This window comes from Budorcas taxicolor, chromosome 5 (assembly GCF_023091745.1).
Source record: "Budorcas taxicolor isolate Tak-1 chromosome 5, Takin1.1, whole genome shotgun sequence".
Classification (NCBI taxonomy): Eukaryota; Metazoa; Chordata; class Mammalia; order Artiodactyla; family Bovidae; genus Budorcas; species Budorcas taxicolor.
Genome location: NC_068914.1, coordinates 15,965,436 through 16,173,490, shown reverse-complemented (window position 1 = coordinate 16,173,490; position 208,055 = coordinate 15,965,436). Strand labels below are relative to the sequence as shown.

At 46.9% G+C, this 208,055-nt stretch overlaps 8 protein-coding genes across 32 annotated transcripts; 4 read left to right on the top strand and 4 right to left on the bottom strand.

Moving 5' to 3' along the window:
• Window positions 1–56,767: 56,767 nt before the first annotated feature.
• Window positions 56,768–64,630, bottom strand: MYOZ1 (myozenin 1). Of its 2 annotated transcripts, none has more exons than XM_052639683.1 (6): window positions 64,505–64,630; window positions 63,000–63,113; window positions 61,913–62,091; window positions 59,735–59,993; window positions 59,202–59,367; window positions 56,768–57,280 (listed from the first exon to the last, which is right to left on the bottom strand). In XM_052639683.1, the coding sequence occupies exons 2-6, from the start codon at window positions 63,070–63,072 to the stop codon at window positions 57,049–57,051; spliced, it is 909 nt and encodes a 302-aa protein (XP_052495643.1). In that variant the 5' UTR covers window positions 63,073–63,113; window positions 64,505–64,630; the 3' UTR covers window positions 56,768–57,048. The 2 variants fall into 2 exon arrangements, with proteins under 2 accessions (XP_052495643.1, XP_052495645.1); XM_052639685.1 differs by having other exon boundaries at window positions 63,000–63,090; window positions 64,505–64,608.
• A 2,807-nt stretch (window positions 64,631–67,437) lies between these two features.
• Window positions 67,438–77,043, bottom strand: SYNPO2L (synaptopodin 2 like). Its single transcript, XM_052641184.1, has 4 exons — window positions 76,796–77,043; window positions 75,384–75,535; window positions 74,441–74,955; window positions 67,438–71,156 (listed from the first exon to the last, which is right to left on the bottom strand). Exons 1-4 carry the CDS (start codon window positions 76,898–76,900, stop codon window positions 68,995–68,997), a joined length of 2,934 nt encoding a protein of 977 aa, XP_052497144.1. The 5' UTR covers window positions 76,901–77,043; the 3' UTR covers window positions 67,438–68,994.
• Window positions 77,044–81,642: 4,599 nt separating this feature from the next.
• Window positions 81,643–103,470, top strand: SEC24C (SEC24 homolog C, COPII coat complex component). 2 transcript variants are annotated; one of them, XM_052640121.1, is made up of 24 exons: window positions 81,643–81,762; window positions 83,490–83,689; window positions 86,680–86,815; window positions 92,010–92,185; window positions 92,397–92,762; window positions 93,064–93,200; window positions 94,434–94,502; window positions 95,791–95,902; window positions 96,122–96,249; window positions 97,368–97,506; window positions 97,709–97,824; window positions 97,998–98,122; window positions 98,280–98,471; window positions 98,678–98,771; window positions 98,986–99,102; window positions 99,444–99,614; window positions 100,106–100,202; window positions 100,297–100,442; window positions 100,667–100,805; window positions 100,945–101,063; window positions 101,167–101,346; window positions 101,609–101,800; window positions 102,035–102,124; window positions 102,273–103,470. In XM_052640121.1, exons 2-24 carry the CDS (start codon window positions 83,518–83,520, stop codon window positions 102,411–102,413), a joined length of 3,354 nt encoding a protein of 1,117 aa, XP_052496081.1. In that variant the 5' UTR covers window positions 81,643–81,762; window positions 83,490–83,517; the 3' UTR covers window positions 102,414–103,470. The 2 variants fall into 2 exon arrangements, with proteins under 2 accessions (XP_052496081.1, XP_052496082.1); XM_052640122.1 differs by lacking the exon at window positions 94,434–94,502 and having other exon boundaries at window positions 102,273–103,468.
• Window positions 103,471–103,705: 235 nt separating this feature from the next.
• On the top strand, window positions 103,706–107,145 carry FUT11 (fucosyltransferase 11). Its single transcript, XM_052640995.1, has 3 exons — window positions 103,706–104,413; window positions 104,532–105,157; window positions 106,545–107,145. Exons 1-3 carry the CDS (start codon window positions 103,706–103,708, stop codon window positions 106,690–106,692), a joined length of 1,482 nt encoding a protein of 493 aa, XP_052496955.1. The 3' UTR covers window positions 106,693–107,145.
• A 13,935-nt stretch (window positions 107,146–121,080) lies between these two features.
• CHCHD1 (coiled-coil-helix-coiled-coil-helix domain containing 1) lies at window positions 121,081–122,373 on the top strand. Its single transcript, XM_052640884.1, has 3 exons — window positions 121,081–121,221; window positions 121,347–121,465; window positions 122,055–122,373. Exons 1-3 carry the CDS (start codon window positions 121,098–121,100, stop codon window positions 122,166–122,168), a joined length of 357 nt encoding a protein of 118 aa, XP_052496844.1. The 5' UTR covers window positions 121,081–121,097; the 3' UTR covers window positions 122,169–122,373.
• Window positions 122,374–124,366: 1,993 nt separating this feature from the next.
• ZSWIM8 (zinc finger SWIM-type containing 8) lies at window positions 124,367–138,602 on the top strand. Of its 4 annotated transcripts, none has more exons than XM_052639526.1 (26): window positions 124,367–124,852; window positions 127,261–127,414; window positions 127,663–127,757; window positions 127,928–128,100; window positions 128,277–128,384; window positions 128,500–128,581; window positions 128,703–128,823; window positions 129,194–129,395; window positions 129,544–129,719; window positions 130,094–131,087; window positions 131,832–131,963; window positions 132,097–132,276; window positions 132,378–132,561; window positions 132,772–132,870; window positions 133,402–133,526; window positions 133,942–134,182; window positions 134,281–134,439; window positions 134,541–134,769; window positions 134,950–135,239; window positions 135,396–135,619; window positions 136,133–136,618; window positions 136,860–137,019; window positions 137,147–137,323; window positions 137,481–137,600; window positions 137,924–138,034; window positions 138,132–138,602. In XM_052639526.1, the coding sequence occupies exons 1-26, from the start codon at window positions 124,645–124,647 to the stop codon at window positions 138,590–138,592; spliced, it is 5,691 nt and encodes a 1,896-aa protein (XP_052495486.1). In that variant the 5' UTR covers window positions 124,367–124,644; the 3' UTR covers window positions 138,593–138,602. The 4 variants fall into 4 exon arrangements, with proteins under 4 accessions (XP_052495486.1, XP_052495485.1, XP_052495487.1 ...); XM_052639525.1 differs by having other exon boundaries at window positions 136,860–137,043; XM_052639527.1 differs by having other exon boundaries at window positions 136,860–137,043; window positions 137,856–138,034; window positions 138,132–138,457.
• Window positions 138,603–138,757: 155 nt separating this feature from the next.
• Window positions 138,758–147,134, bottom strand: NDST2 (N-deacetylase and N-sulfotransferase 2). 4 transcript variants are annotated; one of them, XM_052639552.1, is made up of 16 exons: window positions 146,988–147,134; window positions 146,170–146,343; window positions 144,804–144,843; window positions 143,392–144,724; window positions 143,104–143,191; window positions 142,635–142,789; window positions 142,264–142,449; window positions 141,850–141,978; window positions 141,538–141,720; window positions 141,355–141,451; window positions 140,594–140,717; window positions 140,290–140,464; window positions 139,936–140,106; window positions 139,729–139,838; window positions 139,427–139,529; window positions 138,758–139,332 (listed from the first exon to the last, which is right to left on the bottom strand). In XM_052639552.1, exons 4-16 carry the CDS (start codon window positions 144,394–144,396, stop codon window positions 139,207–139,209), a joined length of 2,652 nt encoding a protein of 883 aa, XP_052495512.1. In that variant the 5' UTR covers window positions 144,397–144,724; window positions 144,804–144,843; window positions 146,170–146,343; window positions 146,988–147,134; the 3' UTR covers window positions 138,758–139,206. The 4 variants fall into 4 exon arrangements, with proteins under 4 accessions (XP_052495512.1, XP_052495511.1, XP_052495513.1 ...); XM_052639551.1 differs by lacking the exon at window positions 146,170–146,343; XM_052639554.1 differs by lacking the exon at window positions 146,170–146,343 and having other exon boundaries at window positions 139,198–139,332; window positions 139,766–139,838.
• A 585-nt stretch (window positions 147,135–147,719) lies between these two features.
• CAMK2G (calcium/calmodulin dependent protein kinase II gamma) lies at window positions 147,720–202,737 on the bottom strand. Of its 17 annotated transcripts, XM_052639872.1 has the most exons (23): window positions 202,611–202,737; window positions 201,163–201,257; window positions 190,144–190,203; window positions 182,984–183,038; window positions 181,882–181,947; window positions 179,633–179,705; window positions 179,381–179,483; window positions 178,869–178,952; window positions 178,344–178,438; window positions 177,676–177,798; window positions 174,186–174,269; window positions 173,872–173,914; window positions 171,337–171,399; window positions 169,389–169,432; window positions 161,355–161,387; window positions 159,067–159,135; window positions 157,903–157,947; window positions 155,936–155,984; window positions 154,656–154,769; window positions 152,617–152,692; window positions 152,167–152,261; window positions 150,227–150,471; window positions 147,720–149,745 (listed from the first exon to the last, which is right to left on the bottom strand). In XM_052639872.1, exons 1-22 carry the CDS (start codon window positions 202,673–202,675, stop codon window positions 150,239–150,241), a joined length of 1,767 nt encoding a protein of 588 aa, XP_052495832.1. In that variant the 5' UTR covers window positions 202,676–202,737; the 3' UTR covers window positions 147,720–149,745; window positions 150,227–150,238. The 17 variants fall into 17 exon arrangements, with proteins under 17 accessions (XP_052495832.1, XP_052495839.1, XP_052495835.1 ...); XM_052639879.1 differs by lacking the exon at window positions 154,656–154,769; XM_052639875.1 differs by lacking the exon at window positions 159,067–159,135.
• Between the last annotated feature and the right edge of the window lie 5,318 nt (window positions 202,738–208,055).

Here is a 208,055-nt window from a genome sequence, read left to right as displayed (position 1 = left end):
TGCACCTGTCACTTGAATAAGTGACTCAACTGAACTTCAATGAAATCCCACAAGTAAGTTTTCCTTTACATCGTCTTCCATAAAAACAATAATTAGCAGCACTTCTTAAGAACCCAAGGTTTACAACTTTATAACTGTTTAAAATACCATAGGATCATCCATTCAGTGCCAATACACACACATACACAACACACACACACACACAGTTTTTTAGTTGAGAATCAAAATGTATAACCCAAGGAAATAGAAAGCCCATTATGAAAGTGATATTTGCCTTAAGCTGAGCACCAAAATATTAAATATTTTACTTACAAAAAGATTATAGATCTCACATCTCAAGAGAGAAGGTGCTAATGAACAAATCTAACTTCCCAAAAATAATTCCCAGAAGCATCTGTTATCCTCAAGTACTCAGCAAACCATTTCCCAGAACTGACAATATATTGCCAAAATCTTAGTGAATTTTGCCAACATTCTGCTGAGAGGAAAAAAGAATCATTCCGGTTCTTGAAATAAGTGCTACTTTTCAGTTTAGCCACAAAATACAATCTTTTCTCTGTTATTACTTTTATCAATATGTTAATACTGAAAATAAATATAAAGAAATCACAAATAATCTTCTGTCTGAAGGAAATTTAAATCCACATCCTTTATCTTTAATTTTATAAGCTGAAGAAAATCTATGAGAATGGGTTTTTAAACCAATAATAAAAATCAATTTTCTAAAGCCTTAATAACTGAATCAGAGGAGGAAGAACAGAAACAACAGTCAGCATTAAAGAAGCCTTCTGAAAGTTAAGAGTCCTGTAACCTCAATTTCAAAGTTTAAACTGTTGCTGTTAAAAGCAACACTTCACAAAGACTGATCAGTTCCCTCCATCCCTCCATCTATCCCGTTTTACCATAAGCACACACTTACCAGAGAGCAGACTCAACTCCCAGCAAAAGGCCTTCAGCAATCACAAGGGCATTTGTGGGACGAGAGATACAGGAATGGGGAGGGGCAAGGGAAGAGCTAGAGTTCTAGGGAGGGAAGGGTACGGAGGGAGGAGACGCAGCTAACAACAATGGGAAACTGTGACTCTAAACCACAAAGGCTTCCCACAGAACAGGGTAACAGGGAAAGGACAATTCTTTTTACCACCTACCAGGAGCTCAGCACTGATAACTCATGATAAAGCTAAAAAGATGGAGCTTCCAACTAAACACAAAGTAAACTTAAGAAACTAACCAAAAGTAACTTGAAAGGACATATCACAAACTTCATAGAGGCTTAAGAAAAACATTTAGGAGTCAGTTTCCTCCAGGGGCATTCCTGATGACAAAGGTCAGCAGTATAACAATAAGGTCTACAGAGTGGCAGCTGCTTTCAAACGGAGGGCTAGCACTAAAAAACAGTCCTTTGCACTAACAGTCAAAAGAAGCACTAGAAGACACGTAACAATGCATTATTTAAATCCTTAATTCACAATTCTAAGCCTATCCAGACTTAAATTGAATTAAATCATTTTAAGAGGCAAAACTATTTCAACTACCTTAAAAAAAGATATTCTTAAAGAAAATTTTTGTGTGAAATGAGCTGTTAGATTCAAGAATCAATTTTTTAAAGCTTGAAATCTCAGAGTCCCAACCTGAAAAGTAAAGACAGTGAAAGATCTTCCCTACTTCTCTCAGGGAAGAGGCCAAACAAATTATATCATCAAGAACGATCAGCAGGCAGAGTCCTACCCCCAAACATGTGATCAGTCCACCCAGAACTGACATTTGCAGGCAGGGCACAAAGGCCCTGGAGGACCAACACACACCCTTCTATGAACTACTTACTCCCTGTTATAAACCAGTTTTATTGAAAGGAGTTGTTCTATAAGCATACTGATGAAAAAACTTACCAGCAGAACCCTCGCCAAATAGGAAGGAAGGTCTGCTCTATTTCCACAGGTTGAGATAATATGTATAAATTGATTTCTTTAAAGATTTAATTAAGATTTATTGGTAAAACTAAACAAATGCAGGCACTGCCCAAAACTAATTCAGCTCTTATATTTTAACAATATACTGAAGTAGTCCTTCTGCAACAAGGAAAGTGCCCAAATTAAAAAAAAACAAAAAAGATACTATTGCTTTTCTTTTGCTCATCATTAGCATTCTAATTCAGGTCTCCTAGTGGTTGGTGGAAGATGGGGATGTTAGTGTCATTTCAAAATGTGGGGCACAAATTTCTATGATCAGTGCTAGATACAAAAAAAGAATGTACAAATATTAGGGTTAACCTCTCCAATTAAGTCCTTAAGAGATGGTTTATATTCCAGAAATGGAATATTTCCTGCCATATCAATAAACAAGGATGTCACAGTCATCAGCAATTGCAGCCCTCTTATGTGTGTGTATGTCACACACACACACACACATATATGTTTTTCCTGGTAACTCAGACAACCTGGAATCGATCCCTGGTTCAGGAAGATCCCTGGAGAAGGGAATGGCTACCCACTCCAATATTCTTGCCAGGAGAATTCCATTGACAGAGAAGCCTGGTGGACTACAGTCCATGGGGTTATAAAGAGTCAGACACAACTGAGTGACTAACACTTTCATTTATATACGTGTGTGTGTGTGTGCGCGCGCGTGTGTATACCTGCAGCCATCAGACTGCAACTACCTCCTATGATGGGCCCTGAGGAAAAGAAGCTCAGGATGTGAAAACACAGGATACTGGCCCCAGGTAAGCATTAGTTGCTAAATTGTGTCCAGCTTTTTGCAACCCATGGACTGTAGCCCACTGGGTTCCTCTGTCCATGGGATTTCCCAGGCAAGAATACCGGAGTGGTTGCCATTTTGTCAGGGAATCTTCCCAATCCGGGGATTGAACCTGGGGCCTCCTGCATTGCAGGCAGATTCTTTACCACCTGAACAACCAAAGAAGCTCAGCTCCAGATAAGCGAGTTACATAAGCAAGGAATGATTACAATGAGCCCAGATTCTTGTATCTTCCCATGCACAGAAAAGCGCTAAATTCCTTAAATGGGGATATCTGGCTTTCTTCAATTAACAACAATTTTTTGATGTTCAGACTACCTGCCCTTTGTTGAAAAACTTCTATATAACCTGGCTCCTTCCCTCATCTCCGAGTGATCCCTCAGAGTTACTTGAGATGCTGCCCCTTGGACTTAGACCCTAAAAATTTCCACCAAATAAAATATAACTCTCAACCTTTAGGTTGTGAATATTTTTAAGTCAACATATTCATTCATAATTCATGGAATTAATCAAATAAAACTGGCGTACTGGGGCAGAGTTACAGAGCTTCAACCCTGGTTACAATGCAACTAAATAACATGACTTCTCATCTCAGTCAGGTAAGGGAGGTGGTCCACAGGCAATCTCACATTAATGGACAGTAATCTTTTTTGAAGCCCCTCAGAAAATACTTCATGCAAAACTCTCCCGTGTACTCACATTCTGCCTTGTAAAAGTTATTTTTGGACTTTTCTTATTTCCTTTTCATAGGAGGAGATTAGACTGCATAGGAGATTTTATCTCATAAAGAGAACCCTGTGTCAACCACTGGCCCTCTCAACCAAAAATAAATTAAGTAACTACAGCTTTGTGCTAGATGAGTGCCAGACTGCTTGTAGGAGTGTTTTTGTGGCATGATTACTAGGTCAAGATGTTGCCGGGAGACCCCTTGCAAAGGCTTGAAAACGAATTGTCCGAGGAGACACATGTACTGACAAAGAAAAGACTATTGGGAAGGGGCGCTGGGGTGGAGAGCAGGAGGGTAAGGGAACCCAGGAGAACTGCTGTGCCTCATGGCTCACTGTCTTAGGTTTTATGCTAAGAGGCTTATTAGTTTGGGGGTTGTTACTGAACAATCTTGTTTGGCCCATATTTGGTCTGACTTAAGTTTCTTCCTGGTGGTGAAACAGGAGGGAAGGGGGCAGGGCACAAGCTTTAAAAGAATGACATAGCCTGAGGACACAACAAAAACTGATTAGAGCCAAATGGGTCCAAGATGGTGAACCAGTAACTTCCACTAGACCTTGAGCCTGGTATCCACTCATTGTAATGCATCAGCAAGCTAAGTGACACACCCACCAGTGCCACAACAATTCTGAGGCCAACCACCAAAGACCAAAAAGTAGGCAATAGTCCAATTCCTGTTCATCTTTGCTCCTTCTCCGAAACAGGAATACTCCTCCCACTCACTGGGCCTTCCTGATGGCTCAGCTGGTTAAGAACCCACCTGCCAATGCAGAAGACTCAAGAGACACGGGTTTGATCCCTGGGTCAGGAACATCCCCTGGAGAGGGGAATGGCCAACAGTTTCAGAAACAACCAAAACATACATCAACAGATGAATGGATAAATAAATGTGCCGTATTCACTGCACAGAACAGGATTCAGTCATTATAAGAATGAAGGATTAATACATGCTACCACATGTAAATATTGAAAACAGTAAGTGAAAAGGCCAGTAATAAGGATCTCCTGTTGTATGATCCCAATTACATGAAACACCTATAATAGGCAAATTACAGAGATAGAAAGTAGATTAGTGGTTGCCTAGGGCTGCGAGGAGGTGTGAAAGAAATAGAAAGTGACTGCTAAGAGATAAACCATTTCTTTTGGAGGTGACAAAAATGTTCTAAAATTGACTGTGCTGATGGTTGTTCAACTCTAAAAATACTAAAAACCACTGAATTGTAAAACTTTAAATTTTGAGTTATGTGAATTATATGTCAATAAATTTTTAACTGTTTTTTTGGTTGTTTTTTTTTTTTTAAATCACAGTTTTCCTCTTTGCAAAACAAGGGCACTCTTCGTTTCATGTCTGTGGTTTAAATTAGGTTTCCATAAACAATAGCAGCTGTCACCTGGTAAAAGTAAATGGGCTTCAAATGCTTGGCAAACAACTTCTGTGTGTATGAGATTTTGAATAGCTGTTTTTAAAGTATACATAAGCACGAAAATCAGGCTATCAAGGCATTCTTAGTCTCTGACACTGTCATTTAATTCAGGACAGAATGCAATTAATCATTTCTCTAATCAAGAAGCCAACAGTAATACTACTGATAATAGAAATGTTCAAAGTGAATGGACAAGATAACTCACTTTGACAAAAATAAGGGTGAAAATGGCACATCCACAAAAGTCAGAGTACAAGTTTTATGTTTGGGTAGAAAGACAACAGATGAAGAGGCAGCCTGAAATGATACTTGCTGGACACACCCTTTGCTAAACAACTACAAACATTCCCCGACACATCTGTAGAAATCCTTCCTGTTGCTTTTTGGGCAAATTTCCCCAGAGTACTCACTCAAAAGCTGACTTAAAATCATCTGTTTGATAAACAATTTTGACTGTGCTCAGGGTGCAAAGAAAGCAAACAACTGATGAGCTTTTGGTAAGTGAAAAGGGAGGACAGAGGAAAGGGGAAAAATGGGCAAGTATTTACCTTCATTAAAGAGACTTATGCGCCACTCCTCAGTCGGTGATCTGAACTATGAACAGGGGAAAGGGGAAATATGACAGCATAGTATTAACATTTTGAGAAAGGATATACTCCTTGGTACCAATTTATTTTCTTTCCTTAAACAAACAGTTTAAATGTCCAGTTCACAGAAAAAAAAGTAGATGATCAATAAAGATAGGGAAAATGTCCTATCTCATTCATAATTAGAAAGACAGTGAGGTCACCCAGTCATGTCCACCTCTTTGCAACCCCGTGGACTGTAGCCTACCAGGCTCCTCCGTCCATGGGAGTCTCCAGGCAAGAATACTGGAATGGGTTGCCATTTCCTTCTCCAGGATTCATAATTAAGGAAATGCAAAATAAAAATACTATCACCTTTCATATCTCACAATGCCAAATATTTAAAACTTGGGTGAATCCAAGTGAGAGTGAGGAGAAGGATAAATTCTCATTCACTCCCGGTAGAAATAAAATGAATTTGGTGGTATTTCTCAATTTAAAATGCTCATACCCTTTTGTTTCAGCAATTCAAATTCTAAAAACTTGTTCTATAGTTTGCAAAAATAATATAAAAATATATTACAGTTACACTGTTTGTAATAAATAAAAACTAAAGGTCTGTCATTAGGGAATTGGTTAAATTATGGTAAGTCTCATTTAGAAATATTTACAGATGAAATAATATGTATGGAATTTACTTGAAAATAATTATAGGTTGTCTTGGGAGAAGCAGGGGAAGAATAAACAAAACCACAACTGACCATGTACTTAATAGTTCACAAAGCTGGTGATGGGTACAGGCGGACTCAACACTCTTCTCCTTACTTCTATATATGTTCAAAATTTTGCATAATAATATGACACAAACATATTAAACAATCTCACTGAAGGGGGTAGTGGATAAAAGTATTGACTTAACCCTGGAAATGACTAGAGTTTGTAAGCCTAAAGGCATAAGGAACTGTATATTACCACTACATTCCAGCTAGTAGAGTACATTCCCACAGGTGTACAGGTTAACAATTCTGAAGACACATGTATACTGGAATTGAATAATTAAGTAAATGAACGGAAGATGATGGAAGGTTTCCTAATTTTTGAATGGGAAGATACAGATAAGAGGGAAAAAGCTAAAATTATCCATGTGGTATGGATTAGAGTTGAAGAATGAACTTGTGATTAGCTTATTAAAGACACAGATGGGGGACTCCCCTGGCAATCCAGTGGCTAAGATTCTGTGCTTCCAAAGCACAGAGGATGAGGTTTGATCCCTGGTAGGGGAACTAAGATCCCATGTGCTGAGTGGCATGGCCAAAAACCTTTTTAAATAAAATACAGATGGTTACATCTAGAAATATTTATAGATATGTATATATGTGCACCCATATGGGCTTCCCAGCAAAAGAATCCACCTGCCAATGCAGGAGACACAAGAGACAAGAGTTGAACCCTGAGGTTGGGAACATCCCCTGGAGTAGGAATGGCAACCCACTCCAGTATTCTTGCCTGGAAAATTCCATGGACAGAGAACCCTGGTGGGCTATAGTCCAGGAGGTCGCAAAGAATCAAACTTGACTGAGCACAAGCACATATACCCATATATTTATTTGCTCTATCAGCTGAGAATGCTTAGAACCAACGACATCCCAGTTGCAACAAGCACAACTGGACCTTAGTCGTTGTGTTTTTTTTCTCTTAACTTTTCGGCCACACCATGGGCAGGATGTGAGATCTTGGTTCCCCAACCAGGAACCAAACCAATGCTCCCTGCAGTGGAAGCTCAGAGCCTTAACCACTCGACCACCAGCGAAGTCCTACAGACTTGATACCTTGGTTTCAAAAACCTGTTCTCCAATAAAAGAATCCAAGGTTCCTTGGAGAAATGGCTGATTTTAGGCCTGGAAGAGGAAACACATGAGATGAACCTGGAGCATTCTGTAATGTCCAAAAGTAAGGAAATGCTGAAGACAAAAAGAAAACAAAAATCCTAAATTGACAGAGGCATATCAAAGGTACAGAGGAGACAACCAAAGGAGTTCCCAATGGCCAAATCTGAAACAATATGAGGGGAAAAAAAAAAAAATTAGTACTGGATTAACCCAAAGTATAAAATAAATACCTATGAGTCCACACTGATATAAAGAAAAGTACTCCTGGGGAGTTCCTGGTGGTCCAGTGGTTAGAACTCCACGCTTTACTGTTGAGGGCCTGGGTTCAATCCCTTGTCAGGAAACTAAGACCTCACATACCGAGACTAGGAAACAAAAAAATGAAAAAAGAAATTTTAAAAAGAAAAAAACTATACTCCAAAGAGTACAGTATGGAGGTGTAATGCTGAAGCAGGGAGACCTTGCGCTCATGTTCTCCCACCAGAATACTGGAGTGGGTAGCCCTTCCCTTTTCCAGGGGATCTTCCCAATCCAGGGATGGAACCCAGGTCTCCTGCATTGCAGGCAGATTCTTTACCAGCTGAGCTATCAGGGAAGCCCCCTTCTCCCACAGGCACATCAAAATTACAGAGTATCTTTGAGAATGACCTGAATACTGGCGAAAATATCTTCCATAACTAAAAGTATAACTAAGGAACCACAGCAGAAGGGCAGAAGGCACAGAGATGCAGTAAAGACACTCTCTCTGGTGGGCAACACACAAACCAGATGATAATCACAGCTGCAGAGGTTTTCCCTAAGGAATAAGTGTTCTGAGCCCCACATTGGGCTCCTCAGTTGGGGTCTTGCACCAGGAAGATGAGTCCCCAGAACATCTGGCTGTGAGGGCTAGAGGAGCTTGCAAAGGAAACAGCCAGAGGCCTTAGAAACAGAGATTCTACTCTTGACATGCAAAAAAATCTCACATGCTCTCAATTCCAGTACAGGGGCAGTAATTTGAAAGAAGCCTGGGTAGGACAACTTGCTGATCCTGCAGAGCCTTCTGCAGAGGTAGGAAGATAACTGGAGCTCATCCTGGAAACCGGAGAAGGCGATGGCACCCCACTCCAGTACTCTTGCCTGGAAAATCCCATGGATGGAGGAGCCTGGTGGGCTGCAGTCCATGGGGTCGTGAAGAGTCGGACACGACTGAGCGACTTCCCTTTCACTTTTCACTTTCATGCATTGGAGAAGGAAATGGCAACCCACTCCAGTGTTCTCGCCTGGAGAATCCCAGGGACGGGGGAGCCTGGTGGGCTGCCGTCTATGGGGTCACACAGAGTCGGACACGACTGAAGTGACTTAGCAGCAGCAGCAGCAGCATCCTGGAAACATAAACACTGGCAATAGCCATTTTTTTGGAGTTTGTTCTACCACACAGATACTAGTTTAACAATTATCATTTTGGAGTCCTCCCTCTATCCTTTGGGCTTCCCTGATAGCTCTATTGGTCAAGAATCCGCCTGCAATGCAGGAGACCCCGGTTCAATTCCTGGGTTGAGAAGTCAGCTGGAGAAGGTATAGGCTAACCACTCCAGTATTCTTGGGCTTCCCTTACAGCTGGTAAAGAAGCCTCCTACAATGCAGAGACCTGGATTCGATCTCTGGGTTGGGAAGATCCTCTGAAGAAGGGAAAGGCTACCCACTCCAGTATTTTGGCCTGGAGAATTCCATGGACTGTATAGTCTGTGGGGTTGCAAAGAGTCAGACACAACTGAGCAACTTTCACTTCACTTCACTCTATCCTTTAGCATTGGAGGCTTACTTACCCACCAGCAGACTGACACCAGCCCCAGAACCCAGCCTCGCCCACCAGTGAGCCAAAAGCAGCACTGGGACACCCTGAGCCACACAGCCAGTCATTTCAAGACACAGCCCTGCCCATACCAGCAGGCCAGCACCAAACAAGGGAACCCTGGACCATGCAGCCAGCCACGCCAGGATTCAGTCCTGTCCACCACTGGGCTGGCAGCCAACTGTGCCTGGAGCCAGACCCACCTCCTGGCTACAGTAGTCAGCCAACCACAACTATACAATGGCCCCATGCAGCCCACACAGGGGATACCCCTAGGGCATACAGCCCAGTGACCAGAGAGGAATTTGCTGCTGGGCCTCATAGGAAGTCTCTATATAAGGTCATTTCTCCAAGTTCAGGAAACTTGAACAACCTACCTAATAACAGAAATAAACAGAGAATAGGCAAAATAAGAAGACAGAGGAATATGTTCTAAACAAGGAACAAGATAAAACCTCAGAAAAGGAACTAAATGGAGCAGAGAAAAACAATACAAACACATACAAACATGTGGAGGCTAAACAATAGACTCCTCTGTCCATGAGAATTCCCAGACAAGAATACTGGAGTGCGTTGCCATTTCCTTCTCCAGGGGATTTTCCCAACCCAGGGATCAAACTCAAGTCTCATTCATTGGAAGGCAGTTTCTTTACCTCTGAGGCACCTGGGAAGCCCCAAAAACCCATGAGTCACTAAAGAAATCAAGGAAGGGACTTCCCGGGTGGTCCAGTGGTTAAGACACTGTGCTTCCAACCAGGGGGCCAGGGTTAAATCCCTCGCTGGGGAACTAAGAACCCTCACGCTGTGGGGCAACTTAGCCTCCATGAGCCCACAATTAGAAAACTGTGAAATGCAACAAAAGATCCTGGGTGCAGCAACAAAGATTCTGCATACTGCAACTAAGACCCAATGCAGCCAGAAATGAAGGAAGGAAGAATTCCAGGAAAGCTCAATTTTTAAAACTATGTAAGTAAAATAAAATCTGACATAAATGAACCCATCCATAAAATGGGACTCACAGACATAGAGAACAGACTATGATTGGCAAGGGGGTGGAGAGGTGGTAGAAGAATAAACTGGGAGTTTGGGGTTAGCAGATGCTAGTTATTACATATAGGACAGATAACAAGGTCCTACTGTATAGCACAGGGAACTATATTCAATATCCTGAGATAAACCATAATGGAAAAGAATTTTTAAAGTATATACATAACTGAATCACTTTGTTGTACAGTAGAAATTAACACAACATTGTAAGTCAACTACACTCCAGTTAAAGAAAAGAAAAGGTTGCTATCTAAAGAACTGCTGAATGTACTTTTTTAAATTGCAAATTTCATTTTTCTTTCTTTTTAAAAATATTTATTTATTTATTTTTGGCCACATGGCATGTGGGATTTTAATTCCCCAGTTCAGTTCAGTTCAGTTCAGTTGCTCAGTCGTATCCGACTCTTTGCGACCTCATGAATCGCAGCACGCCAAGCCTCCCTGTCCATCACCAACTCCCAGAGTTCACTCAGACTCATTTCCATCGAGTCAGTGATGCCATCCAGCCATCTCATCCTCGGTTGTCCCCTTCTCCTCCTGCCCCTAATCCCTCCCAGCATCAAAGTCTTTTCCAATGAGTCAACTCTTCACATGAGGTGGCCAAAGTACTGGAGTTTCCGCTTTAGCATCATTCCTTCCAAAGAAATCCCAGGGCTGATCTCCTTCAGAATGGACTGGTTGGATCTCCTTGCAGTCCAAGGGACTCTCAAGAGTCTTCTCCAACACCACAGTTCAAAAGCATCAATTCCCCAACCAGATATCAAACCACTGCCCCCTGCATTAGAAGCATGCAGTCTTAACCACTGGACCACCAGAGAAGTCCCTGATGAATTCACTTTAAAAAGAGAAATTTCCTTGTTATTTATTATGTAAATTTGATATCTACATAAAAGCATAAAATATTTAAATAACAGCAAATGAAGATGAATGAAGCAAAAAGAAATGAAGACTATTTATTTGATCTCAAAGCAACTCTACAAAGAAATTTTGAACCTCCCATCTACCCATAAATTATTTCTTAAAATATTTTAGTTCATTAAATACTTACTGAGCATCTATTATAGACTTCCCTCATAGCTCAGTTGGTAAAGAATCAGCCTGCAATTTCGGAGACCCCGGTTCAATTCCTGGGTTGAGAAGATCCCCTGGAGAAGGGATAGGCTACCCACTCCAGTATTCACGGGCTTCGCTTGTAGCTCAGCTGGTAAAGAATCCACTTGCAATTCGGGAGATCTAGGTTCAATCCCTGGGCTGGGAAGATCCCCTGGAGAAGGGAAAGGCTACCCACTCCAGTATTCTGGCCTGGAAAATTCCAAGCCAGATATAGTGCTAATGTTAGAAATGCAAATATGACTAAAATCAGAGGACCTTCTAAATGATCACTGTCTAATGAGAGAAAAAAAGAACTATAACCTTGGAAAGTAATAGCTGAACTGGGTTTTAATACAGTTGTATAATAAGAATCTAATTTTTGTCTCTGGTTCTTAACAGGGAAGATTCTAAACCTTCAGAATTTCTCAAATGATACGAGTATCTCTGTTATTCGTGTTGGGCCCTTCCAGTCACACTGAATTAACACTAACCAGGTGACTCATAGTGGGCCCCTTGATAGTTTCAGGATAGGGACTGGCAGTACTGGAAAGCCCAAGTACTGTGTGGTTAGAAGGTTGGGGCTTTGAGTCACATGATCTCAGACAGACCTCTGGGAAATAGAGGGGGAGGCTGGAGACTGAGTTCAATCACACAGGCCAATGATTCAATCAATCATATCTACATAACGGAGTCCCAGGAAAAACTCTGAACACTGAGTTGGTGAACTTCCCTGGTTGATAACACTCATCCATCCATGTGTGAGAAGGGTGACACATCCTGAAGATACAGAAGCTTTGCTTTGGGGATCCTCCCAGACTTATCCTATGTATCTCTTCCTTTTGCTGGTTCAAATTGTAACTTTTCACTATAATAGAACTGTAATCAGGAATTCCCTGGTGGTCCAGTGGTTAGGACTCAGCTCTTTCACTGCCAGAGCCCAGGATCAATCCCTAGTTGGGGAACTAAGATCTTACAAGCTGCATGGCACAGCCAAAACAAAACAAACTGTAATCATAAAGACAGCATTTTCATGAGTTCTGTGAGTTGTTCCACCAAATGATCAAACCTGAGAGAATCAGGGGAACTCTTGAATTTAAGGCTGATTGATCAGAGATGCAAGTATCTTGGAGACTCCTGAACTTGCACTTGGAGTCCAAAGTTCAGATAGTCTTATGAGAAACTGTGCCCTTAACATGAGAACGTTAAGCTAACTCTGGTTAGTTAATGTCAGAACTGTATTGCAAATACCCAAGAGGAATTCACTTAAAATAAGAATTTACAAAGTTATTCATCACAAAGGAGAGCACACATCAATACAATGGAACATGAATCAACCACGAAAAAATGATGTTGTAGATAAATATTTATTGAAATGGAGATATAATCACCATTCTTTTTATCTCCAGCTCCAATCTCTTCCCCTGAGGTCCACACTTGTATATTCACCTTCCTACTGAACATTAGCCCCTGGATGTCTACTAGGTATTTCAAACCTAACACACCCCAAAGGAAAAAATCTTGATTCTTACCATATATACTCCAATCAGCTCCTCCACAGTCTTCCCTATCATAGTAAAAAGCTCTACCATTCACTCACTTCTTTAGCGCAAAACTGGAGTCATGCTTGACTCCTTTCTTTCCTGACAACTCATCAGTCCATCAGCAAATCTTATTGATGTTACTCTCAAAACGTATCCCTTCTTACCACCTACACTGCTACCATCCTAGACAAAGTCACCTATGTTTATTGCACAGAATACTGCAATAGCCAGTATGTGCTGTCCTTGCTTCCATGACAATCACTTCTTCACACAGCAACCAGAATAATCTTTTTTTTAAAATCAATATTATTATTCCACATAAAACACTCCAGTGAGTTCCCATTACGCTCTGAATGAAATCCAGATTTCTAATCGTATTTACTTACTTATTTGGCTGCTTCCAGTCTTAGTTGCAGCATGTGGGATCTTTTGTTATGGTCTGAGGAAGACTCTGCAGTGGCGGCATGTGGGCTTAGTTGCTCCTCAGCAAGTAGGATCTTAGATCCCCAATTAGAGATCCAATCAGCATTCCCTGCATTTCAAGGGACTCAGCCACTGGACCACCAGGGAAGCCCACGGATCCTTAATCTTAAATCCCTCATGATTTAGTCCCTACTTTTCTCAACAATTTCATCTTTACTGCTCTCTGCCCGCCCCATCATTTTTCAGAAAATGACACGGTAGTTCCCACCTCAAGGCTTTTCCACCGCGAATCTCTCTCCATTGAATGCCCATTCCCCAGCTCTTTGCATAGGCCACGACTTTGCTTCAATTAGGTCTCTATTTACATGGTACCCTCCCCGGGCTTCCCTGGTGGTTCAGTGATGATAAGCATTCACCTGCTAATTCAGTGGGTTCGATCCCTGGTCTAGAAAGATCCCCACAGCTGAGCCCGTAGGCCACAACTACTGAGCCCAAACTCTGGAGCCTGTGCACTGCAACAATTGAAGCCTGCACGCCCTAGAGTCTGTGTTCTGCAACAAGAGAACTCAGTGCGCCACAACGAGAGACTAGCCTCCACTCACTGCAACCAGAAAAAAGCCCACATGTGGCAACCAAGACCCAGCACACACAAAAATAAATACAATTTTAAAATGTTAATAATTATATTATATATATTTAAATATAGTTATTACATTTATAATTGTATATAACTATATACTTCATATGTATAAATGATATATATATATAACTGAATTACTTTGCTGTACACCAGAAACACAACATTGTAAACCAATTTATTGAACTATACTTCAGTAAAATTAATTAAAATTGCCAACTACCAATAAAATCAGTATTTACTTTAAAAAAGTGTATTAAATTAAAATAATGAAACAAAATTATCAAACACCTATCTCCTTACCCTGCTTTATTTTTTTTAATTGCATTTATCACTACCAGGCATTTCTGATTATCTGCCTTTCCCATTAGAACACAAGCTCCAAAAGGCAGGGACTTTGTTTATCTTACTTGCTACTGTATCTTCAGAGAGTCCCTTGAACAGCAAGATCAAACAAGTCAGTCTTAAAGGAAATCAACCCTGAATACTCATTGGAAGGACTGATGCTGAAGCCGAAGCTCCAATACTTTGGCCACCTGTTATGAACAGCTGATTCATTGGAAAAAGACCCTGATGCTGGGAAGGACTGAAGGTAGAAGGAGAAGAGGGCAAGAGAGGATGAGATGGTTGGATGGCATCACTGATTCAACGGATATGAATGTGGGCAGACTCCAGGAGATGGTGAGGGACAGGGAAGCCTGTAATACTGCAGTCCATGGGGTCACAAAGAGTCGGACACAACTTGGTGACTGAACAACAACAAATCTTCAGAGTCTAGTACACCATGTAGACACATAGTGGGCACACATAAATAACTTGCTGAATGAACAAATGGTTAGAAGGTAAGGTGAAAAGGGCAGGTTATAACAGTATTTTCAAAACTGTTCAGTTTTATAAAACTAAGCAAAATGGAAAACAAAAGCTACCACACACACACACACACAGAGTCAATCCTTATTACATGGATTCCTCATAGGTAAATTTTCCTACTCACTAAAATTCATCTGTAACCTCAAAATCAAGACCTGCAACATTTTCTCGGTCATTCATGGACATGTGAATGCAGATGGTGAAAAATTTGAGTTGCCTGATGTGTACATTACCAGTTGAGGTCCAAGGCTGGGGAGATATGCAGCCTTCTGGTTTCAGATTTCAAACTATACACCAGTGTCCTTTTAGTGGCTTATTTAGTGCAATATTTTTCACATTTTTGTGCTTTTGGTCAGTGATTTCACTGTTTAAAATGACTCCCAAGTGTAGTGCAGAAGTGCTGTCTACTGTTTCTAAGTGCAAGAAGGCTGTGATGTGCCTTCTAGAGAATACATTTGTTAGATAAGGTTCATTCAGGCATCAATTACAGTGCTATTTACCATGAGTTCAATGTTAATGAATCAATAATATATATTAAATAATGTGTCTTAACAAAAACACACATAAAACAAGGTTACATGTTGATTAGTTAACAAAAATGCAACCAGCGGCTCAGAGGAATCTAACCCTGTAATTCCCCTAGGAGCAGTAATTCAGTATTCATTAATTCAGCATTTGCAATGATACTATAGAACATAGTACCACAAATAAGGAAAGTGTGTGTGTATCTGTGTACACAAAACTAACAGGGCACAGAGATTATATATCATTATGTGTGCGAGCTCAGTCGTTTCGGTAACGTCCAACTCTTTGCAACCCCATGGACTGTAACCTGCCAGGCTCCTCTGTTCAGGGGATTCTCCAGGCAAGAATACTGAAGCGGGTTGCCATTTCCACCTCCAGGGGATCTTCCTGACCCAGGGATCAAACCCAAGCTTCCTGCATCTTCTGCACTGCAGGCAGATTCTTCACCGTTGAGCCACCAGGGAAGCCCCATATACCATTATGCTGCTGCTGCTGCTAAGTCACTTCAGTCGTGTCCAACTCTGTGCGACCCCACAGACGGCAGCCCACCAGGCTCCGCCGTCCCTGGGATTCTTCTCCAGGCAAAAACACTGGAGTAGGTTGCTATTTCCTTCTCCAATGCATGAAACTGAAAAACGAAAGTGAAGTCGCTTAGTCGTGTCCGACCCTCAGCGACCCCATGGACTGCAGCCTACCAGGCTCCTCTGTCCATGGGATTTTCCAGGCAAGAGTACTGGAGTGGGGTGCCACTGCTTTCTCCAATATACCATTATACCATGGTGTTAATATAGTTATTACTAGTATAATCTTTGGGTGTGAAGATTATAAGATATTTACTTCTTAATTTTTTCCTTGTTTGTATTTTCTATTTTTTACAATAAAAAGACTTTTGTTAGAAGAAAAAAACTGAGTTACTGCTATTATTTTAAAATAAGAATTGTATCAGTAAACATTTCATGGTAGCCAAAGGAATATAAAAACAGGATAAGAACAGTAATAATTAATCAATAATTAAAAGTGTAAATTTATAGCTCTCCTCTGAACTTTTTAACCTAGATCTTCTAAATGAAGCCTCATATATGCAAATACACATGTAATCCTATACACTTCTTCCTGAGTAGTGATTAATAAACTACTCAAACACTAACAGTTTGAAACTCACCTGTTTATAATCACAAAATCTTAGAGTAAAAATAATCTTTAGAGAGCATACAGTTAAGTTTCTAACCTAATGCAAGAAACTTTTTTATAATCCTTTTTACAAGTGGTCACCTACCTTCTATCAGAATATGTTCAAAAATTACATTATCCCATAAGGCCATACATTTTAATTTCCATCTACTGCTCTTAGTTGAATCTCTGATCAAAAACAGATCTACTATTTCCTCTTTATGTAAGCCTTTTGGGCTTCCCAGGTGGCGCGACTGGTAAAAAACCCTCCTGCCAACGAAAGAGACATAAGAGACATAGGTTCAATCCTGGGTGGAGAAGATCCCCTGAAAAAGGCATTGCAATCCATTCTAATGTTCTTGCCTGGAGAATCCCCATGGACAGAGGAGCCTGGTGGGCTTCAGAAAGAGTGAGACACGACTGAAGAGACTTATTAGCATGCATTTGTGCAAGCCTTTCAAATTTAGAAGACAAAACTCATGCGTTCCCTTAATCATCTCTTTCCAAGCTAAATACTCTACTACAGCCATGACTCAAAGCAGTATACAACTTTATTCAACCCCTCATATAATCCCCACTCTTAGTCTATGGGCTGGATCTGGTAACTTGCTTCTAGTGAACAGAATACAGCAAAGGTGATGGGATGTCATTTCCAGGATTAGGTTATAGACTCTGGCTTCCATCTTCTTCACTGTCATGGAAGTCAGCTGCCATGTTGTATGGAGACTCCCACAAGGCAAGGAACTGAAGGATGCTTCAGCCAACAAGCTAGTAAAGAACTAAGGTCCTCAATCAATTAACCTGTGAGCAACTGAATCATGCCACATGAGAGGTAGAACCTGGAATGTGATCCTCCCCCAGTTGAATCCTCACATGAAATCAAAGCCCCTGTTAACAACTTGATGAAAGCCTATGAGAGATACACCTTGATACCTGACTCACAGAAACAGAGATAACAAATATGTGTTGTTTTAAGTTGCAAAATTTTGAGGTAATTTGTTATGCAGCAATAGATAACTAGCAATTTCACTTCTCATTGTAGCCTAGGAAAATTCCCATATGTGTATCTTTCTTAAAATAGAGGAAAACTGAAAACAATTTAAATGTTCATCAAAGGAGAATGGATAAATACAATGTGATATAGTCTTAAGATTTAATGCTATATATCATTTTTAAAATGGAATATACAAGGTAGATTTCTAAGGGGGAAAAAAGATTGAAAACTTATTTACTGAATTTGAATGAATGGAGTCAAGTTTTAGATCCTATCTATGAGTCTCAGCCTACCAGCACAATCATGTCCGACTCATTGCAACCCCGTGGACTATAGCCTACCAGGTTCCTCCGTCCATGGATTTTTCAGGCACGAATACTGGAGTGGGTTGCCATTTCCTTCTCCAGGAGATGTTCCCAACCCAGGGACTGAACCCAGGTCTCCCGCATTGTAGGCAGACGCTTTACCATCTGAGCCATCAGGGAAGTCCTCTACAAGTCTTGGAATGAGATAACAGTGATCAGAACTTTGAAAACCAATCAAATGGAAAAAGCAAGGCAGGACTTCCCTGGTGGCGCAGTGGATAAGAATCCGCCTGCCAATGCACGGGACATGGGCTCGATCCCTGTCCAGGAAGATTCTACATACTGCGAAACAACTAAGCTCGTGCACCACAACTGCTGAGACCACACTCCAGAGCCCTTGAGCCCCAACTGCTGAGCCTGTGCTCAGAAACAGAGAAGTCCCTGCAATGAGGAGCCCACGCTTCACAACTATAGAGAAGACCCTGCTTGCTGCAACTGGACAAAGCAATGAAGACCCAGCGCAGTCAAAAAGAAAAAGAAAAAAGCAAGGCCATTATGTCTAAGGAAAATTAAAAGCCATGTAAGGAAAAAATTATCATCAGAGTATGTAGCCCAGGTTCAATATCTGTATAATATAAACAACAATGATTTCACCCACAAAATATGTAACTATGTTAAAAATATAAGGGAGAAGACATCTATGTGTTTAAAAGTGCCAACACCTCATGTCCCTCATATTAAACACTTTTTATAGATTTAACAGCTTTTAAAAGTAATTGCTACAAGTATACTATTACAAATATTTAAGACAGCTGATTGTGGTTGCCACTCTAAGAAGGGATAACTGCTATTCTTTCTTCTATGCATATAAACTATTCAAATTTTTTAAACTATGAACATAGGTTACTTTGATAAAAATAAGATAAACTTCCTTGTAGGGAGAAAGAGGAAAAGGGCCTTGGTTTTATCTCTATTGTTTTATTTCTAAGAAGGAAAGAAGAAAAGTAAATGTTAATAGTAGTTAATTCTGAAAGGTGGGAACATGGTATTATATATTTTTTCCATTTTAAATGGCATAAAATTTAAATAACTGTTTTAAATTATTTTACAATTTCTCAATACCCAAATCCCAACAGTTTCCTACATAAATGGAATTCAGACCATTTTTGCTCTAGTCTGCCTTCCTTAAAATGCTCTCAACTTTGTCAGTGTACACTTAAACCAATATGCAAAATGTGTTTCCAAACTAGTACAAAACCATATTGAAACCAATAGTTTTGTGACCTGGATAAACTTGTAACATAGCTAATGGCGTTTTTAGCAGCCATATTACCTAGGCAATTACTGCTACATCTGTGATTAACCAAAATTCCCAGTTATTTTTCACATGAACCGCTGCCCAACCAGCTCTTCCTCATCCTGTTACTGTGCATTTGAGGTTTTGAATTTAAACACAGGACTTATACCTGCTAAATTTAATTTCAGTTTGACTCCATGATTTCACCTTATGGGCATAATTTTTCAAGCTATATTCATCATCTGTCAAATTAACTACTCCTGCATCTTTGCAATACTTACATATCTGATTAACATGTTTTAAATTTTTTTTTACTCTATCCAAGGTCCAAAGAAAATTCACCAGAGACTTTTCCTGGTGAAATCAAGAGTCTAAGTGGGTACAGTTATTCAGTCTTTCTACACATTCATTTGGTCAATCAACCAAACCATATTTTACTATATAACAGCTATAAATGTATCATGAAAGACTGGAAAACTGGCATTATGACTATAACTAGAACAATCTCTTGATCTAATAACCTAGTGGTTCTAAAGAGAAGTAACAGAATTTAAGACTAGAAATAAGACGAAATTATTTATAATAATCAAACCTATACTAAATCTTTTTGGTTAATACTCCGTATCATCTGTTTGATCACTTATGTAATTTTTCTGGATTAACATTAATTTTACAAGTCTGCAATTTTCCAACTACTTTCCTTTTTTCCTTGGATATCAGGATGGTTGTCTCTTTCTGGTCTTTATGATTTCTCAAAAATTAACAACGTTGACTCTGAAATCATCAGCCAGTTAATTCAGTAATCTGAAATTCAACTGAGCCTTAAAATTTTAATTCACTTTAAAATGATTATTCTTACTTACTATCCTGGGCTAGTTTCTAGTTTAGAATTTGCTATATACTTTCCAGTTTGAAAATTACTGTCCTTGCTGTTAATAATAATTCATACAGTACTTCTCTTTCAAAGACATTTAGAATTTCTCACCACCCTTATGGCAGAAAGTGAAGAAGAACTAAAGAGCCTCTTGATGAAAGTGTAAGAGGAGAGTGAAAAAGTTGGCTTAAAACTCAACATTCAAAAAACTAAGATCATGGCATCTGGTCCCATCACTTCATGGGAAATAGATGGGGAAACAGTGACAGACTACTTTGGGGGCTCCAAAATCACTGCCAATGGTGACTGCAGCCATGAAATTAAAAGACGCTTGCTCCTTGGAAGAAAAGTTATGACCAACATAGACAGCATATTCAAAAGCAGAGACATTACTTTGCCAAGAAAGGTCCATCTAGTCAAAACTATGGTTATTCCAGTGGTCATGTATGGATGTGAGAGTTGGACTATAAAGAAAGCTGAGCGCCAAAGAATTGATGCTTTTGAACTGGGTGTTGGAGAAGACTCTTGAGAGTCCCTTGGACTGCAAGGAGATCAAACCAGTCCATCCTAAAGGAAATCAGTCCTGAATATTCATTGGAAGGACTGATGCTGAAGCTGAAACTCCAGTACTTTGGCCATCTGATGTGAAGAACTGACTCATTGGAAAAGACCCTGATGCTGGGAAAGATTGAAGGCAGGAGAAGAAGGGAACGACAGAGGATGAGATGGCTGGATGGCATCACCGAATCAATGGACATGAGTTGAGCGAACTCCGGGAGTTGGTGATGGATAGGGAGGCCTGGCGTGCTGAAGTCCACGGGGTTGCAAAGAGTCGGAAACGACTGAGTGACTGAACTGAACTGATACAGTACTTCTAAAAGACATTTAGAATTTCTCAAAAACCCTTTAAATAGGTTGTAAAGAAATTAATATACCATTATCCTCTTCTATATATAGGGGAATTGAAGCACAGAGAAATTTAAATTATTTACCCAAGGTCAAAGAGCTACAACAAATCAAAATCTATTACAGTCTATCTAGGGCTCTTTTTCATAAAGCTATGTAGCTCTCTAACACAAAACTACTTAAGACAGCAGACAAAACTTCTTGCTTAAAAACTGATTTTTCAGTTACTGGTTGACAAGAGTTGAGGAGCAGGTGGGTGTAAAGGAAGTGGGTGTAGCTGTAAAAGGGAAATATGATGTTTCCTATGGTGGTGAAAATATTCTGCACCTTCACTGTATCAATGTCAGTATACTGGTTGTGATTCTGCACTACAGTTTTTCAAGATGTTACCACTGGGGGAAACTGGGTAAAGAATATATCACCCCTAATTCTGAGTGAATTTTGAGAAATCTCTCAAAAGAAAAAAAGTTTAAGAAAAACTAATTAATAATTGATATTTCTCTTTTAAGCCAACTTAATTTTAAAGAAGCTTACTTAAACTGAATAGATAAATTAAAACCAAAAGTAAAACAGAATCAGGCATAGAGCTCTGAAAGTAAGCAGAGTGGGCTAAAAAGCGAAGTAAGTCCCACTAACTAAAGCTTTAAAAAAAGCCATAATGATCTTTGTTAATTAAAAGGGAGCCCTCAAGACTTTTATTTCCTAGGGAAGAAAAATAAAACAAGACAGTCTAGGAAATAAACTATTAAATCACCTCAAAAAGAATCACTAGAATAAAGCTAGAACCACCAAAGTTTTCCTGAACCCATGATACACTTTACTGCTGCAATCCTCAACTTAGAGAAAAAGCAAATGTGCACATGTGGCACCTTCACCTTGACATTCACAACCACACATTTCCAGAGAGTCCCAAAACTACTGCTTTTTTTTTGCTACTTACAAAGTGGCTAAAGCTTCAACCATTTCCTGATTCTCCCAGCTGCAGGACCTGCAATTAGGAAAACATTCACTCAGCATCTAAAGCAGGTCTGGTTAGAAGAATGAGCTCATTCCTTCAGATGTGCACCTGATCCTCAGGAAGCTGCTCCTCCTCCAGCCAGCAGGTCTTTGTATGTTTAAAGGGACACTCTCACCTGTGTAACCACTTGGCCAGAGCCAGAACAACTCCTTCCCTGGACACGCCTACTGTCGTGCAATCATTTCCTGCTCCGGCCACCTCACACAGCCACTACGTTTAGGCAGTTGCGGCAGAACTAGCAGTTGCTGCTCTCATTATGGCCTCACTAGAGAAGAACCTTATTTTCACTTTACAATGGAGGTCAGGTCCTTCACTATGATCCTGTGAACATCACACTATTTGTTTCAACAGGTCCTTGACCAGAGTCAGACCTGACAAGAATCACTCCTCTTTTTCAGAACTTACAACTCATTTTTTAAACTAGGAATGTAACGCTTGTACGTCTCTTATTCTGCTTGTCCTGCCTACAAGCCTCAATTAACAGAGGCAGCTAAATGGACTGTATGCAGTTATAGCTAAATGCTCCAAATTCAAGTTTGCCCCTCAGTTTCACTACCTCTAAGAAAACATTCACTTTGCCATAGCTGGCTATTTACTAGCAAAGCAAATAATAATCCTAACTCAAAAGATATGTAGACCTCATGTCAAAATGATGTAATAGTGGTATTTTAATTATTTTCAATCAAAAGTACGTGGGTACCAAATAGTCATTCAAAAAATATGTCTGTGCACCTGTTACATAAAACTATTTGACAGCATGCCAAACTGGGCTTTCAATTTAAAAAAAAAAGAAAGAAAGAAATCTAAGAATTAACCCTTCTCATCTCAGCATTCCAAGGACTTCTGCAGTATTCTCTGTCATGGTAAGCTTCTAATACACTAAGAGGCTGACGTTGGAATATAAATTAGTCAGCAAAACATCAAATTCACTACTGGTTACCTTTGAGAGATGGCAAGGGATTTGTGATCAAGAAGGGAAAACCCAGGGGCCTTCAACTTATTTAGTAATATTTAATTTGCTGGATAGTAGACACAAGGATACTTACTGTATTATTCTTTTTAAAGGTCTTAAGTAATAAATAATAAAATATTTTAAAACAGAGAAATTCTGAGCATCAAAAGACATAGAAGAATGAAAGGCAACCCACACAATGGGAAAAAATATCTGCAAATCATTCATCTGATATGGAGCTAATATCTAGAATATATAAAGAACTCCTTAAAACTTAAAAACAGTCAATTTAAAAGGGGACAAAGGATTCAAATAGACATTGCTCCAAAGAAGATATACAAATGGCCAATAAACACATGAAAAGATGCTGAAAATCATGAGTCTTTAGGAAAATGCAAAGCACAAAAACAATGAAAATCAAAAACACTCATTAGAATGGCTATAATCCAAAAAAAAAAAAAAAAAAAATCCCCAGAAAATTACAGTTGTTACTGAGGACACGAAGAGATGGGAACTGCTAGTGGGAATATACAATGGTGCAGCCCCTGTAGACAATGGTGTGGCAATTTCTCAAAAAAAATTAAAAATGGAACTATCATACAATCCAGCAATTCCACTTCTGGGTATCCAATAGAATCAAGAGAAGTGCCCAAGAGGATGAAAGACCTTGAACTCACCTCCTCCAATGGGTACACCAAAATTACAATTATATGTAGAGGAAATACTGATGAGAAAAACTGGAAAACCTTCAGAAAAGATTTCTTCTACAGTTAAAGATATAGAGAAGAAAAGATAGGTAGGAGGGGTGGTGATATGGTGTAGTCAAGACTCACATCCCCAGGAAGGCAATTACAATTGCCTAAATGGGAAGACAATTACAACTGCCACGGTTCTCCTTAAGGAATGAGGAGTCCATGCCTCACATCCAGGTTCCTAGCCCTGGTTCCTGCACCAGGACAACAAGCCCCACAACATTTGACTTTGAAAGCCAGTGGGACTTACATCTGGGAGAGACAGCAGGCTGTGGGAGCCCTTTACGTGTGAGATCCCACTCTTAAAGGGCACACACAAAATCTCACACACTCTGGGACTCAGAGCAGAAGCAATAATTTATAAAGAGCCTGGGTCAAAACCCAATGATGGTCTTGGAGAGTCTCCTGGAGAGGTAGGAGGTAACTGGAGCTCATTCTAGGGACAAAGACACTGGCAGAAGCCATTCTGAGGCACTTGTGCCAACATGTGGACAGTGGTGCTGACAAACGCCAATTTGGAATCCTGCCTTTAGCTAATTAATCCTGGAACCCAGCCCCACCTACCAGCCTATCCACACCAGTACTGGCACATCTTAGGTCAAGCCGCTAGCCAAGCAGGGACATAGCCTCAACTACCAGCAGGCTAGCCAGAGACTCTGGGACACAGCCTCGCCCACCAATGGGCAGGCACCAGCCCAGGAATCCAATACCAGTAGGCTGACACCAGCTTCAAGATACTCAGGACCCCACACACAGTCATATCAGAAACCTGCCCCCACCCATCAGTGGGCTGGCACTAGGCCCACGACCCCTGGGGCCCTGACCCTACCCACTAGCAGGCCAACACTAGATCCAGGACTCCCTGCTATGCAACCACCCACCCTGGAATATAGTTCTGCCCATCAGTGTGCCAATACTAACCCCAGGACCCCTGGAGCCCCACAGCCAGCCCCCTCATGACCCATCCCTATCCACCAGCAGCTGATAGCCTCTGCATAAGTCAGGGCCTGGCAACCAACTAGACAGGTGGCCAGTGACACATACCAGACCACTCATAGCAATATAGCCTACCACAACAGAAGGAGCCACATACATAGCTCTGGTGACCAGAGGTGAGTACACTACTGTCATAGGCCATCTCCTGAAAAAGACCACTTCTCTAAGATCAGGAAAGAAACCAATCCACCAAATATATGAAAATAAAAGCAGCAAATCAGGCAAAATGAGGTGACAGAAGAATATGCTCCAAATGAAGGAACGAGATTAAATCTCCAGAAGAACTAAGTGAGTGGAGATAAGCAATCTACTCAATAAAGAGTTCAAGATAATGATCATAAAGATGTTCAAGGAACTCAGAAGACTGGATGAAGAGAGTCAGAAGTTAGAGGTTTTTAACATAGAGTTGGAGAATATAAAAAAGAACCAAACAGAGCTGAAGATACAGTAAATGAAATAAAAAGTACACTAGAAGGCAGCAACAGTAGATTAGATGATACAGAGGGATGGATCAGCAAGCTGGAAGACAGAGTAGTGAAAATCACTCAAGCTAAAAAGAAAAAAAAAAAAAATGAAGACAGCTCGAAAGAACTTTCAGACAATATCAAGCATACTAACATTCACATTGTAGGGGTGCCAGAAGCAAAAGTGGGAAAAAAGAGACACAGAACATATTTCAAGATATAATACCAGAAAACTTACCTAACCTGGAAAAGAAAACAAACATTCAGGCCCAGGAAACAGAGAGATCCCAAAAGGAGCAATCCAAAGAGGATGACAAGGAAACACACTGTAATTAAAATGGCAAAAACTAAAGATAAAGAAGAGAGACTATTAAAAATAAGCAATGTAAAAGCAAAAAGTTACAGATGAACTCCCATAAGGTTGTTCAGTAGAATTCTGAAGGCCAGAGGGAGTGGCACAATATATTTAAAATGATGAAATGGAAAAACCTATAACCAAGAATACTTTACCTCCCAAGGCTTTCATTCAGATTTGATAGAGAAATATGAAGTTTTACTGACAAACAAAAGCTAGCTAAGAGTTCAGCACCACCAAACCAGCATTATAGAAACATTTAGCATGGTTAAGAACCCACCTTCCAATGCAGAGGATGTGGGTTCAATCCCTAGTCAGAGAACCAAGATTCCACATGCTGCAAGACAACTAAACCTGCACGCCACAATTACTGAGCCCCTACACCACAACTAGAGAGAAACTCACGGGACGCAACTGGAAAAGGCCGCTCTACAACCTAGAGCCCACACGCGTGCCCGAGAGCCTGCACCCTGTGACAAGAGAAGCCACCACAATAAGAAGCTTGTACACTGCAACTAGAGAGTAATCCCCGCTAGATGCAACCAGAGAATAGCCCAGGCAGCAGTGAAGACCTAGCACAGTCAAAACTAAATGAATAAAATTTTTAAAAAGGAAATTACAAGAGGCAAAATCTCATTGGTAAGTGTAATAAACCAACCATATATAAAGCTAGAAGGAAAGTTAAAAGACAAAAATCATCTATATCCACAGTAAGTAGTTAAGGTAAACACAAAGATGTAATAGAATATGATTTCAAACCAGCAAACATGGGTGGGGGGGAGAGTAAAAATGCAGGGTTTTAAAATGCATTTAAACTTAAGAGATCAGCAACTTAAAATAATCATACACACACACACACACACACACACACACACACACACACACACACACACGTGGTTGTTGTTTAGAAGCTAAGTCATCTCCAGCTTTTTTGTAATCCCATGAACTATAGCTCCCCAGGCTCCTCTGTCCATAAGACTTCCCAGGCAGGAATACTAGAGTGGGTTGCCATTTCCTTCTCCAGGGATCTTCTTGACCCAGGGATCAAACCCATGTCTTCTACACTGGCAGGTGGATTCTTTACCACTGAGCCACCAGGGAAACCCATATAGATACATAACTGTGTAAAAACTTCATGGTAACCATAAACCAAAACTCTGTAATAAACAAACACACCATAATAAAGAGAAAGGAATTCAAACAGAACTCTAAAGATAGCCATCAAATTAAAATGTAAAAGATCAAAAGGATGATTTCATTTATATTTGGAATCTAAAAAACAAAACAAATGAATAAACAAAACATAATTATAGGTACAGAGAACAAATAAGTGATTTCCAGAGGGAAGAGGAGTTGGGGGAGGAAAGAGATAGGTAAGGGAGATTAAGAGCTACAAACTTTCAGCTGTAAAATAAATGCGTCTCTGGTATGAAATGTACAATCTGGGGACTATATTCAATAATTAAGAAATATCTTTGTATGGTGAGATATCGTAAGTAGACTTAGCATGGTGATCATTTTGAAATATATAGAAATATTAAATCACTATGATGGGTAACTGGAACTAACACAGTGTTGTAGGTCAATTGTACTTCAAAAACAAACAAATTCATAGAAAAAGAGGTCAACTTTGTGGTTACCAAGGCAGGAAGGGGAAGGAGGGAGAACTGGATGAAAGTAATCAAAAGGTACAGATATGTAGCTATAAGATAATTAAGTACTAGTGATATAATATACAACTTGAAAAATTTAATTAATGATGTTTTATGTTATGTATGAAAGTTGTAAGAGAGCATATCTTGAGAATTCTCATCTCGAGGAAAAACTTTTTTCTATTTCTTTAATTTTGTGTCTACATGAGGTGATGAAAGTGAAAGTGTTAGTCACTCAGTTGTGTTTGACTCTTTGTGACCCCATGGACTGCAGCCCTCCAGGCTCCTCTCTCCATGAGATTTTCCAGGCAAGAAATACTGGAGTAGTTATCATTTCCTTCTCCAGGAGATCTTCCTGACCCAGGGATCAAACCTGGGTCTCCTGCATTGCAGGCTGATTCTTTACCATGCGAGCCACCAGGGAAGCCCAAACCAAACATGAGATGATGGGTGTTCACTAAACTTACTGTGATAATCATTTCATGATGTATGTAAATCCAATCATTATGCTGTGCACCTTAAACTTACACAGTGCTGTACATCAACTATGTCTCAATAAAACTGAAGAAAAAAGAAACGAAAGCAAGGTCTCAGAGAGACCATTGTACACCCATATTCACAGCAGCATTATTGACAACAGCCAGAAGATGGAAGCAACCCAAGTGAACCAATAAGCAAAATGTGAAATATACACACAGTGGAATATTACTCAGCCTCGAAAAGGAACAAAATTCTGATACATGCCACAATACATATGCTTATGCTAAGCAAAATAAGCTATGCACAAAAGGACGAATACCCTATAATTTATTTATGTTAGGTACCTAGAAGAGTCAAATTTACAAAGAAAAAGTAGAATTGTGGTTGCCAAGCACCGTGGGACCAGAGGAATGGGGAGGAGTTGTTTAATGGGTATTGAGTTTCAGTTGTGCAAGATAAGAAGAGTTCTAGAGATTGGTTGCACAACAACATGCATATGTTTAGAACTACTGTACACTCATAAAATGTTAAGATGATAAATTCTTCTTTGTGTATTTTACCACAAATAAAAAGAGAGAGAGAGTACTAATCAAAATAGATCTTAACCTGCTAAATATATCGAATTCAAACAGTCTGCTGCTTTTCTCTTCTTTCAAAAATTAATTCAAGCTTTATTGGTGATCTCTGTCGAAAAAAACTGATGCACCATAGACAATAAACAAATTTATTGCTTTGATCAATTTCATACAACTGGAGAACCTAATATATTGGGGGGTAGCTAATGTACACGTGAAGAAATAGAAAGTATAGACACACCTCATTTAATTGAGTTTCACCTTTTTTTTAACAGTATTTTATTTCTTTATTATTTTGGCTGCGCTGGTCTTCACTTTCCTCTAGTCTCAGTGAGCAAGGCCTACTCTCTAGTTGTGGCATGCAGGCTTTTCATTACAGTGGCATCTCCTGTTGCAGAGCATGGGCTGTAGGGCACGTGGGTTTCAGTAGCTGTGGCACGTGGGTTCACTAGTTGCAGTTCCATACAGGCTCAATAGTTGCGGCCCAGGGGCTTAGCTGCTTCGTGGCATGTGGGATCTTCCCAAATTAGAGATCAAACCCATGTCTCCCGCACTGGCAGGTGAATTCACTACCACTGAGACACCAGGGAAGCCCCCATTTTTTCATTATTATACTTGTTATGGCGGTCTCTGATCAGCAATCTCTGCTGTTAATATTATTTGGGGGCATCACAAATCGTGCCTGTGTAACACAACAAATTTCATAAACGTTGCTCTGTTCTGACCAATCCACCAACCAGCTGTTTCCCCATCTCCCTCTTCTAAAGCTTCTCTATTCCCTGAGACACAATAATATTGAAATTAAAAACCCTACACCGGCCTCTAAGTGTTCAAATGAAAGGAAGAGTCACATGTCTCTCACTTTAAGTCAGAAGCTAGAAATGATTAAGCTTAGTGAGGAAGGAATGTCAAGAGCCAAGGCAAGCTGAAAACTATGTCTTATGCAGGAAACAGTTGGCCAAGTTGCTAATGCAAAGGAAAGTTCCTGAAGGAAATTAAAAGTGCTACTCCAGTGACACATGAATGATAAGAAAGTGAAACAGCCTTACTGCTGATATGGAGAAAGTGTTTGTGGTCTGGGTAGAAGATCAAACCAGCCACAACATTCTCTTAAACCAAAACTTATGCCAGAGCAAGGTCCTAACTCTACTCTATTCTGTTAAGGCCGAGAGAAGTAAGGAAGCTGTAGAAGAAAAGTTGGAAGCTAACAGAGGTTGGTTTAAGGAAAGAAGTCATCTCCGTAACATAGAAACACAAGGTGAAGTAGCAGGTGATGTAGAAGGCACAGCAAGTTATTCAGAAGAGTGGCTAAGACAATTAATAAAGGTGGCTACACTAAACAACAGATTTTCAATGTAGACAAAATAGCCTACTATTAGAAGAAAATGACATCTAGGACTTTAATTGCTGAAGAGAAGTCAAAGTCCAGCTTCAAAACATAGCCTGACTCTCTTGTTAGGGGTTAATGCTGTTATCAAACCAAATTCAACCTGTCTAACAGACAGCAAAGCCAATCTAATGACACCAAGCTGCGGTGAAGAAAAGTACAGCACTTGTTACATGGCACCAAGCAAGAACAGATAATTCATGCTCAAAAGACCAAAACTCCCTGATGGCTTTCAGGCAAGGGTTTTTAAAGGCAACATTAGAATTGAGGGTTGCAGAGTGCACGATCAGCTTATGGGCTTTTTTTCTGATTGGTCGATGATGAGGTAACAGGATGACATTTTAGAAATTTTAATCATCGACCTTCTGGTTCCAACCAGTCTAGGGTCTGTGAAAGATTCTTAAAAAGATGGGACTACCAGACAACCTTACCTGCGTCCTGAGAAATCTGTATGCAGGTCAGAAAGCAACAGTTAGAACTGGGCATGGAACAACAGATTGGTTCCAAATTGGGAAAGGAGGATGTCAAGGCTTTATATTGTCACCCTGCTTATATAACTTATATGCAGAGTACACTGTGCAAAATACCAGGCAGAATGAAGCACAAGCTGAAATCAGCATTACCGGTAGAAATACCAATAACCTCAGATACACAGATGACACCCACTCTTATGGCAGAAAGCAAAGAACTAAACAGCCTATTGATGAAAGTGAAAAAGGAGTGAAAAACCTGGCTTAAAACTCTCAACATTCAAAAAAACTAAGACCATGGCATCCGGTCTCATCACTTCATGGCAAATAGATGGAGAAACACTGGAAATAGTGACAGACTTTATTTTCTTGGGCTCCAAAATCTCCGCAGATGGTGACTGCAGCCATAAAATCAAAAGACACTTCCTCTCTGGAAGAAAAGCTATGACAAACCTAGACAGCATATTAAAAAGCAGAGACATTACTTTGCTAACAGAGGTCCATCTAGTCAAAGCTATGGTTTTTCCAGTAGTCATGTACAGATGTGAGAGTTGGACTATAAAGAAAACTGAGGGATGAAGAATTGATGCTTTTGAACTGCGGTGATGGAGAAGACTCTTGAGAGTCCCTTGAACTGCAAGGAGATCAAATCAGTCAATACTGAAGGAAATCAGTCCTGAATATTCATTGGAAGGACTGATGCTGAAGCTGAAACTCCAATACTTTGGCCACCTGATGTGAAGAACTGACTCATTGGGAAAGGCCCTGATACAAGGAAAGATTGAGGGCAGGAGAAGAAGGGGACGACAGAGGATGAGATGGTTGAATGGCGTCACCGACTCGACGGACATCAGTTTGAGCAAGGTCTGGGAGCTGGTGATGGACAAGTAAGCCTGGTGTGCTGCAGTCCATGGGGTTGCAAAGAGTCAGACATGACTGAGCAACAGAACTGAACTGCATCTAAGGTATAGTGCTTATGGTTAGTATACAGTCACCATCCTACATCTGGGTGGGGATTTTAGTTTCTGCAAAACAACTCAAAGATATGTGTCATATTGTTACGTATATCCCTTCAGGAGGAACTAAGAGTCTTGTGATTCTGTTTTATCACTGAACTATAGCTTAAGCTAGCATTACTTTTTTCGCTTGATTGCTTTTCCTTTGTTTCTGCATTTCCTCACTTCTCTAATTAGTAACTACTTGAGTCTGCTCTGTGGAATTCTGCCTCCTAGGGAAGGCCTAGGAGACTAAAACTTTTTCTACAAACAAGAAACAGGGCTTATGTACTTGGTAAGGCCCCACAGGGTCCTGCTCGGTTTCAATACGGTCGGTGACTTTAAGTCAAACCCAACAATCATTTACTGATTCAAAAATCTTAGGGCCCTTATGAATTATGCTAAGTCTACTCTGTCTGTATTCTATACATGGAACAACAAATGGACAGAAATGGTAGGGACCTAACAAAGAGAAGATATTAAGAAGAATTATACAAAAAAGATCTTAATGCCCAGGATAAACACAATGGTGTGATCACTTACCTAGAGCCAGACATCCTGGAGTACAAAGTCAAGTGGGCCTTAAGAAGCATCACAACAAACAAAGCTAGTAGAGGCGATGGAATGTCAGCTATTTCAAATCCTGAAAGATGATGCTGTTAAAGTGCTACACTTAATATGTCAGCAAATTTGGAAAACTCAACAGTGGCCATAAGACTGGACAAGGTCAATTTTCATTTCAATCCCAAAGAAGGGGAATGCCAAAGAATGTTCAAACTATCACACAATTGCATTCATTTCATATGCTAGCAAGGTAATGCTCAAAATCCTTCAAGCTAGGCTTCCACAGTATGTGAACTGAGAACTTCCAGATGTACAAGCTGGAAGTAAAAAAGGCAGAGGAACCAGAGATCAAATTGTCAACATTTGTTGGAACACAGAAAATGCTTCCAGAAAAACATCCACTTCTGCTTCACTGACTACACTAAAGCCTTTGACTGTGTGGATCACAACAAACTGTGGAAAATACTTAAAGAGATGGGAATACCAGACCACCTTACCTGTCTCCTGAGAAACCTGTATGCAGGTCAAGAAGTAACACTTAGAACTGGACATGGAACAACACACTGGTTCAAACTTGAGAAAGGAGTACATCAAGGCTATATATTGTCACCCTGTTTGTTTAACTTATAGCAGAGTACATCCTGCAAAACGCCAGGCTGGATGAAGCACAAGCTGGAATCAAGATTGCCAGGAGAAATATCAATAACCTCAGATATGCAGATGACACCACTCTTATAGCAGAAAGCAAAGGAGAACCAAAGAGCTTCTTGATGAGGGTGTAATAGGAGAGCAAAAAAGCTGGCTTAAAACTCAACATTCAAAAAACTAAGATCATGGCATCTAGTCCCATCACTTCATGGCAAACAGATGGGGAAACAATGGAAATAGTGACAGATTTCATTTTCTTGGGCTTCAACAAAATCACTATGGATGGCGACACCAGCCATGAAATTAAAAGATGCTTGCTCCCTGGAAGAAAAGCTAAGACAAACCTAGACAGCATATTGAAAAGCAGAGACATTACTTTGCCAACAAAGGTCCATATAGTCAAAGCTATGGTTTTTCCAGTAGTCATATACGGATGTGAGAGCCAGATCATAGAGAAGGCTGAGTTCTGAAGAACTGATGCTTTCGAACTGTGGTGTTGGCGAAGACTCTTGACAGTCCCTTGGACAGCAAGGAGATCAAACCAGTCAATCTTAAAGGAAATCAACCCAGAATATTCATTGGAAGGACTGATGCTGAAGCTGAAGCTCTAATACTTTGGCCACCTTCTGCGAAGGGCTGACTCATTGGAAAAGACCCTGATTGGGAAAGATTGAAGGCAGGAGAAGAAGGGGACAACAGAGGATGACATGGGATCATATCATCAACTCAACGGACATGAGTTTGAGCAAACTCCAGATGATGGCAAAGGACAGGGAAGCCTGACGTGTTGCAGCCCATGGAGTCACAAAGAGCTGGACACAGCTGAGCAACTGAACAACAGTACTCTGTCTGTGCTCTGTAAATGGAACAACAGAGCCTAGAGGACAACACATCCGTTTACATGGTTTACTGAATATTTTAAGTCCTGTGTTGAGACCTATAACTCAGAAAAAGAGATTCTTTTCAAAATATTGCTGTTCACTGACAATGTACCTGGTCAGCTAAGAGTTCTGACGGAGATAGACCAAATTAATGTTTTCATGCTTGCTAACACAACATCCATTCTGTAGCTCATGGATCAAGGAGAAATTTTGACTTTCAGGTCTTATTAAAACAGGAGAGAAGGAAATAGCCTCTAAAAGTATGACATAGCCCTTGAGGATAAGACACAAACTGTCCAGAACCAGCTAGGTCCAAGATGCAGAAGATTTGATTTTCATGAATCTTGAGCCTCATTATATGCTCACTGCAATATTAATACATTAGCATCTAAATGACACACCTACAGTATCACTGGTGTCATGACACTTTGGAGGTTAACCATAAAAGGTCAAAAAGTGAGCAGTGGCCCAATTCCTGGAAACCTCTGCCCCTTCCCCAAAATCCTCCCACTCCTTAAAACTAATCACACACTCTATCTGTGGAGAGTGTTTCTCCTAAGGCCATTCTCACCTTTTGAGATGGATTGTAGTCTGTCTATGGACTGTGTATCTAGATAAATCCACTTCCTATCTATCGCTCTGTCCCTCACTGAATTCCTTCTGCAATGAGACACAGAGAACCTGAGCTTCATTAAGTTCTGAGACCAGGCGTGTGATCTCAACTAAAAGACAATGGGATCAGTCTCAATCTGGGTGTGCAGTTTCATTATTATTTAAGAAACACATCTCGTAAAGCCATAGCTGCCATGCTGCTTGCATTGCTGGTTAAGTGATAGAATCTCTGTCATGCAGGAGGCCCAGATTTGATTCAGAATGTACTGCACACCCCTTCAGGGCTTCTCCGATGGCTCAGCAGTAAAGAATCCACCTGCAATGCAAGAGATGTAGGAGATGCAGGTTCAGTCTCTGGGTGGGGAAGATCCTCTGGAGGAAGAAACAGGAACCCACTCCAGTATTCTTGCCTGAGAAATCCCATGGACAGTGGAGCCTAGCAAGCTACAATCCAAAGGTTCGCAAAGAGTCAGACACAACTGAGCTCGCACACACATAGCTGCTATAGATAGTAATTCCTCTAATAGATCTGGACAACGTTAAGTGAAAACCTTCTGGAAAGCACACTCATCATTCTAAATGCCATTAAGAATATTTGTGAGGAATTCTTTGGTGGTCCAGTGGTTAGGACTCTCATTGCCAAGGGCCTGGGTTCGATCCCTCGTCGGGGAACTAAAATCCCACAAGCCATGAGGCGTGATCAATAATAATAATAATAATATTTGTGATTCATGGGAACAGGTCAAATACCAGGAGTTTGGAAGAGGTTTATTCCAACCTTCATGGATGACTGAGGGGTTCATGATAAAACTTGAACAGATAAGGAGTTACTTCTACAGATGAGCAAAGAATGTGGTTTTTTGAGATGGAATCTACTCCTGGTGAACATGCTATGAAGACTGCTGAAATGACAACAAAAGATTTAGAATATTGCACAAACTTAGTTGATAAAACAGTGGCAGGTTTTGAGAGGGCTGACTCCAATTTTGAAATAAATTCTACTGTGGGTAAAATGCTATCAAAACAGCATTGCATAGTACAGAGAAGTCATTTGTAAAAGGAACAGTCACTTGATGTGCCAAAGTTCGTTGTTCTCTTATTTTCAGAAGTTATCACTACCGCCCTAAGCTTTAGCAACCATCACCTCGACAGCCTGAAGGCTCACTCTGCAGCAGACCCTCCAACAGCAGAAAGATTACAACTCACTGAAGGCTCAGGTGGTGGTTAGCATTTTTTAGCAATGAAGTCTTTTTTAACTAAGATATGTATATTTGGGGGCGTTTCTTGGTGGTCCAGGGTTAGGACCTTCACTGCCACGGTCCTGATTCAATCCCTAGTCCGGGAACTAAGATCCCACAAGCCTGAGAGTACAGTGAAAAGAAGTGTATTTTTTAGATATAACGCTTTCATACTTAGAAGACTACAGTATACTGTGTATATTTACAGTATAGTATACAGTATATCATATAGTAAATTATATTTACTCATATCCAGTGGCATACAAAAATTCAGTTGACCCACTTTATTGCAGTATTCTTTTTATTTATTGTGGTGCTCTGGAACCAAACTGCCTATAAATATCATTACTAAGATTTACTGAAAAAAATGAAGATTTAACCTAAGATATGCAGTCCCCAATACTAAGATGAGAGCTTAAAAAAGAAATAATTATTATTATTCATATTTAATACAAAGTTTGAAATCTGCATTAAATTGTATTAGCCCAATTCCTGAGGTTTATTTAGAAAGGGTGGAGATAAGGAAACTATAATTAAAAAACTAAGAAAGAATCCTTCAGAGGAAGTATGTGCTTCATAGGGTTATTGTAAAGAATAAATGAATCATTGCATGTAAAGTTTGAGCAGAGTGGCTGGTACATGGTATTGCTCAACAGAAGTTATTGTTGGAGAAAACCTTCTCCATTTTCTCATGTCCCTATTTTTCTCTCTTAAGCCAACATCATCAAAATTAGTTTGACTGTATTTAACACAAACATGTACAAAATTTAAAACATGGGTTTGGGTGGACTTTGGGAGTTGGTGATGGACAGGGAGGCCTGGAGTGCTGCGGTTCATGGGGTTGCAAAGAGTTGGACACGACTGAGCAACTGAACTGAACTGATGCAGTTCACAAAGTGATTTTTACAATCACTATAACTTAATACTTACAACAGTTCAATGAAGAAACAAACGAAAACTAAAATTTGAGTGCCTATTACGTGACAGCTATTATACTGAGAATTAACAAGTAGTATTTCACTTAATTTGTTCAGGTAGGCTATTATTATCCTAATTTCACAGATAAGAGAATTAAGGTTCAGAAATACTTTGTAATTTGACCAACTTCACACGGCAGCATTAAATTGAAGGGCTGAGATTTGAATTGTCTAGCTCCAAAATTCATACTCTTATCACTAAAAACTATTTTCAGCCCTATAAGAGTTTCTCATTCTCTTATTCAATTATTCTTTCATTCACTCCCTCACTCAATCAAACAAGTCAACAGTGCCAGCACACTACTATAAGCTACTGATATAAAAATTAATAAAACAGCATCTGCCCTCATAGCCTAGAGGGTGTGTATGTCTGAAGGAGGGATGGATGAACACAAATCAACCAGAATACAATTAAGTAAGAATTCAATAAAAGTAATATAAGCCGAATGCTACTGAAATATGGAGGGTAAATACTAGCTTGGGGGAATAAGAAAAAGCACCATAGAAGAAACAGTTTCACCTGAAATTTTTTAAATATGTGATTACAACTTGATAAAGAGCATCTAGACAAAAGCCTGAAGCTAACACCACACTTAAAGGTGAAATAACACTTTCCCCCTAAGGTTAGGAAATATACAACGAGGCTGTATATTGTCTTCCTGCTTATTCAACATATATGCAGAGTACAGCATGGGAAATGCCGGGCTGGATGAATCACAAGCTGGAATCAAGATTCAGTTCAGTTCAGTTCCTCAGTCGTGTCCAACTCTTCGAGACCCCATGAATCGCAGCACGCCAGGCCTCCCTGTCCATCACCAACTCCCGGAGTTCACTCAGACTCACATCCATCGAGTCAGTGATGCCATCCAGCCATCTCATCCTCGGTCGTCCCCTTCTCCTCCTGCCCCCGATCCCTCCCAGCATCAGAGTCTTTTCCAATGAGTCAACTCTTCGCATGAGGTGGCCAAAGTGCTGGAGTTTCAGCTTTAGCATCATTCCTTCCAAAGAAATCCCAGGGTTGATCTCCTTCAGAATGGACTGGTTGATCTCCTTGCAGTCCAAGGGACTCTCAAGAGTCTTCTCCAACACCACAGTTCAAAAGCATCAATTCTTCGGCGCTCAGCCTTCTTCACAGTCCAACTCTCACATCCATACATGACCATAGGAAAAACCATAGCCTTGACCAGATGGACCTTAGTTGGCAAAGTAATGTCTCTGCTTTTGAATATGCTATCTAGGTTGGTCATAACTTTTCTTCCAAGGAGCAAGCGTCTTTTAATTTCATGGCTGCAATCACCATCTGTAGTGATTTTGGAGCCCAAAAAAATAAAGTCTGACACTGTTTCCACTGTTTCTCCATCTATTTCCCATGGAGTGATGGGACCAGATGCCATGATCTTCGTTTTCTGAATGTTGAGCTTTAAGCCAACTTTTTCACTCTCCTCTTTCACTTTCATCAAGAGGCTTTTTAGTTCCTCTTCACTTTCTGCCATAAGGGTGGTGTCATCTGCATATCTGAGGTTATAACCAAGACATATATCAACAACCTCAGATATGCACATGATACCACCCTTATGGCAAAAAGTGAAGAGGAACTAGACTCCTGGTGACAATGAAAGAGGAAAGTAAAAAAGCTGGCTTTAAATTCAACATTCAAAAAGAACTAAGATCATGGCATTCAGTCCCATCACTTTATGTCAAATAGAAGGATAAAAAATGGAAACAGTGACAGATTCTATTTTCTTGGATTCCCAAATCACTGCAGACAGTGACTATAGTCGTGAAATTAAAAGATGCTTGCTCCTTGAAAGGAAAGCTATGACAAACCTAGGCAGTGTATTAAAAAGCACATCACTTTGCCAATAAAGGTCCATATAGTCAAAGCTATGGTTTTCCCAGTAGTCATGTACAAATGTGAAGAGTTGGCTGAGTGCTGAAGAAATGATGCTTTTGAATTGTGGTGCTGGAGAAGACTCTTGAGAGTTCCTTGGACTGCAAGGAGATCAAACCAGTAAATCCTGAAGGAAATCAACTCTGAATATTCTTTGGAAGGACTGATACTGAAGATGAAACTCCAATATATTGACCATCTGATACGAAGAGCAGACTCACTGGAAAAGACCCTGATGCTGGGAAAGACTGAAGGCAAAAGAAGGGGGCGGCAGAGGATGAAAAGATTAAATAGCATCACCAACTCAATGGACATGAATTTGAGCAAACTCCAGGAGACAGCAAAGGGCAGGGAAGCCTGGAATGCTGCAGTCTATGGGATCGCAGAGTCAGACATAACTTAGTGATTGAACAACAACAAACAAGAACTGTCAGGAAGTATTTAACAGGAGGCTTCCTGTGTGCTGTTTTGGATCTGTCAGGAATTCTCTGCTCCTTATTAATTCCTGAATACTCAGGAATTAAGAGGAGAGGCAAGCCTCTCCCAGTGGCTGAAGAATCCAGGCATTTCTTTCATTAGTTTTTCTATACAGTGATAAGTACCCTCTTCCTTCTTGTGAACCATATGGTAAAAGTGATTGTTTACAACTCTCTCTCTCTCTTTAATATGGATAGTCTATGTTTTGTAAGTCTGGATGAGAATAACTACCTTGTAACATAGTATATATGCCTACACCATGTTGATTAAAACACCTTTGCTCCATCACAGCTCTGGTCTCCATGTCTTTCTTTCTTTCTCTCTCTCTCAGGCTATTTCTTTGGCGTGCAGAGGCTCTCTGAGTTCACTTTCCTGCCCGGGCTTCTAAGACCCTCTAGAGAAGGCACTCTGCGCCTTCACCCCATCAAGAGGGCGCCTGAGGCCTCCGTGAACAGAGCAAGCCTCGTGCCAGGGGCTTTATTGGCTTTCTGTGTAAACCAGGGAATATCAGCCTCTCTCTCTCCTTTACTTTCTTATCGTTGACTCCGGACCACCAGGTTCCGGTCCATTAAAGGACCTCAACAAGGAACAAAGCAAGGAGGTCTGCTGTCATTATTTTTGATATCAGCAGTTCTAGGCACTATAATTAGCAAGAAAGAGGAATAAAACACACACAGATTGGAAAGGGAGAAATAAAACTCTATTTGCAAATGACATAATGTCTATATAGACAATCCCAAGGAATATACAAAAACACTCCTAGAAGTAGTAATAAGGTCATAGGATATAAGACCAACACACAAAAATCAATCGATTTCCATATACAGTTGACCCTTGAACAACACAGGGATTAGGGAAGCAGACACCCTGAGCAGTGGAAAATCCCTACATAACTTTACAGTCACCCGCCAGTATCCATGGCTCCATACCCTCCCATTCAACTGAAGGAAGAGTACGTAGTATTACAGCATGTATTTTTTTCTAAAAATCCATATATAAGTGGACCTGTATTGTTCAAACCTGTGTTGTTTAAGGGTCAATTGTACTAACAAAAGATGTGCAGAAATCAAAATTAAAACCATATTACCATTTACAATCACTCTAAAAAATTAAATACTTAAGTATATACACTTACCAAAAACATGTACAGGGTCTGTATGCTGAAAGTTAAAAAATGCTGAAAGAAAGAGATCAAAGAAGACATAAATAAACAGGCTTGTTCATTGACTGGAAGACTCAACATGATAAAAATGTCAATTCTCCCCAAATTAATATATAAGTTTCATGCAATACCTATCAAAATCCTAGTAAGGCTTTTTCAAGACTTAAACAAATTTATTCTAAAATTTACATGGAAAGGTACAGACTCTAAAACTGCTAAAACAATCTTGATAAAGAATAATAAGTGAAAGGAATTATTCTACCCAATATCAAGCTTATTACAAAGCTCTAGTCATCAAAAGAGTGTGATACTGATACATAGATTAACAGAACAGAATAGAGAACCCCAAATTTAGGACCTACATAAATATTCTTAGGGCTTCCCAGGTGGCTCAGTGGTAAAAGAATCCACCTGCCAATGAAGGAAGACAGTTTGATTTTTGACAAAAATGAAAAAACAATTTAAAGGAAAAAGGAAAACCTTTTCAACAAATAGTGCTGGAGCAACTAAAATTCCATTGCAAAGAAACTAACTAAACTTAAACTTCATACCTAATATAAATATTAAATCAAAATTATCAAGAACTTAAATGTAAAATATAAAACTCTTAGGAAAAAATATAGAAGAAAATCTTTGTGATCTAGAATCAGGCAAAGAGTTCTTAGACTTGACACCAAAACCTTGATTCATGAAGGAAAAATCGATAAATTTGACCTCATCAAAATTAAAAACTTTTATACAATAAAAGCCCAGGGGAAAGAATGAAAAGAAAAGCTACAGACTGGGAGAAATTATTTGCAGACCACATATTCAACAAAGAACTAGTACTCTGAATATACAAAGATCTATCAAAACTCAACAGTAAAAAATCAAACTATACAATTAGAAAATAAGTACAAGACAAAAGATCCTTCACCAAAAAGGGTATACAGTTGGCAAACAAACATGTGAAAAGATGTTTAACATGTTTAAAGATGTTTAACAGCCACTGCTGCTGCTGCTAAGTCACTTCAGCCGTGTCCGACTCTGTGCGACCCCATAGATGGAAGCCCACCAGGCTCCGCTGTCCCTGGGGTTCTCCAGGCAAGAACACTGGAGTGGATTGCCATTTCCTTCTCCAATGCATGAAAGTGAAAAGTGAAATCGCTCAGTCGTGTCCGACTCTTCACAATCCCATGGACTGCAGCCCACCAGGCTCCTCCATCCATGGGATTTTCCAGGCAACAGTACTGGAGTGGGCTGCCATTGCCTTCTCCGTTAACAGCCACTGCTGCTGCTGCTAAGTCACTTCAGTTGTGTCCGACTCTATGCAACCCCAGAGACAGCAGCCCACCAGCCATTAGGGAAATGTAAATCAAAACCACAAAGCATCTATCATCTATCAGAATATCTATAGAATATCATCTATCAGAATAGCTAAAATAAAAAGTAGTGACAACACCAAATACCCAAAAGCGTGCAAAGAAACTGGATCACTGGTACACTGCTGATGGGAATGTAAAATTTATTTTACTGCCACTCTGAAAAACAGTCAGCCAGTTTCTTAAAAAACTAATCATGCAACTACCATACAATCCAACAATTATATTCCTGGACATATATCCCAGAGAAACAGAAACATGTTCACATAAAACTTGTACACAAATGTTCACAGCAGCTTTGTAACAGCCCAAAACTGGAATCAGCCCAGATGTCTTTGAACAGGTGAATGTTTAAACAAATGGTGGTATAGGTATATCAGAGAATAATTCTCAGCAATAAAAAGAAAACAAAATATTGATACATGCAACAACCTGAATGAATCTCCAGGAAATAATGCTGAATGGAAAAAAAAAAAAAGGGCAAGCCCCCAAAATTATATACTACAGGATTTTATCTGAGGCTTCCTGGGTAGCTCAGCTAGTAAAGAACCCACCTGCAATGCAAGAGACCCTGGTTCGGTTCCTGGGTTGGGAAGATCCCCTGAAGAAGGGGTAGGCTACCCACTCTAGCATTTGGGGGCTTCCCTGGTGGTTCAGATGGTAAAGAATCTGACTGCAGTGTGGGAGACCTGGATTCGATCTGTGGGTTGGGAAGATCCCCTGGAGGAGGACATGGCAACCCACTCCAGTATTCTTGCCTGGAGAATCCCATGGACAGAAGAGCCTGGCAGGCTACAGTCCATGGGGTCACAAAGAGTCGGACATGACTGACTGACTAAACACAGCACAGCAGAGGATTCTATTTATAAACCATGCTGGACCTTAGTTCCCCAACCAGGGGAACTAGATAATGTTGGGAACTAGAACCTGAACAAGTTTAGTGCCGTAGGCTCAAACAGCAGGTTCACCGTCATCAATGCCACTAGAAACAGGTTTCGATCAATGTGTCAGTCACAGGTAAAAAACAGCACTGGGCAAAGTCAGGGTAACAGAAGAGTTTTTGACTTGTTGGGGAATACAGAGTAGTTTAGACTGGCTAAAATAATAAGACAGTGGAAATCTAACTAGAAATAAAACTAGAATCACAGGTCACTCTTTGATAGTCCATAGAACATCACTGAACACTGTTGAACAGGAAAGTGACAAAAAGCAAAGTACAGCTTTTGACTCAGTTTTTTTAAACTGGCTGATATTCAGTGAAGCTCAAGGAAAGCCAATACACTGCCAAGACTGGTGGGACACTGGAGGCTCCCAGGTGCAAAATTTAAGGAGGCCCTCACTCTCAAGTAGGGTTGTACTTACACAACCCTAAGAGTGAATACTTCCTTAAATTTTGCACTTGCACAACCCCTAGTATTCTTATTTTGTGAGCTAAGCATCTCATTTGCCTCATTCATAATGGCCAAAAAGTAGAAACAATCCAAATGGATAAAAAAGAATGTGCTTTATTCATATAAGGGAATACAGAATATTCTTGGTGATAAAAAGAATGAAATACTAATACATGCCACAACATGGATGAACCTTGAAAATACTATGCCTGAATGAGAGAAGTCAGTCACAAAAGACTATATATTGATATTTTATGATGCCATTTGTATGAAATGTTCAGAATAGGTAAATCTACAGAGATAGAAGTAAATTAGTAGCTCCTAATGGAGGGAGAGTTTGAGAAGGAGAACAACTGCCTATGGATATACAGTTTCTTTGCAGGGTGATAAAAATGTAATAAAATTGATTGAAGTGACAGTTGCATAACTATGAACATACAGTAACTTTTGAATTGTATACTTTAAATGAGCAAATTGTATGACGTTTGTTATATCTTAATAAAATTTGTTTTTAAAGCAGATGTTTAGCAACTATCTATTGAAATAAAGCAAATAAAGGATGAAAGTCATTGTGAAACAAGAACTCCAAATTGAATTTTTAAAAGCAGTTGTTGATTCTTTTCATGAGTTGTTAAGAGGAAGCACAGGAAAAAAACTCTAAATCAGATTTCTATAGTTTGCCCAATTAAAATCATAATCAGAGTTTGGTTCATAAAGATTTCCTACTCAAAATAACTTGCTAGCAGGCAATTTGTGACTTAAACAGTGGTCTTGACTTATAAAGCATATTCATGTATGTGTCTGCTATAAACCATCAATTAAAAAAAGATAAGCAACTTACAAATATACTATATGGCACTGTCTCCAAAACAAAAATAAATAGAATTTGGATAGCCTTTTCTATAGATGTATTCTCTAAGGGGAAAGACTGAAAACTGAACCTCAAACTGAATTCTGCTTTCCCACTAATTCTCATTAAACATAAAAAAAAAGTGTTCTTATTTTTAATATTGATAAGCCAACTTAAACACTTTAGCGAAGATGTGATCAAATCAGTGACCGACTCGGCATTAATCTGGACATTAGAATTTATTCAGTATTATTTCTTCTGGGAACAATACTGTTTTACTAGCAGCTAAATACTTAAGTACTTTTTATGATTTTCCTAACTCCATACCCAGCCATTCCTCCTCTTTCCAATGCTCAGCAATGTATGTCTGGAAAATCCCTTTACTTAATACCCACAATTCCCAGAACGTTTTCCTCAGCTTCTGCCCTCTCTCACCTTTTATTTGATGCCTTCACTTGAAGGTACACCCAAACTTTAACAGCACAGGGAATTATCTGCAGCTATCAGTAATGGAAAGGTTCTAGAATGGGATGGTAAGTTATATGTGAGCAGCAATTCCTAGGTTTTTCTCTACCTTCTGTACTTGGCCATTCTGACACAGTCTTTAAGGCAGATATTCTACCTTGGTATCTCTACCTATTCCTCTCAAGTGGCGCCCAACAGAACTTTCTGCACTAATGGAAACGTTCAGAATCTTCACTGTGTGATATGGTAGACGCATGTGACTACTGTGTACTTGAAATGTGGCTGGTACAACTGAAGGACTGAATTTTTACTTTAATTTTAAAAGCCACATGTGGCTAGTGGTCTGCATACTGAACAGCACAGCTAGCCAAGAGTCCTGCAGAGACTAAAGCTATTGCTGTAATGCTAAACCCCTTCGCTGGTGTCCAGCCACCCAATCAGGATCCTGCTAGTCCTGTCTCCTGGAAGATATTCCCTGCATCCCCCAACTTGATGAGATGACCCTACATAATGAATAAATGAATCATCTGGAACCACAGTATGAGTATCTGCCTAATTTTCTATAGCTCCTACCACCTCAACTCCTGCTGCTTTGAGCCTGGAGTTACCACCTTCCTTCAGGTACTGCACATTTGATCACTGTTTCTCAGACTTTAAGGTATTTATGAATCACCTTGGGATTTGGTTAAGATGTAGGTTCTAATTTGGCATTTCTAACATGCTTCAAGGTGCTTCTATATGGTTTTAACCCTAGGTTCTTGGTTCTCTTACCCTGTGATTTGAATGGTATTACTGACGGGTCAGCAGCAAACATTAATTCAGATGTCCTAAATATAATAGTACGCTTTTCAGTCATCAAAATATTTGTACCATGTAATACAGCTGCACAAAAATATCAGTTCTGAGCAGTTGATGTTATTTGATGTGATATACGTTTTTTTGAGCACACTGTTTTACAGAGGCAGCGACAACAATGAGCTAAAGATCACAATTCTAATAACTGAACAACTAGAAAGGGAACCAAGGTTTGCTTTGATTCCAAAGCTCACGTTCTTTCTGCTATGCCAACCTCCTCCTCAATGCTTAACTCAGGAATGTCTACATGTCAGGATTTCCCTTCAGAAGAGACTCGTGAAGGAACATTGCTCCTGAAAAGTTATGGCTTCTCCCCAGGCATAATCATAATCAGAAAAAACAGCTTCTTCCATATGTATGATTAAACATCAGACACCATTAATATTTATACATTCTATTGTAGATTTTCAACCCGATCAACTTTATTTAGCTATCCTCTCCCCAACTTTTTGGTTTTGGCCAAGTGGCATGTGAGATCTTAGTTCCTGACCAGGGATTAAAACCGTGCCTCCTGCTATGGAAAGGCAGATTCTTAACCACTGGACTGCTAGAGAAGTCCCAAGAGCCTTCTTAAGCAAGTCCTCAAAATCCAGAGGCCATTATGAAAAAGATGTGACTTGTATTTTTTGTGTAAAATACAAAAAATTTAGTATCTCAATAAGCATTATAGATAATGTAACACACTGGAGAAAATATGCATAACAGATACTAAAATACAGATCTGCATCAATATACATATAAAGAGTTCTTAGTTCTTGTTGATCAACAGGTAAAAGAAAACAGTCCAATTAAAAAATACATAAAGAACAGAATAAGCAATTTCAAAAGACAGAAATATAAACAGCCCATCAAACAAAAAGATGCTCAAACTAAAAAGTAATCTGAAAACTACAAATTAAAATGTAAAAATCTGCCTGTTACATTAGTAAAAATGTACAAGACTGATATCTAGTGTCAGAGGCACTTTCATAAACTGCTGGTGGAATAAACAATGACACATAGACTGTCTGAAAGGCAAACTGGCTGTATATTTCAAAACTAAAAACATGTAAACCTTAACAACAATTCTAGGCACCTATTCTAGAGGTATCATAGAACATTTGCACAAGAGACAAGAATATGGGATGTTCATTTCAGCGTTCCCAATAACTGCAAAAATCTGAGACAACTGAAATGTCTCTAGATAAATAAACAGTTAAATAGATTACTTACTTTCAAACTGAAATACAATCAGCTGTTAAAAAGTATGCACTGACAGGATGAGATTTCAAAAGCATATTGCTAACTTTAAAAAAAGCTGCAGAAAAAATATCATTCCACTGACTTTAAAAAGATATATATAGACATAGAAATTATAAATAGAAATTGCATATAATGCATAGAAAAAGAACTGGAAAATTCATCAAACAGGATAGTTCTGGAAGTGGAACCTTTGCCTCTTGGCCTCCACATAAAGTTATTATTTTTAAAGAATGTACTTTTTTTCTCTTTCTTCAAATTAAGTATATAGTTTAAACATCTGTAAGATTTTTAAATGTTTTAAAAAAGACAAACAAGGTCAACCAAAAAAATGTTTAATTTGCAGTTTTCAGATCACAGGAGTCTGCACATCTTTTTTTTTTTTTAACTGAAGTAGTTATTTTACAATGGTGTGCTAATTTCAGCAAAGCGACTCAAATATAGGTAAATAGGCAAGCATATATCAGTTTTTCAGATTATTTTCCATTATAGGTTTTATTCCAAGATTTTGAATATCGTTTCCTGTGCTATACAGTAGGTCCTTGTTTTATCTATTTCATATATAGCAGCATGTATCTGTTAATCCCAAACTCCCTCCACTCTGCCTTCTCCCTTTGATAGTTTTCTATGTCTGGGAGTCTGTTTTTTATTTCTTTATTGGATATTTATATTTCTCTCTGTGAAACTGCTTATTCTACTCTTTGCCTAATTTGTCATCAGTCACTAAGTCGTGTCCGACTCTGCGACCCCACGGACTGCAACACAGCAGGTTTTCTTGTCCTTCACTATCTCCTGGAGTTTGCCTAATAAAAAAATAAATAAATACAGGAAAATGTTCAACCTCACAGGTAATCAAAGAGACGGAAATCTAAAGTGAGATATCACTTTTCACCGACCATGAGAGTAAATCGTTCAGTGTCTATTTACTATTGCTAATAGAAATGCTGAGAAAGAAATACTTTTTTCCAGTGGATAAAACCTTTCCAGAGGGTGTGTGTAGAAAAAGTCTCCAGGCTCTCCTGTGGTGGCTGAAGTTAAAGAAAAGCTTTTAGATCATCATCCTCCTAACACATCATCAAATGCTTTCAGTTTTCAACCCTTCTGGAGAAGTTCCCTTCTCACCCCTCAAGGCTCCTTCTCATCTCATTATCTTGCTCTAAACCTTTCTTGGAAAAATGTCTCAATGCCTCAAAAATAACTCACATAAAACATAGGCACACAGCCCACTTAGTTAAAAGGTGTTAGAAAACATGAGAATCTCATTCACACCCACGTGCTATTCCAGCTAAAATCTATATAGAGGGACTGATGCAGAAAGTCAACTCAATGGGAAAAAAAAAAAAAACACTGACTCACCTTCAAATCTGCATGTATTTCTTAAAAACACCTGGGACACTGCAGCTGTGTGACTCTGGGCAAGTCATTTAAAAGTTCTCAGTTTCCTCAATATAAAAGGGAGACATAAAATTTTAATTTCAGCCAGGAAATCAGACTTTGGACTTTGGAATATAGTTTTAAAAATCTGAAAGCAAATATTTGTGCGTGTGTGTGTGTGCACGCACACAAAGTCACTTCAGTCATGTCTGACTCTTGATGACCCTTTGGACTGTAGCCCGCCATGCTCCTCTGTCCAAGGGATTCTCCAGGCAAGGATACTGGAATGTGTTGGCATGAGCTCCTCTAGGGGATCTTCCCAACCCAGGGATCAAACCCACATCTCTTACATTGGCATTGGCAGGCGGGTTCTATAACACTAGCAAAACCTGTAAGCTAATACACCAAAAAAAAAAAAAAGCCCCAAAGTGCAGCAGTCTACAAAAATGTTTGCCTAAATCCCTCAGTCTGCTGTAATAACCGTTGCCCTATATATGAATATAGATAACCATTTCCACTGTTAAAATCATCAGTTTCTGGAAGCTTACAGATGTTAACAATTGCTTATTATAACTATTTCCCCAAGCAAAGCTCCCTATACAATTATACACAATATGAATATGGTAATTTACTCAATTCTCTGTACAATACAAACCTCATATTTAGCATCATGCTAATATTCAAATTAGTTCCCCCATAGTGTAAATATTTGAAGGAGCAAAATCTATGAATAAAGAGAGACTGAATTTTAGTCTTCTGGACAATTCCATGTTCAATGTCTGGCCCCCCATCCCCATTCCAAGGCTCCTTTACTGCAAAAAGAAAGGAGCCCTCCTTAGGTTTTCAGTTGCACAGATTTCCAACTCCAGTCCCTAATCTGCCATTTACTAGCTCCGTGATATTAGACAACTGCCTTAATGATTTAAGCTTCAATTTTCTTATCTTTAAAACTGAAGTATTAGTATCAGCTGAGTGTTGTTAAGATAAAATGAGAAAATTGAGGCGGGAAGAGGGGTGGAAAATAAATAAATGAAATGAGATAATGTGCCTAGGACATTAATAATCACTCAAAGAATGTTAGCATTTATGCTTCTTATTACTATTATTGACTTAAGAATGTTCAGTGATGTTTAAGAATACTTTTAAAAGACTATTATATTATGAACTGACCCCTTAATTTTCTCAAGCTTCCATTCTAATTTTCTCTTCTGAAAAACATAGTATGTTTTATTAATGCATCATAATTTAGAATTTGCTTAATATTTTCTAATTTCTTAATAGTTTTTTCCATTTTATTCTTGTCAACTAAGTACTCCCTAGGGCCAGAATTTTGTTTCATAAGCCTGTGTTCACAAATGTATTGTGTTTAGTACATTGTAATGATTTGCTACTCTATTTTGCTCTCTGAGCAATTTCAAGGCTAAGGGGAAGGCTTACTTGTATTTGTATCCAGAAGGCTTAGTTATCAAACACAGAGAGGTCTCAATAAATGTTTGTTGAAAGGATAAATGAATGAATTTATCTTTTCCCCCAACCCCTGCAATGCCTTGCACAGTACTCTACACATAATAGGAACTCAGTAAAGCTTCTTAATGGATTCATGGAGAAGTCTTTTGGACTCAACCACATAAAGCTTTATCTTGCCTCAGAAAATCATTTCAACTTTAAAGATTAGCTACTAACATTACAAATTAAAAGTTTTAATCTAACATATATCAAATAAATAGGTTCAATGACTAACCACAACAAAGCTAGCTCTAGAAGGATTAAAATCCATTATTCTAATTAATGAATTTGTGAACCTCCACATGGAAAAATCCAGTTACATAATCAAAAGAGAGGTTATGCTTTTGCAAATTTAAACGTACCAAAAATAGTGAGAAAAAATTATCAGAAAGCTTGCATGTGTAGATAGAAATGAACAAATTATTTTTCATGCCTGAATTGAAACCACTGTTTTCATTAGAAATAAGAAAACTGGTCCAAACCTGTCTCTAGAAAATACTCCTTGAGACTCAGTGTAAATGCTTTGCCCTAGCAGTGATGTAACTCCTAGAAGACTCCTTTTATTTCCAGACTGACAGATATTCACAAATCTGTCTCCTAAAATAAAAATTCGTTCATTTCTTAAAAGGCAAAGAACCTCAACAGACACAAGGTTTTATATTCAAGTAACTAAAACTATCCCTAGTGCTCAGCCTGGTGCTTCTGCAACAGACACATTTTCTTAGTTTTTAAATCATATTCATGGAAGGTTTAAAAGTCGTACTACACATTCTTTCACTGTATGATCTAAACTGAGTTTACACCGCATATATAATTTCATAAGTACACCGTAAAGAAATTCTACACTTGAATGAATCTGGAAAGAAACGTGAGCTTTGCACACACCCCCTTCTTCCAACTCAATACGCACATCTTAGTTTTTTTTCTCAAGAATTTCTCTCTCCCGCCCCCATCCCACACGTTATTTCAGAGCAGGAATCATTCATTACCCCATTCATAGTCTCTCCACCGAAAGAACCTTTCCAACTAATACTATTTCACCCGGACCCTCCATTCACATCTCAGAGTCCGTGGGGGATTTCTTTGGAAGGGGCGGGGGGCGGTGAAGTTCCGGGACGCCACCATTCCCGCCAAGCCCTTTAGGAACCAGGTCTTAGCGCGCAGTCCCGGACTAGTCTCAGGCGGACCCCAGTAAACTGCGAAGGTCTGACACCGCACCCGCCGCTCCACCCCCGCCCCCCGCCCCATCTCCGCCAGGGCAAAGCAAACCGGGCCCAATCTCTGGGCTCCCATTCAACATACCCTCCTCCTCGCTGTACCCCATTTCTTCCCACTTATTCCTCGGCGTAGCCCGGTCTCTTTTTCCAATTCTGACTCCCCATAACCATCTTGCTCCCAACACACACACCTTCCTATACTCCTGCCCCTGCCCCTTGAACCCTTCTACACCCGGGTTCCTCCCCCTTGGACCTCGCGGCAGCTCCAGCCCTTCCCGCGTGTCCTGGTGCAGACCGGCGCCCTGTCCTTATAACCACTGGACCTGGGTCCCACCCAACACGTCACACGAGGGCCCATTTCTCCCGCGACCCGACCTTCCCCACCCCCTCCCTAGGCGCTGCCCCCCCAGCACCCTGTTACCTCCGGCCCCGCCCCCCTGAGGGTGTCGCACTCACCACTTCTGCCGCCGCATCCTTAACCGCCGCGGCTGCTATAGCTACAGGGAGCCAAGGCAACCAGCTCTCGCGACAGTTTCCACAGCTACGGCGAGAACAGCCGGGAAGAGCCTCTCGCAAGAAAGTAAATGAGTCAGGCTCGAGAAGGCTAAGTATATCTCGCGATAGTGTTCTGTAAAATGGCGGCTGTAGGGCGCTTCGGGGGTGGCCCGGAAAGGTTTGGAGGTGGGCGAGGGCGGGGAAGGATCTTCAACTGGCGGGAGAGTCGGAAAACTATTGTAGGTAGAACGCAGAAACGGTCCCATCTGAGGAAAGTTAGTGTAGCGAACCCTACACTGGAATAACTTTAGGGATGTGGCCGTCATTTCCCAGTGCCTCAGACTTGGAACAGTGTCACCTTTAACTGAAGTTCCGTCTTCCTGGTATTTTCTTTTTGTGTGCCCAGTAGAGACGGAGCGAGCAAACCAGAAATTGACCTTTCCATATCTTCGTTAACCTTTCTTCAGGAAATTCATCCGTTCTTCCCCTACCCTGGTTTGTGAAAGACATTTGACTTAACAGAAATGTTTATGTTTATATACTGGCGCCCCGCCCCCATCAATTCTCCCCACCAAAATAGGAAATAAAAGTTTGTTTTTGTTTTTAATCGAGCATAAGCACAGGTGTTTGGATGCGGAAGGGGGCCGCGTTGGTGTGTGATCTGAACTTTGCAGTTGCCACCCTGTGGGCACATCCTTAGTTGATGACTCTCAACAACAGTTTTAACGGCTTTCTCTCCTGGTGGCTCAGACGGTAAAGCGGCTGCCTGCAATAGGGGAGACCCGGGTTCGATCTCTGGGTCAGGAAGATTCTCTGGAGAAGGAAATGGCAACCCACTCCAGTACCCTTGCCTGGAAAATCCCATGGATGGAGGAGCCGGCTACAGTCCATGGGGTCGCAAAGAGTCGGACACGATTGAGGACTTCCCTTTCCTTTCCTTTCTCTACTGTCAGAAAGCTGTAAATGCAGACTGAGTAGGATCTGGAACAGAAGATGGATATATAAAGAACGTTGTTCAGTGAGAATAAAAGTAATAAATGGAGAATTCATTTTCTTCTCTCCAAGCCCCTGAATAGCTCTCATAATCTAGACCAGTGCTGTCTGGTAGAAACATACTGTGAGCCGTAACATGCAATTTAAAATTTGTAGTAGCCACATTTTTTTAAAAGAAAAGTGAAATTTAGTAATCCACATAATCCAACATATTCAAAATATTTTGACATGTAATCAGTATTTTGAAATTTCTAAAAATACTTATTTTTGGCTGCATCGGTTCTTAGTTGCAGCACATAGGATCTTCCTTGCAGCATGCAGGATTTTTTTGTTGTGATGTGCTGATTCTTTGTCTCAGGGCCTGGGCTTCTCTCTAGTTGTGGTGCTGTCCAGGTACAGAAGCACACAGGCTCAGTAGTTGCCTGTGGACAAGCTTAGTAGTTTCAGCATGAGGGATTGTCTCTAGTTGTGGCCCACCAGCTCCAGAGCAAGAGGGCTCAGTAGTCCTGCAGCATGTGGGATCTTAGGTCCCCAACTAGGGATCCAACTGGAGTCCCTGCAGTGGAAGAAGTTTCTATTGGAAAGCCCTAGACCCTGTACTAGATAATGCATTATCTGAGTGACTTTAGGAGCACAGTATTAAGGGCATGTGTTTTATGTAAAAGAACCCTTGAAGTTGCTAACTTAAATGACTGCAGAGCCTAGGTGACTGACAATAAAAGATGACCTGGTGTAAAACATAAGGTGGTAGTGGAGGCTAGGGCCCACTAAAGAGTACAAGCTTCTGTTTGAAAGGGAGGTTTCCTGAAGCCATATGGAAAACAACATGGAAATTCCTCAAAAAATTAAAAATAGAGCTAATATATGATCCAACAATTCCACTCCTGGGAATTTATCTGAAGAAAATGAAAATGCTAACTAGAAAAGATATATGCACCCCTATGTTCTTGCCAGCATTATTTACAGTAGTTAAAATTCAAAGCAACCAAAGTTCCCATCAATAGATGAATGGATAAAGAATACATAAATATTATACATATAAATATGATACATAAATATATATGTGATACATAAATATTATATATATAATGTATATATAATGGAATGTTATTCAGACATAAAAAAGATTGAGATCTTGTAATTTGTAACAACTTGGAGAGACCCAGAAGGCATTACGCTAAGTGAAATAAGTCAGACAGAAAGACAAATACAGTATGATTTCACTTACGTGTGAAGTCTAAAAAACAACAAATGAGCAAACATAAACTAGAAACAATTATAGGTACAGAGAAAAAAACAGATGGTTGCCTGACAGAAGGGTGGTGGGGAGAAGAAAGACAGGTGAGGGAGACTAAGGTACAAACTTCCAGTTGCAAAATAAATGTCACTGGTATGAAATGTACAACATAGGGAATATAGTCAATAATTGTGTAATATCTTTTTGTGGTGACATCGTAACGACTTACTGTAGTGATAATTTTGAAATGTATAGAAATATCAAATCACTATGTTGTGTAACAGAAACTATAGTCTTATAGGTTAATTAGACTTCAAAGATAAACTCATAGAAAAAGAGATCAGATTTGTAGTTACCACAGGTAGGGAGTTGACAGAAGTGGGGAATTGGATGAAGGTAATCAAAAGGTACAGACTCCCAGATGTAAGAGGAATATATGCAACCTGATAAATGATTAACACTGATGTATGTTATATATGGAAATGATTAAGAGAACAAATCCTATCAGTTCTCACAAGAAAAAAATTTTTAATAAAAATAAAGGAGTTCAAAACTCTCTGAATTTTAAAACACAATGATGGCAAGCAGAAGATTTCTATAAGCAATATGGACAGCTAGATCTACCAGAATGTGGCCTCTGTGAACTGTGGCATTCATATGAATGAAACATTTTTGAAGAAAAGATGTTTTAACACACTGATGTCCGGGCAAAGGGATAGTGAAACCAAAATTGAGGATTTGACTAGATTTCTGGCTAGATCCAAGTGTGCACTTTAATACATTAAACCACCACTGCAACTTCTAATAATAATTTGATTTCTATATAGACTTTTCTACTAGGAAGATGGCAAATAGATGGGGAAACAGTGGAAACAGTGACAGACTTTATTTTGGGGGGCCCCAAAATCGCTGCAGATGGTGATTGCAGCCATGAAATTAAGACACTTACTCCTTGGAAGGAAAGTTATAACCAACCTAGACAGCATATTAAAAAGCAGAGACATTACTTTGCTAGCAGAGGTCCGTCTAGGCAAGGCTATGGTTTTTCCAGTAGTCATATGGATGTGAGAGTTGGAATATAAAGAAAGCTGAGCACCAAAGAATTGATGCTTTTGAACTGCGGTGTTGGAGAAGACTCCTGAGAGTTCCTTGGACTGCTAGGAGATCCAGCCAGTCCATCCTAAAGGAGATCAGTCCTGAGTGTTCATTGGAAGGACTGATGTTGAAGCTGAAACTTCAATACTTTGGCCACCTGATGCGAAGAGCTGATTCATTTGAAAAGAGCCTGATGCTAGGAAAGATTGAAGGCAGGAGAAGGGGACGACAGAGGATGAGATGGTTGGATGGCACTGACTCAGTGGAGATGAGTTTGAGTAAACTCTGGGAGTTGGTGATGTACAGGGAGGTCTGGCGTGCTGTGATCCATGAGGTCGCAAAGAGTCAGACACGACTGAGCAACTGAACTAAACTGAACTGAACTAAGAAGATAATGCCTCAACCAACCTGGGCTCCCTGTAAATTACTAGGTTTACGTCAATATTTCAAATATTCTGAGATTGAAAAAATTAAATTTTTAGGTTTTCAGAGCTGTGGACTATTAGGCCTGGGCATTTTTTTTTTACCTCAACTTTAAGGATAGGCATTTAATAATTATTTTACAGTCTCTTTGTCACCTGAAAGTTCCTATTTGCTTTGGTATCTCTGATGCCTGATAATAGTACCTGGTATATAGTAGGCATTCAAGAAACATCTGCTGAAGTAATTAGTCCTTAACTTTGGGGGAGGGCTCACAGACTTCTTTAAAAAATGTTTTTATTTTAAAATTTATTTATTGGCTGTGCGAGGTCTTAGTTGTGGTATGTGGGGTCTAGTTCCCTGACGAGAGATTGAACCTGGGCCCCCTGCATTGGAAGTGCAGAGTGTTAGCCACTGGACCACCAGGAAAGTCCTTTACAGACTTTTAAACATGAGGATCTGATAAAAGTTATGAATCTTTATTCAGGTCCTGTCTGTGCCCTGCCCATATTCCCTCAGCCTATCCTAGAGTTCACGAAAGCTTTGGCAGACAAATGCTATACAGGCCCATAGCTTTCTACTTTAAACACCTGAGTATTCTCCTTGCCTGGAAATGTCAGCAGACTTAACATTCCCCATAGCAATCTATAACCAATGAGAGATGGGATTTGATAGCTAAATATTCCAATTCTACCCCTCCTCAGTGAGGCAATTCTAAAGTATGTTTTACTATAGTGTTTCTCAAAATTTACTAACACATAAAAATCACCTGGAGAGATTAATAAGACATAAATTCTGACATTTCCATATTTTTTGGCCAGAGTTTGCAGGATCTTAGTTACCCAACCAGGTATCAAACCCAGGTCCCTGGCAGTGAAAGCATCAAATCTTAACCACTGGACAGCCAGGGAATTCCCTTGAATTTGTGATTTTAATCAAACTTCTAGGAGAAAATGATACTGCCAGACCATGGACCACACTTTCACCTTTTTTCTCAGAGTTGCCAGTGAGAATCAGCCCCATTTGCCCAAAAGATATTTATTGGCCTTCTTCTCACTCCCTTACACTGCTTAGATTCTTGGATCACCTCTCAAATTTACTGCTGCTGCTGCTAAGTCGCTTCAGTCGTGTCCGCCTCTGTGCGACCCCATAGACTGCAGCCCACTAGGCTCCTCCATCCATGGGATTTTCCAGCCAAGAGTACTGGAGTGGGGTGCCATTGCCTTTTCCGCCCAAATTTACTACTTGCATCCAAATCTTTGTTTCAGGGTCTACTGGGGGAAAATAGAAACTATGACAACTCTTCTTAGAAAAATGCATATAGAAATAGTTTTGTGTATTACTTAGAAGTATGGCTTCCCTTGTGGCTCAGCTGGTAAAGAATTGCCTGCAATGCGGGAGACCTGGGTTCGATCCCTGGGTTGGGAAGGTCCCCTGGAGAAAGGAAAGGCCTCCCACTCCAGTATTCTGGCCTGGAGAATTCCGTGGACTCTATAGCCCATGGGGTGGCAGAGTCGGACACAACTAAGCAACTTTCACTTTCACTTCACTTTAGAAGTATGAATCCTCTGAAATTTATTTAGGTGGTAAAGGAAAGTGACCAGAGTAAATATTATGTGACTCTAGGCCATGAAAACTGAATGAGTCTAGGCAGAGTCTAGGAACTTACTATAATCATTAATAGCTCATGGAATGAACTGAGTTCAGCCAGCTCTCCTTAGAAGTTACTTCCCCAGATCCTAGTAAGTCATCTCTTTATTTTTCCTGGTCTGCATCAAACTCTTATTTTGTGAAACATAAGAGTAAATCTGGGACTCTCAAGAAAACCCATGCTGGCTTCCCTGGTGGTCCAGTGGTTAAGAATCTGCCTTGCAATGCAAGGGACACCAGTTCGAGCCCTGGTTTGGGAAGATACCACATGCCAGGGAGCACCACAACTGCTGAGCCAGTGCCCTAGAGCCCGCGAGCCACAACTCCTGAGTCCCTGCACTGCAACTGCTGAAGCCCAAGTGCCTAGAGCCTGAGTTCTGCAACAGAAACCACCTCAGTTAGAAGCCCACACACAGCAATTAAGAATAGTCCCCGCTTGCTGCAACTAGAGAAAGCCCAAGTATAGCAACAATGACCCACCACAGTCTAAAAAATAATAGTAATAAATAAATCTTTAAAAAAACTTGAAAGAAGTTTTTGCTTGAAGTCAATAAAAAGACTATTGTTACTCATTCCTATTGGACTTTAATGGTTTCTTCCCAATCATAGTGCTTTCTGGACACAATTGCAGTTGCCCCTATGACCCTTACATCTTTTCTTGATGTTTTCACACAGAGCCAGGCATACCATAACTGCAGCTGGTTTCTCCCACTTCCTTCTCAATTCCAATATGGCTCCCTATTCTACTCCATCCTTTCAGGAATTTGTAACCTTTGACAGATACTCCTAAACTCACCCTGGTGTCATCTGGAAGTCTTGTGGCATGCTCTCATTCTGTGATAATTGAATAATCTTGATTATCTCAATTTCTAATCAGCTACATAAAGAGAATTAACACCAGGGTCAGCAATGCCTAATTTCCTAAACACAGCACACAATTACTTCTTAGCTTTGCCCACACAGGGGCCAGCACATGTGTTTGTGCTGATTGTCTTATGTACTACTGAATAAGTATGTCTTTGTATATACCTATGAATGTGGTTTGGTGGGTGTGGATATGAGTGAGGGTATGTAATCAGAATTCAGGTCTAGTCTTGAAGACTGAATAATGAATGTATGGTATTTTACTTTAATTAGTCCCTGTGCATTCTTAGCCTCAGTTTTTGTCTGCCCTCAAATATCAGAGGAAGAATGAGTTCATTTCCTTGAAGTTTATTAACTGTTACTGAAGGCAGAGCAAATTCCATAAAAGAGCAGGTTCCATACAGAGCAGTGGAAGGGGAGCTCTGAGTTGGCATGAAAAGATGCTTGGAGTGGGGACTTCAAGTGAAAGGTGAAAAGAAAGATCTTTCCTTGGTTTTTCCCTCCATTCCCACAAGGATCCTGGATTTTCAGGGGGGGGTATCCTGCTCAGTATTCCCTCTACAAAATGGAACCAGAGAGGGGAAACTTGATACAAAGTAGAGGCAGAAACACCTCACAGCTCCTCTGTTTCTCCATCCAAGGGGATGCTAATATCCACATTGTAGTCTACAGGCTCCCCGGAGCTCAGCCAGGGAATAGGGGTTCGATTGAAAGAAGGCCTGTTGGAGAGGTTCTGGTTGTAGAGAACTAAGGGTTCGCTCAGCAAGGGCCCCAGGTCAAACTTGGGCATCTGGAAGGTCATGCGTTTGGAGGCCTTCTCATATCCACCATAAGGCATTGCTGTCCTGAAAAGGAGAAACATGATTTCATTAAAAACCAGAACAAAAGAAAAAGAGGTTTTTTTGTCAGTGAAATGTTACCCTGTTTGGAGGATGGAGAAGTCTGTAAATTCTAGTTTAAGATCATTTCTGCACTGCTTTTTCTTCTTCTCCCTTAGTAATCCATCCTGCCTTCTGGTTTGCTTGTTTCCCCAAGGCTAATAAAGAGAAAAGTAGTCTAGAGGGTACTAAATAGTCTCATGGATAGCTGCGATCCAAACCAGTCAAATTTCATAGAAATTGACAACAAATGCTACAGGCCCAAGGGTCTGAGATCACCTTAAATTATAATGTAGAGACCTCCCTCAAAACCCCTACCCCACCTCCAGTGGATAATGTGTGCCCTAAATGAGAAGAATTAACATTTCCTGAAAAATCCAGGCACCTCAGGACCAAAGGGCTTCCCTGGTAGCTCAGCTGGTAAAGAATCCGCCTGCAGTGCACGAGACCCTGGTTTGATTCCTGGGTTGGGAAGATCCACTGGAGAAGGGATAGGCTACCCACTCCAGTATTCTTGAGCTTCCCTGGTGGCTCAGCTGGTAAAGAATCTGTCTGCAATGCGAGAGACCTGGGTTTGATCCCTGGGTTGGGAAGATCCCCTGGAGAAGGAAATGGCTACCCACTTCAGTATTTTGGCCTGGAGAATTCCATGGACTATATAGTCCATGGGGTCCCAAAGAGTCAGACATGACTGAGCAACTTTTACTCACTCACTCACTTAGGACCAAAAGCAAAAGCATTTCTCTAGTGCTTCCCTGTCCTGTTTTCACACAGTCTAGAGAAGCCTGGAGAAGGCGATGGCACCCCACTCCAGTACTCTTGCCTGGAAAATCCCACGGATGGAGGAGCCTCGTAGGCTGCAGTCCATGAGATCGCTAAGAGCTGGACACGACTGAACGACTTCACTTTCACTTTTCACTTTCATGCATTGGAGAAGGAAATGGCAACCCACTCCAGTGTTCTTGCCTGGAGAATCCCAGGGACGGGGGAGCCTGGTGGGCTGCCACCTATGGGGTCGCACAGAGTCGGACATGACTGAAGCGACTTAGCAACAGCAGCAGCAGCAGAGAAGCTTAGCTCCAAAACAATAGATATTTGAGCCTATTTGAGCCTTATTAAAGTAGGGTATGGGGCCTCCCTGGTGACTCAGACTGTAAAGAATCTGCCTGTAATGTAGGAGACCTGGGTTTGATCCCCAGGTGGGGAAGATTCCCTGGACTAGGTGGACTAAGGAACAGCAACCCACTCCAGTATTCTTGCCTGGAGAATTCCATGGACAGAGGAGCATGGTGGGCTACAGTCCATGGAGTCACAAAGAGTTGGACACAACTAATTAACACTCATTTCACGTTTTATTTCAAAGTAGGGAATAAAGAAACAGAATCTTCAATAATATTATAATAACTGTGTGGTACGTAATCTATAAAAATACTGTGTCACTGTTGTACACCTGAAAACAATATAATATAAGTCAACTATACTTCAATGAAAAAAGAAAAGAGAAATAGAATTCTACTATAAGGACAGTAATGAAAATTATAACTTTGAATGAAGGGACCCCCCCCCCCAAGAGGCCTTTACATGTGTGTAATATATTATTCCCATTTCACAGTCAAGGCAACCAAGGTTCAGAAGTAGGGTTACTTTCCTACACAGCTAATAACAATGAACCAAAATTCAGATCCTGCCTCCAAGCGAATCTTTCCTTCATCGTACCATGCTGTTTCTCTGAGCTGGAGTAAAAAGGGCAAGAGCCTTCAATTAGGGCCCCCACATTACTCCTACGCCTCCTCAGTCTCCTGAAACACCTGAACCAAAGTCTCCATTCCAACTAAGGACATGTTGCCATACACTGGAATGCATCAGGTTCCTTTCTCACCCCGCTTACCTGTTGAAGGACTTATACTTAGGGAGTTCAGCTTTGGCCCCATAGGCCAGCAGGTCGATGCCAAGCTCCACTTTCTGTTGGGGGTCAACCCCCATGGCTTTCTCCCATGGGGATATATAGGTCTTAAACACAGTGACATGTTTTCCTTCTCCACCTGCCTGGTTGTCTGGCAGCCGAGGGAGAGAAATAATAGTTAAATAATAGCAGTTAAGAGGAAATGGAAATTAGTCTAGACCTCTGTACTAGAGAAGTCGCTAGGGGCTGGGGACCAAAGGTAAAACATGCTAGTAATTGTTTATGGTTTGCGAAACCATGATAGCCTGGAGTCAGATATGTGATGAAAGAGAGAAAGGTGATGGAGGGATAGGACTTCTGGGTGGAATAGACATGTCTCTATATCCTTCTGGACCCAGAAGACCCGTCAAGATATCTCAGCAGGCCTTTCCTGTATCCAACACCCAGTCCAGGCCTCATTCCTAGGGATTTCTCTGCTTTAGGGACCAGACACTTGACTCTTGGGTGAGGATACTTACCTGTTCCTGTCTCGCCAACCCCTGCTGTGCCAGCAGCACCTCCTCTGCCCGCATGGCCCCCAGGACCACCTGCACCCCCAGATCCAGGGCCAGAGCCAGACCCAGAGCCCTGACGATGGTGTTGCTGGTCAGAGCCATACTGCCCGGCAGAGCCACTTCTCCCTGCCTGGCCTCCGACACTGCTCTTGCTGTAGGAGAATCCCTGGCCAGCTGTCCCCAGCTGTCCCCCCACTGTGGGAATGAACTTCTGGAAGTGATCCTGAAAAGAAAGGACAGAGTGAGGGGAAGGTTAGCAATGGGCACAGGGAATACCATAGCAAGTATGAACTGATCAGAGACAATGGCCAACTCAAAGACCCTGAATCCTCTGAGACTTCCCCATCCACTAGATGTTAGTAGATAAACCTGACTGAGAGAAATTAAACTCTCCTTAAGGGATACAACCCCATTGGCTCAGTTCTTCGAATTACATCTAGGATAGAGGCAAGTTTTTGTCCAAACTCCCCTTTCCCATCCTTACCAATGCAAAAAGGATCAAGACTTCTGTTCCACTAAAATTTGAGAGATTGGGTTTGGCATGGAGAACCCAGCCTTAATTTGAGGAACTAAGGAGATCTCTGCCTCTCTCCCACCATCTTGTCTAACAGATTAAAAGTGTGTCTTTTCCTCTCCCTTCCTCCTTTCGGTGCATAGGGAACCAGGACTTCCTGACGGTGAAACTGTAGCAGGTAGGGGGAAGGGTGGCCCAAAGGGCAACACTGGATTCATCCCCAAAGCCTAAAAATAACCCTGCCAACTCCTTCAGGAGGCTCTCCTGGCCACCCACCATGCACACCCCCACGCTCCACCCAGTGTAACCAGACACAGGCAGGGAGGAGGGCTTTTGGCCTCCTAAAGTTAGATATGGCCGGCTCAGCAATTTTGTTCTGCTCATACATATGGGCCAATGGCAGACACTCCTGCCCCTGGCCCCATGTAGGCATCTATTTTCACTCTCCCCTGGCTGCTTGGGAAAGATGGAGGGGGAAGAAAGGAAATGGAGACGATCCCCTCCTCCTCAGCTGTAACATCTTGTGCCTGGCCCCTCTCCAATCCCTACTTCTCTTTGGAGAATGACCCTGACTAAGGGATGTTGGGCCTTAATGGATGGTTTCAGTCCTTGCATCTATGGCCCTTAGACTGACCCTTAAATAAAAGAATGGCTCAAGAAGAGATGGCTATAAAAATTCATTTACCTCTTTCTAGGGTTGCGAGATTTTTGCACACACAAAAAAATCACAGGACACCAGTTAAATTTGAATTTCAGATACACAACAATAGTTTTTTTAATACAAATATGCCTACGTATTCATGGGACATATTTAGATATAAGAAAGTATCCATCATGTATCTGAAATTCAAATTTAACTGGGTATCCTGTATTTTCTAATTTAATTTTTATGTCCCAAATATTTCATGGGACACACTTATACTAGAAAATTATTGTGTATCTGAAATTCAAATTTAAATTATCTTTAATTTTTGTTTCTTTTTTGACTGTGCTGCATGGCTTGTGGGATCTTAATTCCCCAACCAGGAAGAGAATCCAGGCTCCTGGCAGTGAGAGCACCAAGTCCTAACTACTGGACCACCAGGGAATTCCCTAAGTGTCTTCAATTAAGAAAAAAGAAAGTTACATCCCAAATATTGTGCGAGATATACTTTACAAAAAAACTATTTGTGTGTATCTCAACTTTATTTTTGTAACTGAAGTAGAGTTGATTTATGTATAGATTATATACCATTTAAAGGCATTATAAAATACTGGCTTTATTTCTGGTGCTGTAAATATATCTCTATAGCTTGTTTAGTGTGTATCTCAAATTTAAAACATAGGACCGGGCATCCTGTGCTTTATCTGGCCATCCTATCTTTAATACTTAACCATACTGGGGAGGAATTTTCTCTCTGAAGGTGTGGTACTCCTCACCCTGCTTCACCAGCTCTAAGATACAAATTTAGTTTCGGGGTGGATCGTAATTCACCCTGCATCTATTGGAGGCATGCTGTATCTGAGGGGTTAATGAGTTTATAAATTTGCAGGGAGGGGAGGTTGATAATATTTTGGAAACTCTGGGCCTGCCAAGAAGCTGTCAGAAGAGGCACTAGGCTTCGAGAGTTGTAGAGTTCTGAACTCACCATTGAGCTGTCAGAGAAGACATCAGGGTGGTTTTCATAGATAAACTTCTCCACACGCAACTGCCTCAGTTTGAACATCTTGGAGCCCCGGTTAGTGAGCAGCGAAAGCTCCTCCAACATCACGTCTCTTGGGACACTGATCTTCTTGCCCAGGTTCAGGCCTGAACTCTCTTGTCCACCTTTCAGGGAGGTGGGGAGGCAGAGACAAGGGAAGAGGAAAGTGGGGTTTGCTAGTTCCAAATGCAGCTGCCATCCGCAACTAAGCGTGTGTGTGTGTCCCAGTAGAGGTCACTGAGGGAAGCAGATGCTGTCTCTGATGTCTGGTTAAATTCTGTCTAGTCTATGAGGGATTTTGATTTCCTGGGTTTGGAGTTGGAGAGAACACATGGGAAATGGGGTGTAGAGGGGGAGACGGGGAATACTAAAGTGGCGTGGAGAGGGTACGTGGTGTAACAGAGGTATGGGGTACAAGGCAAAAGAGTAAAGAAACATCATAGGTGGAGAACATTGGGGAAGCCTAGCATGGGGGGAAGCCCAAAGGCCACCTCTAAATATAGACTCCTGTCTCAACTTCTTTCCCTTCTCTTCCTCTCATAAACTCTGGCTGCAAACAGCCTCTCGGTATTAGGAAAGCTCGTCTACCCCCAGGAAAAATGCTCAAGGAATTTTCCGTTTTAAGTGCTCAGACAAAGCTCCTTCGCTCTGGGGAAAGCAGTAAGGAAATTAAGCTCTTATTGAGACCTTACTCTGTGCCAGTCTGCAGCATATATGTTTTCTCCTCAAACACACCTCATTGACCTGTGGGTCCTGTTGTCTTGGACCTGTGCTGGGTAACATGGCAGGGATATTACTGTCTCAGATTACAAGGTGAAAAGGGTGGAAGGGGGAGTAGTCAGTGTTGAATTCTTTCTTGTTCTTTCCCCCACCCACCCACCCCTGTAAACCTCACCACCACCCCAAATTCCTCGTGTCTCTTCATATCTTTTCACCTTAAGACATATACAACCTTATGATATTTCTGGAACTCTTGGGCCAGAGATACTCTTACTAAGAAGTCCCATACTAGGTAGGTGCAAACATGCCATACCTCCAGTGAGTTCCATGATCAGCTTGCTGGATTTCCTCTTCTTATTGGGGGCTGGGGTCCCTGAGAGCGGCATTGTGGAGGTGGATGGAGCCTGGACAGGGTGGGAAGGGGAAGCTGAAGGATGGACAGGGTGTAGAGTGAGTGTCTCCAGTAGGTACTGCTTAAAGACTTTCAGGAAAAACACTTCATTAGATTTTTCTGAGAAAAAGGCTTCCCTGGTAGCTCAGACAGTAAACAGTCTGCCTGCAATGCAGGAGACCTGGGTTTGATCCCTGGGTCAGGAAGATCCCCTGGAGAAGGAAATGGCAACCCACTCTAGTATTCTTGCCTGGAAAATCACATGGACCATGGACGGAGGAGCCTGGCGTGCAACACCCCATGGAGTTGCAAAGAGTCTGACACGACCGAGCGACTCACAAACACACACAAAAGATGAAAACCCATTGCTTTATGGCTTCTCTTCTTAGGAAGCAGAGCAGAAAGTATAGATATACCCCCTGTTCCTACCTTCTACCAACCTCTCTATTCAGCTGTTTTACACAGAGATGGTGCAGAGTTTAGGAATACAACGTTATGTTGGGAATAAAACAAACAAATTACAGGTAGGGCAATGCACCCAGATTTCATTGGTTTGGCATGATATGAAGTTTTTATTTGCATGGGGCTCTCAGTTTGGGGCTGTCATTCCAAGCTCTAGTCTCTCAGTTTTCCCCCAAGCCCCAGGGCAGGGGTGGGGAGGTGGGGGTGGAGCAGAAAAAATGTTCTGCCAGCATTGAGGAGATCCAGCCAAAAACATTCTCCATAGGATGAAGAGGTTATTGCCCCTCCCTTGGGCCAGCTGGATCATGGCCTGGGAGGTCACAGCACTGCTTCTGCTCTCTCAGTCACTCCCCCCGCCCCCCCCCCCCCCCCCAGCCCGGACTGGACCCTAGAACCGGAGTGCAGAGGGAGGTCAGGGGACATTTGAACCTTGATGCATATCAATTCAGCAATATCACAGCAGCACAAAATTCAGGGAGGACAGAAACATACTCATAGGACCTGGCAGTAGATGGGGACAAGCTGGAAAAAGATACAAATTCCAGCCCCTCCTTCACAGAAGCTGGGTCTCAGCAAAATGCTGTCTTCTACTGAGTCCTATCTCACAACACACCTGCAATTCTACTTGCTTAGTGGGGTCTGCTGCAGCTGGAGCCCAGGAACTGCTAAATGGACTTTCCCTGTACTCCTCTCAGCCCCAACTAGGTTCTTATTTTCCACCCAGCCTCTCAGTCTCCACCCCTCTGCCCATTTCTTCAGTGCCTCCCCCAACATCTCAGTCCCCCCACCCTCTGGAGTCCTTCTCCCTCCAACTCTCTGTGGCTCCCCTCAACTGAACAACTGGGGAATAAGTATAGATGGAGGAAGGGGGCAGCTCCCCTGGGATCAAGGGTCACTGTTACAGACACAGACACAGCAGTGACGGAAGGTGCTCCAGCCCCTTGGGCCATCAGCTGGAGACTTACCGGCTGCTCAGGCCGTGGTCAGCTCTCCCTGGGGTCCAGCAGCTCTGGAGGACTGAGCTGCTGTGACTAGAGAACCCGAGCTAGGCAGGCGTGGGGGCAGCACTGGCAGTGGGGGAGGGAGCATGGTTATTAATAGAGATGATGAGCGCAAGCGGCTCAAATGGCACAGGGGGTACTGAGACCCTGGAACCAAGATCCCGCCCTCCTTGCCCAGAGGCTCGGGAAGGGTAGGAAAAGCCTTTGGAATTCTCCCACTAAGCTGTCTGAGCCAAGGATCACTCTGCCCAGGGACTCCCCTTCCTTGGCACCTAGAGGCTCAGATCCACAGAAGCACTCAGGGAGAAACTGAAAACTGAGAGGGAGAGAGGAAGCAGGCAGCAAGTGGTGGACAGGAATTCGGAGTGGGAGAGTGAGAACCAGAACGTGTCTGGAGAGCCATGCACAGCCAATGTAGGCCGGGGCTTGAGGGACATGTGCGTGCATTTTGGGGGTGGGAAGGCTTAAGGTGCTATGTCTGGAGAAGGGAATTTCTGTTCACAATGTTTTTAGTGCCCTTTGAAAGTTCCTGGATAAGTGAGTCTTTCTTCTGGGAGGGCCAGATCTTAGCAGGATAAGGGACCAAATTAACCAAATCCAGTGCTTAGGCTGTCAGGGATGATGTGGGGCAAAACTTGAGCCAGTTTCCTCATTTTTACCCCCATTTGCTGTTGGGGTGCTCAGCTCAGCCTACTCAGAGGACAGATGTCACTTCTCCCTGGATAGATATCCTTCTTTCTGAGAAGGACATAGAGGCTTCTGACCTGCCAGGGCTTTACTCTCTGAGGTTCCTACTTAGAATTTTCTGGACTATCCCATTCACACTGGTCTAGAGAAGCCTCTGGGCTGAGGCACAAGCTTGAGAGCACCCTGGAAGTCTGTCATTTGCCTGAGCCCTTTCTCAGTAGCTGCAAGAACACCCTGGATCCTCCTGTCTTCTGCTCAGGTTTTGCAACCAGCTGTTTCACCTCTGCTGGAGCCACCACCATGCTGTAGCTGCCTTAGAAAGTGGCTTCTGTAGCTCCCAGAATACCATTTTGTCCTTCTGTGAGCTATCCACTTTTCCTGACCACGTCCTTTTCCCATCCTAAACTTTATAGGTTCAGATTAGATTGCCGGGAGAAATGTCAATAACCTCAGATATGCAGATGACACCACCTTTATGGCAGAAAGTGAAGAGGAACTAAAAAGCCTCTTGATGAAAGTGAAAATAGAGAGTGAAAAAGTTGGCCTAACGCTCAACATTCAGAAAACAAAGATCATGGCATCCAGTCCCATCACTTCATGGGACATAGATGGGGAAACAGTGGAAACAGTGTCAGACTTTATTTTGGGGGGCTCCAAAATCACTGCAGATGGTGATTGCAGCCATGAAATTAAAAGATGCTTACTCCTTGGAAGAAAAGTTATGACCAACCTAGATAGCATATTCAAAAGCAGAGACAATACTTTACCTCATGTATGGATGTGAGTTGGACTGTGAAGAAGGCTGAGCGCCGAAGAATTGATGCTTTTGAACTGTGATGTTGGAGAAGACTCTTGAGAATCCCTTGGACTGCAAGGAGATCCAACCAATCCATTCTGAACGAGATCAGCCCTGGGATTTCTTTGGAAGGAATGATGCTAAAGCTGAAACTCCAGTACTTTGGCCACCTCATGCAAAGAGTTGACTCATTGGAAAAGACTCTGATGCTGGGAGGGATTGGGGGCAGGAGGATAAGGGGACGACCAAGGATGAGATGGCTGGATGGCATCACTGACTCGATGGACGTGAGTCTGAATGAACTCCAGGAGTTGGTGATGGACAGGGAGGCCTGGCGTGCTGCGATTCGTGGGGTCGCAAAGAGTCGGACACGACTGAGCAACTGAACTGAACTGAACTGAACTGAACTAGGGGCCAAAAGTTCTCCCTGCTCCCCTCTACTTGGCCTCCGACCAAACCAGTTTAGCCTCCAGATACCTCATCTTTTGTCCTTTTCCTCTGTTCTCTCCTAACCCAAAAAAGCAGTTAGATGAAAAAAAAAAAAGTAGCAAAAGGTGATTTTGTCATCATCACCATCCTCCCCTCAAAACCCACAAAAACCAACCAAAATTTTGGTCTTCTATGATTGAGTACCCAGAACTACTATGTGAATGAAGACAGAATATGTATTGTAGGCTTTCTGAGCCCTTGCTTTGGAATTCTGTGTGTGTGCACGTGTGCACGTTCAGTCCCTTCAATCGTGTGTGACTCTTTGCGACCCCATGCACTGTACCCCTCCAGGCTCTTCTGTCCATGGGATTTTCCCAGCAAGAGTATTGAAGTGGGTCATCATGCCCTCCTCCAGGGGAATTTTCTGAGAGGCTGCTTACTTGTGACAGGATCAGGGTCATAGGGCTGGTTATTGGCACAAATCTGCCCCCTGCTGGTAAAACTGGAGTAATAGAACTTCCCTTCTCAAAAGTCTAAGTCCTGCTTTCCAGTACCTTCTCTTTTATTAGTCTCAATCCAGGCTGATCCACCTTCTCTCTCCCTCTTCCTTCTCTCACCCCACCTTCACCTTCAGCCACTGCCTTTCCTTAATTTCCTCCAGGCAGTTGGAAAATGTTGATGGCAAAAGGGTTAGAGGGCCTTTTCAAATTGTCTTGGTTCTGTAAGCTTAGGCCTCATCTGAGAGGTATGGAACAGGGGATGGAGACAGAGAGAATCTAGACAGAGGGAACCGAATGGAGGTGGCTACACGGGGTCAGGAAAGAATTGGTAGAGAAGAGCAAAAGGCCTTGGGGTGAACGGCAGAACAGTAAAAAACAGGAGGGCAGAAGCTGAGAAAAAGATCAGGATTGGGGAAAATGAATTAGATAAGATGAAGGGGAGACCTGGATTTAGGCAAGAAATGAGACAAGATGACAACAGAAGATATAGGGCATAAGTTTATTCTTGTGCACAAACCAAAGAAAGCACTGTGGTTCACACTCAATATGCAAAGGAAATGATCAGTTTCCAGGTCAAGCAGCAAAAGTGACTGGTTGTCATGGTGAGAGGGGAGTCCGTATCTCTCTAGGATAGAGATCAGGACCTCAACCTGGAAAGGAATAAGAGCTAGGATTTACGGGATGGGGTAGCACTAAAAAGAGGTTTTGGCTCTGGGTGTTTCCTTACCCTTTCCCAGGTAGTTATGACAAGCTGCAGAAGATAGAGGAACAGATTCACAGGAGGGAACACAGATATACCTGTTTTTTCAACATTCAGCACACATTCTCGCATCCTTCTACCATCATCCCCCTTCTCTCTAACAAATACATATTTCTTCCTCATTTTCTCCCAGTCCCCCTTTGGTACACGACTGGTTTCTTATTATCCAATATTACTCTACCAACACTGCACTCACCCTAACCATGCTCCTCTCTAAGTCTCAATCAATTTCATTCATTTCTGTCCTGCTTCTGGCTTCTACCTTACTTGCCACATTAAGGTTCTTTTCCCCTTCCTTTCTGTCTTAGGGTCATGAGGCCATGAAGCCAATGATTTGGTCATTCTCAGAGGAGATTTTCTTTCTTTCATTTCCTGGATGCTTTGTTGCTCAGCATGGGCCTCTCAAGTTGTTAGCTTTCTGAAATCCTGAGGAACAGAATTCTTAGTTCTATTCCTGGTCTAACTGATGTAACTCAATGCATACAAACTGCCCTGGTCCTTCGTGTCTCCTCACACTCTGTGAATTTCACAAGATGCTCTACATTTGCTGCAGATGATGATATTTAACTCTAGTCAATCTCTTTCTCCCCTCCAGACATTCTATGTGAGGACAAACCTCTATGTCCTCTATGTGAGGACAACTGACTCTTCCTTCATCAGTGCAAAGGTGAGACCCAGATTGGGTCTTTATGTAGACTTCTCCTCTTACTCTTGCCTCAGAGAGAAGAGTACATCTGTGTTCATGCACACACTTGCACATACACACACATTCACAGACATACACATGCCTAGGAATATACCCGCCAAGCTGGGAAAGAAGAGTGAGGAACAGCAAGTAACAATGCAAATAGGGGGTCAGTCAGTCCCTTTGCTGCCTGTCTGGTGGTGAGCTTCTCGCCTGAGGTCTTAGTAGTAACTTCCCTGTGTGTTTCTCATTGGATGTTAAAGCAAGGCCCACAGAAAAAGGCACAAATGTAGAGAAATAGGGACCAGCACAGGAGTGTAGGTGAAGAGACGTAAAGACAGAGATCCAGGCAAGGACCTACGAAGAGAAGCACAGACACCAAAGCAGAGAGAGCAGGCTGGAAGGCAGCAGGGAGGTTGGGAGCCAGGAGGAAGCTGGGGAACAGGACACCAACTCCAAAGCTATCTCTGGCAGGGGGAATTTAGCCTGCTTGGGGGCGGGGGGGAGGGAGGGGGCGCAGAGAGAGTGTTGGGAAGGAGAAGCAATTTTAGGAACTGGATGTTCCACCTCCCCTTGGTCCTGGGAGCTGTGCCCTGTTCAGTGGTGGCCCGCCCCAGGTCTCCACACATGAGCCTGCCATCCTGTTCTGGTAGCTGAGAACCGGGGCCTGGCTACTTGGAAGCCACAGGAGCTGGGGGAGGTCCCAACACCCCTGGGAGACTCTGGAGGAGGGGGTGGGCTAAGGACAGGGGCTGAGGCCAGCTCTGTCCTCCAGATGGGCTCATCCAATGTCGTGGCTGCTCTGGGGGCAAGCACAGTGGGGGCCAGGGGTTCCGCAGTGGGCTGGGGCGCTGGAGTTGAAAATCGGCGGATCTCCTGGACTCTGGCAGTTTTGGGAGGCCCTGAGGAGGTGGGTCCAGGAGTCGGGGGAACCTCATCAAAACAGAACATGGCAGTTTTAAGTTGGTAGGGCTGGTGCCGCATGAAATCCAGAGCCTTGATGCCCTGCTTAGTGGCTGCCCGAGGCCCTTGGGATTGGGTCTTACTAGGGTGAGTTCGGGCAGCTTGGGGGAAAAAGGGTGAGAGCAGTGGGTTGTAAGCAATAGGAGGTGGGGCACGTATATTGGGTGAATATTTCCAGGAAGAGGGCAGTGAAGGGGTAGGAGAAGGGCTTCTGGGCCGAGGGCCAAGGCCAGGACCAGGTGGAGCTTCCACCACATACCTGTCCGCTCGGCTCTGACGTTTGGCAAACAGCTCCCCACCCCTCCCCTGAAGCCTTGGTGTTTCAGGGCTTCCAGCCGAAGGGGCCGCCCCGTTCACTAACCCATCGAGAAACGCTCGAGAAGGGGGCTTAGGAGCCACTGGGGGTGGAGTCTTAGGAGTCGTAGGGGGTGGGGTCTTGGGAGCCGTTGGAGGCGGGGTTTTAGCTGTCACGTGAGGCAACGTCTTGTAACTCCTGCCGCCTGGTGGCTGCATGAAATTGCAGGCTTCAGCCCCGAGGCTCAGAGCATCCTCCTCGGGACCAGATTCCGCGCCCCCAGTCCGGGGTTTTTCATCCAGGTTTTGCACCAACGATAGCAGCTCGGGGTTGGGCGAGTTCTTCGTCTCCTCATTTCCTGACCGGAACATCTGCTTTCGGGTTCCCCGACGCCGGGCCTCCTGGAGGATGCCCGTGCGAGCAGCTGGCACGGAGATGCGTTGCTCCCGAGCGCTGGGGGGCTCAGGGGCCGCAGAGCTAGGGGCAGGCGCTTCTGGGCGCGCAGCAGGTCTCAGAGGCGACGACAGGAAGATAGAAGCGGTGGAGGTCATGGCAGCTCCGCTAGCGGGGGCGGGGGCCTCTGAGGCTCCGCCTGGTGTAACAGGACGTTGAGGGGCTGGGATGTAGAGGGAGCTGGTGGCCGTCACGGGGCCGGGGGGACGTGGGGTGCTGGGGGAAGCGGGGACTGGCACGTGGCTGGCAACCCCTGAAGTGAAGCTGGGCACGGGAGTGATACCCTGCGGAGGAGACAGGAAAGGCGGTGGGGCGGAGGGGAGGCCTCCCAGGCTCTCATTTGCCCTCTTGGGAGCTAGAGGCCTGAAAATCACAGAGGTGGTACCTGACCGCTGCCCTTGTAAACCGGGAGTAAAGGGCCTAGCTGAACGGTTAAATACGCTTGGAACTGAGGTAGAGGTTCCACAGCCAGGGAGGAAAGGTCTGGGGCTGGCCACAGGGGCTGGCGAAGGGCTGGATGGGAGCAGAGCCGCCTCTGGCGGAGCGCTTTGTGGCCGAGGTGGAGACTGCAGGCCCTGCCCGTTGAGCGTGGCCACTGGACCTTCCTGGGCCAGCTGCTGGGTGATGGAGGCTGCGCGCTGGCGCTGCTGTTCAAAGAGTTGGGCCCCTCGCCCGGAAGCCTCACTCAGCTGCCCTCCCAGCCCCCGGTCCTCTGCTGTGCCTGAGCTCGGCCTGGCTAGCTCCATGTCCAGGTAGGGGCTGTCCCAGTCGGACTGGTTGGTGAGGCTGCGGGCGTCGGAGAAAGCCTCTTCGTCCAGCTCGGACTCACTGGTTGGAGGCAAGCCGTCCTCCTCCTCAGCGCCGGTCCCCGCGGCAGCCCCAAAGCTCACTAAGGTGTACTTCTTGGCTCTCTGCCGACGTTTCTTAAACATCAGTACCCCCTTGGAGTGGGGGTTGGGGGCTGCGGTGAGTAGGGCTGCAATCGTCCGGCATTTGGTCTTGGCCTCCTTCACACTCCTCTCTTGGAGGCTCTCTGCCCTTTGCAGCTCTGAGGAGAGGAGAAAGGGGGTGGTCAGTATGCATCTGTGAGCCCCAAGGTTCTCCCCTCCTCCCAGTTCCTTTAGGCCTCTACCTCTGGCCTTTTCACTGGCCTAACCCACAAGGGCTTTCCTACCTGCCGCAAAGTCCTCTGACTTGGGGGCAGAGTGGAGGTGAAAGGTGAAACCAAGGACAGTGGAAGGGAAGGCAGAGCCTAGTTGGCTGCCCTGACACCACTCTGACCACACAGCTCTCCTCCCTCTACTCTGCTCCCCTCTTTCTGGAAATCACTTTTACTCACACCACGCACTTGTCCCCCTCTCCCCTCCATTTCTGGCTGGCAATGTGAGGGTGGGGGATGGGGGGGGTCACTTCGCATGGCAGGCAAGGACATGAAGCGGGTCCCAGGGTAAGAAAAGATGAGAAGGGACACTTCTCCCACCAGAGACCACGTTAGAGGGCTTCTCAGAAAGTTTGGGACTTCCCCTTATCCTACCCCTTACCCTGTACTAAGGATAAAAGGATCCTTAGCAGTGGTGATCTTCATTCATAATTTCACTACCATCATGTAAGCCACATCATACACATTCATAGAAATAACTCCCACACATTGTTTCAACAAGAAAATGGCCCTAGGGAAAGGCACCTATGAGCTTATGCTCTCAGATGTATTTTTCTCCCTCATTCCCATATACTCTAGCTTATATAGACCCCAGTTAATAGACACATGTGTAAATCCATGTGTGTCCACACAAAAACATACATGCATAGCCCAGGTAGCTCTTCCCAGAATTCCCCTAGCCAAGACACTGTCACTAACAGTTGGGACAAAATTCTGTGCCTTCTAACCTCCAAGGCACTCCTTTGTGCCTTAAACCCCTGCTACTCACAGCCAGGGATGGCCTCAGATCCAAGATGCAGGAAAAGCCAGAGTGTTGCTCTCCAAGGCAAGCTTCCAAATCTTTAGGATATCTCAAGGTCACTAGCTGATACAATCTCCTTTCCCCCAAGCTGAGGCTGGGAGTGGAGTGGGCTTCTTTTAGAGTCAAAAGAAGCCCCCTATATTTCAAACCTTCTAGGTCGAGTGCTCAGGCACCACCACCAGGCAGGCACAAAAGGACTGTGTGCTAAGGGGAGCCAGGACAGGGCCTCCCAGGCCATGTGGGGCCTGGGAGGTGGGGCCAGGAAATGGGAGAGGCTGCCCTGCTGCTAGGACCCTGACTTGGACACAGTTACTCTCTAATCCGTGATCCCCAGTTCCTCCTGAAAAATTCTTGAAATTCCACCTACTTTCCACTCAAGATATCAAGCTCCTTTCTAATTTGGGCAGCCATTCCACCCATTCCAACATCTGTTCCACACAATAGTCCTAGAGATAGGCACTGGAGTCATAGCTTAGCTCAGATTTCGGTTCCTGGGAGAGTTACTTCATCTCAATGAAGTTCAGTTTCCTCATCTGTAAATGAGGCTAATGGCTACCTCACAGAATTGCTATGTGGATTCAGTGAGATAATATAGGTCAGTTTAGCATTTAACCTAAGGTCCACTATGAGTAATCATTACTATCAAAGCTTTCTTGATACTGCTGTTGCTGCTGCTAAGTTGCTTCCGTCGTGTCCGACTCTGCGACCCCATAGACGGCAGCCCACCAGGCTCCACCGTCCCTGGGATTCTCTAGCTGCACACAAACGTCTTATTCACTCATTTCTTCTCCCAGAGGCTCCTACACACATGTTTCCATATATTCATAGAGTACTCACACTTCTCTCTCTCACACACACCCTCTCTCCATGAGTTTTCCACAGCTCATGTTGTCACAAACCCCTGTGACATGTGGCCATAGCATTAGCCCATCCTGAGAAAAGGGCAGTGAAACTCCTGAGAAAAGAAGGAATAGGAAGGCAACAAGGAGAAGGGGGTAAGGGGGTAAGATCTTTCCCAAAGACCTCCCTTCCTATACCATTGATATAGTCCCTTTCATTCTAGATTCCAGAACTCTCTTGGCTATGGGAGGGTAGTACCTGCATAGAATGGGTCCTGGAGCTCAGGAACTGGGTTTGGGGCTTTGTCGCAGCTGGCTTGGCTGAGGGGCTCTTGGCTGATGGGCTCAAAAGTCTCCATGCCGAGAAAGGCAGTGTTGGCTGGAGCAGGACCAGCTTGAGCCACCCCCCACGCCTTTTAAAGCCCCTTTGTCTTGGCCCCAGAGCTGGCAGCTGAATGAGCTCACTGTGCTATTTTTGGAGCCTGGCCCCTTCCCTCCTCTCAGCTGCCCCACAAGCCCCGGTGTGATGGACATGGGCACCTGCCTACCCTCCCCCCCACTCCAGTGCACTGAACAATGAGGTCTGCTTGGCTAAAAATATCCGTGAGCCACTAACTACAGTCTCATCCAGCATGATGGGGAAGGGAGAGGGTGCTAAAAGGAGAATTGGGGTTAAGCATGGGATCCTAAATGTATATCTGGAATTTCTTTGTGGGACATGGGACACTCTCAGGAATGTCAGAGGGTGAACTGTCACGTCCTTAGCCTCTATTCCAGACTTAGAGGCACAAAATTCTATTGATCAGGAATCAGAGTGGTGGGAGAGAGGAGCGAGAGATGAGAACTAGGGGGTAATCCCGAGATTTCCAAGGTGACGAGAATGGAGTGCTATGGGAGGTGTAAGACAGGGAGAAACTTCACTCTTAAACCTTGTACTGTAGCTCACATCAAAAATAGTAGAGAGCCCGAGATAAGTGGAATAGGCTTTTTCTGCCCAGGCCTACATTATCGCCTGAGATAAGAAGCCAAAGATCTCTCCCTCCACCACTTCCAAGGGATCTCATGACTATTCCATAGCCTCCTAGTCCCCAGGAATCTTCATGGAACTAGCAGTGCCAAAGGCAGCTCCGATGTTATGCCTGCAGTAACACTGAAGAATCCCTATGCCCCTGTCCTGCTTCGAAATACTCCCCTACCCCATGTCTGTGCTCCCCTCACCCATCTGACATCTAGCAATATCGCACCAATAGGCAAACGCTTCATCAATTCATGTCCCTTTCCAACTTCCCTACTTAGGCCGTTCCTGGGTTAGGTTGAAGAAACCCCCTGTATCTTTTTATCCCACTGGTTCAAACAAAAAATAATGGGGATCGTGAGACTAATTATTTTCCCCTCCCCTTCTCCACCTATTCCCAAGACTGTATTCAAGGGAAGCATAAGGTAGATATTGACAGAATGTATAGTTAAGGGGGGTTAGATTTAGGACTCAAACTGAAGTATCCTGAATAATGAAAAGGAGTTCATGCACTCACTGGCTTGTTTGGCCTTCTGGGTATAGGTGGTGGTAAGATCTTCTGCCACTGGGTGGGGAACAGGCCCCACCATAGGGATGAGATGAGGGCCAGGCCGGAGGGGGCCATGGGGCAACAGCAGGGCCTCGGCAGGGGGTGGCTGAAGAGTTGTCCCATCCTCCCAAGATGGGGAGCTCACACGACTGTCACCCTGGCTGGGAGGGCCAAGGACAGCAGGTGCCGGCTCTGCAGGGCTGTCAGACAGGTAGACCTCATCCGGCGGGGCTCCTGGAGGGGTGGGCCTTGTGGGGCCTCGGCGGCGGGGTCGGCGGGGCTTTTCCTGGGTGGCTGGGCCATCAGCATCACTGTCTGTCTCTCCATAGTAAGCCTCACTGTCAGGGGGCGAGAGGAGGCTCCCGGGCTGGAGAGGCTGGGGAACTGGAGCTCCTGGGGGCTCAGGACTCAGTGGAGACAAGGGTGACCGTGCCTGAAGCTCACCCGGGGATGGAGATCGCACAGGTCCCTCGTCCTCTACCCTGGATGGGAAAGATGACAGAACTTGAGAAATGAGCTGGATGACTGATAGCTAGAAAGATCTAGAGGAGATGGGAGAAGGCCGTATGGGGAGAGGGGACTGGCATTTGGGTGGAATGGATGGGCTGGATAGAGTAGAGATTTGAAGATGAACTGGGAGGCAAATCTGCTTGGCAGGCTTTGAGTGGAAATGGGCTTAAAGAGAGATATGATGATGCAGAGACAGGCAAGGGGCCTAAGACAGGCCCACGTACCCACATTCAAGTGCTCTGAGAGGCATACACAAACATCCATGCTCCAGCAAAATACACAAGCAGAAATAGGTACTTGTTAGTAGCTGAAGTCAGGTCAGTGAGACATAGAGCTGAGACAGGCAACGGAAGCCCTGGACTAGGGGGCTGGGGATAGGCTGGGGTGGAGGGATCCATACCGCCGCACAGTGAGAACAAGCTGATTCCCTGAGGCATCGATAAGGCCCATGGCACTGGCATGAGAGAGGCTGGTGCAGGAGACCCCATTGATGGCCAAAAGCTGATCCCTCTCTCGGAGTCCTGCTCTGCCCGCCTGGCTCCGTCTTCGGATCTGAGAAGGTGTTGGAGGAGAGACTGTAGGTGAGGGAGGGCTCCAAGGGGGAATAGAATGAAAGGAGTTAGGACAGGAAGGAACCATGTGTGGAGGGGATTTTATTGGGTTAGCCAAAAAGTTTGTTCAGGTTTTTCCCTACGATCTTACTGAAAAACCCAAGTGAACTTTTTGGCCACCCAGTACTTTAGAGGGTAGGAAAGGGTGGAGAGGGGCAAGGGGTGACAGTTAAGGGGGTCAATCTAGAGGGAAGAAGGTGCTAACTGGAGAAAATAACATTGTATGAAGGGAGGTAGGGTAATTGCTAAATGAAAGAGGCTTGGGGAAAAATGCCTGGGAGAGACATACTGGAAATGGTGGTTATCGCCTCAAGGCTTTCCTCCAAAGGAAATATCTATACTAGCCAATATTCTTTCTCTTCTAGTCCTTGAAATCCTAGGCACCGTTATCTATACAGTCAAGATTTTAGAACAGTATTCCAGACTGGAGGGAATCCAGCAGATTCTGAAATTATGATTGTGTGTGTGTTGTGTGTGCACACACATACATATGTTAAAGTAATAATAGTAGTAGTGGCTATCATTTACTGAGTGCTTACTAAATGTTAGGCACAGTGCCAAGCACTCGACATGTTTTATTGAATTTAATCCTTCAGAATTTAGTATCCATGGAGTAGGTACTATTATTACCTACATTTTACAGTTGAGAATAATAAGCTTGTGCTATGAAACCAAAATGGTAACAACTTCATCTGACAGGTCAGATCTTGCCATAACCCTCCTAGTACCTAAAATAAGTCTTGCCTAGTGAGAGAAAGGATCTAGCATAGGGAAAGAGGACAAGGGGCAAGGCTGGGCTCAGCTGGATGAGACAGCTTCAGCTCATCACACACCAATTTAGTTAGAAATGAGAGCCTTCCCTACATTCCTGGAGTTTAGAGTAGAGAGGCACAGGCCCAGGAGATTGGAGGGCCAGCCCTGGGCCTCTGCTGCTATGGTGACGCAGGGAACCAAGCCAGTCTTTCTTTTTCTCTGCTCCCAGAAACCAGGGATTCCCTTTTCTATAGCCCCCCACAAGAAGCCACTGCTCAGATACTATTCCCACCCCCCCATCAGATTTGAGCATGCTCCCTTGACCACCTGCCCACTCCCACTCCACTTCTTCACAGCCTCCCACTTCTCCCCTATAGGCCATCACATGACTTTTCCCAAGTTCCCTTGGGTTCCCCTTTCCCTGAAACCTCAATATAGGCTCCCTTACCTTGGACACCTGTAAAGGTTTCCTCTGCTCGGCCCCCCCATGAAGTCGGAAGCCCCAGGGGGCTCCCCCTGACAGTGTGACCAGCACCTCCTCCTCAGCACCCATCGCTCAGCTTGGCCTATGGCCCTCGGAGTTTGGACAGCGTCCCAAGGAGAGAAGTCGAGGCGCTGGTACCCCGTCCGGCCTGTCTGGCTGTCCTGCTTCTGCTGCCCTAGGCCTTCCCCCCCACACCACACACCACAGGCAGGCAGCCTGGCCCTGAGATCAGTACAGTCCACACACGTGTCCTGTCAATCGGAGCTGCGCCCAAAATAGTTACCGGCTGTACTCCCCTTCCTCCCCCAGCTGTGTTACTCCCAGAGCTAATTATAGTGAAAATTTCTGCCCTCCCCGTCCCCCATTCTTCTTCATGGACTTTTTATTCAGGACTGAGTACTAGCTCTGTGGGCTCTATCACTAATGTACATCCTTTCAGGGATGGTGCCTTCCCTGATGGGGTCATGGACTGATCCCAGCTGCTTTCCTCCAAAGCTGATTCCAAAATGGCAGCAGCAGGGGCCTCAATTCTCGAGCAAGGAATGGCTAGGTTTGTCCCACAGGTTGGCAAGCTCTCCAGAAAGACAGTGCCCCTTTGCTGTATGAATTAACCAATTAATCAAAGTGGATATCCATATGCCACTTGCAGTGCCGGGTACAATGTAGAGAAATTCTGACAAGCCTGCTCCAGCTGAAGTACTGCCTGTTTCATAAAGTTTTCCTGACTGTCTCCAAACTCCCTACCTATAGAATTAATCCTTCCTTCCTCTGGGCAAAAAATGTAGCTTGTTTATATGTCTGTTATTGTAGTTTTCAGCCAATATTAGTTTGTTTATATACCTGTCTCCCTAGGCTGTGAGAGTCTTGAAGGCAGGGACTGTGTGCAACAGCCAATCAATAGCCCACAGAGCAATGACTGATGTAACAGGTGCTCAATGTTTGCTGAAATAAATTACCTTTTACAATACATAGTTGGTCATGGAAAGGTGGCTATAGATAGCTGTGCCTAAACATGTCAACCCATGTTAATAACACAATATTTACTTATTTTTGGGTTTCCATTACATTAATATCTCTATATTATTATGATGCTGTAATTATTAAAAGCTACAGTTTCCTGGAATAGGTGCTCTGCTAGCCTGCTAAATGCTGTTTGCCTTGGTGTATGATGTAGTCATGAAAAGCTCTTGGAATTTAGAGTCAGAATTGGACTTGGATTCTTGTTATATTATTTCTTAGCTGTGTGACCTTGGGCAGTCACTTGACCTCATCAGTAAAAAGAGTATCTAAATATCCATTCATTCACTATTCAAACATTTATTGAGTATTAGCTAGTAATACCGGAGAAGGCAATGGCAACCCACTCCAGTACTCTTGCCTGGAAAATCCCATGGGCGGAGGAGCCTGGTAGGCTGCAGTCCATGGAGTCACTAAGACACAACTGAATGTCTTCACTTTCACTTTTCACTTTCATGCATTGGAGAAGGAAATGGCAACCCACTCCAGTGTTCTTGCCTGGAGAATCCCAGGGACGGGGGAGCCTGGTGGGCTGCCGTCTATGGGGTCGCACAGAGTCGGACATGGCTGAAGTGACTTAGCAGCAGCAGCAGCATCTAGTAATACATGTAAGCCATTGTGCCATACCAGTGGCTTTCAGTTACCTCTACACATTGAAATCACCTGGAAAACTTTGAAAGCTACTGGTTCCTTAAACTAGAACTGTGTATAGGATTAGATGATGTATAATGGCATTTTACATAGTATATAAATTTATATATTATACACACACACACACACACTCAGGCTCCTCAACCTTGCTGCTGCTGCTGCTAACTCGCTTCAGTCGTGTCCGACTCTGTGTGACCCCATGGACGGCAGCCCACCAGGCTCCCCCGTCCCTGGGATTCTCCAGGCAAGAACACTGGAGTGGGTTGCCATTTCCTCCTCCAATGCATGAAAGTGAAAAGTCAAAGTGAAGTCACTCAGTCGTGTCCGACTCTTTGCGACCCCAGGGACTGTAGCCTGCCAGGTTCCTCCGTCCATGGGACTTTCCAGGCAAGAGTACTGGAGTGGGGTGCCTGCTCCGTCCTCAACCTTAGGGATTCTAATTTTACTGGCCAGTTTTAAAAGCACTCCAGGTGATTCTAATGTGCATCCAAGACTGAGAACCAGAGTAGGGATACAGAAACCAGTGAAATGCAACGTATCAGTGTGTATTCTCAAAAAAACTGACTTTAGGACTGCTCTGGTGGTCCAGTGGCTATGACTCTGTGCACCAATGCAGGGTGCCTGCTTTGATCCCTGGTCAGGGAACTAGATCCCACATGCCACAACTAAAGATCCCGCATGCTACAGCAAAGAGCTGGCATAGCCAAATAAAATTAATTTTAAAAAGAGAGAGAAACTATGAATTTAAACTCTACTACTTACTAGGAGTGCACTAAGCAAGACAGAGGATACCTACTTTCTTATGCGTGAGCATACATGTTAGGACCGGAAAGATGGTGAACTATGTCTGGGCAGGGTGAAGCCACAGGAAACTCTGGTGGAGGTCCGTAGCGCTAGCGGTCCTGATGTGCAAATCGGTCGTCTGACCCAGGTATAGGGGCGAAAGACTAATTGAACCATTTAGTAGCTGGCTCCCTCTGAAGTTTCCCTCAGGATAGCTGGCGCTCTTGCACAAACCATGCAGTTTTATCCGGTAAAGCAAATGATTAGAGGTCTTGGGGCCGAAACGATCTCAACCTATTCTCTGACTTTAAATGGGTAAGAAGCCCGGCTGGCTGGCGTGGAGCTGGGCGTGGAATGCGACTGCCTAGTGAGCCACTTCTGGTAAACAGTGGCGCTGGTAAACAGAACTGGTGCTGGGGGAGGAACTGAATGCCAGGTTAATGAACCCATGGGTTCAGTGGGATAAATGATGTGGCAATTGCTCAACAAATGTTAGCTAAATTTCACAAATTACTAATCCAGACTAGTGGGTCTTCAATCTTCAGTGTGCAGTGGAATTATCTAGAGGGTCATGGCTTGCTGGGCCCCCACTTGCAGAATTTCTGATTCAGTATGCCTTGGATGGGCCTGAAATTTGTGTTTCTAACAGGTTCCCAGGTGAAACTGACACTGTTGACACCAGGATCACAGATTGAGAAACAAACTGTGATTTGACTCCATTATAAACTCCTGAGGACAGAAAAAATCTTGCTGTTTTCTAAAATATGCTCAACGACTAATACAGCTTCCAGCAAACACTAAAAGCGCAATTTTTAAAATGAACCATTTTGTGCCTCAGAATAACTAATATTTGCTGCACAATATGAGAGCAAGAACCACCCCCCACACACATTGGTCATAAAATTCTTAATTTTTTTCCCCTTTAAATGAAAGATTAATGAACAAGATGATAGCAAGAACTTTTCTACCCCATTGGTCATAAAACTCTGAACATTTTTTTCCCTTTTAAATGCTTCCACCAGTGCTCTTTTCCCTTTTCTTTTATTAAAAATTTTTATTCTGAAATGAATTGTACATAATACATATGTACTATTTTAAAATAACAATAAATATCCATGTGAATGTTAAGAAATAGAACACTGTTAATATTACTGATGCTGTATTATGTTCCTCCAAATTATACTTTTTCCTTCCCCAGAGGTAACCAACAGACTGAAATTTGTGAAAGAGTGCGCCAGAGAATTCTTTTTCTTTATAGCGTTATCACGTGTATATAATTACAAAACGATACAGTTTAAATTGGCCAAAAGCTTTTGTTTGTTCACTACTGTATTCCCAGAACCAAGACTCTGGCTTGGTACACGACAATGCTTAAAAAATAATTATGAAATGAAAAGATTATTGAAAGGATTAAATGTAGTTACGTATACTTTTAAAACTCCCACAAATATTATCTACAATTATTGTTATTCATTAAACAGGGTAATAATCATTTCACGAACTGTAGCTCTTCTTTTAGGCTGGGGGCATTCTTACAAATCATCAGCCTCTGGCAGAGCTCTGCATCTAAACCTAGGCGCTATATAAAAATGGTTAATAATGAAAAAAAAGTTAATAAGGGCTTCCCTTTACTGAGCACTTACTATGGTGCCAGGCAATGTGTGACTTAATTCCATCCTCTCAACAAGTTATTACAATGGCATTCCTCTTTTCTCCATTTTACAAATGGAAGAAACTGAGGCCGAGATTAAATTACCCAAGTTAGGGAACTGCAGGGACAGAACTTGAACACATGCTGCCTAAAAGCAAAACTGCTATCCTTTAAAGTCTAAGGGCTTCAGCAACTCCCTGGTGGTTCACTGATTAGAACGCTTGAATTTTCACAGCCCAAGGGCACGGGGTTGGATGCCTGGTCAGGGAACTAACATCCCGTCAGCCACATAGCCCGGCCAGAGGAAGTAAATGTACAAAAAGTATACTATATCAGAATAATCATAATTTTTTAAAATCCCCAAACCAAAAAACATTATACTTTCCATTCCGCAAGTCTTATGACCGGCAAAGGTCATGGGTGAGAGAACCTCCCAGACGGAAATCAAAGGGGCCAGGGGTCAGCAGGAAGTCGCCAGAAGACTTTGACTAAAATGCCATTGGAAGGAGAGTTACTAAAGAAAGTTCAGTCGCATTTCGGTTTGGGGTGGGACCATAAAGTTACCACGACATCTCAGAGGGGGAAAAAAAAAAGGAAATACGTAAAAATCCTCAGAAGCCCCCGCAAACGGCCATCACAGAAAGGAAACTAGGGCGTGCGCGGAATCCGGGTTCCTCGGCGCGTGCCTAGGGCAGACGTGGCAGAAGGAGGGGCCTTGGAGCGTGGGGGGTGGAACTTCCGGGGGCGACGCGCCGGCCCCCTCGGAACCGGAAGTGGAGCCTGGGAGCCTTGACGTTAGGAACGAAGTCGAACCTGGATCTGGAGCCGGGTGAGGAGTGGCTTCGGGAGGTTGGTGGGTAGGAAAGCAGAGGAGATGCCGGGGTATCACTGGCCAGGTCGGCGTCCTGTTTGCCAAGGAAGAGAGAGGTTCGGGGGCGGAGCCCAGGGAGAGACCCTCACCTCATGCATCCACAATCCAGAATCAGTCCTAGACCCTCCTTTTCTCCTGGCCCAGATTCCGGCTCCCGCTTCCTGTCCGGAGCCTGTTGAAGGGCGCAAGACGCTCGATCTTCTACTTAGAGCAACAGTCTTCTCATCGTGGCCCGAGAAGCTTGCTTGGTTTCTTGGTCTTGATCCCTGGCACTCCCAGCCTCCACAGCTCGACTACTTTCAGAGTTCTAGGGAAGCTTGCCCCGCCCCCTGGGTTGTCACCCTTGACTGTCCACGCAGAGTGAAGTCGAAACTTGAGCCTGACTCCAAACTCTTGTGTGTGTTTGCGGGAACTATTTCCTCCCATCCCCACCCCCACACCGACTTCAGGAAGATAAACGGGAGGGGGACATCCGTCAAGCTTAATGTTATGACCTGTGCAAGGTTCAGGATTTGGAAGAATAGCTCCTGAGATGGCTTTAAATTTAAAAAGTTCTAGTGCAAGAGCAGCTCAGCTTTTCTGTAGTTAAAGTGGCCCTTCCTAGCACAGGCGAGAGGCCCATTGTTCCACTGCAGCAGCTATGAGCTCTTTTGCTTCCTGGGTTCCTTCTGTAGGCTAGTTGGAGTGATCAGGTTGTGTTGAGTAGATGTGATCAGATAGTCCTGTTCTTGGAAGGATCCTGGAAAGACCCTCCAATTCACTCCTCTGTTGTTGGGCAAGATTGTAATAATTTTGGATGTGGCCTAGATTCATGATAAGCCTATAAGGAGAGCAGAAAGAGTTGGAGAAGTGCCTTGAGATTTGGAATAATTACAGTCCCTCTGCTTGAAGGATAAGGTGAATGATCTTTTCCCATGAAATCTAACTTTGCTATTGATCTTTGAACTGTTTCTCTGGGTTATTGTGTGAGGTTTTTGTGCCAAACCTGCACTCAGTTCTAATCTGGTACATTGCTAGAGTTTTCAGCTGTCCTTTACATTTAGTGATTTTAATGCTTCAGTACTAAGGTCCATACACTCTTTTGGTGGGAAGACTGAGGATGGAGTAAGCACTTGATTTACTGCAGTTTAGCCTAAGAATGTCATTTTTCTAAATGGTCACTCTAAAATTTGTCTTCTGAGGGGGAGGGGATTTAGTTGATCTGTTTTAGACATGCAGTTTGAATGATTAAAAATGACTAGCACACTGCAGGGTATTCAGTTTTGTGGAAGGAATGGATGCTAGAGTGAATGAACAGAAAGTGGGAACATTGTTTCATTTACCTGTACTATCACAATAGTTCATCAGTGGCAGGACTTCTTATATGACTAGACACTAGAAATCATACCACTAGGGAATGGAGGCTGCTGCTCCATTCCACTGGGCCTGTCTGAAGTTGAAATTTATACCCTCTTGGCAGTGACAAAGCATAGGGTTCAGAGTAACAAAATCCTTACTTTGAGGAGGCAGTCTGTCTACTGTCTGGGGAAGAAAATTACAAAGATTCTGTAATAGTGTGAGAATGATTAGGCTGATCACTGCCTGATAAGGTCAGTCCTTTTCTAGCTCTATTTCCTACCGTGAATAGTGCTTTCACTTTAGAAAGTTGATTTTGACTAATTTCTGTCTTCTCTCCCATCTAATAGGTGAGACCAAGTCGGGGATGCTCTCATAATGAACGTTAACCAGTCAGCTCCACCTGTGCCGCCGTTTGGGCAGCCCCAGCCCGTCTATGCGGGGTATCATCAATCCAGCTATGGTGGGCAACCAGGGTCCACAGCCGCCCCCACTCCCTATGGAGCCTACAATGGCCCAATACCAGGCTATCAGCAAACCCCTCCCCCAGGTATGTTTCCAAGCTTCCTTTGAGCTAAGGAAGGGAATTAGTAATCTTCAGGTTGGGTGGTATTGCCCTACTTAAGCTGCCTAAAGAGTTGTGGTGACTGGGATTGAGGAACATGAATCTGGCTCTTGGTCACTGAGAGTCCTGTGGGCAGTCTGCCCTTTCCTGTTTTTATATAAGGTGACTGTGTCTTTAAAACATCTAGTAGGGTGTCCCATCTTCCAGGTTCAATGGCAGTTTACTTCATGTTGGTGTCACCCTGTGCAGCCTCACCTGGCTGAATTGTTCACAGCTGGATGGAAGGACTGTGGTCATAGTTCCTCCAGAGCCAGTGATAATTTCTCTCATCAGACTTGTGGTTCTATCTATACATGACTGTGGGACATAGGGATAAAAAGTATGATGTTTGTATGCTTGGGTTTTGGTGCTTCTCATATCTTTTTGGTGATAGCATTCCTTTTCCTTTGAGTTTCTTCAGCTTCTTAGACGTTGTCTAATATCAGGGAAATTAAAGGAGACTGGTTAGGGTCAGTGTTTGGCTTTTATATTACATTTTTCATGAAGTGGAGCTTGTAACCTGTGGGTTATTCATAGGGGGCAAAAGAAGATGGTTGACAATAGATCTTTGGTTAGGTGAAAGGGAAAGTGTTAGTTGCTCTTTGCGACCCCATATACTGTAGCCCGCCAAGCCTGTCAGACTCCTCCATCCATGGGATTTTCCAAGCAAGAATACTGGAGTAGGTTGCCATTTCCTTTTCCAAGGGATCTTCCTGATCCAGGGTCGAATCCACGCCTCCCACATTGCAGGCAGACTCTTTGCAGACCCACATTGCAGGTTAGGGTTAGGGTTTGGGCCTTAGGGTATGCCAGATGCTTTATGCTTTTTAAGAGAGTTAATTCCATCATGAGATATGTGAAAAAGAAGGCACTAAAGAGGCATAGGTAAAATTTGAGAAATGAATGAAGTTATTACCTTTTTTAATTTTGCCATGTGGCATGTGAGATCTTGGTACCCCAACCAGGAATCAAACCCATGCTCCCTGCAGTGGAAGCTCAGAGTCTTAACCACTGGACCACCAGGGAAGTCCCAAAGTTATTACCATTTTTGTGATGACTTTGGGGGGAAAAAAAAAATTCTGGAGTGATGAGATTAGGTCTCAGGGCTTTGGAAGAGCCTTACTCTGGGTTGGGACTTTGGCAGGACAGAGTCCACGTCTGATTTGCCAAGCTGTGGCTTATCAAGATGGAGCTGGCATTGCCCCAAGAAGAAGCTCTGTTATTGAGAGGAAAACATACCTGGCTCTGTGATGGCTAGTGAGCAGGCCAGTGAATGGCTAGTGAATTCAGATTAATCATATTGCTGCAGGCAGGTTCTGTAGTGTCTAATCTCTACTGAGGGCAGAACAAAAGAAAAACAGTGGTTTGAACAGGGGTCAGCAGCATTTCCAAAGTGATATGCCAAGTAACTAATGGCTTTTTTTTCTGCATTTCATGTGGGAAGGATGATTAGCAGTCATGCTGCTGCTAAGTCACTTCAGTCATGTCCGACTCTGTGCAATCCCATAGACGGCAGCCCACCAGGCTCCACCATCCCTGGGATTCTCCAGGCAAGATTACTGGAGTGGGTTGCCATTTCCTTCTCCAATGCATGAAAGAGAAAAGTGAAAGTGAAGTCACTCAGTCATGTCCAACTCTTAGCAACCCCATGGACTGCAGCCTACCAGGCTCTTCCATCCATGGATTTTCCAGGCAAGAGTACTGGAGTGGGGTGCCATTGCCTTCTCCAGATTAGCAGTCATAGAAGTAGCTTTGATGGCAGCTCTGGTGAGCAGAACACGCGTAGTGCAGCTTTTGTGAAGACATAAGCGACAGCAGTAACTGGAGGCCAGGAGACCTGTCCTGAGGGCTTCCCAGGTGCACTAATGATAAAGAACCCGCCTGCCAATGCAGGAAACACAAGAGACCTGGGTTCGATCCCTGGGTCAGGAAGATCCCCCGGAAAAGGGCATGGCATCCCACTCCAGTATTCATGCCTAGAGAATCCTCATGAACAGAGGAGCCTGACAGATTACAGTCCATACGGTCGCACAGAGTTGGGGACAACTGAATCGACTTAGCACACATGTACAACCTGTCCTGACTGAATAATTGGGCAGAAACAAAGTCTCCGACCCATGGGAACACTTCCCTGAGCCATGTACCATTGGGAGTGTCAACATTTAGAAGTGGATGAAAAGAAGGTGCTTAGGATCTGTAGAATATATGAAGAAGAGGTTGGCAGAATAGTCTAAGGGGCGCCTTTCTTTCTTTTTTTTTTTAAAGAATTAAAAAAATTATTTATTTACTTGGCTACATTGGGTTTTCATTGCGTCATGTGGGATCTTTCATTGCAACACATGGATTTCTCTAGTTGTGATGCAGGAGCTTAGTTGCTCTGTGGCATATGGGATCTTAGTTCCTCCACCAGGGATTGAACCTCCAGCCCCTGCATTGCAAGGTGGATTCTTAACCACTGGACCACCAGGGAAGTCCCAACGGGTATGTCTTTACAACCTAGTTCAGCATGTTCTTGGTCATCTGCTAAGCCGCCTTTCTCGCATATGTTCTGAGTTTCTGAGTTCTAGGGTGGGATCTTTTCCTTAAAAGAGTTGATGTTTTGTCTAGGGTAAGAATATTAGACCGTCCTGGATTGAGTGAGGGTGTATAGTGATCACAGGAAAGCTTTTCATTTTTGTAGCTCTGGCTACAGCTTCACTAGTAGTATACCTATTATACCTGTTTAAGAGAGTGAAAACTCTCTGGCTGGGCATCCATGTTCAGAATTTCTTGTAACTGGAGTTGCATCCTGATGGTGTCCTTTTCATTGCCAAGCTATGATATTATACTTGTGATATTGCAGTGAAGATTGGAGCTTATTGATCCTTGCTTTGCATTCCTTGCTCAAGGTGGAGGAGAAATTTCCTAATTTCTTAGCTTCTCTTCATTACCCTCAGGTGTTTCAAGAGCCCCAGCTTCTTCAGGGGCACCTCCAGCCTCGACAGCACAGGGCCCTTGTGGCCAGACTGCATATGGCCAGTTTGGCCAAGGAGATGTACAGAATGGACCAAGCTCCGGTGTTCAGATGCAGAGGTATGTACTTGGGTCAACCTAAAATTGGTCTGATGAGACTGGAAGGATTAGGAATGTATGAGGGCCTATTTTACTTTTCTTTTCTTTTTGTTTTCCCTTTGTTTTTCTCTTAGATTCCTTTTCCTCTTCCTTTCATCTTTTTGTAATTCGTTTTCCTTTTTCCAGATTAGAGATGCTGCTGCTGCGCCTCTGTGGGTTATTGACTCATTTAAGCACCTGTGTTGTCTGGCATTTTCTTTCCATTTCTGTGAACTTGAGTTTTTTCCTTGACTAGACATATCTTAAATAATTGTTACGGTCCTTCAGAACCTACCCTAAGGAAGAAACAGGAAGAAGGAACCTTAGGATTATTTATGTCTCTTTTGACTTCCCCTTTCCCTCTAGAACAGGAACTTAGTAGGATTTATTGGTTAATTTGGGTGTGACCAGTCATGAAAGGAAAGATCGCAAAGGAAAACTACATAAATGGTGAAAACTTTGGTGGTGTGTGACCCAATAAACCCTTGTCTCTGTGTGGAAGTCCATTAAAGAAGGGCAGTCATCTCTGTTGGAATGCTGTTTGTATTTTAGTAAACAAAGAATGAAGTATAACTGTGGTAGGATGTGTAGTAGTGGAAGAGTTGCTTTCTGACATTTTTATTAGGTGTCCAGAATATACATTTTTAGCATCAAATGTAAGCCCAGAGGACTGAGCCTTGGAGCTTACCAGCTTATAAAAGGCATTCAGAGTAGGGGCCATCAAAATGCAATGAGAAAGACCAGTAGTGAGGTAGGTTAGCCAGGGTGTCATAGCATCCTGAAATTAGGTAAAGTAAGTATTTTAGGAAGTCAAGAGAGTAATCAGGTGTGTCACTTGCTGCTGAAAGGTGAGATGTAGACCAAGAATTGACCATTGGGTTTGACATCATTGACAAATGTAGTTTCAGTGGAGATATGAAGGCAGCAGTCTAGTTGGAGCAGGTGAAAGAATTTTAGCTGGGAAGTGGATTAATGTAACCTAAAACCCTTCTGCTATAAATGTCTAGAAAGGGGAGAGGAAATAGAAACAAATTTTTTTTTTCAAATGCATAATCAAGCTTCAAGGAAAGTTAAATCCTCAAGTGCCAGATAACAAGTGGGAACTGAAAATCAGAGTGGTAAGTTGATATTGTGGCTGCCTGTGCAAAGGGTGGAAATTATCTTGAGGACCTAGGGGCTTAAGTTTAAGCAGGTAACTTGGGCATTTCTGAGCTGAGGTTTAGAACTGAAATCTTGTTTATGAAATCTGGACTTAGGCTACACTTCAGTGAACAGGTAAACTAGAAAAAAAAATCTGTACACTGGCAGAGGGAGATAATGAGGAGTCCTGATTCTCCCAGGCTGGCTGAGGATAAGTTGCAGGGAGTTGGGGGCGGGGTGTTTTTGGACTGCATGTGAACACCAGGGATCATTTGGGGTGGTGAAAATGTTCTAAAATTGGATTCTGGTGATGGTTGCACAACTCTTTAAATTTACTAAAAATCATTGAATTGTACACTTAAAAGGAGTGAATTTAATGATGTGGAAATTACAACTTAAACTTTAAAAAAAACTTTGATACTGGGCAGCAGTATCATTGGAGTACCCTCCAGAAGCAAGTCAAATGCTAAACAACCACTCTAACTCAATTCAGGGATTTCTCAAAGGAAAAAAAAAGATTAGACTATGAGAGGAGAGCAGATAGTAGGCTATTACATTGATTAAGGGACTGTAACTGTCAATATAGGATTATGTACCTACCTAAGAGAAGGCAAATAAAGGTGTTTTCAGAGACTGATAGTTTACCCTGTATGGGCCCTGGCTGAGAAAAGTACCAGGGAATAGACTAGGGGGGAAAAAGGAAAAAGAACCTAGAAAGAAAGATCTTTTAAAAGAGATATGAATAGTAATTAAAGAAGTAGAGATAGAGACTTCCCTAGCGGCCCAGTGGTTAGGACTCCTCATTTCCAATGCAGGGGACTTGGGTTTGATCCCTGAAGGGGGAACTAAGATTCCACAAGCTGCATGGTGTGGCCAAAGGGGAAAAAAAAGCATAGACCAATTTTTTCCTAATGTTTGGCTAAAAGATAAAAGCTTGAGGGGGATGTGAGGTTTTAGGGCAATTTGATTGGATTTTTAAAATCCAATCCAATTACATCTCAGTTCATTGAGATGTAATTCATATACCATGACCATTTAAAGTGCACAAATTTAATGATTTTAAGTATATTCACAGATATGTGCAACCATCACTATCATCCGTTTTAGTACATTTTCATCACCTCAGGAAGACACACAGTATCCTTTATCTGAGGAGCTATCCCTATTCAGCTTTTCCTTAAATCCCTCACTCCCCCAACCGTAAACAACCACTAATCTACTTTCTGTCCCTATAGACTTCCCTATTCCAGATATTTCATATTAATAGAATCGTATATATTTTGTAACTGATTTCTTTCACTTAACATAATGTTTCCAGTGTTCATTTATGTTGTAGCATGTATCAGTACTTCATTCTTTTTATTACAGTATTTCATTATATGATTATACCACTACATGTTCTTTATCCATTTATCTGTTGATGGACATTTGGGTTGTTTTCACTAATAGTTGGTTATTTTTTGAGATATTTGTATGTTTTTGTGCTGATGGGAATGATCAAGGAGAAAGACATTGAGTGGGAAGTACTTTGGAAAGAAAAGTTCCAGAATGGAAAAAGATATTTACACATAAAGTAGATAAAAACATAAAATAGTGTCCAGAATATGTAAAGAACTCCTACTAGTCAATAAGAAAGAGTCAGTTCAGTTGAAAAAATAATAAACAAAACCCGGAATAGTATTTTATGAAAGAAGGGATACTAATGGCCAAAGAACAAATTAAAGAGCGGTTCAACCTCATAAATGAAGAAAAAAGTAAACGGTAAAAACCAAAACAGAATTATCCTATGTATCAATCAGATTGGCAAAATTAAAAAGCTAATAGTACTGAATATTGCTGAGCATATGGATTATCAGGAACTCTCCTCATCCACTGGTGGTCAGATGCAAATCAGTACAACTACCATGGGAAAATAACTTGGAATTATCTGTTAAAATTAAAGATATCATATCATATAAACCAGTAATTAAACTCATAGCTGTATGCCTTAGAAAAAGCCCAGGTAGGTATAAGTTAAATATATGATCGAACATAGTAACATTATTATTGATAATATCCCAAACTTAGAAAACCTTCAATATCCATCTGTAGTAAAATGCTTAGGTAAATCGTGGCATATTTATTTAATGGAATAACATTTCATGATGAAAGAGAATGCTAAGTGCAGCAGCATAGATGAATTCATAAACATGGGGTTGAACAAAAGAAGCAAAACTCAAAGTACGTATGATGTGATACTGTTTAACAAAAGTTTGAAAACCTGACATAACTGAATTATATTGTTTTAAAGACAAGGGAACAATTTTTAGAAAGTTGGGAAAGTAGTTATCTTTGGGAGAAAGGGGGCTTCCCTAGTAGCTCAGCTGGTAAAGAATCCGCCTGCAATGTGGGAGACCTGAGTTTGATCCCTGGGTTGGGAAGATCCCCTGGAGAAGGGAACGGCTACCCACTCCAGTACCCTGGCCTGGAGAATTCCGTGGACTGTACAGCCCATGGGGTCACAAAGAGTCGGGGACAATCCTGAGTGACTTTCACTTTTGGGAGAAAGGAAAGGGTTGTGAGGAGAGGCACACAGGGCCTTTGGTGTATTCCATTTCTTGACTGGCCTTTTGGTTACAGGGGTGTTTGTGTTTTTCAGCAGTACACATATGTTTTATGTATCTTTTTCTATTTATGTTACATTTCACAATTTTAAAGTACACTGGACTAAGAATTGGGCCTGGACCTGGGTTCTAGTTCTAGTTTAGCCTGCTACTTTTACCCTTAGTGTTTTAGTTTTCCATCTGCTCGGTTCCCTTCATTAATTTGCTGTAAGAATTAAAGCATTTAGAGATGCCTTGTAAATTATAAAGCTATGTGCAGATAAGGTGTGAGTTTATATGATAGAATACCAGTAGGCAATTGAGAGTATTATCCATATTAATAGAGTAGTACCATGGAATACAATTGTTCTGACAAGGATTTATAAGCATCTGCCATGGGCTAACAGTATGTTTGTTACTATGGGAGGCAAAAACTGCAAAACCCAGCAAAGAGCTTAGGGAGGTAAGTTTCACTAGCATAATGCCCTGAAAATACTAGTTGAATGAACAAATGAAAAGTGAAACTGCAGGACCAGTAGAAGCTGACCAAACATAATAAAGTTCCAGTTATTTAGAAAGACAAAGTAAACAGGAAGTATAAATCAGGATTTCAGTGTAATAGGCTACTATGATGAAGAATTTGATTCATTCTTGAAATCCCAGAAGGAGCTTGTTATGTACAATAATCTATGCTGTAGATTTCTGCAGTAATGTTACTATAAACCACTGGTGCAATGGCTAGTTGGTATGCAGTGATATTACACTGATGCTGTATTTGTATTTTAATGTGGCAGGTGGTACCATGGGAGTATCCAGCACAGTTATTCAAGTAATGAGACTTTGCTGGATAGACTCAGCTAGCAGGCTGCCTGGCTTATATCCTCTGTGTCTAGCCCTTAACTCTGGTGAGATAGCATCATCTTTCTCCTTAGTAGAGAATTCCAAACTTAGCTCACCAGCTCTTCTGATCTTAAGAGATTTCTAATACCTTTCCCAGGATTAAGTGATCCTTTGGTTTAAAGGTTAAACAATCAAACTGCATTTGTTCAAGCCCACATTTGTTAAGCTTCTGTTGTGTTAATGCTTCTGTGGACCTTTCATTTCGACTTCTTCAGTGCTTTTGAATACAGAACCGAAGTGGCTTGTCAACAAAGGATTAAGGCAGAGGAGGTGATAATCTAACTACCAGAGTAAATACTGTTTGATCTGAGGGTGCTTGGCACGTGTTTTTGGAGTGAACCTAATGGAAAACAAGGTTTGCCCTGAATAATCACAGTGTAGATTATGAGGAATGTGATTTATCCACAAATATATAAAAATATGAAGCCATATAAGAGCCCAGATGAGAGTAAGATGCTGTAAAACAGTATTGTTTCCCATGTAATGTGGGGCTCCTGTCAACTTGGGAGGGATTCCTGGCCCACTAGAAGCTTCTGCCTTCCATCTCTTCACAGGCTCCCTGGGTCTCAGCCGTTTGCGTCTGCCCCATTGGCCCCTGTGGTCAGTCAGCCAGCTGTGCTTCAGCCCTATGGGCCTCCCCCGACAAGTGCACAGGTGACTGCTCAGCTGGCCGGAATGCAGATCAGTGGTGCTGTGGCCCCAGCCCCTCCCACTTCGGGGCTGGGCTATGGTGAGTACCTATGACCACAGGAATACTGTTTCCTTTTTAGAGGCATCTGTCTCTGGGGTATACCTGGATCCCTTTTATTTCTTTTATGTATTCCTCTAAGCCCCAGCAGATGGGACAAGTCATTCCTGCCCCTCGGGTGGAAAGGAAAGTGGTTTGCTGAACAAGGAGGCAGAATGACTGGGGTTCTGACTCTACTTCTTCTACTTCTCAGGCCCGCCAACATCACTGGCCTCAGCCTCAGGAAGTTTCCCTAATTCTGGTCTGTACGGCTCCTATCCTCAGGGCCAAGCTCCTCCCCTTGGCCAGGGTCATCCGGGGGCCCAGCCTCCCCAGCGATCTGTCCCACCACAGGCCTCCAGCTTCACATCCCCTGCCTCAGGGGGTCCTCGGATGCCTTCGATGACTGGTCCACTCTTGCCTGGACAGAGTTTTGGGGGGCCCCCAGTGAGCCAGCCCAACCATGTGTCCTCACCTCCTCCTCAAGCTCTGCCCCCTGGTACCCAAATGACTGGGCCCCCAGGACCACCACCACCTATGCACTCCTCCCAGCAGCCAGGCTATCAGCTGCAGCAAAATGGTGAGTTTTTCCCAAGGACTACCTAGGAGCCAAAAGCTTCAGCTATTCAGGTGTTTTCATTGTTGTTGTTATTTGCTTCTAGTATTACTTGCTAAGTGGTTAACTAGATAGACAGCTTCAGGGTATTATTACTAAGATGTGGGATTTATAAGATTTTTTTTTCTCATAGTTCAGATAACAAATGGTTATTACTGTACCTCTCAATTCTGTGTTTATAATAGGAGTCTAGTCATTTCCGTGAGGCCTTAAGAAGAGATAGGGAAGGAATATTTTGTTCATCAACCTTGCCCTTGTCTCCCAGGTTCCTTTGGACCAGCCAGGGGCCCTCAGTCCAATTATGGAAGTCCCTACCCAGGAGCAGCCACTTTTGGCAGTCAGCCTGGGCCTCCTCAACCATTGCCTCCTAAGCGCCTGGACCCTGATGCCATCCCGAGCCCTGTAAGTAGATACTTATGTGGTCCTGGGGAAGGAGCTTGTGGCTATCAGATAAGTGAGTCAACCTAGATGAGATGTTTGCCTAGCCTTTTCTGATTATTTTTCCCTTTTGTTCGTCATGTTGCAGGTGTAGAGCCTACATGTAATTTTTGACTCTCTAAATAGAACTTGACGTTCCAGAAGTATTTTAGGGGTATTTTTACTTTATAGCTGGGCAGGAAAGGAAGGGAAGCCAGGAGTGATCAGCAGTGTCATAGAGCTCTGGGTTGCTGTCACCACTGGACAGAGCCTGGAAGCCTCTGCTCTTTTGTGGAGTACTGGCTGTGTCCAGGTCTTGTCCTCTTAGATCTAGTAGGATAGCATAGCAGTCTTCTTAATGGTTAGAGCTGGCGGGGAATCTCTGGTGTTATTGGTGAGAAAAAGAAAGCCTCTCTGGACTCTTTCTGCCTCTACTTGGATAGTGTTTTAGGAGAAAGCCTTCGATACTTTTGCTTGCTAGTCTTCTGCTGTGTGGATGGAGAAAAGTGATCTACAATTTCAAGGGCAATGTGGGGAAGTTCCTTCTCCCAGGAAGAAGGTGAATCTTACCCTTAGAGCCATCAGAATGCTCACACCTTCCTCATCATACTCAAGAGTGGAGGCTGATACGGTATTCCCAAGTGGAGGCCACTGTATAGTTCTGTCTGCAACATTTGCTATGTCAGTTGCCTCACCATGCTTAGCCATTGTCATATTCCATCCTGTTCTCTTCCCTCTTCCTTTGGGGAACCATCATGGTGAGGGACCCAGCTGGCTAAGGGGGACCCTAGAGGATGAAGGAGTGCCTCTTTCCTTTTTCCTCTTTTAGTGAGAAGGAGCGTCTGGTTGGATATGAGGGGAGGCTTCTTTCAGTGTAAGAGTAGTTCTTACATGGGAGGCTTGGCCTTTTGGAGGGAACATCCCTCTTCTTCCTTCTTAAAATTTCTCCCATTCAGCCCCTCCATATAACCCCTCTTGCCTCCTGTTTGCCCCCTTCCTTATCTTTCTACATCATAGTCTAAGCCATTAAAGGCTCTTTTTTGGCCCAGAAAAATTTGGAATTTCTGATCTAGAGGGGGGCCTGATTTCAGCAGTAGGAGCTGGGCTCCAGCTGTTCATGTCTAACTCATCAGGGCTGAGAGAAGTAACATCTGCTTCTTGTTCTTTTGTCTCCCTCCCTGTATTCCCCTGCTGCCTTTATTATTAAAACACTAAAAGCAACTCAATGAGCTGCCTCCTCAGCAGAAAACCAGGCACAGAATAGACCCTGATGCCATTCCTAGTCCAGTAAGTGCAGGGGGTGGGTGTGTGTGTGTGATCCCTGTGTTAAATCACCCGTGCATGCCTATGACCTCATCTTCACCTCATCCACCATGTCCATCCCTCTCCATCCTCTTCCCTTGGTCCTTCTAGACCCTTGCTTTTACAAGCTAGAAGGATATGCATGCCTCAAGTCACCATATAATGAAGTAGCAAGCTGTTAGCAGTGCCTTTAAGTATGGGATGGTAGAAGGTCAGGCTCGAAGGGCGGGATCAAGTAGCTTGTTAAGCTTTGGTTTTAGCCCTGCTGGCTCCTCCAGGAGCCTGCCTGTGACATATGATGGAACAGGACAAAACAGTAGATCCTTCCCTTTTGGGTTTGATTTGTCTACAGCTTGTTGCGGAGAAACATGGGTAGGTGGCTACTAATGTACAAGTCTGGGAAACTGGCATTTCTTACAGGGAAAGGGACTGCTGGTTTGGGAAAGTGTGGGTCACTTTCTCATCTGGAGAGTCTGTTTGACTCTGATATATTTCTAAGCTTCAGCTCTTTATTCTATGGGACACAGAGTCTTATTTTCCCTTTACTTTTTCTGGTTTTACCAAACCCATCTTGAAGTAACTGACAAAGGTTATCAGTCTGCACAAAGATCTGATCACCAGCTTTGCAATATCTCTTTTTTTTTCCTTCGCTGGGTCTGTCAAAATGTGGGGGACTGAGGATTGGGCTATAAGATCCTCTTCTCCCATGTTTACACACTGATGCTTACCTGAAAATAAGGCAGCATCTGCTTCCTCACCTTACCTGATCATTTCTGGCTGTGTAATCCTCTCCTCACCCTGTCCCTTCTGCTCTCATTGAGTGTAGAGTCATTCCAGGTAGATTTCATTTTTACATGGTTACTGTTGTCTGTGTTCCTGCTCTTGGGGAGAGAAGGGGAGGGGAAGCCTCGATGGGGAGGGAAGTGGAATCTGACCATGTCTGAAGGCTTGTGATTAGAGCTGGAGCTTTCCTGGAGTAGGTATTGTAACAGGGTGATCACTGTTTATTGGGGGTCAGGGCGATTCATAAAGAAGCCCTTTCTCAGTGTTGCCCATGCAGCAGGTTGCTGCTGACTACAGAGTGGAAGATTGGCATTACCGCATTTTATATGATCTCCGAAAGGAGAGCAGGCCTGGTGCATGGGGTGTGTTCCTTGGCGAATTCTTAGTTTCTGTGCTGCAGCTCCAGCCTTTCTTTCTCCTGCCTCTGGGACGTGGTACTCCCTTCTCCCTTTTCATCTGTCGCTTCATTCATTTCACTTCTTCCCTACAGATTCAGGTTATTGAAGATGACAGGAACAACCGGGGTTCAGAGCCATTTGTTACTGGAGTGCGGGGCCAGGTGCCACCCTTAGTCACCACCAACTTCCTGGTGAAAGACCAAGGTGAGAAGGGCAATAACTCCTCCCTGCAGGACTTTTTCTCCAGCATTGTCAGCTTATGGATGGGGCTCTTGTCAGAGACCAGTCCCTCATTGGTCTCTAGGGGGACAGAGCCACCGTCACCTCTAGCATCTGTTGGGGTGATGGGGTGTGTCAGCAATGGCGAGCTGGTGTCTGGAGTGATTCTGTGATCTGACTCAGCTTTTCCATCCCCTCCTTTAGGAAATGCAAGTCCCCGGTACATTCGATGCACATCCTATAACATCCCTTGCACCTCTGACATGGCTAAGCAGGCTCAGGTGCCGCTGGCAGCTGTCATCAAGCCGCTGGCAAGGCTGCCCCCCGAGGAGGTGAGTCAGGGACAGACTAGAGTATAATAAGAGGGAGGAAGTGAGGGGGAGTGAGGATAAGACTTCTTCCTAGATGTGATTCTGGCAGTCACAGTGGATGAAGGCTTGGTTGGTCGGGAGGGGAGCATATCGTCAATAGCTTTCTATCCCAGGGCCCATGCCTGAAGAGGGTGATAGGGAGGAAAGCAAAAGCCCAAGAAATTGCTGGATGGAGCAGAGTTCACACGTGAAACACATTTTGAAAAGAGTCAAGGCCAACTTGTAGGGGAGAAGACAGCTGGAGGCAGGAGCCTCCTGTAGCACGGTCATCACCTGGTGATGAGAGGCACGTCACTCTGGTTTTTCTTGTACTCTGTCCTGTCATCCCAGGTAGGTTAGAAATATTAGGACAGCATATTAAGAAACAGAATCCAGGGGTCCTTCTTTTACCTGGTTTGGGCTATAATCTGTCACCCAATACCTGGAATCAGGATGAAAAGAGAGAGCACTTGGAGCTGCTGCGCCATGCCGTGGTGTATATACACTTGTGTTCATGCCTTAATGAACTTGGGGGCGGATTTCTCTATAACTGGACATTCAGGGCTCACCTTACATCCTGCTGCTTTGTCTTGTTCTGTCTTTTTCTCTTTCTCTTTTCCTGAGTCTCAGTGAGGGTGGCTGGACACTTGCCTGCTGGTCTCTTATCTGTAGGGTAACATCTGCCTGGGGTGTCAGTAGGTATCACAGAAATCCAGGGATTGGGGAGGACAAGTGTCACAGATACTTGGGTGGGAAAGGAAGCAGGAACGAAGGGGATTGAAGATTGGGCCAGAAATGAGAATCCTGGGTAATCTTTGACTTTCTCCTCATGCGCCCACGTCAGCCCCTGGCTTGTTTGGGCCAGTTCCACTGTTGCTCTTCTCTTTCAAGAAGTGAAGTTCTAGAGATGAGGAGTAAGGAGAGGGACTATAGTCCTTAGACCCTTAGGGACATTTGTCCTCATTCCCCTTCTCTCTGCTCCCTCTGCAGGCAGACTGTCTGAGCCATGTTCTTCTCCCTCCAGGTTGTTCCTCCTCATCTGTTCCCACATATCACTGTAGCTTCCTTCTGTGTCTGAGCCCCTTCCCTTTGCTCCTTAGGCTTCACCGTATGTTGTCGACCATGGAGAGTCTGGCCCTTTGCGCTGCAATCGTTGCAAAGCATACATGTGCCCCTTTATGCAGTTCGTTGAGGGAGGGAGACGCTTCCAGTGCTGCTTCTGCAGCTGTATCAACGATGGTACGTTCACAGAGGCTGGGGCTGGGGGATCCTGACTGCATCTTCATTATTCTCTTTCTAGTTAGATAGATGAGGCTCCATTGTTTAGGAGATGGGGACGTGAAGTGCCTCTGGGGCTGTGGGGCATTAGAGTGAGCTCAGCCAGGACCAGACGAGGACCAAAAGCAGACCCATGAGTAACACTCTGGCCTACTCCCCACAGTTCCTCCCCAGTATTTTCAACACCTGGATCATACCGGCAAGCGTGTGGATGCTTATGACCGTCCTGAGCTGTCCCTGGGCTCTTATGAATTCTTGGCCACTGTAGATTACTGCAAGGTGAGGGAAGGGAGCATGGGGAGGAGCAGTGGGTGAAGGACAATGAGACAGCTGAGACTCGCTGTGGTCATTTCCTTCACCCTGTCACTGTCCCCTTGGATGTTGGCTTATCTCTAGTCAACTGACCTGCTTACCGCTAGCCCTCTCCCCTCCAACATTTCCTTCTTTTGCAGAACAATAAGTTCCCCATCCCTCCTGCCTTCATCTTTATGATTGATGTCTCCTACAATGCCGTCAGGAGTGGTCTTGTCAGGCTCCTCTGTGAGGAGCTCAAGTCACTGTTAGACTTTTTGCCTAGGTGAGAGTTAGGGGCCAAGGTACTCCTAGGGATGATCATGGCTGGGGAGGGGGCGCAAGGGTGGGTGGTTGGGATAACTCAGCACGTGGATCCTGACGTCATGCAGTTGGCTGGTGGAGAAGGTGGCAAGTCTGGGTAACAACATCCCTTTCTGCAGGGAGGGCGGGGCAGAAGAGTCAGCAATCCGCGTTGGCTTTGTCACCTATAATAAGGTGCTCCACTTCTACAATGTGAAGAGCTCATTGGCCCAGCCACAGATGATGGTTGTATCTGATGTGGGTGACATGTTTGTGCCACTGCTGGATGGCTTCCTGGTCAATGTCAGCGAGTCTCGGGCAGTCATCACCAGGTAAGAGTCAGATTGTGGGGGAAGAGAGTCAGATTGTGGGGGTAAAGTGAGGTGGAGGGCAAGGTACAACCACAGAAAGCCAGTGATGGACACAGGCTATGCCTCAGGAGTTCTCAGAGTCTGGGGGCCAGATGACTTTTTGGGGGAATTGAGGGATCTGAAATTTGGATAGAGTTTTGATTGCCTCCCATCACCTATCTCTTAAGCTTATTGGATCAGATTCCAGAAATGTTTGCAGACACAAGGGAGACGGAGACAGTATTTGCCCCAGTGATTCAGGCTGGGATGGAGGCTCTGAAGGTAAGGCGAGAGTCCTGGGCAGCCACCTGTGTGACACTTTCTTCTGAGCATCTTACCTCTGGGATACAACCCCTGTTTCTTTAGTGACTGGTGACTGTCCAGTGAGTCAACTTGTCTGACATAGTTGGCACTGAATAAATGACAAGGGACGGGATGAATGAATAATGGATGAATAAAGGAAAGAATGGACCAGTAGATCTCTCTCCTCTTCTAGGCTGCTGAGTGTGCAGGAAAGCTCTTTCTATTCCACACCTCCCTGCCCATTGCAGAGGCCCCAGGGAAACTGAAGAACAGAGACGACAGGAAGTTGATCAACACAGACAAGGAGAAGGTGTGGGACTGGGAGCTGGGGGGAGGACTTCGCATCACAGAGGAACGTGCTGTCTCTTTACAGTGCAATACTCTTAACTTTCTCAAGGGGCTACTAGGACTAGATCCTCTGTCCTTTCATATCTGTGGCTGCCAGCCTTCTCCACCGCTCCCACACCTCTCTACCCCATCTAATCCCAAAGCCCTTGGTAGACTTTTTAAAGAGAATGTTCTACTACTATTGCAAACTGTAAGGTAGCTCTGAAGTCTTACGTGTCCTCGAATAATAGCCCATATTACATACATAGTTCTCAAACAGGGTGGAACTCAGGTCTCTGAATACCTTCTTCTGTTCCTGCCTAGACTCTGTTCCAGCCTCAGTCAGGTGCCTATCAGACCCTGGCCAAAGAGTGTGTGGCCCAAGGCTGCTGCGTAGACCTCTTCCTCTTCCCTAACCAGTATGTGGATGTGGCCACCCTCTCTGTTGTACCCCAGCTCACTGGTGGCTCTGTCTATAAATACGCTTGCTTTCAGGTACGGCACGGGACTCTGGGTGGCACGTGGAGGCAGGACTGGAATGCCTGCCTACAAGTGGAGTGGCTCCTTAGCTACTGACTCATTGATAGGAATATCACTGAGAAGACCACACAATGTGAAGAAGAGTGTAGCGAAGAGGAGCACGGGGCTTGAAATGAGCCCGGGGTTGATACTCTGGCTCTACCACTTAGCCGCTATATGACCTAGGATAAATTACTTATTTTCTGCTTTGTTTCTTCATCTATAAAATGGGATTTTAAAGTAGTTTTTAAGTAGGGTTTGTCATCAGGATTAAGTGAGCACATGTAAAGCACTTAATGTAGTACTGGGCATGTAATAAGTGCTTAAAAGCTTAAATAATAACATCGTTATTATTACCTTTACCTTATTGTCATTACGATTCTGCAGGCTTGTAGAGTGGAGAGGGTACAGGGATTGTTGGTGGATTGTATGTAGTAGGTGATGTGACTCTGGGCCTGGGGATGCAGGTGGAGAACGACCAGGAACGGTTCCTGAGTGACTTGCGTCGGGACGTCCAGAAGGTTGTTGGCTTTGATGCTGTGATGCGGGTCCGGACGAGCACTGGTCAGTTCTGGTTGGAGACGAGCAGCTGAGCGGGGGCCCTCAAGTCTGTGCGCCTGTCATATCATTAACCATGTCCCCATCCATGTGGCCTCAGGTATCCGTGCTGTAGATTTCTTTGGGGCTTTCTACATGAGCAACACCACAGATGTGGAGCTGGCTGGGCTGGATGGGGACAAGACGGTGACTGTGGAGTTCAAGCATGACGATCGGCTCAACGAAGAGAATGGAGCCCTCCTGCAGGTGCTGGACAGGAAGCAGGGGTCGGGGAAGAAGTGTCAGCGGTCACTTCACTGGATTTAAGTAGGCTATAGGGAAGGGGGTGAGGGGTGCGCAGAGAAGATAGAAGAGGCTGGAGAAGGGATAGCTCCCATCTTTCTTCTAGCTTCATAAAATAGCGAAGAGGAGGTGTCGTGAGGGTCTTGGTGAGGGAGGGGTGTGAGGTGCCCCTCTCACTCTCCCCGTAGTGTGCCCTGCTCTACACCAGCTGTGCAGGGCAGCGACGGCTCCGCATCCACAACCTGGCTCTCAACTGCTGCACTCAGCTGGCTGATCTGTACCGAAACTGTGAGACTGACACGCTCATCAACTACATGGCCAAGTTTGGTGAGGGCAGAGGCCGGGCAGAGTGGGATCGGGGCTGAGGATGGACAGCAGTCCAGCATTCCTGGGTGGGTGTGATGGTGGGAAGGCACCCGTGATGGAGTGGCTGACCAGTGACTATGCTGTCTCCTTTCCCATCCAGCGTACCGGGGGGTCCTAAGCAGCCCTGTGAAGACTGTTCGCGACACTCTCATCACTCAGTGTGCCCAGATCTTGGCCTGTTACAGAAAGAACTGTGCCAGCCCCTCCTCTGCGGGACAGGTGGGGCAAGCTTGTTGGTGGAGAAGGTATTGGGATACACCTTTGCATTGGGAGGGATTTCTCATGATCATGATCACTGACTTTGTTTTGATAACTCCCTTAGTTGATCCTTCCTGAGTGCATGAAGCTCCTCCCTGTTTATCTGAACTGTGTATTGAAGAGTGAGGTCCTGCAGCCTGGAGCTGAAGTCACTACTGATGACCGTGCCTACGTCCGGCAGCTGGTCACCTCCATGGACGTGGCTGAGACCAATGTCTTCTTCTATCCTCGGCTCCTACCGTTGGTGCGACTGAATGCTGGAGTGTGAGACGCTGTACTGAGAAAGGGGCATCATAGGAGGAGGAAGGGAAGGATTAATACTGTCTGTATCTGACACTAATACATTTTTACCAATATTATCTGATGTAATATTTTCATACTGAGAGTTACTCAGGTGCTTAGTTTTCAGAAATTTTGTGTGTATGGGGGTGCAGGATGGGCAGATGCAGGTGGGCAAACGAGTCTTAAAGTCATTGGTAACCTTTTGCCCTCTTCCTTTTGTCCAGACAAAGTCTCCCATTGAGAATACCACTGAACCACCAGCAGTCCGAGCATCTGAAGAGCGTCTAAGCAATGGGGATATATATCTGCTGGAGAACGGGCTCAACCTCTTCCTCTGGGTGGGAGCGAGTGTCCAGCAGGGTGTTGTCCAGAGCGTCTTCGGCGTCTCCTCCTTCAGTCAGATCACCAGTGGCCTGGTGAGGGCAGGGCGTCAGGGAGAGTGTGGGTGTGGAAGTAGGCTTCCTGATAAGAGTAGAAGCCAGTAAAGTTAGTGTGCTCATTCTCTTAAGTAGCAGGGGACACTGAGAGGGAGGGTGCTGTCATTCTTCACAGGCTTCCATATTTCAGATAATGCATAAATCTGTGCTGCCCCATCTTGTCTACTGGATTCAGCATACCTTACCATAAGGATATTGAATTTTGTGTTTCAGAGTGTTCTGCCAGTTCTGGATAATCTGCTGTCTAAGAAGGTGCGAGGCCTCATTGATAGTTTGAGGGCACAGAGATCGCGGTACATGAAGGTAACAGTGATCCGAACCTGCATTTCTTACCTTGTCAAGTCCTCACTCTGAAGGCGGGGTGGGAGAGTGAGCGCCTAGATAATGGGATTTCAGGGCATATGGTTAATCCTGTTCAGCCCTGCCTCATGACCCTGTATTCTGACTATAGCTTATTGTGGTGAAACAAGAGGACAAGCTGGAGATGCTGTTCAAACACTTCCTGGTGGAAGACAAGAGCCTGAGCGGGGGAGCGTCCTATGTGGACTTTCTCTGTCACATGCACAAGGAGATTCGACAGCTGCTGAGCTAGAGCACGTGGGTAACCAGCACAGGGTCCAGGCCAGCTTCCAGAAAGTACCCAGGACAGCAGAGAAACTGGGACAGTTCCGTATCTTATATGTCATGTAAGCTGACCTCAGTCTCTCTGTGGGGAGGGGGAGGTATAAGGAGACACCTTCTTTCTGGGCTCAAGTATCCTACCACTCTGTCATGTCCTGCTGTTGGAAGGTGCCCCTATCCCCTCACTTTATCCTCCTTTTCCTGCTAATCCTGTCGTAATGAATGTAGTTTCTCAGTTCACTGTATATGATTTGGTGTTGGGGGATTTGAAGCCACCCAGACCCTGGCAATATTATGTGTCCCTTTGGACCAGCCTCCAAGAAGAGAAGGGCAGGTGGGATGGCACGGAGATCCCAGGGGGTCACTATGGCGGGGAGGGGCTGCTAATTCAGCTCATTGTCATCAATGACTTCCTATATTAGGGAAAACATACATACAGGTGCACAAGAGCTGGGCTGTAGGCCATAGATGGTAGATGGTAGGTGGTCAGTCTTGGGCCTGGAAGTCAACAGCCAACTCAAAGTGACTGAGGGTGGTTGATTAGCTTTCTTGCTCTGCTTCCACTGCTCTTTCTCCTGCAATGACCGATGATCCCTTGGTGGACAGAGACACATTATCAGAAATGAATGAGCCTGGGAACAGTTGCGAAGTATATTGAGACCTAGGAGAGGTATTAGCCTCCTTTCCAGCCAGAGCAGCCCCAACAGTGGATGGTTCTGTAGGGAGCCTGGTCATCAACTTGCAATACCTCACAGAGCCAGCCTATATACCACTCTGAGCTTCCGCTGGAAACACTGCTCTCCAAGCTGCTGGGGAGAGAGGCAGAAGTGGCTAGTCTCTCCTGCTAGGACACCACTCAGGCTTTGGTATTGACAGAGTGGCTGACAGTTATCTTCCAACCCGACCTGGCTGGGGCAGGACAAGGGCTAGGCTTGATGGTGGCCAGGCTTGCCTGCTCCCAGCCTGGGATGCCCCTGCTGTGGACCTCTCATTTCTCTTCATTGGTTTATTTTTCAATGCATCTTTAATTTGTAAAGAAATAAAAATAAATTAAGATGTATCCAGAAGCGTCATTTTTATCTGCCACGTATCACTTTCCCTCCAGTCCTTCCTGCCAGGACTAGCGGCTCTCGGGAAGTGGCCGGCTGAGCTGGCCGCTAAGCCGCGCATGCGCCACATGCCCCTGTGGCGTAGGACCTCGTCCCATCGCTACTCGGAGGCAGGCGGGGACCGGTGCTGCGGGCGTCGGCCGCCAGAGTAGACATGGGGGCCGGCCGCACGGGGTCTGTGCTTGCTGTCCTGGGAGTGCTTGGTGTCTGTGCGACCAGAGGCCCAGGACTCGCGGCGGAGGGGAAGACCGGCGGGGAGGCGGGGTGGGCGGAGCCGTGGGATGGCGCGGTTTTCCGGCCTCCCTCGGCGCTGGGCGCAGTGGGGGTGGCTCGCAGTCCGGGGGCCCCGCGGCCCGGGAGGGAGGAGGCGGTGGACTTGCCGGTGCTGCTGTGGTGGAGCCCGGGGCTGTTTCCTCACTTCCCGGGCGACTCGGAGCGCATCGAGTGCTCGCGCGGGGCGTGCGTGGCGTCCCGGGACCGACGGGTGCGGAGAGACTCGCGGACGCGCGCGCTGCTCTTCTACGGCACCGACTTCCGCGCGTCCGAGGCGCCGCTTCCGCGCCTGGCGCACCAGAGCTGGGCGCTTCTGCACGAGGAGTCGCCCCTCAACAACTTCTTGCTGAGCCACGGTCCAGGCATCCGCCTCTTCAATCTTACCGCCACCTTCAGTCGCTACTCGGACTACCCGCTGCCGCTGCAGTGGCTGCCGGGGATCGCTTACCTGCGCCGCGCGGCACCTCCGCTCGAGGAGCGCGCAGAGTGGCGCCGCCGCGGCTATGCGCCGCTGCTCTATCTGCAGTCCCACTGCGACGTGCCTGCGGACCGAGACCGCTACGTGCGCGAGCTCATGCGCTACATTCCGGTGGGTGAGGGCCGGGCGGAGCGGGAGGGGAGGATGGCGCGTGGGGCTGAGACCAGGACCCCTGGTGTCCTAGCCGACGTGCCGTGCCCTCTTGACGGCCGTGCTCTACCCCTCTCAGGTGGACTCCTATGGGAAGTGCCTGCAGAATCGGGAGCTGCCCGCGCCGCGGTTACGGGACACAGCCACAGCCACCACCGAGGATCCAGAGCTCTTGGCCTTCTTGTCCCGCTATAAATTCCATTTGGCTCTCGAAAATGCCATCTGCGACGACTACATGACAGAAAAATTGTGGCGCCCCATGCACCTCGGTGCTGTGCCCGTGTACCGCGGCTCTCCCTCTGTGAGGGACTGGATGCCGAACAACCACTCCATCATCCTCATTGACGACTTTGAGTCGCCGCAGAAGCTGGCAGAGTTTATTGACTTCCTGGACAAAAATGATGAAGAATACATGAAATACTTGGCATACAAGCAGCCTGGGGGCGTCACTAACCAGTTCCTTCTGGATAGTTTGAAGCAGCGCGAATGGGGAGTGAATGACCCCTTACTACCTAACTACCTTAACGGCTTCGAGTGTTTTGTCTGTGACCACGAACTGGCGCGGCTGGACGCCGAGAAGGCCCACGCAGCCTCTCCTGGGAGCATCCCGGTCCCTGAGCCTCATATTGCCCAGCCCTCACACATGGACTGCCCAGTGCCCACACCTGGCTTTGGCAGTGTGGAAGAGATTCCTGAGAATGACAGGTAAGGATAGCTGGGGTCCCCTGGGGCTGTCAAATCAAATGATTTACAGACTTGCTTCCTGCAGGCAATAAACTAGCCCTGGGTGCTGAGGGGATGTTGTATAAGGAAATTATGACATGAGGTCACTATGCCTTTAAGGTATCAAGAGTCTAAGAGAAGACAAATTGCGAAAGAGCAGTAGAAAATGTGAGAGGTAATTGAGGGCAACAACATACGAAAATCAGCTTTTATAAACAGTGTTTGTAGTAGTGATTCAAAAAAAGCTTCAACTAGAGCAGAGGGCCTGTTTAGGGAAGTGATGAGGGACAAAGTTGGGCCAGGTTATACATATTCTGAATACCAGGTCTTGGAGCTGGACTGTCCTGAAAATCAATTCAGCTGTTTATTGAGCATCTTCAACATGGTGGGGCTGTGGATGAGAAATACATTAGTGTTTCCAGGGAGGTTTGCCTGCAGTAATCAGGGTTTATACTTGTTAACTTGGTGTAGCTATTAACAGCATCTCCTTTGACTCTTAAAATTATCCTGATTTAGATGATAAATTATGTTTGTCCTAGACAGAATAGAAGGGATGCTTTCAAAAGATGATTAATGATTGTGGCCAATGTGGATTGGAAGGGAAGTGAGGAGAGGACTGAAGGAGGCAGCAGAAGGTGGTGGCATTGGGAAACAAGGTCGGCATAGGAGATGGGGTAGAAAAACGAAGCCGCTTGCATCAAACCACGCCTGTTAGCAGAGGGGCCATAAAAGACTATGAGAGAGACTGCTAGAATGACCTGCAGAGATCACCTTGGACAGTGGATGGCAGCAGAGGGCTGGCACAGCTTGGTCCTGGGAGTGGAGTGGATTTGTATCCAGTAATTTACATCAGGTAATTTGTATCTAGTTTGTGCAGAACATATTATGATTTATCAGAAGTGTAACATTAAAAAAAGAAACATTCAGGTTATGGCTCATCTAGACACTGGATATGGTTGCACTTCTTGATTACTGAAACAGGTGTAATATAAAAAGTAACCATCTAAATACACGCCTTTGCTTTTCTTAGGAAGATTACTGTTTCCATAGTTCGGCCCCTGCTCTGCCTACCTCTTAATTCCCTCCACATTTAGAGACCAAGAGCAGGCAAGTCAGGAAATATAACTCACTGGGATATGTGTGTGTGTGTGGTGGGGGGGTGCTTGGATAATGAATTTGTGTTTTGGGCTCACTGCCTGTCCCTTGGATTAGTACTGGATTTACTTCACATTTCCTTCCCTCAAAGCAGATCGTTGGTCCTAACCAGAAACCACTGTATCTGCTGAAGATTTCTTTGGCCATTGGGAGAAAGGTAGGATTCATAGCTGTACTGAGGCTCCATAATCCAACTCTCATTTTGATGTTTCAGCTGGAAGGAGATGTGGCTGCAAGATTACTGGCAAGGTCTGGACCAGGGGGAAGCTCTCACTGCCATGATCCACAACAATGAGACACTTCAGGGGAAATTTTGGGATTACCTAACGGAGATCTTCATGAAAAGGAACCAAAATCTCTAACTGCCAAGTATTTAACTTGACAGAGCTAAGGAGATGGAAGTCCTTATTCAACCATGGGACATGAAGGATATCCAGTGCACAAGTCCTTAATGAACACTGTCTTACCATGAATCCAAGGAGTAAGTTATATCCACTGATATTTTATTCTAATCATGTGTAGCCAGGGTCTCAGCCTACGGTAATGGAGCCTCTTCTCAAGGAGAGATGGAGGCATCCAGTTTTTGATTCAATGGGAACCAGAAGCCTGAAACACTCCCATTTGATTCAAGGTGCTGATCAACAGAATTTTTAAAGAACTCCTTATTTTTCTAGCTCTTTCAGCCTCTCAATCGTGATTTGGGATATGTTAGTAGTTGGCTGATGGGCCAGGTTTACAGTATGAAAACCTCTCCTGTATTCTTTAAACCACTCATTATTCAATACCTTTTCCTAATTTCTATTCCTATTTCTTGCTTTATAAACTATTTATGTTGGTGGTGAAGCAAAACTCCTGGTGGGTTATGTTCTGGCTCTCTGGAGTTGTATTTTTCTCTATCACTCACTTTGCCTTTCATGTCAGCCTTTTTGAGTGGCTTTTGCCTGGTTTTCCACAATTTCTGTTGGAGATGGAGTAGCCTTGCCACCATTCCCACTTGCATTAAACTGGCTAGAGATTGGACCCCTTTTCTTACTGCTGATTTGCTTCCTATCTAGGGCATATCTGAAATTCCTTCTCACCTCATGAATATAAAAATTCAGAGGCTAATATCATGTCAACTTAAGGAATCATCCTGCTCTATTTTAGAGATGGAGACTCAGGGTGCCAATGACAGCAGAAAAAGTTATCATTTCAAAAGGTTAACATAGGTCAATGTGAATCAAAGTGCAAATTTTTATAGGTCTTTGGTCTTTTTCTGTCTGCCTAATGAACTCTTTATTATCTTTATATACTACAAAAGTCCATTTCCCCAAAAAACTCATGAAAATTATGGTAGAAGAAACAGCCCAGCAATATAGCTCTAGTAATTATCTCGTATTGTCTCATATTCTGTGGCACTTTTAAGTGGGATAAACATTCCAACTTAATCCATTCTATTATTGTTACAGTGCATAACTTTTTAGTACTTACTGAGGCCACATTTTTATGAAGTCCATCCAAGGCCCTAAACCCAAGGGGATGAGAGGTGAAGCAAGACATTTAAGCCATCATGAGTGGCTGGCTAAATAAAAAGCTGTTAGATTTGGGGAGGTAGCCAAACACTTCTATTACTGTGGTTTAAACATACAGCTTAATGGAGAGGGAGATCATCTGCTTTTTCTGGGGCAGTGGGACAAGAAAGAACACCTTGGATCTTAGAGCTACACTGGCTGTATTAATGAATTATCACTAGAGAAATCACACAGTTTATCAATATATCTGGTTTAGTGTGTATGCATGTGTATATGAAGTGAAGTGAAGTGGCTCAGTCATGTCCGACTCTTTGCGACCCCATGGACTGTAGCCTACCAGGCTCCTCCCTCCATGGGATTTTCCAGGCAAGAGTACTGGAGTGGGGTGCCATTCCCTTCTCCAGGGGATCTTCCCGACCCAGGGATCGAACCCGGGTCTCCCGCATTCGAGGAGGATGCTTTAACCTCTAACCCACCATATGTGATGCTAAAGCTGAAACTCCAGTACTTTGTCCACCTCATGCAAAGAGTTGACTCATTGGAAAAGACTCTGATGCTGGGAGGGATTGGGGTCAGGAGGAGAAGGGGATGACAGAGGATGAGATGGCTGGATGGCATCACTGACTCGATGGATGTGAGTCTGAGTGAACCCCGGGAGTTGTTGGTGATGGACAGGGAGGCCTGGCATGCTGCAATTCATGGGGTCGCAAAGAGTCGGACACGACTGAGCAACTGAACTGAACTGTGGTTGTAAAGATTGAAGAGGAAGATGATGCTTATGACTTCAGTATAGACTATGTATAATAGAACCTTGGGTTTCTATCCGGTTTTGTTTTTAATATTTTGAACAGCCTGCTAAACTGTTCTACGTGTGATATACCAGTTTGTTTTTAAATTCAAAAAATCTAGCTATTTATTTACATCAAAGCTAACATCAAGTGTTTATTTTAAAACATAATGGCACTTGCTTTGAATGGGGTAAAGATCAGAGACTTTACAATTTTTGGCTGACATGAAACTATATAATATCCCACAAAATGGAAATGCTGCCATAGACCTCACAACACTTATATATGTGGGGTGCTCATATATATATTGGGCTTCCCTGTGGCTCAGCTGGTAAAGGATCCACCTGCAATGTGGGAGACCTGGGTTTGATCCCTGGGTTGGGAAAATCCCCTGGAGAAGGGAAAGGCTGCCCACTCCAGTACTCTGGCCTGGGGAATTCCATGCACTATGTGTAGTTCATGGGGTCGCAGTTGGATTTGCACTTTCATGTATACATATATGATGCTTCCACTAGGGCCCTGCACTTATTGTGACCTTTGAAGATGTAGCCAACCAAAGGTATAATTTAGGCTGGATTTCACTGTCAGGGTGATTCTTTTCTTTTTTTGACTGTGCCACACAGCTTGTGGGACCTCAGTTCCCTGACCTGGGACTGAATGTGGGCCTGTGGCAGTGAAAGAGCAGAGTCCCAACCACTGGACCACCAGGGAACTCCCTTTTTTCATTTTATTCAATAAAAAATGCCCTTCAAGAACTTCCTTAGCAGTCTAGTGTTTAAGACTCTGCCTTCCAATGCAGCGGGTTAAGTTTGATCCTTAGTTCCCTGGTCCCGAACTAAGATCCCACATGCTCCAAGGAACAGCCAAGAAAAAGAAGGGCCCTTCGTAACAATATGGACTTTTGCAGAAAAGAACAAGACAGACCTTTGAAAATACTTACGTTAAAATTTGATATAGTATGGACTCTTACAAAAGCCAAATTCAGGACTCTGATTTGTAAGCATGCAAGCTATTTAAATGCAGACACTGGTTTATATTGTATACAAAATACAGTATTACCCAAGTGTAAACTAAAGTTAGGACTCAGATTTCATTATGTGCAATAAAATGGGTAGGCAATCGTTATGCAAGGTGTAGAATCATTCTTACTTGTTTAATTACACCAGTTCAACTGGCATTACCTTAGCACTTTTATGTACAAAGTAGGCCAGTTGTTTAGGAACAATTGTGGATGGAGACTCATCCCTGGTTTGTGGTCAGTGCTTCCGAGACTTTCTTCTTTATTCCTCTTACCACAAAAGTATTCACAGAAGAGCAAGGTAAGCCAGGTGCTACCTTTCCACAAGGGAAAGCAGAACCAGTAGCCGCCACATGGCTCTCCAACTAAGGGCTTCACTTTCTCTGTGGAGAAAGCAAGTAATGTGAATTTTCTGTGGTTTGGGGCCCAGCCTGCTCTGTATGCCTCAGCAGGCTTGAGGTTATTAGTGGTAGAAGTGTCCAGTAGGAATCAACTTTATTTGTGTTGCTGGAGTGGGGGTGGAGCATGGGGCTGATGCCTTTATAATTCCCAAGAGTTGCTATTTTCTATTATCTCAGGTTTAATTTTGTATTAATAAATGGCTTCGTTTTAAACAGTGTCTCCTGCTTGATTTTATTTCTGGGGTGAACATGGTAAAGTTGGAGACTTGCAAAAATATTTCAAACATTTGTTCATTTAACAAGTATGTATTGGCACTGCTCTAGGCCCTGGGATATAGCACTGAGCAAGACTGGCAAGGTCCCTGCTCTCACTATGTGTACATTTTAACTGGGTGTTGGGGTTAAAGCTGTAAACAAACAATAAATGAATAAAATAATCCAGACTATCATAGGTATAATGAAGAAAATAAAACATGTTGACGGTGGTTTGGATGGAATCAGGGAACTCCTCTTTGACATGAAGTGAGACTCAACAGAACAAAAAGAACCAGTCATGCAGAGATAAATGGGACGATTCTAAATATCTGTGACAAGTGATTAGCACACACAATTTACATAACCAAATAAACACTGCTCCTCCAAAGTAATCATCTTATGAACTGTAAGGCTGTCCAAGTTATCCTTCTATTACCAGAAACATTTCTTGGAGATCATGTGTCAATGCCTTGAGCATCAGTGGTACATCTTTGGACTGAGTTTTATAAACAGCTAAGTCACTTCAGAGGGGCAGGGGGGAGAAAAGGTCACTTAGAACCAAGTCTAGTTAAAGCTAGGCATTACAATCCAAGGGCCAAGTGTATAAACAGAGATGATACTGCAAAGTATCTTCGCAGGATTGGCGAGATTAAATAAAACGATGAATGTGAGAAAGTGCTTAAACCTCACCCTATCCAATGAGATCACTACAAATGAGAAAACTGTCCAGCTCGACAGCACAGATTTCCCCAAAGCGCCACTGTGGCGAAAGAGTGAGAAACACTCAAAGTTACAGTGGGGATCAGGGGACAAACAGCCCCACGAGGTGAAGGCGCCCAAACTGATCTCAAGTCTGCCTTATTACACTTTTTGAGACTTGCTTGCACGTGTTTACGTGAGCATAGCAGGCCAGGTGGCCTTCAATGATAATCCTGTGCAGCTAACATTTAATATTTTTGTATCCCTGTTTTTCTGCCTCAAGGACAGAGACCCAGGTAATCTTTATGCACCTCCCAGGCACCAAGGACAGGAATAGTCCGCTGATGGCTTTCCATCCCCAGGTGGCCATCCTGCTTTCAAGATGTTTGCTGTTCCCACCTGGATTCCTTCACGAGTCACATACTGAGTCATGTCCTCTCAGCAGGATTGTGTAACTCTTTGGTCAGGCCTTTTAGTAGGCCTGTCTCCTACATCTCCCCCTTTTTGTTTCTGTAGATAATTGAATATAGTCAAGAAGGCTAACTGTTGCTGCTGCTTCTTATTCTTCTCCAGACCATACAGAGACAAAGCAGAATGATTAATAAAACACTGCAACTAATTATAAGTCATAACCATAGGATTTGATTTGAGAGGATTTAGGAAGACAGTTCATCAGCTAGAGCATTAAGCAAAGAAGAGCCAGTAATCACATCAAGTTTTTTATTAAACATGTCTAGGATGTCACGTTGTAATTCTTGTATATCTAATGTAATATTTCCTTGATTTAGTAAATGTCGTTTAACCTTATCCCAGTTGAAAGTTGATTGATTATATTTATGTGCAGTCACACAGAATGATGTGTAATTCCAGTCACACTTTTAGTCTTGTTTTTGTAGACTTACCAATTTATCTAATAAAATAACAGAATGTTGTAAGTCAGCCACTTGTGAAGCCAATTTTTCATCTATTTTTTGTTGAGTGGGCCAAAGAACGTCTGCATCCTTAGGCCATTCTTGTACAAAATGAACACTTTGAACAGACTGATGCAATGCTATTCTGGCCACTGCTGTAGTGGCGGTTATTGCTATAATTCCCAGAATAGCTGCTATTAACATACCAATAAATCTTTTTGTTCTTTTAAAAGTTGCTTTTATAATTTCTTCTATGGCATAAAGAGTAGGGCTTTCTTGCCAGTCTCTTTGTAAATCCACTGGTATCCAAATACCTGAGTTTTTAAAACATACTTTGCCGAGATTCACTGAAAGGAATGGTATTGTTTAAACAAGTATAAAAAGAACAATTTATACAATTTATAAGACCAGTAGAGATGTTCTATATCGCTGGCCCTAACAAATACAAAAGGTAATCTTACACAGGCCTGAATAGTAGGAGTAGAATTTTTAGTAAAATTAAAAGTTGCCTTAGGATCATTTAAGATATATTCAGTATAACGGCCATTGCAAGCCTTAAGGGTTTTTAAAGCCATAGGTGTCTTCCAAATCTCATTATGTACTGGGTGATGGATAAGTTGAGGAATGGGGGGAGCAAATCCCTCTCCTTGCCATATCAAAGATGCATTTCCATATGTACTAAGTGTGTCATTATGATATATCCATGGACTAGAGATATTTGTTCCTTTAATCTTAGGGGTTCCTCTAGGGCCCCAATCTATAGTCTGTCCCTCAGAAGTATTTAGTAACAGATGACCTTCAGACCGTCTACCATTTTTCCACTGGATCCAGTCCTCCATCCACACCATGTCCTATTCTTAAAGCATAGCCTGGAAGATTAGGAGGACTATAATGTATGGTGGAATTTTCTCTTTCTTTAAAAGTAAGTGCTGTTAATAAGAAAAAAGTGTTCTTATTCTCTCCAGGCTTTTCTACAATAGAGAGCCATCCCTGGAATCCTATCTTTAAACAGAATTCTCCAAATCCTATACAAATGGATGTGCTGTCTGTTCTTATTGTATAATTTTTTAGAGATCGTCCTTCTTCTTCCTTTTGTAAAGGAAGGCTTTGATCATAAGGACCAGGAAAGCCAGGCTGAATCATTGACAAATATAGGAATACTGAATCTTCCTATGTAATGGGTCTTAATAAAGGAGGATTGGGAATATATGCCCAATAATGACTGGAATCAGCTTGAACACTTACCGACACTGTGATAAGGGTTACCATAGCCAGTAGTAGATTGGCAGATGTTTTTGGAAGGCCATGATGATGAACTAGGCTCTCAGCTTCCTGTGATAACTTCTTTATCTGACCCCAAGTGGGTATTGTAGCAGTTCATGTTCGCTTGGTCTTGGCAGGCCCAAGTTCTAATGTAAGGTACGGCATGGCAGGCGTCCGAGGTCGGGAGGGTGGGTCTATATCAAATCATGTTTTTTTTCTTTCCAGTACCAGATTCTCCTCCTCAGGATCCATCGGTGTTCATTTTCCTCTATTAAGACAAGAGCATCCCCTCTTCCTTATTTAAGCATGACACCCTGCTTCCGTTCCCTGTCCTCTTCCCACAATATTTTTTGCCAAACCTCCTATAAGGAAGGAACTTTAAGGGAAGTATCTTTAGTCTGTTGTGAAAAGTTTCAGTGAACCTCAGCTGCTGGTTTCTCATATGGCCCTTATGTCCAAAAAACTTAGAGTAAAAAGAGCTAGAGCTATTTTATCCTTAGGGGAAACAGGTCCCAAGCCATACTGTTCTCCCCCCTTTTTTTTTGTAGTGTAAGTTTTAAAGTTCAGTGGGTACGTTTGATGACGGCTTGTCCTTGAGGATTATAAGAAATGTCTGTACAGACCAGTCAGCTAAAAATTTTTGAAAGATATGACTTTTATAAGAAGTCCCGTTGTCAGTTTTTATAGTTTTTGGTAGGCCCATATAGGCAAAAGCTTGTCGTAAGTGAGGGATACATTGAGCAGTTGACTCTCTGTTATTAACTGAAGCAAAAATCATTCCAGAATATGTGTCAATGGAAACATGTATTAAACCTTAATTACCAAACAGGGCATATGAGTAACATCAGTTTGCCATAAGTCATTAGGATATAATCCACAGGGATTTATGCATTCCTGATTCATGGGCACTACTGTAGAAGTTTGACAGGTAGGGCATTGAAAAACAATATTTTTAGCTTGTCAGGATAACTGAAATCAGTGTTGTAATCCTCTGACATTAATGTAAGTTAAATCATGAAACTGAGTGGGAGTAAGGAATGTAGTTAATTTAATACCAATCTGGTCATTACCTTCTGATAAAGGTTCTGGTAATTGAGAATGAGAGCAGATATGAGTAATATGAAATGGAAATTGTCAATTCCTAACTATATCTTGTAATTTCGAAAATAATTGAAGAATGGGAAAGTCCAAGACAGGAATATGAATAGTTTCTATCTGGAAAGTTACCTTAACAGCATATTGAGAATCTGAGATACTATTAATGGGTATTAGAATGTCTGATAGGACAGTAATTATGGCATCTAGTTAAGCTTGTTTTTTAAGAAAATTGATTAATTTAGAAGATGGGTAATGACAATCAATTGTACCAATAAAATCAGATAATGCTATCTGCCATTCCACGCTTTGTGGAAAAAGTCATTCTATCTGATCTTTAGCCAAAGGAACTACTATATATTTGGGATCATATCCTGAAACTTGTCGAATAAGAGTCCTCAATTTAAAAATCAATTTACTAATAAGTCTACATAGGTAGTCAATAATTTTGTTTGTTTATGGGGTTAAAATACCCATTCTAATTATAAATTCTGATAAATTCATTTTGCCATATTATTCCTGTAGGGGAATGAGGTTTAGGCATAATTAAAGCAGTTAAAGGTTGTTGAATATCAATTCAAGATAACTGTTTTTCTTGTATGCTTTGATTCATTTCTTGTAATTCTTGATTGGCTTCAGCTGTAAGTGTTCATGGACTGTTGAGATCTGTATCTCCTTTTAGAGTATTAAATAAAATTTATTAAATAAATTTGTCAAAGCATAATTAGAGATACCCAGTGTAGGTCATAACCAATTAATATCTCCTAATAATTTTTGCAAGTCATTCAGAGTATCAAGGTGATCAGTTCTAATTTGTATCTTTTGAGAAGATACTGTATGACGATTAAGAATGTATCCCAAATAATTATTTTCTGTATTTTATCCAGGGCAATTATTAAGCCAAATTCTTTCAATATATTTTGAGTGTCTAAAAATATATAGTGCAATAACTGATTATCTGGATGAGTCAATAAAATATCATCCATATAATGTATAACAAAAGCTTGGGGATATTTTTGTCTAATGATAGATAAGGGCTGATTAATAAGAATTTGACATAAAGTAGGACTGTTCAGAAGCAAAAGATATTAAGAAGAGGTGGCAAGAATACACAGAAGAACTGTACAAAAAAGATCTTCAAGACCAAGATAATCACAATGGTATGATCACTCACCTAGAGCCAGACATCCTGGAATGTGAAGTCAAGTCGGCCTTAGAAAGCATCACTACGAACAAAGCTAGTGGAGGTGATGGAATTCCAGTTGAGCTATTTCAAATCCTGAAAGATGATGCTGTGAAAGTGCTGCACTCAATATGCCAGCAAATTTGGAAAACTCAGCAGTGGCCACAGGACTGGAAAAGGTCAGTTTTCATTCCAATACCAAAGAAAGGCAATGGCAAAGAATGTTCAAACTACTGCACTATTGCACTCATCTCACAGGCTAGCAAAGTAATACTCAAAATTCTCCAAGCCAGGCTTCAGCAATACGTGAACCACGAACTTCCAGATGTTGAAGCTCGTTTTAGAAAAGGCAGAGGAACCAGAGATCAAGTTGCGAACATCCTCTGGATCATCGAAAAAGCAAGAGTTCCAGAAAAAACATCTATTTCTGCTTGATTGACTATGCCAAAGCCTTTGACTGTGTGGATCACAATAAACTGTGGACAATTCTGAAAGAGATGGGAATACCAGACCACCTGACCTGCCTCTTGAGAAATCTGTATGCAGGTCAGGAAGCAACAGTTAGAACTGGACATGGAACAACAGACTAGTTCCAAATAGGAAAAGGAGTACGTCAAGGATGTATATTGTCCCCCTGCTTATTTAACTTATATGCAGAGTACATCATGAGAAACACTGGGCTGGAAGAAGCACAAGCTGGAATCAAGATTGCCAGGAGAAATATCAATCACCTCAGATATGCAGATGACACCACCCTTATGGCAGAAAGTGAAGAGGAACTAAAAGGCCTCTTGATGAAAGTGAAAGTCAAGAGTGAAAAAGTTGGCTTAAAGCTCAACATTCAGAAAATGAAGATCATGGCATCTAGTCCCATCACTTCATGGGAAATAGATGGGGAAACAGTGGAAACAGTGTCAGACTTTATTTTGGGGGGCTCCAAAATCACTGCAGATGGTGACTGCAGCCATGAAATTAAAAGACGCTTACTCCTTGGAAGGAAAGTTATGACCAACCTAGATAGCATATTGAAAAGCAGAGACATCACTTTGCCGACAAAAGTCCATCTAGTTAAGGCTATGGTTTTTCCAGTAGTCATGTATGGATGTGAGAGTTGGACTGTGAAGAAAGCTGAGTGCCAAAGAATTGATGCTTTTGAAGTGTGGTGCTGGAGAAGACTCTTGAGAGTCCCTTGGACTGCAAGGAGATCCAACCAGTCCATTCTGAAGGAGATCAGCCCTGGGATTTCTTTGGAAGGAATGATGCTAAAGCTGAAACTACAGTACTTTGGCCACCTCATGCGAAGAGTTGACTCATTGGAAAAGACTCTGATGCTGGGAGGGATTAGGGGCAGGAGGAGAAGGGGACGACAGAGGATGAGATGGCTGGATGGCATCACCGACTCAATGGACGTGTGTTGGTGATGGACAGGGAGGCCTGGCGTGCTGCAATTCACAGGGTTGCAAAGCGACTGAACTGAACTGAACTGAGGACTGTTCATCATTCCTTGAGGTAAGACAGTCCATTGATATCTCTGACTAGTATTAACACTAGACAGTAAAAGCAAAATAGGAGCATCAGAAGAATCTAAAGAAACAGTAAAAAAAACCAATCTTTTAAGTCTATTATTGTAAGATGTCATTTTTTAGGAATCATAGATGGTAAGAGAATACCTGGCTGTAAGGCTCCCATGGGTTCCATTACTGCATTAATTTTTCTTATGTCTGTTAATATTCTCCATTTACCTGATTTCTTTTTTATAACAAAAACTGGGAAGTTCCAGGGGCTAGTACATTCAATTATATGTCCTTGTTCTTTATGTTCTACTATTAGCTCATATAATGCTTCCAGTTTTTCTCTGGTTAAGGGCCACTGCTCCATCTAAGTGGGTTTTTCTGAAAGCCAAGTCAGTTTTAACGCAGTCTTTTTTGAAGCAGTGGCCGCTAGGATAAATCTGGATTTTGGAAAGGGTTATATCCCATACTGGACATAATTTGTTTAGCTTTGGGGGATATAGTGGGTATGGTTACATATGCTCCCCATTGCATTAATAAATCTCGTCCCGCAAAATTGATCGGAATATCTGCAACCAGAGGTTGCTAAGTGGCAGTTTGCTGTTCTGGGCCTTTACAGAGCATAGTTTGAGAGCTTTGAGAGATATTATTCATAGTCCCTATTCCTGTTATAACAGTAGGAACTGATTTTAATGGCCAGGAATGAGGTCAATGTTTTACAGCTATTTTGAAACATCAGCTCCTGTATCCATGAGCCCAGAAAATCTCTTTTCCATTATTTCTATATCTAGTTTTCACCTCTCATCAGTAACACAGGTCTGCCAATATACTTGTTTTCCCGTACTTCCAAATCCTCCCTCTCTTTCCTAGGGGAATTATTAATCTTTATGTAAGGCAAGAGAAGGGAGTTATGTAATTCGGTCTCTCTTATTTATTTCATACGGAATACTAGCACTCATCATAACATGAATTTCCCCTTCAAAATCTTCAGTGATTCCAATTTGTACTTGAATGCCCTTTATAGTTAGACGACTACTACCAATCATAAGCCCAACAGTATTTTTTGGAAGAGGACCCCATATTCCTGTAGGAATTTTACATATTCCCATAGATGGCATCAATAATTGATTACCTAGGGCAGGAATATCTACTGCTGCACTGCCCGAGGTTGCTGGGAGTAAATCATAGATTAATTGTTTTCTAATATTTGAGGAGGATATGTGAATGGGACTCCATTCCATAAGCTCGGATTGTTTTCGGAGCCCCCAGATCGGCCCCGAAGGCATTTCCCAACAGACGAGTCCGTTCTTTATGAAATTTGGAATGGCATGGATTAGCCCAATGATTTCCTTTTTGACATTTAGAACATAATCCAGGGGCTTTAGCTTCCCCTTTTCGATCATTATTATTTTTTATTTTACAATCTTTTTTCATTTGTCCCAGTTTTCCGCATCCATGACATTTAATTTTATTGTCCTTTTTTCCTTTTGAAAGGGCCTGTGCCAATAACTGCATCTTATAGGGTTCTGATCCAATATCATGACACGCCTTTATATAATCTTCCAAGTTGCTTCCCTGAGCTTTTTTTTTTTCTTTCTTCCTTTTTTTTTTTCGTTTTTTCCCCCGAGCTTTTTTCCCACCCCACACCCCCCAAGCTTTTAAAGGCTGGAGAGACTTTTGGCATTCAGAGTTAGCAGTGTCATAAGCCAACAGCTGTGAAAGCATGTTCCTTAGATTAGGCTGAGATACCGTGCTCATTAAATGTTTTCAAAGTCTGGCTATCAAGTCAACATAAGGGTCTCCATTAGACTGTCTAACTTGTGTAAATGATGGAGTAGTATGTCCAGGAGGATTAAGCTTTTCCCAAGCTCTTAAACATACAAATCGTACTTGGGAGAGGACCTGCTCATCAAATTGTAACTGAGCCTGTATTCCAAAATATCCTGCTGACCCCATCAGCTGTTGCAAGGAAATGTTAATAGGTGGATTTGAAGCAGCATTTTTAATGAGCTTGTGGATTTGTTTCATCTTGCCACCAGGTTTTAAATTGTAAAAATTCAGAGGATGAAAAACAAGTTCTTGCAACCATATCTCAGTCAAAAGGGATCAGCCTTTCAGCTTGTGAAAGTCCCTGAATTAAACCCATAGTATATGAAGAGTTAGTACCATATTGTGTACATGCTTGTTTTATCTCTTTGACTGTCTTAAAAGGAAGAGGATGATAATCATTAGTAGTAGCACCTCGTGGATCCTGTGGACCAGGGGAAACCTGAGTGACTACCACAGGGAGGGCTAGGGCATCTTCACCCCCTTGAAGTTGTGCCTGTCTAATTACCCTTTGAAAGGGAGAAATATGGTTGGGCACTGTCAGACGAGGTTTCAAAATGCCATCATCCCACGGAGTCTCCGGATCTAAAGGGGGTGGCTCCATTAAGGGTGCTGAAGGATGAGCCACATTAACCATGGGAAGAATCATTACTCCCATACGATTTTATTTTCTTTCGCTCTTTTCGTTTGGGGTGCAGAGGTGCTTTTTCCCCTTCAGAATCACTATTCTCATATAAACGAGATTCATTCTCTGACTGTTCATGTGTTGTCTCTACAGAATTTTCAGAATCGGAGGCTTCTGAATGTAAAGGTCCTAGCGCAGTGCTAATAAGATTCCCCAGTGACCAGACAAAGGAATACATTCCCCACTATGATAAGCTCTGCGTAGGCAACGCATAACTTCTTGCTATTCTTTATACCTAAAAGTCCCTCTATCTGGATCAAGTCAATAGCAATGTTTTCCAATAGCGGAAAGAAAGTCTTTTAAAGCAGAATGAGAAACTTGCACTCCCGAGCTTTTCAACAAAGTCTTTTAAGACTTGCATATACTCGGTATGCTTAGGGCTTCCCTTGTGGCTCAGACAGTAAAGTGTCTGCCTACAATGCGGGAGATCAGGGTTCGATCCCTAGGTCGGGAAGATCCTCTGGAAAAGGAAATGGCAACCCATGACCCATTGTTAACCTGCTTGAATTATCCACGGGGTGTACTCACCAGGTACTTTCCACATCCACCTCTTCGGTCAGAATTCCCCGAGTTCCTTGCCTTCTAAGGAGAAGCTTCGAAAACTGGTTTCCATTTAAGGTCCCTGTTGGGGTGTCACTTGTCGAGTCCAGCTCAACAGTACAGGTTCCCCAAAGCGCCACAGTGGCGAAAGAATGATAAATACTCAAGGAAGTTACAGCGGGGATCAGGGGACCAACACCCCCACGAGGTGAAGGTGCCCAAACTGATCTCAAGTCTGCTTTATTATACTTTTTGAGACTTGCTTGTACGTGTTTACATGAACATAGCAGGCCAGGTGGCCTTCAATGATAATCCTGTGCAGTTAACATTTATCCCTGTTTTTCTGCCTCAAGGACAGAGACCCAGGTAATCTTTATGCGCCTCTCAGGCACCAAGGACAGGAACAGTCTGTTGATGGCTTTCCATCCCCAGCCGTCCATCCTGCTTTCAAGATGTTCGCTGTTCCTTCTTGGATTCCTTCAGGAGTCACATACTGAATCATTTCCTCTCAGCAAGATTGTTTAATTCTTTTGTCAGCCCTTTTAGTAGGCCTGTCTCGTACAAAAACGATTCTTTAAGCAGCAGCAGCTGTTCAAATAAATGAACCTATTTTTCTTCGCGGCTTCGAAGTGGCTCTAAAAGTAATCAAAACCAACAGTTCTTTAAGGTTTATTAAAATTAAATCATCCCCTAGTTAGCATCTTTAAGTCTCACATTTTGATCCGCTCCCATCCTCTCTGTCCTTGCCTATGTCAATCACTCTCTAATGCAGACTTTACCACCCGAAACTTGCGCTCTTACCTGGGTGTTCCTGGCCCAGTACTGCCCAAGACTTCAGGGCCCAGAGCTCACAAAAGTCAGCGTGGACCCACAAAACAGCCCCAAAGATTCTCCTCCTAACCTGCACGTGTCTACACCAGCCAGGGTCCGAAACCGGAATCAAGGCGACACCGCCAAGAAAAGAAAGAAGAGCATCCTGGGGCGGGAGGTGGGTGGGTTGCAGCCGAGCCTCATCGGGCTCGTAGGGGTCACGCAGGGTCACGCACGGCGCCGCAGAGCCTGCCGGGAGCTCCGTGCGCAATGGCGACGCCAAGCCTCCGGGGTCGGCTAGCACGGCTTGGGAATCCGCGGAAGCCTATATTGAAGCCCAATAAGCCCCTCATCCTAGCTGACCATGTCGGGGAACGGCGCCGGGAGAAGGGCGGTGAGTCGTGTGAGCCTTGGAGGCCCCAGAGCGGAAGCTGGAATAGTGCCGAAGGCTACTGGGTGGGAGGGTCGGAAAGTAAGGGTTTCTTTGTGACTGAGGATGCTCCCGTTCTGCCCCTCCAGAGGCGACCTGTATCACGGAGATGTCGATAATGATGGCTTGCTGGAAGCAGAATGAATTCCGCGACGAAGCGTGCAAAAAAGAGATCCGCGACTTCTTCGATTGTGCTTCGAGGGCTGAGGTGACAGGAGGCTTCTGGGGTGCCCTTTTGGGAGGAAAATAGAGGGCATTCAGGAGCGGTTCTTCCTGTTCTTGCTTGGTGATAGGAAAGTCTCTCTCATTCTGAAAGGGAGAGGAGATTTTTAGAAGCTACTTGAGTCACGCCAGAGTGGGAAAGGTTACTGTTTTGAAATCGCTGTGATGCTGAGTGTTTCATTGCTTTCAGCTTCACCGGGTGCAAAATGAGGTTAATAATTAATACTCTTTTTACAGAATTTTTTTTATCAAGCGAAGACATGCATGGGAAAGCCACTTGTTAAAATTTAAATTGCTTTTCAAATTGACATTATTGTTTAAACTAGAGACAGTAAAGGACAGGTTGTTTGGTTTCCAGACTAAATTGCCGGCTGGCAATTGTATACTAAATTGTATAATTCAGATTTTACAATCATTCGTGGATCCCAAGTCCTATGAATGAAAGGGAACTAGGAAGATGAGATAGATCTCCAGTCTGGTTAACACCTTAGTGTAATTTGGGTTGTGTGAGAACTATTAGTTAGGTCAGGGCCAACTTCAGAGCTGTCATTTTAATTTTTGTTCTGTGTTTTCAGGCAGCCCGAAAAATGAGATCAATCCAGGAGGATCTGGGACAGTTGGGGAGTTTACCCCCCAGGAAATTGAATAAGCTGTTACAGAGGTTTCCTAACAAGCCTCACGTCAGCTGAAAATGGAGAAGCATTTTCAATGACTGGACTTAGCTTCTGAGAACTAAACAGAGGCATTTTAGAGATATTTGCACTGCCATGCTCTCTTTGAAGAGTAGAAGGAGGCAAAACACTCTTTTTTTTGTCTTTTTTTTTTCCCCCCCTTTGGAAACATTATGTGGGTGGAAATTTTGCTTTATTTTGAAATAAAATCTTTTGAAGAGAACTTGGCCTTTTGTCATGGATTAGGTACTCCCACCATAGTTGAACCTTGTGTCCTCCCCTACATTCTGAAAGGTCTTTGCTCCATGATTTGCACCAGGAGGACAAAAACCTTTGTGTTGTCCTGCAATTGCGGTCCTTTATACCATTTAGTGCCCTTGCCTTTGGATGCATTAGGTTGTTATCCGTATGTGCAATTTTTTGCCATCATCTGTAAGTATATTTAGAGATGACCTATTTTTGTGCATAGCCCCTGTAAGGTGCTGCTGGAATAATCAGAGGTCCACAAATTAATAACCCACAGTTACTGCAGATGAATTTTATTTGGCCCACACAGTTAAAATTTAAATTAGCTGACCACAATAGAAAAACTGTCATAAAAAGTCCACTTTTTAGCTTCCCTTAAAAAATCAAAAGATCTGACAACCCTAGTTTCTTATCCCCACATGGAAATAAAGATTAATCAAATAGAGTTGATTATCTTCATTCTCCAGAGATCTGGTCATGGGACTCCCCCAAGTGGTGAGACTAAGACTTAATTGGCAATTATCTTTATGTATTACCTGTTCAGTAGTGTCATTATCTGCCTAGTTGCTGAAGGCATTTACTTTTGTGACCTCTTGATATTCTATAGCCTGCCCTTTCAGACATAACTGAGTTAACTTTTTCTATGTACTTTACAGCACATATATCCCCGTTGAATGTACAAAGGGATCAGCGGGGGTTTTAAAGCTCCAGTGGGATAATAAGATAAAAGAAGGGGCCATGCCTCCTTGAACCGCATACCCCATACCACCACATACCCCATTGATGGAGTACTGGACAACTGCCTATTCTGCCAGCTGAGGCTGATAGGAAGAAGTTCAGTGCTTAGGTACTGTGGGCTAGCCTTGAAGTTCTTAACGTTTGGTCAACAGACTCCCAGTAAAAGTTGTGTGAATATGGATGAGAAGAGAAAAAGTTATTTTAAACCACAACTGAAATTGAGTATTTCAGTTAACACTGGGAAACAACAGTATTATTAGCAATACCTAAATGAAACCACAATATTTTATACATTACAGTTTGTTACAGATGTCTCAACATTTATACTCATCACAGGGAAGCCTGGTGTGCTGCCGTCCACGGGGTGGCAAAGAAACACGACTGAGCGACTGAACTGAACTTCAAAATTATGGTAGTTACACTTGCAGCTAGACTTCAATGTACAAAGAATTACTGTCTTACACATTTACTAATATTTTGATAATTGTGTATCAACATATTTTCTTTATAATTCTTTGATTTAATCTATTTATAAACAATCTGAGGGACCTCCCAGGTGGTCCAGTGATTAATACTCTGCATCCAGTGCAGGGGGCGCAGGTTCAATCCCTGTTCAGGAAACTAAGATTCCACATGTGGCCAAAAATATATAAATAAATACTTAAAAAAAACTATTGCGGGGGGCGGGGGGGGGGGGTGTCCAGGTCTTCACCAGGTTGCTATGGCACACACATTAAAAAAGGTTAGGAACATCTAGACTCAAAAGCCCCACTGACAGTTCTACCACCTCCCGAAATCAAATGCCTTCTTTTCCTGGTGCTTCGCCAATTAGACCCCATAAAAAGTCTTCTGGAATGCAGGCTTCTGAACTACAATTCCCAGAAGGTGGTGCGGCCCTGGGCCTATCCAGAGTTAGGACAATAACCCCACCCAATGGTTCCTGTGTTTGTCTCTTGACAGCCTACAATTTCCGACATGCGTGGCGGCTGTTTATTCCTTGGGAGTGTTTCGGGCGCCGACTTATTGCTGGGATCTATAGTCATTTCGTATACTTTTGGGGGTTGGCTTTCTCTTAACGGTACTGGGGGTGAGCTCCAGAAAGAAAATAAAAGTAGCATTTAAACCGCTCTCTTCTGTCCGCGCGCACCGGGTCGGGGTCCTGGGCGCGCGAGGGCGGAAGTGGTGGTGGCCGGCGCGGCCGGAAGTTCAGATCAGCTGATGGGGGAGGCGGCGCCGCAGCCTCTAAGAGGCCCCGGCTGCCGAGCGCTTCGTCCGGGCCCTGAGTCTCCGAGTCTGGCTGCGATCCCTGTTCACACCGAGCAGTTGGGCAAGGCCCCGTCCCATATCTCTCCCAGGCCTGAGATCCTCGCCCGGCACGGCCGCCCTGAGCGCCCCGGCCACCCCCAGCCCCGGCTCGCCCCTCAGGCCCCGGGCCTCCCCACAGTCCCCGGCCGGCGGCCCAGGCCCCGGATCCGCGGGGGGGGACCCGGCTCCGGGGGGTGCGGGCCCCATGGAGCTGATGTTCGCCGAGTGGGAGGACGGAGAGCGCTTCTCCTTCGAGGATTCGGACCGCTTTGAGGAGGATTCGCTCTGTTCCTTCATCTCCGAGGCTGAGAGCCTCTGCCAGAACTGGCGGGGATGGCGCAAACAGTCAGCGGGGCCCAATTCCCCCACTGGCGGCGGTGGCGGAGGTGGCAGTGGCGGTACCAGAATGCGAGGTGAGAGAGTGGGCTGGCCGTGCCCCGGCCTGTCTCTAGGGCTGTCCCTGGCCGGGAGCTGTCCCGGACCGGGAGCTGTCCCAAGCTTAGAACGGACTTCAGGACTCGCTTTTCCGGTCTTCCTGGGGCTGCTTTCTCCACAACTGTGTGTGTGTGTGTGTGTGTGTGTGTGTGTGCGCGCGCGCGCGCGCTTTTCCGGTCTTCCTGGGGCTGTCTTCTCCACACCTGCGTGTGTGTGTGTGTGTGTGTGTGTGTGTGTGTGTGTTGGAGTGATGACTGGGGAATCCTGAGTTGGATAGGATTAACAACAGAAAGTAGATCTTTTGTCGTTCATTGGCCTTAGAGATAGGGTAAAAGGGAATTCCCACTTTGACCTGGGAGTACTTACCCAGTTCAGCCTGAGGCAGGGCAGAAAATAAAAATGAATATGAGTAGGGGGCGGATTGTGAAGAAGTGACCCCCTTGGAGTGTCACCCCATTGCAAAGTGCACTTGGACCTGCTGCTTCAAGGTGATGATCTCTCATCCCAGCTGCACCAAGAAGGGATTCCATCCGGAGGAAAGTGGAGGGGAACTGGCTGGTGAGAGCAGATGTCACATAGGTTTAGATCAGAGGCTTGGTTCCTGGCCGTGTGTTCAGAAACCATGGCTGGGACCAATGTATTAAAACCTTAGATTTCCATCACCTGGAGCCTGGGGAGGAGTGTAGATACTTGTCTCCAGAGTCTCATGAAACATTCTTGTTTTCATTTGAGTTTCTTCCATCCTTGGGCCTTTCAGTGAGTTAACTGATTAATGCTGTGAAGGATTTGTTTTTATTAAAGAGGACGGAAGAGAAGAGTCTTGATAGCAGAAGTCCTGAAGGCTCAGGACTCAGGACATTCTTTCTTCGCCTTCCTCAAGGCAGTTTTGTCCTGGGCTTCATTGCAAGTGGACTTTTTTCACCAGTTGAGGGGTTTAATTTGTGATTCTATTCTGGACATTCTAAGGTCCTGTTTTTCAAACTGCCCTGCAGAGATTTCCAGCACTCCTTAGGGAAAGAGAGAAACTTACATGTGTCACTACTTAGAAGTGATACTATCTATCTTCACTTAGATACCATATGCCCTGTACACACACAGACACCCACGTGCAGTCTCACTGTGGGTCTTCAGTGGCCGCTCTGCTTCTTACATATTTGCATGTGTAGGTAGTCTTGGGGCTTAGAGCTCCCTCATTTTGAGGGAAATAACTGAAGATGGTGAAGATTTTTAACATATTATAAATCAGCTATACTGTGATACTGTGAAGTTGCTCAGTCGTGTCCGACTCTTTGCGACCCCATGGACTGTAGCCTACAGGGCTCCTCCCTCCATGGAATTCTCCAGGCAAGAGTACTGGAGTGGATTGCCATTTCCTTCTCCAGGGGATCTTCCCAACTCAGAGATTGAACCTGGGTCCCCTGCATTCCAGGCAGACGCTTTAACCTCTGAGCCACCAGAAATCAACTATACTCCAGTTAAAAAAAAAAAGTTTTCAACATGTTGGTATCTTCTTGAACAGGTTAAAATCTAGGAAAACACGTCATTTCTACCCCTCCCCAACCCGACCCTAACCCGACCCGACCCTTCTTAGGTCGCTGACTGAAAGAACCAGAGGGAACTAACTTTTTTTAGAAAAGTTCCTTTCAGCTCCATCATTTTCTAATATGTGTTTTAATCTATCAGTTTGGTAAAATATGCAGTTTTTGTATCTTTTTGACTAAAACAATGTGTCACACTTTGAATGGTAACTACATTCAACTCCAGGTGATTCCAGGAGCAGCAGTCAGGTTACCTTAGGATAACCTAACCCCTTCCCAATCCCCCACCCCAGGGCGTTTGTTGTGGAAAGCCAGAGTTCAAGTGTGCCAAAGAAAGGGCAGACTCTCTTGCTTCCGGAGGCTCCTCTCTTGAACTCTTCTAGGTTCTAGACTGCCTTTCCTCCTTAGGTGGAGGCACAGAGTCATCTAGAGAAAAAGGATAGTTTTTTTAAAAAAGCAATTAGAGAAGAGAATGGCTGGTGAGATATATTAACAGTGTAATATGAATCTAAAGTGCTAGGTATATGGAAAACTAGATGCCAAGCCAAGTGAGACTCATTACTTTCTGGGACCCTGGAACACACCTGTTTGGCCAGGAGTTTCTGGGACATCCCAGGCATCTTCCAGCAGGCTGTTGCCTGGGGTTTGTTTAGCTCCCTTTCCTCAGATAAAGTCTTAAGGGTTAATGTATCCTGACAGAGGGGGTCCCTTGGTTTTTCATCCAGATGTCCTCCTTTCATGGTGAAAGTGGGAGACCCCAAGATGTGGCACTGGTATTGGTGCTGAATGATCATGGCCCTTTTCATTTCCCTTCCTCTTTCTCCTCACCTTGACCTTTGTTTCCATAGATGGACTGGTGATCCCACTGGTGGAGCTGTCAGCAAAGCAGGTGGCATTTCATATCCCATTTGAAGTGGTGGAGAAAGTTTACCCCCCGGTGCCTGAGCAGCTACAACTCCGAATTGCTTTTTGGAGCTTCCCTGAGAATGAAGAGGATATTCGGTGAGGCTAAAGGACTGACGGTGGAGGGGTGGGGCCCTGAAGTTCCGCACTGTGTGCCAGGCTTCCCAAGGAGCAAAGGAGATGCTGTGCTCGGGACTGTGGTAAAAAGACAGCAGGGGCAGGGAGTACCTGAAATTTTCCCCAAGAGGGTGTAACACTGGGGATAGTGCCCGGGGCAGGGCAGTCTCTGACAGGATCTGTAGAAGGGTATTTGATACACATGGCCATGTCCTCTTTTTCACTCGCAGACTCTATTCCTGCCTGGCCAACGGCAGTGCGGATGAGTTCCAGCGAGGGGATCAGCTGTTCCGCATGAGGGCTGTGAAGGACCCTCTGCAGATAGGTACGGGTCCTGTCCTGCCTTGTGGTTCTTCTGGCTCCTCCCTCTCCCTGTGTGAAGAGTTCAGGAACTACTGCAAGAAGCTGGAGCGGGTTGTCTAAATAACCACAGGTTCAAGCGCAGAGGCCTGCGTCTTGGCGGCTGTCCCCGGCCATACCCGTGTTTCTTCCCAGGGTTCCACCTGAGTGCTACAGTGGTGCCGCCTCAGATGGTCCCCCCCAAAGGAGCCTACAACGTGGCTGTGATGTTTGACCGCTGCCGAGTCACTTCCTGCAGCTGCACCTGTGGTGCTGGGGCCAAATGGTGCACCCACGTCGTGGCCCTCTGCCTCTTCCGCATCCACAACGTGAGGCCCTCCCCACCTATCCTGGCCCAATCCTCCGCCCCATCCCCTCCTTCTCTGCTGCATCCCTGGCCACAGTGTGAACCCCTTCGCCTCCCGGACTCTGCCTCTCTGTCCCCAGCTCCGGTGTCGGCAAGTCTTTCCTCAGATTGTTTCACTTCTCTCGGTGCTCCCTTCAGGCTTCTGCAGTCTGCCTGCGGGCCCCCGTGTCAGAGTCCCTGTCTCGGCTGCAGAGGGACCAGCTGCAGAAATTTGCTCAGTACCTCATCAGTGAGCTCCCACAACAGGTGAGGGAGGGTGGCACACCCTTCTCCAACCAGCTCTAGGGCTGCGTATCAGCCTTCCTGTGAGGCCCTGGCCTCCTCGGGTCACTTCTGCCTTTGTGTCCCTTTCTCCGGTCAGATCCTCCCCACAGCCCAGCGTCTCCTGGATGAACTCCTCTCCTCCCAGTCAACAGCCATCAATACAGTGTGTGGAGCCCCGGGTGAGTGTGGTGAGGAAGAAGCGTAGCAGGAAGAAAGCAAGCTGGGGTTGCAGAGCGCCACTTACTAAAAAGGCAGATCCAAGCCCCTGCCTCCAGGTGACGGACTGCTTGTTACCCCCAGACCCCACAGCAGGGCCCTCCGCCTCCGATCAGAGTACGTGGTATTTGGATGAATCGACGCTCACCGACAACATCAAGAAGACACTGCACAAGTTCTGCGGCCCCTCCCCTGTGGTGTTCAGGTGAACTGGGTCTCTTCGTGCCATGTCTGTGGTGGAAGGGGCACCTCCTTCAGGCTGTGGACAGATCCTTTGTCAGTGCCCGCCTCCCCCACCTCCATTCCCTGTGTCGGTTCCCTGCCTAGTGAAATCAGCGGGTAATGAGAATTTTAAGTAGTCACAGAGTGGTCTGTCCTCAGGTAGAGCATGCGTTATTTTTCTTCCTTTCAGCAACTGGGAAACTGAGGCAGAGAGCGATTAAGAATTTTTGTCAGGGTCATACTTCCCCCTGTACTTTGTGTTTTGACGTGGGAGTCAAAGTCGTATTGCTCTTTCACCTGCTTTATTCAGCCCCATCTTAGGGTCATCATTTTCCACTCTGCGACTTTCACAGTGACGTGAACTCCATGTATCTGTCTTCCACGGAGCCTCCGGCCGCCGCTGAATGGGCATGTCTGCTGCGCCCTCTGAGGGGCCGCGAGCCAGAGGGCGTCTGGAACTTGCTTAGCATCGTGCGGGAGATGTTCAAGCGAAGGGACAGTAATGCTGCCCCCTTGTTGGAAATCCTCACTGACCAGTGCCTCACCTATGAGCAGGTAATTCTCCCAGAGCCAGGTAACCCCATGCTGGTTCATCCTCTCCCTTTCTCAGCCGCACCCCTTCTTGCTGACAGGGACACTGGAGCAGGCTACTCTGTCTTTCTCCAACTTAGCAGGTTCATCTCAGAGCTCTCTTTGTTTCCAGATAACAGGCTGGTGGTACAGTGTGCGCACCTCAGCCTCTCACAGCAGCGCCAGCGGGCACACAGGCCGGAGCAATGGGCAGTCTGAGGTGGCGGCCCACGCCTGCGCCAGCATGTGTGATGAGATGGTCACCTTGTGGAGACTGGCCGTGCTGGACCCCGCGCTTAGCCCCCAGCGGTAAGTCTCCCCCAAGGCTCACTACGGTCTAGAGGCGGCCCAGCCCTGGATGACCCAGCCTTCGTCTCCTCACGCGCACACACTTACCACTCTTCTAGTCCTGGGGACACGGGAGGTGCTGAGCATTAGGTTTCCAGTGATTTATGAGTCCTTTTTCTGAGAGGCTTTCTTCCTTCTCTTCCGTAAGTAGCCCACTCTCCCAAATCCCTGATTGTTCAAGTGACATCTATGGGGCTGGCTCAAGAAATGCTTCCCAGGGTCCTTCCCTGTAACCCGCTTTTGGGGTTCGTCATCTCCCCTCTGCACCCCTCCCTCCTTGGTACAGAGTGTAGCCGCCCCCACCTCCCAGCAGCGCGCCCCCTCTGTTCCCTCAGCCGCCGGGAACTGTGTGCACAGCTGCGCCAGTGGCAGCTGAAGGTGATTGAGAACGTGAAGCGGGGACAGCACAAGAAGACCCTGGAGCGGCTCTTCCCTGGCTTCCGGCCGGCGGTGGAGGCCTGCTACTTCAACTGGGAAGAGGCCTACCCGCTGCCCGGTGTCACCTACAGCGCCACGGACCGCAAGCTGGCCCTGTGCTGGGCCCGAGCCCTGCCCCCTCGGCCAGGAGCCTCGCGTGCTGGGGGCCTGGAAGAATCCCGGGAGCGGCCCCGGCCTCTTCCTGCCGAGCCAGCTGTGCGGCCTAAGGAGCCAGGGGCCAAACGCAAGGGATTGGGTGAGGGGGTCCCCACGTCACAGCGGGGTCCCCGCCGCCTCTCGGCAGAGGGGGGAGATAAGGCACTGCATAAGATGGGTCCAGGTGGGGGCAAAGCCAAAACACTGGGTGGGGCTGGCTGTGGGGGCAAGGGCTCAGTGGGCAGCGGGAGCAAGCGACGGCTGAGCAGTGAGGACAGCTCCCTGGAGCCGGATCTGGCTGAGATGAGCCTGGACGACAGCAGCCTGGCCCTGGGTGCAGAGGCCAGCACCTTCGGCGGATTCCCTGAGAGCCCGCCACCCTGCCCCATCCCTGGTGGCTCGCGAGGCCCTTCTACCTTCCTTCCTGAACCTCCAGATACTTACGAAGAAGATGGTGGCGTGTACTTCTCAGAAGGGCCTGAGCCTCCCACAGCCTCTGCTGGCCCCCCTGGCCTGTTGCCCAGGGAGCTCTGTACCCGGGACGACCTCCCTTCCACAGACGAGAGTGGCAATGGACTCCCTAAAACCAAAGAGGCAGCCCCTGTGGTTGGCGAGGAGGATGACGACTACCAGGCATACTATCTGAATGCCCAGGATGGGGCTGGGGGCGAGGAAGAGAAGGCTGAGGGTGGGGCTGGGGAGGAGCACGACCTGTTCGCTGGACTGAAGCCGCTGGAGCAGGAGAGCCGCATGGAGGTGAGGGGACTTGGACAGGACTCTGAGGGTGCCCCATGGCCACAGCAGGGAGAGGGACCATCAGCCTCTGTTTGGGAGTTAGAGGGCTGTTGTGCGATGGTTAGAATCCTGTGGCAGGCTCCTCACTGGCCTCGCTGCCTACAGTCCATTCTCTTCTGTCTACTGATTTCCCTGGACTGTTTGGTTGTGTCACTGGTGCTTTAACTCTTCAGTGGTTTCCGTTGCCCTTAGGGTGAAAATGAAGGGCCTCGGCATGGCCTGCAAGGCTTCACTTGTTCTGATCTTTGCCTGCCTCTCCAGCTTCATCTAGCTGCTATCGTACTATACTCAGTTGAGCCATTCCCATAGCTTGCCATGCTCTCTTATATCTGTACTTGAGCATGGATTGGTCTGCCTGTCTGGAGTGTCTTTCCCTCATCTGGTTAGCCACTGTTCCTTCTTCATGCCTCAGAGATCTTAGAGATCATGTCCTCTGGGAGGTCTTCTCTGAGACTGCCCCAGGGCCCAGTGAGGTATCCTCCCCATCTGCTCCCCTCTGGACCTTCCCAAATAGTAGCTGGCTGCACACCTCTGTGTGTTCGTGTGTCTGTGTCTCTAACTGGCTGTGAGTTTCTGGTGGGACTGGCACAGGGTCCAGTGGATAGTCGGTGCTCACGGGAGATGTGCTGCCTGAGTGAGTGTGGTGTCCTGCCCCTCGGGAGCATCAGGGCTTCAACGCATCTGGTGCCCGTGTCCTTTTTCCAGATACTGTTTGCCTGTGCTGAGGCCTTGCATGCGCACGGCTACAGCAGCGAGGCCTCCCGCCTCACCGTGGAACTTGCCCAGGACCTGCTAGCCAACCCGCCTGACCTCAAGGTAGAGCCGCCCCCTGCCAAGGTGAGAGAGACCCCTCACCCTTCCCTCTGCGTCACCCCCAACCCTCTCCCACACCCCCAGGCAAGAGTCTCCTCCTCCCTCCACCAAGGTGAGTCAGACTCATCCGCCTGCCTCCTTGTGCTTCCCTCGTTAGGGCAAGAAGAATAAGGTATCTACAAGCCGTCAGACCTGGGTGGCTACAAACACACTGACCAAGGCAGCTTTCCTGTTGACAGTGCTAAGTGAGCGTCCAGAGCACCACAACCTGGCCTTCCGAGTGGGCATGTTCGCCTTGGAGCTCCAACGGCCCCCAGCTTCTACCAAGGCCTTGGAGGTCAGAGGTTCTGTCTGGACCTTGTACTGCCATCTCCTTAGAGCCTTGCACCTTGATATCCATCAGGTGTGAGCGGTCTGAGCTCCTCCCTGTGCCCTCAGGTGAAGCTGGCCTATCAGGAGTCTGAGGTGGCCACTCTGCTCAAGAAGATCCCTCTGGGTCCAAGTGAGATGAGCACCGTGCGCTGCCGGGCAGAGGAGCTTCGTGAGGGGACGCTCTGTGATTATCGGCCAGTTTTGCCTCTCATGTTGGCCAGTTTCATCTTTGATGTTCTCTGTGCTCCAGGTATGATGCCTGACTCGACAGAAAGTGGGGAACTGGAGCAGGGTAGCTTTCTCTAAGGAGAAACTAAGAGCCCCAAGGCTTTGAGCTCCCTTTAAGACACATCGGGCAGCTTCTTGGAAGAATCTAGAAAGATGAACATCTTGGGTTTGTTCCCTTTTATTCTGTCCCATGTTACTTCTGCCTGTGTAACTTATCCCAACTTTTATCCAGTGGTTTCTCCCACGGGTTCCCGACCCCCAAGTCGCAACTGGAACAACGAGATGCCCGGGGACGAGGAGCTGGGATTTGAAGCAGCAGTTGCTGCCTTGGGTGAGTCTGTCAGTGTCTTGAGCCCATGTGTGAGCTAAGCCTGGCCCAGGCTGTGAAGGGCGTCGAGACATGGGCCCTCTGTGGAAAGGGGAAAGCTAGCATAAGATGTAGGGCCTACAAGACTGTCAAGAATTTAGGGCAAAGACGTGTGCTATGAACATTGGGTGTTACAAGGACAGCAAAATCAAACTCCAGGGTAAAGCTCTAGGAAGGGGATGGAGTATGGGATGTGAGTTAAAGGATCCATTAAGTTCCAGGTAGGTGGACAAAACACTGTGAGTAAAGACCCAGGGGCAATCAAGTCTCCATGAGAGTGAGGAGCCCAGCTTCCCTGAAGTGATGGATGTGTCAGGACAGTAGAGGGGCCAAACTATGAAAGCCTCAGAAAGCAGACCAGAGTGTAGGCAGTGGGCACCTTCCACAGGGAATACAGGTTGAACCGGAACCCCTTATTTCACACACTGGTGGCTGGGAGCCCTGTCCTGGGAGTTCTGGCCACTCACAACCCCCTGGGCGCCTCTTTCGTCACAGGCATGAAGACAACAGTGAGTGAGGCAGAGCACCCGCTGCTGTGTGAAGGCACACGCCGGGAGAAGGGCGACCTTGCCCTGGCCCTGATGATCACTTACAAAGACGACCAGGCCAGACTCAAGAAGGTGAGGGGCTGCGGCACTGGGGTTCACAGGCAAAGAGCAGATTTTACCACCTTTCTCAGGGGGTTCCAGTATGATGAGAAAAGGGCTATTCTTTAAGGAGATAACGGGGGAATCTTGGAACACCTCATCAGGAACACGAGAGACCATTGGTTCTTATAGGAATGCTTGGGCTCGAGGTGGAAGAAGAGAAGAGGGCATAAAATCGTTCATTCATTTCAATATTGAATATGAACATACTCAGTCCTGTGGTCAGTGTTACAGGGCATACCAAGACATGTAAGCCAGCCCCTCTCTTCTAGAAGGTTCTCCTGTGGAGGAAAGCCTTGCTGAGGAGGAAGTTTTAAGCTCTACAAGGAGAAAGAAAAGTAATAGAAGACAGGAGATAAAGGTCCTCCTGTCACCGCTTCTCTTTCAGATCTTAGACAAACTCTTGGACCGAGAGAGCCAGACGCATAAACCACAGACACTGAGTTCGTTCTATTCATCCAGCCGCCCGGCCACAGCCAGCCAGAGGTCTCCTTCAAAGCATGGGGGCCCATCTGCCCCAGGGGCCCTGCAGCCTCTGACCTCAGGCTCTGCAGGGCCTGCTCAGCCAGGGAGTGTGGCAGGGGCTGGGCCAGGCCCCACTGAGGGCTTCACAGAGAAGAATGTGCCTGGTGAGGTGGGGGCACTGGGCAGGGGGGATGAATGGTCTGGAGCCATGTTGGGTTCCCCTTTCCCAGGCTCATCCTGGTGTCCTATTTTCCTGATGTAGAGAGTTCCCCACATTCCCCCTGTGAGGGCCTTCCACCTGAAGCAGCTCTGACCCCAAGGCCAGAGGGGAAGGTTCCCAGCCGCCTGGCACTTGGCAGCCGAGGAGGCTACAACGGACGGGGCTGGGGCTCACCAGGGCGGCCTAAGAAGAAGCACACAGGTATGACAACCCATGGGATGACGTGGAGGGAAGGAGGTTCCTAAAGGTTGGAGTCTGACTTCTGGAGCAGATTTCTGAGACTGACTTGTCTTGTGGGTTAGGCATGGCCAGCATTGACAGCAGTGCCCCTGAAACAACGTCGGATAGCTCCCCAACCTTAAGCAGGAGGCCGCTGAGAGGGGGCTGGGCCCCTACCTCCTGGGGTCGAGGCCAAGACAGTGACAGCATCAGCAGCTCTTCCTCAGACTCCCTTGGCTCCTCGTCCTCCAGTGGAAGTCGCCGGGCCAGTGCCAGTGGAGGGGCCCGGGCGAAGACTGTTGAAGTTGGCAGGTCAGTGGGAAGAAATAAATACTCTTCTCTTCTGCCCTGGTCCACCCCGAGAGCCACATCCCTAGGGTCATGCAACCAGTCCCCCTCAGTGTCCTCACTTCACCCTGGTTTTTTCCAGCCTCCCTGGACACCCATTTCAGAGAAACCCCAATCCCGGTCCCTACCCCATTGCCCCTTCAGGTACAAGGGCCGCCGTCCCGAGAGTCATGCCCCCCATGTACCCAATCAGCCATCAGAGGCAGCTGCACACTTCTACTTCGAGCTGGCGAAGACAGTGCTGATCAAGGCAGGGGGCAACAGCAGCACTTCCATTTTCACACACCCATCTTCCTCAGGGGGCCACCAGGGTCCTCACCGCAACCTGCACCTTTGCGCCTTTGAGATTGGGCTTTATGCCCTTGGCCTGCACAACTTTGTTTCTCCCAACTGGCTCTCACGTACTTACTCTTCCCACGTTTCCTGGATTACAGGTAAATCTAGTATCTTGTGATCTGGGTATGGGAGGGGAATTAATGCATGGTGGTAAAAGCCTTATCCTCGTAGTTCCTGACCTGATAGGAGAGACACCATTCCCATTCCCACTGCCTGTGTTAACCACATCCTGTTCTTCTCTCCTTTTTCTGAAGGCCAGGCAATGGAGATTGGGAGTGCAGCCCTCACTATACTGGTAGAATGCTGGGATGGGCACCTGACGCCCCCTGAGGTTGCGTCCCTGGCTGACAGGGCATCACGGGCACGAGACTCCAACATGGTGAGGGCAGCGGCGGAACTCGCCCTAAGCTGCCTGCCTCATGCCCATGCGTTGAACCCCAATGAGATCCAGCGGGCCCTGGTGCAGTGCAAGGAGCAGGTATTTCTAGAGGCCACTGGGGACCTGCTTTGGGACATCTGGGCAGGAAGGTTGGGCATGGGAAAAACTGATGGCCCAGGTCTTGATTCCACAAGCCTGGCATTCATGAACTCCGATTGGTCCTCTCATGGTGACAACTGACATAGTAACGTGCTTTAATATCCATTACATCCTTTACAACTCTAAGGATAGGACTATTCCTATACCAGAGAGATTCTCACTGGGGGTGGAGTCCTTGGGGAAGGCCTGAGGGAGATGATGGAACTCGGCTGGGAGTAGCTGAATTAGGTTGGAACTGGGACTGCAACTTGGGTCTTGACTTCTGCTGGTCAACAGAGATTTGTTCATTGTCTGTGTGAAGCATTCACCGCGCTGACAGACTCTGAACATTGGCTCTGACCTTGGCTGCCTCCCCAGAACCAGCCAACTCTGAAGAAGCGTCAGCACTGGTCATCTAGAACTGTCCCTGAGTAAACCTCTTCATCCTTAACCCTCTTTGCCCCTCCTTTTCAGGATAACCTGATGTTGGAGAAGGCCTGCATGGCAGTGGAAGAGGCGGCTAAGGGTGGGGGCGTATACCCCGAAGTGTTGTTTGAGGTTGCTCACCAGTGGTTCTGGCTATATGAGCAAACAGCAGGTGGCTCATCCACAGCCCGTGAAGGGGCTACAAGCTGTAGTGCCAGTGGGATCAGGGCAGCTGGGGAGGCTGGGCGGGGGCTGCCTGAGGGCAGGGGGGGCCCAGGGACTGAGCCGGTTACGGTGGCGGCGGCGGCAGTGACAGCAGCCACAGTGGTACCAGTCATCTCGGTGGGGTCCAGTTTATACCCAGGTCCAGGCCTGGGGCACGGTCATTCCCCTGGCCTGCACCCCTACACTGCTCTGCAGCCCCACCTGCCCTGCAGCCCTCAATACCTCACCCACCCAGCTCACCCTGCCCACCCCATGCCTCACATGCCCCGGCCTGCCGTCTTCCCTGTGGCCAGCTCTGCATACCCGCAGGTGAGACCAGTGTTCTGCTGAGAGGCTGGGCATGTGGGGGAGCTCCCTGGGGGTTCACAGGGGTTGGAGAAGGGCACTCTGGGAGGATGATGGGGCTGTCCCAGAGTCCTGGTGAGGGGACGGGAGTCGGGACCAGCCCGACTACGCTAAGAAACGCAGGGATGCCCAGGTCTGGATGAACGGGAGAGAGCTCCACCCTAACACAATTTGCTTCTCTCCCGTTTCTTCTCCCCACCTCTAGGGTGTGCATCCTGCATTCCTAGGGGCTCAGTACCCTTACTCGGTGACTCCCCCCTCACTTGCTGCCACTGCTGTGTCTTTCCCCGTCCCTTCCATGGCACCCATCACAGTACATCCCTACCACACAGAGCCAGGCCTCCCACTGCCCACCAGTGTGGCCTGTGAGTTGTGGGGACAGGGAACAGGTGAATGGAGGGGTGGCACGCTGGGCAGGGGAGGTGGGGAGGGAATCCTCTCTGTCCCTCTTTGGGCTCTGAGTTCCTCACACGGCTTCCATCCTACCCTCAGTGAGCAGTGTCCATCCAGCTTCCACGTTTCCAGCCATCCAGGGTGCCTCACTGCCTGCCCTGACCACGCAGCCCAGCCCTCTGGTGAGCGGGGGTTTTCCACCACCCGAGGAGGAGACCCACAGCCAGCCTGTCAACCCACACAGCCTACACCACCTGCACGCTGCCTACCGCGTCGGTGAGAGGAGGTCCCTTTCGGCAACCCCACCAGCAGTGCCAGAGGCTCTTTAGTGGCCCTTCCCCACCCTGTCTCTTCGTTTGTTTACTGGGGGGCTAGGTGATAGGCTAAGAGGTAGGGGATGGATCCTCACCACGGTCCCACCCTTTTCTCCCAGGAATGCTGGCACTGGAGATGCTGGGTCGCCGGGCACACAACGATCACCCCAACAACTTCTCTCGCTCCCCTCCCTACACTGATGATGTCAAATGGTTGCTGGGGCTGGCGGCAAAGCTGGGTAACACCTCCCCTCCCCAGGACCATTGTCCACCCTCACCTGCTTCCCCAACCTTCCTATCCCAGACCTCCTTCCTAGCTCTTGCTCAGAGTTGAGGCCTTGGTCGGGTATGTGTGCGTGCGCGGGGGGCGGGGGGCGACCTCAGCTCCTGGGGTGGAGGGAGGCTCTCTGCCAGGCCAGAGCTGAGAGAGTAAAGCTGGGTCCCTAGGGCAGAGGTGGCCACCCCCGTCTCATGCCCCTCCCCCTGCCCCCCAGGAGTGAACTACGTGCACCAGTTCTGTGTGGGGGCAGCCAAGGGGGTGCTGAGCCCGTTTGTGCTGCAGGAGATCGTCATGGAGACGCTGCAGCGGCTGAGCCCTGCTCACGCCCACAACCACCTGCGTGCCCCGGCCTTCCACCAACTGGTGCAGCGCTGCCAGCAGGCATACATGCAGGTGACCACCTGGGCAGTATGGAGCAGGGTGAAGCACCTGGGCAGGCAGGGGGAGGGGCCTGATCCTGTGCTCAGTGGCTTCTCCTCACTCCGTCCAGTACATCCACCACCGCCTGATTCACCTGACCCCCGCCGACTACGACGACTTTGTGAATGCCATCCGCAGCGCTCGCAGCGCCTTCTGCCTGACCCCCATGGGTATGATGCAGTTCAACGACATCCTGCAGAACCTCAAGCGCAGCAAGCAGACCAAGGAGCTGTGGCAGCGGGTCTCACTCGAGATGACCACCTTCTCCCCCTGAGTCTGACCCCCATAGGGCCCTATGCAGGGACACAGGCCTCTGGCTATGGGGGCCCCTCACCAAGGGGGAATGAGTCTTGGCTGGACAGATCATCCCCACTCAGTTCCCCAGTAGCCCAGACTGGCAGCTGCTCTTGGGCTGTAGCTTGGGGCCAAGATGCCTCAGACCCTAGAAACCTAGGGTTGGGGGAGACAGCCCTGTCTGGGAGCGGGCATTGGGTGGCCTCTGGTATTTATTTGGCATTTATAAATATATAAACTTTTTTTACTCTGGTCTGCCTGGGCCTTTCCCTTCTTTCCCTCCATGTGTGGATGAACCCTGAACTAGGGCAGAGGAAAAGCTGGATACTTCCTTTGTTCTAGGTTTCTCCCACTCCAGCGAGGCAGACAAAACAGAAAAATAAGGACGTTTATTAAAGTCATTTCTAGCCCACAGCTAGGGCTCATACTCAGCTCTATGAGCCATCGTCCGACCTCATCCCCATTCAATGTGAATGACGTTAGGGAGGCCGGGCCACAGGTAGATCCCATTGATCCCACGGTAAGGGGTCCCTCCCATAGCCAGTATAGATAGATACACTGCTGGGGATGAAGAGGGAAAGCACTGGATTAATACGTTCCTCTACCCTCTGCCTGGACCCTCTCATTCCCTCCACCTTCCAAGACCATGGGCCAAAGGTGCCTAGTACCACCTTGCAGGGTATCAAGGGAATCCCCTTTATTATACCCCAAAACTATGGCAAAGGGATGCCCTACCCTTCTCAGCCATCCCAGGCCTGAAGGCCACTGAGGTAGAAGGGGGAGGGACCACCCTGCTCTGGAGCTTGCCCCTTAGGGAAGCAGGGGGCTTTTGCTGGTATGAGGCTTATACATCAGCCCGAACTGGAATGTTGTAGTTCTTCTCGAAGCCATGAGGGCACTGGCTGGCCAAGCCGGCTCAGCAGCTTTGACAGCTCCAAATTGTGGTTCCGGAAAAAATCCATAAGGAAAAGGCGGGACTAACAGGAGGAAAAATGAAGTCAGAATGGTAAGGAGTGGACAGGATCAGATCTTAGACATGGAGAGGGAAACCCTGTCCCTGGTTTTCCTTACCTCAGCGTCCATATCTGGGTACTTCCGGCCTTTGCTCTTGCCTAGACAACGAGTCTTGCCACCTTCAAGTCCCTGGCACCAGAATCCCTTATCTTCATCAAACCTGCTCAACAGGAAAAGGCCATGAAGTAACAGAAAAGAAATCCAGGCCCCATAAATGAACACTACAACCTCTCCCAGCCCACAGGGCACATGCCTCTCCTTGCAAGACAGGGTAAATTCATTTCTCTTCCAAACAGACATGGTCAACCTGCGTCCCCATTTCCCCCAGAGTCATCCTCCCCTGGGTCATGCTCTCCCACCTGAGGGTCCGTGTGTAGTTCAGAAAGGGTGTGATACCCAGGAACTTCTGGATGCTCTCCATTGAGGCAGCTGGGTTGGTACGCAGCTCTTGCCCATCCACAATCAGCAACTAAAGGGACAGGGATGTTCCCTCTATATTCCTTAAAAGCCACTGGGCTGACAGGAAAAGGGAGGGGACCCCCATGAGGGCTACCGGGGAACTGTACCTGTCCAGAGGGGTAGTAAGTCAGCCAGCGTTGTAGATGAGTGGAATAGTAGCCGGGGACAAGACAACGGTTTTGTAGGGAACGAAGTGCTGGAGGGGCCTGGGAGGAGGCTGAAATCACCTGGTAGAAGGTATAGTTCAAAGCAACTGGGTCTCCATGTGCTCGCTGATGCTGAAGGACAAGGAACAGGAAGGGAAGGAATCGGTGACCTGACAATTATTCTGCCTTTCCTCTTGGTCTGGTGAACAGACCCCTCCCCAAGGCACTAGCCTGCTTTCCCTACCCTCATTCCTTCCAGTCTCTCCAGCAGTCACCACCTCTTATGTTCTAGTGTGTCCTGAGTTTCAGACTCACCTGGTACCAGGAGTATGCCCTGTCAGCAGGGTTGGTGAGCACAGTGATGATCTTGGCTCGTGGCAGGAGGGCAGCTCCCCGCCGTGGTACAACCTCTGAGTCAAAGTACGTGGCACTTTTCTCAAATAGGAAATCAGTGCTGGCATTGGAAGGGACAGGGAAGAAATCCATGTACCTAGGAAGTAGTAGACAGGAGAGGAAGACAATTTGCAGAGAGAAGGGGCCAGATGCCTGTGCTGGTGGAAGCAGGAATCGGGGGGGTTTAAGAGGAAAGGAATGTTCTGAGAAGCATCCCAGGTCTCACCAGTCAATGCCCTTGTGGTAATTAGGGCCATTGAAGAACTGAATCTCCTCAAAGGTGCTGGGGCTAGGAAAACTGCTAGTCACAGCTGGGTGCAGGCTCAGGAAGAAGTGAATAGCTGTGGTCCCTAAACGGGAGAGAAAGTCCAGACCATGGTGGGAGAGAACCCAGCTCAACAACATCAGCTTGAAAGAGGTCAGAAAATAATCACTCTGGGTAGTAAAACACCCTTTGGCCAAACTAGAGCGAGAAAAGAAAAGCCAAAGAGAGGTCCAGGGAAGGGTCAAAATGGTTCTCAGCCTTGACTGTGCATCGGAATCACTTGTGGACCTTTAAAAAACAACGGCGACAAAAAAAGACATAATTCTGATATACAACCAGGCTAAGAATCTCTCAAGGGGACTTCCCTAGTGGTCCAGTGGTTAAGAATCTGCCTCACAGTGCAGAGGACACCGGTTTGATTCTTGGCTGGAGACGATCCAGTATGTTGTGGAGCAACTAAACCTGCTCGGCACGCGTTCTAGAGACTGTGCTCCACAACAAGCCACAATGAGAAGACCACACATCACACTAGACAGCAGCCCCCTGCTCACTTGCTGCAACTAGAGAAAGCCCGCACAGCAACGAAGACGCAGCACAGCCAAAAACGAAAGCGTCACTCGAGGGACTGGGCTGACGAGGGGTGGTGTGAGAAGGGGACTCCTCGGCCAGAGAATTCTCTGGGTTTAAGGCAAGGCGACAGAAACTGGCTGAGGACGACTCACCCGTCTTCTGAGGTCCCACGATGAGGAACTTGGGCAGCCGATCACAGGTTTTCTCCTTGGACCAGATGTCTTTGTGCCTCTTGTCGTCACAGGGATTCTGAAGGTGAGGCCAATAATCAGATAATCTTTTCCTCAGTAGCCACCCCCATCACGTCTCTAGGTTAGCCTGCGCTCCACTTCTACCTGCCAAAGGGGGCTTCGCTCTTGAGGGAAGAGGTCAAAGTACTTTCGTGCGAGAGGGACAGGAGGAAGGGTCTGTAGGCGCAGCCTCGTCCAGCACTGGAGAAAGCGCACCAGGCTCTCAAAGGTATACAGGCCCAGCCGATCGTTTCCATAATTAGACAGATGAGTCATAAAGATGCTGATCTGAAAGGGGGTGCCTGCATGTCAGATTTGGAGAGCCTACCCCACTTCAAAAGCTGGCTTGGTGAGCAAGTCTCAGCCTGCAAACACACTGGCTGTCCCATATTCTAGCCCTTCCTCTCGGCACCTTACCGGATTAAGCAGCACTGTCAGAAAGAGTTCTCCACCTCGGATGCTCCGGTCGAGTTCACGAGAGCCTCCTGGATACTCATTATAGAAGATTGTGTGAGTGAAGAGACCACACGTCTGCCGCGGCAGCACCTGAAGGAAAAAAAAAGAAAAAACAGGGAGAGATGAGATTGGAAGGTAGAATGAGAACTAGATGAGGCATCTACAGAAGACTAGACAGAAGACTTGAGGCATTTTAGGATTCCTTGGGTTTACAGAGAACAGCTTGAAGTTACAGCAATAAAGCTCTTGCTCTATGCATTATGCATTTTCACCCCTCTACCCCCTATTATTATGGACAAGCTTGGATAATGCAGGTTGGAGGCTGGCCGATTGTGGGAGTTTGATTCAGGTTTGTACTGGGAGTCAGTCCCTCACCATAATGCCATTGTGAATGAAGCCACGGCGGTAGCGGGCAGGGCGGAGATGGGGGTACTCCTCAGTGCTGGTCACCTGGATGCCCCACACAGATTTCCAGGCTTCATAGAGCTGTGTGTGGATGGGGTACACGCCGGAGTGGTGGGGGGCCACAGCATACCCCAGATCCGTGGGAATCCCATGCTCCTGGGAATGGGGCATAGACTCTCACCAGGATCTGGTGAGGTTTGGGGAGTAGAGGGTAAAGGGGGGATGCCTCCACAGAAAGAAAATAGGAAAAGACAAGGAAAGGGTACTCCGCTAGGGAAAGGTCGAAAAGGAAGCATTATCTTTGGGGAAAAGTATGGGGAAGAGATCCAAGGGGGTCTCACCAGAGCAAACTGTTTGTTGAGCCTCATCTGGTCAGCCAGCACGGAGCGATTGTGGAACAGATGTGGCTGCATGTGGCTCCACATGTGGGGGAACCACCAGAATTCTTGGCGGTGCTTCAGCAGCATGTCGTCCCCAGCATCCTCCTCCTCTGTCCCTATGACCACACACTGACCACTGACCACAGCCAGTTAGACCCTGGTCCTCCTTCGTTCTGTACCAACACGGACCGTTTTCCATCCTTGGGACAAGACAGCTGACCTCTGCCCACCTAGGACTATTTTCCCCATTGCCAACCTGCCCTCCAGCCACCCATGCTAAACCGAAATTCCCAGCCACTGCTAGCTCCTCACAGCATTCTGACCCCAAACCTTGCCCCCTTTCTCCAACCTGTCTGCCCAGGAGGATGGGCAGTGAAGGGACAGATCAAACTAAGACTGATATGCTGAAGGAACAAGCGAACGAGCTCACCAGTATGATAGAACTTGCCCGAGAAGCCCAAGTTGAAGGTGAAGTTGGGGACTAAGGTCCTGAGTTTGTTCTGGGTGGTCAACAGGGCCTAGGAAGAGTAGCAGGAACATGAGAAATCAGGAGAGAGCAATCTAAGGAGAAAACTGAGAAGTCACATTCTTCTTGCCTGTAAAAGGGCAGGGAGCATTACCTATGACAAGCTTAGAATCAAGGGAGGGAGTCTGAAAGGACAGAGCCTGAAACAGCTTCTAAGGAAAGAAATCGAAGTCAGGAAAAAGAAAGACTGACCTCAACATCAGCCACCTTCATGCGGGTACCTTCCTTGCCCACAAAGATGTCATCGATGTCTACCAAGATGTAACGGTCAAGGTCCAAGCAGAGGCGCTTGCCAGTGAGGTATGCAACGGCATCGACGAAAACTAGTTTGTGGAGCCAGAAGGAGAGGCCGTGACCGAAGAGTACCCGCTGGATGCCGTCGTGAAGCCCCAGGTCCTGCACCACAGTGGGAAGCCGGGCCCGGCGAGGCACTGGTCCTGGCACAGGGGGCTCAGCCAGCCGAAGGCTGGCGAGAAGCACTGGTTCATAAGTGCTGTGGTTGGATTGGAAGATGGTCCAGTCATCACCAGGTAGTGGCCCAGGCTCCAGGCGGCTGGGACGTGTGAGATGCAGGAGTGGAGCTGTAGGATTCACTTGGTAGTCCCGAAGCCCCAAGTTTGAATGGAGAAAAAGGGGAAAGCCCTTGAGCTGGGCACTCAGTAGGCTATGCTCATGGGCTCGGAAAAAGCCAATGATGCCCACACCATACTCCACACAGTACCGGTCTAGCAGTTCCCGACTCCAGGCATCCAGGTTGACATACTTGAGCAGGTTCTCATAAATAACCAAGACATACCGGCCACGGGTATGATCAGTCAGTGTGGGCATGTCCCCTCGGCCAGGTGCCAGCTCAGTGCTATAACGAAAACGGCTAGACTCCAAGATGGCCACAATCTCCTGCCCCAGCTGCGAGTATGCACTCTCCACAAACACAAGGACCACGGGTTCAGTTCGCGCTGTCTCTGGAGGCCTGGGGGGCCGGGGAGGGACCGGAGGCCGTACGGGGCCAGGACCACCTGCCGCGCCACTGCTGCAGTCTCCCAAGGGGAGGGGCAATGGTTCCTTGGCCTTGGGGCTGGTGGATACGTAGTAAGCCAAGAAGCCCATGGAGCCCAAACTGAAAGCAATCAGCAGCAGTATGAGGCGGTGCAGTTCCAGCTGCCGAGCTGGGCGTACCACCTTCCACAGCTTGAGCATGGCGGGGAGGTGAGGCAGGGATGGGGACCACCTCAGGGGATGGGAGGTAGGAGTTCTATAGGCTGAGGCTCTCCGGGAGGGTAGAAGGATATGAAAAGAGGGGAAAGGGATTCCCGCAGGGTCAGCTCCCTGCAAAGGTGGAAACAAGTCCCCTTAGTATAGGGTAAAGGAGGTAGAAAGGGCAACAGGGGGCAACTGGACAGAGTTCATCGGTCTCAAGTCACCATGGCCCACTGGCCCATGCCTTCGGGATGCAAATCTAGTTAGGCTCCACCTTTGGTCCTGGCCGAGCTCGTCACATCAGATGTCAGACAGAGTTCCTCACAACCTGTAAGAGAAATTGGTGCATTACTTCTCTCCTTGAAACTGTCATTAATCCATGCCCCCATGCACCCCATCTCTCTTACCTCCTGCTCACAGGATGGTTTGTTCTCCAAGAACGAGCTCCTGTAGAAGAACACCACAATCTGAGTCTCATACCTTAGCTTCACAGCCTGTTCCCTTTCTTAGAATGCTGACTAAATTCTCCTCCCTGAACTAAGTTCAGAACTGAAGCAGTATATCCAAGGTCTGGAAGAGAACAAATCTCCCATCAGTATGAGGCCAAATAGCCCAGGACGCTGAAAATGAACCTGCTCTGAAAGGAGTTCCCAGCCTGTGACTGAGCAATTGGTCAGCCAATAGGGGCTCTGGTCTTCCTGTGAAGAAGGGAAGGAAAGCCCCAGAAGTCCCATGTTCCAACGAAATATCAGATAAGAGGAAACTCGTGTGTCTGTTAATCTCCCTCATCTATCAAACCCAACATCTCAGGCTAACAGCACTAACGAACTTGCAGTCAGGTGGACACTATGGTAGGGGAATTAAGAGGAAAGACAAATGGTGCTAGCTAATGTTTCTATTACCTTCCAAGCCCAGAACCTGAGGATTCTCTTCCCCACTCCTTGTGAAAAATTACTCACCCCTGCTCTTTACCTCACCTGTGCCAATGTCAGGAGGGGTGATAAAAATGTAGCCCCAGAGCAGGCCACATCACTGGCACCTAAGAAAAGCTAGAGGTGAGACCAGAGTCTGTCTCCCCATCCACTCTACTTCTCATTCCTAACTTAGCCTGGATGGTACTACATCCTCATCCCTAAACGGCTCAGAAGGGTCCCGAGCCAGCCCAGACAGACATGAGGGATTGAGTCCTACTACAGAAACAGAGCAAGCTTGAGTAGGGCTGGGTGGCAGAGAGCAACAGGAGCTTAAGTAGTATCCAATCAATAACAGAGAAAGGAGAAAGTACCGTCGGTGCTGTCAGAAAATAGTTTTAAAGAGATCTACATTTCAGAGACTTTTTCCTTTAAGTAGACCAACTAGAAGCTTTACTGTCACTCTCCCCGTCTTAATCATTTCTAGTAAGGCCAGTGGCTGGCAATCTCTACCACTCACCCCCCCCCCCCAACACATACACATTTTGGGGTGATTAAGCAGAGATAAGGGTCCTTCAGAATTAAGAAAGACAGTTTAAGAACAGTTCAGCTTTCGCCTGAGTAAAACTGGCAAGAAGAGAGCTGGGAAAGGATCAAAATGGTGATGGGAAGGGGTGAATCCTAAGACCTACAGGAAACTTTTTGGGGTAAACACAGTAGTGAGAAGAAATCATTGTAGAATGGGGGAAGTAGATACTGGAGGGGTGATCACTCATAATGTTAGGGATAATAGTTAACATTTACTGGGGGCTTATCTTTGCCAGACATTCTTCTAAGAGCTTTCTCTATATTTAATGCTCACATCAGTCTTAAGAGGTAAGTAATATCCCCGTTTTACATATGAGTAATTTGAGGTCCAGAGAAGCTTAGTAACTTGCCCAGGATCACACAGCTCAGTCAATGGAGGAATTGGGATTCAAAGTCAGGCCTGTCAAGCTCCAGCCCTGCTCTTAACCACTGCATTTTAGCTTCGGACCTAGAAGAAGCAGCAATATTCAGAGAAGGGGTGATGAGAAAGTCCTGGGGGAGGGCGCGGGGTGGGATGATAAATACCGAAGCTGGACCACGGCCGGGGAGGGGTTGCTGGACGTGTGCGCAACAGCGGCAGGAGAGCAACTGAGGCGGGGGCTGAAGAAGCCGGGGGTGTGGGCCCCGCGCTGGGAGACCAGCAGTGCAGATGCCGCGGGAGGAGGGGGACCTAGCAGCGACAGGAGCGTGGGGCGCTGGCACATGGGGTCACGAACGGAAGGCCCAGCTAGGGGGGACGTGGGTTCACAGGTGGGTATGCAGAGAGTAGGGCGTGAAGCATTCAAGGGGAAGAAGGGGCTAGGGGCGCGCGGAGGAGAGTCTGCGGTGACATCGGGGCGGGCGTCGGGCTGGAAGAGCCCCGAGGCGGGGAGGCACCCGGGGCAAAGGGGGCCAGCCGAGAGGAATGAGGCCACGACCAGGGCGGCCTGCGGAAGGGACAGGGGGAGGGGAGCGCGGGCCGCCCCGAGGGGCCGCGGGGCCGCCCCTGCGGGCGGTTTCGGTGGCCACACTGAGGGAAGTCTGTGAGGGGAGAGCTGCGGGGCCCGTGGGCGGGGGCCACACTCAGCGGGGCTCTCCTCAAGGGCGGCTCACCCGGCGGACTGGGCGGCGTCCCCGCGGTCCCCGGGCTCCGCCACGTCCCGGGGCTGCCCGGCTTCCCTGCTCTCGGGGCCTCGGGCCGCGTCGCGGCGGCTCCGCCATCTCCGAGCGAACGTTCTGCCGCAGCCGGGCCCAACCACCGCTCCCACCGGGGGGAGGCGGCGCGCTGCCGCTCGCGGCCCCGCTCGGGCCCCCGCCGCCTCCGGGCCGGCCAGCCGCGCGGCCGAGGCGCCGGGCTGCGGAACGGTGCTCCCCAGCGCTCGGCTGAGCCGCGACCTCAGAGACAGCCGGCTGCGCGCGGCCCCGGCAGAGGCGCCCCCCGCCTTCCCGCGCGGTGGCACAACCTGGCGAGCGTCGGCGGCGCGGCTCCCGAGGCCGGGGCGGGATCTTCCACTCGGCCCGGCGGAGGGGGAGCCGGGCCGGCACACTGAGGGGCGGCGGGGGAGGGGGCTGGGCGGCCCTAGACGGGGGCGGGGCCCGGGGGCGGGGCGAGTCTCCGAGCTCACCTCCTGAGAGCGCAAGTTCTCCCCAACCCCAGTCCCAAACTCGCCCCGGCAATGCAGTGGGGTGATTGGAGGCTGATGAATTTAGGAGGAAGGTTTATTCTAAAATGGGTCCAAAAGGAATGGGAGAAGGTCCAGCTCTCCACCAGAAGCCTTGTAACCCAGGCTGTTAAATCTAAACCTCTGGCCATAAGCCTCCGACAGCAGTAACACAATGGACTGTTTAAAGGTTATTTTATTAAATATCTTCAGTTCAAGGTTTCATTGTAACAAAGCTATGAAGGGTCTACCAACATTCAGAACAAACACTAACTATTTTTAAATTATTTCTATGTCATCATGCAAAAATTCTGCATCAAATGCCTTCCATTTCCTGTTTAAAAGGTGTTGTTGTTGTTGTTGTTAAGTCTATTGTCTATAGATGCTGACATTAGCCCCAGAAGAGGAGTAAGAATGCTAAGAAGTGGGGCTGGAGCAGCCATATGAAGCTATGGGTCTTAATGAACTCTAAGACCATTTGTCTTCAAGCCAGCAAAACCAAACCCTGTGGTGAAGGTGTCTGCGTGCTGGTACTGCAGGCTGCTGGGCGGGAGACGGCGGGGACCCGGGGGCTGGGGCATGCAGGAGGTGCTCGGAGGAGCCTGGCTAAATCCAAGCACCAGCACCTGTGAGTCTGCTCTCTTCTCAGCTGGCTCCAAGGTAAACCTGTAGCTTTGCCTCTTCTCCCAGCTCCTGTGCCTCCTTAAGGCAGTCCAGGGAGCTGGGGTCTACCCATCTCTCCCCCAATAGTGCAGACATTTGTGCAGACAGACCTGCACAGTTGTTTTGGGGGAAACCAAAGCCATGACCAGTTGCTCCTCCATTATCATCTCTGCTATCTGCTTAGAGTATACATTCTTCCCTCCTGGAATGGAACTCCTTGAGCACAGAGAGGGACAACGAAGGTAGGAGCCTTGGCTCTGGACGTCTCTTTTGGGTACATGCAGGTGAGACGGGGGTGATGCCCATGCAGATTGTCCAGCAGTAAGTCTAAACTTCAGTTGGTCAGTAAAGAAGTCTCTTTATAGAGGATACCTCTTCTTGCCAGAGTAGCCAAGTCAGTCTCAAAGACAGGAAAAGAGATTGGCGTGCAGCAAGGGAAGAGTAAGAAGGGAGGCAGCCCTGAGGGCAGCCTGAATGCATAGAAACCATCAACTCAGTCCCGCTGCCTCACTCCTCCCATCCCACAGGAGCACTTGGCAGAGGGCCCAGGCCCAGATGAGAGTCAGCACAGGGACCACCACCAAGAGAAGGCAAGACAAAGATGGTCCAACTCAGCACGGAAACAGAACTGCCAAAGGCGGCAGGGGGAGTCCAGACCAAGGCCTGGCTCTCTCCTTGCTAAGTTATAAGAAAACAAACACAAAGCAAAGCGGCAACCCCTCCCACTTCCCAGCTGCTAGGATTGGGCCTCAAGATCAGAGCCCACGTGCATTGTGCATCCTATAGAAATGGATGAGCAAGTGAGTGCATGTCAGACTAACACGAGGTTTCTCATCAGCTTCGGAGCAGACACGCTTCTGCAGCACCAATTCTCTTCCCTTCTACGCTAAATGGTAGAGTACAGCAACGTCCGGGCCCTGCTTCTCAGTCCTGAGGCCACTGCTTCTCAGCTGCCTCCACGGCAGGCTGGGAGCTCCGCATTCTCTCCCAAGTAGGTCTGTTGGCCATGGTGTTCTCATAAGCCTTGTTCTAGGCGCGTATACAAATTCTGAAGAAGTCCATTCCAAGACCTGGGGCATGCAGGCCATCTCAGAGGCTGCAGTCACATCACACAGCCCCCAGAGCTCTGTCAGAGTTCTTGCCTGGTCCCGAGTCCACGGAGGCCAGAGGCCGAGCTCACCTCTTCAGGGCTGGTGGGTGAGCCCACTGCTTGTGCCAGGATGGGCATCACACAGACTCCTGCCTTCTTGCCAGCCCAAGGGCTGCCGATGGTTTTAAAACACATCATGGTATGGATCCCACTTTTTTTTTTAACAATCTTTTTTTTTTTCTTTTTTTCCCCCTTAAATGTAAAAAACACCTCGGTACAGCAGAGACAGACACGAAGGGCGGGCGGGAGGGCTGCATGCAGGGGCGTGCATTGGCTGCTGCCGCTTTGTAATTTAATTGTTTTAAACCTCAAACGAACAGGACTGCCGCTGTCACTCAGGCCCTCCAGAGCCACTGGCTGCGAAGGTTTGACCTCCGGCTGGGATCTCCTCATGCCCCTGTCAAACAGGACAGACGTGGTAACAGGACAGAGGACAGTACGCACATTGGAGTTCCAGAGACTTAAACACATTACACACGTGGCCAACTCTGCCCGAGAAGGTGGAGGATGGGGGAGAAGCTAGTATTTAAACATAACATCGCCTCCCATTTGCTGAGCACTTACTGATTTACTTACGAGGACCTTATTTAAATCTCACAACAAAGGAGGCAGGCACCGCTCCTTCCCTCTTTTTAACAGCTGAGGAAAATGAGGCTTAGGGAGGGGAAGTAACCTGTTCAAGGTCACCCAATGTAGTGTCATGGAGCCAGACCCAAGTCTGTCTGACTTGAGAGCATAACTTATTGCAATCACCACACTGTCTGGCCTTCACTGCGCTTCTGGGCTGGCCCGAATGTCCTCCCACAAGGCCACCTCTCAGCCCCTTCTTCCTCCTCTGACCCCACGTGTCCCAGCCCCCCGCTCCCCACCAGGTGCACCTGTGGCTGAGCTCACTGCAGCGGTGCGGCAGGGGCCCCTGAGCAGTGATAGTGGACATTGAGCCACTTGCCATCCCGGCGATGCCAGACCCGGGTCTCCTCCGACTGGCTGGTGCGAGGCCGACCCTGCCCATCGATGTACTGGGTGAGGCGGATGTAGGCAATGCAAGCCGCGTCCTCTCCGATCACGTGGACGTGTGGGTTCAGGATGGTGGTGTGGATGGGCTTGCTGTTCTTGGACAGGACTGTAGTGGGCAGGGAGGGGTGAGGTAGGTAGGAGGGCGTCAGGCCTGGGGACAGGCATTTTCCTCCCAGCCTGCACTTCCCGAGTCTCACCCTCTCTCCAGTAACCATTCTGGGAGTCGCCAAGTTTCCCCATACACTCTCCAGAGGCTGGGAAACCCCATTAGATTAGTTTCAATTATTTAAAAGGAAGAGAAAGGTGGGGAGCAGTGTTAACAGCAGCTAGTATTTTAATCAGACAATGTACTGCGGGTTTTACATGCATGAGCCATATTCCTTGGTCGATATTATTTTCTTCGTTATAAGATAAGGAAATAGGCTCAAGGAGGTTAATTAAGTAATTTGCCCACACAACATTTGAACTCAAGATTATCTTAACGAAAGACTATGATGATCTTTCTTCCCCAACAGGTGGGTTTAGATTTCATAAGCCTTGTGTGTGCTCAGTCGCGTCTGACACTTTTGCAACCCTATGGACTGTAGCAGGCCAGGCTTCTCTGTCCATGGGATTTCTCAGGTAAGAATACTGGAGTGGGTTACCATTTCCTTCTCCAGGGGATCTTCCCGACCCAGGGATCAAATCCTTGTCTCCTGTCTTGGCAGGTGGATTCTTTACCATTCTGAGTCATCGGGGAAGCCCTCATAAGGGTTGGCTTGTCCCTAATTAAGACTGTAGAGCAAAACCAAGAACTTAAAATATTCAAAATTGATTTTGATTTTTATAAAGGCCCAAAGTTAAAAAAAAAAAAAAAGGCAAAGCACCAAGCTGAGGGTACTCCCAGAGCCCCCAGGATCCTCTGGGGGGAAACCAAAAGAAGATGTGTTGCCATTATCAGCAAACACCATGAACTGTGTTGCTTTTACTGAGATTCACATTTTAGTTCAATTCGAATGTTAGGGGCTACACGAGACCTTTCAGAGAGTTTCTGTGCGCTCTGGAATTGCTTCTGGCTAATAGAATTACTTACATAACCTAGGGTTTATAACTGCAGCTGAGACATGGAGAGGATGGTAGTTAGCAGAGAAAACAGTGAGAAAATAAAATTCAGGGCAGGGTGGGGAAGGCCCAGGATAAAGTGGGAAAGACGAGGAAAAAAAATAAGGAGGGGGATGGTCTTAGTGGAAAGAAAGATGGGAGGAGGTGATGAATTAGCTTCTTATCCTCTGGGACTTCCAGGAACTGTCTGGAGCACAACACCCCAGCCACCCACCCCTAGCCAGGACTCCTGAATCCCTCAGTGGCTGGAAGGAGGACCCTAGCCACAACTTCCGATCTCACAGTCACCAACGGTGCCCTGTTACTTGTTTGCACATTCTTATCCTGGTTTTAATTTCCTCTATTGTGAAACCTGCAGACACAGAGCTTCATTATTACTCGTTGATATCATTTCAATCTAACCTCTCACGGTTTCCAAGTATCTTGGAAAGAGGTAAGGCTTAAACAAATACAGTGGCCTTGATTACTATACAGCGGCACTGCTGCAGAACAGAGGGGCACACGGGGCTCTGGGAGGAGGGCCTTTGGAGATGCCAGCTGAAGACCATCCTCAGGCCCCTGGAGGCAAGCACACAGACCAGGGTGCAGGCAGGCCCAGTAAGGGAAAAGCGGGTGGCTGGAAAGAGGAGAAGGTGAGCAGGGACAGAGGCAAGGGGGTGAGGGGCAGGCAGGAGTATCTCAGCAGCACGAACCCACTCACGATTCTCAAAGTAAAACTTATGGAAATCCATCCCTTCCACGAGGTTACCCAGGGCCTCAGGCTCAAAGGAAGTGAGGCCTGGATCACAAATCTTCCTACAGGGGAGGGAAAAAAAAAAAAAGCAGCCTGTCAGTCTTATGTGAGAATTATTATCTATCTTCCTCCAGTGGCAGCAGGTGAGCTGTAGGCTGGGCCTGACAAGATGGCTGAGATCTCAGGGCCCTGCCAGCTGAGCAGCTTAGCTCCACCTTTGCAACCCACCAGCCCAGGCACCATGGGTGGGCTCAATCACCAACGTCTACCTGGAAGGGCTCTCAGGGGCCTGGTGTTTAACTCAGATGCTGTGCCCAAGGCCCAGCCTTCTCTTTTCCCTGGGTCCCAGCTGCTTTTTGAAAGGCAGGAAGGGCTTGAGAGATGACTTGGATCTCAAGGAAATGGGTCTCTACTCACGTGTAGGCCTCAAAGTCCCCATTGTTGATGGCCTCAATCAGTTGCTCTGTGATCTTAATGATCTCCTGTTTCCGCACTGTAGGGGGAAAAATCCAGCAATTTACCCATGTGAGACTGGGATTCTCCCAGGTGACACAAAGCCCTCCCGAATCCATCAGAGAATCCCCTGTGATCTCTTTGACAAAGACATCCCTCTTCTCTTTAAGGCCCTTCTCTGGAAAAGCGAGCCTACCGTTCTCTCCCTTTGCCCTCTGTTGTCCACAGACCTAATAACCCTTTTGTCCTAAAGCCCGCCTTATGATCCTCTGGCCTTTGCCTCCCTCTCCATCAATAACCAGGATGCAGAAAACACTCTTGTCTTTAAAGCAAGGAGCCTGACACCCTGTGAATACTCTGCCCTCAGTCTTTGTATCCCATCCCCACAGGTTCAGGCTCTCAAAGAAGCATCTCCTGGTATGGCTGTTTCCACCACTCATTTCTCTCACCTGAAGGGGCTCAGTCAGGTCTCAATTACCAGCCCACCCTCCATCCCCCCAGCCCTCACACAGTGGTCCAAAACTTAGCCCTGGGCACCAGCCAGCCTGAAATCAGACTCTAGCCAGGGTTGAGGAGGGCTCCAAAGAATGAATAGACCCCTGGGATGGATGCTTAATTCTCTTTGCCTTATTCATCTCCTCCACAGGGCTTTTTGGGGTAAAGGGCCTTGGAACTTAAACACTCTTTTTAAATGGAGCCTCTTACCAGCTCCGTTTACCCTTGGAAAAACTCTAAATCTCACACCAGCTCTCAAGCTAGGATGTGTCCCTCAGGAAAACCAAGGACAAGGCTCAGACTGACAGGCAGGCAGAGTTGGTGCCCTCAGAGTGCCCCCCACCCCAATTCCAAGCCAAGGGACTGCTAATGACACCTCGCTCTCATGGGCAGCTCACTTACAGGGAGCGCCACTATTAGCAGAGGGTGCTGCCAGGGTAAGGGAGGCCCAGGCTAACCCTGACCAGAGCCCCAGGCTGGCCCAGGCCATGAGCGAGAGGCTGCAAGACAAATGTGAGCATTAGAACAGCACAGCCAAGGGGCACAACTGGGAGAGGACAGTGCAGCCAGCACAGGGCCCCACAGGCATTGCCACCATCAGGAGGGCGGCTCGGGTGAATAAGCAGGAGGGTAGGGGAACCACAGGGCTTCATCCACTTTCTAAAGGCAAGCAGGTACATGCACACGCAGACACACACACACACACGCAGACACACACACACACACACACTCTCTCTCTCTCTCTCCAACCCCACCAAGCCCATCTGCAAGACCTGACTGGGGCCCTATGGGTGAAGAGGCTCGTGTTTAGAAACTCTAGAAGTATCGATGGTAGGAGGGAAAGCAGCAGACGAAGGCATCCTCTACAAAAACACAACTGAAGATGTAAATACAAGCTACCACTAACCAGCTAAGCATCATATCAAGACATTCCACTATCCCATTTATATTTCTGAGGTGAGTGTCATTTGATTACCACTTTACAGATAAAGAAACTGTAGCTCCAGGAGGTTAAGCTACTTCACGCATTTTTGAAGGTAGTGGAGCTAGATTTAAACTCAGGTCAGTCTCACCCCAGGCTCTTAGTATGATATTATGCTGACCCTCAAGAACCACTGAGGGGAACACGTTTTCTTGACTATGAATTTCTCCACCACCTCACACCCACTCTACCATGGGCCTGACATCTGACTCCACCTTTCTTCCCGCTCAGCGCTGAGACAAGGCCCTCTGCATATCCCACTGGCTTTCTACTCCTTCCCTCCTGCCACATTCTTCCACCCACTTTTCTTCATGTCTTTGGGCCCCAGTCTCAAGGACCCCTGTCTGGTCTTAACAGCACCTCCATTCAGCTCCCCCACCCAGCAGAGGCTGAGCTCCCGAAGCTGTAGTCACTAGATGACAGCTGGGCTGGGCTGACAGCTCTGGGTGGTGGGTGGGGGGATCCCTGAGGGGCTTCAGGACGAGCCAGGGAGACCGAAGCCAGAATGTGCCTCCCTCACACTTACTGGCTGAGGAGCAGAGAGAAGGCTGGGGCTGCATGCCTGCAGAGGGGGCTGTCCTGTCCCGGGAGCTCCGTCCTTCAGGCATCGAGCTGCCATTCCCAGTGCGGAGCGGGGCAGCTAGCCAGCCAGGGCAGGGCAGGGCAAGGCAGAGCAGCCAAAACAAACAGAACAAGGCAGGTGAGCGAGCAAGCCGGACAGGACCCGAGCCCGTGGCACTGAAGAACCGAGGCATGGACCTGGGGCCACGTCCATGCTGCCAGAGAGGCCTCCCAGCTGAAAGCCCCAGAAGGGGCACAGACCTGGGTTTGCGGCTTCCAGAGGAGCCTTCCAACAGCCTGTACAAGGAGCCCTAGTCTCAGGGAAGATGTTCTAGGGACCCACGCTGCAGGGTCGAAAGCCCAGCAGTGACGGAGCCGCTGACTCTACCAGTATCACCAGAACTGAAATGACCTGATCTCAATCCCGGCAGCCCTGAAGGCACTGTTCTTTGCTGCCTTGTGTGTTTCTGCTTTCTCTTCTTGATTACCAAAGGTTTGCTTGCTCCCTTATTGCCTCCGGTGTGCTCTCTCAGCTGTGAGCTGCAACATTCCTCCGACTTTTCTGAGAACCTGTCCTAAGGTCACTTAGGACAAAGGGAGCAATCCCAGGAGGCCAAACCAAAGAGTCAGACAGAGATTCACAGTGGTCTAGCCTGCCATGCCTTCCCACGTCCCCTGGCACTCTGGCCAGGCCCAAACTTAAGCTGGTGTCCTCACGGGACCACTGGGGCAGGGCCAAATGCGGTTCTGACTCCGTCACTCATGCCGGGGCTTTGTGACGAGAGTGACCGACCAACCCCAATGTGTCCAGGACTGTTCTAGTTTTAGAGCCCAAAGTTCTACATTCTGGGGAATTACCTTAGTGCCCGGGAAACTGGGATCACTAGTGACCTTGTTAATGGCTCATGACATCTGCAGGCCACCTCTGCGGGGACTCAAGATGTCCCTGATCTGGGATATCACACTGTAGCAGACAGGAGCAGCTCTCTGAGCCCTGGGCCTCGACAGGCTTGGGAAAAGCCCTCATTTAACTATCCTGGACATGAGGTCAAAGACGAGAAGCCACCTGCCCAGCCCAGCAACACGAGATAGGGGCCTCATCCCTGGGCCCATGGAAAGTAGCTTTTAGGCCAAACCCTCTCTTGGGGTACAAGGAGCCACCAATCTCAGTTCTGGGGGCAGATGAGGCAGGTGCCCCCTCGGGACACTGCTGGGGCCCCTTCCCCACTATGGGCCAACACCTACCTTTGAGGTCCTCATCTTCCGTGGTGGTGTTGCAGCTCTCTGTGGAGCCCTGCGGGCCAAAAAGAACAAGTTTCTATAAACTCAGGCCCTTGGAAACCAGAGGAACCAAGCAGAACAAAAGCAGAGTACGTGTTCCTATGGGAGCTGCAATGTGACTCTTATAAAACTCTGATTCCCAAACACCCTCCTAAGTCTTCCCTAACTCAGTAAATGTACCACTTATCCAGTTGTTCAGGCTAAAATCTGGAGGTCTGATTTTATAATATGCTGATGCCTTTCTTCCCCTCATGTCCCAATTATCCAATCGAAAACCAAAAATCGGTCAGTTCTACCTCCAAAATAAATCGCGTCTGACCTCCTCTCTTCCAATGCACAGCTGAGCCCAAGATACTAACATCTGGAACCTGAACTCCTACCATAGCTGCCTGGCCTCCCTGTCTCCACACCTGCCTCTGCCCCAAAGTTCTTGCCCATAACACAGCCAGTTTTTTGATGTGTAAATTGGACTCCATTACTCCTCCGTTATGGGTTTCCCTCATAGCTCAATTGGTAAAGAATCTACCAGCAATTCAGGAGACCCAGGTTCGATTCCTGGGTGGGGAAGATCTCCTGGAGAAGGAAGTGGCAATCCACTCCAGTATTCTTGCCTGGAGAATCCCATGGACAGAGGAGCCTGGCAGGCTATAGTCCATGGGGTCACAATCATGCCGCCACCCCTCGGCCATGGGGTCCTCCTGGCTTCTGGCCCTGACCTCGGGCGTGGGGTAGCTCCTCTCGGCTGCGCTATGTGCACCGTCGCAGGACTCCACCAGGACCTTGCTGGTGGCTCAGACGGTAAAGCATCTGTCTACAATGCGGGAGACCCAGGTTCAATCCCTGGTTTGGGAAGATCCCCTGGAGAAGGAAATGGCAACCCACTCCAGTACTATTGCCTGGGAAATCCCATGGACAGAGGAGCCTGGTGGCTACAGTCCATTGGGTCACAAAGAGTCGGACATGACTGAGCAACCTCACTTTCACTTTCTTTCACTCCCCGGCTAAGAGCCTCTAACAGCTTTTTTGTCGCTGCTGGAAAAAATACAAACTGGTATCAAGCCTGACAGCAGGTCCCGCCTGCCCCTCAGGCTTCACCCCCCTCCTGCCTCCCTCTCCTTGCTCACCATGCTCTGAGCTCTGATTTCCTCTGCGCCTGGCCCTGACCCCTGCATCCTCACTGTCTAGGGCACTCTGCCTCAGGGTCTACCCAGCTGCCACCTTCCAGTTGTTTAGTGTTTTAGCTCAACGATCACCTCCTAAAGGAGGCCCTTCCCGACCACTCAATTAGAGGCCCCGTTCATTCTCTATTTACTTCGTGACATTTTCTTCATAGCACTTATCGCTACTGGATTTTATCTTATTTGTATAGTTTTTGGTTTATCATCTGCTTCCCTTACACCTGTGGAGAGAGATTTCCTCTTGTCACCTCTGTAAACCAGAGCTGTGGATGATTCAATAAATATTTACTAATGGTAATGAAAATAAGGAGACAAGGATATTGAGGGCATCAAGGAGTGAGGCAATGGACAACTAATGCTCTAGGATTTGTATGTTTTTGCCTCTGTTTTACTAGCTCATGTTTACTCTCATTTAAGCTTCACCAGTCATGGAGGAAGATTCTACTATTACTAGCATCCCCAGTTTTCAGATCAGGAAACTGAGGTGCAGAGTGGGAGGGTGACTTGTCCAGTGGCCCAGGGCCAGGATCCAAATGCAGACCTGTCTGCCTCTAGAGCCTGAGCTCAGAATCACTGAGGTATGATGTCCTTCCCAGGAACACAGTGACGACAGGCCATATGCTGCCCCCAGCCGAGACTGCAAACACCGTGGCCCCTAGGTGCAGCCGTCTCCAGGACCCTGAGACCCTGTGGCCCAGCCCACCTGTTCCCTGCTGACCTGGAAAGCAGGAGCCCAGCTCGGGAGCCACTCACCTTAATCCCATCGGTAGCGTTGTGTACCACGGTGGTTTGTGGCTCCTGTGAGAGAAGATGAAAGTTACCCTCCTGACCTGGGAACGGACCTACGGCTCTCCCCTGAGGGACCCCAGCCCTCGAATATTGACCCTATGATGACCACTGAGGCCTGCTCGCCAGTCATTCTTACAAAATATCCTGGTTCAACTGGCTACCAGGCAGCTGGAAGCCCCAGATTTAGGGGACAGCACTGGCTGGTTAGGAGTAGAGGCCTAGTACTTAATGGAAGCAGGTACTGGGGAAGCTGAGGACAAGGACCCCTGCTCTCAAATCCAGCCAGACCTGAGTGTCCTTTCTCCCATGGGACAAGTACCCTGGAGCAGATGTGGGGCTGAGGGCACAGGCTGGGCCTGACCAAAGGTGCTCGTCAGGGGCTGTGTGGGAGACATGGATACTGGGAGAGTAGCCTGAGGTCTCCCAGAAAGATTCACAGGAGGCCCTCAGCGAGTTGAGCCCAGACTGCTGCCTGTTCCACCCACCCCTGCCTCTCTCCAAGTTCCTGTCCTCAGCAGGCAGCTCTGGGGGACAGAGTGCAGGGAGGAGGAGCAGGGGGGCAGCAGCACTGGTTCCCCTCCCTCCCTCCCAGTTACCCCCCTGCCATCTCCACTTAGCAGTAGAGGGGGACCTGAGAGCACATAGTGCCCTTGACTGAGCCAGGACAGAACTCAGACAGCATGGGGGCTTCCCAGAGACCTCAGCACCATCCAGAGGTGGGGGACTCCAGGCCCCCTTCCTATTTATTGCTTTGTCAAGGAGGGGCTGAGGCAGATTTTACAAGGAGGCCTTCAAGAACTGAGATACAGAGCCCAGGGAAGCTCCTACCCTCTCCCTTTAGAAGCAGCTCACCTTCCTGGCCACCCAGCAGACCCATTCGGGGCTGGGAGGCTTAGCTGAGAGCCCTGATCACTCTTCCCCACCAAGAGCACAGAGAGCAGAGTTATGCCATGCAGGAGGGAGCATGGCCAAGCAGGACCATGAGGGGGCAGTACACAGAGCCACCTGCTCTATAGGGATGAGGAGGGAAGTGGCCAAGGAGGCCTGGCAGCGGGGGCAAGAGAAGGAAGCGGGCAGAAGCGGGAGGCAGCCAGGGGCAGGGGCGGAGAAGCCGTAGTCAGGAGGTACCATGGCCGTCTGCAAGGGCGCGGGCTCTTGGGCTGGGCTTACGAGACTGTTTTTGTTGTTGCTCTGTGGCTGAGACAAGAAAACAGATGGTTTAGTTCCTCTAGAGTCACCGAAGTAGATTGGATTTGACTCCCAGACCTCCCTTGTCCCCCAGCTTGGTCCGGAGGCGCTAGACCTGAGGTGGGCTAACACTCCCGTAACACTCTGGGGTGGGAGCAATGGCTGGATAGATGACCAGAGAAGATTATTTGGAGGGACCCAGAGACCTAGCCCTGGAGGCATCCTCAAGGTGGAAGGAGCCCAAAGACTCGTTTTAAAAGCATCTCTCCAGAAATCTTTGCTGATGCTAGGTGCCCTGTCATTGTACAATCACACTTGATGCAGAGAAATTCAGATCTTCTCACTTTATAGGGGGAAAGAAATGTAGTTTATGAGAAAGCAGAACAAAATTCAGAAACTCTGGGTCCCTGTGGGCAGTCCCCTGCTGCCCTTTCAATCTGCCACCTGCATTTCCTTCCCCTTACAACACTAGATTGAAGCCTGATCTGAAGAGGAGCAAGAAGAGAAAGAAAACCTGGTCGAGGAGACAGTATCCACAGAGGAAAGGGGTGGAATTTGACTCTGGATACAAAAGGCAACCACTGACCCGGGGGCGCAGACACAGGGCTGTGCTGTTGGCCTTTTTGCCTGGCTGATCTTAGACAGGATCAGCTAGGAATATGGGCAGAACTCCAGAGAACAGCAGGTGAGTCCAGGTGGGAGCTGTGTCAGCAGTCCTAGTCCTCAGGAAACAGCAGGCTGCCTAGCAGGCCAACAGCAGCAGACCACTAGGCTATCTCCTTGCCTTTCAGAATATTACACTGAGCGGCACAGCAAGGGAGGCGGGAAGAAGATGGCGAGGAAGAAAGGAGGCCGATCTCCAGGGCAAGGAGCCATACTGATGCTCTCTGCCTCTTACAATCCCCTAACCAATAAATACACTGAGTCTCACTGGGAGTCTCTGTGGAACCGGGGGCCACTAAGGAGCAGCCTGATGCCTGTGAGGTCTTCAACATGCAGACACACAAATGTCCAGCGGCCATCAATGTGCGGGGTGCCAATGACGGCACGCTGGCAGCTAGGACGTGCTTTTTCTCCCCCAGAACACATCCAGGAAGCTCTCCAGACTGTCCTACTTATTCTTGCCCGGAAGCCTCTTTTGTGGCCCCTCGGACCACACCCGAAGCTGTAACTTGTTATCAGTGGTTGAGGCGTTCCCAAATCTGGGGCTCGGCATGGAACCTCAAGCCAGGTACCAGGTGCTTTAAGTCTCTGCTGAACTCTGCAGGCTGGAGAAGGGGGCCCCAGGAATAGACAGAATGTGGGCCTAATCTCACAAAAGCTCTGCTCTCTTCCATATCCCCCAAAAAGTGCAGAGCCCTCCTCACTCAGCTGCTGACATGGACCTATTTGGGGCTGATTGAACGAAGCCATTCTGTTTGCAAAGCTGAGACAAAGACCCTGGCATGGGGAAAGGACTGGATCGTGTCTGTAAAACCCGCCATGTCTGTGGAGGGCTGGGATGTCACCCAGGTAGCCCCACCTCTGGCTTTAGTATCAAGTTGGCCAAAAAGTTCATTTGGGTTTTTCACGATACCTTATGGAAAAATCCAAATGAACTTTTTGGCCAACCCAATAGATGTTTCATAAAGATTCAGGCTGCTGTATTCCCCTGGGTGCTCTGTGTCCCTTGAGAAAGAAGACAAGCTCTGAAGCCTTTCGGCTGGTGCCCCTGTGGGTGGGGTGGGAAGGACAAACACTGGGCACAGCTGGCTAATGGGCACCAGCACAGGGGAAAGCTGAGAGAGTGAGAGTGAAGCTCAGAGCCTCCACCCGGCTCCCCCACACTCCACACGGAGGGCCCCTGGCTGCCGATCCATAGGAAATAATGCTCGTGCCCAGTGAGCAGGGCCTCTCCTCCCGAGCGACCATGAGTGAGGGTCTCCCCCTGTGCTTGCCACCTGGCCCCGAATCCCTACCAGATTTACATCCTGCCCCGGGGCTACTGGGGGCAGCCCAAGCGCTGCAGCAGGGAGTGCCACACCACACCTTCCATGCCTAGTTCTGAGGCCGCTGGGTGACCTCGGGCATTGGACCCCGCCTGGCAGGACAGGCCGCACCTGCCCGCATGGCACAGACATGCAGTGAGGATGAGGGAAGCACACGCACATGGCAGAATGGGTTTGCGTGGCTGGCAGGCGGGCGCAGGCAGCATGGAGCGGGCGGATGGGTGGGCAGGCAAGGCTCACCATTAGGTGCACGCTGGAACTCGACTTCCTTTTCTGGACACACCACAGCGAAAGGGAAAGAGAAGGGGAAAGAGGAGGTAAGAAGAGAAGCACAGAGACGCTGCAGGTTAGTGCGCCAGCGTGGGCTCTGCCTCAGGAGAAAGGAGGAGGAGGAGGAGACCTGGAGTCCAGCACCAGAAGGGTTAAAACAGCGTCTAGCCGGACAGGCACACACATCCCTCCAGACCCAGAGAAAGGGAGGTTCACAAACACAGTATATTCTGAGGTGTCTCAGCTTTGCTCAGAGAAACTTCTTTCATTGAGATTAAGTCACAGGTCTATGAGAGTGAGTAACATTTTGCTGCAGTTATAGGTTTCAGCTTATTGAGCTCACCTATAGGATTATTTTTCTCACTACTACGTCTGCCTGAGAGCTGAGTGAACAGTTACTAGGTAAAGAGCCAAAGCTGCTTTAACAATGCTTCACTTTGGAACCTTGACTTTTTCACTGCACATCGATAACTTTTCAGATAAAGATGTTGGGCTTTTGAAAATCATTTGACAAACATATTTTGGCACCCATTTCTCTGTTGCTATGGCCATGCTCATTTATAAGATTTCATCGTTTTATTGCATTTTGCAATTAGGGGGCAATGGAACACCAGGAGTGCAGGTGGTTAAAAGTGCAGTGATCACACGGACACAAAGATGCCAACCACAGGGAATGCTGAAAGCAAGGATGCCTTAATCTCAACTAGATGCTCAAAAACTTTATGTTCAGATATAAACAAGCAGAGAAAAATAAAGACTGTATGGAACACTGAAAATACATCTCAGAAGACTACGTCTAAAAATTGAAAGGCAATTAAGAATTTTATCATCAGCTTGCCGGGAGACAGGAGTCCTCTTTGAACATGTCTGTCTGTCTTTTGACTTGCATATTCATGAACATACCCAACAAATGCTTGTTGAGCACTATTCTAGGCATGGTGAACACAGATAGATGTTTCTGCCCTCGAGAAGTTGATATTCTACTTCAGAAGACATTTTTGAGAATGCGTTGTTTTTTGTTTTTTGTTTTTTTTTCAAAAGAAGGGGACTACAAATATTTAAAAGAATGCTCACAATTTAGAAATAGATCTAAGGAAAAAGAAAGTCTAAATATAATGAGGCCTCTTGCTTTTACCCTTTCATATGTACTCACATAGGAGATTTTACTTCCAAGTTATCCAAAAAAGAGCGATTTGCTTTACATTCATATATATTTATCACTTTATCCAACCAGAGGGGTAACACTCTGAAGGAAGGTCTATATCTTATTTGTCTTGGCAATTGAGCAAAATGTCTTAGAGTTAACATTCGATCAACAAATGTTTGCAGAGTTAAACTGGGTTTGTTGACTGTTACTGTGGTTTTCTCCTGGGTTAAAGCAGAGCACAGGCTTCTTCTAACTAGCCTGGAATCCCAGCACCAAAAACTCTGCGGGTGCACAGCCCAGGGCTGGTCTTGTCAAAGGCCATGCAGGTTGCTTTCACTCACTTCTTGCCTTCACTTTCTGCCGTCTGCTTCAACTAGTGAGGAATAAGTTCCCAATTTGCTCCCAACTGGCTCTCTTTTTCCTAAACTGCCCTGTAGGAAAACCCAAGATAATCCTTTCTACTCATGGGTTCGTTTCTACCAGGTGAGCAGACTTCTTTCCATTTCTTTCTCCATTCCTTTAGGGCTTTGCCCGCAGCTGTGCATAGCTGGCTTCCTCCCCTGCAGCCAGCAGTAGTATTTAATTTCCAGATCATTTTTTAAAGAACCACACCTCACTTATGTTTAACAATTAAATGTTTAAAATTTTAAACCAAAAGAAGGTTCAAGGGTCCTTCCCACACTGAAACATTCAAACAGTACTTAAGGAAAATAACAGGACCTCTCTCCCTTTTCTTTCTCTCCCTTCCTTCCTTATTTCTCCCTCCTTTTCTTCCTTCTCTCTCCTTAAAGACTGGATGGCCATGCTGGCCTGGGACTAGTGGAATGCATATATTATTCTCAGTGAGAAGTCTGTCCTCATAAGTGGCTCTGCTCCTCCATAGACCCTGGGTCACTGGAATCTACCTTTGAAGAAACCTAAGCAGAACCTGAAGTCCCCATATTCAAGTGCACAAGGAAGACTCACTGCTCAAACCAGTGTTAATGTCTGAGAGCGTCTGTGAAAGCTTCTGGACAGCAAGAAAGAAATCCCCCTGTGGACTCCCAGCAGGAACTGGGGAGTGGGGTGGGGCTGGGAAAGCAGCATGGGGTCTCAAAGAACGGTCTGGGATGCTGACAGCTCACGATCTTCTGAGCAGCTTCACAGGTCTCCCTCATGACACAGGTTATCACCTTGACGCTCAAGAAGGCCCAGAAAAGAAAACACCCTGCACCTTGCCTTGTCCTTTCCTTCCACTTTTGGGGCACTTTTATCCAACCACGCTGTTCATTATTATATACTTATTCCTCATTATAAAAGGACCGCAACCACATTACAAGCAGCTTGGAAAAGAGGGGGAAAAACACCCAGAATCCTATCACTCTTGCTAGTCTTTTGTGTATCCAATTTAAAAATATCATTGTAAGCTGTATCTGAGTTTCTTTTAATACCTTACTTTAAAAATAAATAGCATCTTAATTTTTCTTCTGATTATCAAAGTAATACACACTCTAGGTGAAAAATGTAGAAAATACAGGAAAATATATGAAATAAGTTTCCAAGTTCCCATCACCCAGTGAAGCTACTAGTAACACTTCAGTGGGTTTTCTCCTGGTTCTTTTTCTATTCACCTATTATACACTGAATATAATCTAAAAAACTTTGTTTTTTTAAACAAAATTTAGATAGCAGTGTATGTATAGCTTTGTGCCTCATTTTTCCACTTAAAACATTTCTGTCATTATATAGTCATAAAAATTAATAACTTTGTAATGGTCAATTAATTTCCCATAATTATTTCATCATTATCTTATTGGCTTTTGATGTTCCACATGTCATTATCTTGTCAGCTTTTGATGTTTCTCATCTTCTCATGGTTATAAATAACGTCATGCTGAACATCTTTCTGCTTTCAGTTTTTCCATATTTTGAATGATTCCTTTAGGGAAAATTCCCAGAATTAGAACTAAAGGGTAAAATAGGAACACTTTTATGACTTTTGACACACAGGCTGTTTTAGGAGGGGGTCATTCTGATTTACACCACTACCACAAACTAAAGAGTCAAAAAATGGGGACTCCCTGGTAGCCCACTGGTTAAGACTCTGCCCTCCCAGTGCAGGGTGCACAGGTTCGATCCCTGGTTGGGTAATTAAGACCTCCCATGCTGCGTGGTGTGGCCAAAAAAAAAAAAAAGTGAAAATGGGACTGCATTTCAACCTGCCTCTGACATCACTGAGACTAAACATCCACATTTGTTGACCCATGTTACTTCCTCTTTCATATTGTTAGTTCATCTTCACTGACCATTTATCTGCCAGGTTTTAGGGGGTATTCTTATTTATTACAGAAAGCTCTTTTGCATAAAAATATTAACTCATCCCATCAATGGGCTTCTCTGGTGGCTCAGGTGGTAAAGAATCCGCCTGCAATGTGGGAGACCTGGGTTCAATCCCTGGGTTGGGAAGATCCTCTGGAGGAGGGCATGGCAACTCATTCCAGTATTCCTGCCTAGAGAATCCCCATGGGAAGAGGAGCCTGGAGGGCTACAGTCCATGGGGTCACAAAGAGGAGGACATGACCGAAGCAATGAAGCACAGCACACCCCATCACACCTGCTGAGAATATTTTCCCCAGTCTCTTATTGGCCTTTGAATTTTGGTTGGTCATGCCCTTCTTAAAAACTTGCATCTTAGTTTCTGGTCCCACCTCTATATTTGAAGTCTTTTCTCAAGCATAAAACTCATTTATGGAGCACTCGATCAGGGTCAGACCCTGGGCTAGGTTCCCCAAAGCAACGTAACTGCTGTTTCTGTTTGCCTAGCCTGCATTTCTGTGTTCCTGTAAGGACTGGCTTGTTGTACCCTCTCTTCTTTGTCTACCTCTTTCTTCATTTCCTTTGCTGATTCTTCTTCCAGCCTCTTGTTTAACCCTGAAATTTTTGCCTTTTCTGGACTCTCTAAACCTTTGTGTGCTTTGGATTCATATGGAGGAATGGAATTAGTCAGATTCTTCCTTCCACCCAAGGCTTCCTGAATCGGAAATCCGGGCTGGACCCTGACATCTGTGTATTTTACCTAGCTCCTTAGGCTAGTCTTACATAGCTGTGCCTGAGGCCAGGAACTACAAAGTTCTGCTAGAAACCTATTCCTTAACGACACCTTTAACCTTCTTCTCACCATCTCAGCTGTCACTGCTTTATTTCAGGTCCTATTTTGTGCAACCACTCTTCGCTTCTGCCATACAAAAGCTAACAGAGTTCCCAGAATCATCATGTTGTTTCAAACTCACGTACCTTCACATGTGCTTTTCCCTCTGCCTGGAATGTCTTTCTCTTCCCTCCCCTTAACTTGGCAAAATCCAACTAGTCCTTCAAACTCAGTTTCCTGTTCTGGCTCAGATGCTGGTCTCTCTGCTCCCCAGTGGCTATCCTGCATGCACCTCCCTCCTTGACCTTAACAGACCACACCAAAACTCATGGCTTCCCTGTCTCTCTCCCACAGGGAACATTTTAAAGGATGGATCATGTTGCTGCCTTCCCAGCTCCTCAGACCCAGAACTGGCTGAGTAAATGGACTCATGAGATTCACGCAGGTGAGTCCCCCTTTGCACACCCGGTGTTGACTTCCCTGGGCTATACCAGCAGCCTTAACGACCTCTCCACCCGTTCCCTGGCGGTCTACTCATTGAGAATCTGCCTGCCAATGCGAGGTTCACTCCCTGGTCCAGAAAGTTCCCACATGCTGGGGAGCCACTAAGCCCCATGTGCCACAACTACTGAGCCAGTGTTCCAGAGCCCGCGGGCCACAACTACTGCGTCCCTGCGCTGCAACTGCTGAAGCCAGTGCGCTTACAGCCTGGGTTCTGCAACAAGAGAAACACTGCGTTAAGCTCGTGCACCGTAACAAAGAGTAGCTCCTGGTAGCCACAACTAGAGAAAGCCTGTGCACAGCAATGAAGACCCAGCAGAACCAAAAGTAAATAAATCAATCTTAGAAAAAAAAAAAAAAGACCTCTCTACCCAGATCTCTACCTGTCTCTGAGTCTCAATGTGGTTCAAAAGAAAATGTCTCTTCCCTCTAAAACATTCCTTCACTACTCCCCATTCCAGCAGAAAAACCACCATTTCTTTTAACAGTCCTGAAACTTTGACATTACCTTTGATGGACCCTCTTTCAATCCCTGAAACCAATGGGAACATCCTTTGTCATACCCCTTATCAGGGCTAATGTCTAATCCAAGCCTGGCACTCATGGGTAGAGCTGGACCAATGACCCATAGGCAGCACCTATTCCAGCTGGTCGGTCTGTGCTCCTCTGGTTAGTTTGAATATTAACTCTATATTTCTCATCGTCTTCACTTCACCCTATACCCAGACTATAATAAGCCCTAGTTGATACTTCTGTGTCTAGCTCCTACTGTCAACTTAAAAAATGCACAGTGTGAGAATTGTGAATTAAGTACTATTTGGGGCAAAAATGAGGACGATAGCCCAGGCGACAGCACCTCAGATAACTCTGAGAAACTGCTCCAAAGAAGTAGATGGGAAGGTCAGTATATGTGTGATTTCGGTAAAGCGGAAGTACATGCAATCAAACACATATATTTTTTTTTTGCAGAAGGTTTCTGCTAGTCACGAGGAACACTTGTCACCATGAAAGATTTTAGTGGTTTTCTAGATATGGGAAGTTATAAGAATGAACTGGGCTCATAAAATTGGCTCCTGATTATATCTAACTATCTGAAGAGCTATTCTGCCAGTTTTTACCAGAGCATAGAGTGCCTCGTTGCAGCTCTCCACCCTGAACTCCTTTCAGGGAGTGTTGAAAATTAGTAGCTGCAGCAGCATATGATTTAATCCTTGTAGAGGTAGATGCTAAGTACCAATGGCAAGTGCCAATTTGTGGTTGACACTACCATCCTCTATTTACCCTTACACACTCAGCCAAGTCTTTCGAAAACATCACTCTTAACCTTCCCTGCTCAGCGGCCTACGGTGTTTCCTGTGGTCTAACACACAAACCTCCAATTTCTCTGCCCAACCAGACCAATCCAGCTGTGTTTTCTGTATCCCTTTACCATATATTCCATGTTTTAGTTGAGCAGAGAACATCAACATGTATAACAGAACCTATAAAAATTTTTTTTTGTTGTTTTTAAGTTACAGAAGTAATACATTCCCATTTTAAAGAAACATGTGTACAAGTTAAAAAAAAAAAAGGTGTCTCCCCCCATCCTGCCCTTGCCTCCAATTCCATTTTCTAAAGGCAATCACTGACTTGGGTCCAATCTTCCTACATCCTGTAGCTTTCTCCAATAAGTTTCTTCCCAGAAGCTTCTTGGACTGAACCATCCCTTGTAGGGTCCATGTACCATTGAGTGCTTAGCTGATCCCAGCTGTGTCCACTTTCCTTTTCAATTAACCTTGCAACCTCTTGAGGTTGAATGCGATCTGCATTTCCTCTTTACACCTCTTATGTGCCCCTAGCACTGAGCCTCTGATAGGTATTTAATAAACACTTTGTGAAGACAGAGTCTAGCTTCTTCTCCAGAAAGACACATGCAAAATCTCTAAATAAACTGACCACCTTTTCCTAGGGATTCTCAGGTGGCTGAGTGGTAAAGAATCCACCTGCCAATGCAAGGGACACAGGTTCAATCTCTGGGTCGGGCAGATCTTCTGGAGGAGGAAACGGCAACTCGCTCTAGTTTTCTTGCCAGGATAACCTATGGACAGAGGAGCCTGGCAGCTATAGTCCCTGGGGTCACAGAGAGTTTGACACGACTGAGCAACTAAGTACACACACACACACCTTTTCCCTAACTTGGCTCCACCATCTAGTCCACAACCCTGAAACTGAGGGGCTGCCAATCAACCCCAGCTCTATGTCAGCAGGTATGTGTGGAGCCCAAGCTCCCCTCCTTAGGGCAGAAGTACACGGAAGCAGGCATGCAAAGAATGAGAGAGAAAGGAAGGGATAGGGGCAGGGAAAGGGGCACAGGTCTAGCTCAGCAGGGAACATAAGATCCCAGGGAAAAGTCTAATTTAAACTTCTGTCTTAATTTAAAGGTTTGCATGATAATGGTTTGAAATTCTCTGCGATATAAGTTGGTAGGTTTCAAGACAGCATGAACTCCTATCTATCTCCCCAGCCCAAGGTGCTTTCTGCCCACAAAGCATCTAAGAACACCTTGAGCTTTGTGTGGACCCCTCTACCTTGGCCAAGCAGCCACCCTCACTGAGACTTCCTGTTTATGGGGCCTGGTCCCTCCTCCTGCCTTGATCCCCCAGGAAAGTTTCCCTCACCAAATGAAGATGAGCTGTGATAACCAAGTCCCTTGCCTGTTTCTAAGGCACCTATGCCTCGAGACAGTTCAAGAAGCTTTCCCTCAACGGTATCTGAGCTGGGTTCTGGAAGTGCTTTGGAGATCAGAAAAAAGAGAAAAAGGATAGTAGCTTCAGGTGCCAAGCCTTGTGCCCTGAGTCAACCAGGCAAACTTTGTTTTCCTTTGATTAAATGGGTTTGTACTTTTAAAAGAAAATAAGATTAACCAATAACCTAAAAAACCCAGAGAGTCAAGCCCTGGAGATAAAACCTGTGTCTGGAAGTCAAGTTCAGGATTCAGTCCTAGCAAACTATAGTCTGAATCACCTCCCCTGAGTCTTTCCAATCAAGCTAGGGTCAGGTGAAGCACGTATCCCTCTGCCCTCCCAGGCCAGTGGAACCTGCTGTTCTGAGCACAGAGGTTTCTGGCTTAAAGCAAAAAGCAAGGATAGGGAGGTTCTTGGGGAAAGGGGAGACTAAGTGCCAAGGAGTCCCAGGAGTGACTTTTCAGGGAGAGGGGCCACACTTGGGCTGCAGGAGTGGAGACACCTACCTTGACACCGCCATCCGACTTCTTGTTCAATAGGCTTTTGGCAGCTGTGAAAACAAAGAGAAAAATCAAGTCTCCTGCATTGTACCCTCTCTTCAACCTCAAGTCTAGCAGCTGGATCCGCAAGAGACTGACATGTTTGACAAAGGGGCCAAGAGTCTCCTGAAACCCCTAAATGAGGCCCTTCCTGAGGCCCCAAAGCAAGAAGGGCATCTCAGGCAGCGTCAGACCCGCAGGGTGGCACCCCAGGATCTCCTCTGCCATGGAAGAGGACTCAGCAGAAACAAGGACACTCCGGGCTTGGGAGAAAACCACAGTCAACACTGGGGCTGCCTGGGCGATTGGGAACTCTGCCTTCAACAGCTTCCACCTAGGCCTGGAAGCAGAGTGCCAGGGTGAAAGGTGAGGGCTCCACCCCTAGATGCCGTGGAAATTCTCAGGACGGCCAAGCTGCAAGGATGCAAGACATCTCCTGAGTGTTCTCAAGAAACAAGAGTGGCACAGTTCACGAAGGAGACCAGACGTGAGGACAGACAGACACAGACACAGAGACCAGGACCACCTACAGGAGGGTTTTGCCGGGGGGCTGAAGCCTTGACTGGGCAGGTCCTCAATGCCACCCTTTCCTCAGAGTCTAGTCTCTGGATCCACTGAGCAGAAAGGACTGGGCAGACAGACTCTAGCCAGGGACAGGCTGATGCTGATGAGCTCCACTAGGAAGGATGGTGATGTCTGTCAGCCACAAAGGCCACAGGAAGGTGGCAGGCAGTGGATGGGAGATTCCAGGGAGATGGAATCAGTCCAACTGTCTGTCCACCTTGACTCTGATGGGCTTGCATCTAGGGTCTACTGCTTGCTAGCTGTGTGAGTTGCTTAATCTCTCTGAACCTGTTTCTTTATCCATAAAATGGGATCGTGGCATGAAAAGCACTTAGCAGAGTGCCTGGCACACAGCAAGCACTCAGCAAGTGTTAACAACTGTCACTACTGCTGCCATTCTTCCCTTCAGGTGGCCATTCCTACCCAATCTGGGTCTCCCGTGAGAATCACAACTCTGACCTCCAAAAACAGACTTCGGTCCTATCTCCAGTTAATGCTGGGGTGATCTGAAAAATATATTTTTTTAATGCGCTTACTACTATGCCTGACCAGCCACTGTGTTAAGTGCTTTACATACATCAAAGTTCTCAGCTCTGATAGTACATTAGAATCACTTGGGAATTTGGGTGGGGGGGGAAGCTTATACCTATCCCACGCCTTAGGGATTCTGCTTTTATTTATCTGGGGTGGGGTCTCAGCCACAGGAATATATTTTTTGGACAAGTCTTCTCCTACAGGCAGCGTTGAGAGCCTTAGCCAAAAATGATTTTAATTGTTATATTATTAGCTCCATTGGAGAGATGAGGATACTAAAGCTGGGAGAGCTGCTGTGACTTGCTCAGGGTGAGGCAGGGCTAGGATCCAAACCCAGGGACGGCTGTCTGCACAGCTTCTGCACTCTACTGCCTTCCAGACCCAGAGGCTTGCAAGGCCAGACCTCATAATTTTGAGGGGCGGGGCCTACCAGTGCAGCTGAAGCCTAGTCCTGGCCCCCAGCGCAGGTCCCAGCCAGGCCAAGGTTGTCTCGGGTCGCCTTGGCCGCAGCCCTCACAGGTAGGCCAGGCTGTCAGGCGGGCGGCGCGTTGGGAGGAAAGCCTCCTGCTGCCCAGCTCCACGTCCCCAGGCTATTGCCTCCTGAGAGTTGGCAAGCGCCCAGCATGCACGGCTGGTTAGGGGGCTCCGTAACACCGAGGCGCTCGCAGATGCCAAGTTAGGTGGTCCGTCCGGCATGCCCATCTCAGCCCGCAAGCATGGGACTCGCCTCCCTGGTGAGCGGGCCTGGCATGCTGGCCCTCCTGGTGGGGTGGCAGGGAGCCGAGGCAGGCGGTCGGGGAGGACTCATGCCACGTACCTTGCCCGGCCAGGCCGGCGGCGCTCGCGGCAGGCGAGGCGGGGGCGGAGCTCTGCCTGCCAACTGAGGGGATACAGTCTCTCAGTGCACAGAGCCGCCGCAAAGCCACGGGGGCCAGTCAGCAGCGAGCATGCCCCAGCGCGAGGCGCAGGAACCCGCTGCCGCCGCGCACAGCAGGATCCGGGCGGCGTGGCCAAGCCGGCCGAGCTGGGGGAGCGGAGGCGCCGGGGGCAGGCTGGTGAGCAGGTGCAGCCAGCCCTGCAGCAGTCTGGGGACCTGAGAGGGCCAGGCTCGGGCAGGTCGTGGGGAAATCCCGGGGCTCCACCTGTCCCATGACCACCTCGGGTGGAAGGTCTGCAGGCCCAAACCTGACCTAGAGAGAGGAGGCCGTCCTTTCCGAGGCAGCCCTGCCCCAGCTTAAGGCTGGGAGGAGTCGGAATCTCATCTGCAGACCTTCCTCTGGAGGGGACCTAAAGGAGGGCATTTCCAGATGGCAGCCCTTTCCTTCGCCCACCTGGGGCCCGGGGAGGGTCTGTGGCCCTAGTTCACAGCCCCCAGCTTCTCAGAGACACAGGTCACTTTCCCTCTTCAAGGCAGGTGGCCAGGAAAGGCTTTATTCACAGTGTTCCAAAGGTGGAGATGCCCAAAAAATGAGCCCCCAGAAAGAAAATCAAGGCTGCTAAAGCAATACATTCTAGAAGCCCCTATTTCACCATTAGCCAGCCTGCTCGAATCCAGGGATAAGCTGAACTTTCTACTTGGGATCAACTCAGCAAACAGTCTCACTTGTTTCTGAAGAAGCACACCAAGTGCCCTTTCTTCTTGATTATACCTGTACACACCTCTTTCTACAGAAGCTTCTGGAGACAGGCTGTCTTCACCTGTCCCAGAGTCAGGGCAGAAGAGGTTATCCTGGAATGCTTGCAACATTTTTTTTTTTTTGGTCTCTTGAGCCAGGGCAAAGTGAGTGTGAAGGCCAGACAGAGTCTGAGCAGCAAGGACAGGAGGCTCTTTAGGGACCAGGGAAGGTGCTGTGTCCTAACAGAGACCGAGTTCCTGAAACTAGGACACCAATTTCCTGAAATGGACAAGAAGCTGACGCGGAGGCTGTCTCATGGCCGGGCACATGCTATCGATTTCCTAGCAGCCTGTTTCACGTCTCTTCTACTCAGAGAGAACAGATCACCCCACTCTAGGGTGGGCACAGAACTGCCCTTGAGCATCCTCTCAAAGGGCTTTCTTAAACCCAGAACATAGACTCTGTAAGCAGAAGTAGCCAACCGGAGGCCCAAGGGGGGCAACAGCTCCACCTCTGCTGGAGGTGGCTCACTGCGCCCTCCTATCCCCATCTGCAAGGCGAATCCAACACACAGCCTTTCCTTCACGGGTGCCCACAACGCAAGACTGAGCCCCAGCCAGCGCCACAGGTCCCTCTGAGGAGGACAGTCTCCCAGCTCACTGTCTAGTCCTGACCTTCCGGGGCCCTGTGGCTCGCAGTCTAGAGTTCATGAAACCCCAGAGGCAAGGCTGGAGGTTACCAGGAACTACTAGAGCCAGGCCTATGGACTCAAGTTCAAGGGAGCAATCTCTGCCCAGGGAGCCATCCACCTGAGCCTCCTGCACACCCCTCCCCCACACTATGGCTGTGCAGAAGGAAAGCAAGGGTGGGAGTCTGGTTATGAGAAAGCAGGGGAAGTTCTGAACCAAGCCAGTGGGGCTGGGGGGGGGAGGGGGAGGGAGGACCAGGGGAAAAGGCAAGTTGGGAAGACACCTTTCTAGTCTTTTAAGTCCTGTCATTACTCTTTTCCTCACAGAAAAGCCACAATGCTTCCCAACTGAAGGCCAACAATGATGAGGGCGGGGGCGGGGGCGGGGGGGGGGGGGAGGGAAGGTGGAGTGTCTTGCATCTTAAAAAGAAATGTCAAGTGTGATTTACAAATTATTGATCCCAAGATTCCCAATTCCGCATACAAATTTAAGCAAGTTCCTTTCCCTCCATCCTGCCGGCTTGTTTCTTCATTTTTACGGTTGGTATCACAGAGAATATTTTAAGCATAGTCGCTGTAAATGGTTTAGACATCTAGAATGATTTCTATTAGTCATCGCTACTTGGACACAACAACGTAGAGATCGTCCCAGTCGGCCAATTAATGGGGGTAACTGGGAAGATTCACTCTATCTCATCTCTTTCTTTTCCCAAGCACATCCTCCAGTGCCCTTGAGACTGTCTAAAATCTTAAAGTGCTGAGAGTCTTCAGAGAATTAAGAATCCCCAAGGACAGCATAAGTGGAAGACTGGGCAGCCTACTCTTTGTGAGGTTCTAGGAAACACTGATCATCAATCTGAAGTCAAGTAAAGCCCCCCAGAATTTCAGGTTACAAGACTCAGCTGTAGCAGGGCCTCCAAACAGCATCCTCACCATCCTGGTCAAGGTACTGCCTGAGATACCCAGCATCGGGATGGCATGATACCTGGGAACGGCCCATCCTGACCCACTCACCTCAAAGAATGAAAGTGCACAGCCAAACACATACCTGAAAAGTTCCTGGAGACAAGCATGGTTGTGAGGATGGCACCCTGGAAAAAGAAGAGGGTCTTGTGAATTCCATCGGGCTCTACAGAAGCACGCTCTGTTCTCAGGCAGAGTGCAACTGCTGGCTAGGGGCCCTCCTTGGGTACCATGTTCATAGCTCAGCTCCAGCCATGAGATTGTCCCAGTCGGCCGATTAATGGGGGTGATGACTGGGAAGATTCACTCTCTCTCTCCTGTTGTGATGGGGCAGGGGGCGCACTGCCAAAGGGTATGATTTCAGGATGCTGGCAGCCTGGCCCAGAAGGCACAACTCACCTTCAGTTTTCTCCGGGCATTGAACTTGCGTAGGCACTCCACTGTCTCTTGACGATGCATCATAGATGCCACTGTGGACCGTTGCTGGAAGCCAAACAGACAGGCCTGTGAGCCCCCAGGCACATCCTCTGCCCCTCACCATAGTCCCAGCATCAGTGGCCTTGTGCTCAGCCCCTCGAGAGTTGCTCCAAAGATAAGATGAGGTCATAGAGGTGAAAAATGCTTTTACAATAAAAGCTCTACCCAAAACTCAAGGTTATGTAAGGATAATAATTTGAACATGAAAACACCACTGGTAATTGATGCTGGATGAGGGTGCCTGAGAGAGCATTCTGATCTTCCTTAGGGGATGGAGGCTATGGAAAGTGTGAGTATTTTCTGTGTTGTGATCCTCACGCAGTTATTCCTTCACCTACTGTTTAGTGAGCACCTAAAGCACTCCAGATTCTGGGCAGTGAGAAAACAGGAAGGGGTCTTGCTCTCTACAGAGAGCATTCATTCTTTCCAAAAGCTCCTCTCAGCAGCCCCCTGCTGCTGCTGCTGCTACTGCTAAGTCACTTCAGTTGTGCCCGACTCTGTGCAACCCCCGAGACGGCAGCCCAACAGGCTCCCCGGTCCCTGGGATTCTCCAGGCCCCCTACAAGGTCCTAAATGAAGTTGTGATCTGAGAAACTGAGGATCTTTACCATGACGCATCAATTCTCTTCACCATTTTGGATGGGAATTTTTCTTCAATGTATTACTGCTAACTTTTAAACAGAGTCCCTTAGACATGATTTACATTTCCCTGATGACTCAGGGTCAGCAATACAAGCATCAATTATTACATAATATCCTAATATAGAGATGTCCTCAGGGGCTACTGAGATATACAGGATGATAGGGAGTAGGGCCCACAAACATACCCCCAGAACATACGATTCCCAAAATTCTTGAGTACCCGTTTTAAGTGGCTCATCCCTTTACTCTGCTCTTGTTGTATCCTGGCTAGTCTGCTAGAAAATTAAAACCTACAACACATAGCCTGGTGCCCACTCCCCCATGGGACCACCCTGCCATCCCTGCCCTCATCCCTGGCTTCTCCCTTTCCTGGTTCCCGAAGCAACTCTCCCTTCTGTCTACCTTCTGGAGTGGGGGTGTGAGTGTATCATATTTCCTTTCCTCCTCCAAAGTGTAAACATCTAAACCAAGAGAAATAAGAGATGATTGAGCAAGAACTTCTTCAGTTCCAGCCCCCACAAGCTGATTTTCACCCCCCTGCAACCTAATCTCAGGTCTCAGAAGCATCACCACTCATGTGCTGGCCCCTGCCCTGGGCTCCACAGCCCCTCTCTTGTGCTTTCCAAACACTGGTTCTTCAATTAGCCTATATATATATATCTTGTTTTTTACATAAAACAAGTCAAATTATCTTCCAGATTAGTAGATAGGACACCTTCTACAGGTCTCATTGAGCCAAAATTTAGCCAATATTTTTAACCCTTTATTCTGCATCATATTCTTCTCTGCAGTCAACACAATCAATTGCGAGATTTTTAAAATTCCCCTGACTCATCCATCTTCTCTAAGCAGTATCACCGGTCTCTCTGCCTCCACTGCCTCTTTCAGTGAAATAATGAAACAATAGTTTTAATTGGTCACAGCCAACAGGCTCTCTTCCATCTTTATCATGGACTTTCTGAAGCATCTGATTACAGACCCTCCCTTCCTGAGACCTCATGTTTCTTAGGATCTCCTGATTTTCCTCCCGCCATGGACATTCTCATTCACAGCCCCCTTTGCTGGCTCCTCTCCGGGCCACTAAATGCTGGTGGCCATATCTTCTCTTACAACAGCTCACAGTAAGGATTCAACTAGCAGAGAACCAATCCCATCTATACAGAATCCCAACACCATCCATACAGAAATGACCACAACCTGTATTTCTGATTTTTAACTTCTTCTCCATACTTCTAACTCCCCACGAGATATCTCCAGCTGGAGGACCTCATACTTAACATGTATGAAATTAAAATCATCATCTTTTCTCATAAAAGGGTTCCTCCTCTAGGTTTCCTCTGGGTCAGTGAATGGTACAACCCTCCATTCAGTTACCAACTCAAAACCTGGCAATTCCCACAGATCTCTCTCTCTCAAAAGACCTTCACTTTCCAAATCCAGTTGGTCACAGAGTCCTTCTTATTTTCTCTCTCAAATATCTCTCAAATGTGTCCACTCCTTGCCACACCACCTATCCTATCACTACCCTTAGCTGAAACGTTGTCTGGCCTTGCTTAGACAACCACAACAGCTTCCTTAGCTCTCTCTGCCCCTGCCTCTTCAATTCCATTTTCTACACAGCTTCCAAAGCGATCTTTCTTAATTGCGTATTTCACTCCCTCTTTGAAACTCTTAAATGGTTCCCTATGCTTTTAGAATAACACCAAAACTCCTTAGGCAGAAACTTGTATGTCACTGGAATCGTTTTTGGCTTCGTTCTCTTATATTCCTGCAGCCCTACCTTCATCTACAACCAAACTGCTTAACATTCCTTAATCTCGCCGTAATTCCCCATGGCCTCTCACCTTAGCCCGTGCTAAGCTCAGTCTGCAGGTTATCATCCTGGGGAACTTCCAGTAATCTACCAAGAACCAGGACAGAGCTCACCTCCTCCACACCTTCAGCAATCCCACTGCCCACCAGAGATGGCAGGGGCTCCTATACACTCGTTAGATTTTTTTTACGTACTTGTCACATTGCAGACTGGTTGCCTGCTTGAGTGCCTGTCTCCCCAGATCATGTCTGAGATCTGTGGGGGAAGGCAGCAGGCCTTATTCATCTTTGTATCTCCAGCACACAGGGACCAGCACCAAAGAGGCATTCAGTAAACATGGAAAAGAACAAATAAATACATGCATCATGGTTGTCAGGAGGCCTGACTATAGCAGACCCTGTTTGAAAAAAGATATTGCAGCCAGATAGAAGCTTACACAAAAACAGAGCATGATGACGACCCACATCGATAGCCTGGGGGCTCTTCTAGGATGAGCTTTGTGACTGAACTTCAGGAGCTCTTTTTCATTGCTCACAGGCCCCTTTTGTTTATTTGTTGGGTCTCGTCACCTTCCCATTAGAGTTGTCTTATTTGGAATCTGGATATGCATTCTAGGCATGGCAATTTACTTTTGAGTTCTGCTGGTTGCTTTCTGTCATCAACTAGAGTCTGCAAGGGTCAACCTAAGCCCTCATTCAACAGCAAAACTAAGTCATACGTGCCAAATGAGTGGGGAAGGTCAAGGAGAGGTCAGTTAGTCACAATAGCTACCCTGGCTTCTCTTGGTGACATTTGCTGCCCCTGGGCTCCACCCAGTCCCCTGTCCCCTCTGCAGCATCTTAGCTCAAGGCCCCAAATGATTATTCTCTAGTCACAAGAAGGAGGGTAAAGACAGTGCTATGAGCACATTGAGAGCTGATATCCTGGATCTCCTTGACCTCAGGAGAAGACACTTACGCAGACCCATGGGTGCTTGAGAGCCTGGTCAGCTGTAATACGCTTTGCAGGGTTTATGGTCAGCATCTGGTTGATCAAGTTCTTGGCTTCTGGAGTCACTGTGTCCCACTCTGGTGATGGGAACTAAGAAGTGGGAACAGGAGAAGGAGGGATATGAAATCTGCACGTTATACCCCTTGTAACCAGGGTTAACTATCGAAAGCTGCCTAGCATGAAGTGGGCTAAGCACTGGGTATCCCAGGAGTCAACTTAAAGATTGGGAAAGAAAAACAGAACAATCATGGTTAGAATGCCAGAATATCATACCAGGGGACCCTGACATCTTCTGGTTCAACTCCATCTCCCTACGAGGAGGAACCTGCTGCTCAACACTGTGCCCAAGGCCCCACCGCAGTGGGAGGAGCCGCCATACTTCTCATCTCTATGTCACACGGCACACTACACAGCCACACCATTCTTTGCAAATAACAAAACAAAGGGCTTTAGTGGACTCCCTGATTCTGCAGCCACCAACAATGGCTGTGCAAAAAAGTTGCTCCCTGGGACAGGTGGTGACAAGAATTGAGGCCTATATGGTCCTCAAAATCCCTAACACTCCCCACACCCTGCAACACACTCAGCACACCCCCTTCCCCTAGACAGTGGGGCAGGAACAAACTTGTCCTTACATCATAGGCTCCAGCCTTGATCTGCTGATACAGCTTGTGCTGATCCTCATCCCAGAAAGGAGGGTAGCCCACCAGGAGGATATACAGGATGACCCCTACAAGACAGAACACAGGTCACTGGGGTCAGTCACCTGCTTTGCTAAATAAACAAGAAAAGCCACATGGGGCTCCGAGCCACCCAGAAAGTTAAGGACCATCCCAGAGAGGTGGATGGCAGCCGACAATGCTGTGCCACTGTGCTTCACACCCCACATAACCACGCCATGTCTGGGATTTCTTCAGGCACAACCCACCCACTAAGGCATGGGTAAATCCCTCTTTTGAGAAGGAGAATCACCATCTAGGAAGCTGGGGAGGAGGCTGTGAAGAGAACAGCCATCCCGGGGGACACCAGAGCAAATGCTGTGACTTCACATATACCAGATGCCTGTGGGACCCGCAGGGAATAGCAATGCCTCTTTCTTGTCATCGCTGGAAGCTGAGCGCCCTTAACACCAAAAAGCTGAGTGTGTGGAATGGGCTTACCGCAGGCCCAGATATCCACAGGTTTTCCATAGGGATCTTTCCTCAAGACCTCAGGGGACAAGTAACCTGGGGTGCCAGCAAAACCTGTAGCGGAAGAGAGAGCGGAGGCACACTGAACCCACTTTCTCTCTCATTAAATCCACATCAGCAGTTTTCCCCAAGTCCCTTCTTACTCCTGTTGATTTGGCTACATAAGCTCTCAGCACCTGGGCAGCAAGAGACGACGGGCTGGGCTTCTTGCAGTGCCCGGAATCTAAACCAGAGGGCGAATACATGTGCCTTAAAGGAACTTCCATTGTCCCCGGAGGCAGCAAGAACGCAGTGCTGACAGCAGCTAGTCTCACTGTACTGAGTCACGGAGGGCCAGGGGGAACTCTGTGCCCGCCCTTCCTCCAGTCTCTGAGGAGGCCAGGACCATTAAGGGTCTGGCCTGTAGTTCTGAAAGAGGAAGGCAGATCAGGAAGAGGAGGAAGGGCGGGAGCTGCATTCCAGGAAGACAGGGTCACTCTTACCAAACCAAGCCTGTTGCTCTCCCTGTACTTCGATGGCTAGGCCAAAATCAGCCAGCTTGACAGCAGCACCCTTGCATTTACTCGCCAGCAGCAGGTTCTCAGGCTGTATAAGGAAGACAGAGAGCCTCGTGAGGCACCAATCCCGCAGCCCAGAGGGAGCTTAGCTTGGGACCATGCAGTACTATCACCTGGCACCAGGTGGCGCCAGTGGTTCACAAACAAGAGGCAGAGGGGACCCGGGCAGAAAAGTACCTTCAGGTCCCGGTGGACGATGTCGTGCTGGTGGATGTGGTTAACACTCTCCAGAATCTGATGTATACAGTGGCTGCAAAAGCACGAAAAGAAAGGTCAGTGCAGGGTAAAACCATCCACGACCACATGCTGTAGACTGAAGCACTTAACTCTGGGTAACGGATTCACACAGAATCACTGAATGAGGAGCTAAAACCTCGGACTTTGGACACCATCTGTTCAACCTACTTTACCAAAGAGGAAACTGAGGCCCAAGCAGACTAAGTGGTTTGTCCAGGGTCTTCCACTAGGTAACAGCAGAGGACAGACTAGAACAGGGTCCACCAAGCCTCCTTAGACTGTGAAGGCTCAACATATCCAATTTGTTTCCAAGGAAGAATACCTCCGACTCCTGAGAAAGAGACACCATCCAACCCCTTCCTCCTTCCTCTTTCCCCCTATAGTAACTGTGTTCTTGGAGAAGAGGCTTGTGGTGGCAACTCAGGAAGGATAGTCCAACCAAGCCCAAGTTGTTTTGGGGGTAGGGAAACATTTATCAAGCACCTATAAGCATTGGGCTGGGTATCACACCAGCTGTATAGGGGACCCAGTGCCTGCCCTGAAGTTTATCATCTAGCAGGGGAGAGAAATGAGTACACAGGCATCATCGAGAAACAAGACACTTAAGAGAGTTTCAAAGAGGCACCCCAAGGAGCATTTCTCATCATGCTTTTGCACAGAAAAAGACAAACCAGCCTAGAGTCACATTCGGCTGCTGATTCTCAAATTCTCAAAGGCCATCCACCTTCCAAACCATCCTCCACACCTGTGGTCAACTCCCGGTGGAGTGCACCAGCAGTCCAGGGCACTGGAGAAAACCAGAGGATGATTTTGGCCCCCCAGGGGACATCTGGCAACGCCTGGAGACACTGCTGGTTGTCACCACTGAGAGGGAGGGTGCTACTGGCATCTAGCAGATAGAGGCCAGGGATGCTTCTAAACCTATAATGCACAACAGGGGCCCTCACAACCAAAAACGATCCAGCCCGAACGTCAGTAACCTGGACTGACAGTATTCCTTCCTCTGAAATCTGAGGCTGGGGCTTCCACAAGAGCCAAAGTGTCTCGCTGGGTTCCTGGAGGCTGAGGCTTAGGCCTCCCCATAAGGACATGGTCCAAGAGTAGGCCGAAGAAACTTTAAGACTGAGCTGAAGAGGCGAGTCTCCACAGAAATATATAATTAGAACAGAGCCAAGCTAGCAGGGAGAGCCTTCTGGCCAAAAATGGCAAAAGTGCGAAGTGTCCCAGCAGAGCCAGGCCAAGCCCACTGGTACCGTCACCCGCCCCAGCTCCCCCTCCTCCCCGCCAGGCTCCCTGAGCTATCACCGCCTCCTCCCCCCCACCGCCCCAGAGCCTGGTCCTCCCCTGCTGGCACTGGAATTCATCTCCCACTTGAGAATTTTTCCTGAGGCTGAAGCATCTGAAGCTGATCAGCAAACGTTGGCCTCTGAGGGCTGAGAAATCTGTGAGGAAGCTGTTTCCCCCTCCGCGCCCCCAGAGGCAGCCAGAGCTGGCACATATGCCTGAGAAGGTTGCAGGCAGGACACCCAAAATCAGGTTGTCAGGACATCACCCTCAGAAAAGATCTGGGGTGGGGGAGGAGCCGGGGCAGGAAAGGCAGGCCAAACAAGTGCCCAAGAGCTGTGGTGTGGGAGGAATTCTGCTGTGTCATGTGGAGAAGCTGCCAGGGTTTCTCAGAGGGCTGGGGGCTGAGGGGTGTGGCCGAGGAATGGTCTTCCAATCTGAAAAGCTGGTCCTAGTGGTCAAGACACAAGGTGATAGTGGCTGAAATCTCCCAGGAGGTTCCCTGGTTGGATTATTAACCCAGACGTTTACACTCCTTTGGGACACAAACCATGTTTTTCCCATCTCTGGATCATTCCCAGGATGCCTTGTACAGTAGAATTTGTCAGAAGGAGAAAGTGGAGATAGGGGAGGGCCCTCATGAGTATACAGTGGGGCGAAGGAAAGGCATTTCTGGTGTGACAGGGTGAAAGAGATTTGTAAGAGCTTTGCAGAAAACTGACCTGGCAGTGCTGAATTATTAACTTCTAAGCATGCCCACGGAATGTAGCCTGGGTCCAACTCTACAGAATCTTTGTCCAGGTAAGAGCTCTTCTGACCGCTCCCAAAGACGGTTCCAACAGGCACAATGCCCTGCCCCCTAAGATGGTTAAGAGGCACACTTACACCTCAGGGCCTCGTCTCACCTGGCATCGGCTTCACTGTAGTATTCCCTGGCCACAATGTCTTCAAACAGCTCTCCGCCGGTAACACTGCAACCAACAAAGAGGGTCAGAGGAGGCAGCATCCAACAAGTAACCAACAGCCACACTGCACAGCGGCTTTTATAGACGTGGCAACTCTCCATGGGCTTCGCCTGCAAGCTCAGAACACACCAGTCCTTCAATGAAACGGAGCTTCTTCCTGGGACAATGTGAGCCCTCCCCACCCCCTGCACATTTCTGTGTCTATAATTTGTAGATTACCTAATACTCTGGTAAAGATGAATGTACAGGCAGTTAAGAGAAAATAACTGACTTACTCAAACAGTCTTAGCTTTATTTGAGACCAATATGAATACTAAGATCCAGCTGCCCAAGAAGGACTGACCTACTACTGAAGCTGAAGAACAATGAGACCAAGGACACAGAGACCCAACCCTGAAAATACCAGAGAGGCATTTCCATTAGGTGAAGAACCACTTTTAAGACATTAAACCACGACCAGAGTGGGAGAGACCAATGGGAGCCCGGTTTACAACTAACTAATAAAAGGTGCCTTCAATTTCCCAGAATTCTTAAGGTCAGGCAAAGAGCTATGTTGTATATCTCCACTAAGGACAACACACTGAGAAACAAGGGTGAAAAAGCATCTGCACAAGGTGTGCTGCAGAACAGAAAGTGCAAGAGCAATGCCACCCCAGGGTCAGAGCCCTGGGGAAACACTGAGTGAGAAGGAGACCCTCGGCAATCTGCTCATTCCCAGCGGATGGTCAAAATCAAACCCCTCTCCACGGGCACGACTGAGCGACTTCACTTTCACCTTTCACTTTCATGCACTGGAGAAGGAAATGGCAACCCACTCCAGTGTTCTTGCCTGGAGAATCCCAGGGATGGGGGAGCCTGGTGGGCTGCCGTCTATGGGGTCACACAGAGTTGGACACGACTGAAGTGACTTAGCAGCAGCCACGGGCAAAGGAGAGGGACCCTTGGCAGAGGCTGAAGACCCAGTTTAGGGCTTTTTTTCCCAGCCTTCCTCTTGAGCCGGCTGGAGGGAAAGGCCCCCACACCCTCAGAAAGTGGCACTTACAGGTCAAACACGAGGTAGTGAAACCCTTCTTCAGAAATACTGTCATGGAGGCGTACTGCAAGAGAGGAGATGGGGACAGAGATTAACAGAGAGAAAACCTGGAAAGCCTGCTCCTCTCCTCCTTGGCCACCCCAGCCCTGCCCCATCCTGTCAGCCCCACAGGCTCTTTCCCAAGAAGGGGCAGATGCCCAGCATCCCTGGGTCCAAGATGTGGCCACAGAGCAGAGACGACCAGACCCTAGGGCCAGGGCTCGGGTCGCCATCTCAGACTGCCTCAGATGTAGGCGAGAGACAGAAGCTTTGTGGCTAAGAAGTAAGGCAAGATGGAGAAAAGCAGGAACCTTCTTCCGAGAGGGCTGGTCCCAGCGAAGGTGGTCCTGGGATGTGACGTGTAAGGGTGGGTGATGTGCAGAGCGAGAAGCACCTAGGGATGCAGACCGCAGAGGGACAGAGAATGACAAGATGGGAGACCCTGGAGTAAATGGGAGCAGAAGAATTAGGGGGAGGGGAAGAAGCGGCAAAGGCACAGCCCAGCAGGCAACACATGGATTCAGGCAACGACAGTAACCATTTATTAAGTGCTGACTTCCTGCCAGGCCTTGAGTTAGGCTCTTTGCGTACATTACTTAAGCTACAAGTATGTATCGAGTGCTGACTGTGTGTGGTAGATGGTAGGATTTAGGAAGGACATAGTGTCTACTTCAAGGAGTTTATTATTCCTGATGACCACTCTGAGATAAGTATTTCTCCCATTCCACAGATGAGGACAATGGAGGCTCAAAGGCATAGAGTTTCTTGCCAAAGGCCAAAAGATCTGGTGGGTCCAGATGTGAACCCAGTTCTTTCTGACTCCAAAGACTGGTTTATACCACTGTTTCCTACAAGAAATGTGGAGGAGCCCACACACCCAGGCGACAAAGCAGTGGAGCCTGGAGAGAAACCGCTCACAAATGTGCCCACAAGATGGGGACGGGAGGCTACTGCATGGAGCTGCAGTAAAGGCGAAAGAAAAGGCTGGTGAGCAGAATCTCTTCCCACTCACAGCCTCCAGAGCTCTTGGGCAAGAGCCCAGCCTGATGCTGCTGAGGTCTCCTCTTCAAGCTTCCGCCCACAAAGCCACCTCAGGGGGTTAAAATGCCAACGCCCCCCTCAGCATCATTCTAATGCAAACGCACCTCTGCTCTGATCAACACTCCTGCTTGGTCCCTTCCCTCACCTGCACTCATGGAGAGCCTGTGTCCCAAAGGGCTCCCTCTGTTTGACCTTCACGCAGTTCCCGGAGCTCCTCATGGAGCACTTCAGGAATGGCCTGACACCAAACTGACCAGTGAAGTTCTTAGATACAAAGAAATCTCTAGTGTGTCAGGCCCCCACCAGCTCGAAAGATACCTTTCATTTCCAGGACGAGGGCGTCTCCTCAGGACTGAGGCACTTCCCTGCCTCCCCTGTGCCCCACAGCAAGATGAGCTGAATGTAAAACCCAGGCCCTCAGCCACCACTGGAGCCCTGTGCTTTTCCTCACTCGACAGATGAGGACTCGGGCCTGCCAGGGCGAGAACCAGGGCCCAGCAATTGTTTATGCTTCATACTGCCGACATTATTAGATCTGATCTGGTTACTCAACCTCAAAATTCCACCAGAACTCAGTACTTCTGCGATTTACCAATGGAATCAAAGGCGGGTGGTACTCCTAAAACCCCTCCTCCTCAAATGATTCTCTCCTGTACTTGGGTGAACAAGCTCCTACTTCTCTAGGCCTGTGGGTGACAGAATGAAGAAGCTACAGCCAGACCCCTGCTCCCCGCTCCCCCTCACTAACCCAGGCGCGCTCTGGCAAGCTCCCCCAAAGCCCTGCCGCCCTCGTTCCTGACTTGCCTTCTCTGGCCGGAATGGGTGGCTCACGCTGAGCCCTGCTGCAGCTGCTGCTCCCTTGCTTCCAAAAGGACTTTCCATTTAATTAAAAATTTGCTATTAAAACGCATTAAAGTGTGTAATACAAATAATCCCCTGGAAATCAGCTGTCCCAGAAGCTAAAGACGAGCTTCATTAGGGAGGTGACTAACAGCAGCAGCAGGAGGCACTAACAGGGCAGCAGGCACCGTGCTAACAGGGATTCTCAGGGGAGTCCTGGCACCTGGCTGTCCTCCCCAGGACCCCTGATCCCAGAGCTACACACCCCGCCCCCACGGCCTCGAGCCCAGAAGGGCAAAAAGGGCAGGCACCCATGCCTCTGCGCAGACACGGAGTCATGGGCACTTGCCCTTCCCCATGAAGACCACACACAGAGTCCAGGTGTGAGCAGACTGGGAGGGGAGTCAGCTGAGCAGAGCTTCGAGGGAATACTAGTCCTCCCAGGCCGCCCAGCCCAGGGCTCCACTTTGATGTGGGTCCCAGGGCCAGGCACCGCCAAGGCAAGGAGGGACAGGTGTGGAAGGCTGCATCACTGAGCAAGACTGCTATCTTTCTCTTTCCATTTGTAGAGAAAATGAACAGGGGGCTGAGAACAAGAGGAGAAACTTGATTGCACCACTCTAAGTGCCAACCTAGCAGATTCGCAATAATAAAGATCCAAATTATAATACCTAACACTTAGTTGAGCTGTCTCAATGTGCCAGGCATTATGCCAAGAGCTTTACACATGTTATTTGATTGAACCCTTGCATTAGCTCTGTAGGGTAGGTACTTCTATTAGTGTCTGTGTAACAGGACAGGCAACAGAGGCTCCAAAAGAAACTCACCCAAAGTTACACTGAGTGGCAGAGCTGAGACTTGAGGCCAAAGCCAGCCAATATTAAGATCCCTAATTTTGTAGAACTGCCTGGAAGGAGTCACTTTCTCCATCCTCTTGGGCAAAGAAACTCTAACCTGTCCCTATTAGCCCTGGCCATTCCGACTTGCTCAACAATGTCCACGTGGCACCCCCGCCCCCCCCCGAAGCAGGCGTGGCTGGACATGCCATGGACACAGCTGTGAACAAGAGAGATCCAGCAGCCTGTGCGGGGGGGATGGGCTTTAAAGAAGCACTTATACAAATACATAACCAAGCATTAGGGGCTGTTGGGAAAAAGTAAAGGACGTGTTGGGGGGAAAAAAATCCAATACCCTGGCCATTCCATAGTCATGAGAGGGTATGGAGGCCAAGGAGAACCAGACCAACCCTAGACAGGAAGATCTGGGAGAAGAAGCATGAAGCATTTGAGCATTACAGTCGTAAACCTAGTTATTGTTCTTTACAAACTGTGGAAGGAAGAACAGGCCAAAAACAACACACTCAGTGTCTTATACCTTCAAGTACTGACAAAGCCACAACCCCAATCTTGTGGCTATTTCCAACTCTTTAAAAACCACCTGACAGTATGCCACATTTTAACTAACAAACTTTGGTCAAAAAAGCACCCACAACTATCACTGTTCATGTCCATGGAAATACAGGGCCGGGGAGGAGGTAGTGTCATCCCAGGGGGCCAGCGGGGGAGTGGAGGCTGCCCTGCAGGGAGGAGCAGGTGGGCATGATCTGGGAGCTGCTCACCTATGCTACAACTTTTCCACCTCTTTCTTTGCAACTGTTATTGCTACACTTACTATTTATTAGCTGTGTGTGGCCTGGGCCCAACATAAAAGGCAGCCAGGCTTGAATAACATGTGTGAACTGAGTTGGGGCTGGAGGGACTACTTCTGGGAGCTGGAATCTCCAGTTTCATCACCTCCATTTATTTCCTAGGCCTCATTCACTTGCTCAACCTTCTCAGAACAACTCCATTAAGAGGCACAGACGACAAAACGGAGGCACGGGTAAGGAAAATCATGTGCCAGAGGTCACAGCTGCCCAGCAAATCCCAGGTTCAGACCTGGAGGACTGGAAACCAAGGCCACAGACCTTTGCTTCTCCACGTGCTGAACCAGCAGCATGAGCTTCACCTGGAGACATAGGGAAGCTCAGGTCCACCCCAGACCTACTGAATCAGAATCTGAATTTTAACACGATCCCTAGGTGATTCACAAGCACATGAAAGTTTGAGAAGTACTGCTCTAAACCACAATGCTAGGCTGTGATCGAAACTGCTGGGGCAGCTCAGCACGAAAGAAGACAGAGTCTATTCATTAGAGGAATTCAGAGCAGGGAGCAAGCAGATCACAGGTAGAAGACACTTCATTCAGACTCTAGACGGTCAGCACTACTGCCGTTTCTTCCTCTCAACTCTGCACCTCTGGCCACTCTGCCAGGGCTGTTTTAGGTTCTGCAGTATGCCTCAAAACCAACAGGCTTTAAAAAAAAAAAAAAAGGCTTTATCTTTTAAAGCAATTTTGGGTTCATAGCAAAACTGAGAGGGAACCACAGAGAGCTCCCACCTACCTGCTGTCCCCACACACGCACAGCCATCTCCACAAAAGAAGCAAGCTCATTATAACTGATGAACCTACACTGACACAGCATTATCACCCAGAGACCATGGTTTACATTAGGGGTCACTGTTCCAGCAGACTGTCAACTCCTGGGGAGAATATCTATTAAGGGAAAAAACTGGGGGTGCCTGGCTCCTTGTACCAAATACCCTTCTGAATGCAAGTGCTGGTGAGTCTGACAATGATCCGGGGTGGACCATGTGCTCTCTGCTTCCTCACCTCTGCACCACTCTTAGGCTGGTCCACTGGTATCCCTGTGGGATGGAATTCGAAGCTACAGCCAAAAGGGCCACCGCTCTGAAGGATGGAGCAGTGGAGAGAGAAGAGGGATAGCGAATTAAGCAGACAAAACGGGCTCCTCTCCTGCCGCAAGCCAGGTCAAGATCCATGGCAACCCCCATCTCCTGGACCCACAGCTCCCCCTCATCTCTAGGAGTCCCGGTTCCCACTGGAGGACAGTGGGACAGCCTGGCCAGATCATTCTCCCAGGACATGGTCCTGACGACTCATCCTTCCTTCTCCCTTCCCTTGACCCCAAATAGGGCCTCAGACCAATGCCCCCGGGGTCTGGGAGCAAGCATGAAATGAAAGCACAGTTCTAGGCAATGAGACACTGACAAAGGGAGAGAGCCTTGCCTGGCCTTCCTGGGTTCTGCTGTCTCCCTAACAGAGCAGATGGCTGGGGGAGACAGTCCCTCCATCTGCCTTGATTCTGTGCTGGGGACTGGTGGTTAAAGAAAAAGGGGCTACCAAACCAAGTCTAAAAGGTTCAAAAGTATATATCTAATTTTCGAAAGCACAGAAAAAGAAGGCTAGAGTATTTCCCAGCTAGAATTCCAGTTCTGGACTTCCTGGTTGATTCTCAATTGTCTTTGTTCTACCCTGACCCTTCTGTGGTCAACCACACCCATGCTGCAGGTAATAAGGACATGGTTCCACCTCCTGCACCATCGACCCCACCCTTTGTTCTCCCCTCCCTCCAGGTGGGCGATTCATCATTGCTCTACGAGTTGGTCACTTGGGGTGTAAGGAAAGGAAGTTGTTGTCCTCAGACCCTGAGACCTGGGACTGGAACACCAAAACGCTTCTGTGCTTGTGGGTGGCTTTAGTCACCCACCCGCTTTTTTTCTCCAGTTCTGGCACGGCTAGCTCAGAGTGACAAGCTCGTAAACCCCAGAGGGACCAGGTAAGCAGTAGAAAGTTAAGTTAACAGCATAGAGAGTGGCCAGCAGGCTAAGGGGGCAGTCACTGCCCAGGTCCAGCTGATTCTGGCCATGCATGGATGTGGGCTCGGCAGAGCCAAATCTGATTTGAAAGATTGGGAAATAGAATTTTTTTTTTTCAAAATGTGAAATCTCATTTTAAAATACTGGCAAATAATAAAAATATTTTTAAACCACTAAGCCAGCCAAACAAAACATGCCTGAGTTGGTAACTGCTGTTTTAGCTGTTCCTTTAGTCGTTTCTCTCCTACCCAAGGCGACAATTTGGTCCCCACTATGCTGTTTTCAGGTGAGGGCTGAACTTCAGAGAGCTCAGGGGTTCCCAGCCCAGGACTCGTGGGCTGAGAGGGGCTGGCTTCGTGCAAGACTGCACCAGGGAGAACTGAGTACCAGCTACCCCAATCTGTGTCGCGTGTAAGCCAAGCTGCTGATTGCCATCTATAAAGCTGTGCATGGCTTCAGTTCTGGTTACCTCAAAGCTCCCTTCCCCTCGGGCTGGAGTATGACCCCGCTCTCCCGTGTCAGAGCTCACGGTGAAAATCTCAGTCCTAGGTCTGTGAAGCTGGAGGCTGAGTAGCTCAGGAAGGAGCACTGAACTTCAGCAAGTCACCTCACGGTGCTGGCTACCGACCCAGCAGAGTGGGCAGCCTCGGGACACCCCTAATATCTAGGCCATGCCTGAGGAGCACAGAAACTCACTATCCTTTGTGATAATTGGAGCTTTCAGGGAAAACCTAGGAGATGTTCCCTGTTTTTCTACCTCAAGTCAAGCCTGGGGTTTCTGCTCAGATGCTGAAGCCAGCCCAGTTTCTGTCCCCTCCGAGAGAAGCACCAAATCAGGGCCAACGCTTTTGGCAAAGACTACTTCAGCTGAACAATGTAAAACTGAGCCAGAGTGGGTTGTGGCAGGCAAACCTCCTCAGGCTTTAGAACAACCAACAATGTGCTCTTGTCCCCCGAGTCAGGGTGGGAGCAGGGAGAAATCCTCTTAATTTTTTCTCCTTCTCCAGCCGAGTGGCTCCTGCCACCCCTTCTTCAGGGAAGCCAGGCGGGTGGGCAGCTTGCTTTCCTGGCTCCGGGGAGTACAAACGGGAGTGCCATGGAAACCCCCAGAGTGCACACGATCCCGCAACAAGGAACAAAACTCTTTCAAGTCCAGGAACAAAGTGCAGACCCTTTCCTGACGGCCGCGGAAGGCCCCTGGCGAGGGGTGCTGGCAGGCCACTCGCCCCGAGCCTCACACGCCGAAGACCTGGCCCTCAGCCCAAAGACGGAAGGAGAGGGGAAGAAAGGGAGCCTGAAACATATTCTGATACCTCACTCCCAGCCCTGAGATGGCACCACAGGGAGGGAGACGTTCAGGTCTCTAAACTAGAACACCCCAGAATTCCGAGCTGCGATGCTGCCTGGGTAAAAAAAGACACCAGGCAGACGCCCAGGGACAGAAGTGGTTCCCCACACAAAAACAGTGGATCTCTGTTCTCGCCACCTTCTACAAAATACCCAAGACATGCTCTATATAAGGGCACTTACCGATGTTTGGATGTTTCAAAAGTCGGCATATCCGGGCCTCACGTTCTAGTTTCTGGTGATCTAAAAGTGGAAGAGAGAAAACGAAAGCGATCAGACATCCATTCTATTTGCGGCCACTTGGCTATTCATATGCCTTCAATTCTGAGGCACCTACTATGGCCCTTTTTTAAAAAAAAAACAATTTGCTGAATTAACATAGCAGGTCACAGCAATTCTGGAGACAGGTATTAATGACAACCTTTTGCCTTGAAGCAGTGTCTTAGGAAAGCTTCCCAAGCTAGTGAGTGGCAGAGCCAGGATTTAAATCCAAGTCTTAAACTAAAACTCTGGTGCTCTTTCCACCACAGCAGGGATTTCACTGGGCCAGGGTGTCCAGAATCTCTTCCTTGTTGAAAATACTAATGATAATGGCTAAGTTTTACTGAACACCTACTACATGAACATATATTGTGCTAGGAGTTTTGCATATATTCCCTAATGCAGTCTTCACGGCAATCCTGAAACATAACCATGCTGACAATGGAGACATGATAACTTGAAAAAAAATTGCTAATGTTTATTGAGTGCTTACTTCTACACGAGGCAGATACATCTTTTAATTTAGTCTCAAAACAACTTTTGCAGGTTGGTAGTATTACGATGCCCATTTTGCAGAAATCCTGCTTCTTCCCAGGACCCGCTTGGCTGCCTACTGCTGGGAGCTCTGACCTATTGCCATGCATGTTCTGAGGTCACGCTGCTTTGAAACGACCAGAATCCAAGAGCCCACAAATCTAAGCAAGATGTGGTAGTTGATTCCTTCCAGAGGAAGGCAGAGCTCCAGGCACAGAAAGAGAGGCTGCTACTGCTTAAAACAAGGTAGCCTAGAAGCCCCAGCCACTCTACCCCCAATCTCTACTTGCTGAACTCCACCAAAACCACCTCCTTCACAAAGTCTTCCCTGTTTCTCCCAGTAGACTGTGACTTCTCTCCCCATGACCAAGCTCTGTCTCCCAGAGCACCTCTTATAGTTCTCACATCACACATTTAAATCACTTATCTTTCGGTCATAAGCCCTTCAGAGTGGCACCTCTCTGTGTGATGCTTCCTAGAGCTCCTTCCACATCAGAGGCTTCATAATGGTTTATCAATAGCATTGACAGTACTAGTAAAAACTATTCTTTATTAAGTATTTACTATACGCTGGGCAGAGGCACAATCTTATTTCATCCTCACAGAAACCCAGTGAAACGGAGGATCTGATTAGCTCAGTTACATTGCAAAGGGGGAAACTGAGACTTAAAAGTTTCAAGTAACCTGCCCAAGGTCACACAAACAGGCCCCAGAGGCAGGTGGTCTGAGCCTAGAGCCCTCTTTCTCCATCGCTACGATATGATGACAGGATCAGGAAAAATGAGAGCATCAAGTCAAGACTCCAGGCTTTAGGGGCACAGTCCAGTTCAGCCCCACTCCTACAGGTCTAGGCAGGTACTGTCCCTTCCATAGCTGCCAAGCGATTCCTGCATCCCTTGGTAGGGGCTTGTGCCCACCCCATCTCCACCTAAACAGCAAAGAGCCTCTGTAAAGCCTCCCAGGACCCTCACAACCATCCTACCAGGCGGGTGCACTGACTGTCCACATTTCACAGATGATAAAACAGGCCCAGAGAAGTTAAATAATTCACCCAAGGTCCTACAGCAGGAATGGGAGAGAAGTGCGAATTCAAACCCAGGCCTGCCTGAGATAACGCACGGATTATAGGTGAGAAGGAACTCATATTTACTGTCTCACCAAGCACCCTCAGCTCTATCCTAAACGTTCCCTCTAGGGATGGCTCTGCTCTGTGGAAGAAGGAGGTAGGGACAGGCAGAGATCAGTTCCTGCTGCCCAGCTAATCTATGCCCATAGATCTGGGTCAGGCCTTCCGTCCCATCCTTGAGTTCGGTATGGGGACTGACCAGGATGCAGCCAGGAAAGCCCTAGGTAATCCCACACTGCCTGTGACCCCTCGGGGCCGGGACCTCCAGAAGGCAGTGCAGTTGGGGAAGCGGCACTAGCGTTGCCTGGTGACAGGGGGCTTGCTTCTTCCAGACCTGACTGGGGGACGTCAGGGAGACCCCACCTTCCTCCCCAGCCCTGGTCGTGGGATGGTGGTACCAAGCAAGCCACACTAAAGCTGAAGACCTCCTGGCCCTCTCTCTCACCACTCACCTCACACCCTCCAACCCGCAACTCTCGGGCTGGGCTGCCCGGGCAGGTGCAGGAGAGCAGTATCTTGCGATGCGGAGGTGGCAGCTGAGGGGAAGGCCCAGAAGATTAATGTTTATCTCCTCCCTTAAGTCTCTTACTGGCTAATGGTTACAGTTCCACAACAGCAACGGCACTAAAAATAAGGGCGCTCTGGCTTTATCAGTGACTCAGAGTGGGAAGAGAAGAGACACAGTCACACTCCCAGCTCCTCGAAGGAGCTGCCCAGGGTCCAGAGGGTCCTAGACAGTCATGCAGTTTGACCCTAACTCCACGGAGCTGAGTACCACATTCTGCACAAGTCTTCTTTGAACCCCAGGCTGTGCCGTGGTCCTTGGTCTGACCCTCAGTCATGGAGTCTGGCCATTAACCCACTGGTTTTGAATCAGACAGCCCCAGATGGAGCCCTAGAGCTGCGAGTCCCAAACCCATCTGAGTCTCATTTATTCATTCAGAAAATACTTACTGAGGCCTACTATGCGACAGGTGCTGTTTCAGATGCTGGGAACAGAGCAGTGAACAGAACAGACAACAGTCCCCACCCTCAGCAAGCTGATACGCTAGTGGAGCTTGGTCGGGGGACAGACCGTAAGAACCGGATGGCATGTTAGATGTCACGGCAAGTGCAGTAAAGAAAAATAAAGCAGGGCAGTGGGAGAGTGCACCCTTAAACTGCATGGTCAAGGACAGCCTTGGCATGGAGTGACATGTGATAGAACGGAGGTGACAGTGAGCCAGGTACACAGCTTGGGAAAAAGTTTCCTCACTTCTAAAATGAAGGCAGGGATGTCTGTGGCTTAAACGACGTATTTGAGTAAATGCTCCGCACAGTGCCTGGTACTCAGGGAGAGCCTCCTTTCCAAGGGTCCAGCAGTAAGACAGACGAGGTCTCCCAGGCTGGGCTTGTGCCCACGGCCATCACCAGAGACACGAGAGAGCTGGACCCACTCTCCATCAGCCTGGGCATTCACGGGGTCTTGGAACACTAACCAAGCCCTTGACCTGGCTCCATCACAGCCTTCCATTTGGGTGGGGCCCGCTGGTGTCTGCAGCCTGCAGGGGAAGGCTACCAGCAGGGTAACCTCCGAGAGAGGACAGCCCAGTTAAAGCCACTGTCTGTGGGAGCCCTGGTCGTCCTCGGCCCCAGCCTTATGGGCTGTGGCGCCCTGCCATCCTGAAACAATGCTCAATGAGCCGTGTGGTTCCTGCCTACCACGCTCTCCCTGCTCCTGAGGAGGATCCTCGCTCAGCTGGCCAGCACCCCAACCTCTGTCTCCCATCCCTTTCCCCCTCACTTCCTGTCCTGTTCTCCACTGTGTGTCTGGGAAGAAGCACAGGGCTCCGTACAAGTAGCAGCAATGTTTCAGGAACAAGTCAGGTTTGCAGAACATCTTTTCCAGCTGCAGGGTTTGTCCTATAAACTCAGCATGCTGTGCTGTGCTTAGTTGCTCAGTCGTGTCTGACTTTCTGACCCCATGGACTGCAGCCCACCAGGCTCCTCTGTCCACAGGGATTCTCCAGGCAAGAATACTGGAGTGGGTTGCCATGCCCTCCTCCAGGGGATTTTCCCAACACAGGGATCAAACCCGGGTCTCCCACATTGTAGGCAGATTCTTTATCAACTGAGCTATCAGGGAAGTCCGAAACTCAGCATCCCCAAGTCCCGAACGGCTAAGGCCACTGACCTGGCCTGGTCCACAGTGGTAGGTCCAGGCCCTGGCTTGACATCCCAAGGTGCTAACACATCAGCAGTGCTCCCGTCACGAAGGCGGCCTTCTCCCTTGAGACACTCCTCCTTCCAGTGACCGCTGAGCTCTGTTCCAGACCTTCTTCAAGGCTGACCCTCTTCCCACCCACCTTTCGACTGGGCTCGTCCCCACCCCCTCACACGGCCCAGCCCCCCCTTCCTGTTTGACAACAGCCACTTCCCGCTTTTGCACAGGGCCACTTCCTGCCTGCCTGTGTGCTACTGCCATGGAGAGACCCACCCCTGCCGGCCTTCAGCCCAGCTCCAACCACAGCCCTCTGCAAGGATTTCCACCTCAAGAGCTAGATGGTAACAGGAGCAGAAAGCAGAAGCGGCCATTACCAAGATCCCCCTTCAGGCCTTCCTGATAGCACCCTGAGGTGAGGGCCAGGCCCTGGACACCAGGACCCCTTGCCTCCCCCGCCTTCTGCACAAGAGCTTAAGACTGGAGTCAGGGCACCACAAAGGCTGAAAACCCTTGACGAGAAGGGCAGCAAAGGCATGACCAGATGCAGAGCAGGGGAAGCAGACGGTGAGGAGACCTCGAAACACCTCTCCCCGAGGGATGATGCCTGCTCCAAACTCACTTTCCTGCCCCACCAGGATGGAGTGCAGGGAAAGCCAGCCAGGTTCTCCACAGCCCTACAGAGACACACTGGCTGATTCAGTGACGTCTCTAAAACCACAAATGCTAGCACGGACTTCAACTAAGATCCTGCTGACATCTAAACATACAGCCCACTGTAAGTGGGCAAAGACACAAAGCCCTGCTCTGGCTAGGGGGACCCTCCCCAGGTTCTGATCTCAATGACATCCTCAACTTTTCGGAGTTATTTTGAAGGTCTGTGCCTGTGGTCCCAACATGGATCAGGAAAAGCTTCCCACAGCCCACCCAGTTCAGATGCTCTGTGTGGGCGTCTCCTCTTGCTTCCCCCTTCTGGCCCTCTGAGGCATCGCTCGGAGGAGAAGAAACAAGGGCAGCACAGGGATTTGGTGTCATAATCCACATTCCCCAGCTGCTTATAAACAGCCCCTGGCCTTGGGAATCCCAAGCTACAATCCCACTGACCTCACCCTGACATTGTGATGCCACAGCCCTTCCTCTCTGAATCTCACTCTAAAGGTGCAAAGTCCCCAATTAAGAGCAAAAGTCTGTGTATCACATAAGAGCAGGGGCCACAGCTTCTAATTCATATCCATACAACTGGGGACTAGCTGAGGGCTGTGAATACAGCCCAGTGGGGCCTGAAAAGTCGCCATGTGAACCCCCAAGGCTCTGTCCTTTGAACTGGTGTCCTTTCCTTCTCTTTAGCCCTAAATCTAGCAGTTTGAACTGGGTGACACGAAGACCTGAGCCTTACTCTGGTCTCTGGATCTTAAGACAGAAGCTTCAACTAAGGAGGACAAGGAGAGAGGCTCCAAGAAGAGGCCCATAGTGAAAGTCTTCCCAGACCAGCTTGGACAGAGAAAATCCCCATGGGGTCACTAGCAAGCCAGAACAGGGTCAGCCACTGAGCTCTCCATGCCCCCAGCAGGGCTCTGGGTGCCTGCAGCCTTTGCCCACTGTTTTGGTGACATTTCCTTCATGGTAACCAGCCCCAAGTAAAACATCCCAGGAAGCAGCCCCTAAAAATAGCTCCTCCCAGGGCAGCAGCAAGCTGGGGGAGGGGAAAGAGAGGGAGGAGAGAAGAGGGGAGCAGATGGGAAGCTGCTGCTGATAGGGCCCAGGAAGTAGAGGTGGTGTTTGGGGGGGAAGTGGCTGGAAACATCCCTACCATACAGCAGTCTCTACCCACAGAGGTATGTTCAGATGAGAGCGAGACTTCGTCAGTGGAAGGGAGGGATCTGCTCCACTGGGCTCAGAGCTCTGGGTCTAGATGGAGAGGCGTGGAGGTGCTCTATCAGGATTTAGCACAGAAACAAAATATCCAGAATCTGTATTTTAAAGGGAAGAGCCAAAGGCTAAATGATGACCACACTGCTTAAAGATGCTGGGATCTGAGCACTGGCAATATCACTGGCATGCCTACAGCTCACAATGAACAAACCGGTCTTTTGCGTTCTGGTTTCCCCACCGGCTGTAAGGGAGATCTGTCTGGCCCATGGACAGAAGACAAAGGGCTTCTGCCGAGAGGCACTCGAAAGGTGCAAAGTGCCCATCTCTTCCTGTCACCACCCTTTTGGCACCCATGGGATCAGGCCCTTGTCAGCCTGCCAAGGCTGTCCAGAGAGCAGCACGCTCAGAGATGGGGCAGGAGCTGGTCACACCCACTCCACCCCTTCTCTGCCTCCAGCCTCCGCAGAGAATGGGGTCAGCCACTCACCTCTAGGGTTTCAGCACAGCCTCAAAGCTTGGAGCACAGCTCCTGACCAGGGCCCAGAGCAAGCAGCAGGAAGCAAGCACGGGCTTCTCCTACAGGATGGGGCCCCTTCCAACCTGCATCACCACCCTATGATGCTAGCACCCAAAATCACTCTGGGAAGGGGCGGGTGGGCAGGACGGCAAGCCACTGTTGTAGGAGCTAAATGACACAGCTCACAGCATGGCTGGATGATGAAACCAACCCTTAGCACAAAGAAGGGGCCTCCAAGCTGTTTCCTCATCCAGCGGGGAGAGTCAGAGGAGCTCAGTCACCTCTACACAGGATGCTCACTTCTCTGTCCACAGAAATTGGTCTGTTTTATCCAAGGAAAAGCACCGTTTCGGATCTAACCTCCTCAAATGCTTCAAGTCCCAGAGTCCCGGTGCTCCAATGCCGTATAGATCTCTCTTACTCCTGCCCCCCTTCACTGCTGCGTCACCCTCCCCTCTCTTCATCCTTAACAGGAAAGTCTCACTTGGAGATACCACAGGGGACACAAATGTCATGGGGGCTACTCAGGCCAACACTAAGGGGGCGGAGACTTTCAGCTGGCACCACCCGGGGGGGATCCTATTTCAGTCCCCAGGGCCAGCTGGACCAAGAAAGTTCAGTCCCCAGGGCCAGCTGGACCAAGAAAGGCACAGCCTTTGCCCTTCTGGTGGCCAACATGCCACAATTACAGCCACTCAGCTTGCCACAGCCTTGGATGTGAACTGACACCCCAATCTGGGGGCTCAGAAGAGGCCCCTAATCACAGAACAGCCCGTGTGCACAGATGGTCACAGAGCGGCAGAGACACCACCTGGAGAAGGCTGGGCCAAGGTGTGTCTGGTAAATATCAAAGAGCATGGCAAGAGCAACTGTCACGGCTGTCGCTTTTTAGACAGCATTTCTTAAACGTGTGGCTCAGGGCCCACCTGCATGAAACTCACTAAGGCACTTGTTAAAAGTGTAGATTCTGAGGCTCCACCCCAGACTTCCCAAAGCAGAATCTCTGGCTAGAGCCCAGGAATCTGCATTCTTAACCAGTCTTCAAGGTGATCCTCTTGCACACTAAAATTGAAAACTGCTGCTTAGAGGAAGTCCTGACATTGCCCTAAAAGGCCATTTATGACAGGGAAGGAAGGTGATAAGCTGCAATATCCTCCTATATCTCCCACCTGTCTTATTCCCCAAGCACAAGTCTTTAACTTCATCTGTTCTCTCCTACAGTTGTGTCAGGACTACAGCCTGGTCCATGGATCAGAGAGAACCCAAGCCAGTGCCAGGGTACAAGGGTTCCAGCAACCTGGCTATGAGTTTCCTGAGAGCCAAAGCCAAACGGCAACCTGGCTGGTTACACAGTCCATTCATTCAACCTGTAGTATGTACCAAGCACTTTGTTCTGTCAATATGTATCAGGCCCGTGTATCAATATGTATCAATCACATACGTAAAGAAACAGATATGATTCCTATCCTTACCTCCCAGGTCCTGGGGAAGGGGAAGGCTTTTGCTTACATTTAACTTCAACAGAAATTTCTTCACATGGGGTATACAGATTAAATAAATAAACAAACAAGGCAAGTGTTATTAACAGATTTCATAATATTGTTTCCCATAGCACCTTTTAGTAAGGCTAAGCATCCCTTCCCAGTGAAAGCAACTGGAATTCAGATAAATGGTCCAAACAGAGAAATTTCTTATGATGTAAACTGCTCCAAGGATAAATCCTAAACTACGTAGAAAAAAGAAAGGACCATTTGCCCTTCAACTGTAGCAATATGGGAAATGGTTTGGATATAAGCAAGAGAGTGGGATATGAAATGTTATGTTCCACGAGGTGAAAATCTATATGCATATGAATAAAGATAAGAAGGGAATCTGAAGATTTAAAAATAAAAGAAGACATAAGGGCTCAGGCTCCTGGGGGAGGGGGTGCTCTTAAATCTTAAAATAACGACTTATCATTGCCATCACCTGGCCCACTAGCTCTGCATCCAAGCCTATTTTAAATGCCTCCTTCAGCCTAGCTGAGAGCTAAGCTTGGAATCACAGGCTCAAGAGCCCCAACTCCACACCTATTGCCGTTCCAAAGCAAATGGAGTGACATTATGTGACTTTCAGTGACTTTACACAGACAGACCCGCAGACGAAGACAGTGCTCAACACTGAGCGGCCTGAGCTCTCTACGTTGTCGCACAGCCACCATCATGGGCCCCTGAGGCCACCATGACAAGAAACATCAGAGCAAAAGGATTCTTATCCAGAGCTGACCCCCCAGGAGACCAGGTGATCTCTCCCCATGCCTCCCGGGCCACCTCACCACGGAGGGCAAGGAGAAGCAGCCTGACAGTCTCTCTTTCACTCTGCAGCACAGAGAATCACAAACAAGAAAGGAACAGGCAGGGAGACTCAGCAAACGCCCTTCAGACTTTCATGGATGACCCTGGTGGGCCCACCACATTCCCAGATACAGAAATCCAACACCTGTGGAGCCCTAGACAGACAGACAGCGATGAGTGAAACCCAGCCCCAGCCGCTGCACCTTTATAAAATATACAGCGTAAACTGAGAGGCTGCAGGAAAGCCACGGCCTTCACTCACTAACCCCACGGGCACTAGCCTAGTGGGCACCCTGGCCCAACTCTCCCCGGGAGCTCAATCCCCTACACCCACACCTACGGTGCAACCCCCGGACAACTCCCTCCATCTCCAAGACAACAGCCTCCCACTCTCAATCTCCAAACAGTATTGGCACTTACATATCCCTGACCTCTCTTGTTGGCATCTGTACCTACCAGCCAGGACCGGGCCAAAGTCAACCTGGCACACAGGCCACACAGCAGAGCCCCAGTTTTGGCATAATCATCTCGAGAGGGGGAGTTGCTGCCCGAAGCATATGATCTTACACAAGAATCTTCTTGAAGAAAAAAAAATCAAAGGGAAATAAAACCTCATCCAGTTTGGGCAGGGAAAAAAGATATCAGCTGGCAAAGATGGGACAAGGTTGAAAGAAGGTGAAGCCTGGAAAGGGACATGACCGCACAGGTTAGGGAAGTTCAGGTGGGTAGGGAAGGAACAGAAGAAGATAGCCTAAGGCAGGCAACTCCGCAAAGTCACCACACCAGCTCTCCTCACCCTAAAGTTCAGCTCGCAGCTGTCTCTCCCACCCTCACACCTGGGTCAGAGGACAGCAGTGAGACCGGGAAAGCAAAGCATTGCATCATTAACTGGAGACATCAGACACCAGCCCCGTTACTGATGCACACGGGCTATGCTGTGTGGGCACCGGGAGGTATCCATTCTCAAACCGCCATCCCTGCCTGCACCCTGCATCCCTGGCCAGAGGATGTCTGCCAAAGAGCCCAGCCCACTGCACCGTCCCCGCTCCTCAAAGGAGGAGGGCATCTGACTGCCCACATATCTCTATGGCAACCATCGCCTCCGACTCAAGGTACCCAGAGAGAAAGAAAACAAACAAATAAGTCAACTTAATAGCCAGTGTAGAGGAACAGCAAGAGGCAGGGGCTGGGAGGAAGACAGCGAGTCAACCCCTGCTTGTGGGGATGGACAGCGGTGCTCCCAGCCAGGAGGCAGACACAGACCTGCTAAACAGGTCCCAGAATAACTGACAAGAAGCCCACTGTCAGTTTATAGCTTCTCCAATGCTTAGAAACATGTATTACATCTCTCATTCCAGAGACGCCCAGGTCATTACGAGTCATGGCCCACATCTTCTCCAGGGCATTCTACTGCCCGGTCTTAACTCTTTTCTGAGTCTTATAACCTTTGTCCCAGGGCTACACTTTGCAGCTCTCAGTGACCTGACCCATCCACATACCTCCCTACTCGCCGCAGCTATGAAGAGGACTTCACATTGCTGGGTCTATACCTATCAGATGAGTTGACTTTGGCAAGCACCCAGCACAAGCTGCAGGGAGACAAGGTTCAAGGTGTGAGGCACAGGGCCTGACCATCCCCAGCCCCAGGCACTTGGGAGCATCTCACAAGTTAGGCTCTCAGGCCTGGGCCTTCAAGATCTTCAGATCCTGAGGCCCAGCTGCTCGTATTCAGACCAGGCCATTGAGATTTCCAGACCATGAGGCATCACCCTCCACCCAGGACAGACTGCATCTGCTGCTGCACCACCAACTTTGTAATTTGATCAAAAAAGCAATCAAGTTCATCTGGCAGGATTTGTTCCCGAGAAGCCCTCGCCAGTAGCAGCCTCCCTTGATGTTTACAGATTCCCTTCCCTTGGGAGTCTGTTCTGCCGCCTGGTGGGTAGGGGGAGGCTGGGTTTGTCAGAGCTGTTCACTTACTGCATTTCCATCTTAAGTCACCACTGGGGCGCAGGGACTAGTCAAGCCTGGAGTGGCTACCACTGCCCCAAACACAGAGATTCCAAACGCCCCAAACGAAGAGCTAGCCACCCACCACTCCCGATATCCTCCCCCTCCATAAAAACCAAGCTCCCTTGAGCCTTCAGGGACCACTCCTCCTAGCAGCAATCAACAACTCTTACATCTTCATTCTTTTCTATCTGTTCCCTGTATAATTCTCTGCCTAGCTTCACCCACCCTGAAATTCCAACTCTTCTCCAAGAGCTAAAGCCACAACCCCCAACTGCTGGTTCTTCTTCAGAAGAACACTAGCCCTTGGAGGCACCCCCATGGAGAGACTGAGACGGGGAATACTCACCCCGAGCAGATAACTTCTTGGTATTGATGATTTTTGCTGCATACTCTTGCGTGGACGTTTTCTTCACACACCTGCGGACCACAGAGAAAGCACCCCTGGAGGGAGAAGGGGGAAAGAACTGGGACACGGAGCAGAGCAGAGTGACACAAACACACTTCAGGTCTGAGGACAGTGATGCTCCCATCACCAGACCTTTAGTCAAAATCACACACACACACCAGTGTGGTGACTATTACCATCCAAGCTGGGGCAGAAGGATGTGGCCTCTGCAGGCCGCTCAACAGATGCGGGTGGAGGACCACGGTACTCCCACGCCCACCCACATCTGTTCTGGGTAAAGCAACAGCCCTAACCTCAGGCTGTGCGTCAAGAGCTGGTCGGAGATGCTTAAAACACACACCTGCTGCATCTCACGGAGGGCCCTGCAGTCCCAGCCAAGAAGACCGGAGAAAGGAAGACCCTGCCCTTTTCTCAGCGGAATAGTTGGGGTAGGGGAAGGAGACATTAGAAAGAGGGTATGTCTTTCTAATACATGTCTCCCTCAACCATGGGGAGGAAAGTGAGACTCAAATCCCCCTAGCCGGCTTCATCCCACTGCGTCCTAGCTCAACTGATGGCAGGGAAAGAGAGGACCCAGTTGTGGGTCTCAGACATCAACAACTCCCCTTCCCCATGACACTTCCCTCTACACGCCCCCCAGCCCTCAATGGGAGCTCGCACTCTCCAGCTCTGGAAACATCCAGGGGGGCGGGCTGGGCGGGGGCTGCAGTGGCCAGGCTCGGCGCCGCGGGTGGGGGTGGGGGGCTGGGGCTGGTGCAGCGGCCGGCTCAGTGCGGAGGGGAGGGGGATGCTGCGGCTGCGGCGCGCGGCTCCCGGGACCACTGCAGGGATGGGGGGAGGGGACGGGGGTGCTGCAGCACTGCCCAGCAGCGGGGCTGGGATCCTGGAAGCGGCACTAGCCGGGGGCGGGGCCGGGTACCAAGCATCCCCCACACCCGGGCACCGCAGCAGGGTTGGAGCTGCAGGGCCGGGGAGGGTCCTGAGTCTCAGGCGCGTGGGACATGGGACCGGGTGCTGAGTGAGCTCTTGAACAGAGTGGGGAGGGGGCAGCAAACAGGCGGCGTTGGGATTAGGGGGGGCGCCAGAAGGGTGCGGAAGGGGCGGGGCTGGAGGGCGCCCAGGAGCGCTCCGGGGGCTGCAGTCCCCGCGGCAGCGTGGGGTGCAGCAGCCCGGGCAGCTGCTGCAGGGCGCGGAGGGGGCTGCGGGGCAGGGAGCTGGGGGCGAGGGGGCCCCGGGAGGCGGCTGGCGGGAAAGGCTGGGGGTGGGGCGGGCCGAGGGGGCGCTGCAGCGGCCGGTGCAGGGCCGGGGGGCGGGGCGAGGAGCCGCATAGCGCCCGGGCGGCAGGGGCAGGGTGTGGGGGGCCCCGGCTGGCGGCGGACGAGCCGTACTTGCCGAGCTCCTCGAAGAGCTGATAGTCGTCGGTGAAGCGGGTGCAGGTGGCGGTGGTGGCCATGCTGGCGGGCGGGCGGACGCGGCGGTGCAGCCCGCGCCGACGTCGGTGCACAGTCACCGCCGCCCGGCCGAGGGAGCAAGAGGAGGAGACGGGGCTGAGCCCGGCAGCACCGCGAGACTTTACCGGGGAGAGCGAGGGAGGGAGGGACACCCCCGCGCCGCCCGCCCGCCCGCCCCGCCCCCAGCCCCGCCGGCCCCCCCCGCCCGGCCCCCGGACCGCCCCGGGGGAGGGGCCTTCCGCCACCGGCCCCGCCCCGCCCGGGGAGCCGCTGGGGCTGGGCGGAGGCACCCGGGAGCGAAAGCGGGGGTGCGGGTGGGGGTCTCAGACCCCGGCCACCTGGAGGGGGCTAGAAGGTTCCTGACCTGTGGGCTTGTCCCAGGGCAGACCCTACAAGTGCTCAGGATGTGAGTGCAAGTATGCATGTGTTGGGAACGTGTAGGGGTCTGGACCACCGAGTTCTCTGGCGGAGCTCTACACTCGTGTCCTAAGCCCCGAGTCCGGCTCACACGACGAGAGAAGGCCAAGGTCAAAAACGCCCGTGTCACACTGAACACTTGGGAGACGCCCCCAATCTGTGCAGAGCCAGCTCTCAGCAGCCTTCCCTCGGGAAGCTGACAGTCTAGACTTGTGTAAGCGTCAGGGCCATTATTAGATAAAATCCTTCAGGCACGGTTTGTTCAGGGAGACCAGGCCAGGGCGAAGGATGCAGGTGGAACTCTGCCTTCCTTCCTGCACTCCAGCCTTAGAGATGAGAGAATGTTCTCCCTCTGGCCAGCAAAGAAAGGGATGAAGTGGGAACCACTTAGAAAAGGCTTAGTGCAGTGTGGGCTAGAAGAGCAAGTGGAAGCAAGAAGAAAATAACCCCATTTTCCTTCAGGCACCCTTTGTTTTTATTTATGGCTCATCACATTGTATAATGATGTGTTTACTGGTATGAGAGGCAGCACACAAGAGCATGACTGTCTTTAAGTGTGAGCTCGTGTTAGACTGCTTGACTTGGGTTTCTGGACAACTCACTGACCAGCTATGTGACACTGGGCAAGTCAATTAGTCTATCTGTGCTTCAGTTACCTTATCTGAAAACGGGGAAGAATCGTAACTAACTACCTCACAGAGTTTTGAGTATTAATGAACTAAAGCACATAAAGCATTCAGAATAGTACCTGGTACCTAAGTAGAACTGTGCTCGCTATTTAATATTTGGCTTCCCAGTAAATTGTGATAGGGCAGGGCTGCCTTTGTTCACCTCTCTACTCAGCCTCAGACCCTTAGTAAATATTTGTGGGATGAAGGGATTCCTTGGGATGCTGGCAGAGGGAGTTACCAGCTCTTTCTCTGTCTCCACTGTCAGAGGAACAAGACACAGAACTGTTTTGGAGGAAGAGAAACAGGCTGGCCAGGTTCCTGACCTGCCTGGGCAGCTGTACCCCCCAAGTCTAGAGGCCAGCCCCCACTGGGCAGGGCGGAGCTCAGCCAACTGCTGCCGTTCAGTCTTGATTACAGCAGGATGCCCACTGGGAGTCGGGCTTCCATTGTCAGCAGGCTAACTCGCCTGCCTGGAGAAGGCAGCTGAGAGGCTGAGAGGTGTCCCAGCCTCCCAGGCCTCCTCCCCCAGGGGGTGGGTGGAGCAAAGCTCTCCGGGAGGGCTCCTCTCCTCTCCTTACCCAACAGTCCTGGGAGCTGGTTTGAGAACCAGACTGCCCAGTAGGGGTGATTAAGGGAATAGGATAGGAAAAGAATTAACAAATTGCCTGGGAGAAGGGCAGAGCGCCAAAGGAAAGGGGTGAGGTGACTGAATATCATGCCCCACCCCTCCCCAGGGCAACAGGAAGTAAGGCGCTGGGGAGTAAGGCCACTTCCTATCTTGAAGCACAGGGGTAAGAGCCTGGTTCCAAGTGCCAGTGTGGGGCAGGGCAGTGAGATTGTACACACAGGGATGTGTAAATCATCCACCTTAAAGGCAGAAGTGCAGGCTAGCCGGCACTCCAGCCTGCATGCTGGTTAATCATCAATGTGTCCTGCCTGAGCCCTCAAGGCAACTTGGTTCCTGACCTCCAGATGCTGAAACTTTTATTCCTTACTGTAAGGCAGAGTGAGAAGATGGAGGGACATCTTCTCACTTCTCACAGAGCAAGCACAGATCAAGGCTTCTAAGGAGGCCCCTAGGGTATCCCAGGGGAAAACAGAAAAACAGGATCACAAACCTGACCTGTTCTCGACAGAGGGTAAGGGAGGGCTCTACTACTTCGCTTCTCCTGCCCGCGCTGCTCTCAACAGCCTCTCTGACGTGGCCTCAGAGGTGATTTGGAGACCACAAATGCCTTCATGTGCACACACAAACACACCCTGGCACACACCTTCCTTGATCCCCATTGCTGTTGCATCCACACAACTTCCAGCCACCGCAGGGCAGTTAGAGGGCAAATACATATAAATAATAACAAGCTTGCCAGCTCCCTCTTCAACAGTATGTACGGCAACCCCATGGGGTCCAAGACTTGTGATGTTCCATTGCACTTGATCCCCGCCACCCCCCGCCCCTGCCCCCGGCAGGTCCAGCCCTCAGTCCCCCACAGCACAGGGGGCCCCACTAAGTGAACCCTCTGTCATTCTGGTGATCTTTCTTTCGAAGGCTCTGAAAATTACACCAAGGACTGCCCCCTGACTGAGAGGCACTTCCCATCCTAGTTTTGGAATGCAAGTTTAGAGTAGGTTTATACATACATGTTCAGTCATGTCTGATTCTTTGTGACCCCATGGATTGTAGCCCCCCAGTCCTCTGTCCATGGAATTTTCCAGGCAAGAATACTGGAGTCGGTTGCCATTCCGTACTCCAGGGGATCTTCCTGACCCAGGGATTGAACATCTCTTGTGTCTCCTGCCTTGGCAGGTGGATTCTTTACCATTGCCCCATAAAGGTACTTACTCTTGAGCTGAGGAAAATGGAGCAGTTCAAAGTGATGGTTTCTTTTTACTGAAGTATGGTTGATTTACAATGATATATGAGTGTCAAGTAAACAGCAAAGTGATTCAGTTTTGTATTTTTTTCTGGTTATTTTCCATTATAGATTATTCAGTTCAATTCAGTTCAGTCACTCAGTCGTGTCCGACTCTGCGACGCCATGAACTGCAGCACGTCAGGCCTCCCTGTCCATCACTAACTCCCGGAGTTCACTCAAACTCATGTTCATTGAGTCAGTGATACCATCCAGCCATCTCATCCTCTGTCGTCCCCTTCTCCTCCTGCCCCCAATCCCTTCCAGCATCAGAGTCTTTTCCAGTGAGTCAACTCTTTGCATGAGGTGGCCAAAGTATTGGAGTTTCAGCTTTAGCATCATTCCTTCTGAAGAAATCCCAGGGCTGATCTCCTTCAGAATGGACTGGTTGGATCTCCTTGCAGTCCATGGGACTCTCAACAGTCTTCTCCAACACCACAGTTCAAAAGCATCAATTCTTCGGCGCTCAGCCTTCTTCAGTCCAACTCTCACATCCATACATGACCACTGGAAAAACCATAGCCTTGACTAGATGGACCTTTGTTGGCAGAGTAATGTCTCTGCTTTTGAATATGCTGTCTATGTTGGTCATAACTTTCCTTCCAAGGAGTAAGTGTCTTTTAATTTCATGGCTGCAGTCACCATCTGCAGTGATTTTGGAGCCATCTGCACATCTGAAGTTATTAATATTTCTCCCGGCAATCTTGATTCCAGCTTGTGTGTCTTCCAGCCCAGCGTTTCTCATGATGTACTCTGCATAGAAGTTAAGTAGCCAGGGTGACAATATACAGCCTTGACATACTCCTTTTCTGATTTGGAACCAGTCTTGTTCCATGTCCAGTTCTAACTGTTGCTTCCTGACCTGCATATAGGTTTCTCAAGAGGCAGGTCAGGTGGTCTGATATTCCCATCTCCTTCAGAATTTTCCACAGTTTACTGTGATCCACACAGTCAAAGGCTTTGGCATAGTCAATAAAGCAGAAATAGATGTTTTTCTGGAACTCTCTTGCTTTTTCCATGATCCAGCAGATGTTGGCAATTTGATCTCTGGTTCCTCTGCCTTTTCCAAAACCATCTGGAAGTTCACGGTTCACGTATTGCTGAAGATACCAAATATTGTTCCCTGTCTATGCAGTAAATCCTAGTTGCTTATCTATTTTATGTATAGTAGTTTGTATCTGTTAATCCCATACTCCTAATGTATCCCTTCTGCTCTTCCTTTCTCGTTTGGGAACCATAAATTTGTTTTCTATGTGTTTTCTCTGTGAGTCTGTTTCTGTTTTGTCAATAAATTCATTTGTGTTATTTTTTAGGTTATTTTTTAGACAAATATCACAGGATACTTGTCTTTGACTTCGCTTAGTATGATGATCTCTAGGTCCATCCATGTTGCTGCAAATGGCAATGTTTCATTCTTTTTTTAAGGTTGAGTAATATTGCATTGTCTATATATACCGCATCTTCTTAAACCAATCCTCTGTTGATGGGCATGAAAACAAAGTATTTAAAAGCAAGAGAGAGCTTCCTAGGTGGTGCTAGTGGTAGAGAACCTGCCTGCCAATGTAGGAGACCAAAGCAAGAGGGATGACACTCCTGAAAACAAAGAATAATTACCTGCTTGTTAGGGGTTGTTATAAAATAAATTTGAAGAGAATTCACTCTTGTACTATAAGGGGTTTTTAAATCCACAGAACCCTATGAGTTACATGGTCATGCCTCAGCAGCTGCTCAATATACTGGGGTTCTATGTAAGATTTTGTTAAGAAAAGAGTCCCTGGCTAAAAGAAGTCCCTGAAAGAAGTTTGAAACCCACTGGACCTTCTGAGGTCCCCTCCAACTCTAAGATTCTACAATTAACTTTGGAGAATTAGGAGTGATGAGCTCATGGCCTTTCTCCAAGGACTCTGACAAATTTTATTATTTAGAGGCTTTTGAAACTAGTGAGATGTGATAATGAGCATAGGTAACAATGAGAAAGACAAATGAAAACATTTAAGTAAGTAATTCCCAAGCTAGGAGGGGATGTGGGATGCCCCTCTCCCCTGGAAGACACTTCATATCACAACCATGAGCAGAAATGTTGATATGATCCATCCTCAATGAGAACTACTCCCAACAAAGCCACTGACCTTAATGAGAGTGTTTTCCCATCCCCCCTATGACTGAGAGCTGAAAAAAAGGGTTAAGAACCACAGACTAAATCAATGACTGCAGTATTTCTTAATGGAGAAGCTGAGGTTATTTTAAAGTGAGGGACTCAATTCCTATTGGGCACAGGGGATGAGATTTTGGGTTGAAAATCTGAGAATGTTTGAGGTGAGGGCTAAAGCATTTGGTGTGAAGAACTGAGATATTTGTAATACCTATGGTCTGAGATACTGAGC

Coding starts and splice junctions, on each gene's coding strand:
- CAMK2G (XM_052639872.1), bottom strand. CDS start 202,675: ATGGCCACCACCGCCACCTGCACCCGCTTCACCGACGACTATCAGCTC. Junction 183,039..190,143: donor TTTGAAACATCCAAACATCG/GTAAGTGCCCTT, acceptor CCTCTCTTGCAG/TACGCCTCCATGACAGTATT. Junction 152,693..154,655: donor TTCTCTCTGCTCCTCAGCCA/GTAAGTGTGAGG, acceptor TTCCCCCTACAG/TGCGGAAACAGGAGATCATT.
- NDST2 (XM_052639552.1), bottom strand. CDS start 144,396: ATGCTCAAGCTGTGGAAGGTGGTACGCCCAGCTCGGCAGCTGGAACTG. Junction 143,192..143,391: donor TGAAGGTGGCTGATGTTGAG/GTCAGTCTTTCT, acceptor TACTCTTCCTAG/GCCCTGTTGACCACCCAGAA. Junction 142,450..142,634: donor TCAACAAACAGTTTGCTCTG/GTGAGACCCCCT, acceptor CCCCATTCCCAG/GAGCATGGGATTCCCACGGA.
- MYOZ1 (XM_052639683.1), bottom strand. CDS start 63,072: ATGCCGCTCTCAGGGACCCCAGCCCCCAATAAGAAGAGGAAATCCAGC. Junction 59,368..59,734: donor GGTTGGCGAGACAGGAACAG/GTAAGTATCCTC, acceptor CTCGGCTGCCAG/ACAACCAGGCAGGTGGAGAA. Junction 57,281..59,201: donor AAGTATAAGTCCTTCAACAG/GTAAGCGGGGTG, acceptor TCTCCTTTTCAG/GACAGCAATGCCTTATGGTG.
- CHCHD1 (XM_052640884.1), top strand. CDS start 121,098: ATGGCGACGCCAAGCCTCCGGGGTCGGCTAGCACGGCTTGGGAATCCG. Junction 121,222..121,346: donor ACGGCGCCGGGAGAAGGGCG/GTGAGTCGTGTG, acceptor CTGCCCCTCCAG/AGGCGACCTGTATCACGGAG. Junction 121,466..122,054: donor ATTGTGCTTCGAGGGCTGAG/GTGACAGGAGGC, acceptor CTGTGTTTTCAG/GCAGCCCGAAAAATGAGATC.
- FUT11 (XM_052640995.1), top strand. CDS start 103,706: ATGGGGGCCGGCCGCACGGGGTCTGTGCTTGCTGTCCTGGGAGTGCTT. Junction 104,414..104,531: donor AGCTCATGCGCTACATTCCG/GTGGGTGAGGGC, acceptor TACCCCTCTCAG/GTGGACTCCTATGGGAAGTG. Junction 105,158..106,544: donor GAGATTCCTGAGAATGACAG/GTAAGGATAGCT, acceptor TTGATGTTTCAG/CTGGAAGGAGATGTGGCTGC.
- SYNPO2L (XM_052641184.1), bottom strand. CDS start 76,900: ATGGGTGCTGAGGAGGAGGTGCTGGTCACACTGTCAGGGGGAGCCCCC. Junction 75,536..76,795: donor AACCTTTACAGGTGTCCAAG/GTAAGGGAGCCT, acceptor ACACCTTCTCAG/ATCCGAAGACGGAGCCAGGC. Junction 74,956..75,383: donor CTTGTTCTCACTGTGCGGCG/GTATGGATCCCT, acceptor TTTCCCATCCAG/GGTAGAGGACGAGGGACCTG.
- SEC24C (XM_052640121.1), top strand. CDS start 83,518: ATGAACGTTAACCAGTCAGCTCCACCTGTGCCGCCGTTTGGGCAGCCC. Junction 86,816..92,009: donor TCCGGTGTTCAGATGCAGAG/GTATGTACTTGG, acceptor ATCTCTTCACAG/GCTCCCTGGGTCTCAGCCGT. Junction 98,472..98,677: donor TCTCGGGCAGTCATCACCAG/GTAAGAGTCAGA, acceptor CTATCTCTTAAG/CTTATTGGATCAGATTCCAG.
- ZSWIM8 (XM_052639525.1), top strand. CDS start 124,645: ATGGAGCTGATGTTCGCCGAGTGGGAGGACGGAGAGCGCTTCTCCTTC. Junction 128,385..128,499: donor TCAGTGAGCTCCCACAACAG/GTGAGGGAGGGT, acceptor TTCTCCGGTCAG/ATCCTCCCCACAGCCCAGCG. Junction 131,964..132,096: donor TAGAGCCGCCCCCTGCCAAG/GTGAGAGAGACC, acceptor TTCCCTCGTTAG/GGCAAGAAGAATAAGGTATC.